At 43.9% G+C, this 288,358-nt stretch overlaps 4 protein-coding genes and 1 long non-coding RNA gene across 12 annotated transcripts in view; 3 read left to right on the forward strand and 2 right to left on the reverse strand.

The window, feature by feature from the left end:
• The first annotated feature begins 61,292 nt into the window (after positions 1-61,292).
• On the forward strand, positions 61,293-193,625 carry LOC123997764 (semaphorin-6D-like). 4 transcript variants are annotated; one of them, XM_046302297.1, is made up of 22 exons: positions 61,293-61,528; positions 83,084-83,188; positions 108,195-108,517; positions 125,643-125,844; positions 151,126-151,334; positions 155,116-155,230; positions 155,599-155,656; positions 157,270-157,326; positions 157,729-157,830; positions 159,909-159,999; positions 160,266-160,388; positions 160,675-160,763; positions 161,629-161,846; positions 162,792-162,923; positions 163,118-163,273; positions 164,091-164,264; positions 165,420-165,557; positions 167,841-167,918; positions 170,652-170,710; positions 171,095-171,145; positions 173,746-173,910; positions 189,880-193,625. In XM_046302297.1, exons 5-22 carry the CDS (start codon positions 151,187-151,189, stop codon positions 191,244-191,246), a joined length of 3,321 nt encoding a protein of 1,106 aa, XP_046158253.1. In that variant the 5' UTR covers positions 61,293-61,528; positions 83,084-83,188; positions 108,195-108,517; positions 125,643-125,844; positions 151,126-151,186; the 3' UTR covers positions 191,247-193,625. The 4 variants fall into 4 exon arrangements, with proteins under 4 accessions (XP_046158253.1, XP_046158252.1, XP_046158251.1 ...); XM_046302296.1 differs by lacking the exon at positions 108,195-108,517 and adding an exon at positions 134,198-134,220; XM_046302295.1 differs by lacking the exon at positions 108,195-108,517.
• Positions 193,626-216,649: 23,024 nt separating this feature from the next.
• Positions 216,650-222,763, forward strand: LOC123997604. Its single transcript, XR_006832136.1, has 2 exons — positions 216,650-216,856; positions 219,679-222,763. It is a non-coding gene; the product is annotated as an uncharacterized LOC123997604 (long non-coding RNA).
• An 11,710-nt stretch (positions 222,764-234,473) lies between these two features.
• Positions 234,474-241,399, reverse strand: LOC123997767 (GA-binding protein subunit beta-1-like). 3 transcript variants are annotated; one of them, XM_046302305.1, is made up of 9 exons: positions 240,748-241,399; positions 239,794-239,901; positions 239,442-239,609; positions 239,053-239,250; positions 238,709-238,814; positions 238,437-238,517; positions 238,082-238,246; positions 236,144-236,262; positions 234,474-236,057 (listed from the first exon to the last, which is right to left on the reverse strand). In XM_046302305.1, exons 2-9 carry the CDS (start codon positions 239,899-239,901, stop codon positions 235,581-235,583), a joined length of 1,422 nt encoding a protein of 473 aa, XP_046158261.1. In that variant the 5' UTR covers positions 240,748-241,399; the 3' UTR covers positions 234,474-235,580. The 3 variants fall into 3 exon arrangements, with proteins under 3 accessions (XP_046158261.1, XP_046158260.1, XP_046158262.1); XM_046302304.1 differs by having other exon boundaries at positions 239,794-239,904; XM_046302306.1 differs by having other exon boundaries at positions 239,053-239,247; positions 239,794-239,904; positions 240,748-241,394.
• On the forward strand, positions 240,486-263,039 carry LOC123997768 (tyrosine-protein phosphatase non-receptor type 23-like). Its single transcript, XM_046302307.1, is given in 24 exon segments — positions 240,486-241,406; positions 249,914-249,988; positions 250,108-250,235; positions 253,532-253,608; positions 253,723-253,772; positions 254,081-254,212; positions 254,302-254,382; positions 254,615-254,746; positions 254,848-254,895; positions 254,993-255,049; positions 255,211-255,269; positions 255,423-255,502; positions 255,602-255,782; positions 255,894-256,039; positions 256,332-256,652; positions 256,744-256,898; positions 257,044-257,195; positions 257,438-258,963; positions 258,965-259,935; positions 260,237-260,421; positions 260,531-260,635; positions 260,741-260,879; positions 261,060-261,176; positions 261,776-263,039. Coding segments are annotated over 24 exon segments (5,592 nt in total). The 5' UTR covers positions 240,486-241,322; the 3' UTR covers positions 262,367-263,039.
• A 133-nt stretch (positions 263,040-263,172) lies between these two features.
• Positions 263,173-288,358, reverse strand: part of LOC123997766 (sterol regulatory element-binding protein cleavage-activating protein-like) — a 40,100-nt gene continuing 14,914 nt past the window's right edge. For all 3 annotated transcript variants that reach the window (XM_046302303.1, XM_046302301.1, XM_046302302.1), the window contains exons 3-21: positions 287,947-288,067; positions 287,542-287,699; positions 287,211-287,431; positions 284,230-284,508; positions 280,257-280,383; positions 279,433-279,545; positions 278,539-278,633; positions 278,275-278,373; positions 277,623-277,835; positions 276,737-277,137; positions 276,457-276,603; positions 269,528-269,729; positions 269,291-269,406; positions 268,484-268,985; positions 268,054-268,222; positions 267,105-267,271; positions 266,897-266,977; positions 266,235-266,441; positions 263,173-266,132 (exon numbers count right to left, since the gene is read on the reverse strand). In XM_046302303.1, coding sequence (XP_046158259.1) covers positions 265,887-266,132; positions 266,235-266,441; positions 266,897-266,977; positions 267,105-267,271; positions 268,054-268,222; positions 268,484-268,985; positions 269,291-269,406; positions 269,528-269,729; positions 276,457-276,603; positions 276,737-277,137; positions 277,623-277,835; positions 278,275-278,373; positions 278,539-278,633; positions 279,433-279,545; positions 280,257-280,383; positions 284,230-284,508; positions 287,211-287,431; positions 287,542-287,699; positions 287,947-288,067 — 3,664 coding nt within the window. In that variant the 3' untranslated portion in view covers positions 263,173-265,886. The remainder of the gene's footprint in view (positions 266,133-266,234; positions 266,442-266,896; positions 266,978-267,104; positions 267,272-268,053; positions 268,223-268,483; positions 268,986-269,290; positions 269,407-269,527; positions 269,730-276,456; positions 276,604-276,736; positions 277,138-277,622; positions 277,836-278,274; positions 278,374-278,538; positions 278,634-279,432; positions 279,546-280,256; positions 280,384-284,229; positions 284,509-287,210; positions 287,432-287,541; positions 287,700-287,946; positions 288,068-288,358) is intronic.

A 288,358-nucleotide genomic window follows, 5' to 3' on the forward strand; every position in this document is an offset into this window, starting at 1 on the left:
TAATAATCACTACTTACTAGTTCTTCACAAACTTCTGAGGCCGGGGCCAAAAACTGAGGACAATATCAGTCATTTGTGAGTTGCTATTCCAAGACTGTGCAATAGCTCTCTTTCTTCACAGCATCGAGCCTGACATCCACTTATAATAAATAGCCCGATTTAGGATAGAAGTGGCCAAAACAGAACAAATGAAAGCAGGAGACCACCATTAAACCACCTGAATCCATCACCTCCTGAACGAGGGTCACGTGGGATTCAGCGGTATTCGAAGCTCCATTAGCAAGCCATACAGCGTTGGGGAATGAATGTGTTGCACTTAAATGCTTCCCTCATTTTTCCCTTGATTCAGCGACTGATGAAATAACCCCTGCCAGCATTGCCTGATTGACTTTGCCTGTGAAGAGCAATTGATTGGTGGGGATTATCCAGCCAGGCCAGCGACTGATGAAGGAACACGACTGAGGCAGAATGGAGTTGGCGTTGAAGCCCCCCCCCCCAATAAGATAACACTCCTATTAAGTTCCATCAGTTACATTTTGCTGCTCTGAAAACATGACCTTATAACAGCTCTAAAACCTACATTGAGGAAGTTTCCTTTATCTTACTTAAAACCTAAAACCTTTTCAAATGTTCTGGGAATGTTCTGAGGCCCTTAAATCAATATTGAGTTGGGCACCCTTTACACTAGCTCCCTGAGTGCAGTAGCTGGGCTGTAGCTTCTATTCCCACTGGTGGCACGTCCAGCTGGAGGCCTCAGGCTTGGCGAAAAAAACATGCTGCTTTCTGAGGAGAGAGAAAGTTCCGTCTGATTGAAGTGGAGGACAAAATGAAGTGGGATGGTGCTTAATTGCCTAATGGTGGCAGCAAAGGTGTTACAAATCCCGTCGGAAGGGTTATGTTGCTGTAGGTTGTCCAATGATGAAGCCAAGCAGGCAGGGAGGGATGCTGACTGTGTAGGTAGCTGCTGAGGCGAACTGGGATAAACATTTAGTGTATCCGAGCAACCAGATTGTTTTTTAACGTGGTAGACTGCAGAGACTCAGACAGCAGTGGGGTTAACTCGTCGATAGGGAGCCATGATCACATTTCCCTCCCAATTCAAGACCCAGTAAAAGTGTAAATATATTTCAACATCTCCAAATATTATATTACGCCCCCACACCACTAAAAATTGTCCCTCTGAGGAAGACATAATGATCGTTGTGCAGAAAAGGAAAGCATCCAGTATACAGTACAATTCAAGTTTGGACACACCTACTCATTCAAGGGTTTTTCTTTATTTTTTACTATTTTCTACACTGTAGAATAATAGTGAAGACATCGAAACTATGAAATAACACATATGGAATCATATAGTAGCCATGAAAAGTGTTTGAGATTTGAGATTCTTCAAAATAGCCACCATTTGCCTTGATGACAGCTTTGCTTCTCATTCTCTCAACCAGCTTCATGAGGTAGTCACCTGGAATGCATTTCAATTAACAAGTGAGCCTTGTTAAAAGTTAATTTGTGGAATTTCTTTCCTTTTTGATGTGATTGAGCTAATCAGTTGTGTTGTGACAAAGTAGGGGTGGCATGCAAAAGTTATCTCTATTTGGTTGAATACCAAGTCCATATTATGGCAAGAACAGTTATAAATAAGCAAAGAAAATGACAGTCCATCATTACTTTAAGACATGAAGGTCAGTCAATGCAAAACATTTCAAGAATTTTTGGTTCCAACCGCCATGACTTTGTGAGATGCAGAGTAGATTAACGGATGATCTCCGCATGTGTGGTTCCCACCATGAAGCATGGAGGAGGAGGTGTGATGGTGTGGGGGTGCTTTGCTGGTGACACTGTCAGTGATTTATTTAGAATTCAAGGCACACTTAACTACCATGGCTACCACAGCATTCTGCAGCGATTCGCCACCCCATCTGGTTTGTGCTTAGTGGGACTATCATTTATTTTTCAACAGGACAATGACCCAAACACACCTGCAGTGCTGCATCAGATGACCTTGCCTCCACAATCACCCAACTTCAACCCAATTGAGATGGCTTGGGATAAGTTGGACCACAGAGTGAAAGAAAGGCAGCCAACAAGTGCTCAGCATATGTGGGAACTCCTTCAAGACTGTTGGAAAAGCATTCCTCATAAAGCTGATTGAGAGATTGCCAAGAGTTTGCAAAGCTGTCGTCAAAGCAAAGGGCTGCTACTTTGAAAACTCTTAGATATAAAATATTTTGCTTACTACATGATTCCATGTGTTATTTTATAGTTTTGATGTCTTCACTATTATTCTACAATGTAGAAAATAGTACAAATATAGAAAAACCCTTGAATGAGTAGGTATGTCCAAACCCAGAGTCTCTGGTGGCGCAGCTGGCGCTGCAGTACAGCGCCCTTAACCACTGTGCCACCCGGGAGGCCCTGTACTGTATTTTAAACAGCAGAGATATGGTAGTTGTTCAAATCTGACCCCATTGTGAACTCTTGACTCCTTGTATGGTAACTTAAAGGCTGCCTTAAATGTAAACTATAAAGAGGTTGGCAATGCTATTGTGATAGCCTTACTGTCTGCTGCCTCCAGACATGTCCGTGCACTTCTCCTCTGAATCCCTTCCCAGTTATTGGATTATCAACCTCCTTGGAACACAGAATTAGATCAAGATCCCATGTAGATGATACATAGAAAATCCCCTTACATGTAATGGTTTGGACCCGCTGTTCTGCAACTTATTCAATCCAACAGGGCTATTCTGCCACAGAGGATTTGGTTTATCCTGTTCTGATGCACTGTCATCGCTAGCTACTGAGACCTCGTCTCATTCATGCTCTGTTTACTGCTGAAAGATTATGACAGATTTTGTGAAGGCGCTAACTCGGGCTTCTTGCTGTCATAAAAGTAGTGAATTCTGGGAAACCGAATGAGGGGCTGATATGGATAGAACTTCTTCCAGTAAGTTCCCTGTCGTGTTTTGTGGACATCGGGCGGGATGCCAGATTTTGTGAATCATTTTCAAACTGTTCCTTAATCAAAGGGATTCATTGGAGATATTATTAAGTGACATGAAACAGTTTCAGGCTGGTGCTGGACTGGAGTCTGATCAAAATAGATGATGAAAAGGTATCTTTTGTGTGTGAATTATTTGTGATTTGGCTTAGTGGCTATTACATATTTACCAGCTGGCATTTCTGTGACATTTCATTTGTCAGCGTTTCATAATTTGATTGATTGTGTAATGCCTCATTTCTTGTTTCATATCTAAATGTTAGATGTTGAGAACAATCTATTAATTAACACTCCATGAAGTTACCATCACCCACCACCAGATAAACAACTATTTTCTTATGAGGGTCATATATCAGAGAAGATCATATCCAAAAGCAATTTGCGGGGCCTAATATGATTAAAGTTGAGAAAAGAGAGCATTTAGAGAGATGTAATAACAGACTATTCCCTTACACAAGAAAGGCATGTAAAATATTTTGCTTTTGGTCTGCCCTTCCAAGAAAAAGAGAAAAATGTTGCAAATCCCAAAAACATGAATGTAGACATAATTACTATAGATGTACCCTGAAACAAAGTCAAAATATTTGAATAAGTGGCAACTATAATAGATAAAAAATATTGTGAAATCCTTCTAATCCTTCTAATTTGCTATACAGCATTGTTTGTTTGATGTTTACCAGAGAAGCACAATGTTCTAGTAAGAAAATAACAATCACTGTCCTTCATTTCATTGACTCTACTTTGATTGGAAAATGACAGACAGCAGATGTGCCTCATGGGTCATCAATGACATCATAGTTGTGTAAGGAGCTCTTGTAAAGGCACAGGCTAAGTGATCGGATTCACAAATCACGCAGACCAAAGCAAAGCAGGCCACAAATGAGCCTGACTATTCTCCTAAGTTCTCTGAAGGAACTGTAATGACGTTATCTTTACAGCAGACTTGTCTGATCGGTAACAATGAACCTGGCACTTGAAGTTTTTTGACTCATTCCTGACGTTGGCACCGTTAGCTTGAGCTCTACTGTCAACAAACAAAGCACATCTGTCAAACCACTCCCTGAAGGGACACATTTGTACATTTTCGAGTATGGTCACAGTTGCCTGGTACCCACCTCCATGGTGACTAATATGGTGGGGTGATTTATTGAGAAAACAGCCTCTGTGCTTAACGACAACACTGCTCAAAAACAAATACGCTTTTATCTGCAGATGCTACGTGAGTAGGCTCCACATCGCCCAGCTCCGTATACATTATTAACTCAAATTAAGATGTGCTCGCCAGACTTGCGGTAAGTGCTTGACCCTGTCTTGCTGGAGGCGGCCATCTCGTTGTGCTGCATTAGGGAGCCCAATTGATCCTGTCTCCTACTTAAATAAGGCCATCTCTGGACTAATGCACAGCCGCAATGTTAACATGGTGGAGTGCAGTCTCTTCGCTGTGACCCTCATTAACGCTCCCCTAACACCCCTAACACTGATGAGGTTCTCTCTCTTTCTTTCTCCCTCTCACTCTGTACCCCGTTGATACTTTTAAAGCTAACTTTCTGTCTCACCCTCTGTCTCTCTATTTATCTCTTGTTCTTCTTGCTCTTCTCGTTCTTCTTCTTGTTCCCCACTCTCTCTCACAGTCAGTGGGGCTGCTGTTGGTGAGACCACTAAAGTATTTCAGAGCTTAGTCAGTGCCATTAGAACCATTAATGAGCCTTTTCTACAATTAGTTTGAAACACCCCACAGGGCAGACATCCCAATTATTCGCAAAAGGAAGCGGCACAGAGGAAGAAGAGCCGGATGCCTCGTCCTGACCTGCAGAAGACATCTAGGAAAGCTGCCGTTACCGTCAATATTACTCGCCAACGTGCAATCATTGGACAATAAACCAAGATCACAAATATCCTACCAATGGGACATCAAAAACTGTAATAACCTATGCTTCACGGAATCGTGGCTGAATTACGACATGGACATTCAGCTTGCGGGATACACGCTGCACCGGCAGGATAGAACAGCACACTCTGGTAAGACGAGGTGGGGCGGTTTGTGCATATTTGTAAACAACAGCTGGTGCACAAAATCTAAGGAAATCTCTAGATTGTGCTCACCTGAAGTAGAGTATATTGTGATAAACTGCAGGCCACACTACTTGCCTAGAGAGTTCTCAGCTATACTTTTCGTGGCTGTTTATTTACTACACAGACAGATGCTGGCACTAAGACCGCACTCAGTCAGCTGTATAAGGAAATAAGCAAACAGGAAACCACTCACCCAGAGACGGTGGACTTCCGGCGCCGACTGAGATGGCCGCCTCGCTTCGCGTTCCTAGGAAACTATGCAGTTTTTTGTTTTTTTACGTGTTATTTCTTACATTAGTACCCCAGGTCATCTTAGGTTTCATTACATACAGTCGAGAAGAACTACTGAATATAAGATCAGCGTCAACTCACCATCAGTACGACCAAGAATATGTTTTCCGCGACGCGGATCCTGTGTTCTGCCTTACAAACAGGACAATGGAATGGATCGCATGCAGCGACCCAAGGAAACGACTCAGAAAAAGAGGGAAACGCGGCGGTGTTCTGGTCAGACTCCGAAAAAGGGCACATCGCGCACCACTTCCCAGCATTTTCTTGCCAATGTCCATTCTCTCGACAACAAGGTTGACGAAATCCGAGCAAGGGTGGCATTCCAGAGGGACATCAGAGACTGCAACGTTCTCTGCTTCACGGAAACATGGCTTACTGGGAAGACGCTATCCAGGGCGGTGCAGCCAACGGGTTTCTCCACGCATCGCGCCGACAGAAACATACATCTCTCTGGTAAGAAGAGTGGCGGGGCGTATGCCTCATGACTAACGGGACATGGTGTGATGAAGGAAACATACAGGAACTCAAATCCTTCTGTTCACCTGATTTAGAATTCCTCACAATCAAATGTAGACCGCATTATCTTCCAAGAGAATTCTCTTCGATTATAATCACAGCCGTATATATCCCCCAAGCAGACACATCGATGGCTCTGAACGAACTTTATTTAACTCTTTGCAAACTGGAAACCATTTATCCGGAGGCTGCATTCATTGTAGCTGGGGATTTTAACAAAGCTAATCTGAAAACAAGACTCCCTAAATTTTATCAGCATATCGATTGCGCAACCAGGGGTGGTAAAACCTTGGATCATTGTTACTCTAACTTCCGCGACGCATATAAGGCCCTGCCCCGCCCCCCTTTCGGGAAAGCTGACCACGACTCCATTTTGCTGATCCCTGCCTACAGGCAGAAACTAAAACAAGAGGCTCCCACGCTGAGGTCTGTCCAACGCTGGTCAGACCAAGCTGACTCTACACTCCAAGACTGCTTCCATCACGTGGACTGGGACATGTTTCGTATTGCGTCAGATGGAAATATTGACGAATACGCTGATTCGGTGTGCGAGTTCATTAGAACGTGCGTCGAAGATGTCGTTCCCATAGCAATGATAAAAACATTCCCAAACCAGAAACCGTGGATTGATGGCAGCATTCGCGTGAAACTGAAAGCGCGAACCACTGCTTTTAATCAGGGCAAGGTGTCTGGTAACATGTCCGAATATAAACAATGCAGCTATTCCCTCCGCAAGGCTATTAAACAAGCTAAGCGTCAGTACAGAGACAAAGTGGAATCGCAATTCAATGGCTCAGAAACAAGAGGCATGTGGCAGGGTCTACAGTCAATCACGGACTACAAGAAGAAACCCAGCCCAGTCACGGACCAGGATGTCTTGCTCCCAGGCAGACTAAATAACTTTTTTGCCCGCTTTGAGGACAATACAGTGCCACTGACACGGCCTGCAACGAAAACATGCGGTCTCTCCTTCACTGCAGCCGAGGTGAGTAAGACATTTAAACGTGTTAACCCTCGCAAGGCTGCAGGCCCAGACGGCATCCCCAGCCGCGCCCTCAGAGCATGCGCAGACCAGCTGGCCGGTGTGTTTACGGACTTATTCAATCAATCCCTATACCAGTCTGCTGTTCCCACATGCTTCAAGATGGCCACCATTGTTCCTGTTCCCAAGAAAGCTAAGGTAACTGAGCTAAACGACTACCGCCCCGAAGCACTCACTTCCGTCATCATGAAGTGCTTTGAGAGACTAGTCAAGGACCATATCACCTCCACCCTACCTGACACCCTAGACCCACTCCAATTTGCTTACCGCCCAAATAGGTCCACAGACGATGCAATCTCAACCACACTGCACACTGCCCTAACCCACCTGGACAAGAGGAATACCTATGTGAGAATGCTGTTCATCGACTACAGCTCGGCATTCAACACCATAGTACCCTCCAAGCTCGTCATCAAGCTCGAGACCCTGGGTCTCGTCCCGCCCTGTGCAACTGGGTACTGGACTTCCTGACGGGCCGCCCCAGGTGGTGAGGGTAGGCAACAACATCTCCTCCCCGCTGATCCTCAACACGGGGGCCCCACAAGGGTGAGTTCTGAGCCCTCTCCTGTACTCCCTGTTCACCCACGACTGCGTGGCCACGCACGCCTCCAACTCAATCATCAAGTTTGCGGACGACACAACAGTGGTAGGCTTGATTACCAACAACGACGAGACGGCCTACAGGGAGGAGGTGAGGGCCCTCGGAGTGTGGTGTCAGGAAAATAACCTCACACTCAACGTCAACAAAACTAAGGAGATGATTGTGGACTTCAGGAAACAGCAGAGGGAACACCACCCTATCCACATCGATGGAACAGTAGTGGAGAGGGTAGCTAGTTTTAAGTTCCTCGGCATACACATCACAGACAAACTGAATTGGTCCACTCACACTGACAGCGTCGTGTAGAAGGTGCAGCAGCGCCTCTTCAACCTCAGGAGGCTGAAGAAATTCGGCTTGTCACCAAAAGCACTCACAAACTTCTACAGATGCACAAATGAGAGCATCCTTGCAGGCTGTATCACCGCCTGGTACGGCAACTGCTCCGCCCTCAACCGTAAGGCTCTCCAGAGGGTAGTGAGGTCTGCACAACGCATCACCGGGGGCAAACTACCTGCCCTCCAGGTCACCTACACCACCCGATGTTACAGGAAGGCCATAAAGATCATCAAGGACATCAACCACCCGAACCACTGCCTGTTCACCCCGCTATCATCCAGAAGGCGAGGTCAGTACAGGTGCATCAAAGCTGGGACCGAGAGACTGAAAAACAGCTTCTATCTCAAGGCCATCAGACTGTTAAACATCCACCACTAACATTGAGTGGCTGCTGCCAACACACTGTCATTGACACTGACCCAACTCCAGCCATTTTAATAATGGGAATTGATGGGAAATGATGTAAATATATCACTAGCCACTTTAAACAATGCTACCTTATATAATGTTACTTACCCTACATTATTCATCTCATATGCATATGTATATACTGTACTCTACATCATCGACTGCATCCTTATGTAATACATGTATCACTAGCCACTTTAAATATGCCACTTTGTTTACTTTGTCTACACACTCATCTCATATGTATATACTGTACTCGATACCATCTACTGTATGCTGCTCTGTACCATCACTCATTCATATATCCTTATGTACATATTCCTTATCCCCTTACACTGTGTATAAGACAGTAGTTTTGGAATTGTTAGTTTGATTACTTGTTGGTTATCACTGCATTGTCGGAACTAGAAGCACAATCATTTCGCTACACTCGCATTAACATCTGCTAACCATGTGTATGTGACAAATACAATTTGATTGGATTTGATTTTGATTTTAGTGGCCGGAGACTTTAATGCAGGGAAACTTAAATCAGTTCTACCAAATCTCTATCAACATGTTAAATGTGCAACCAGAGGAAAGCAATTCTAGATCACCTGTACTCCACACACAGAGATGCGTACAAAGCTCTCCCTCACCCTCCATTTGGTAAATCCGACCACTACTCTATCCTCCTGATTCCTACTTACAAGCAAAAACTAAAGCAGGAAGCACCAGTGACTCGGTCTATAAAAAATGGTCAGATGAAGTAGATGCTAAACTACAGGACTGCTTTGCTATCACAGACTGGAACATGTTCTGGGATTCTTCTGATGACATTGAGGAATACTCCACATCAATAACTGGCTTTATCAATAAGTGCATCGAGGACGTCATTCCCACAATGACTGTACGTACATACCCCAACCAGAAGCCATGGATTACAGGCAACATTCGCACTGAGCTAAAGGGTAGAACTGCCGCTTTCGGGACTCCAACCCGGAAGCTTATAAGAAATCCCGCTATGCCCTGCGACGATCCATCAAACAGGCAAAGCGTCAATAAAGGGCTAAGATTGAATCATACTACACCGGCTATGACGTCGTCAGATAGTCCATGTGCCCAAGAACACGAAGGCAACCTGCCTAAATGACTACAGACCCGTAGCACTCACGTCTGTAGCCATGTAGTGCTTTGAAAGGCTGGTAATGGCTCACATCAACACCATTATCCCAGAAACCCTAGACCAACACTCCAATTTGCATACCGCCCAAAAAGATCCACAGATGATGCAGTCTCTATTGCACTCCACACTGCCCTTTCCCACCTGTACAAAAAGAACACCTATGTGATAATGATGTTCATTGACTATAGCTCAGCGTTCAATACCATAGTACCCTCAAAGCTCATCACCAAGCTAAGGATCCTGGGACTAAACACCTCCCTCTGCAACTGGATCCTGGACTTCCTGACAGGCCGCCCCCAGGTGGTGAGGGTAGGTTGCAACACATCTGCCACGCTGATCATCAACACTGGAGCTCCCCAGGGGTGCATGCTCAGTCCCCTCCTGTACTCCCTGTTCACCCATGACTGCATGGCCAAGCACGACTCCAACACAATCATTAAGTTTGCAAACGACACAACAGAGGGAGGCCTGATCACCGACAACGACGAGACAGCCTATAGAGAGGAGGTCAGAGGCCTGGCCGGGTGGTGCCAGAATAACAACCTATCCCTCAACGTAACCAAGACTAAGGAGATGATTGTGGACTACAGGAAAAGGAGCACCGAGCACGTCCTCATTCTCATCGATGGGGCTGTAGTGGAGCAGGTTGAGAGCTTCAAATTCCTTGGTGTCCACATCAACAACAAACTAGATTGGTCCAAACACACCAAGACAGTCGTGAAGAGGGCACTTACAAAGCCTATTCCCCCTCAGGAAACTAAAAAGATTTGGCATGGGTCCTGTGATCCTCAAATGTTCTACAGCTGCAACATCGAGAGCATCCTGACCGGTTGCATCACTGCCTAGTATGGCATTTGCTCGGCCTCCGACCGCAAGGCACTTCAGAGGGTAGGGCGTACGGCCAGTACATCACTGGGGCAAAGCTGCCTGCCATCCAGGACCTCTACACCAGGCGGTGTCAGAGGAAGGCCCGAAAAACTGTCAAAGACCCCAGCCACCCCAGTCATAGACTGTTATCTCTACTACCGCATGGCAAACGGTACCGAATTGCCAAGTCTTGGGCAGTTTTTACCCCCAAGCCATAAGACTCCTGAACAGGTAACCAAATGGTTACCCGGACTATTTGCATTGTGTGTTCCCCCCAACCCCTCTTTTATGCTGCTGCTACTCTCTCTTTATCTTATATGCATAGTCACTTTAACTATACATTCATGTATACACTCAATTGGCCCGACCAACCAGTGCTCCCGCACATTGGCTAACCGGGCTATCTGCATTGTGTCCCACCACCCGCAAACCCCTCTTTTTACGCTTCTGCTACTCTCTGTTCATCATATATGCATAGTCACCTTAACGATACCTACATGTACATACTACCTCAATAAGCCTGACTAACAGGTGTCTGTATATAGCCTTGCTACTCTTTTTTCAAATGTCTTTTTACTGTTGTTATATACACACACACACACACACACACACACACACACACACACACACACACACACACACACACACACACACACACACACACACACACACACACACACACACACACACACACACACACACACACACACACACACACACACACACACACACACACACACACACACACATATATACACCTTTTTTCAACACCATTGGTTAGAGCCTGTAAGTAAGCATTTCACTGTAAGGTCTACACCTGTTGTATTCGGTGCACGTGACAAATAAACTTTGATTTGAAGTAGACCTAACAAACCTCTGCTAGCTGTTGGGGATCAGGTGTTGGGGATAGTGTTCCTAACTAGCTCCAGTAGTTAGGCTATGATCATACTTCTGGAAGAGAATATTGTACACCAACACACTCATATAACTCCTAGTCAAGAAGATCGATCTTCTGTTCAGCATATCTACAATACATCTTGCATTGGGCATGTGTTTGTCAGCAGCCTTGTTTTCTTACATATTCAGGCTGTGGCATCTATCGCTAGCATCAGCAATTGCTGTCTTGAGCCAATGAATGGATTGATTGTTTGAGGCACAGCATAACCTTCCGTAAACAGTATGCAGTCAGTGTGGGAAAAGACAATTGTGTAATGATTCAACCTGGTATTGTAGGGTAACTTAAAAGTACATGATATATTTTAGCATGTATATCAAAACATGCTAATTATTTGCTCTATCCATTGGTCTTGCTGTACTGGACGCTTTTGGTAGCAAACTAATTGGAATAAGTGGGAATGGTGCCAGACATCTAAAGATTACCTAGCAAGCAATAAACCTTATCTATTCAATGCAAACTGGATTACAAAGCCCAGAAAATACCTCAGTGTAGCTTATCATGCAAACATTGTGCAGATCTCAGCAATTGATTTGAATAGCGTGTCGCCCATCCAGACTGAGGCAGACGTCAATAGCTGAGAGGGGGGAAGTAATTAAAATGGGTAATCCCTGATGAGACGGCATAATGATTCCTGCCCACCGCCTGTTTCAAGACTCCACTACAGAGTGCTGTATGATTACACTAGTCAAAGGCAAAACCTTATTATATACAAGGGGTGCGGAGAGCTAGATATTGCTTGAAATGTTCTTTGGTAATGTTTTCATGTGCTCCTCTATCATTTCAACACGCATTCATATACCTCTCCATCTTGTATTGGGACTTCTTTGTATTGATTCATTGTCTGGGAGAAGAGCCACTGTGGCAGGATTGTCAGGAGAGTTTCAGTTTTGATTTGGGGTTGATATCAATGTTCAGCACAGTAATAGGTCTGTAGTCTGGCGCTGTGGTTTCCATGGTGAGATGGTGGTTTCCATGGTGAGACTAGTTTATTAAATGGAGGCGATACAGCAGGTCTTGTAAGTGCTCTCACAGCTTAGCATGAGCCCCTTAACAGTAGTCTCGAGACTACTTTCCTTGTTGATATTCAAAAGCGGCAAAAGTTCAATGCTAGACCTATCTGGGTCATGTTAATGAGAAAAGAGATTGACCGAGAACTGGCTGCCACAAAGTTACCACAGATGGTAAGTACTATTGAATCACTGCAGAACAGGTGACAAACTGGCTGTCTGCAAGTACATCTGATAAAGACCTTGCAATATTGACAATAAAACATACTGTACCTTAAGCAGCAAGGCTATATCAACAATTTCATTATTCCTAATGTACATGCAACTTATTAGCATATTTGTGTAATAATTCAGTACTTCCCGATAACTGTGGCAATTCTAAAAGTAAGAATGCCATTAGCATGTCAACAAATGTAATTGTCCAGGTTATGATCAGTAACTGATCAACTTGAGTTGCTGTTACCAGACATGCTCTTCTGTCCTTCTGGAGGGAGAACATTTTCAACGCTAATTGTGTCATTGGAGGATTTCTACAATTTCGTATTCCCTACAGCCATTACCTAGCTGGTAATGTGTAGGAGGAAAAGCTGAGGTACATTAAACCAGCAATGAGGTATGCAATGCATTGTGTTTAATGAAATCAAACATTCAAGTGTGACTTCAAGTGTGATTGTTTTGGTGTGAAGCAATGACCTTCTTAAGAGCCATTAGGTTTTGGAAGGCTGCCTTATTTCCATGGCAACTCTGCCAGTCACAAGCCATTGACCGTTAGTACTGGAGATAAAACTCTGCTCCTGATCGGTTTGACCTCTGTTGAGGTCACAGGATTTACACTACCGTTCAAAAGTTTTGGGTCACTTAGAAATGTCTTTCTTTTTGAAAAAAAGCGTTTTTTTTTGTCCATTAAAATAACATCAAATTGAACAGAAATACAGTGTAGACATTGTTAATGTTGCACTGGAAACGGCAGATTTTTTATAGAATATCTACATAGGCGTACAGAGGCCCATTATCAGCAACCATCACTCCTGTGTTCCAATGGCACGTTGTGTTAGCAAATCCAAGTTTATAATAAATAAAAAAAGTCATTAGAAAACCATTTTGCAATTATGTTAGCACAGTTGAAAACTGTTGTTCTGATTAAAGAAGCAATAAAACTGGCCTTCTTTAGGCTAGTTGAGTATCTGGAGCATCAGCATTTGTGGGTTCGATTACAGACTCAAAATGGCCAGAATCAAAGAACTTTCTTCTGAAACTCGTCAGTCTATTCTTGTTCTGAGAAATGAAGGCTATTCCTTTCCAGAAATTGCCAATAAACAGAATATCTCATACAACGCTGGGTACTACTCCTTTCACAGAACAGCGCCTCTTCGCTGTTGACGTTGAGACTGGTGTTTTACAGGTACTATTTAATCAAGCTGCTATTTCCAAACTTTTGAACAGTAGTGTATGTCACAGTATTTATGTTGAAAGTCTGCTTTCAAATATCCACAGAATAGTATTCACAATATGGCTTCATTTGAGTTGAGCACGATGTAATGTTGAGGCAGCAGTCCGCACGAAACAGTGAGCACTGTCCCATAACGAGAGAGAAAGAGAGAGAGAGAGAGAGAGAGAGAGAGAGAGAGAGAGAGAGAGAGAGAGAGAGAGAGAGAGAGAGAGAGAGAGAGAGAGAGAGAGAGAGAGAGAGAGAGAGACAGCGTGAGAGAGAGAGACAGCGAGAGAGAGAGAGAGAGACAGCGAGAGAGAGAGAGACAGCGAGAGAGAGAGAGAGACCCAGACCCACCCATAGGGGATTCAAAGACCTTATTATAACTTATAATTTATTAGTTCCAATCCCTGGACTGGATATGCTGCAGAACTTTAAAATCCCTCTCCTTTTTATGATCCGTCAGCTTATTTTTTTTATATGGAGGGATACGGTTGCAGGATGTAAGCCAAACTTCACTTACACATTGCACCTCACTTGTGCGACAGTCATTTCTGTCCCCAATCCAAAAATAACTTTGATGTGGGATATTCTCATTAATATGAAACGCTTAATATCCAAGGAAAGCTCTAAGAATTTAAAAATATATATTTTAGATTTAATAAGCTCACAGAGCCAGAGCCTTATCAGCACATTTTGTAATGGTAACATAGGAAGAATAGTAAGAAAAGGACTTGAACACAAAACATGAAAGAAACCCAAGTCTAAATTACTCCAAATACTTCCGTCCGTGTAGGGTAGAATTCCAAATATTATTTCTTTTTAGCTCATATTCATTCAAATGTAGAACTTCATATTTGAGTAAAAAAAATATATAAACTGTTTATTCAGTTTAGATACTCCTCACATCACTTCAAAGATGTTGTCAGGAAAGTGGTTCGCAATTACAAATTTGAGTTTTAATGTCACTTTAGTATGAAGGAACAGAACAAGGTATTAGGGCTCTTGTGTGTGTGTGTATGTGCGTGCATCAGTGTACATGTGACTGAAGTTACTCTCTTAGTAAACCATTCATCAAAAGTCCTGTATCGGTTACAGGAATGTAATTAAATTGTGAGCATAAAAAATGATAATCCAAGCACCACGCCTATGGCGTGCTGGGCTAAACACCCATAATTCACCTGTGCACCTTGTCGTCATAACAAAGTAGTCATTTCTCAGCTGCGTAGCATTGCTAAATGGACCCATATTTGTCAATGTATTATAAACGCATACAGTGTTGATCCTCCCATCTCTACCAGGCTCTATCAGGTACCTCTGGCGCAGATGGCCAATGACTTCTCCTTCATTATCTCTCACAGGGGGAAAAAAAGTAACACAATTACAGAAAAAGCAATTAGTGCCACGCTGTCAATGTTACGGAACTGAGGGGTGTAATTACCAAGATGAGGTTTCTGACGGCTCTGACTGTGTTGCGCTCGGCAGCGACGCCACCCTCCATACCTGTTTTTTTAATTAGTGTCTCTCTGCTTGTGTGAGGTGGTAAGGGGTGGTGATGATGTTCACGGGGTGCACAGGGGAGAGAAGGGTTCCATTATGCAACAGGATAGATGCGAGACCGACAAATTGCCTACATAAACTTGAACTGAATAAGTAACTCTCCAATATTAGGTTATTACCCCATCTCAGAAACATACTGTGTCTAAACTATGAATTCCGTTTGTCCAACATTTCTTGAGTAAACATCACATAAAGCTAGGTTGTATCTGATAGCATCACCTTTCTCCCCTGTCATGTCTATGTGCTACATGAAGAGTCTACATCACACATGAGATCTGGAGAGATCCTGACCTTTCACAGGGAAACAGTTCCCTGCAGCCATCTGTCAAAAGCCCTGCGAGATGAAACCCTGGCTTACAGGGAACAAGATGGATGACTACACTCTGCACCTCAGTGGCAGCAGGGGAGCTTCTGTATCAAGTATTCTTCTGTCATGGCGCACCTTTGTAATGAGTCACCCTTTAGCAGTGTGGAGTACTGATATCATCTGTGCGTGATATTCGCAAGAATACACATCTGTTTATTCAACAACAGCAAAGCAAAAGCCTGACTGCATAGTATAGGGTAGATGTGTATATTGTGACATTGAGTGCACTGTAGTAACACAGTATCTTTAGGTGCTTTTTATTTGAAAAACACAGCCAGATTTATACTCTTACAAAGTATTGTAAGTACTACGACTCCATAACAGTGATAGACAAGTCTTCCTCAGATTAAGTAGTGTATAGCTTTAGTCCGGTACGTTAAGTCAATGATCCAGGTTTATGGCTCCATTCCTCTGTATCATGGCCCAAAACGTCTCTGCTGAATGCACCACAGCCCCATTATATCATTATGGCGCCTCAGCACCAGCTTGGAGTGATTTCCTGACTTTACACACTGATCCAGTCAACCACAACTGGGCTTCAAAACTCCAATGTGTCACCATAAGCCTGGTGATACTTGCTTTTTATGGGTGGTTTGATGGCCACCTTTAATGGCTTCAGACTGGAGTCTGATACTGGTTGTATACTGCCTCAGCTCAGTGGTGAAAGCAGGCCAGTGTTGATGGAATTGCGGATTCAGCTTAGATGGCTGTTTCTGTACAGCACTTTGAGATATCAGCTGATGTACGAAGGGCTATATAAATACATTTGATTTGATTTTGATTTGAACATTCCCAGTAATTTGTCTTGACTGTAGCCTATACCGTATGAGGGAATATCAGAGCTGAATGGAAACCAATACCCAACATGTATTTTACATTACTGGGTCGTTCCATGAAATGAGTGCCCCTTTAATATTTTGATGTCACTCCCTGACCATAGTTTGCTTTGTATGTTTCTATGTTTTGTTTGGTCAGGGAGTGGGCATTCTATGTTACATGTCTAGTTTGTCTATTTCTATGTTTGGCCTGATATGGTTCTCAATCAGAGGCAGGTGTTAGTCATTGTCTCTGATTGGGAACCATATTTAGGTAGCCTGTTTGGTGTTGGGTTTTGTGGGTGATTGTTCCTGTCTCTGTGTTTGCACCAGATAGGGCTGGTTTGGTTTTTCACATTTCTTGGTTTTGTTAGTCTATTCATGTATAGTTTCTTTATTAAAGAGCCATGAATGATAACCACGCTGCGTTTTGGTCGGCCTCTCCTTCGACACAAGAAAACCGTTACATTTAAGTGGAAATTGTGCACCAATACTGCATTTAAAAGCCTGTTATAGTCAATGAAGTAAAATAGACCACATGGATCATTCAATAAATGTATTTTTTTTTATGTGAATAAAGACTTGCTAAACTGCCAAAATTCAGTTGAACATGTGCTCTTTATGACAGACTGTAGTGAAATCAGATGGTTTTTCTCACCAAATTACACATCTCAGAAGGCACTGAATTGGTGGAATGACCCTAGTATGTTTAAAGTTGTGTTTGCAGGTCTTTAGGCAACGTTATTTTCCAAAACACGCACATTCAGAGAGAGGAGGAAATGACATTTTCCACATGTTCTTCTTAATGTGATACGTATCCAGATCACAGCAGTTAAATTATTTTACAAGAATATGTGTGCCAATCCTCTCTCCTTATTGCTCTTATTTTCGGCTTCTTTATTGCTCTCATTTACGCCTTCATTTTCCCTTACTCCTTCCCTCCGCCCCTCATTCCCTCCCCTCTTTCCATAGACACAATCAACTTTTCACCCTTAGACTTGGGTTAAGTGTCTACAGTGAGAAAATGGCTCATATTGTGACTGCTTCTCTGTCTGCAGCCGGAACCCTAAGAGAGCTCTCAAAGAATGTCTGTCCTTTGGCTGTCTCATACCGCTGGAACAGATTCAGAAAACAGGGCCAGTCATAAGGACAATTAATGGAGATTGACGAGACAGACATGGAAATGTCCAGATGGTTATCATTTCTACCCTGACTATCTGGGTGCTTATTAGAATATGCTTATATCTCTGAGGCCTTGAGGATGTCTTAGCCATTAGACATGGTCATTTATTTACCCTTTAAATAGCACTGATGGATTGTGAACGTGGCAGTGCTTGGCTGAATGTGTCAGAGACCGTTTATTAGTGTGGTGACAACAAATAGTGCATCTGTCTTAGAACTGGCCAACCCTACTGGGATTCATTTAGACAGGATCACAGAGCAATAGGCATTTTAACATTTCTCCCATGTTAAGCCGTGGTCCCATGTTTATTTGACGTAGTTCTCTTCTTCAGTATCATCATGGATTAGCAACCACTGAGACACAAATAGGGGATTCTGATCAGCAGACCCATTTTGATTTTTGCAGTCCGAAAAAGACACAATCTCCTTGTGAATAATAGCCCAAATCCTCTTATCTCAGGCGTAATCGCGTCTTGTGGGGTTTGTGGATTTTTTTGCATCACTTGTTCTTTTTGGGTGGAAAATATGAATCGATTTATTAAAAGTCATCGTCTCTCCCATCCTAATCCTCTGGTTGGTATTCCGGAGATGCTACAGTGATTTCAAGTGACATAGTGTGTCGCTTCGGGAGTCCAGAATTATCATACAGATAATACACGTTCCTGTTATAGTCTGTGGGTTTAGTTCAGCTTTAATGGAGCGATTTTAAAGTGCTTTTACAGTTGAGTAAAACAGAGAAACAGCTGAGCAAAGGAGCAATAACATCCCGTAATGTTACATTGGGAGAACGATGTGCACGGGCCAGGGCTAAAAACTTCTGTTGTTACTGGGGCAACATATAATCTAACTCTTTATACACAACTCTCTCTCTCTCACACACACACACACACACACACACACACACACACACACACACACACACACACACACACACACACACACACACACACACACACACACACACACACACACACACACACACACACACACACACACACACACACACACACACACACACACACACACACACACACACACACACACACACAGGAAACTCTTGTTTTCCAAACATGCTAATCCAATTTCAACCAGACAGGAGAAAATACACACCTAGCGTTGCCAGGCACAGGGATTCATATCCTGCCATCTAATCGATTGGTATTGTTCGATGAAGCCAACAGCTGTTCATTTGTCAACACCCATCCACTGGGGCACATTTAGCTTCCTGCTTTGTGTCACATTCTGCATGGTTTTTAATGAACAGCTTCCTGCCTGCAAGCCACAGCATCTCTCCCATTCTCACAAGGCAGCTACACTCCTTTATGTAGACACAGACTGCCCAAGCCTTTATCAGCTGTGGAGAGAATGAGAGTGCTGCAATTGTGTTATCTAGCCTCGGGCCAGCTATTTCCCTGATACGTCTGCTCTCTCAGTATCCACCCTTCTCATAACATCATAGCTACACCCATTTCAAGGCATCCAACGATTAATTGGGACCCCAAGTGTTTGAAAGCCAAAGGGCAGAAGAACCCGAAGAGTCTTTTAGATTACAGCATTTTGTTTAAATACCTCTAATCGCTACTTATGTCTCCTAACTCATTCGCTCATGGTAACAACAGCCCCGTTTACGAACATTACTTTGCAGTAAGCGGTAAGTTGCGGTTCAAGAGCATATTGATTTTATACAGCTAAATGTTCAGAGATATTAGAGTGGAACACCACTGAATTACCTGAAGCATATCCTGTGTCAACCTGGACTAGGGGTAGACGTAACATAGTAAACTCAAATTAGTATGATATGTACCATTTGGTATGGTATGTGTTAATCATCCATTTCATATGATATGTTACGAATTAAAATTTGTACAGTATGTTACAAATTCCAATTTCTAATGTTAGCTAGGTGGGATTAGGGGTTAAGGTTAGGATTCAAGTTAGGGTTAGAAGTTAGGCTAAAACATTAGGGTTAGCATTAGGGGAAGGGTTAGCTGAAATGCTAAGTAGCTGCAAAATAGCTCAAAGGTAGTAAGTAGTTGCAAATTTGCTAAATTGCTAAAGTTGTCCGTAATGAGATTCGAACAAACAACCTTTGGTTGCTAGACGTTTATGTTATACATCTACCCATCCACCCCAACCAACCAACCAACCAACCACCCACCCTTCCTTTCATTTTTACCTTGAGTAACCTTCTGTCTTATGTTACTTTGATGTGGGTATATGTCATACTAATTTGAGTGTACCAGATTTATATTCACTATGGTACATCTAGTCTATGATACCAGGCTGCTTGTGTTTACACTATGGCTGATATTTTATCAATGTAACATGCAAACGAATAAAGATGTGAAAGCGTGCAATAAAATCTATCGTGACATTAACTCAATTCTCCAGATCACAATAGTCTGATACAGTTTCTCTGTGCTTACTCTCCCATACTGTATGTAAGGCTGGTGCTGCATGTCATCAGGGAGGCTCTGAGACGAAGTTTAGTGAGGTGTTGTATGTCTGTATCATCAGACAGACTTTGAAGGGCGTTTTACTTACACACCCTCCCTCTAGCTCGTGCTCTGTCCCTTGGAAGTGCCACGCAGGCTGGTGACAGTCTGGGGCATGCCCCTGTCACTGGCATCACCCAGCCCAGCCACACTGTCTGACACGCCATGCCCTGCCAACCATACGACTCAGGGGAGAAATGAGCTCAGTAGTTAGTGGAGAGTTATTGTGCTACGTCAGTGAGTTAGCAATGGATTGACTGATTTACTGACGTGGTTTTTTCCTCTCGTTTTAATGTTTCGAATATGGAAAAGCACAGTTGACTGTAGTTGTATTTCAGACGCTTGAAGTCCATGCAATTGCAATTTAATAATGTGACTTATTCACAGTCAAATGCAGGACTGCTTGACTAACATGAACACAATAGAATCATTTGCTTCTAAGGTTTCCCGGACACAGATTAAGCCTTGTCCTGCACTAAAATGCATGTTTAATAGAGATTCCAAGGAAACCATTGGGAATTGTGGTAGCCTAGCACTATGATTTAGGTACATACTATTTTCACTGTATCGCAAAGTTACTCTGCTCTAATCCTTCCTTCTCAATGTAGGGATGGAGCTTTCATGGAAAAGTCTAAAGTTTATTCATAATCTTAAAAGGTTTCGAGGTTCCATGGCATATTTCACAGTTAAGTAATCATAATGGACTGCATAACCGACAATTTCATGAATAGGACAATTATTATACTGTAAGCTACGTTAGCCTTAAATTACAGTCCTTAGAAAGGCTGTACATTTTTCCTCACAGTAAGCAGAGGATTATGACTTGACATACCTTTTTAACAACTGTTCTAGGTTTCCCCATCGTCAAAGCAGATATTGTCTGCATTCCCATGCGCACAGCTACAGTGTACTCCTTACTCTTCAGGTCCTTTGTCAGTTTCAGGAATTCCTCATATCGTCTTTTCTTCGATAAGGGGCTAGCTCCGCTGGGTCATATGTCAGGCTTTTCAAATGGAAAAGTCACTGACTTCGTCTCCCAACCCTTTTCTAAGGCCTCCTGTCAGATAGTGGCAGAGTAATACAATGTGTTGTGGGTCTATACTGAAGAGGTTGATGTGATTGTGAAGGTGGTGAGAGGGCCATGTGCAGCCAACAAATCAATATCATCTCTGTATTCATTTTACAATTTGTTGTGTAGTTAGTCTCTTTTTTGATACAGCATTTCAGTGAAAGGGTCTTCACAGTCTTTAAATTATATTTATGTCACGACTCCTACCGAAGGTGGCTCCCCTTCCTGTTCGGGTGGCGCTCGGCGGTCGTCGTCACCGGCCTACTAGCTGCCACTGATCCTTTTTCCCCCTTGTCTGTTTATTAGTTACACCTGTGTTTAGTTAGGTTAATTAGTTGGGCTTTATTATCCATTTGTTTGGGTTGGTGTCATTTTCACCGGTGTGGTGAATTAAAAGTATCGCTACCCTGAACTCTCTGTTTCCTGCGCCTGACTTCTTCCTCCACTACACCCCGGGCATTACAATTTAAGTGATTTGTAATTCAATTATTTAATGTCTGTTGTTTCTGATACAGTTTCCTTCCAGAATTCCATATTGGAGATGTGGCGGAAAATGTTCTCAATTGTCATACTTGAATAAAAGTAAAGATACCTTAATAGAAAATGACTCAAGTAAAAGGGAAAGTCACCCAGTAAAAGTCTACTTGAGTAAAAGTCTAAAAGTATTTGGATTTAATATACTTAAGTATCAAAAGTAAATGTAGTTGCTAGAATATACTTATGTATCAAAAGTAAAAGTAGGAATAATTTAAAAGTCCTTATATTAAGCAAACCAGACGGCACAATTTTTAAATTTACGGATAGACAGGGTCACACTCAGACATCATTTATAAAACAAAGCATTTGTGTTTAGTGAGTCCGCCAGATCAGAGGCACTAGGGATGATCAGAGATGTTCTCTTGATAAGTGTGCGAATTGGACTATTTTCTGTCCTGCTAAGCATTCTGTATGTAACGAAAATGTATGGAGTAGAAAGTACAGAATTTTCTTTAGGAATGTAATGAAGTAAATGTAAAGTTGTCAAAAACATAAATAGTAAAGTGAAATACAGATACCACCAACAACTACTTAAGTGGTTCAGTACATAGGAGTACTGTTGAAATTCACTGTTTTATCCACACCACTGTTCTCTGTTTAGTCTGTAAGCCTTTAGGCATTTCCTTTCAATCTACCCAATGGCCTATATATAGCCCAAAAAGCACAGAGATAACTGTGTACAAAGTTTGGAACACCTGTTAAGGCTAGATTGACACAGCATTGGGATTTCTTCTGAAACATTAGTATTCTCACCCTCTCAGCAGGTACTTTAATTAATCCATCTTCCCTAATTACTAAATGATTAGCTACGTATCATAATTTTGTTGTTCTGAAGGTTTCTTTGTCTATTCATTTGGGGGCAAAACTGATATGAGTTTTGGATGCAATTAGTCATCATTAAAGATGTGGTTGTTGTTGTTGACAGTTCTAAAGGTTTGCTCAGGAGACAGATTAGCGGGGAATGTGTTTTGTAGAAAACCAAGACGATGCCTCTGATATTGGAATAGGGAGAGGGCGGAATGTTAATGACCTATACTGTATTTAGTAGCACCGTCCCTTGGGAATAGTACAACCTGGATTACCTGCTGTGGTTTTAAATGGAACTTTAGGTAGAGTGTGCATGCGAGTGTGCCTATATTAGGCATGTGTGTATAAATGCACGTATATCTAGATTATTGTTCCTGTTTCTGCTGATAATGAGTCAATTATCTCGATCATTTAGAGCTCAAAACAACTCAGCAGTTTGAAATGATGTGCAACTTTACAAATGCAGCCAGATCATTTGGTAATGCCCTATAGACATTGTGTTGTGTAGTAATTCTTCTCTCTGTTATGTCAGTAAGAAAATAGACAGGAGTGAAATTATGGAGCCACTATGGGGAACAGGAGCTAAAAAGATGTTATTTTGTTCTCTGTGGGATATCTAAATAGCTCGCCTGGCCTTGATTCTCTGCCAACATAAAAGCAGCTCAAAAATATCTGTACATTAGGAGGATGTTGAGCACAGATATTACTGCTTACACTAACCTGTGATCACATTATTTAGGACCAAATATATGGAGATATTTGAGGACTCAACCATGAGAAGGAGATATTGCCTGTGTTGATTGATATTGGCGATTCCCAATATCAATCAATCAATCAATCAAATGTATTTGTAAAGCCCTTTTTACATGAGCAGATGTCACAAAGTGCTTATACAGAAAACCAGCCTACAACCCCCAATGAGCAAGCAATGCAGATTTGTACAAATTTTCTCTCCAATGTCTCTTGAGAGTTTCGGCAAGAAATCCTTTGCTTTGTAGATGTGACCCCAGTGAAATCATGGCTTGAAATGCGTACTGGGAGAAAAACATGTCACGGATAACAAATATTGATTGAGCAGCCAAACAATCGATAAACCGAGATTAGGAAATTAAATAGTCAGGTGAAACACAGACAGGCTTGTCCCCTAATTTCCCATCGACTTGCCGCAAACATACATATTTATCAACGCACGTGGGCACACACACTCACACATGGACAAACACTCCCCCTTGTCCCATACAAACAGAACTTCACAAACAATGCTGTGTTCTATCCTTCACACTGGTAAGATTACCTTTCTGGTCAATTCCAAATAAATGTAAAAACAATTAAACAAATAAATTGTCCAGGCTGAGGATGAAGAAGGATTATGCTTTCATTGACATTAATAAAATGAAATAGCTGAACAATTGTATTAGCCAGGACAAATAATTGAATTAGGACAGTTGAAGGACATTTGCCACTGAAACGATTCACATTCAATGTTTTCTATCATTGTCCACAATAATACGTTGTCCAAGGCCTGAGCTGGCCAACTGTATTGGGTGTGAGAAAGTGACTGCTATTGTAAATGAGATGTTTTGTGGAGTGCAATTGTGGTGCTGAAAACTTGCCATATAGTATGTTCCCTAGCACAGATTGATTGGTATATTTTTGTTTTTAAAGTGGTGTTGAGAAGTGCTTGATGTATTGCATGCTCACCCCATCTTTGGAGCATGACTAATTTACTGGTACTGGACACTGGTCTCGACTACCTCCAGCAACAACCTGGTGCCATTCATTTCAATTCAAGTTGACCACAGCCAGAAGCACAAATACTGCATACAGTCGTGGCCAAAAGTTTTGAGAATGACACAAATATACATTTTCACAAAGTCTGCTGCCTCAGTTTGTATGATGGCAATTTGCATATACTGTCATGTTTTGTCTTATATTGTCTTGTCATTTTGCTTTTCCTTCTGTTCGTTTTCCCCCTGCTGGTCTTTTTAGGTTCGTTCCCCTTTTTCTCTCTCCCTCCCTCTCTCTCTTCTCTCTATCGTTCCGTTCCTGCTCCCAGCTGTTCCTATTCCCCTAATCAATCATTTAGTCTTCCCACACCTGTTCCCTATCTTTTCCCCTGATTAGAATCCCTATTTCTCCCCTTGTTTTCCGTTTCTGCCCTGTCGGATCCTTGTATATTGTTCACCGTGCTGTGTCTTTGTATCGCCCTGTCGTGTCGTGTTTCCCTCAGATGCTGCGTGGTGAGCAGGTGTCTGAGTCTGCTACGGTCAAGTGCCTTCCCGAGGCAACCTGCAGTTCATGATCGAGTCTCCAGTCTGTTCTCGTCATTACGAGTGGAATTGTTCTTTATGCTTTATTTACCGCTCCGAATTGTCTAGGAGTATTGAATATTTACTTTACTGGATTAAAGACTCTGTTTTCGCCAAGTCGCTTTTGGGTCCTCATTCACCTGCATAACAGAAGGATCCGACCTAAGAATGGACCCAGCGACTACAGACGCTCGTAACACTGCCGTCGAGATCCAAGGAGCCATGCTCGGCAGACACGAGCAGGAATTGTCTGCTGCTCGTCATGCCATGGAGAACCTGGCCGCTCAGGTTTCCGACCTCTCTGGACAGTTCCAGAGTCTTCGTCTCGTGCCACCTGTTACTTCCTGGTCTGCCGAGCCTCCGGAACCTAGGGTTAATAACCCACCTTGCTACTCCGGGCAGCCCAAGGAGTGCCGCTCCTTTCTCACCCAGTGTGATATTGTGTTCTCTCTCCAACCCAACACATACTCTAGAGAGAGAGCTCGGGTTGCTTACGTCATTTCACTCCTTACTGGCCGGGCTCGAGAGTGGGGCACAGCTATCTGGGAGGCAAGGGCTGATTGTTCAAACAATTACCAGAACTTTAAAGAGGAGATGATTCGGGTTTTTGACCGTTCAGTTTTTGGTAGGGAGGCTTCTAGGGCCCTGGCTTCCTTATGCCAAGGTGATCGATCCATAACGGATTACTCTATAGAGTTTCGCACTCTTGCTGCCTCTAGTGACTGGAACGAGCCGGCGCTGCTCGCTCGTTTTCTGGAGGGACTCCACGCAGTGGTTAAAGATGAGATTCTCTCCCGGGAGGTTCCTTCCAGTGTGGACTCTTTGATTGCTCTCGCCATCCGCATAGAACGACGGGTAGATCTTCGTCACCAAGCTCGTGGAAGAGAGCTCGCGTCAACGGTGTTTCCCTGCTCCGCATCGCAACCATCTCCCTCCTCTGGCTCAGAGACTGAGCCCATGCAGCTGGGAGGTATTCGCATCTCGACTAAGGAGAGGGAACGGAGGATCACCAACCGCCTGTGCCTCTATTGCGGATTTGATGGACATTTTGTCAATTCATGTCCAGTAAAGCCAGAGCTCATCAGTAAGCGGAGGGCTACTGGTGAGCGCTACTACTCAGGTCTCTCCATCTAGATCCTGTACTACTATGTCGGTCCATCTACGCTGGACCGGTTCGGGTGCTACATGCAGTGCCTTGATAGACTCTGGGGCTGAGGGTTGTTTCATGGACGAAGCATGGGCTCGGAAACATGACATTCCTTTCAGACAGTTAGACAAGCCTACGCCCATGTTCGCCTTAGATGGTAGTCATCTTCCCAGTATCAGATTTGAGACACTACCTTTAACCCTCACAGTATCTGGTAACCACAGTGAGACTATTTCTTTTTTGATTTTTCGTTCACCTTTTACACCTGTTGTTTTGGGTCATCCCTGGCTAGTATGTCATAATCCTTCTATTAATTGGTCTAGTAATTCTATCCTATCCTGGAACATTTCTTGTCATGTGAAGTGTTTAATGTCTGCCATCCCTCCCATTTCTTCTGTCCCCACTTCTCAGGAGGAACCGGCGATTTGACAGGAGTGCCGGAGGAATATTATGATCTGCGCACGGTCTTCAGTCGGTCCCGAGCCAACTCCCTTCCTCCTCACCGGTCGTATGATTGTAGTATTGATCTCCTTCCGGGGACCACTCCTCCTCGGGGTAGACTATACTCTCTGTCGGCTCCCGAACGTAAGGCTCTCGAGGATTATTTGTCTGTGTCTCTTGACGCCGGTACCATAGTGCCTTCTTCCTCTCCGGCCGGGGCGGGGTTTTTTTTTGTTAAGAAAAAGGACGGTACTCTGCGCCCCTGCGTGGATTATCGAGGGCTGAATGACATAACGGTTAAGAATCGTTATCCGCTTCCCCTTATGTCATCAGCCTTTGAGATTCTGCAGGGAGCCAGGTGCTTTACTAAGTTGGACCTTCGTAACGCTTACCATCTCGTGCGCATCAGAGAGGGGGACGAGTGGAAAACGGCGTTTAACACTCCGTTAGGGCATTTTGAGTACCGGGTTCTGCCGTTTGGTCTCGCCAATGCGCCAGCTGTTTTTCAGGCATTAGTTAATGATGTTCTGAGAGACATGCTGAACATCTTTGTTTTTGTCTACCTTGACGATATCCTGATTTTTTCACCGTCACTCGAGATTCATGTTCAGCACGTTCAACGTGTTCTCCAGCGCCTTTTAGAGAATTGTCTCTACGTGAAGGCTGAGAAGTGTTCTTTTCATGTCTCCTCCGTTACTTTTCTCGGTTCCGTCATTTCCGCTGAAGGCATTCAGATGGATTCCGCTAAGGTCCAAGCTGTCAGTGAGTGGCCCGTTCCAAGGTCACGTGTCGAGTTGCAGCGCTTTCTAGGTTTCGCTAATTTCTATCGGCGTTTCATTCGTAATTTCGGTCAAGTTGCTGCCCCTCTCACAGCTCTTACTGCTGTCAAGACGTGTTTTAAGTGGTCCGGTTCCGCCCAGGGAGCTTTTGATCTTCTAAAAGAACGTTTTACGTCCGCTCCTATCCTCGTTACTCCTGACGTCACTAGACAATTCATTGTCGAGGTTGACGCTTCAGAGGTAGGCGTGGGAGCCATTCTATCCCAGCGCTTCCAGTCTGACGATAAGGTTCATCCTTGCGCTTATTTTTCTCATCGCCTGTCGCCATCTGAACGCAACTATGATGTGGGTAACCGCGAACTGCTCGCCATCCGCTTAGCCCTAGGCGAATGGCGACAATGGTTGGAGGGGGCGACCGTTCCTTTTGTCGTTTGGACAGACCATAAGAACCTTGAGTACATCCGTTCTGCCAAACGACTTAATGCTCGTCAAGCTCGTTGGGCGTTATTTTTCGCTCGTTTCGAGTTTGTGATTTCTTACCGTCCGGGTAGCAAGAACACCAAGCCTGATGCCTTATCCCGTCTTTTTAGTTCTTCTGTGGCTTCTACTGATCCCGAGGGGATTCTTCCTTATGGGCGTGTTGTCGGGTTGACAGTCTGGGGAATTGAAAGACAGGTTAAGCAAGCACTCACGCACACTGCGTCGCGCGCGCTTGTCCTAGTAACCTTCTTTTCGTTCCTGTTTCCACTCGTCTGGCTGTTCTTCAGTGGGCTCACTCTGTCAAGTTAGCTGGTCATCCCGGTGTTCGAGGCACTCTTGCTTCTATTCGCCAGCGCTTTTGGTGGCCGACTCAGGAGCGTGACACGCGCCGTTTCGTGGCTGCTTGTTCGGACTGCGCGCAGACTAAGTCAGGTAACTCTCCTCCTGCCGGTCGTCTCAGACCGCTCCCCATTCCTTCTCGACCATGGTCTCACATCGCCCTAGACTTCATTACCGGTCTGCCTTTGTCTGCGGGGAAGACTGTGATTCTTACGGTTGTCGATAGGTTCTCTAAGGCGGCACATTTCATTCCTCTCGCTAAACTTCCTTCCGCTAAGGAGACGGCACAAATCATCATCGAGAATGTGTTCAGAATTCATGGCCTCCCATTAGACGCCGTTTCAGACAGAGGTCCGCAATTCACGTCACAGTTTTGGAGGGAGTTCTGTCGTTTGATTGGTGCGTCCGTCAGTCTCTCTTCCGGGTTTCATCCCCAGTCTAACGGTCAAGCAGAGAGGGCCAATCAGACGATTGGTCGCATACTACGCAGCCTTTCTTTCAGAAACCCTGCGTCTTGGGCAGAACAGCTCCCCTGGGCAGAATACGCTCACAACTCGCTTCCTTCGTCTGCTACCGGGTTATCTCCGTTTCAGAGTAGTCTGGGTTACCAGCCTCCTCTGTTCTCATCCCAGCTTGCCGAGTCCAGCGTTCCCTCCGCTCAAGCGTTTGTCCAACGTTGTGAGCGCACCTGGAGGAGGGTGAGGTCTGCACTTTGCCGTTACAGGGCACAGACTGTGAGAGCCGCCAATAAACGTAGGATTAAGAGTCCAAGGTATTGTTGCGGCCAGAGAGTGTGGCTTTCCACTCGCAACCTTCCTCTTACGACAGCTTCTCGTAAGTTGACTCCGCGGTTCATTGGTCCGTTCCGTGTCTCCCAGGTCGTCAATCCTGTCGCTGTGCGACTGCTTCTTCCGCGACATCTTCGTCGCGTCCATCCTGTCTTCCATGTCTCCTGTGTCAAGCCCTTTCTTCGCACCCCCGTTCGTCTTCCCTCCCCCCCCCTCCCGTCCTTGTCGAGAGCGCACCTATTTACAAGGTACGTAGGATCATGGACATGCGTTCTCGGGGACGGGGTCACCAATACTTAGTGGATTGGGAGGGTTTACGGTCCTGAGGAGAGGAGTTGGGTTCCGTCTCGGGTCGTGCTGGACCGTTCACTGATTGATGATTTCCTCCGTTGCCGCCAGGATTCCTCCTCGAGTGCGCCAGGAGGCGCTCGGTGAGTGGGGGGGTACTGTCATGTTTTGTCTTATATTGTCTTGTCATTTTGCTTTTCCTTCTGTTCGTTTTCCCCCTGCTGGTCTTTTTAGGTTCGTTCCCCTTTTTCTCTCTCCCTCCCTCTCTCTCTTCTCTCTATCGTTCCGTTCCTGCTCCCAGCTGTTCCTATTCCCCTAATCAATCATTTAGTCTTCCCACACCTGTTCCCTATCTTTTCCCCTGATTAGAGTCCCTATTTCTCCCCTTGTTTTCCGTTTCTGCCCTGTCGGATCCTTGTATATTGTTCACCGTGCTGTGTCTTTGTATCGCCCTGTCGTGTCGTGTTTCCCTCAGATGCTGCGTGGTGAGCAGGTGTCTGAGTCTGCTACGGTCAAGTGCCTTCCCGAGGCAACCTGCAGTTCATGATCGAGTCTCCAGTCTGTTCTCGTCATTACGAGTGGAATTGTTCTTTATGCTTTATTTACCGCTCCGAATTGTCTAGGAGTATTGAATATTTACTTTACTGGATTAAAGACTCTGTTTTCGCCAAGTCGCTTTTGGGTCCTCATTCACCTGCATAACATATACTCCAGAATGTTATGAAGAGGGATCAGATGAATTGCAATTAATTGTAAAGTCCCTCTTTGCCATGCAAATGAACTGAATCCCCCAAAAAACATTTCCACTGCATTTCAGCTCTGCCACAAAAGGACCAGCTGACATCCTGTCAATGATTCTCTTGTTAACACAGGTATGAGTGTTGACGAGGACAAGGCTGGAAATCACTCTGTTATGCTGATTGAGTTTGAATAACAGACTGGAAGCTTCAAAAGGAGGGTGGTGCTTGGAATCATTGTTCTTCCTCTGTCAAACATGGTTACCTGCAAGGAAACACGTGCCGTCATCATTGCTTTGCAAAAAAAGGGCTTCACAGACAAGGATATTGCTGCCAGTAAGATTTTACCTAAATCAACCATTTATCAGATCATTAAAAACTTCAAGGGGAGCGGTTCAATTGTTGTGAAGAAGGCTTCGGGGCGCTCAAGAAAGTCCAGCAAGCGCCAGGACATTCAGGTCTCCTAAAGTTGATTCAGCTACTGGATCGGGGCACCACCAGTACAGAGCTTGCTCAGGAATGGCAGCAGGCAGGTGTGAGTGCATCTGCACACACAGTGAGGCAAAGACTTTTGGAGGATGGCCTGGTGTTAAGAAGGGCAGCAAAAAACATCAGGGACAGACTGGTATTCTGCAAAAGATACAGGGATTGGACTCGGGGAACAAATCATTGATATTTTGGGTCCATGGCCAGGAAACTCCCCAGACCTTAATCCCATTGAGAACTTGTGGTCAATCCTCAAGAGTTGGGTGGACAACAAAACCCCACAAATTCTGGCAAACTCCAAACATTGATTATGCAAGAATGGGCTGCCATCAGTCAGGATGTGGCCCAGAATTTAATTGACAGCATGCCAGGGCGGATTGCAGAGGTCTTAAAAAAGAAGGGTCAACACGGCATATATTGACTCTTTACATCAGCTTCATGTAATTGTCAATAAAAGGTTTTGGAACTTATGAAATGCTTGTAATTATACTTGAGTATTCTATAGTAACATCTGACAAAAAAAATTTACGACACTGAGGCAGCAGACTTTGTAAGAATTTATATTTGTGTCATTGTAACGGCTTTCTTCCGTCGAAGGAGAGTCGGACCAAAATGCAGCATGGTTAGTTCGATACATCTTTAATAAAGAAAAACACAAACAATACAAAAACAACAAATGGAACGTGAAAACCTATACAGCCTATCTGGTGACAACTAACACAGAGACAGGAACAATCACCCATGACAACTCAAAGAATATGGCTGCCTAAATATGGTTCCCAATCAGAGACAACCAAAATCACCTGCCTCTGATTAAGAACCGCCTCAAGGCAACCACAGACTTTCCTAGACAACCCTACTCAGCCACAATCCCAATACCTACTAAAACCCCAATACAAAAACACACCACAAAATAAACCCATGTCACACCCTGGCCTGACCAAATAAATGAAAACAAACATACATACTTCGACCAGGGCGTGACAGTCATTCTCAAAACTTTTGGCCACGACTGTAGTAAAGGAAATAACCCTGCTACTTGTCAAGCCACCATAGGCTGTAATTAGTATAATTGTAGACCCTGTTTACTGTTCAAATGATATTCTTTGAGTTGCATCATAGTATCATTATTGTGTTGGTGAAATTGCCGTAATTAGTACCCTGGTCACTATGCATTTGACACAACCTACAGTATTTGCATATTATGGATATGGTTTCTAAAAACACACCGGCAACAACAACATTTCCCCCACTAGGTAGGTTTAAAAAAATAAGTCACCCACCCACACACAGCACTCTAGCCATTAGATGTTGACAGGCATTTGTGATTGCCAGTTGTTGGAATTGCAGCATTTGTAGCAGCTATTTAAGGTTGGGAAATGGGCGAGAAAGTATCGCATTTAGGTTCATCCATTTCCCCTTGTAATGAGCCGACCTAGCGGGAATCTATCTAATAGCCAATTACATACGTCCTCCCACTCCCTGTCCAAGTATGGGGAGCTTGGAGTGAGTGGGTTTTTACATGGTTGAGTAGCAATGTGAGGGACATGTTCCTAGACACCATTTTAGGTGGGGAGATGAGTGTCACTCTTTATTTGTTCAATGTAACAAAGATGTTATTTAAAATATATATATATATACTTTTTAATTGAATTTTAAAACAATCTCCCTGCAGTGAAGCTCAACATTTACGTTACATTGAGTCATCTAGCAGACAGTCCCATCCAAGCGACCCACAGGAGAAACCAGGGTCAAGCATCCTGCCCAAGGCCACATCGACAGATCTCACACCAAGTCAAACCAGTGAGTTGGTTACACCCAAGCTCCCAACCATCCAAGACCCCCCCCCCCCCCCCCACACACACACACACAATTCCCCCAAGACCTGCCCCTGAACCATCCGAGATGCCCCCACAGTTTCCCCCTCCACATTAAATGCACTATGCATTATGTTAGTTGAATGCTGTAACAACACAGAATAAAACAGTCCCATGATGGTAGTGACTGCCCATTACTCCTTATCACTTCTTATCCCTAATTTATTCACGACTTTACTTTAAGAAAATATTCCGTTGTTGTGTATATTGTTTGGTTACTATATTATTTAATTCCATGTCATCATCTCATCTCTATAGAGCTGCTGTCTGACAAAATGGAGAATGTTTTATAGTTCTTCAAAGTAAATAAGGCACACTATTACGCAGGTTGACGTTTATTACCATGAGCCTTGTCCTGGAGGCAAAAGTGAGCAATTTCCCCTGTCATTTTTTGTCAACAATCTAAAGAAAATACTCTAATGTCAGTGGAATAATTGTTTTGGGGTAAACATTTATTTTATGAAAAATAAAACATAATTATTCGATGATTATTCAACTCCCTGACTCAATAAATGTTAGAATCACCTTTGGCAGTGATTACAGCTGTGAGTCTTTCTGGGTAAGTCTCTAAGAGCTTTGCACACTGGGATTGTACAATATTTGCACCTGGTTCTTTTTCACATTTTTCAACCTTTTCATTTTCAAGTCTTGCCAAAGATTTTCAAGCCGATTTAAGTGAAAACTGTAACTAGTCCATTCAGGAACATTCAATGTTGTCTTGGTAAGCAACTCCAGTGTATATTTGGCCTTGTGTTTTAGGTTATTGTCCTGCTGAAAGGTGAATTTGTCTCCCAGTGTCTGTTGGAAAACTAACTAACCAGTTTTTCCTCTAGGATTTTGCCTGTATAGACCAGTTTTACTGCTTCTTTAACCAGGACAACAGCTTATTTATCCGATAAAATAAAAAATAATAAAACATAATTCCACTTACACGTTATGTGACAAAATCTCAACAAATTGTCGAAAGAGTCAAGGGGTGTGAGTACTCTCTGAAGGAAATGTATTTTCAGGTAGAGATATGAAGCATCTGTTCTCTATTTCTCCCCATCGCACGTTTTTCTCGCCCCACACAGACCGGATAAATAAGCTGTTGTCCTGATTAAAGAAGCAATAAAACTGGTCTATTTGGGTTCGATTACAGGCTCAAAATTGCCAGAAACAAAGAACTTTCTTCTGAAACTCGTCAGTCTATTCTGGTCCTGAGAAAGGAAGGCTATTCCATGCCAGAAATTGCCAAGAAACTGAAGATCTCGTACAACGCTGTGTACTACTCCCTTCACAGAACAGCGCAAACTGGCTCTAATCAGAACAGAAAGAGGAGTGGGAGGCCCCGGTGCACAACTGAGCAAGAGGACAAGTACATTAGAGTGTCTAGTTTGAGAAATAGACACCTCACAAGTCTTCAAATGGAAGATTCATTAAATAGTACCCACAAAACACCAGTCTCAACGTCAACATTGAAGAGGAGACTCTGGGATGCTGGCCTTCTAGGCAGAGTTGCAAAGAAAAAGACATATCTCAGACTGGCCAATAAATATAACAGATTAAGATGGGGGAAATAACACAGACACTAGACAGAGGAAGATAGGAAAAAAGTGTTATGGACAGATTAATCTAATTTTCAGGTGTTCGGATCACAAAAAAATAAAATTTGTGAGACTCTGGAGGAGTGCTTGACAACATCTGTCACGCATGGTGGAGGCAATGTGGTGGTCTGGGGATGCTTTGGTGTTGGTAAAGTGGAGATCTGTACAGGGTAAAAGGGATCTTGAAGAAGAAAGGTTTTCACTCCATTTTGCAACGCCATGCCATACCCTGTGGACGACACTTAATTGGAGCCAATTTCCTCCTACAACTTGACAACGATCCAAAGCACAGCTCCAAACTACGCAATAACTATTTAGGGAAGAAGCAGTCAGTTGGTATTCTGTCTATAATGGAGTGGCCAGCACAGTCACCGGATCTCAACCCTATTGAGCTGTTGTGGGAGCAGCTTGAGCGTATGGTACGTAAGAAGTGCTCATCAAGCCAATCCAATTTGTGGGAAGTGCTTCAGGAAGCATGCGGTGAAATCTCTTCAGATTACCTCAACAAATTGACAACTAGAATGACAAGGGTCTGCAAAGCTGTAATTGTTGCAAATGGAGGATTCTCTGACGAATGCAATACAATTATTATTTCAATGAAAAATCATTATTTATAACCTTGTCAACGTCTTGACTGTATTTCCTATTCCTTTTGCAACTCATTTCATGTATGCTTTCATGTAATACAATTACATTTCTAAGTGACCCCAAACCTTTGAACGGTAGTGTACATGTAATCTGTTTGGCTCTATGACGCTCACAAGCCACACGAGTAGTTAGAAGGTAAGGAGTTCTTGGAACATCATAGGAAATCCCAGGACATAATGTCTATAACACTGTAATAAGCTCACATAGTTGCGGTCACAAACTCCAAACTCACTGGAAAAACTGTGCGGATAAACAACTATTATATATAACAATAGATTACTATCCAGGCATTCAACAAAATGGAACAATTACATTTTAAAAAGTATAACGCCTAAGACAGTCAGTCATGACAAAGAGTTTAAATTGGAAGAGATGAACAGTAATGCTCGTTAACGTCGGTCCTTATTTTTTATAAATGTTTTATTTGTCAATAAAACTCATTAATGAAACTGTTTATGTCATATTGTCACATTGTTTTGTGTTTTACTTGTAGCTCTGGTTGTCCTGAAAAGACCATTGTAAAACACTTAATTGTGATGCTAAATATAAGTTCTGGACATACAAATAAATTAAAAATAGTGAAAAAAAGGCAGAATTTTACTGGGGTCCTCAGACCTGATGAGGTTAATGGTTGGGCGTAGACAAAAGGTCACCCCCATTTTGTTACTAATGCCCGTGTTTCTCTTCCTGGTTATTTCCTTCCTCTCTTTATTTCTAAGTCATCATCACTCCTGAAGTCTGCCTCCATTTTCTGTCCTTCCCCCTCTGTCATCCTCATCTTCAATCTTTCCTTTCTTCTCCTGTCAGCCTCTGTTCTTCCTCCCTTCCTTCTCTCTTTCTCCTGCTGTCTCTCTTGCTTCCTCATCCCCTTAATCTCTCTCTCTCTCTCTCTCTCTCTCTCTCTCTCTCTCTCTCTTTATCCTGCTCTTTGTTCCCGTCACCCTCTCTATGTTAGTAATGACCTCTGTCATTGAAGGGGATGTGGTAGGATAGGGAGGGGGGTGGTGTTTTGGCTTTCTACAATTATGTTAAAGTTGTCTCACACACACATTCGCGCGCACTAGCACACAATTATTCACACACTCGCACACACTCACACAAATATACTATCCGCTCACAACCACATACTTTGACATTGACACCGTAAATGTCCGCCATTGACATGTTCACTTCCTCAGATCTCCTTTAGATTATCAAGAGTGATGAGGATGGTTCCTACCTGCCCTGCAATCATATCATCTCTTGAGCATTATAGTGAGTGTAATCAAAGCCATTTCAAAGGCTGAAGGACACGATTGAAAGAGTCAAGGACCTTTTATTTAGGAAAGATTTCTGACAGATAGAAACTTGCCACTTCATCTTGTTGTGTGTGTTGTGAAGAGAGGGAGCATAGAAAGGAGAAAGAGAATGACGAGTAGAGAAAGGACAACCTTGGGGAAGGACAACCTAGACAGACTTTGCCCTTTCAGACCAATGTCCACATGAATTTCATTTCTCTTTTCAGAGCAATATGAAAAATATCCACCTTTTTCCAGGAATGAAATGAAATCTCTCAGTGCAGCAATTTCGGAAGCAGGATTGAATAATTACTGTAAATCACAACGTTTTAAAGGCAATAACACCTAGCTTTATAAAAGCTTGGAAATTACGAGTCTCCAGGAAATGATAAAGAACAGGTAGGAATATTGAAAGCTTCCAGCAGGTCATGAAAGGGAAACACTGTAGATAATTGGAACATTTAATGTATAGCTGTAAGGAGATGTGTGTCATATAGTCTCTTGATGGTTTCTACCATACAGAATGAATGACTGACCAGATTAACCTTTGTCACTGAAATGTTTGGCTGTTCAGTTACATGTAACAGGATTCTCAACTAAAGTCTAACTTAGTGTTAGAGTACAGAAGTTGAGAATTATGATGCCTGTCACGTGACCTTGGAGGTGTAGTAACGTGGACACCTGGAATACAGTCATGCTTTGTTGTAATGTGAGCTGACCCTATTCTTGAGTTTTAGTTTTATTTGCTTGATGTTTCATCGCCTGAACCCAGGCAACGGCCGTTGTTTCATTCATAATTCACAAGTTTGGATATTTTGCTCAAGCATTGATTCCTTTTGAATGAGAAAGTTAATCTTCAATTGCAGTGCATTCAGCTCATGGCTCGATGTGTTACCACATGAGACTCTCCCTCCCTATGCTGCTGCTGCTGCTGCTGCTGTCATGCAGGCTAAGTAGCCAACAGAGGGTTAGACTGTTTACGTTCTGCCACAGACTCCTGCGTTTTGCTAGGACACTAATCCTGTCATGTTCCCTCAGTGACGCAAATACAAAACCACACACAGCCTCTGCAAGGTCAGGACAACCTCATTGAGTTCCCTCCGAATCACGCCGCCAGCCACTCGCCATTAAATTGGACCGCCTCGGGTTCGGTGACAACCATGGTTTGAAAATGTGTCATGACAGGTAGGTGTCACTTCCTTCCTGGTGTGATTTTTTTTTAGCAGCAAAATCTGATTATATACCAGTGGACCAATTGACAGCCTGGCATGGTCGCCACCCACAACCATCTATTGTCTCCCTATCTATCCCAGGGTGCGCTCTGATTCATGCACTCTTTCTCTTTCTGAGGCAGCCTCTCCGTCAGCTCAGCTAATCACCCCTATACATTGCTCTCTCTCCCCAGAAGCTCTGAGAAGACTCTTTGTCGATCCCATATACTTATGAATACTTGTGGTTTCTTGTACATTTCCTTAGAACTTTAGACCAATAGCAGAGCTACTAAAATTGGGAACCTGTCGGCTTGGTTGCTTTTCAAAGAACTTGATGAACTTGCCTGGTATATAATGGTCCATTGATTCGTTTGCATTCAAGTCTATGTAAAGTCAGTTATTAGAGCTATCGTTGCCATAATGTGCAAGATAACTAAAAGTGTTTCCCCTAAAGCAGTATTGTATTGCTGAATAACATCAAATAAAATACTGAGCTGGATAGTCGGGGTTGATAAACTTGTAGGCAGAGCGTCTGGTGTCTGGCTCAGTCCCCTGTAACAGTCACATCCCCAGTCCCAAACTGAGTAGAGAAGTCATCACAGTTTACATTTCATGCAGAGATGGAGCCCTTCGTAGAGATACATCCCCTCTGGCATGAAGATATTAGCAGTGAGTTGTAGTATGACTGACAAAGCGAGCATTACTGTTCATCTATTCCAATTGAAACTCTTTGTCATTACTGACTGTTGTAATGAACATGATGGTATACAGAGAGCTGGTTTCCAGCGCAGGGCGCAGCAGGTGTTTATTGTGAAGGACCACAGGAGGAGGCAGGTAGCTGGGTCCAGGGGCAGGCAGAAGGTCATACACAGGGGGTCCAAAAGGGCAACAGTACAGGCAGGGAAAAGGCTAGTAACATCGTCTGGTAGATCAGGCAATAGGTTGAGAACAGGAAATCCGATAGGCTAAAGTACAGGCAGGGGATAGGCAAAAGGCATCGTTAGCGAGGCAGGCCAAAACAATCATACACAGGAGGATTAAATTACGGTGACGACAGCGCTCCGAATAGAAGTGTGTCACAAAACAAACAATAGCGCACAATGATGGGGTGCAAAGAACGGAACTAAATAGTTTGTGATAATGACAGTGTGAACAGGTGATCAGAATTCAGGTGCCTGGGATCTGGAGAGTGAGCTGCGTTCAGGGGATCTAGGTGTTTGAGAGTGTGAGCTGGAAAATGGGCTGGAAAGTGAGCTGCGTTCAGGGGATCTACGTGTTTGAGAGTGTGAGTTGGAAGCAGACGTTACAACTGTCTTAGGCGTTATACTTTTTAACATGTACTTGTTCCTTTTTGTGGAATGATTGGAAATGAATATATTATTATATATAATAGTTGTTTTTCTGCACAGTTTTTCTAATAAAAATGTCTTCACAGAAGTTCTTTATGTAATATCAAATTAGGATGAATTATGATGGCAATATACATACAGTATATTATTGTGTTGCGGTAAATGTTTCAAGATCCTTCCTTTTTCCTTTAATATAGCAGGCGACTTTCGATTCAATAAATGTGGGACCACATTGAATTTCTACACTTCATTGCAAACTGCATGCAGTGAAGTTTCCCATCTTACTGTAAATGTTTTCAGGGAACTACCTCCAGCTAAAGTTTTACAGGGGAAACATACATTTAGATAAAGTATCATGTGTTTTGAATAAATGTGTAGAATACATGAATGTAGTGTACAGTACACTATTGATAGACATTCATAGCAACACACACAGCTTCTCGTATAATTAGCACGTACGTATGTTGAACAAGAGACACATTTTTCTCTCCCCATGACCCGCCTCTCAGTGTGTCAACACTTAGGAGCTATAATTCCTCACCCCGCACTCCCACGATATTCCCAAATCTATAGAATCACCCCCTGGGTCTCCCCACCTCCCCTAACCCTCACACCCAGCTTATTTCCCCAAATGAACTACCAAGTCCCACTCTTTCCGTGCCGTCCCCCTCCTCCCCCCTAAACCAACATTTGGTCTTCATTTAGAAATAATTTACTGGTGGGCCTGGGGCTGTACAGACACGCTAGCCCCACTGCTAATGGGACTTGACTGTGGGAGAGTAAGGCAGGAAAAGTGTGTGGTAGGGTTATAGGAGGGGGTTGTGGAGAGAAATTCCCTGCTTCTATAAATCAAAACCAGTTTTGAGAAGAGGGGCACCAGAGAGGGGTTTAGAGGGAGTTAAAGCTTCCATAGTTTACAGCCAATGGCAGCAGCCGCCTGTTAAAACCAAGCACCACTGGCTTTTATTTATTTACTTGAGCAATATAACCTTTATTTCACCAGGAAGTCTCTGGTGGCGGGGGGGTCTGACCTAGGCTTGATCACCCTCAGCACATAGCCCAGAAGTTGCAAGACCAGCTCAAATTCTTGATTAAAGACATGTCATCTTCAAAGCGTTGACTCTCATCAATAATGATCAGCATTAGCAGCCGCAGTAGAAGTGACAGCATTAGGATTACTTATCCTAGCAATTTACTTGGAGGATTCAAGTTAGTTCTACAGGTTATGTGATGAAGAGACTGGTTCATTGCTTTGCTATGGTCTGCTGACCATTCAACACCACATTACTTTTCTTTCTGACCCTGTCCTGCAAAACTTTCAGGTCCTGTTCCCAGCCTTGACAAGACTTGTTGCACATACAATATGCTATAGTCCTAGCAAAAACGAGGAGGGTGCAGTTTCAGAAAGAAAAGTAATGTGGTGTTGAAAGGTCAGCAGACCATACCAAAGCAAAGAACCAGTCTCTAAGTAACTAAGTGTGCTGTCAACTTTTGGGCTTGATCACCCTCATGTTCATGCACATAGCCCAGAAGTTGCAAGACCCAGCTCAAATTCTTGATTAAATTCTTGATTCTTGATTAAAGAATTTAATTCTTGATTAAAGATTAATGTCATCTTCAAAGCGTTGACTCTCATCAATAATGATCAACATTAGCAGCCCCAGTAAAAGTGACAGCATTAGTATTATTTATCCTAGCAATTTACTTGGAGGATTCAAGTTAGTTCTATAGGTTACGTGATGAAGAGACTGGTTCTTTGCTTTGGTATGGTCTGCTGACCTTTCAACAAACACCACATTACTTTTCTTTCTGAAACTGCACCCTCCTCGTTTTTGCTAGGACTATAGCATAGTGTATGTGCAACAAGTCTTGTCAAGGCTGGGAACAGGACCTGAAAGTTCTTTGCAGGACAAGGTCCTCATCACTGCCCTGTGTGATTCAGGGTTTTCTTCAGACCAGATGGATGAGTAACCTCTACGGACCCTCCAACACCATTTTCAGCAGCGACCTCATTTTCCCAGATGGTCTGCCATCCAACTGTTGCCTTGGTCTAACCTTGCTTAGCTTCAGATGAAAGCCAGCGGGGGGATACAGGGTGGTGTGGCCAATAGCAGAACAAATTGATGTTAATATCTGCATGCAGACATTTTGACTTTTAATCTCAGTTTGTCCTCTGTCAGGCAGAGAAGACTGTTACAATTCTAATAATTTTCTTTACTCAGGAATGTTGTCTCATTCACACACAGCTGTTTCTACAGGTTTGTGTTATTGAGTGGATATTATCCAAGGGGGATACACATCAAAGCTGATGCCCAGGTATTGAAAGGTGGACAGAGTCTTGTGACAATCCGACATTACACCATAATGCCTGCAGGGGTTTCCTAGGCACAGTTTTGTTCATGTCAGGGAATAGACTAAGAGCATCATTCCAGCCTAGCTGTCTCCAGACAGGAACCCTCTAGGATAGCTTGTATGGTGGCAGTAATGAGCACAGGGTGTGGGTGCCATTGCCACGCGAGCCTGGCACCATGCCCGCAGGGGCTCCGTACCACTCCATGCAGCACCAGCCTGATTTATGTTCTCTCTAATAGGAACCAGCGGCGTCTCCGGGAAAGATTTAAGCTGATGCCACCTTCAGCTCATTCACATGCAACGGTGGTCAACCATGAGAGAGCAAGACAGAGAGGAGTGTGAGAGAGAGATGCAGACAGATAGAGAGATATGGAGGGAGAAAGAGATAATGGGAGTTGAACTGGGGCTTGTGGGGCTGGGGCTTGTGTATAAGAATCAGCGTGTATAATAGGTAGATTCTAGTGACCAGTTTAGAGTCCACTGTAACGTTCTTCTATTATAAAATACCCCTTGGCTTTTTGGGGGGGGCATTGAAACAGTCACTTCCTCCACTTCTATTTGACAAAGTAATAGCATTAATTCTATATCAACATTTGACCATAAAATGAAATGTGACCTCGCAAAATCAAATAAATGTATATGTATAATAAATGACGGCTTCACTCCTCAAACCTCAAACTCATTCAAAGGATACAAGATGGATCCAAGATGGCATAGCAGTGGGATGTTTTTATTGTCTTGTCCTGTCCCTTGTATATATCGTTTCTTTCTTTGTATATATTCTTATCTCATTTTTACATCTACGGACTGAACATACTCTCCTGCAAACCCCAATGCAGTATGGATCTGCTATTTTTATATTTCAGAACTGTAACTCCCTTCAAAAGCTATCCAGCTAACTAGCTACTTGCTAGTAGTCAGTTAGCCATCACCGTTAACATCTGCCATCTTCAGCCCTGTCAACTCCTGCCAGCCTGCACAGCACAATTTTAACCCAGAGCATATCGGACTGCTTTTCTCCACCATATCTCCAGATTCCTACCGCAAACTCTGAACCTTTACTCCGGATCATCGCAGTTAGCTAGCTGCTATCCGAGTGGCTACTCCTGCCTAACGTCTCTGTTCCCCGGAGAAAGCACCAGTTAGCCTAGAGCTAGCCTCGAATCTAGGCCCATCTCCCGGCTAGCCGAAGAAATCTATCAAGCAATTCAAGGGCTTCAATTACCTCTTTTGCCAATAGGCCAGGACCCTTTGCTGCCGACACGGAGCCCCGCCGATCCATCACGACTGGTCTACCGACGTAACCGCCCGAGGGGGTTTCAACAGGCTCCCCGTTGCAACGTCCCCCTGAGGCCCATCTGCTAGCCTGATGCTCTCCCCCGACCTGCTAGCTGTCTGAATATCCGTGCCTCCAGCTCGCCTAGCTACTCACTCGACCCTATGATTACTCAGCTACACCTGTTTCTCCCTAATGTCAATATGCCTTGCCTATTGCTGTTTTGGTTAGTCACATTTGTCTTATTTCACTGTAGAGCCTCCAGCCCTGCTCAATATACCTTAGCTAGCCCTGTTGTTCCACCCCCCCCCCCCCCCACACACACACATGAAGTGACCACACCTGGCTTAAATGGTGCTTCTAGAGACAAAACCTCTCTCATCGTCACTCAATGCCTAGGCTTACCTCTACTGTACTCACATCCTACCATACCCTTGTCTGTACATAATGCCTTGAATATATCCTTCCGTGACCAGAAACCTGCGCCCTTTACTCTCTGTTCCAAACGCACTAGACGACCAGTTCTTTTAGCCTTTAGCCGTACTCTTATCCTACTCTGTTCCTCTGGTGATGTAGAGGTTAACCCAGGCCCTGCAGCCCCCAGCATCACTCCCATTCCCCAGGCGCTCTCATTTGTTGACTTCTGTAACCGTAAAAGCATTAGCTTCCTCCCTAAATTTGTTTTATTCGCTGCTTTAGCACACTCCGCCAACCCGGATGTCCTAGCCGTGTCTGAATCCTGGCTTAGGAAGGCCACCAAAAATCCTGAAATGTAAACCTACCCCGGCCAACACCTCAGCACCCCCTGCAGCAACCCCCCCCCCCTGAGACACCTTACACCCAAACTGTTATAGACCTATATCCATCCTGTCCTGCCTTTATAAAAAAAATTGAAAGCCAAGTTAATAAACAGATCACCGACCATTTCCAATCTCACCGCACCTTCTCCACTATGCAATCTGCTTTCCGAGCTGGTCATGGGTGCGCCTCAGCCACGCTCAAGGTCCTAAAAGATATCATAAACGTCATCGATAAAAGACAGTACTATGCAGCCGTCTTCATCGACCTGGCCAAGGCTTTCGACTCTATCAATCATCGCATTCTTATCGGCAGACTCAATACCCTTGGCTTCTCAAATGACTGCCTTGCCTGGTTTACCAACTAGTTCTCAGATAGAGTTCAGTGTCAAATCGGAGGGCCTGTTGTCCAGACCTATGGCAGCCTCTATAGGGGTGCCACAGGGCTCAATTCTCGGGCCGACTATTTTCTCTGTATATATCAATGATGTCGCTCTTGCGGCTGGTGATTCTCTGATCCACCTCTACGCAGACGACACCATTCTGTATACATCTTGCCCTTCATTGGATACTGTGCTAACAAACCTCCAAACGAGCTTCAACACCATACAACACTCCTTCCGTGGCCTACAATTGCTTTTAAGTGCTAGTAAAACTAAGTGAATGCTCTTCAACTGATTGCTGCCTACACCCTCCCACCCAACTAGCATCACTACTCTGGACAGTTCTGACCTAGAATATGTGGACAACTACAAATACCTAGGTGTCTGGTTAGACTGTAAACTCTCCTTCCAGAGTGACATTAAGCATCTCCAATCCAAAATGAAATCTAGAATTGGCTTCCTATTTTGCAACACAGCCCCCTTCGCTCATGCCGCCAAACATACCCTCGTAAAACTGACTATCCTACCGATCTTTGACTTCGGCGATATCATTGACAAAATAGCCTCCAACACTCTACTCAGCATACTGGATGCAGTCTATCACAGTGCCAACCGTTTTATCACCAAAGCGCCATATTCTACCCACCACTGTGACCTCTATTCTCTCATTGGCTGGCCCTCACTACATATTCGTCGCCAAATCCACTGGCTCCAGGTCATCTATGTCTTTGCTAGGTAAAGCCCCGCCTTATCTCAGCTCACTGTTCACCATAGCAACAAACACCCGTAGCACACACTCCAGCAGGTATATTGCACTAGTTATCCCAAAAGCCAACGCTTCCTTTGGCTGCCTTTCCTTCCAGTTCTCTGCTGCCAATGACTGGAACGAATTGCAAAAATGTCTGAAGCTGGAGTCTTATATCTCCCTCTCTAACTTTAAGCATCAGCTGTCATAGCAGCTTACCGATCACTATACCTGTACACAGCCAATCTGTAAATAGCACACCCGACTACTTCATCCACATATTATTACTTACCCTCTTGCTCTTTTGCACCCCAGTATCTCTACTTGCACATCATCATCTGCACATATATCACTCCAGTATTAATGCTAAATTCTTATTATTTTCACCTCTTTGGACTATTTCTCTTTGGTCTACCTCCCTACTCTTCTACATTTACACTGTACATAGATCTTTCTATTTTTATTTTATTTTGTGTTATTTACTGTACGTTTGTTTATGTCTAACTGTGTTGTTGTTTTTGTCGCACTGCTATGCTTTATCTTGGCCAGGTCGCAGTTGTAAATGAGAACTTGTTCTCAACTGGCCTACCTGGTTAAATAAAGGTGAAATAAAATAAGAAAATAAAAAGTCAAAGGTTCAATAAAAAAGACTGTTTCCTCTTTCTCTCTCCATCTCTCTCTCTCTCTTTCCTTTTCACTCTCTCTCTCAGTGGATTTGACACACTCGTACATTCATGTCATTAGATCTGTGTCTATTTCTGAATATGAAAGGCTGTATCCTGCCATTTAAAAGAATGTCACTTATTCTTTAGAAATGGAGACCATTTAATATAGAGATGAGAACCTGCAGGTTAGAAACATAAACAGCGACACTCACTAAAACACATTAGCTGGGAGAAACAGCCTTTGCGTGGGCGGAAAAGGTTAGCGCATCCATACGGCATAAACAGAAACAGCATTACCATATTTCACCGCCTCACCAACAAATGAATATCCCTTGTTTTTGAAGTGTTGCTTTTATGCCTACAGTGCCATTGAAAGGGAAAGAATAAGGTTGAACCATTAGATTATCCATCACAAAAAGTCCTAATATGACCATAGTGGTGGTTTATGTAGGTAACTTTTTATTCGCTTTTTATTAGCTCAGTATAGCTCCCGAGTCGTGTAGCGGTCTAAGGCACTGCCTCTCAGTGCTAGAGGCGTCACTACAGACCCTGGTTCGATTCCATGCTGTATCACAACCGGCCGTGATTGGGAGTCCCATAGGGCGGTGCACAATTGACCCAGTGTTGTTAGGGTTTGGCCGGAGTAGACCATCATTGTAAATAAGAATTTGTTCTTAGCTTACTTGCCTAGTTAAATAAAGGTTACATTTTTCTGTTGCAACTTTGATGTTCTCCAAACAGTGATGTATTGATGAAACAGAGAAGACATTCACATAATGGTAAAGTTCTCTAAAGGTAAGATAGTTTTTTAACTTCAAAGTCGATCTCACGTCTCCAAATCATCAGTCCCGACACCTACAGTACTAGGATGTGGAATACAACAGGGAGTACCAAGCAAGCCCAATATTTGATTTTTAATGTCTTTCAAGTACTTTGAAAGTATCAAAGCTCACTGTACCTATGTATATGTAGTATTCCAACTCTCTAGATAGTTTTTTAATGATTCCACCCCTATAACCTCTGTTGGAGTGGGTGATATGAATTCATTATTCTGAGCAAAACACATGCAGGGCTCTTGTTAACCTCACACCCGGAGTGTGTTTCTGGGTTTGTGATTCTCTCCCTGTTGGAGGAGTCCTCTTCTCTTCTCATCTCTTCAGTTCACATCCTCTTTGAAGCCAGTCATATTTGAGAGGGTCTAGTTGGGGTTAGCAGATTCACATATGATGTTGTCTGATCACTTCCACATTTGGGGAGTTGAAAAGCTTCAGATTCTGATGGAAGGTTAAATTAGGGAATTTTTTCCATAATTGGTGCCCAAGGCCAGTGCACCCTTTAAAATGCTATTCGACCTTCCGGTGTATCCTTGAAGTTGGGGAGAGCTTTTTTGCCCACTCTCATTGATGTGTCTGTCAGACAATGGTCCTCAGGCTGAAGTTAAGTAACCGTAAAGTGTCACTAAGTTTACCATGACTCAGACTCAGTCTCAGCCTGATGCTTAAATACTTAAAGGGACGATCTGCACTTGCTACATCCATTTTTGGACATATAAGTTAACGATATGTACCCCTTAATTCTTGAAGAAACGTATAAATTCCTCATAAGCTTAGCTCAACTGTCATACCCCATCAGAACCCAAAATACAAATGGTTTTACTCAAGTGTTTGTAAACAATGTAAATGTAAACAAACACCATATAGACAAAAACAATTATACTGTACCATGTCAATTTTGATATCATGTAAATGGTGGCATTTCTCCAGCCTTATCTCTCAGCTTTTTAGCAAAACAGTAGCAGAGATAAGCTTTTGTTATTGTTTCAACAGCTGATTACCCCTTTAAAGCCAATCAAGAAGGGACGCTATCCTTTTCCACTGCCTTCCTCTTACAATATATTCTTCTTAATTAAGACCAAATACATGAGGCCCTGTTGGTAATTACTAATCAGACTTTTATCACAGTTAAGGTGAACTGGGTGTCTAGATGTTGAAAGATGGGAAAGGGGGGGGGGTGGTTTGTCACATGCTCAAAGTTAAGAGCCAAAGGCACTGTTGGTTGAAAATGAGAGGAGACAAATTTCAGGTCAATCAACCCATTCCCATTTACTACCTTTCAGAACCACTAATTACAGGAAGGTGAATAGTCAACAGCTTCACTGTGGCTTACTATCCTAGCCACAGAGGATCACTGGATTGCGTGTGAATATTGATCTAAACACACACCAATACAATACAGCCATTCAAATGAGCACTTCAATGAATGTTCTAGTGGAGACATTGTTTAGTGATCATTGACAGCCAGGTGAGTGGCCCAGACAGAGACTAACTTTGAGTTTTGCTCTCTACCCACTGTGCCGCCTCAGGGCAGTTCAGTGTCGTTTGAAGACTAAACGCATCCTCATACATCTGTCAGCTTCCCACATACAAATGTAGATCAATGGAAAACAGGTGACAGCTGAACGCCTTTATGAATATGGATACTGTTAATGTGTTGAACGTTGCCAGTCTGGCTACAGTCTCCTACTCTGCTCTGGAGAGAGATCCTCATTGCTCTACACAGGGGCAGTAGGACGAAAGGTTAGACAAAAGCCCATAATCCTTTGCACCAGCATTGTTTCCTTCTGTTAGATTTCCTACATGACTAGATAGTTAAATAGGAGCTGACTTCTGTAACCAAACATTTCAGGAATGTTAGCTGTTTGCGGTCATGGAACTGTCCAGAGCCCGTTTCCCAATAGCACTGAAACTTAGGCTTACGTGTGTTTTAATGATGCATCTTTCCTACAGCGGCCGAAGATGTAACACGCGTTTTACAAAACACCACGCAGAGAGAATGTTTGATAAGTGCATCGTTCAGGCATGTGTCCATACTGATAGGATCAAAAGAAAGGAAGCACTGCTCTTGGATCAGGGTTCTCCCTTTCCAATCTTACCTTAACATTAGAATTATTCCAGAATACTGACAACGCATCAGCTCCTAGAGAGATATCACCTATGGCTACAAATATTAGCGTGTCTTATTCTAATGCGTACCCCATAATAATGCACTAAATCAAAATTTGCCACATAAGTTCGCACTTGTTCCACATCATGAAATATATTGAGGCAAAAATGAGGGACAGTAACGTACAAATACTGTAGCGAAATAAAACAATTGATTGAACATGACATTGATTTTAATATGATTGAAATACATACAGTACCAGTCAAAAGTTTGGACACACCTACTCATTCAAGGGTTTTTCTTTACTTAGACTATTTTCTACACTGTAGAATAATAATGTAGTAACAAAAAAGTGTTAAATAAATCTAAATGTATTTTAAATTTGAGATTCTTCAAAATAGCCACCCTTTGCCTTGATGACAGCTTCGCACACTCTTGGAATTCTCTCAACCAGCTTCATGAGGTAGTCACCGGAATGCCTTTCAATTAACAGGTGTGCCTTGCTAAAAGTTCATTTGTGGAATGTCTCTCCTTCTTAATGCATTTGAGCCAATCAGTTGTGTTGTGACAAAGTAGGGGTGGTACACAGAAGATAGCCCTATTTGGTAAAAGAACTGTGAAAGTTTCTTCAAGTGCAGTTGCATAAACCATCAAGCGCTACGATGAAATTGGCTCTCATGAGGACCGCCACAGGAAAGGAAGACCCAGAGTTCCCTCTGCTGCACAGGAGTTCATTAGAGTTACCAGCCTCAGAAATTGCAGGCCAAATAAATGTTTCGCGGAGTTTAAATAACAGACACATCTCAACATCAACTGTTCAGAGGAGACTGTGTGAATCAGGCCTTCATGGTCGAATTACTGCAAAGAAACCACTACTAAAGGACAGCAATAAGAATAAGAGACTTGCTTGGTCCAAGAAACACAAGCAATGGACATTAGACCGGTGAAAATCTGTCCTTTGGTCTGATGAGTCCAAATTGTAGATTTTTTCTTCCAACCACGTGTTTTTATGATGTAGAGTAGGTGAATGGATGATCTCTGCATGTGTGCTTCCCACCATGAAGCATGGAGGAGGAGGTGTGATGGTGTGGGGGTGCTTTGCTGGTGACACTGTCAGAGATTTATTGAGAATTCAAGGCACACTTAACCAGAATTCTGCAGCGATACACCATCCTCTCTGGTTTGTGCTTAGTGGGACTATCATTTGTTTTTCAACGGGATAATGGCCCAACACACCTCCAAGGTGTGTAAGGACTATTTGACCAAGGAGAGTGACGGAGTGCTGCATCAGACCTGGCCTCCATAATCCCCCAACCTCAACCCAATTGAGTTGGTTTAGGATGAGTTAGACCGTGGAGTGAAGGAAAAGCAGCCAACAAGTGCTCAGCATATGTGGGAACTCCTTCAAGACTGTTGGAAAAGCATTCTCTGGTTTAGGGAATGCCATGATTGTGCAAAACTGTCATCAATTCAAAGGGTGGCTCATTTGAAGAATCTAAAATCTAAAATATATTTTGATTTGTTTAACACTTTCTTGGTCACTACACGATTCCATATGTGTTATTTCATAGTTTTGATGTCTTCACTATTATTCTACCATTTCAGAAAATAATACAAATGAAGAAAAAACCATGAATGAGTAGGTGTGTCAAAACTTTTGACTGGTACTGTAGGTCTATGTAGATAATACTGTAGATAATACTGTATTTACTCTTTGCAAACTGGAATCCATTTATCCGGAGGCTGCATTCATTGTAGCTGGGGATTTTAACAAGGCTAATCTGAAAACAAGACTCCCTAAATTTTATCAGCATATCGATTGTGCAACCAGGGGTGGAAAAACCTTGGATCTTTGTTACTCTAACTTCCGCGACGCATATAAGGCCCTGCCCCGCCCTCCTTTCGGAAAAGCTGACTACGTCTCCATTTTGTTGATCCCTGCCTACAGACAGAAACTAAAAAAATAAGCTCCCACGCTGAGGTCTGTCCAACGCTGGTCCGACCAAGCTGACTCCACACTCCAAGACTGCTTCCATCACGTGGACTGGGATATGTTTCGTATTGCGTCAGATAACAACATTGATGAATACGCTGATTCGGTGTGTGAGTTCATTAGAACGTGCGTTGAAGATGTCGTTCCCATAGCAACGATTAAAACATTCCCTAACCAGAAACCATGGATTGATGGCAGCATTCGTGTGAAACTGAAAGCGCGAACCACTGCTTTTAATCAGGGCAAGGTGACTGGTAACATGACCGAATACAAACAGTGCAGCTATTCCCTCCGTAAGGCTATCAAACAAGCTAAGCGTCAGTACAGCGACAAAGTAGAATCTCAATTCAACGGCTCAGACACAAGAGGCATGTGGCAGGGTCTACAGTCAATCACGGACTACAAGAAGAAAACCAGCCCAGTCACGGAACAGGATGTCTCGCTCCCAGGCAGACTAAATAACTTTTTTGCCCGCTTTGAGGACAATACAGTGCCACTGACACGGCCTGCAACGAAAACATGCAGACTCTCCTTCACTGCAGCCGAGGTGAGTAAGACATTTAAACGTGTTAACCCTCGCAAGGCTGCAGGCCCAGACAGCATCCCCAGCCACGCCCTCAGAGCATGCGCAGACCAGCTGGCCGGTGTGTTTACGGACATATTCAATCAATCCCTGTACCAGTCTGCTGTTCCCACATGCTTCAAGAGGGCCACCATTGTTCCTGTTCCCAAGAAAGCTAAGGTAACTGAGCTAAATGACTACCGCCCCGTAGCACTCACTTCCATCATCATGAAGTGCTTTGAGAGACTAGTTCAAGGACCATATCACCTCCACCCTACCTGACACCCTAGACCCACTCCAATTTGCTTACCGCCCAAATAGGTCCACAGGCGATGCAATCTCAACCACACTGCACACTGCCCTAACCCATCTGGACAAGAGGAATACCTATGTGAGAATGCTGTTCATCGACTACAGCTCGGCATTCAACACCATAGTACCCTCCAAGCTCGTCATCAAGCTCGAGACCCTGGGTCTCGACCCCGTCCTGTGCAACTGGGTACTGGACTTCCTGACGGGCCGCCCCCAGGTGGTGAGGGTAGGCAACAACATCTCCACCCCACTGATCCTCAACACTGGGGCCCCACAAGGGTGCGTTCTGAGCCCTCTCCTGTACTCCCTGTTCACCCACGACTGCGTGGCCACGCACGCCTCCAACTCAATCATCAAGTTTGTGGACGACACAACAGTGGTAGGCTTGATTACCAACAACGACGAGACGGCCTACAGGGAGGAGGTGAGGGCCCTCGGAGTGTGGTTTCAGGAAAATAACCTCACACTCAACGTCAACAAATCTAAGGAGATGATTGTGGACTTCAGGAAACAGCAGAGGGAACACCCCCCTATCCACATCGATGGAACAGTAGTGGAGAGGGTAGCAAGTTTTAAGTTCCTCGGCATACACATCACAGACAAACTGAGTTGGTCCACTCACACAGACAGCATCGTGAAGAAGGCGCAGCAGCGCCTCTTCAACCTCAGGAGGCTGAAGAAATTTGGCTTGTCACCAAAAGCACTCACAAACTTCTACAGATGCACAATCGAGAGCATCCTGGCGGGCTGTATCACCGCCTGGTACGGCAACTGCTCCGCCCGCAACCGTAAGGCTCTCCAGAGGGTAGTGAGGTCTGCACAACGTATCACCGGGGGCAAACTACCTGCCCTCCTGGACACCTACACCACCCGATGTTACAGGAAGGCCATAAAGATCATCAAGGACAACAACCACCCGAGCCAATGCCTGTTCACCCCGCTATCATCCAGAAGGCGAGGTCAGTACAGGTGCATCAAAGCTGGGACCGAGAGACTGAAAAACAGCTTCTATCTCAAGGCCATTAGACTGTTAAACAGCCACCACTAACATTGAGTGGCTGCTGCCAACACACTGACACTGACACTGACACTGACACTGACTCAACTCCAGCCACTTTAATAATGGGAATTGATGGGAAATGATGTAAAATATATCACTAGCCACTTTAAACAATGCTACCTTATATAATGTTACATACCCTACATTATTCATCTCATATGCATACGTGTATACTGTACTATATCATCTACTGCATCCTTATGTAATACATGTATCACTAGCCACTTTAACTATGCCACTTTGTTTACATACTCATCTCATATGTAAATACTGTACTCGATACCATCTACTGTATCTTGCCTATGCTGCTCTGTACCATCACTCATTCATATATCTTTATGTACATATTATTTATCCCCTTATACTGTGTACAAGACAGTAGTTTTGGAATTGTTAGTTAGATTACTTGTTGGTTATTATTGCGTTGTCGGAACTAGAAGCACAAGCATTTCGCTACACTCGCATTAACATCTGCTAACCATGTGGATGTGACAAATAAAATTGGATTTGATTTGGAATACAGTCATCTCGTCTTTTAAACATTTGAAGCGTCTTGATATCCTTCGCTTATTATGCAGAGAAATTGGCAGCTTTGTATTTATTGTCACAGTCACTATCAGGTTTCAGGTTTGACCCAGATGCAGACAGTATCGAAGATTTAAAAGTTTATTTCTAGTACTGGGGCAGTAAAACAACAGGTCAAAGGCAGGCAGAGGTCAGTAATCCAGAGAGGATGTAAAAGGTCCAGAACGGCAGGCAGTCTCAAGGTCAGGGCAGGCAGGGGTCAATAATCCAGTGAGGTGGGGCAAGGTATAGAATGGAAGGCAGGGTCAGGGCAGGCAGAATGGTCAAAACCGGGAAGGACTGGAAAACAGGAGCAAGAACAGACAGGAGCAGTGGAACAAACACTGGTAGGTTTCACAAAACAACATGAACTGGCAACAAACAAACAGAGGACACAGGTATAAAAACACAGGGGATAATGGGGAAGATGGGCGACACCTGAAGGGGGGTGGAAACAAGCACAAAGACAGGTGAAACAGACCAGGGTGTGACAGTCACATGTGTTATCTGCGGTCACAGAAAGACAGATAAACATGTTCATATTGCGTTTAGCGGATATCTTTTGTGTATAAAGTGATGGGGAAGGGCAAAAAAAGCATCTAATGATGTTCTTAGCTGTTCTACAAGTGGTCTGGGGCAGTCATTAATTAAGTAACGAGTGTGTACAAGATAAACTTAATAACAATGCTTTTGGAAAACCGGGCCCAGGAATGTTAGCCGTTTGTTATCACACAACCTTCCAGCCACGTTAGCTGTTTGTCTACACGAAACCTTTAATAGAAAGCTGAATATGACAATATAGGGCTTTATCTTAGGTTTTCCTATGCAGATGGGTCTAAGTCCTGTCTTTAAATCTCACTGCAGAATCTCCTCTTAATGTTTAGGATAAGACTCGCAGGTCATTATCTCTCCCCCTGTGTGCCTTTAGAGGCTCCTGGATAAAAAGGGCAATCCTGCTCTCTGCCTGTATCCATATTTCTGCATACACCTAGCAGGTCATTACCTGATCAGGGTCTTACTGGCCAAAACCGGGTACTAGAGGGAGGCGGAGGTGAGGGGATCATGGCTCAACTTGTCGTCTTCCTGGATCTAGGAAGTTGGTGGAGGTGGAAGGAGTGTTATGGCTAAACCTGCTTCACCTGACCTGATTTCTGCTCTGGTGGATGATGTATCTCCTACCTTCGCCACCTCATTCCCTCAGGAAAGTTGAACGGAAAGCTGTGAGCAGAGGGATGTCACCTACACTAGTTAAATGTCCCCATTTTGACACTCCTCTTCCCTTTCCTCCTCCTCATGTCTGAAATATTCAAATGCCAGCGGCGTGGGGATATTGCGAGAGTCTGATTTGATCAAACGCAGACATCTGGCTGGCTGAATTCTCCAGAGCGAAACTGGAAGTGACAGAGTGCAATCACCATCTCTCATCTCCCAATGAGGAGAATGGGCAGCAGGCGATTGAGTGGCCGACCGGCCGTAGCATGTTGCTGTGTCGATATTATTGAATTATGCCTCGACAAGAAGCTACATGCTTTCAGCCATGAAGTGCTGTAGATGGTGTGAATGCTGGGTGAGGTCTTGCTGTTGTTTTGCTTTGAAACCTTGCAGTAAGTACATCTTAGGTTAAAGGACGTGATAGGAATACATTGGTTATCACACAATGATGGAGCCTGCTGAGATGAACAGTAGGCCTGCCTTGTTTCTTTCTCCATCCCTCCTCTCTCCCTCTGCTCCTCTCTAACCTTTATTTTATCTACACGTGTTAGCTCATGCAACGGCCTCTCTTTCACCCAAGGTAATTGTTACAAGGACGACAATTATGGAAAAGCAGAGGACCCGCTAGATAAATCAGGTCAGGGATCTGACGGAAATTACACAGCAATATAACAGGCCCCATATTGTTATGCAGATAAATACAATACACGGGGCACCCGCTTTAATACAGTCACTGAGGTATTATACGAGACGATAGGTACAACAGGGTGGAAAGGGACGTGTGGCGCCTCTCAATGGAGCACTGAGGAGAGGAGATCAGTAGCAGAGGGCAACAGTCAAGATACTGTGGACACTTGTGTCTGTGAGAGACAGTTTCATCTGCCTACCTTTTTCAGATGATGAGATTGCATTTATATTTCAGTATGTTATAATTAGAATCCAATTATTTCAGTTTGTCTGAATATGCTGCCATTAGACTATTTGTCAGATTTTATGATAGCTGGTTTAACAGTGTGGATTTATGTTAGATTTACTGTATGGTCATTCATAATCATTTGGCAGGCTACACTAATTTCAGACCATTTGTCAGATTGCACAGATTTTCTGTCTGTGGGGTGTTTGAATTCCATTGGGGTGAACTCATTCAGTGTACCATATTTACAGCAGTGGAATATGTGGCACCTAGAACGCCTCATTCCTCGTCTCTCTTTCCTGTTTATTGTTGTTGTTGTTATTGTTGTTTTCCACTACGGGCGACAGAATAGAGTTTGGGTACTGTGAGGTGTCAGTGTGCCTGTCACCCCCAGGAGGCGGGCTGCCATCACAGCCACATTCAGCACGGAATTAATTGCTGTCACTTCACTGGGGGAGGGGGGTGGGTGGGGTACAGCCCCCCTCTTGTCCCTCTGACAGTCTAATTAGTCTTATTTAGTACAGGCTCTGAGCAGTAAAGTGTGTGTGTGTGTGTGTGTGTGTGTGTGTGTGTGTGTGTGTGTGTGTGTGTGTGTGTGTGTGTGTGTGTGTGTGTGTGTGTGTGTGTGTGTGTGTGTGTGTGTGTGTGTGTGTGTGTGTGTGTGTGTGTGTGTGTGTGTGTGTGTGTGTGTGTGTGTGTGTGTGCGTGTGCGTGTGCGTGTGCGTGTAAACACATATACAGTGTTAGAATGGGGTGGGGAGTGGAAAATGCCCTCCTGAGTTATGGGTCATCAACGCCCTGACTCTTACTAATCACCCCTCCCTCCCTACCTCTCCCCCCTCTTTCCCCTTGCTCCCATACTGCCACCTTGTCTTGATTAACACCATGCCACCAACTGCTCCCAACCCAAGCCACTGTTGTTCTAACCATGCCATCTACAGCCCTCTCTTTCCTTCCACACCAACTGCTGTTTGTTTCCTGCTGTCTACTCCATGTAAACAAGCCTACTGTTTAGCTCCTGGTAGAGAAAAGTGTCATGTTGCGGTGTAGTAGGGTATGAGGCATTTATCTTTGTAAAATCACATGGTCCTCTAAATTATTAAACAATGTTCTCTTGACATAAAAAAAGCAATTTTCCCTGCTCATCTGCAAGGACTTTTCTTAGTTCTATACAAATAGGAGCTTTAGCTAACCTTTCCGAGACAGACAATGAAGGTTGGTGGAATTAGGCTTTAATATCATGGCCAATAACTGACTCAGGACATCTCAGGAGGACATCTACAGAGCAAAAAGCCATCGACATTGTAAGCCATTAAACAATGCTGAGTAAAACCAGGATTTGATTTAATTTCTCTGGATTATACCAGTCCCCATCCGGAGTCGCAACAGACGGACCCAGTAAAACATTTTATCTCCGCTCTTTAAAAGGCCCAGATTTATTCACCGAACACCACGAGGGCCGCGATGGTGTGATCTGATCTGTTTAAAATACCGCCCTATGTCCACCCAGGGCCAAGGGGTTTCAGGCTTGTTTTGTAATATGAGTCAGCATTTAACTGCCCACCAGTGAAAGAGCAGAGGAGCCAGCAGGCAGAGGTCAGCCCAAAGTTAGCATCGGAGCCTGGCCAGTAGTACCCCAGGGCAGGGCATCCAGGCTGCTCACACAACCACGACCCTCACCCACGGGGCACAGCTCAGCAGCCCAACTGATCTAAACCTAACATCCATACCAACCTCCCAAAAAATCCTCCCTAATTGTTATTCACATGCCCGACGGAGACGGCTCCAACGTCCTCTGTGTCAGGCCAGCCTCTGTCTCTGAGCCAGCTACCATCATGGTGGTGAGCAGAGCGGATGGGTAGTTTAACGAATACGAATAGGTCATTTTCTCTAAAGGCTCCAACAACTTTTGCCCACTTTTGATTTTAACTTTCGAAATGGCCCCAAAATAAATGGCAGTTGAGTGAAATCACATTCATCTGAACTATTAGAGACAAAATTATAGACAGGTCCTTACTAAGCTGGTTCCTCATTCTCCCCTCCTCCCTCCTCTCCTGTCTCCTCAGTGACCTGACTCTTCCTTCATCGCCAGGTAATTGTGCTGTGTGGAGCGTGGTCTTGACTACTCTGCCACAAAAAGGCTTGATGCTGGGTTTATAATCCCTGTTCTACCTCAAGCCATAAATTGGCTCTTGGCTGCAAAGTGGATGCTTTTCTGAAGCATTGACGTTTCAGAGATCAACCCATATCCTCAGTTTGTATCCTTCTATTATATTCTGTCATTAATGCCATAATTGGCATTATACTTTTCACCAAGATTATTGGCAAATTCTCTCATTGTGCCTTTCTCCCCAAAATACAATTTTCGGTTGCTTTCCTCTTGTAAAAGGAAGCTTTTTCAGCAAATTAATTGGACATTAGGATGGGACCACAGTTTTCTAGAGATGTTTACTCTACGAAATAATGAACGAGAAAGCATGTGATTGTGGGTGTAACAAGACAATTGATGTGCTTCCAATCCAAATATTGTTTCTATTGTTGTCCCATGCTGGATCATTTTGATTGTTCACATTGTTTTTTGAGGAGGCAAAATGATATCTAAAGACTTCACTAGTTATGTCATTCTGTCAGTGGTGTAAAAAGTACCCACTGGTCATACTTGAGTTAAAGTAAAGATACTTTCATAGAAAATGACTCCAGTAAAAGTTAGTCACCAAGTAAAATATTACTTAAGTAAAAGTCTAAAGTATCTGGTTTTAAATATAGAGTACCAGTCAAAAGTTTTGACACACCTATTCATTCCAGGGGTTTTCTTTATTTGACCATTTTCTACATTGTAGAATGAAGATATCAAAATGATGAAAAAACACACATGGAATCATGTAGAAAGGTTTGGTGTGTCCAAACTTTTGACTGGTACTCTACTTAAGTATCAAAGGTGAAGTATATTTTAGCAGTTACATTAAGTATCAAAAGTAAAAGTATACATTATTTCAAATTCCTTATATTAAAGCTACAATATGTAACTTAGGCGCCTGACCAAATTCACATAGAAATGTGAATTATAGGTCTTTCATCCTCACAAAAGCAAGTCTAGGAAGCGGTAGATCTGTTCTATGTAAGCTATTTCTATGCTTACCATATCATTCATAAGTTTCCTTTTTGCATCTTTTACTTTCAGTTTTTTGTACACCAGCTTCAAACAGCTGAAAATACAATATTTTGGGTTATGGAAAATGCATTTCACAGTGGTTTAGATGGTACAATGATTCTCTACAGTCTATGGTGACTGCTTGTTTTGTCACATGAACTGAAATTATAAAAACGATTACAATTTTAGCAGGCCGTCAAATCAAAGGCCTTCCCTCGATATGAAGTTTGTTTTGACCTGTCAGTTTGTCACTTTCGCGAGGTTGAAGTAAAAGCATGTTCAACTACTTAAGACAATCTAGGTTGTGCCTTTAGATTTCGAAATAATTAATAGCCAACAAATAATTTTTCACTTCTCTCACTGACTTCTCCAAACCCCAGCCTGGTCTGCATGGTCTGCTTCACAAGCATTCCCAGGAGGCTCGTCATGTTGGGGCGGCAGGGTAGCCTAGTGGTTAGAGCGTTGGACTAGTAACCGAAAGGTTTCATGTTCAAATCCCTGAGCTGACAAGGTACAAATCTGTTGTTCTGCCCCTGAACAACCCACTGTTCTTAGGCTGTTATTGAAAATAAGAATTTGTTCTTAACTGACTTGCCTAGTTAAATAAAGGTAATTTGTTTTTAAAAAATGTTGCGTCTCTGGGTTTAGAAACTCTGTGGTCCATCTTTAAGCAAACCAGACGGCACAATTTTCTTGTTTTCTTATCTATTTCCAACACTCAGATGTCATTCACAATTGAAGCATTTGTGTTAAGTGAGTCCGCCGGATCAGAGGCAGTCGGGATGACCAGGGATGTTCTCTTGATAAGTGCTTGATTTGTATCATTTTACTGTCCTGTACTGTTAAGCACTATAGTATAAGTTTTGTCTCTTTTCTGGTGATTGGACACAAACGAGAAAAGATAAGCCTGACAGATAGTCTTTTCCCCTTGTTTTCACTCCCTACTCTGACAACAATGTCACTTGCTGTTCACTGCAACCAGGCTCCTGGAAGGGTGAGCACATGATGGATCCACAGAAGGATTGATTGGAGTGTGCGTGCATGTGTATGTTCCTGTCATGTGTTAACACAGGATATACCTTGTTTGCAACAGGACAAATGATATATACTCTGTATGTGTGTGGCGGCATGCATGAGCATATTCTCCTATGTATAAATTAAAAACATACATGTTCACGTGTAGTAGTTCATGTGTCTATATGTTTTAGTGTGTGTAAACAGCGTGGAGATGATGTCTTGTGACAGAACCAGACCAGCAGTAAGCTGTTTGAGGCCAGGCGCTAGAGGTGTTGACAGGAAGCGGCAGAGGGAGAGGGAGAGGGAGAGGGAGAGGGAGAGGGAGAGGGAGAGGGAGAGGGAGAGGGAGAGGGAGAGGGAGAGGGGGGGAGAGGGAGAGGGAGAGGGAGAGGGAGAGGGAGAGGGAGAGGGAGGGGAGAGGGAGAGGGAGAGGGAGAGGGAGAGAGAGGGAGAGGGAGAGGGAGAGGAAGGGAAGAGGGAGAGGGAGAGGGAGAGGGAGAGGGAGAGGAAGAGGGAGAGGGAGAGGGAGAGGGAGGGAGAGGGAGAGGGAGAGGGAGAGGGAGAGGGAGAGGGAGAGGGAGGGGGAGAGGGAGAGGGAGAGGGAGAGGGAGAGGGAGAGGGAGGGGGAGAAGAATCCCGGTCCATTCGGACTGCTCTCAAATGCTCTGGACAGTATAAACTAGCTGGCATTGCGCCCATTTGCTGTTAATGACAGAGTTGACACTCAAATGGCGTTGTTCCTTGGCAGATTTGAAGAACCTTAGGTGTTCAGTCCTGACAGGATGCAAACACAGTGTCCTTTTGGAGTATCACTATCAGCATTATTCCAGATGCTTTACCTTTTACTTTTACTTTCAATGCCATTCGCTTTCTCAACCCTCTGAAAGAGCCTCATGGTAACATGGATACATCGCATGGGGACAAGAGTCTTCTAGTCATTCCCATGGACTCACAAGTCTATATGAATTAAGCTATTGTGCTGATGGACTCACATGCTTTCTCCTCACTTAGCACCCATTGGCTCACTGCAATTAAATTGTGGGAAAAAAATAGTCAATATGTTGCTGGGTCAGTTTAAGAATGCTTTTTGTCTTTTTGATAACAGCCAGTGCTCCTTGGCATTTATTTTATTTTGCCTGCTGGCATAGGACAAATACAGTGTGTCTGTTTTCTGCAAGCCCGTGGTGTGGCAAGATAGCATGATATTATTGATTGGATATCTTTAACCTAGTTCTCTAATAACTTTACCCAGAATGTGTTGCCTACTTCCGCAAGAAAGTGAGTTGGTTTGGGTTGAGAACTGTGCCAGTGAGGAGGTAATAATTGTTTATTTGTCATGTATATTTTGTCCTGCTCTGAAGATATTTGGGATGTGTGTATTACACATTATTATGAAACTCAGCTGGTGCTCTATTGAACTTAAAAATGAGAAAACGAAGTGGAACAGCTATTTTATTTCAGACTGCCAAAACCAGTAAACCCCTACTGGCAAAGTTGATACTGAACACATGCCTACTGAGATTTAGGGTGTCCACTCAGATCGTGGACTTGGGAGCTTGTCCTCTCCTTACTCCTGAAGGCACCTTACCTCAATGGCCGGGCTCACAGACAATTTCAATGCCAAGAGAAATGACTGGAGTAAATCTATCAGCATTGACCCTAACCTCACCAAAAATGACCAGCCATTTGTCTGTGGTTCCAGCCGTCCTGAACCCAACGGAATGTTCATGACTAAGCATGTTAAGAGTGAATACAAAACATACAAATAAAACTAAAGTTAATGTTCTTTGCTTCTAACCAAGAAGCAATACAAAATACAATCTCATTAACACTTGACATCATTAACAGCTCATTAACAGCTGACATTAACAACTAACATCTGTGGTAGATAAAAATATAAATTTTTATTTAAAAGACAGGATGTGACCGGAATATTTCTGCCAGAAAAAAAAAGATTGAAAATGACAGATAACTAGCTATTTAATCATGTCTATCTACATGATTACTATCTCCACTAGACAGTGATTTGCAGTTGGATCCTTTATAATGATCAGAAAGGCTCTCCTATGCAGATATCTCATTAGAATCCCCCAGTATGGGACCAATAGCTTCATACAGTATAACTACTGTTCCTTCACCAATTAACCCTACTGGTTCCCTCATTATGCTCTTCGTCTTCATCCTGCCTAATTCTCTGCCTGTCAACATCGACATATCTACTTAGCACCTTGACATACTGTACGCTAGGCTGCATACACTTTGAACCTAAAAGGCCTACTGAAAACAGAAATGAAATGCATAGGCTATTGGCTCTGTGCAGCCTGTACTAAGTCGGCTGCTTTGTTTCTTTGATAATTTAAAGAACAGTTTTATTGTTGAACCATTATTACAATACAAAGGACACTATTTTATGTGAAAACTGAAAATGTTATTATAATGGCATGATGTATGTCATTACAGGGAGGTACAAGCAAGACAATGGAGTAAGTTAGGTCCTTCTGGTCCTTCTGTAGCTCAGTTGGTAGAGCATGGCGCTTGCAACGCCAGGGTAGTGGGTTCGATCCCCGGGACCACCCATACGTAGAATGTATGCACACATGACTGTAAGTCGCTTTGGATAAAAGCGTCTGCTAAATGGCATATATTATATTATTATATATTATTTATTATTAGGTCCATGCAATGTAATATTTGGACCACTATTAATAACTGAAGACAAACAGAGAAACTTGTTGACAGAATGAAAGTATTTTGTTCAAGTATTTTATATGTGGAGCAAGGTAACCAGCCTCAGAAAGAAGGTTAATGATATATCAATTTAAATGCCCTTGTCTGAAATCTCATTGGCGGAGAGACTGGTTGCAGGCTCGGGTTGCAAGGATCCAGATGTGTAGGCATCCAACAACTGGACAAAAGTGAGATGTTGAGGGAGGAGTCTAATGAAATGGTTTGAACAAAACACGTCTCAAACAAGCTTTTTAAAAAAAAGAATTTTAAAAACCCGTCTCAAACGAGGTCTGGTACTATCCCTCCCCCTGTCATTGGACCGACTGCCTGCCAATTCAACACACTAGGGCGTGTATTATCCTATGCTGCTCTTCGCTGGGTGAGGTATGTTGTGATTGCAGTCCAGCTCGAGCGTGCGTGGGTCTCTGTCATGACAAGGGCGCTCTTTCGCAGCTTTCGCGCTCTGGGAATACAAGCCTTTCTGGAAAAAAAATAACTAATCCCGTCTTGACGCTTCTGTAACACTGGTCTCTGTCCTGCTAGAATCAAAGTATTGTCAACGAATCAAGATAGCCAAAACGAAAGAAAAAGGTAAGAATTATACTACGGCACTTTCTCTTTATCAAGCATTGATTATTTGATTGCGCTAGTGCTAGGGCAAAAACCAAAACGGGTAGGTGGTATAAACTGGCCAAACATGTTATGAATGGTAGGACTTCCTATAAGTACCTACTTCGAACTAGAATACGACATCGTTTTGTTTTAAATAGCCCAATGTCCTCTATGTAGACACTGGGGCAAACTTGTGGCAACACAAAATACTACGAATTGCGCAAGTTAAATGTAGGTGCAGCCACGGAGACAGTCGGCTACTGAAGGAGTTAGTTATGTTTCGTGCTAGGGCAAAACCAAAACGTGCACCCAGGAAGGGCCCCAAGACCGAGACTGGGAAACCGTGTCCTAAAGAGCATTTGTCATCAAATAAATATGCCAAAAATAGTATACTAGGAATACTCTATCCGTTTTTGGATCGGCTATATGACTGTGTTTTTGTCGTTGTGCAGACAGACGTCTGTTTGTATTTATGTAGGCTATAGTTTACAGAAATTAAAACGAGACTTTAATGGTCTATATAATAGACCTGCAACCATACATGTCTTTCAAACACTGTTATATAATCTCACTGGGTCATTTGAACAAGGTGAATACAATATCGTTTTTGTAGAAAATTGTTGCCAGTCTTAAAGAGTAAGTTGAAATGCATAATAGCTGCGTGCGCCTAGATGTATCGAGTTGGGTGATTTCACAGATTTCGCAGTCCTTTGTGTAGCGTGACAAACTTGTTGTTGTAGGCCTAGATTGACCTTACTTGGTTCACCAGCTTTATATTATAGAGCAATGTCTTGTCATTTTGACAGCTGCTTAATTAAAATGCGCATTAGGTGATTTTAGTTGTGGATGACTTTGAATTTTCCACAACAACTGCAGTCTGTGACCTGCTGGTTATCTGTCATAATGCAATGAAACAAATGACGATGCCTTTGATTGTATGTTTAGGCTGATTCTTAAATTGTTTTATGTTTTTTGAGTTTGTGCACATATTTATAGCCTGAAAATACAGCTAGAGGCTATCAATAACAGTGATTCGAATTACATGTTGATATTAGTTTTTTCATGCAGTCTTTAATGCGTTTTGGTAAACACTAGCCAAAATATAATAGCCAATATTGTGTCGAATTAGCGAGAATAATGTCCAATAGTTCCAGATGGGAGGACATTGAAGGTGACAGTCTGTGTGTAGTCTACAGACCTGGATTGAGACAAAAATAGGCTATCTTTTTATGCTCTTTAGAACCACTCTCAGCTATGCCCAACAGAGAGAAGCTTTTAGTAGGTTTATATCTGCAAGTCAAATATCTTGACCAAAGTATGGCATGAAGTACGTGTGTGTGGGGGGTGGGTTTTGCTCAAATCTGGTTAAAGGATTGAAAGGAATGTGAGTCTTATTTAGTACATTTAGTAATTGCCTGCTTTTCTCAAGTCTAGTAACCTGGCCAGCAGGTAGGTTAGACAAGCTAATCCAACTTGATTGATAGCCTGAAATGGTGAGATTGGGAGTCTATCTAGCTGGCTAACTAAAGCCAACATCATACAGTTGCAAGGTTAGTACTATCAATCAAATGTATTTATAAAGCCCTTTTTACATCAGCAGATGTCACAAAGTGCAATACAGAAACCCAACCTAAAGCCCCAAACGGCAAGCAATGCAGATGTAGAAGCAGACAAACAACAAAACATTTTTGTTTTATTTATTCATGAAGAAGAAATCAATAGGCTACACAGCTTGATCACGTTCATTTATAAACATACCTCCTGTCCAACACCATCAGCTGAAAGCAAATAAAACGCTGTGTGTCACTCTACACTCTACACTCTACACTCCTCCACTGACGATACTCTACTATAGTGGCCTGCCTTTCTTTTCTCTGTGCACTTGGGAAGGGACCACTTACTAGGGAGAATTGTGGGGGGCGGTGGGTACTCTTTGCCTAGTCCAGTCAGTGTGTCCCATCTGCAAAATGCTGCTGACAGATCTTTTTATAAATGATTCGGATAAAACACAGGCTTAAAAATGAAGATGACTAATTAATTTAACATCTGAAACATCTCACAACACGACATCTGAGGGGGCACTTGCCTTTGTGCCCCCTATGGACAAGCCGCCACTGGCAGCATGCACAACTAACGTTTCCCATCCATAATAGTTTTGGTGATGTGGATGTGTGATAACTGCGTCTATATTCCAATGTTTTAGAAGAAATTTAAATATTCATGTTAATTTGGTGCAAAACTCACTGACTCTAGGGTATCATTATCTTACAGTACAAACAAGGTTGTTTTTCTCCTTTTTAAATGTTTCTTTCTGCAGATATTTTTATTAAAAACAATATTTACCCCCATCTTTTACATGTTAAAAAGGAAACCAAAGTTTCAGTTGGTATCATAGTTTTTTACTGGTGCTTGTGGTCAGGGCTCGGCTGCTCAGTCAGAGAAAATGACAATACTGTTATACATTAGGTGTTTTAGATGTCATAGCCTAATCAACAAGTGGTGCTATTGCTTCCCTTCAACAGAGTTGGAATATTCTACTGGTTTGTTGCGCTTTCTGGATTTATCATTTTTGAATAATATGTTTATATTATTTGTAACTCCTACCCAACCATTATGCCCTCTCGGAACTCTTTTTACCTTGCTCACTCTCTTTCGCTCTCTCTCTCTTTCTCATTTCCTACCTCCAGAAACACACATCTCCGCTTTCTTATTACCCAACCCCATTCAATAAGTAACTCAGGTCTTGCATGCTGGTGGGTGATGGCTGTAAATGACTGGAGCTGAGAGAGGCAGCCCGCTCCCTCTCCGTCGGCTCCCAAATTGCATGTTGTCCGGTTCTCATTTCAGCCCTGAAAGAGCCGGCGCTCGGTTAGCATGGCTAATGGTGCATTTAGACCACGGTGTAATTTTATTTCCTATTTCCGATGGTGCTGTAGTTTTTGTATTAAATGACAGGAGGTCTGCTGCAGGGCTGAGCTGGGCTGTGATGTGTGGATGGCTGTGTCTCCTTAATGGTCCGTGGGGTAATGAGGGCAGAAATAGGCTCTGTCCCAGGGGCTCAGGACTATGGTCCTGTGGGACGTACAGTACAGCCTATACCTCCCAGCCCACAGTCACCCCTGTGATGCAGATATTCCCTCATCCAACTCTGCTGCCTCTCCAACTGTTCTAACAGTTGGAGAACTGGCTTCAGAACTGGCCCAGACTCAAGTTACTGTACTGTTTAGAGAAGCAACTGTCTTTTGCGTCAACTGTCTTCCGCAGAAGACTGTGGTACCATTATACTATCCATAATATTATATTGAATGGTTTCGGTTAGGATCCAGATAGAGCCCAGACGCCCTGGCACATATCAATTGCAGTGGTTGAATTACTGCAATCTGCCCCTTCTGTGTTGATAACTTCCATTTTGAGATCAATATGACTTTTATAGTATCTTTCTTTAAAAGCATTGTAAGTGTGGAGTATTGACAGTAACCATCTGTCTGAGGTGACTCTGAATTACTACCTACGGCACTTGAGGGCTGCTGGAGTTTAAAAAATGGGCAGTGTGACTGTGTTTGGCTTGAAGGAGCAACAGTTAATCTTCGGCTCCCACCCTCACCATATGGGACTTTGTTTGGCCCTGCACCGGAGTGAAGCACTGGACTGTGGCACCTCATATTTCATATTGATGGTAGTTTGTTACCCATGGCAACTGGGCAGCCAATGGGGACCCCATATCTGGCTTAGTGGGGAAAGTAAGGAAAGGATGGTTTTGCAAGGCCGTGCCGTCTTCCACCCTCCCTGTCTGCCTGCCTCGGTTCAGCGACAGGTTCCTGAACCCTGGGGAGTGAATTATTACCTGTCAGCCCCAGAGCCTCCCCATCATCCATAACCCAAGGCTGACACGGAACAGGCCTGTCCCAGCTATCTGCTGAGACCACCAGGCCTTGGCCTTCAGGTTTGGCCCCTCCAATGGACATTGGGGGAAAATCACATGAACATATTGCATTAAAAAGGGTGGGTTGAGGAAAGCCTCGTGGCTTTGCCATGGCAGCTGAAGGGGGTCTTCAGTCATTGTCCGGGACCAGTAGGGGGAAATGTACTTTACTGTGTTTTAGCTGTTTGCTCTTCACAATGCAGAAACTTGTCCTCATTACAATGCTAAGAGTCCTCATTACAATGCTAAGAGTCCTCATTACAATGCTAAGAGTCCTCATTACAATGCTAAGAGTCCTCATTACAATGCTAAGCTTCATTGTATCATAGATTTTTCATGATTTATTGGATTTTCTAGTATTGCTTTGAATATCACCTCTTTTCATTTATTTTTCTGTATATCTGTGTTCATTTCAGCACACCAGGACCTTGGTGCCCAAAATAAATGTCTGGTTTAATTGACTGTGTTCAATATTGACACTGTTTTATCCTATTAGCCCCATCAGTAGCAGTCATTTAAATAGTCCTTGACAGGGCAGTAATTAGCTCTGATTCTAAAAACAGGCGAGTGATGGCTGCCCTCCTGTCACACCGCCGCGGTTAGCACTGTACGGGTAATCATACCAGAGCTGGTGAGTGCGTGAATTTGGGAGGAAAAAGGGCAGAGTTCAACCAAAGGGTAGGATGGAAAAAAATAAAAAAAGGTTGCAGACCACACTCTGGACAAGTGACAGGCCTCAGTCCTCCTTTCCAGACTGGCTGTCTTCCTGTGGTTTTATAAAGCCTTTTTCAGCAATGTTAACCCCTTGTCAAACATGGTCTTAGGCCGCTCAGCTAACCCGCAGCAGCCACGGGCCGAGAATGCTGGGTGACTGTCTGGTTAAGCTCCACGAACTGAAGTGGAAGGGTTCCAGCAATTACAGAGGGCAGTATAACCTGTGTCAGCAGATAGTATCATATTTATGTATTCAGGTCCGTAAAGGTTTCCCAACCCTTAGTCTTTGTATGTGAACATGTTTTCATCCTACTTTATTTGTGTTATATTAGTATGTAAATCCTGCTGTCTGAGTGGCTTGTCTATGTTTGTTTGAAGCACCTTCCCAAATCACCCAATTACAATCTGCATTTTGAGTAATCCTTTTAGATTCCATTATCTTTTTGTCTTCCTCAAAAGAGATTGGCCACACACACGGCTGTTTGATTAGTGTGATGGGAAGTTTTTGCCCAGTACACTCAGGGCTGGTAAGGGAGAAGAGTTTTGGGCAAGAAATACATCCTGTTGAGATTAAACTTATTTCCCTTTTCTTGCATATTTCATCTGAGGAGGTAGCTACTTCATTTGCACATTGAGTCTCATCACTGAGGATTACTGAGCGATGACTAAGACGGTTGCCTTTTTTATACTCTCATTTAACTGCGACACCCACAATCCCCCAGAGCCCCCAATGAACCATAACAATCACAAGGGCCTATATGCAATATTCAGGCATTGAGATACCTATTGGTACTGTATGTATATAATAGTATCAGTAAACTTGAATCAAAACATTTTCCCATTGGCTACTTAATGCAGGAAGCAATATACACTGCTCAAAAAGATAAAGGGAACACTAAAATAACACATCCTAGATCTGAATGAATGAAATATTCTTATGAAATACTTTTTTCTTTACATAGTTGAATGTGCTGACAACAAAATCACACAAAGATGATCAATGTAAATCAAATTTATCAACCCATGGAGGTCTGGATTTGGAGTCACACTCAAAATTAAAGTGGAAAACCACACTACATGCTGATCCAACTTTGATGTAATGTCCTTAAAACAAGTCAAAATGAGGCTCAGTAGTGTGTGTGTGGCCTCCACGTGCCCGTATGACCTCACTACAACGCCTGGGCATGCTCCTGATGAGGTGGCGGATGGTCTCCTGAGGGATCTCCTCCCAGACCTGGACTAAAGCATCCGCCAACTCCTGGACAGTCTGGTGCAACGCGGCATTGGTGGATGGAGCGAGACATGATGTCCCAGATGTGCTCAATTGGATTCAGGTCTGGGGAACGGGCGGGCCAGTCCATAGCATCAATGCTTTCCTCTTGCAGGAACTGCTGACACTCCAGCCACATGAAGTCTAGCATTGTCTTGCATTAGGAGGAACCCAGGGCCAACCGCACCAGCATATGGTCTCACAAGGGGTCTGAGGATCTCATCTCGGTACCTAATGGCAGTCAGGCTACCTCAGGCGAGCACATGGAGGGCTGTGCGGCCCCCCCCCAAAGAAATGCCACCCCACACTGACCCATCGCCAAACCGGTCATGCTGGAGGATGTTGCAGGCAGCAGAACGTTCTCCACGGCGTCTCCAGACTCTGTCACGTCTGTCACATGTGCTCAATGTGAACCTGCTTTCATCTGTGAAAAGCACAGGGCGCCAGTGGCGAATTTGCCAATCTTGGTGTTCTCTAGCAAATGCCAAACGTCCTGCTCGGTGTTGGCTGTAAGCACAACCCCACCTGTGGATGTCGGGCCCTCATACCACCCTCATGGAGTCTGTTTCTGACCGTTTGAGCAGACACATGCACATTTGTTTCCTGCTGGAGGTCATTTTGCAGGGCTCTGGCAGTGCTCCTCCTGCCCCTCCTTGCACAAAAGCGGAGGTAGCGGTCCTGCTGCTGGGTTGTTGCCCTCCTACGGCCTCCTCCACGTCTCCTGATGTACTGGCCTGTCTCCTAGTAGCTCCTCCATGCTCTGGACACTACGCTGACAGACACAGCAAACCTTCTTGCCACAGCTCGCATTGATGTGCCATCCTGGATGAGCTGCACTACCTGAGCCACTTGTGTGGGTTGTAGACTCCGTCTATTGCTACCACTAGAGTGAAACCACCGCCAGCATTCAAAAGTGACCAAAACATTAGCCAGGAAGCATAGGAACTGAGAAGTGGTCTGTGCTTATCACCTGCAGAACCACTCCTTTATTGGGGGTGTCTTGCTAATTGCCTATAATTTCCACCTGTTGTCTATTCCATTTGCACAACAGCATGTGAAATTTATTGTCAATCAGTGTTGCTTCCTAAGTGGACAGTTTGATTTCACAGAAGTGTGATTGACTTGGAGTTACATTGTGTTGTTTAAGTGTTCCCTTTATTTTCTTGAGCAGTGTATATGTTGCAGTGATCTTTTTACTCTACTGCTCATCTTCTCATAGAATGCAGGTTAACTAAACAAGCCCTCCTGTGAATTGCTGCTGGCTGCACACACATTATTGATTGGCGCAGTCCTAGAGGGGCTAAAGGTGCAGTGGTTTTTGTTCCAAATTATCTCTTAATCACTTCATAATGAGGTTAGCCTCCCGCCATCCTGCCTCATTGATTAGCTGCCCATGTTGAAACTGAAGCGATCCGTCCTTTCACTTCACTGAATGTTTAATTTGGATTCACTGGTGTTTCGGCTTAGCTGTATCCAAAATCCTTATAATGGGTTTTTTAAGTTGATTTTGTTTCTGGTGGCGCATTCGTACAGTTTTTGTATAGTCTATTTTTGTGATCATGCAATGGATTTCACTGTAGCTGAAAACCATCTAGTTCCTGCATGATTTCAAAATATATGTTTTTATTTTTAGGTTAGAATTAAAGTGCAGAACTGAATCTCCTAACCACATCCCAGGAATTGAAATGTGGGTGCATGCTGGAGCTTGTTGTTCTTGGAAATCGACCCACAATTTCTTAGCATGCAGGAAAGATCTGTTCTTCAGAGAGAAAATGTGTGAGAGGAGGACATTAGTAAAAAAGGGAGAGAGATTTGGAAATAGGCAGGGTAAGTAGGAGAATAACATCAACAAAAATGTATTTTGATCATCTTAAAATCCATCCTTCATGCCATATAATACATGTAATCCTTATGCATTTAGGGCCCGATTCAGACTTAGGGAATGTACGCCTTTCTTACGCACGCCTTTACTAGGCACTTCTCAGTAGTTGGTATTCAGACTTCTCTTATGCAGGTGCATAACGGGCTTATCAGGTGTGATTCCCTTGCGGACGCTGAAATACATTTATTCAATCTCTGGAAACCCTCCCACTTGCTGGCCAACAGATTTTCTTGTGGAGTTTTCATTCAATAGAGTTTTCAGTACATTTATCTGAAATCATCCCTTTAAATACTTTTCTTAATTATAATTTTCTTGACAGACTCACTAGAATATACACTGAGTGTACAAAACATTGTACATGTGTACATTCTCTTTCCGTGGCAGAGACTGACCAGTGAATCCACTAGAATATACACTGAGTGTACAAAATATTGTAGATGTGTACATTCTCTTTCCGTGGCAGAGACTGACCAGTGAATCCACTAAAATATACACTGAGTGTACAAAACATTGTACATCTGTACATTCTCTTTCCGTGGCAGAGACTGACCAGTGAATCCAGTTGAAAGGTATGATCCCTTATTGATGTCATCTGTTAAATCTACTTCAACAAAGGAGGCTGACCCAAAATGTGCAGAGCAACAGATGGGCTACAGCTAGTCAACTAACAGTCCAGTACAACATTGGTGCCCAAAGACCAATAAAAGAATGCACAACTCATTGTACCTTGACACGAATGGGGTATGGAGGTCGATGACCTTACGGAGTTCCATTTCTTTCAGCAAAAAACAAAGTGTGCTAAATGGAGAAAACACTGGAGAATCAGAAAAACATTGCCTGGTCTGATGAATCCTGGTTCCTGCTGTTTCACGCTGACAGGAGGACTAGGGTATGGAGAACCACATGAGTACATGCATCCATAATGCAGTGCGTCAACATTGCAGGTTGGTGGTGGGATGTGAGGTGTATTTTCATGGCACGTATTGGGCCTCTTGATAAAAGTGGAGCCACAGGATTTCTGAACGTCATTGCCAATCAGGTGCATCCCTTCATTTTTTCCCCAGCAGGTTAAATGCCTCATGCCACAATGCTTGTTCAGGAATGGTTCCAAGAACATGACGGTCAATTCAGTTTACTGCAATGGCCACCCTGTCACCAGATCTCAATCCAATAGAGCATCTGTGGGATGAGATGGAATGATCTATTCAGAGTAGAGATCCACTACCAGCCAACATGACACAACTGTGGAAAGCATTGTAGTCAACAGCGGTTTGATTCATCATGAATTTTTCCATGTTCAATTCATGAAATATTGGAAGGTGAGAAAAGGGTACAATAGGGGTTGAACAGCAGTCTTATCAATATACCTTAATTATCCTCACTAATTCCGGAACTGTGATGACAACGATCCCGTCGTCATGAACCATGCTCCAGGTTTAAACTGCTATTGTCGTGACTTTGCTTTCATTAATCGAATGACTGTTATTTATTTAATCAACTATATTTAATTGTTACTCGATTTTTTTTTTAATTAATCATGCAACAATTAACTCATTAGGATTTGGGGCACCACAGAAGAGGTTGTTTAAAGAGTTACCATCCCCCGAATTAAACTTTATAAGGCTCCCGAGTGGCGCAGCGGTCTAGAGCACTGCATCTGTGTTAGATGCATTACTACAGTCCCTGGTTCAAATCCAGACTGTATCACATCCGGCTGTGATTGGGAGTCCCATAGAGCTGCGCACAATTGACCCAGCGTCGTTCGGGGTAGGCCATCATTTTAAATAAGAATTTGTTCTTAACTGACTTGCCTAGTTAAATAAAGGTTAAATATATTTTTTTATATATTTAATGGATAAACAGTCATCTTATTAATCATTACCTCTTATCATATCATCATTCTGACCAAATTGAACATGTTTCATTATTTATTTGAGGTTAAATTGATTTTATTGATGTATTATGTTACGTTAAAATAAGTGTTCATTTAGTGTTGTTGTAATTGTCATTATTACAAATAAATAAAGAAATTTGTCCGATTTAATCTGTATCGGCATTTTTTTGTCCTCCAATAGTCGGTATCGGCGTTTAAAAATCATAATCAGTCGACCTCTATTGTCACCCATTGCCAAGCTGATCTGAACCATCTGATCCTCACAGGACACTCTGTATGGTCTGTGCTCCATGAATGAATTAAATAGGCTACATGTCCCAAATTATGGAACAACGTGTAATATGTTAGCCTAATATAAAACACTATTGACCCTCAGGAACAACCTCACGGACTTGACAGACAAAAGAAAGGTAAACTAACAATGTAAGGGAACGATGCAAAATGTGTCATATTTGTATAAAATGTATCAAAAATAAAACACAATCTTGATTGGAGAAGTATTCAACCCTCTGAGTCAATACATGTTAGAATCCCCTTTCGCAGCGATTACAGCTGTGAGTCTTTCTGGGTAAGTCTCTAAGAGTCTCTAAGAGCTTTGCACACCTGGATTTGTTCATGATTGTTGCTAGACAGCAATTTTCACGACTTGCAATAGATTTTTCAAGACATTTTTAAGTTAACGGTAACTAGGCCACAGAGGAGCATTCAATGTCGCCTTGGTAAGCAACTCCAGTGTATATTTGTCAATGTGGTTTATGTCTGTTGGAAAGCAGACTGAACCAGGTTTTCCTCTAGGAAATGGCCTGTTTGGCTCTATTCTGTTTCTTTTAAAAACTCCAATGCAGCCACCACCATGCTTAAATATATTCGCAGACGTGTTGTGTTGGATTTGTCCCAAACATAATGCAATGTATTCAGGACATTTTCTGCAGTTCTACTTTAGTGCTTTATTTCAAACAGGATACATGTTCTTTTCACTTTGTCATTTAGGTTAGTATTGTGGAGTAACTATGTTTTTGATCCATCCTTAGAGTTTAATGGCTGTGACAGGGGAAAACTAACTGTTTTAATGTCAGCATTGGCCTCATGGTGAAATCCCTGAGCGGTCTCCTTCCTCTCCGGAAACTGAGTTAGGAAGGACGCCTGTATCTTTTTAGTGACTGGGTGTATTGATACACTATCCAAAGTGTCATTAATTACTTAAACATGATCAAAGGGGATATTCAGTGTCTGAATTTTTATTTTTACCCATCTACCAATGGGTCCCTTTCTTTGCGAAGCATTGGAAAACCTCCCTGGTCTTTGTGGTTGAATCTGTTTTTGAAATTCACTGCTCGACTGAGGGACCTTACAATTATCTGTATGTGTGTGGGATACAGAGATGAGGTAGTCATTCAAAAAGCATGTTAAACACTATTATTATTGTCCATGCAACTTATGTGACTTGTTTAAGAAACTATTTTTCTCCTGAACTTATTTAGGCTTGCCATAAGAAAGGGGTTGAATACTCATTGACTCAAGACATTTACATTTGACATTTTTAATACATTTCTGAAAACACAATTCCACGTTGACGTTCTGGGGTGTTGTGTGACACAATCTCAATTGAATCCATTTAAAATCCAGGCTGTAACACAACAAAATTTAGAAAAATTCAAAGGGTGGTGTCAATACTTTCTGAAGGCACTGTATGCCTATTTCTCTGGGTATTACTGATGGTGGCTACTGATAGTGGCGTATATTTAATATGATTGAAATTGTAAAAAAAAAAAAATGTCCGGCCATATAATTAAATAATTCTAGAGTGCATACATCAACTCGGTAGGTTCGCCGCAACTGTCAGTGTGTGTACTGGTTTTCACAGGCTACAGCCTCGGCTTGGGTCTCCAAATTTCAGACCCACAAATTATAAAGTCTTTGGCCTACAATTAGAATTCTGAATAACGGCAGAGCTATTTTATACTTCACTGTGGAAAAGAGTACGAAATACCTGTCATGTTGACATGCCTTTTAGTTTGCAGAAATATGACTGATTTTACATTAGTCACCAGCGATCATAAGGTAAAATAGATTTGAAACAATTGCCGTGTATATGTACAATTCCTTTATCCAAACGGATTACTCAAATAGCTCTGTAAATTAGTGCATGGAGAATAGTGTTTATTTCTATTCGAAAAAAGAAAGTTGTTGTTGCACTTGGAACCGACAGGTTGCTTGACCTTATTCATCATTTCATTTTGCATGAAGGTGTTGAAGTCAATGAAATGAAGTCAACGCCAGAATACACCTCTGCCACTTCCTTCCTTTCTTTGATCTCTACCCCAAATGTATAGTGGCTGAATAGCATGCTATTCTCATACGTAACATCAGAATACGTATATAGAGCGAAGCGTATAAAAATACAATTACGTTCCCTTTTATGCACGCTTAACTTTGGTCGAAATTCCCCCCTATTAGTCTTTGTGTTCTTAAAATCTGTGGCACAGTTATTGTGTCTGTTCTCACAGATATAGTCTATACCGCAAAGCAATAACCTTATGGGGGGGGGGGTCTATTTAGAGTTTTGCTACTGGAGAACTTATTCTGAGTCATGATCATGTCTCAAAGTAGCTTATTGCAGTTTTTGGAAATTAGGATTTTTATGGGCCCGACACGTGAAATGAAGCAGGAAATTAAAAACCTAAGATTGTTTTTCCCGCTTAAAGCCGCTGCTTCATGCAGTAATGCCTCATCATACCCGATTCAGGTTCTGCACGCACTCAAAAGGTGACTGGTATTCATTTACACAAAGTGTTTTGATTAAACCTCTTATTTTTGCCTTTTTTTATGGTATCATGCAACTATAAAAAAATACATATATTAGTCTGTCACACATTGGTGTTAAATGACATGCATACTGCCGATTGGGTTTTTATTAGCTTGTTCAAAACCCTGCATGGAATTTCCCAACTATCCATAAATAGCTGTCTTGTTCGACCTTGTACGGGGTCTATCAAGACTTAGCATGTACTGTACTATATGCACTTAGGGAAGGGATGACAATGGATCACATTCAAGTGTCGGCTAGTCCTCGCTTTGTTTAACGTCTGTGTGTGTATTTATGCCTGTGTGAGGGTTGGTGTATGTGCTGGTTTTTACAGTATAAGTCTACATCTCTGGGTGGTGATAATGCTATCAGTCGTTTGGTTTGGACGAGGTGCAAGATTAGTTCAGTAACAGACTCCTATCGCTCTCATTTTCCTGGGTTTCTCTGAACTCCAGCCCCTTTCGCTTGAATCAGGGTTATTTTAAAACCGGTCTGTGGAGGTAGAGGTCCAGGGGGTAAGTGTCATATAATTCCACCAGTGTGCGTACAATTGCCCCCCCCCCCCTTCTCACTTCACTCGTCCCATTCCACGGGTGTGCCAGTTAACCATGTGGTGACTCATCCACGCAGCTGTGTGTGTGTGTGTGTGTGTGTGTGTGTGTGTGTGTGTGGGTATTTGTGTGTTATAACGGCTGTTACGATGTTTATCATGTGTTTCGTCTTACACAGATACAGTAAACATATTTGTGTTGACGCATACAAACGCACTCCTACAGGTTCTCTTTCTCCTGCCCAGTGCCTCCAAGGCGGCTTCATTTGATCCTCCTTTATTGCTTTCCCATATTATCTCTCTGCCTCGACAGTCTGTCCCTGAGGGGTGATCACTGGTGACTGACGGTATGAAAGACAACTCAAGGTAAACAAGTCTCCAACTGCAGAGCCTGATACTGCTCTAATGCCTCGTCTCAGAGAGAAGAGTGGGAGAGGAGTGAGCGATGGAGAGTGGTACAGTAAACCGGGTATATCTTTAGTCACCCAATTTGAAGGGACCCAAATAGCCAACACAGCGGAAATGACCCCTACCTCCCACTCACACTCTAAGGCATGGTTCCATTACCTACTATTATAATCACAGTCTGTGTCCGCGACCATTTAGATGGTCACAAAAAAAAGGTTCCAACAAACAGTATCTCAAGACGCTTGTCTGATTTGGAAAATGTGCTAAGAAATGTCTGGTTAGATGTCTAATGGAGTCGGTAATGGAGAGAGACTGACTGCGCTCTGAGGGACATATTTCGGACACTCAGGTCCGTGATTTCATTGAGACGACCATTCACACACAAGACCTTTTTAATGATGTTATTTTAATTAACCAGCTAGCATTATGTCTATGTCCATTTGTCTACCCGCTCGCCTTGGCAGACTAGGCTGAAATTCGCAGGCATTGTGTTCACTTGGCTTCCGAGGTCCCTGCCTCCTCCTATATTTTCCTTTCAAATATATTTTTTTCTCTTGTAGGTTAGCATGATAATACCCCACTGGTGGAGGGTGGTGAGGTGTCAGCGCAGGGTTGCTAATCACTTTAACCCTGTGCTCCGCCTGGTTATTATTATACTAAATGCACCATTGGTTAAACTAACAGTCTGAATTCCGGCATTATTCTCCAATATCAACGGGGTAAGAAAGGGGGAAGGAGCACAATGGCAAATTGTGGGCTATGTCTTGCTCCCTGGTGTCCCACACTATTGTTCCATGGATCTTTCCCCAGTGTAATTATGCTATGCTAATACCCTCCCCTTGGTCCCCAGTTATACCAGCAGCAGGGTTGTTCAGCCTTCATGTTTAAACTGTGCTGTGTCACGTTGTTGTAGATAGAGTGAAACTAGAGCGAAGTTAATTTAAAAAAAATTATAGTAATTGTCCTCCAGTGCCAGCCTGAAACATGAGCATATCCTGGACTGTTCCTCAAGACACTCTCGGTGGGGGTTTGATGGGAAAATCATTGGCTGAGCTTGTCGCCGTGGTTTCAGCATCAGGGTTAGGTGTGGGTCAGACCACCTTGAACTCCTCCGCTGGATTGATTGTGTTGGCCTTGACAGGGTTAGAACGCTGATCCCCCCCCCCCCTTTACACGAGGACTTTGTTAAGACCTGACACAGGCAAACCCCTGTCATGGTCTGAGGAGAGCCGGGTGAGGTCAGGAGTTAAGGTGGAGTTGTGGCTTGACCTGAATACTGATTGAATTTCTTTGGGGCTATCTGGGGAAGGAGGCCATGTTAGGGGGGGAGGAGGGAGGTCAAGTCATTTACCTTACCCACTGTTAAGACCGAGTATGGGAATTTGGTGAAGGAATGGTGAGAGACGAGTAGTCATAACATCCCTCTCCCTTATGCTGGACTGTGTGTGTGCTCCTTGTGATTTCACTCTCACTGACCCACAATACTACACTGACCCACAATAATAGACAGCTGAGAGGAGGAAGGACCTTTACAGCGTACTCTATGTGCCCGATGAACATATTCTTGGTATTCCGTAGGAATGCTCATCTCTGTGGTCAGTTCTTTTAACATTTGATGTAGAGCTGAAAAACTCCCTTGCTAGTCTTGCATTTTCTCCTAGTGTTTTGACAATGGGATGACATGCACAAGAGAGCTCTAGGGTTTAGCTTGAACTCAACTGATGATATTTGGATGATCTTTGGGTGGCAATTTGTTGCTCACAAATGGATGGTTCTTGATGCATTTCTAGAGGAAGGGCTCAATTATCTTCCCAAAGTCTAAATTTTAATTGACTGTTTTAAATGTCTCTCTTCTCAAGTAATCAGAGATATCATCAACTTGGTCAGAACAGAAATTCTGGCACTCTCGCTTTAAGTAGTTTGAGGTGGTCCGTGACATTGAACTGCAAACCGTTGTCACTACATATTTGCTAATATTGACTGTAACAGAAATGAGGGGCACTTGAAACATATGCTTGATCAATGACCATTCTGGAGCCCCTGTGTTAAATCTTCACGGGGAGGGCAATGGGCACCACCTGCGGTGACATGGTGGTTCACAGCTGTAGATGATCCCAATATCTTAATTCCGAGCCTTGGTCCTGATCCGGGATAATGAGCAGCTAAGTCTTCCCACTTTAGTCTCTGTGATTAATCAAACTGCTCCCAGGTCAGTGGGGGGAAGGGGGGGGGGGCACAGGGTTTGGGAGATATTTGTCCTCTCCTAACCGCCATCCCTATCCTTCATCTCTTCCTCCACTTGGCGAGATCTGTGGTTGTTGTCATTTGTGTTATTTTGCTGGTTAATGAAGCTTTTCTGTTTCCTTTGGAGATGTGGTTGTGGAATCTCCTCTTTCACTGTTGAAGGTCCATATTCAGAATCGATGCAGGATCGCACATGCTCATGTTAACACATGTTAACATGCAGGTGTGTGAACTGCTTGTTTGTCCTTCCAACCATATATGGAAGCACCTGAAAAGAGTAGAATAAAGTTGCAAATAAAACAAACATCCTGTAAAAGTTTCAGCTGCCAGAGTTGTACATGATTACGTACCAAGTTGTGATTACGAGCAGTGGATTGTGTAATGGTGTTTACATGTTAACCCAGAGTTGAGAGGAAGCCCAGGCTGGCCAGTTTTGTTACCTTAGCTCTGGTGATGGAATCGTTCCTCTACTCATGTTACCCAATCAGAAGAGATTATGCTAGCACCGTTGTCTCAAAGCCCTCTCAGATCTTTTTTTCCTTCCAATTTACATTTCCATTTTTCCCTTTTTTTTAGGTGTTTAGCTTATGCTACTCTTATGCTGGCTTGCGTATCGTACTTTTAAATTTAGACCATTTTTGGATTTTTTAAAAGGAAAATAAGATTGAGCTCCACATACAATATGTTAGGAGCCTTGAAAGTTTACTGAACCCGACACAGATGCTTGCTTTTTCCCTTACTCCAGGAAAATATATTTTGAAATTGCATTGACGAGTTGATCGCAGTGCACCAATCAGATAGTACGAGCATCCTAACAGGTGGCTTATTGATCTGTGGTGTTGATTAAACTGTGCAACCTTCCCCTCCTTTCCGAAGGAAAATAAAATGCATAGCCCTACCGTCTAAAATAAATCTACTGGGCATTTGGGAGCAATTTGAAGTCTGGGACCTTTTAGTGCTTTGGAGTTAATCATGTTTTGCTGTTGAACTTGAAATGGAATTTGGTTTCCACTGCACACAAGCGTTGAATATGTTATTATTTTGTGTTGTTCTTTCCCAGGCTGTGCTTTGAATTCTGAACTGATCCATTACAGCTCTTACAGATGGCAAGTACCAGCATTAATCAATCAACATTTTGCTACAGACTAAAAAAGAGTAAAACAAAAGAATATTGGCCAGAAGCCCACGCATATCACGCAACCCACAATAGGCTGTTATTGATACACTACAGTTTACATTTTCTCTCTTTATGCTCTTGGCCTTTTTCTCTCATACAGAGCTATTATAGAATTTGAGACAATAGAGGAACCAGCGTTAGCATGTGGCTGCCAGCTGGTCTGTTTTTTTTTTTTAGTCCAGTGGCTTCTTTTTTAATAAGTCTTTACAGGTTGAAATACCTGCTGTGTTTTTGGGAAACTAGGTCACATACCCAACCTTCACCATTTGTCACAATTAGCTTTGTCTGGAATAGATAAGGTCGTAGTGTTGGATTTAGGCCAATGGCCTCTAATCATGGCCCCAAGAATGTTCAATCGCAGATGATTTTGACCGACCAAGTTCAGTCTAACTATAAATAGCCACTGCAATGGGAGGGAAAATGAACTTTCTTGAGACTCTGCTGAATTGACTGGCAGGAGGAATGTTCCAGAACAATGACCAGGTTAATGTGATTCCAAAATGTTAATTGTGATTGATGGCCCTCATGTTAAGCAAGACCTTGTCCCGATTTGGGATTTCTTTAGTGTATATTTTTTTGTGGCCAAGGACTTGGATAACCCTCATAATATGCTATAATTCACTGTGCACTGCAAGAGCATGGACATGCTCTGGCATCATTTAAAAAATTGGACCTAAATCTAGGTGTCAGCCTATCCAGAGGAACAAAATCACTTACGTAACCAACAGATTGTTCTTTTTCACTGTTTGAAAGATCTCTTTGCCATATTGTCAGAGAGTGGAGAATTCAAAGAAAGAAATCCAAAGCTTTCTCAAACCACTCTGTACTGAAAGAGGAACTGGCAAAGTGAAGTCTAATTCTCTTGAAGCAGATTGCCAGAACAGATTGTGTTCTGAGATGCCCTGTGATTTGGCCATCTCCAACTCTCTCTAGGATTTGTCAACAGATTTTATTCATAATCTGCCCATTTATCAATGTAAACTAAGTGCACTTTTGTTAAATTCCCTTTCTCTGAATAGAGAAGAACCAGTCAAGAAACTTGTCTTCTTCTGCTTTGTTAGTCAATGTAATTTCTCTTCTGACATCTGAAGCATGTTTTTTGCTGCAGCTCTTGTTATTTCCAGAGTACTTTACAGTTGCATTGGTTGTTCGGGTCTTTCCTTTACTTCAATAATCAATGTTTGCCTTCCACTATAAACCTGGCTATAGTATGTGGAAAAACTGGGCTATAGTATGTGAAAAACTGAGTTTAAATGTATTTGGCTAAGGTGTACGTAAACTTCCGACTTTGTGTGTGTGTGTGTGTGTGTACACACACACACACACACACACACACACACACACACACACACACACACACACACACACACACACACACACACACACACACACACACACACACACAAAGTCGGAAGTTTACGTACACCTTAGCCAAATACATTTAAACTCAGTTTTTCACAATTCCTGACATTTAATCCTAGTAAAAATTATGTTTTAGGCAAATTAGGATCACCACTTTATTTTAAGAATGTGATATGTTGGATTAATAGTAGAGATAACTATTTATTTCAGCTTTGATTTCTTTCATCAGATTCCCAGTGGGTCAGAAGTTTACATGCACTCAATTAGTACTTGGTAGCATTGCCTTTTAAAGTGTTTAACTTGGGTCAAACGTTTCGGGTAGCCTTCTACAAGCTTCCCACAATAAGTTGGGTGAAATTTGGTCCATTCCTCCTGACATAGCTGGTGTAACCGAGTCAGGTTTGCAGGCCTCCTTGCTCGCCCACGTTTTTTCAGTTCTGCCCACATATTTTCTATAGGATTGAGGTCAGGGCTTTGTGATGGCCAATCCAATACCTTGACTTTGTTGTCCTTAACTCCTTGAGGCACCCATCCCGTTAGCGGGATCATTTTCGTCAACATCCGCTGAATTGCAGAGCGCCAAATTAAATTACTAAAAATATTTAATTTTCATGAAATCACAAGTGCAATATAGCAAAACACAGCTTAGCTTGTTGTTAATCCACCTGGCGTAAGCTTACCAAGCGTCTATGTAAGGACATCTCTCAGCAGACAACATTATAAACAGCTAGCAGCCAAGGAGATTGGTCACGAAAGTCAGAAAATCAATCAAATTAATCGCTTACCTTTGATGATCTTCGGATGTTTGCACTCACGAGACTCCTAGGTATACAATAGATGTTCCTTTCATTCCATAAAGATTATTTTTTATATCCAAAATATCTCCATTTGGTTGGCGTGTTATGTTCAGAAATCCACAGGCTCGAGCGGTCATGACCGGGCAGACAAATTGCAAATATTATCCGTAAAGTTCGTAGAAACATGTTAAACGTTTTTCATAATCAATCCTCAGGTTGTTTTTATAATATATTATCGATAATATTTCAACCGGACTGTACCTTCAATAGGAGAGAGAGAGAACATGTCTGCTCCAAGCTGTTGCGCAGTCAAAACGCTGCTGGCACCCAGCCATACAATGACGCGATGTGGTCTTTCTCGCTCATTTAAAAAAAAGCATGAAACTATGTCAAAAGACTGTTCACAACATGTGGAAGCCATAGGAAAAGCAATCTGGTGGATATCCCTTTAAATGGAGCGAAGGCAGACAATGGAACAGAGAGCTTTCAGGAAAAACAGCACTTCCGGGTTGGATTTTCCTCAGGTTTTCGCCTGCAATATCAGTTCTGTTATACTCACAGACAATATTTTGACAGTTTTAGAAACTTTAGTGTTTTCTATCCTAATCTGACAATTATATGCATATTCTAGATTCTGGGCCTGAGGAATAGGCAGTTTCATTTGGGTACGTTTTTCATCCAAACATCAAAACACTGCCCCCTACACTCAACAGGTTAAGCCATTTTGACACAACTTTGGAAGTATGCTTGGGGTCATTGTCCATTTGGAAGACCCATTTGCGACCAAGCTTTAACTTCCTGACTGATGTCTTGAGATGTTGCTTAAATATATCCACATAATATTCCTTTCTCATGATGCCTTCTATTTTGTGAAGTGCACCAGTCCCTCCTGCAGCAAAGCACCCCCACAACATGATGCTGCCACCCCCGTGCTTCATGGTTGGGATGATGTTCTTCAGCTTGCAAGTCTCCCCCTTTTTCCTCCAAACATAACGATGGTCATTATGGCCAAACCGTTCTATTTTTGTTTCATCAGACCAGATGACATTTCTCCAAAAAGTACAATCTTTGTCCCCATGTGCAGTTGTAAATCGTAGTCTGGCTTTTTTTATGGCGGTTTTGGAGCAGCGGCTTCTTCCTTGCTGATCAGCCTTTCAGGTTATGTTGATGTAGGACTTGTTTTACTGTGAATATAGATACTTTTGTACCAGTTTCCTCCAGCATCTTCACAAGGTCCTTTGCTGCTGTTCTGGGATTGATTTGCACTTTTCGCACCAAAGTATGTTCATCTCTAGAAGACAGAACGTGTCTCCTTCCTGAACTGTATGATGGCTGCGTGGTTCCATGGTGTTTATACTTGCGTACTATTGTTTGTACAGATGAACGTGGTACCTTCAGGTGTTTGGACATTTCTCCCAAGGCTTGTGAAGGTCTACAATTTGTTTTTCTGAGGCCTTGAATGATTTCTTTTGATTTTCCTATGATGCCAATTAAAAAGGTACTGAGTTTGAAGGTAGGCAATGAAATACATCCACAGGTACACCTCCAATAGGCTAATTGACATCATTTGAGTCAATCAGAAGCTCCTAAAGCCATGACATAATTATCTGGAATTTTCCAAGCTGTTTAAAGGCACAGTCAACTTAGTGTATGTAAATTTCTGACCCACTGGAATTGTGATACAGTGAAATAATCTGTCTGTAAACAATTGATGTAAAAATGATTTGTGTCATGCACAAAGTAGATGTCCTAACCGACTTGCCAAAACTATAGTTGTCTACACTGTATTTCTGATCAATTTGATATTATTTTAATGTACAGAAAATGTGCATTTATTCAAAAACTAGAACATTTCTAAGTGACCCCAAACTTTTGAGCGGTAGTGTATCTATCTATCTCTCTATCGTTCGCTCGCTCCAAGAGATCTCTATCTATATATACTATTCTAAATTACTTAAACCAACTGCTTCGAAATTATAATAGCCCTTCATTCATACAGTTTCTTGGCTGTCCAGTTCGCTAATAACCACTGAAAAAAATGTAGTCAGTCAGGGAGCACAAAAAAATTCAAAAACTATTTATAGAGGACAATTATTTGCACATTTTGACAGCGAGGAAATAGGTTGACCGATACATAATTATTATGCAGGGTTCTAATATCACCTTCTAATATTATTGATCTGCTGCATCTTGTTTTTAGGAAATGGTCCACTCGTTAATATAATTGTGTTGGTGTTCTAAAGGAACTTTATGTACCAGATAGGAACCCTGCTTCACAATATATTAATTGATGCATGATGGCGGCAGAGGGATTTGATTGATGTGACAAGCAGGACCTCCGAGGTGTGAAGATCTTCATTTGCTCGAAAAGCCGTATTTGAATTAAAATGACCAAACAGAGCAGATGTTCTATTTCTTGCCTAGACCATTACATATGGTGAATGTCTAACTGGAAGTCACTCTTGAATTTGCCCGTTTTAAATCATTCCTATTCTTGTTTTTGTTTAGATTGTGGATGTCTTCACTCGGGGTGACGGTCCTAACCAGCTAGTGCCAATCATCTATCCGCATCAGCTGGCTGAATCTCTGCAGTCAAATTTGTCGAAAGTTAAGGTAAGAATGCTGTGAATTTGATTTGCAGTGAGATGAATGTTGATTGGGAGTTGTAGCTCTGGCTAGGAACGTTCTTCTTACTGTTTGATCTTTAATAATTCTGGATAAGAGTGGTTTGATAGGATAGGGGCAAGGTCTGCTGGCTGGAGGCACCCAGTGACAGATTGATAAATGGAATCAGTGTGAAAGGTTATTAAGACACTGTAATGACCTAGATTATTCATTAGATTTGATAAAATGTTTAAATCAATCTACAGAGCTGAGTAATTTTCATGAGCAAATATAGGGGGTAACTCCTGTTCATAACTTGGAAATATCCTTGCTTTTTGTTTTTGTAGAAGTAGATTAGATGTATATTATCATGTTATGTGTTCATTAGCATGACAGTAGCAGATTGAGGTCTAGGCCGTGATGGAAAGTGGCTTAAATTGCACAATGGCCAACCCACCAGTCATGCAGGTATTGAAAAAACAACTGCATGGATTCCCCCATCCTGTCTGGTCTGACAGTCCCTGGTGACCATGACCACGGACAGTAGAGGACAGGGCCAAGGTGTGCTGGTGACAGGCCATCTCACGGGACGGGTCTGAACAGATGGTTGGCCAGATGCAATCTAGCTGTGACCTTGGACCAATCTGAGGGTAGAACCTGTGCAAATGTCAAAAAAATATGTCCATAATATTAGTCTAAGACCCATTTTACAGTACTTTGTTATTGTTTGGTGTCTGTTAGTGAGCGATTTTACATTTATTTTACATTTTGAGGACATACAGGCATAATTATAGCCATTTCTGTACCCTCTATCGCTTAAACAGCAGCTTCTCTCTTCTCAATAATTCCCATCTCACCTGCCACTTGACCATCCAGGGCGCTCAGAGGAGATGCCCTAACCCTGGCCCAATTCAAACAGCGAGAAACAGAGTGAGAGGAGCCTGGGGAATGACTGCCACCATCAGCCCGACACTTGCCAGCCCTGCTGAGTGATTTAAGAGCGGTGAAGGGAGGGGCAGGACAAGCGCTGGATGTGGGATTGGGGACCGGGGGCGAGGTTAGAGGTGTCAGGCATATAATTGGGGTGAGGAGATCTCGGGGTAGATGGAGAGAAGCTTTATTAAGTCAGTTGAACTCCGATGTGGCCCGTCCACCTCGCTTTCCCACACACCCACGCATACAGGCCAATCTTCCATTTCCACAAGAGACTATGTTCAACAAAGACATAGAGGGCAAACTCCTCAGGCTCCTTTCAATCAGAGATAAGACAAAGACCTCATTAATCTACAAACGCTAGTGGGAAAGCTATCTATGGTCCTGTGTCCCAAATGGTTGTCTTCTCCTCTGACACAGTTCCAGTTGAAAACATATGCTTCTGTCAGATCTATTTAACGACCTATTAGTTAATATGCAAGTGTGTTCAGTAGTTTCAGGGCTTTTTTATTTCTTTCAAAGACAGTTTGACATGACACTTTTTCAGTGATGTTTTATTGTGTTTTTATTTTCTTCACACAGTAAATGCTAAATTTTTAATGCTCGGTCATTGAAGTCCCCCCTTCGCTCAGGCTCTTATGCTGCCGTGCCCTGTAGAGGCTTGTTTTCAAAGCCACTGTCAAGGAGAGGGACATTGACAGCCTGGACACAGCTCTCTTTTCCTGAGAAAATAGTTTTTGACTCTGAGCAGCAAAACAAGAGAAAGTTGATGCAGAGAGGTCACGGGCAGAATTAGCTGGCTCTCTTATTTTCTCCCACTACAAATTGGTTTCCGAGGAACTCAAGAAAGAGGCTGGCTCCTTGTTCTCTGCTTCCTTAGTAGCTTGTTAATCCCCAGCTCTGTCCGGAGGGGAAATGCTTGCGCGCACACTACCCCCCCAAAAACGACCCCCTGTCCTCTTACCCAATCCTACAGGGACTTGCTAATCCTGTGCCTGGTCATGGTGGGGAGATTGCTGGCTTTACAAAGCCCGTCTCTGGCCACTCTTCAAAGTCACAGCGATACAAGGCTTGAGAAAGTGGGCTCGGTGAATGAGGTCTGCTGCGAGCAAACCTGCTCCGAGGGTCACCTCAAACGTTACCTATGCACTTTCCCCAAGGCAACACAGAGAAGTTCATTCCCGAGGTGATGGCTTTGTTAATTGGGGTACTGGGTGGGGGATAGCTGGCTTGTCAGATGTGTATGTGGAAGCCCTCTCTGGCCATAACATGTGGAACCTGACAGAAGGATGGCAGGCCAGTGACGCTATTTTTTGCAATTTGAAGAGCTGCTGCCATATTGAAAGTGAAATGCTGGGGGAAATTATTAATGGAAAACCCCGCTCTCCTTTGAAGTATTTTTCAATCTTGAACTGACAAACTCCTAATTCTGAATATTGGAATTTTGATTGATCCTCATCATTTATAGTTATGATGATACCTTTTCCTTGTGCCAATCTTGTCAGATTATGTTCATTGAACTGTCCGTAACAAGCCTATCTATGTATAGGATGTATCTTGAGTCAGGATTTAGGCTCTGGATGTATTAATTGTGAGACATCTCACTGTTTATAATTCTGCAGAATACTGCTGCTCCTTTGCCAAGAATCACTCCAATTACTACCATGTACATTCTTTTTGGGTCTTCTTATCCAGTTAGATTCTCAGATAACAATTTGCTTGATTGGAGCAGCAAGGATTCATGCCTGTTTTGTAGGACTTTCAGGGTCATTGCACTTACTATTTTATGTGATCAACAATAGTTTAGCTTACTGTCTTAACAAGCTTGTGATAATTTTTTTGCATGAATTTTTCATAGTTTTCTATTCATCATCTGTCGCCCTTTCTTAGAAATAATTTAACAATACCATACTGGTTATTTCAATTGGCATGACTAATCTTGTGGGCTTCAAATTCAAAGCATTTAAGTACAAATGTTTGTGCCCATGTGCTTGTTAGTCCGACTAAGTGGAAATCCAGTTTTCTAAAATATTTGCCCTCCTCTTGTCTTCCTCTTGAGTTATTTGTCTCGTTACTTGAATGTAATCAGAAGTCTTTGTTGCTTGGACAGTTGAGAGGGCTTTGCTCAATTTAAACCTTTTGATTAGAATAAAGGAATGATTACAGTGAAGGGACTCCTTACTCCTGATGTTAACTTGGCTGCTCGCTTGTTTAACGAATGCAGCGTGCCCGTGCAACCTGGTAATTAGCTTAAGTGGACTCCCCGGGTTCCGGATGAAGCTTTTTACCTTCCCGACCAGGAAAGTGCTGGGATGTGTGGCGAGAGGGATTCAGCCCTAATGCTCTGAGACAGCTTTGCCCTGGGCTAACCCTGTGTTAGAGGTCAGCAAGGTTCAGTAGAATAATGAGGTTCTGTTAACTACGGATTCATAAGTACCGTAGATGTGATTTTGCAATTCATTCCGCTTATTCAATTAGCAAACCCTAGCCTATTATTTAGTGCAGATCTTTCTCTACACATTGATTTACATACCTTTTACCTCTTTTTTTGTGATAAAAGTACTTGATTCCTAGGTCAGTTTTGAAATTTCAGAAACATGACTTGAAACATCTCAATCAAATCAAAATGTATTTGTCATATGTGCTGAATACAACCTTGCCCTTGACATGTTTACTTGAGAGCCCTTAAAACTAACAATGCAGAGGTAGTTTTTTTAAGTAAGAAAATAATTTGTTCAAAAAATATATATAACAATAACGAGGCTATATACAGGGGGGACGGGTACCGAGTCAATGTGCGGGGGTACAGGTTAGTCAAGATAATTTAGGTAATATGTAGGTAGGGGTAAAGTGACTTTCCATTGATGATAATATACAGTGGGGCAAAAAAGTATTTAGTCAGCCACCAATTGTGCAAGTTCTCCCACTTAAAAAGATGAGGGAGGCCTGTAATTTTCATCATAGGTACATGGGTAGAAAACAAAAATCCAGAATATCACACAACATAATGAATTTATTTGCAAATGATGGTGGAAAATAAGTATTTGGTCAATAACAAAAGTTTCTCAATACTTTGTTATATACCCTTTGTTGGCAATGACAACGTTTTCTGTAAGTTTTCCCACACTGTTGCTGGTATTTTGGCCCATTCCTCCATGCAGATCTCCTCTAGAGCAGTGATGTTTTGGGGTTGTTGCTGGGCAAAACGGACTTTCAACTCCCTCCAAAGATGTTCTATGGGGTTGAGATCTGGAGACTGTCTAGGCCACTCCAGGACCTTGAAATGCTTCTTACGAAGCCACTCCTTCGTTGCCCGGGCGGTATGTTTGGGATCATTGTCATGCTGAAAGACCCAGCCACGTTTCATCTTCAATGCCCTTGGTGATGGAAGGAGCTTTTCACTCAAAATCTCACGATACATGGCCCCATTCATTATTTCCTTTACACGAATCAGTCGTCCTGGTCTCTTTGCAGAAAAACAGCCCGAAAGCATGATGTTTCCACCCCCATGCTTCACAGTAGGTATGGTGTTCTTTGGATGCAACTCAGCATTCTTTGTCCTCCAAACACGACGAGTTGAGTTTTTACCAAAAAGTTATATTTTGGTTTCATCTGACCGTATGACATTCTCCCAATCTTCTTCTGGATCATCCAAATGCTCTCTAGCAAACTTCAGACGGGCCTGGACATGTACTGGCTTAAGCAGGGGGACACGTCTGGCACTGCAGGATTTGAGTCCCTGGCGGCGTAGTGTGCTACTAATGCTAGGCTTTGTTACTTTGGTCCCAGCTCTCTGCAGGTCATTCACTAGGTCCCCCCGTGTGGTTCTGGGATTTTTGCTCCCCGTTCTTATGATCATTTTGACCCCACAGGGTGAGATCTTGCGTGGAGCCCCAGATCGAGGGAGATTATCAGTGGTCTTGTATGTCTTCCATTTCATAATAATTGCTCCCACAGTTGATTTCTTCAAACCAAGCTGCTTACCTATTGCAGATTCAGTCTTCCCAGCATGGTGCAGGTCTGCAATTTTGTTTCTGGTGTCCTTTGACAGCTCTTTGGTCTTGGCCATAGTGGAGTTTGGAGTGTGACTGTTTGAGATTGTGGACAGGTGTCTTTTATACTGATAACAAGTTCAAACAGGTGCCATTAATACAAGTAATGAGTGGAGGACAGAGGAGCCTCTTAAAGAAGAAGTTACAGGTCTGTGAGAGCCAGAAATCTTGCTTGTTTGTAGGTGACCAAATACTTATTTTCCACCATAATTTGCAAATAACTTCATAAAAAATCCTACAATGTGATTTTCTGGATTTTTTGTTTTCTCATTTTGTCTGTCATAGTTGAAGTGTACCTATGGTGAAAATTACAGGCCTCTCATCTTTTTAAGTGGGAGAACTTACACAATTGGTGGCTGACTAAATACTTTTCTGCCCCACTGTACAGCGACTAGAGTTACTGTGCTGTATTGTGTTTCAGGGCTCTGCCCTTACCTTTTTAACAAGGAGCACGTGTCCTCCTAAATTGAAAAATGTAGGAGCACACAAATACATTTAGGAGCACAATGAAAAATATATTTGAAGTAATGGTGCGAGCAAGACGGTCATGAATCTGCATTGTGTATTCTCAGTGACACTCGGGCTGCGGTATAGTGAAGTAATCATTGCAACAAATATCATCTGGCTGATTTGAATTTTTATAAATTCTAGGTGTACTGGTGCTCCTAAATATAAATTCCAGGTCGCACAGCAAATTATTTAGGCACATATGCGAGTAAAATGGTCGCACTGTAGAGCCCTGTATTTCGGAGTGTATTCTGTCCAGCGTCAACAAAAACAGTGCCTACTCTTTGCAGGGTGCCGGAGAGACAGCTTGTATTGATCTGGTCCATGAGACGGATGGTTTATGTGAAAGACTGATACTGTAAGCAGCAATGGACTTGGAGATGTCTGCATCATGTGGAAGAACCAGTCTGATCAGCGATATTGACAGGGGACCAGGGCTTGGAGATTTACAGTGGCAGGTTGTTTTCCTCCTCCTTCATCCCTTCTTTATCTGTCAAGGGACTTCTGGGTTATTACAATGTGAAGACTGTTGGTATTTGTAGTAGATCACAAAACCCCCAATCAGAATTTCTCTTGGAGAAATACGTGGTGGAGTTGGATGGTTTTGTCCAGTGAAGCATTTGTTAGCGTTGAGCGGGATGTTTACTGGTAGTGGTGTCATGCTGTGACTGCTGCAGCAGGCTACAAGTTCTATCTCATTGACTCTCCTATTTAATATAATTGATGTTTATACATTCCCTAGGTACAGCATTACAGGGATTGCTGTATTAATTACCAACGTATGTCTTCTAAATAGGTAATTGCAAGCAGTTTGCTGGAATATAAATGCACTCTGCTTGTGTTTTAATGGAGTTCATTTATATGGAAGTATTTCCGGTCCATTTCATTAATAAATAGACAATAAAATAGTTGCTTTCCCTTACTTGACCTCTCTCCACATTTCTTTGACTCCTCCCATTCAGTTCCATTAGGACTGGGCTGTACATTTCAATGACATTTCCCAATTCCGTGTTTTATAATGCTTTTCATTATCTTGTTACCTTTTCTACCGAACCACGACCTTGCATATTAGCAGACAGTTTGTAGTGCAATCCAGAACTTCCCATTCTTATCGCAAACCTGCCCTCCCCAACTTCCGTTTGTCTGTCCCATGATGAATGACCTCTCTATGGATGCCGACACCGGTGGATTGGACATGGTCACTAAACCTCTTGGTCCGGAGTCCCCTCCCCATACTCAATATTATCGACTTGCTCATTCATAGCCCTTGCTCCCTGTGTGGGTGGGTGAAATGAGTTCATCTTCATTCATCTTCCACCAGGGCCCTCGTCCCTTCCTGCATTCAATATCCAATTTCTTCCAGATCATGTACAGTGCCTATAGAAAGTCCACACCCCCTTGAAGTTTTTTCACTTTTTGTTGCATTACAAAGTGGGATTCTTTTTTTTGTTGTTGTCATTGATCTACACAATACTCCATAATAATAATGTCTAATTAATAACAATACAATCACGATAAAATTGTCATTGCATAATAATTCATCCCTGAGCAAGGCAGTTAACCCACTGTTCCCCGGGTGCTGAAGACCTGGATGTCGATTTAAGGCAGCCCCCCGCACCTCTCTGATTCAGAGGGGTTGGGTTAAATGCAGAAGACACATTTCAGTTGAATGCATGCAGTTGGACAACTGACTAGGTATCCCCCTTTCCTTTCCCTTCTCTTTGTTTAGGCAAAGCCTAAAATGAGCTCAGAAGTCAAATTTGGCTTAACAAATCACATAAGTTATGTGTTGAATAATAGGGATTGGCATGATTTTTAAATTACTACCCCCTTCCTCTGTCCTCCATACATACAACATCTAAGGTCCCACAGTCAGGTATTGAGTTTCAAGCACAGATTCAAGTACAAAGACCACAGAGCTTTTTGAAATGCTCAAAGAGAAGTGCAGTGATTGTTACAGTAACTAATAAATCAGACATGAAGTATATATTTTAAGCTTGGTGAAGTTAATAATTATGCTGTGGGTGATGTATTAAACCACCCAGACACATCAAAAATGTAGTTGTCCTTCCGAACTGAGCTGCAGGACAGGAAGGAAACTGTTTGGGGATGTCACCATGAGGACGTTGGTGATTTTAAAACTGCAACAGAGTTCAATGGCTGTGATTGGAGAACTGAGACTGAGGCTGGATCAACAACATTGAAGTAACTCGCAAAGTAATGTACTTTTTGGCTTAAATGCTAAGCCTTACGTTTAGGGCAAATCCAACACAACACATCACTGAGCCTCCTTATTTTTGAGCATGGTGATGGCTGCATCATGGTCTGTGTATGCTTGACATCGACACAGACAGGTGTTTTTCAGGATGAAAAGAAACAGGATGGAGCTAAGCACAGGCAAAATCATAGAGGAAAACCTGGTTCAGTTTTTTCCCAGTGTCAGGCTTTCCACCAGACACTGGAAGAGGAATTCACCTTTTCAGTAGGACAATAACCTAAACACAAATACAAATCTGGAGTTGCTTACCTATCAAGAAGACAGTGAATGTTCCAGAGTTGCCAAGTTACAGTTTTGACTTAAATCTGCTTGAAAATCTATGGCATGACATAAATTGATGTCTAGCCATGATCCCAAACACCTTGACAGAGCTTGAAGAATTTAGAAAATAGTAATGGGCAAATATTGCACAATACAGGTGTGCAAAGCTCTTTGAGACTTACTCAAGAAGACTCACAGCTGCAAAAGGGGTTTCTAACATGTATTGACTTGGGGTGAATACTTATTTAATCAAGGTATATTAGTGTTTTTCATTCATCTAAAAAAAAAACTATCTCAGCAAAAAAAAGAAACGTCCCCTTTTCAGGACCCTGTCTTTCAAAGATAATTAGTAAAAATCCAAATAACTTCACATATCTTCATTGTAAAGGGTTTAAACACTGCTTCCCATGCTTGTTCAATGAACCATAAATACTGAACATGCACCTGTGGAACGGTCGTTAAGACACTAACAGCTTACAATTAAGGTCACAGTTAAGTAGGCAATTAAGGTCACAGTTATGAAAATGTAGGCCACTAAAGAGGCCTTTCTACTGACTCTGAAAAACACCAAAAGAAAGATGTCCAGGGTCCCTGCTCATCTGCGTGAACGTGCCTTAGGCATGCTGCAAGGAGGCATGAGGACTGCAGATGTGGCCTGGGCAATAAATTGCAATGTCCGTAAGACGCCTAAGACATCACTACAGGAAGACAGGACGGACAGCTGATCGTCCTCGCAGTGGCAGACCACGTGTAACAACACCTGCACAGGATCGATACATCCGAACATCACACCTACGGGACAGGTACAGGATGGCAACAACAACTGCCCGAGTTACACCAGGAACACACGATCCCTCCATCAGTGCTCAAACTGTCCACAATAGGCTGGGAGAGGCTGGACTGAGGGCTTGTAGGTCTGTTGTAAGGCAGGTCCTCACCAGACATCACTGGCAACAACGCCGCCAATGGACACTTCGCTGCACCAGACAGGACTGGCAAAAAGTCCTCTTCACTGACGAGTCACGGTTTTGTCTCACCAAGGGTGATGGTCGGATTCACGTTTATTGTTGAAGGAATGAGCGTTACACTGAGGCCTGTACTCTGGAGTAGGATCGATTTTGGAGGTGGAGGGTCCGTCGTGGTCTGGGGCGGTGTGTCACAGCATCATCGGACTGAGCTTGTTGTCATTGCAGGCAATCTCAACTCTGTGCATTACAGGAAAGACCACCTCCTTCCTCATGTGGTACCCTTCCTGCAGGCTCATCCTGACATGACCCTCCAGCATGACAATGCCACCAGCCATGCTGCTCGGTCTCTGCGCGTGAATTCCTGCAAGATGGGAATGTCAGTGTTCTGCCATGGCCAACGAAGAGCCCAGATCTCAATCCCATTGAGCACGTCTGGGACAAGTTGGATCGGAGGGTGATTTCCCCCCCCAGAAATGTCCGGGAACTTGCAGGTGCCTTGGTGGAAGAGTGGGGTAACATCTCACAGCAAGAACTGGCAAATCTGGTGCAGTCCATGAGGAGGAGATTCACTGCAGTACTTAATGCAGCTGGTGGCCACACCAGATACTGACTGTTACTTTTGATTTTGACCCCCCCTCCTTTGTTCAGGGACACATTATTCCATTTGTTAGTCACATGTTTGTTGAACTTGTTCAGTTTGTCTCAGTTGTTGAATCTTATGTTCATACAAATATTTCCACATGTTAAGTTTGCTGAAAATATATATATTAATCTCCACTTTGACGTTTTGAGTAGATCGTTGACAGAAAATTGACAATTACATTTACAATTACACACAATTACTATTTTAATCCCACTTTGTAACATAAAATGTGAAGAAATCCAAGGGGGGTGTAGACTCTAGGCACTGTACACTGTGTACCTACCGCTGCTACCATGCTCCACCAGCACCATCCTTCCATATCTGCCAGGTCAAGCCTGAGAGAGGGGTTAAGCGCCCTCCTTACAAGCACCTGTATGACACAGAGAGAGGAGAATGAGCGCAGACTGATGAGACGAGGGCAGATGAAGAGGTGGAGGGGAAAAGGAGATTACTTAGGGCAGACCAGGGGGGTGAGGGAGGTGATAGATTCCATGTACATTGTGATGGGTATTAGGATGGAGCAACCTGCAACCCCTTACACACACACACACACACACAACCTTGCTCTCTGTCAGCATATATCTGTCAATCTGTTCATCCTGTTGGTGGTTATTTTCAATCACCTGCTCCCGTGACTATGCTAGCCCTCTCATCCACTCCATTATTTATTCCCATCTTCTCTTCCTTTCTTTTTCTCCTTCCTTATCTCTACTCTCTCCAGATTTTTCAATATGCCTGTGATTGGTTCACTGATGCGGTGTGCTCTCCAATCTCATCCCTATTCATAGTCTTCTGAACACATCTCTTTCCCCTGCCTCCCACCCTCTGCATCCCTCCAACACTTATGTCTTTGTTTAAGACATTTTGTTTGGCTTTATAGTCACTTTTACTTATTCGATTGACTTCCCTCCAGTAGCTCGTTGACATTGCATCACAAGCAAAAGGCTTTGTAAGCTCTTTAGCACCAGCCACAGTATACCGTTCCCTCTCCATAATTACTGCTGAAACAAGCTGCTCGGAAGTTATGCTGCCTACTGACAATCTCCTAGCCTTTATCACCCACCGCTAAGGCTTTCTTTCACTGTGTGACTGCCATGAGTACCTTGCAGATCAGAGTATGTAAGTGAGGTGCAGAATGTAAGCAGGGTTTTTCACACTTCTGAAGGAAATGACTTCCAAAATGGCACCATACCTAATGTCCTCCAAACAAGCTCAAAACTGGAAAGCCACCATCTGGTTTTCCATGGAGATTCTCCACTGTCTGTGCTCTAAGTGGAGAACTTAAATTCCGTTACTCTCAGATTGCCCTGTTAAGCACACTTTTGCAGAGGTTTTGTTCGTTCTTTGACTCCTGGCCTCCTCCAGCGCATGAGGCTATAGAACATGGGGTCAAGAGTTGGCCATTGGGCAGAGCAGGTAGACGGGGGACACTTTCCCCAAGGTTAATTTACTGTATGTGAGAAACGTCACTTTTTTTCCATTGCAGCCGTACCTAGAACTGCATCCCAAGGGATTAAGGGGAAAAAAACAGGCAAAGTTGTTTACCTTAGACCAGTGAAACAATTAGCCACAGCCATTCCTCAGTCTTTATGGATAGTATTTGTGCTTCAGTGTGTCGTGAAATAGCTGATCTCGATCTGTCAGTGAGTGTGTATGTGTGGGTGCCTGCATTCAGCTGTTGAATGGGTGGAACTCATTGAACAACTAAAAAGAAAAGAGGGTGGAACTGCTGGTGGAGAACGCCCAATAATAGCAAGTGGAAACAGGTGTCACTACCTGCTTGCAGGCACCTGTCCTGGGGTGGAGAAGACCAACCAGTTTTCAGTAAAACTAACTAAATGATGGCACCAACACACAGATGTGTGTGACTCATTGAGAGGAGTTCCCTACACTCAATGTTTTGCCCTTCCCAGTGTCTCTTAGAGAGTGTGAAGAGGTTGAGAAATCGATAACACTGGTCTACTGCGGATGCAGGACTCTTCACACCATCTCAAAACACTTCCCACCAGTCCTGGCTACAATGCAGTGGTGAACGGTGTATAGATTGGATCGGAAGAACAGAACAGAGCTCCGCTAACAGTGCCATTTCAACCTGGCAAGGAAAGTTTGAGAGACCGTTTAAGTGGTTCTGCTACAGATCTCAGAATTTTTTTCCCTCCTTTTCCAGTCAAATGTTTGAATGCACCTTTCACGTGAGAGTTCCAAATATCTCTAACGGTTGCCCCAGTGTGAGTTTTTCTTTTTATGCGGGTGATGTCAGAATGCACAAACTGTTCCAAAATGTGATTGTTATGCTGCAGGACAGTTTACCTGCACTGCCATCAAACCAAGGCACACTGCCTGCTAATTATCTATGGGCTATGTTTCAACTTGTCGATTTCAAATTCTTTTCTAAAAGCTTTTTCTTTTCTAACAGTTTGAATTGAGGTGTGTTCCGCCTCATTATCGTACAGGTGGGTCTAATGCTGATTGGTTAAAAGTGCATTCCAGCTGGTGTCTATTTCACAAGTTACCACCTGCTAAATCTATGGCGTTAAAATGCCTATTTACTCTGTTCCATCTGATTGCGCGATCCACAGTTTGTCAGCACAAGCAGGGAAGTTATAAACTTGATCTTCACAAAAAAAGCATCTGGACATTCTCACATTTAGTTTTCAACAGTGTAGATTTGTATAAAACTTGCTGTCTGTCTCTCTGACATTTGCAACATTGTTTCAATATTCAAATTTGATCTCCAGCTGTCTCATAGTAATGAAAGTGTAGGGGTCGGTAGTCAGGATGAGAAAGGGACAGGCATCTTTCACAGCCAGTCGAAATCGTGAATCAGCTGGTGTCATTTTTATGTATATATACAAAGAAATGTCAATTGAAAAAAAGGTAAACAAAACGAAGTGCAGCTAGTTTGCAGTCTTTCCGGCGATTGAGTGATTGTGTTAGCTGTGTTGTTGGCTAGCTCCTCTGAACAGCAGTGTCCTAACGAGAGAGCACATGTTCTATGCCAGGCAAAATCGTGCATCATTAGCTCATTGTTATGGATGTATCCAAATAAATGTCACTAGAAAAAAATGCAGCTACTGTTATTCTGGCTGCACTGTTTGACGTGACTGTAAGTTAGCCGTGGTTGGCTAGCTAGCAAGCAAGGCATAAGAATGTTACCAGCCAGTATGGCAATGGACCATTTAGAATGAACGACTGGGTTGCTTCCATACATACAGAACAAAAAGACTAAACGACTGGGTCACGTCTTTGGCAACCAAACCTATAGAACGAACGACCAGCCGGCTTGGGTAGCAACCCAAGTTTTGTTTCGGGACTATATCTTGTGCAAGGATGAAATAGTATGAATACATTCAGCAAAATAACGTTTTTAATGAAAATATGTCAATCATTATTTTAATGTGTTCGTAACCCGTTGTATAAAAGTGATAATGCCCTCGAAACTGGTGTTTGGAGGATATATTTGTTCAGTTTGCCGGCCCTCAACATTGTTTCGGGCCTAACAACACCCGTGCAAATATATCCTCCAAACACCGGCTTCTTTGGCATTACCACTTAATTAATTCACATAGAAGTAGCCCATTTCACTGTTGTGTACAATTGAGGCATTACTGAGCCGGACAAACTTCTCTCTTCAAGAGCCCAAGCACATCCTAGTGTTTACCCAGATCAAGGATGCAGAGATTTGCGTATTTTTAATCAGAACAGAATGTTTTTCCCCCTGGTACCCGCATGGCCTTCATTGATGTTTTCCTTACTAATGATAGTTTTGGACATGTGTGCGTTCCTATCAAAGTATAAGTGCCTTATTACGTTATCATTATAGTTTATGTACATCATGTTGTTTCTACTGTAGCACACTGTATTTATGTATGGAGCATAATGCATTTACTGTTGTATTCACATGTTTTCAAGTACTGGTGGCAAATCATGCATTCTGGTTCTTGCATTCTTGTACACATTTTTGAAGGTTGTACTGATTTATGATGAGCTAATGCTAAGCTATTTGCCAGCTATGTGTGGCACCATGTTTGTTGACATCAAACAATGCATTCTGGTTGTCACGTAAACATCTGTCAGACTAAAGATGTTATAACAAAATGAGGTGAAGGGATAGTCCACTCGTCTTTCAAGTAAACTTCCCTAAGGGACTAAGTTATCACACCCACTTCAAAGAGCAATACTGCAAACAGATCCAACTCATATTGTCACCTCTTATCTTTGGTTGACGTGGGGGGACAAAAACATGGCGGCGCGCACAAACTACCCATTGTCAGATTACTTTTGACTTTTAGAAAGTGTTTTACTCAATTATTTTCATCACTAGTAAGCTCACCCGTGTTGTGATGAATTGTAAATGGTAATTGCTATTAACTAATTCATATTATGGTTTCTGTCAGGCGAGAGTTAGCTAAATATAACCGCTTGTGTTAGGTCATTCTTTCCTCAGCACTAGGACTAATGTGGCCTACATCTTCCGGTTTGGATGAGAATTGTGTTATGCCGTCACTACTTCTGTGAATGTCTGAACATTGCATCCCAAAATAAACTGCTCACATTGAGGACATAACATTGTAAACACTGTGTTTGTGCAAAAATGTTTCTGTGAAAAAAGTGTGGTCAGCTCAAAGTCTGACTGTTGCGTCAATCATAACTAGACGTTCTAAAGAGATGTTCTAATCACACTGGTTTGAGCGTACGCTGCAGGGATCACTATAGAATGATCACACCTGCGTGTTCGTACATATCAAATAGGTAAAACAGGAACTTTGAAACGCACACAAGATACAGTAAAACAATGTTGGATTGGACTGAGCCTGTATTCTATAGGTTCCCAGAAGTCAGTGGGATGACAAACACAGCCCTCACCCTCAGCCCCCCCCCCCCTTTTCTCCGTCTCTCTTTCTCTCGTGTCATTTTCTTTCTCTCCTGGTGTGTTCCTCTCCTCCCTTTTTTAAAAATGGTAATGCTGCGGGAACATGTTAGAGCACCCTGGCCGAGAGTCGACTCTACTCCTAAAAGCTTTCCTTTATGAGCGCTCACGCAGGGTTTCCAAGGCATTGACCGCCATTTGCCGGGAATCTGGTCTCTGCTAAATCATTTTAGAGATGGCTCCAGGTTTTCACCACAACACTCAGGGTCTATGATTATTGTTATTGCAGTAATGAGGTGAAGGCTGAATAAAAACATGTGCACTGTGTTGTCCTCTCTGTGCACTCACCCCCATTTAGGAGATTCCAGATAAGCCATGAACCTTATTCAGCTGATGCCTATGCAGCTTTCTGCTGGTATTGCCTTGACTAATGCCCAAACCATGACGAATGAAGCTGATGCAATTTTCTGTGGAGTAATATAAACAGCTTGAATCCTTGGATGACTCTTCCTTGTGGGTTCTGGATGGACTTTGCCAAAAGCCAACCATTTCGTGCTCTATCAAGTCTGATCCCCTGAGGTAATTGGGTGGTGGCTTAAAATTTGCACACACACAAAAACAGAGTGGAGGGAATAACTAATTTGCATGTAAATACACTCACATGTCTTATACACCCACACACCATCTAAAAAATACCAAGAGAAGCAAAGAATAATCCCAGCATTACAAGAAAACAATCGCACACTAATGTGGAGGGAGGACAGCTTTTGAGGCTTGCTCTATTTGTGGTTCATGCCCATTGAGTGTGTTTCATTCTCTATTAACCACACACACACACAGATGAGGCAATGGCCATTGGTGCTGCTGGCGAGAGTACAGTTGAAACTGCTGACTGTCTGGACCATGCGCTGTCAGTGACCCTAATTGATATCCTAGACTTTTTCTTCAGATAACACTGTTCTGAATTCACAGACCTTTCCAGGCCTCCGATCTTGAGAAAAATGCTCAGAGTAAACATTTCACCCTGTGGTTGTTTTCACTGGGTGACGTTTGAGTGAGTGTGTGTGCCGGAGTCCTGTTGGGGGTGTGTGCGTCAGTTGATTGCCGTGTGTGTGTGTGTGTGTGTGTGTGTGTATGACATCTTGGATTCTGCCAAATATCTTGAGTAACAAGCAAATGCAATGTGTCTAAAAACCAGGCCATTACTTTCTCTTGCTATTCTACCTGTGGTGCTTTTCTCAGCTTTCCTGAAATATTCCTCCACTCCATGAACTGTTTAAAAGGCAGCCAAACACTTCAAAAGATATCCACTTGAAGCATGTCAGACCCAGGTTGGCAGCTCTCTGAAATGATCTCCTCTTGTCCTAACCCTCTCATTACCCTCTTTAAAAAACCTCAGCACGAGAGCTTTGTGTGTATCACTAATTTCAGCCATATTTCAATAATTAATGTGAAGGGTTAAGCAGCACTACTGCAGCATATTCATTTCTATGTATTTATTTTCCAGTGGGGCAGTCCATGGGGACGCAGGCTGGTTTGTCATGAAAGGGGCTCTATGTGACGGCTGATTTGTGCCACATATGCTGTTAAACCTCAGTCTACTCTCCCATGGCGACGGGGCTCCTGCGCCGGTGTGTCACCACTACTGTATTTAAACACCGCTCCCCTGCGGGCTCCAGACTTGTGATCAAGAAGCCCAGCATGGCACCAAGCCTGAGCTTTCCCCCCTCCCTCTCTCCATCTTTTTTTATATTCAACAGTCATTACGGGTGCATAAATAAGTAATGCAGGATCAATCAGAAAGAACCTGGCCTGGAGGGAAGCAAAGGTACTGTATAATGGGGTTATTTGAATAAGGGGCCTTTGTTTTTTGGGGGCCTCATCAGAAAAGGCCCCCACTTGTCCCACAATGGATCGGGCTGTTAATTGAACGCCTCCTGATGCAAATTGGTCATAATTTATGGATGGTTTGTGAAGGGACTGACAGAAATCCTTTTCTACTGTAAATTGTGCTCGCAGTCTGACTCCAGAATTCAAGAGGCTGTGTTTATCGGACTCATTCACTGCTGCTCTCTGTCGCTCCCTCAGCGACTGCATCGGTCTCTTGGTTTTTATTCTCTCCGACTCACTCCTCCAGCTCACTCCTCCAGCCCTTTTCTCTATCTCTCTCATTTCTTTTCTCTTCTCCCTCTCCTCACATTGGCAACTGCCCGTTCCCAGCCTCTAAAGCACTAATTTACTTTTCATCGGTGTGTGCTTATAATTGAGTTTTAATCACCGTTTTACATCATGTTTTGATATTTAAATCAGCCATGTCAGCCAAGAGAAGGGGCTTTTCACCACGTTGCCATTCACTGAATTTGATGCTTAAAACACATTGAAGTTTGATTGCATGTTCAACATTAGCGCCTGGTTCTTGAGCGAGCCAAAACACCTGCAGACACTGTTTTTACAGGACCAGCTGAATGCCATCAAGAGCTGATTGATATTTATCTGAGATAGGGATAACTTTGTAACAGTCATTGGTTCTTGCTCATGGCCCTTTATACCAGTGTGGGCTAGGCAATGAAAAATGTATGTAAGCCAATTCGATTCAAAATTAGAACAAGTAAAATTGCGACTACCAAGGGAAGGGAACAACCCTCAAAACAGAAAATGTGTGGACTATCAGATACAGAAGAACATTGTCTTGCATATAGAGTGGTTTTCTGCTCCTATGGGATCCGTTTGGGTAGAGCGAAAGACGAGACCAACTTGTAGAGTCAAATGATTCTGCTTCTGAGCAGTTAGCTGGCATGTCGATGTGAGGTTGAAGCACCGGTTGATCATTCCGGATCGTTCTACCACCCCTACTGAATGAATGGAAACGTTCCCACGTTCCTCACTGCTGGTGGAAGTGAGATGGAGATAAGCAGGGCTTTAGACTGAATCAAACTAAAGAAACCAAACCAGGCCTCCGCAACACCACAAACCCCTCAACTACAACAGCAAAATGAACTTTTGGAGACTTCTATAAACACTTGTCTTCTGTTTTCTTGTTATTTTTGTGTGCCTGGCTGGAATGGAAAACAGATCCAATCCCTTGACATCTCCCAGCTTTGAAACCTGAACTCTACAGTCTTTTCTCAGATTATACCGCAAGCACCACATGAGGCACGGATTAGGATGCATGAGGCTCGCTCGTTCTCTGTCTCTGTCTCTCTGTCTCTTGTTCTCTCCCTTTCTCCCTCCCTGTTGGCTGAAAGATTGTGAGTGATGTTTAGCAAGTCTGCAGCCTTTGGGAAGGCTTTCGGAGTGGGCCCTCTCTTTTTAGCTTGTCCGTGACGGTCTCCAAACAAATTGTAACACTAAGACGAAACGCGAGCTGGCAGCCAGCGTGTAAACCATTGAAGCTCTGAGGAGTTGGACATTTTTTTTGTTCTTCCTTATAAGACTCATTCCCTATCTTTTCAGATGCTCCCCGTGAATTTTAGTTGAGAATGTTAAAGCATTTTGTCGGTGTGTGTGAATTGCTGAGCTCCCTCTGTTGGGAGGGTTGGGAACATACCCCTGAGTCACTGCTTTGACAGGCTTTATACTTTTTGCTCCACTCCTGTATTCACTTCATGAAAAGCCATTGCATACAATCTGGAATCTCACCTTTTGGGATGAATTTGCTCCTTCAAAGTTTGTAAAAAAATAAATGGTTTCCCCACCCAAGCATTAACCATCATGACAGCTAAATTGCCCCTAGATCATTGCTATGAGTCCGTCAGTCTTTTCACCTCTTGTAAGGAATGGTTCATTTTTCAATCTTTTTGGTGCCTGTTTGATTAATTTGGTGGGAATTTAGAGGGAGGCAATTATTATTTCAAGTAATTTTTTGCATTGCTTAATTATTCAATGAGTACCCCAAGCTACTCTTGGGATACTGTATCACTAGACATAACTCAGGAAAAGTAGCACTATTACAAAGCTATGTCAAGGACAAAACCAGGAAATGAACGCAAATAGCCTACGTATCCATGGACTGTGGTATTTTGTCATGTATCCTCCGTGACATTGCGAGTTTGTCTAGTTCATTCGCTGCATGTCAGCCCTTCGTGTTCCCCATCCATTAACGATGCTCCCTTTATCTTTGTCTCTGCCCTTCTGACGGTATGAAACCAGCTCGGTAACGAGGCCTGCCATTTAAAAGTCCGCTGCTGGCTGCATTCAAGTGTCACCTCTCATTACAAACCTCTCTATGTGTTTCGTCTCTCCTCCCACCTTCTTCCATGGTCTCAGTTTTAAGCACTGTCTGGTCTGCAGGACACCTTATCGGAACCTCCACTTTTAAGTTCAATGCAACAGGACATGTTTTGGTAAGGAGAGAACACGGTACATCAGAAAGGGAAGGATTTATAAAAGTGCTACTGCTGTCCATTCTTATATTCTTTCCCTTTTTTCCCCCTTTTTTGGCTAGATCTATCTTGTTTCCGCACAATTGCACAGATTGTAATCTCATTCTGGCAAAAAAGCCCAACTTGAAATGAAGCCATACATCACAGAGTAAACAGCGGAACGGAGAGTGAGAGAGGGAGCGAGAGAGTGAGCTGAAAGAGCAAGCTGAAAGAGCGATTCGGAGGGAAAGGCGGGGATGGGGAGCATGAATTGCCAAGGGAAAGGTAAATAAACACTGGCATCAATCAGTTCACAGAAGTCAATCTAACTCGCCGCCATCCCCATTCTCCTCACAAGGATGTGACATTTAAGAGAGCGATGTCCTGTTTCTTTAAGGCCTAATTAAACATTCCATGTTGTGCCAAGAGACAGAGGCACCCAGCCTGCAAGTCCTTCCCCTGTCGTTGTCCATTTCCCCTAAAAGAGCATTCGGGAAACTTCCTGAAAGTACTAACCTATCGCATTAGAAGGGCGATTCTGGTGCCCTCTAGCTTTTGTGTGTGAAGACCCTTAGCGTGTTTGGCAGTGCCCTCCCATGTGCCCCATTGTGGGCAGTCTATTTGCCAGCAGTGTCAAGCAGTAGTAACTATGGTGACTGTGCTCTGAACAGCGAGAGGTTTCAGAGCCCCCAGGGAGTACCACTGAGCTATCTGAATCTGGGCGCGTAGCAGCCCTTGTTTCCTTGCAATGACTTTTTTAAAGGGTCATCGAGATGTAAGAAAAAGCATCTACTGACATCAATAGAAAATACATTTTCATCTCATATTTGCTAGTCTGGACAAAGAATGAGGTAACGGAACACTGTCTGCACTGACAAAAGCACACAATACAGGGCAAATTAGCGGTGTGGTAGCACGTTTATCCTTCTGTGCTATGCTAATTGTGTCTGCATGTGTTTTCAACAGTGACAGAAGTGAGAGTGCCTGCATATCTAACCTGCTCACTGTCCAAGGGACACTAATTATACCTACAATGAGATTACCAATAGGTTAAACAAAATGAACATTTTCAGATGCTCTACTCTCTCCCAACTGTCCTTATATCCCCGTGGCATGATTTTTGCAATAACACTGGAAGCTTTAGCCTGAGAGGTCACTCAAGCAGGCTTGAAATTCTGGGCTGCTACAAAGAAAAGCCATATTCCCTGTCCTCAGGGCTTGAATCAAAATGCTCGGCTTGGGTTATATGGAACAAATAGGCGCCCTCCCTGTGACTGCATGTGCTGTATTCTGCCTCGACTAGCACCTGTCTGCTTATCAGTGCGGCAGGCAGGTATTGAGCTTTTGCAGATGACAGAATTGCTGGGTTCCATCTCTGAGCCTTGAACAAAAGAATGAGACTGGAGGGAAGGGAAGGGGGGGGGTGTAATTTCTGTGAAAGATGGATGTCACACAGAGGCTGAAAGTAGGACAGCTCTCAGAAGGACAGTGGAGTGACAGCGCCAGGGCAGGAATGATACCTAATGTCAGACAGTTCTTTCTTAATTCGTGGGGAATCCTGACCTGAGCACACCTGCACAGACATGTTTATTCATCAGTCTCCTGCACTCTGGGGTGTTGCGTCTGCAATGTTTTTCTGTTTTGATAAAGAATTAGTGGAAGTGTTTCTGATGCGGTGCACCTTGAGTAAAAATCTCATCCCTCAAGTTCAGCTGTGCATACACTTCAAATACAACCTTTACTGTTGATTAGCAGATCCCGAAACCATTGTTTTTGTTTCTATAACCGTGGATGCACACATATAGATAGATGGATATACACTGCTCAAAAAAATAAAGGGAACACTTAAACAACACAATGTAACTCCAAGTCAATTACACTTCTGTGAAATCAAATTGTCCACTTAGGAAGCAACGCTGATTGACAATAAATTTCACATGCTGTTGTGCAAACGGAATAGACAACATGTGGAAATTATAGGAAATTAGCAAGACACCCCCAATAAAGGAGTGGTTCTGCAGGTGGTGACCACAGACCATTTCTCAGTTCCTATGCTTCCTGGCTGATGTTTTGGTCACTTTTGAATGCTGGCGGTTGTTTCACTCTAGTGGTAGCATGAGACGGACTCTACAACCCACACAAGTGGCAGGGTAGCCTAGTGGTTAGAGCGTTGGACTAGTAACCGGAAGGCTGCAAGTTCAAACCCCTGAGCTGACCAGGTACAAATCTGTCGTTCTGCCCCTGAACAGGCAGTTAACCCACTGTTCCTAGGCCATCATTGAAAATAAGAATTTGTTCTTAACTGACTTGCCTGGTTAAATAAAGGTAAAATAAAAAATATAAAAAATAAAAAAGTAGTGCAGCTCATCCAGGATGGCACATCAATGCGAGCTGTGGCAAGAAGGTTTGCTGTGTCTGTCAGCGTAGTGTCCAGAGCATGGAGGCGCTACCAGGAGACAGGTCAGTACATCAGGAGATGTGGAGGAGGCCGTAGGAGGGCAACAACCCAGTAGCAGGACCGCTACTTCCGCCTTTGTGCAAGGAGGAGCAGGAGGAGCACTGCCAGAGCCCTGCAAAATGACCTCCAGCAGGCCACAAATGTGCATGTGTCTTCTCAAACGGTCAGAAACAGACTCCATGAGGGTGGTATGAGGGCCCGACGTCCACAGGTGGGGGTTGTGCTGCCAGCCCAACACCGTGCAGGACGTTTGGCATTTGCCAAAGAACACCAAGATTGGCAAATTCACCACTGGCGCCCTGTGCTCTTCGCAGGTTCACACTGAGGACATGTGACAGTCTGGAGACGCCATGGAGAACGTTCTGCTGCCTGCAACATCCTCCAGCAGGACCGGTTTGGCGGTGGGTCAGTCATGGTGTGGGGTGGCATTTCTTTGGGGGGCCGCACAGCCCTACATGTGCTCGCCAGAGGTAGCCTGACTGCCATTAGGTAACGAGATGAGATCCTCAAACCCCTTGTGAGACCATATGCTGGTGCGGTTGACCCTGGGTGGCTGGAGTTTGTCAGCAGTTCCTGCATTGATGCTATGGACTGGCCTGCCCGTTCCCCAGACCTGAATCCAATTGAGCACATCTGGGACATGTCTCGCTCCAGCCACCAACGCCACGCCGCACCACAGACTGTCCAGGAGTTGGCAGATGCTTTAGTCCAGGTCCGGGAGGAGATCCCTCAGCAGACCATCTGCCACCTCATCAAGAGCATGCCCAGGCGTTGTAGGGAGGTCATACAGGCACATGGAGGCCACACACACTACTGAGCCTCATTTTGACTTGTTTTAAGGACATTACATCAAAGCTGGATCAGCCTGTAGTGTAGTTTTCCACTTTATTGTCTTTAGATGCACTATTGTAAAGTGACTGTTCCACTGGATGTCATAAGGTGAATGCACCAATTTGTAAGTCGCTCTGGATAAGAGCGTCTGCTAAATGACTCAAATGTAATGATGTAAATGTTTAATTTTGAGTGTGACTCCAAATCCAGACCTCCATGGGTTGATAAATGTTGTTGTCAGCACATTCAACTATGTAAAGAAAATACTATTTAATAAGAATATTTCATTCATTCAGATCCTGAATGTGTTATTTTAGTGTTCCTTTTATTTTTTTGAGCTGTGTGTGTGTGTGTGTGTGTGTGTGTGTGTGTGTGTGTGTGTGTGTGTGTGTGTGTGTGTGTGTGTGTGTGTGTGTGTGTGTGTGTGTGTGTGTGTGTGTGTGTGTGTGTGTGTGTGTGTGTGTGTGTGTGTGTGTGTGTGTGTGTGTGTGTGTGTGTGTGTGTGTGTGTGTATCGTCTGTCAGATCAGGTCTCTACTGTCTCTACTGATCAATTCCTCAGCCCATCTGTCGGCCAAGCTTACTCACAGGGCAGTGCAGTCGGGAGACGGACCCTCACAGTAGGTGTCTTCATTAAACCAATCCCTCCCTCCACCTCATCCTCCCACACTCCCCGTCCTGGCCAAAGTTAATTAGAAGATGTGATCCCCTTGAAACCCTCCCCCTCATCCCCAGCACCTTATCGCCACCAATGTTTTTCTCGCACGGCTGCTTGAATCATGGCTGTAGGTGTAGTGGCTGGTTAGCCACCGCCCAGCCTTCTTTAGCTTTGTCTCATTCCTGCTGTTTACTCTGAAGGAGTGGTACGGAGTGGAAACTGGCTGCAGGGGGTTGTGTGGGGAGAGAACGGTGTGGATCGGTTGTTTTCCCAGCGAAATGGATTTGCAGTGATGGATTGCATCAGTTGAGCCCTACAGGACGCTGCCTGTAGCTGAATCATAGCTTTAAACAAATTACGTGGGCATAGCGGAGCCGTTGTGCTCCTTGCCCAAACTCAAGACCTGGCTCGTCGAGTGCACTGCCAGGGCATGCATGCCAATTACCCCTGCTGACTTGCCAAGAACAATGAAAGAGAGAAAAAAATAGAGCTATTTGCTCACTAGCTGAGGCAAACACATTTCTAAAGCACCATTTCTATTCACTAAATGAGTCAAAAGAAACAGTCACGCAATGTAATGACCATGTTTTTTCGTGGTAGGTTATGGACTGCATCCATAGGCCAAGCCACATGTGAAAGAAACAAATCCTAACTGCGTAAGGCTGGCAGTTTATGTTCTGTGCTCTCCGGGATCCTTGAAATGTCACTACCCCCCATTGAAGTGAAAATGGTTTAGGGTAGGGGTGATGGTTAGGATTTAGGGTAAGGACAACCCAAATATCCCAGACTGCACTGACCAGCAGTTTACCCTCAGAGTTAGAGAGCTGAGACTTCCTCTTTTTGGGCTGGTAGGGTTTTTCTTACCTCACCCTGGATAGCAGGATTCACTGTAGTGTGTAGTCACACCATATTACCCTCTATCTGCCGGTGAGTATTTGGATCAGGATTCACTTGCAATTGTGGCAGTCTATTTGGGGAGGTTGACAGTTCTGTGTATAGTGTGGCGGTGGTAAAAAGTAGCAGTTATTGGCAGAAGTTGGATGGGAAAGTTCCTTGCAGTCTGGGTGGTCCTGAGGGATGAATAGGTCTCTATTGCAATGACCCCTCATCACTACCCTCGGGCGGTGTAGGCCTGTCTTCACATAGATTGGAGGGACTGCCATAGGAATATGTAGAGGGCACGGGATCTGAGTATTAACTTTGTTGTTTGTATTGTCTCCATCTTTTTCTTGACCCAGAAAAATGCATACACACTTTGAGCTGTTTTAAGACCGCTCAGAGTGGCAGTACATAACAAGGTTAAACTCCTTTTAATAGCCCCGCCAACCCCTCCCCAACCCGAGCAGGGAGGTTGAGGCAGGGCTGCATGACCTGGGCCCTTGCTTTTGGGTCTGGCGTGAATTAAGACGAATGGAGCCATCCGACTGCCAGATGATGAATTGCAGTCTGTGGGAGAGCCTCTCCTTTATGTAAAAGAGGCACTCGCAGACATGGCACTTTCATCAATCAGACGGGGCCCACTGTAATTTCATTACAACGGCAGAAAGAGGAGCCAGTGTGCCGATGCAGCAGACAGACTCCTTGACAGACCGCTGTTTTCCTTTTGCTGTTTGGAGACTTAACCCTCTCTGGGTCTATGGCTGTGACTGGGGATGAGACACTTTCAGTTTATTTGGAGGCAAAAGCTATTCTCCCCACTATCTCAGTAAGGTTATACATTGTTGCAAAGTTAAAATGTCCACCCACAATTCAGTTGTATTGCTCCTACAGCAATGTCTCAGTCTCAATTAAAGTGACACCTGGGTCTCACATTCACACCTTCCACAAAGTCCAGGACAGCTCCCCGACAGCGGCCCCCCATGCTTAGTCAACACTTCACAGGCTCCGGAGATGAGTTTGGCACAGAGTGCTGCCCCAAATGGAATTCCTGTGCGTTCCGGATGTGTTACATTGGGACTATATTGAAATGGCAGCAGAGGAGGTGGAACGAGCCATGAGTGAACAGCGGAACGAGGCTAGTGTAATCTCCAGGTGAGGGAGCGCAAAAAAGTAGAGCAAAAGTGTGATTCCTCCCACCTAGTTTTTCTCTCCACGCTTTCCAAATTCCTCTTTTTTATACTGTTTCCCACTATTTCTCATTCTTTCTCCTCCTTTCTCCCCCCCTCTCTGTCTGTCTCTCTGCATGGGGTCGTTCAGTCGCGGCGGTTCTCACAGCTGGGGATACGGAGCACTCCAGCTGTTTTGACAGATAAGCCGCTGCCTACCCGCCTGGCTTCCTGCCGCTCGTCACTCGAACGGGACTCGCACTGTCACCGTTATTCACCTGGGACGGGCAGGTTTCTACTGGGATGGAGCCCCCATCGCCTAATCCCCTGTCCCAGAGAGTGAGATGGTGAGAGTCCAAATCAACAGAGCAGCTCCTTCTCCTACTACACAGATAGTGACGCTAATGGAAATAATGAACTGAAAATGGAAAACCCTTGTCCACATGGCTGAAGATCCTATGCATCACAGCGATGGTATGTTCGAAGTAGCTTGTGTTGCTAAGATAGTCTTTAAACAATAGGACAGAACTTTCTGAATGATAATAATTCAGTCATTTATTTGGACGTGCTCGTACAAGTGTTGCTGTCAACTGTCAAACCAAACACTTGTGGCCATAACTTTGCCTAAAGTTTGACGCTGAGAAGGGGTGATGCTGAAACGCTGTAGTTCTAAAATTTGGAAAGTTCTGTCCTATTGTTATTTTTTAAATTATTGTTATTTATTATAAAGATTCAGTATCCCATAGACCAGGAAGTAGATTGCAATTTCACGATGTCATAATATGCAATGTTGACATTCAACCCATAAATGAATGATGTGTGTTCCTATGGCAATCACAGGGACATGATATGAGTACTCAAACAGTGTGCGCTCCATTCAGACATTGTCTCTCAGACCCCCTTGTGTATGGAGCCTTTCAGCTCCATTATTACGCTTAATTGATTTGTTATTCCACTAATTATTGCGATATGATATCTCATTGTCACCCATGATGATTTCATCAACTCTGAAAGGTGTGACAGCTGGCAGTACTGAGACGTACAGTCCCGTAGGCGCTCGCAGCCCAACATCCCTGACATACCCTGATGTGAATGGAGAATCAGGGTTAGCAGCTCCATCCAACTGGAAGGTGGTGAGTTTACAGCCGAGGGCAGAGGGCTTAGATTATATTTCTGTACCTGGAGCAGGGAACTGATTGCCTGATGAAAGCCCATGCAAAAGGTCAATAAACAGCGGCCCAGTTATTGTGTGGCAGATTGAGAAGGAAATAGTTTTGCTGTGCTGGGAGGTGTGGTCTGTGTGTGCAGCCTTGTGCCTGGCTCTTTCCGCTGTGGGTTTCTCTTGGCAGCGAGTCTTCCAGCTGACCTGTCCGTGTTAGTCAGTCTGTGGGACTGTGAAATGGCCCACCACGGGGCACACTCGGGGCCCCACAACCTCTCTACCTGTCTCCTTAGCTTGCTCCCTCTCTTGCACTCATGTTTCTCCGTCCCCCTTTCTCTTCACGAGAGGTTTCGTGCTTCCTGTTGGGATCCAGTTTGCCTGGCTTGAATACAGATCACTCGAAAGAGAGAGACCAATTTTTCGCTGGGAACATGGCAAGAATCGGAACAGGCGATCTCAACAGACCATCTTGTTTCCAGTTTTTGGGGCCGAGTCTGCTGTTGAAGTATCAGATACAGTATCAGTTTGTCAAGTTGCTTTTCTCTTTGTATGTGGGTTAGTTTGTGTTAGTACAGATTCTGCTGCAAGTCTCTTCCTCCATGTGCAATACATCCACACAAACGTTTGTGGACAGTATTCTATGTCTATGCCCGTGTGTTTGTATGTTTGATCATTATGAGTGGGTGTGTGTTTGTGCAGTGCTGGCCAGCGGGACTGCAGTATTTTTCCTCTGGTGGAGCGATGGAAAGAGGCTGGTCCTTCTGGCACTCACATCAGTGGGGCCGACATTGGCAGCCCCAAACCCTGAGGACCATTAGCAGACCAGATTACTCCTGTAGCGGGCCTGCCTGGCGGCCCGTGTCCCACTGGTTTCCATGAGTCTCCTTCCAGAACACTGGCTCGTGCCAGGCCACGACATGTCAGTGTGTATGGGCACCCCTTGCCCCCTGGCTGTCACTGCATCCATTCATCCAAACAGCATGTTGACATAGAGTAGTGTGGTCATTATGTGCACCCTCCAATGGTTCAAGAACAGGAGGGCCAGTTTTTTTATTTTTTATTTTTTGAATTGTATTTTCTGAAACATTTCACGAGTAATGGTTTATAGTGGCTGTCAAAAAATAATTTATTATTTTGTTTAAAAAAAATGTAATCTAGATTTTTTTTGGGCTCCCGAGTGGCGCAACGGTCTAAATCACTACATCTCAGTGCTGGAGGCGTTACTACAGACCCTGGTTCGGTTCCAGGCTATATCACAACTGGCTGTGATTGGTCCCATAGGGTGGCGCACAAATGGCCCAGCATCGTCCGGGTTAGGGTTTGGCTGGGGTAGGCTGTCATTGTAAATAAGAATTTGTTCTTAACTGACTTGCCTCGTAAAATAAAATACAACAGCTATTGAAACACGAGGCATCTCCATATCCAAGGCTGGGGAAATGTAATTTCTGAGAAATCTCAGAGCATTTTAGTGTCATCATGTCCTACATTGGAAACATGCTCCTTTTCCAACTGGGATGTGTGACAAATTGTGTTGATTTGATTTTGAGTAAGAATTTCACTGCTCAGCAAGTCCTTTCTTTTTAACTCTTTCTCTACTGGGTGAGAGGTTAGCTTGCCTGCGTTAATTAACCAAGCTCGGTAAAGAAACATTTTGTTATTCTGTCAGCATGTGTTTTTCCTCTTTGTTTGAGCAGCTGCTTTTGTTGAACAGATCTCTATTTTTTTTCAAATATAACTAATGAGTCAGTTATGGGGAGAGAAACATGAGCTAATCCAACCCTGCTGCCAGAACTAGAAGTCTGTCTCTGCTACAGTAACTGTTAAATTAGCAGTGCATTAACCCCAAATGGATGTTTTGAAGGGGTGAAGTGTATGAAGTAGCCTAATGACTTTTTGGGACTGCAGATGAAGTTACACACACCCTTGGGTTTAGTAGAACCTCCCTTTCTAAAAGTTTTTAAACTCAACATAGGTTGAGTAAATATTGAGAAAGTCCATACTAGTTATTCCTGTTTGACCTTTAAAAAAACGTCATGTTTAATTCACAAGGTGAAGGCAGTTAGAAGTAATAATAACTTAAGCAATGAATATACGAAAAGCTAGTCTGAAAAATGCTCTGTCATGCATATGGAGGTTTAAGAGAAGCGGAGTTAGAAAGTAGAGCATTAACCTGAGGTATGAGGACGTGTTGTGTTACCTAGAGGTTGAGAATGCTGAAAGGCTCAACCTGTAAATGTTTATCTGAACCGTAATACCAACACATCACACGCATTTCATTCTACATACATTTAAAGACATTTGGTTAGTCACGGCACACTGCCTACATCACGAGGAAACACAACTTTTCAGTTTGTCTGAATTGAACGTTTTTTGTTTTGGAGTGTGGTTGACACCATGTTGTTACGTGGGCAAGGAGCAGATTGCTCCCCCACAGGAAATGTCATGCTATACTGTGTCTTCTCAAGTAGAGTGATGAACCTAAGAGGGCTTGAAGAAAAACCAGAAAGTCAACCACTTCTTCTAACCAGAAACCAACCTCCATAATTACAAGCCAATGGGCTCTTCCCTTTGATGTATGACTTTAGGGAAGTTGGTTGGATACCGCCCTATAGCGATAATTGTGCGGTGAGCTTACTGGTGAAAACTGGCTGTAGTGAGTCACCCAATTGAGGACGAGATCATTTTTGTTGCTCGGGTTCGATCCACCCAATATAAAGGGCTGTTAAATACTCCGATATAAAACACTCCATCATCCATTGTCATTGTTATTGCCAGGTTTGATGGCTTTGAGATCTGAGGCAAAAGTGCAATTGTTTTTTTCCTCCTCTCGAGGAGCATTTTTACATGATCCCCTTTATAATCATCATCTGCGTGGAAGTAATCAAATCAAATTGAATTTGTCACATGCGACCCGAATACAACAGGTTCACCTTACAGTGAAATGTTTACTAACAAGCCCTTAACCAACAATGCTTTTAAGAAGTTTTAAGAAAAATAAGTGTTAAAAATAGAAAATGAAAGTAACAAATATTTAAACAGCAGCAGGAAAATAACAGTAGCGAGGCTAAATACAGGGGGTACCTGTACAGAGTCCGTGTGCGGGGCCACAGGTTAGTCGAGGTAATTGAGGTAACGTACATGTGGGTAGAGTTAAAGTGACTGTGCATAGATAATAAACAGAGAGTAGCAGCAGCGTAGAAGAGGGGTCTGGGTAGCCCTTTGATTAGCTGTTCAATCTTATGGCTTGGGGGTAGAAGCTGTTAAAAAGGCAATCTACACACGCAGTTATGCAGCCAGGGTATGCATGCTCCATTCCTGGTTTCCAATCAGCGATTGAGGGATTTCAGACAATATGAAATCTCATCTGCCTCCTGGATCCCCATGATTACAAAAGAGCCTGGTGGGGAGGGAATGGCCAAATGGGAGCTTAGAGCACGGTGGTAGAAAGGACAGCGTTGACAAGGCAACTAGAGCTCATTATTCCTCCATCTATGCAGGGGCACGGCGCTCTGTTGATGGGCACCAGAGGAGAGGATGGAAGGATGGATGAGGTTACGCCCACGTCTAAAGGGCATCCAGGATATGACACGTCTGGACTGTAATCCAGGATTACCTGTCCGATTCTGTCATCTGTGTCAACGATCCACGTCAGCAGAGATAACGACACCGGCCAAGACTTTGACTCACTGTGTGAGTGTTTTTCTCTGTGATATGGCTCTGCAACATCTGCATAGCAGCGACAGTTGGTTGTGAGTTGCCCAGCAAGCCCAGACTGCACAGTGTCCAGGTTTCCACGGTGGGTCTGGGAGGATGTGTGGTATTGACACAGGTGAGGAGGCTGCTGTCTGGGTATCTGCTGACAGAGAGACTGAGGGTGTCTGGTTCTGAAGCATGGCAGGGTGTAATAAAGATCTACACTGTAGCTCTGTGTGTGAGAAAGGTCCTCTGAGACTTGTCTCTTGTGGTTTAGAACTACAGGTCATATTACAGTGGAATGGATTACAGAAAAACCCAAGAACACCTCTGACTCTTGTCTTTGTATAATCCACTTCCTCAACGGTGTATCGCTACAGAATAACAACTGCTACTTAAATATCATGTCTTCAGTGATGTCTTTCCACAGTAAGGATCGGTCTGGAGGTGATGTTCCTCCTGCAATGTTTACTGAGGAGCACTCAATGTGTACACACGGATTTGGGAGGGGTGGGGGGGTAGGAATTTGGGAGGTCTCTCCTATCGGGAATTTGCACTATTTTGGTTGAGTACTGAGACAGGCAGTGAAAGCTGAATTTCTCATTTTGTTGGTACATACATCGCTCAGTGAGTTTAAGCAGTTTTAGCTTTCTCCACCAAAGTTGGTTCAACTCAAAAATGTCACTGTGTCAACTTGAGCAACTTGTACTCTTTGAGGGTTGGTAAAGGTACGCTTGATTTTCCCCATTGAGCGATGGATCTAGTGTCTTGACAAAGATTCAGTGAGTCATTCTTGTGAACTTTGAAGAGAGAGCTTTCGTAGATAGAAAGAGCACAGAATACCTGTGGATTTGTTACCAAAATCATTGTCTCCTCCTCAAAATGTTGATGTTTTTAAAATAGGCCTGCTGGTCCTTCAGGTTCAATAATCTAGACCTGTGGGTTGGCTGGGTTTTTTTTCATTTAGTTTTATTACGTAAATGAGCCAATGTTCTATCTCCGTTTTGGATGTGCTATGTTGTAATTTCTCTGTGTGACAGTGCTATAATTATATTTAAGAAGGAAACGAGAGAGCCTAAGCTGGCTATCTTAGACCCTGCATTGCTACTGTTTGTCAGAATCCATGTTTACATTGGCATTTTCCAATGAAGTTGTCAAAATGACAAAGGAAACGAATGCATGCATGGACCCACACAGGCAGGCAGGCAGCCAGGCAAAAACCAACCCTACTGTGTGCATTTCTGCACATACCAACACGCACGCATGCACTGAAATGTGCTTCTTGACTACAGCCATCACTTTAGCATTCATCACCCTCCCCTCTCAGTTTGCAGGTCATGCATTTACACGGCATGTATGGCATCTCTGTGTGTTTGTGTGTTAACGTTTTCGTGTGTGTGTACAGGATGTATGCTTTTCCAATGGAGGATAGTTGGAGGAAAGGGGGGGGGGGTCTCCCCCGTATAATGTGGTCTTTAATAAAGACACAGGTTGCCAGATTGGAAGTGTCAGTGTGTTGCAGCATGCAGTCTCTCAGGGTGATTTATGACTGTGCTGCGAGGCTATTAGATTATGGGCTCCAGCTCTGCTCCATGTGGGTGATAAGAACAGCCTACCGCCATGGGAAAACTCCCTGTTCACGCGCCTCATTTCAGGGGGACATTGCAGTTTTTTTTCACAAGGTGCCATCTGAAGGAAATTGTATCCAAGCACATTTGCCTGTCTTGTGGGTATATCAGCGTTCCCATTTAATGTTTTATCCTTTGTCCTTTCGAGAGTCTTGCTAAGAAAGGGGAAGTAGTGAATTATTATCATCAGCACTCAAAGTATTTTAACATCACTGTCTCATTTTCACCTCTTGGGCTGCTGGCTCCAATAAATGGACCATAATCAAAATAACTGAATCCACTTACATGCGATTCTGTCTAATTTTGACAAACCGTTCTTACCTTAGAAGCAGAACAACAACCAAATCTGCAACTCTGCAGTTTCTCCATTTCACCATGGGCCTGAAAAGGGGCTGTGGGGAGAGAGGGGTTAGGTCGCGAGGACAGAGCGCTGTGGTCAGAGTTTGCGCTGCAGCACGCCGCGGCTAAAAGGCCAGTTGTCAACCGCCGGTGAAAGAAAACAATGGGGCATCGGCTGGAGCGCCTGGGGGGGAAAGGACGAGTCAGGGTCGCTTTCAATTAGCGCAGCGGGCCATCTCTGCAGCTAGCCACAGGGGCCAGGAGGAGGTGGCGGTGAGGGGTGAGGAGAGGAGTGGGTGAAGGGAATAGGGGAGCAGGTGCAGCACAGCGCGAAAGAGAGAGACAGAGCGAGAAAGAGTCGAGCTTGTCCCCGACTGCCCAAGGAATAACGCTTTTGCCTGGGAGGAAGCAAAGGGTATGTGTGTGTGTGTGTGTGTGTGTGTGTGTGTGTGTGTGTGTGTGTGTGTGTGTGTGTGTGTGTGTGTGTGTGTGTGCGCGCGCGCGCTTCGGGAGTGAAATGTAGAGATAGGCTTACTGTTTGAAACCATGACGGAATCCTGACAACACCTCGTTGGGAAGAAAGCGTAATGACATCTCATACTGTAAAAAATCCTGATGAGGGTCTTCTAATGAATTATAAGACTTGAGAGGAGAAGAGCAAGGATCAGAGAAAGGAACTCTTCTGTAAATCCCATTATAGTAGTCTATCACTCTGACATTCTATACTGATGATTTTTGTTTTTCGTTTTTTACTTAACTGACTTGCCTAGTTAAGTAAAGGTTAAGAACAAATTCTTATTTACAATGACGGCCTACCCCAGCCAAACCCAGACGACGCTGAGCCAATTGTGCGCTGCTCTATGGGACCCCCCAATCACGGCCGGATGTGATACAGCCTGGGAAAGGATGAGGCAGTCCGGCTGCACTGTATTCAGGAGTAATGAGTTGCCTTTTTGATTTCTGGATTGGCCAATAAATCGTATTTTCCCTTCAAAATAACCTGATGAGCTTGGAAGTAGGACACTACAGTATGTTGTTTCACACACTGTACACACACTTCTGAGGTTTCTGTGCTCCAGCTGGCAGGATATAACTTGCTTTCATGTGGATGCTCGCATACACGAACCCACAATGATATGTGTCGGATTCATGCATAAGTGGATTTGTTTCTATTGTGGGTATTGGCGTGTTGTAAAAACATACAGTATACACACACACAAACTCCCAGCGTGCACACACACACATGAGTTTTTCCAACCATGATCTATGCCTGACCACCAGTTACCAAGGGCAACACGTAAGGCCGACACATACAAACACATAAGCTCAGCATTGGACGCATTAATATGCACATACATGCAAACATTGCACCGTAGGGCTCTCCAGAGGGTGGTACGGTCAGCCCAACGCATCATCAGGGGAAACTCTGCCTCCCCTCCAGGTTATCTACAGCAACCGGTGTCACAGGAAGGCCAAGAAGATCATCAAGGTCCTTAGCCGCCTAAACCTCGCCCTGTTCACCCCGCTACCATCGAGAACCCAGAGACAGTTAAAGTGCATCAAAGCTGGGACCAAGAGACTGATAAGAAGCTGTTTATCTCCAGGCCATCAGACTGTTAAACAGTCATCACTAGCTGGCCTCCGCCCATTACCATGACCTTATTCTTAGATACTGTCACAAGCCGGCTACCACCCGGTACTCTACCCTGCAACTTAGAGACTGCTGCTGTACATAGTCATTGAACACTGGTCACTTTAATATTGTTTACATATTGTTTAACCCACTTTAAATGTACAGTATATACTGTATTTTAGTCATGGCTCATCCTATATAACTAATTTTCTATTCACATACTGTCCCAACTGTCTATACACACCATTTACATACGTACACTCTCTTGATAGTTTATTAGATACACCCACCTGATTCCAGATAGCAAGTCACATGACCATGGCTTGCTATATAAAGCAGGCAGACAGGCATTGAGGCATTCAGTTACTGTTCGATTAAACGTTAGAATGGTCAAAACTAGTGACCTAAGTGACTATGAGCGTGGTATGATCGTCCTTGCCAGGTGTGCCGGTTTCAGTATCTCAGAATCGGACGGCGCCCTGGGATCTTCACGCACGACAGTGTCTAGGGTTTACAGTAGGCACGCAATCACTGACACTGGACAATTGAGGAGTGGAAAAGCATTGCTTGGTCCGACGAATCCGAGGTCCTGTTGCGTCATGCTGAGTCAGGATTTGCCGTAAGCAGCATGAGTCCATGGGCCCCATCCTTTCTGGTGTCAATGGTACAGGCTGTGTAGTGGGGTGGAGAATGTATTCCTGGCACACATTAGGTCCCTTGATACCAATTGAGTAATGTTCCCATGCCCCGAAATTAAGGTTGTTCTGGAGGCTAAGAGGGGTCCAACCCGGTATTAGTGTGTGTGTGTTTATATTTACGGAATTTAATATATCCACTGCTGTACATATCATTCTTAGTATATACAGTTGAAGTCTGAAGTTTACATACACCTTAGCCAAGTACATTTAAACTCAGTTTTTCACAATTCCTGACATTTAATCCTAGTAATAAATCCCTGTTTTAAGTCAGTTAGGATCACCACTTTTATTTTAAGAATGTTAAATGTCAGAATAATAGTAGAGAATATTTGATTTATTTCAGCACATTCCCAGTGGGTCAGAAGTTTACATACACTAAATTAGTATCTGGTTGCATTGCCTTTATATTTTTTTACTTGGGTCAAACATTTCGGGTAGCCTTCCACAAGCTTCCCACAATAAGTTGGCTGAATTTTGTCCCATTCCTCCCGACAGAGCTGGTGTAACCGAGTCAGGTTTGTAGGCCTCCTTGCTCGCACACGCTTTTTCAGTTCTGTCCACATATATTCTATGGGATTGATGTCAGGGCTTTGTGATGGCCACTTTGTTTTCCTTAAGCTATTTTGCCACAGCATTTTGCCGCAACTTTATGAAGTATGCTTGGGGTCATTGTCCATTTGAAAGACCCATTTGAGACCAAGCTTTAACTTCCTGGCTGTTTCTTGAGATGTTGCTTCAATATAACCACATAATTTTCCCTCCTCATGAAGCCATCTATTTTGTGAAGTGCAGCAGTCCTTCCTGCAGCATGATTCTGCCATGCTTCACAGTTGGGATGGTGTTCTTCGGCTTGCATGCCTCCCCCTTTTTCATCCAAACATAAAGATGATCATTATGGCCAAACGGTTCTATTTTCGTTTCATCAGACCAGAGGACTTTTCTCCAAAAAGTATGATCTTTGTCTCCATGTGCAGTTGCAAACCGTAGTCTGGCTTTTTAATGGCGGTTTTGGAGCAGTGGCTTCTTCCTTGCTGAGTGGCCTTTCAGGTTATGTGGATATAGGACTCATTTTACTGTGGATATAGATACTTTTGTACTGGTTTCCTCCAGCATCTTCACAAGGTCCTTTGCTGCTGTTCTGGGATTGATTTGCACTTTTCGCACCAGAGTACGTTCATCTCTAGGAGACTGAATGCATCTCCTTCCTGAGCGGTATGACAGCTGCACGGTCCCATGGTGTTTATACTTGCACACTATTGTTTATACAGATGAACGTGGGATCTTCAGGCATTTGAAGATTGCTCCCAAGGATGAACTAGACTTTTTGAGGTCTACAATAGTTTTTTCTGAAGTCTTGGCTGATTTCTTTTGATTTTCCCATGATGTCAAGCAAAGAGGCACTGAGTTTCAAGGTAGGCCTTGAAATTCATTCACAGGTACACCTCCAATTGACTCAAATGATGTCAATTAGCCTATCAGAAGCTTCTAAAGCCAGGACATTTCTGAAATTGTCCAATCTGTTTACATAGACTAAGTTGACTGTTCCTTTAAACTTCTGACCCACTAGAATTGTGATACAATGAATTATCAGTAAAATAATCTGTCTGTAAATAATTGTTGGAAAAATTACTTTTATCATGCACAAACTAGATGTCCTAACTGACTTGCCAAAACTATAGTTTGTTAACAAGACATTAGTGGAGTGGTTGAAAAACTATATTTATTGACTCCAGCCTAAGTGTATGAAGTCTTTCGCCTTCAACTGTATTGTGTAAATTAATCAGGTATACACCGAGTATACCAAACATTAAGAACACCTTCCTAATATTGAGTTGCACCCCAACCCTTTTTCCCCCTGAACTGCCTCAATTCATCAGGTCATGAACTCTACAAGGTGTCGATAGCGTTCACCATGTTGACTTCCCACAGTTGTCAAGTTGGCTGGATGTCCTTTGGTAGGTGGACCATTCTTGATACACACAGGAAACTATTGCGTGTGAAAAACCCAGTAGAGTTGCAGTTCTTGACACAAACTGGTGCGCCTGGTACCTACTATCATACCCCATACAAATATTTTGTCTTGCCCATTCACCCTCTGAATGGCACACACAAAATCCAAGTCTCAATTTAACCTATCTCCTCCCCTCCATCTAGACTGATTGAAGTGGATTTAACAAGTTACATCAATGAGGGATCATAGCATTCACCTAGATTCACCTAGTCTGTGTCATTGAAAGAGCAGGTGCTCTTAATCTTTTGTACACTCAGTGTATCTATGTATGGATTACATTTGACGTACTGTTACAGGCTATTTGGGTTGTTAATTGGATTTGGACATTTCGGACATTTCTTATTTGTTTGATTATGTGTGTACTTTTTGACATTTCACTGCATTGTTAGGCACTGGTAAATTAAGCATTTTGTTTCACCTGCTATAACATCTGCTAAACTGTATGCGACCAATAAACTTTGATTTGCACATGTCTGCGGTCAGTGCGATGGATAGGTCAACAATTAGAATCCTATACAGAAAGGCATTGACATGACTGCATGTTTTAGGCTTTTCCAATGTGGTGAATGGTCCCTTCTGGAGAATACAGATCTCAGTGTGCCATGGCTGTAATGAGGTTTATTAACTTTATCTCAAAGGAAGGTTAGAAGATTACAGAAAGTGTTGTCCATCGGAAACAATCATTGCACATTTACCTAATCTACATCTCTGTCTTATCAAAGTGTGTAGCCAGATGTCGATGGCTAAGAAGATACCTCCAAAGGAAATGGGAGGAAAGACCTAGCAAATGAAAGTAACGATATCATCAGGATGGGTGATTTAGTGTACAAGGCGTTGAGTTAATTTCGTTCAGCAGACACATACTGTGCAATAATGGAAAACGCCTCTATTGAGAAGCTGCTTGATCAATTCCTCGTTTCAACCAAGTGCATGTTGCACAAATGTTCCTGTATCTCAAATGACATACCCTCTCAACCCTGGCGTCAACCAAAGAAACTGAACAGGCAAGCCCAGTCTACCCAACCCCCTCACAGTTTACGCTACCCGTTTCAGCATTCGGTATCCCTATCTCTGAATGCCAGCATGTCAAATGCACTTCCCTATCAGTTGCCAGCTAGGTCTCCAGGCTACTACATTCTCCTCCCCTAAAAGACTGCAATTAATCCAATTAGTAATCAATCAGCCATCCGGGCCCCATGTCTCCCCCAAGCTAATGGAGGATATGACAGCCGGGCCCTGCATTATTAATACCTGCATTTCAGGAGCCCAGGGGCCCCGAGGCGCCAGGGGCCATTGATCACCTCTGCAGCAGAGCGAACCAGCGCAATGCCTAGAGGGAGATATCTGGAGGGAAGAATGATCTGAGATATGGAGGGAGGATGTGGAGGAGGGGGGGGGGGGGTTTGCAAAGACTTTTTAAGGAGGACACTGAAGAGGTTTTTTGGAAGACGGGAGGAATTGCACATAAATGGTAGGAGGTGAAGGTTGGAAGTGGTAGAGATAAAGAAAGGAGGCAAGAGGTGAGGAGCCTGCAAGGGAAGGAGGAGGGATTTGAGGGCAGAGATGAACTGGGCATGGGGGGGGGTAGTGCCTTTTTTTTAACCTGGTTTGCATTCGCCCTTTTGCAGGTTTTAATATTATAATTTCTTCCATCCTAGCCACATGTCCTCATCCAGTCAAGGTGTTTTGGTACTTCCCACGTTAACTATACCATACAGGTCAATAGTCTACCAGTCTGTCTATCCTGTCCTTTATCCACCATTCATAGTGACAATAGTGGTAGGTGGATTGTTTGTTAGTTTGCATATTGCAGATCTGGACAATCATACTACATGTAAAATCAATCAAAGCTGCACCAATTTTCAATGTAAGTGGAAAGAACAGTGAAGACATGAGACACGCAGCTCCCTTATTGCTCGTTAGGAACAGTACAAGTATCCTACCTAGATTAACCTACAACACAACATTACAATGAATCATTTCAGTATTGTTTTCAAGTGAGTACAACATTCTACTCTAGGCTGTAAACTGCAGTGAAAATATCATTTGAATAACAGTGCCCTGTGATTTGAATATTTCCTTCCATTTGGATCAGGGGGTCTACTGAACAGTTTATAAGGCATAGAGAGGCACAGTAGCAAGCCAGTCTGGCTGTATTTTAAGTTGTGATACAGAGATGCGCTGTCTGTTGTGGATCATCATTCTCTCAAGTCGTCCTATAAAAATGTGGCCACATATGCTCCCAGCAGGCCCAGTTATTCAGGAAAGCTGAACGTGTGGTCTGCCTCCTCTCCGATGTTCCTTACGCACGTAGAACCAATAAAGCTTTAATATACCCTAAATATTTGTCATTTAACTTTTAAAATGTATTTACCTTGCATGTGTGGCATAAACACAACCATTCACAATTAGGGGACTGGACTATACCAGTATCGCGATACTCGTTAGTATCGTGGCAAGGAGACAAAACACAAAGTGGATTTAACTTCTTTATGAAATCTGCCCTAATGTTGGAAACAAATATCCCACTAGGGGAAAAAAACGGGTGGAATCAACATTGTTTCCACTAGGGATGGGCATGAGTACTCGAATGGACGTCAAAGCTCAATCTTGAACCAGAGATTATTTGGTGGAATGTGCTTTGTGGATGCCCAAAATGGCAAGTGAAATTCTTCACAAAGTTCATGTGCATTTGCGGGGCACAACCAAGAAGAAACCAAGCCAAGCATCACACAGTCCTTCTCCCTAAATTCCCTTTCCCCTCCCTGTCTCATTCGCTCAGTTGTTTTCTGACCGCTCCCTAAACACATGCATGCTGATTGCACACACATGCTCCTGTTAGGATTACAAAAATAAATGCCTATAATAACGGATCTAACTAATGGAATACACAAGCTACATTCCTTGTCAAATGACAAACGTTTTATCACACATTCAAAATGGACTGGTTGATTGAAGTAGGAAAATACACTGAGTGTACCAAACATTTCCATGACGTAGACTGACCAGGTGAAAGCCATGATCCATTTTAGAATTGGTTAGCCTAAACATAGATGGGTTTCACACTGAAAATACACAAACCTGCTCACCAAACAGATGCCAGGGCCATACGTTATCAGCGTGCAGTATTCAATGTGGAATTGTTAATCCATTGAGGAAAATTCCAAAGAACAGTTTGGATATTCTAAATGGAACGTCTGTATATTGAAAGATAGATCTCGGTTTGTAACCCTGAAAAACAATATTTCAACTCGCCGTATCGAGCCCCGTTTCAAATGATCACTCTTTGAGAATAGCTGTTCCAGACCCGAGATGCACATCACTTCGCACTGGCATTATGTTCTATTTTACGCTGTTATTTTACATGTTATTTTTTAACTTATCACTATGAGATGGGTGTCTTGACTGTGATAAGGGCTCAGGAGATAAGGCCTGCTATATTAACAAAGCAAAACTATGCCATTGCCGCCATAGGCTTCTACAAGCAAGCCCCACTGCTGAGGTTACTGCTTTTATGAAGATTGTGTTCCACAATATAACATCATATGAACAGTAATAAAATGTTACATGCCCATCCCTAGTGTCCATACCATTTCAACCAAGAAAATCAATGTGATCAAATAAAATCAATTACGTCACATGATTAGTAAACAACCGTTGTAGACTAACAGTGAAATGCAGGTCATTTTACAACAATGCAGAGTTAAAAGGGATGACGTTGAATCAATGTGGAAAACTGATTGGATTTGCAAAAAGTAATCAATGTAAGGGCATTTTGTCTTATTTTTTTACCTGACTTTTAACCTAAAACCATATTTGTTGTTGAATTCATGTTAACTCAACCAAATGTAAATCAAAACTACATTTTGAACTGACATCTGTGCCCAGTGGGATCATTATGATGTCATCCAGAGTCACGTTTATTTATTTTTCAAGATATAGCACACAATAGTTTACATACAGTAGGTTTTTTTAAGGACCAAAGAGTTTGGGCTGCTTTATGTTTTCATTTTTGCCATGGAAGAAATATTGCGATACTGGTATTGTCACAGACCTAGTCACAATGTTTTAATCTGATTAGACTACTTCAGAAATCTCCTGTAGGTTACCTGTGCACATTCATCCAAAATATAATTCCAGTCTCCAAACTGTGCAGATTGTGGTGTTGAAATCTCAAACCGTGACATTAACGCGGCAAAAGTCGCTATGCTTTGCTTATTGGTTGTGATGTGTTGGCACAGAAACCTGTTGGTTGAAAATTTGTTGCATATATTTTATATGATTATAAATATAGCATCAAAATGTTGAAAATCTGATTTCCACTTAGCTGATCATTATCTGCAGCCAGCTATGATCGTAGTGTAGGTGTAATGAGAATGGCAGGGGGAGTGGCTCGTCCATTGTGGTCGGCGAACCCTTAACCTTCTGGCCCGTAGCCCTGCTTGGCATCGACTGAGTCACAAAAGCATGCTGATGTGACAAAGTCAATATCCACATTAATAAATATTTTTTTACAGTTCAAAGGGAGGTTCATGTGAAAATATTTGTAATTTTTTTTTGGGGGGGGTGACACCAAATTGGACTAGCTGTCCTTAATTAAGGCAGGGGGAAATGGAGGCTCAGTGAGGACAATCCAAGCCAATAAGATTAGTAATTATTGGACAAAATCTGAAGAGTAAAAACGTGATGAATGATTTATATTCTCCATATTTATGTGTGCACCAAAAACAATTCTCTCAACTTCGGTTCCAGGGCATGGTATGGTTTGTTTTAAGAAGAAAAAAAAGTAGAAGTTTTAACTTCGTGAAATCTATACTGCAAGTCAATCCATGTTGGGCTGGGGAAAACAAACAAACAAGCAAGCACAAACAACAAAACGCCCTGCTCATACCTTCTCTTGGTCTCTACTCTGAAAAAGACACATTGTGTGCCAACGAAATCAGCTCACCATAATTTGAGCTATTCTATGTGCCAGAGGCTGCTAAATTAGCTATTCAACAGATGTTGACAGGGCCCCTGATGGTTTAGTGTCACTCCAAAATGGCTGCTCTGTGCCAAATGTGACCACTGTGGTCTTAACTATGTGAAAAGGGAAATCAGTTGTAGAGGGTATTTCTAGTTGAGCACTGACATCAATCCTGTACAGCAAACTTCTGTTTCCCATGATTGCGAACCTATGTCATTTGGCATGTAGACCAACACGCATCCACTTACTGACCCACACCGTGTGAACGAAGGTTCGCATCCCCCTCTTCACCACATAGGTTTAGTCACTGTGGGTCGTTATGCCAAGGAACCCACGCTAGCCTAGTTAATGTGGAGAATGCTGGAGTGGTTCTGGGTTTATAGCCTTATTCATGGGGGCATTAGACCACTGTTGGTAAGGCTGCTGAGTCACTCTGCAGTCTATAGCAGCTGCAGTCAGCTGGGTTAATATCCAGGGGGGTCAGAGACACTGATGTCCTCCATCCGCTGGGCTGTGTGAGTCAGTTCAGTGAGTGGACATACTTTAGTAATCACAGGATGTAAGGGAGAGATCCAGGGTCACGACCTGCAATCCGCAGCCATTTGTGTGCGATCCTGTGCGCATGAATGGATGTGCGGCGGGGGCGTATTTGTGGGCGCAAGACGCATCGACCACATGACATTAGTCAGCGCTGGTTGTTAGCGATGGGCGCAAGAGTCATCGACCACATGCCATTAGTCTGGAAGGGATTGAAGGGAAATTCATCTGTCACGGGTTCCCATCACTGCAAGGGGGTTTCTTTTGGAGAGATGGTAAAACCATGATGATACAGTTAGCTGACATGGCCGGTTATAATTCAATCTCCCAGATGGTTCTGAAGCTCATAAACAAGCTTCAGTGGAATAGCCATTTGTAACACAGAGTTGTTAACAGCAACTTTATATGAAGTACCAGTAGACTGTTAGCGTTACTATGTAACAAACAACCTTAGATGATTGACAGCTCTTTTTTACATTAGTGTCTATATTCAACATCCATTGTAGGCTGTTTGAATAATCTAAACAATTTGAGACTATGGGGAAATGGATAAGTATAGAGATAAGTTCTCACACTATACTGTAGCTCCTCAGCTTCTCTGTCGCCTCACCGCCTCAACCCCTGTGGAGCCCCACGCATCTGGTTCTATTTAGAGCTCATCTGCTTGTGTTATGCTGCTATGTTATGACAGTAAAGCGACTGAGGAGATTCTGCTAAGAGGATGTTTGCCCCCCTCCGTACGTCTTCCTCAGTCATGGGTCAGCGGCCCGTTGCAGTATCCTGCCGAGGCTGTGCGTTGAAAAGGCAGAGGTTATTAGCCTGTGTGTTTGCAGCTCAGCTGTACTCTCCCTCCCGTTGTTTACGTACTGGGCCGTCACTGCTGCAGCGCACCGCTCATGTTGTTCGTCTCTTGTTTTTCTTTTCTCTCACAGGAAGTTTGCTGAGGATTGCAAAACTAATTGTGAAAATATCTGAGGGGGGTTTCAACCCCCTGACCCTCCCCCAACTGCACAACCCCTCCGTACTTATCGGATCGGACCCTCTGAATTCCTCACCTCTGTTGGGAGGAACCAAAGATCGACTGGGCCATTTGACGGTGAAACCAATAACCATCCATCTGTACTGATACAGAAAGTGAGTACTGTCACCATTATTCTTCCCTCTTCATGTCTACATTTCAGACATAGAATCTTGGCTTGGAAACAGGATCCAAAGTAGTCTAACCCATGGGTTTAGATGGAGTATGACGTCAAACATGCTGGCTGTAATAAATGCTGACTCGTATCTAATTGGTGTTCTATAGCTCAAAGGTCACCGAGTGGTGTGCTATGATGCCTGCAGTTGATGTTTCAATGTCCTTCCGGATAACACCAGTAGCGGACTACGTGAGCCCTCACATCATGAAGTGATTGTTGTCCGCAGTGGAAATGAGCCCTTCAGGACTTTCATTTGAAACCTGATCTGTATAGGCCCGGCTTTGATGGACAACCGCCCTCAACACAGCTGCAATTCTGTCTCTGTCACCCTTTTCACTCCCTGTTGCCCATATTTTCAGCCTTTTGACGGGACGAGGGTTCACATTGGACACACCTGCGTTCATACCCCTTGATGTGCATTGGCTTTCTACTGATAGCCCTCTTTTGGCCGGCTATGTATACAAACACCACGGGCCATTGTGTAGCATTGTGCATCAATCAAAGTGAGTACATGCCAGCCACTTCCATTGTTGTCAAATATGTTAGCAGGCAAACAATGCATTAGGGTTTGGTGTGCTGGCCATGTAGACAGGGGATATAGGTGTTGTGCTCCATTGGTCACTGGCAGAGTAGTTGGGTGTCTACAGCTGGCTCTGATATGGTTGGCCATTTTCTGCTTTTCATTATGGCTGCCACAAACGGTCAAATGGGAAGGAACACCAGTCAGTGGGAGCATAGGCATGTAATGTGATCAGACTGGCGGGACTTGTGTGTATATGAGAGGACTGTGTCTCACATTGCTTTCATACCTTGTCACCCACTCATTTCGCAATAAAGCACTGTCCCCGTCCCACTGGCCTCACACACTGGCACAAATGTGTGATATTCTATTCATACCATCCAGGCGTCGCTGCAAAGGTTGTTTCACTGCCTTTTCTAGTGAAAGGTGGTAAGAAATAAGCTCTGATTTGTAGTGTACACTCCTTTAATGCCTTGGTTGGCACCAGTTTATTGCCCTGTCCCAAACCTCACTACTCTATAACAGCTCCTATAAGACATTCGTCCAACCTTTTCCATTGCCACTGGAGGGTCTTCACTGATCTGTCTGATAACTAGAAAACACTCATTTCATCCTCAAAACTGAACCCCCTTTCATCCTTAAGGCTCAGTTCATCTTACCAATCCTACCAAACACTATAAACCCGTAGCTGATATTGATGTTTTTTTCATGAGAAAGTCTTTACCTAATTCGACATAAAGCTAAAGGTGTTTTGTGGTTGTAGAATCAGTATGAAAATCGAAATGTGCACAAAAATTTGCTAGCTAACTAGCGACCTGCTTTCTGGCTGAAATCAAATTGTATTGGTCACATACACATTTAGCAGATGTTATTGCAGGTGTAGGGAAATGCTTGTGTTACTAGCTGCAACAGTGCAGAAATATGTGTAACAATTCACAACAACACACACAAATCTAAAATTAAAGTAATGGAATTAAGAAATATTTAAATATTAGGACGAGCAATGTCAGTAGCATTAAATAGAATACAGCAAATACATATGAGATGAGTCAGGCCGACTCTTTTCTCTGTATACATCAATGATGTCACTCTTGCGGCTGGTGATTCTCTGATCCACCTCTACGCAGAAGACACCATTCTGTATACTTCTGGCCCTTCTTTGGACACTGTGTTAACTAACCTCCAGATGAGCATCAATGCCATACAACTGCTCTTAAATGCAAGTAAAACTAAATGCATGCTCTTCAACCGATTGCTGCCCGCACCTGCCCACCCGCCTAGCATCACTACTCTGGACGGGTCTGACTTAGAATATGTGGACAACTACAAATACCTAGGTGTCTGGTTAGACTGTAAACTCTCCTTCCAGACTCATATTAAGAATCCAAAATGAAATCTAGAATCAGCTTCCCATTTCTCAACAAAGCATCCTTCAGTCATGCTGACAAACAAACTCTTGTAAAACTGACTATCCTACCGATCCTTGACTTCGGCGATGTCATTTACAAAATAGCCTCCTCCACTCTACTCAGCAAATTGGGTGTAGTCTATCTCAGTGCCATCCGTTTTGTCACCAAAGCCCCATATACTACCAACCACTGCGACCTGTATGCTCTCGTTGGCTGGCCTTCACTACACATTCGTTGCCAAACCCACTGGCTCCAGGTAATCTTCAAGTCTCTGCTAGGTAAAGCCCCGCCTTATCTCAGCTCACTGGTCACCATAGCAGCACCCACCCGTAGCAAGCGCTCCAGCAGTTATATTTCACTGGTCACCCCCAAAGCCAATTCCTCCTTTTCCTCCTCATTTCCTTACAGTTCTCTGCTGCCAATGACTGGAACGAATTACAAAAATCACTGAAGTTGGAGACTCATATCTCCCTCACTAACTAAGCATCAGCTATCAAAGCAGTTTACAGATCTTTGCACCTGTACATAGCCCATCTGTATTTAGCCCATCCGTAAATAGCCCATCCAACTACCACATCCCCATATTGTTATTTATTTTATTTGTATATTTTTGCTCCTTTGCACCCCAATATCTCTACTTGCACATTCATCTTCTGCACATCTATCACTCCTGTGTTTATTTGCTAAAATGTTATTATTTCGCCACTAAGGCCTATTTATTGCCTTACCTCCCTACGTCATTTGCACACACTATATGGATGTTTCTATTGTATTATTGACTGTACGTTTGTTTATTCCATGCGTAACTCTGTGTTGGTTTTTGTCGCACTGCTTTGCTTTATCTTGGCCAGGTCGCAGTTGTAAATGAGAACTTGTTCTCAACTGGACTACCTGGTTAAATAAAGGCGAAATAAAAATAAATTTATAAAAGCAGTATGTAAACATTGTTAAAGTGACCAGTGATTCCATGTCTAGGGTTGAGTAACTGGGGGTAGCAGGCTAGTGATGGCTATCTAACAGTCTGATGGCCTTGAGATTGAAATTGTTTTTCAGTCTCTTGGTCCCAGCTTTGGTGCACCTGTACTGACCATGCCTTCTGAATGATAGCGGGGTGAACAGGCCGTGACTCGGTGGTTGATGATCTTTTTGGCCTTCCTGTGACATCGCTGTAGGTGTCTTGGAGGGCAGGCAGTGTGCCCCTGGTGATGCGTTGGGCAGACTGCACCACCCTCTGGAGAGCTCTGTTGTTGCAGGCGATGCAGTTGCCGTAACAGGCGGTGTTACAGCCCGACAGAATGCTCTCAATTGCGCATCTGTTAAAGTTTGTGAAGTTCATAGGGGCCAAGCCAAATTCCTTCAACCTCCTGAGGTAGAAGTGGTGCTGTTGCGCCTTCTTCACCACGCTGTCTGTGTTGGGTGCACAATTTCAGATCCTCAATGACGTGTACGACGAGGAACTTGAAGCTTTCCACCTTCTCCACTGCGGTCCCTTTGATGTGGATAGGGCCATGCTCCCTTTGCTTTTTCCTGAAGTCCACGATCAGGTCCTTCGTTTTGTTGAAGTTCTGGGGGAGGTTATTTCCCTGGTACCACTCCGCCAGGACCCTCACCTCCTCCCTGTAGGCTGTCTCATCATTGTTGGTACTCAGGCCTACTATGGTTGTGTTGTCTGCAAACTTAATGATTGAGTTGGAGGCGTGTGTGGCCACGCAGTCATGGGTGAACAGGGAGTACAGGAGGGGGCTGAGCATGCACCCTTGTGGGGCCCCAGTGTTGAGGATCAGTGAAGTGGAGATGTTATTTCCTACCTTCACCACCTGGGGGCCGGCCCATCAGGAAGTTCAAGACCCAGTTGCACAGGGTGGGGTTCAGACCCTGGGCCCTGAGCTTAATGATGAGCTTGGAGGGTACTATGGTGTTGAATGCCGAGCTGTAGTCGATGAACAGCATTCTCACATAGGTATTCCTCTTGTCCAGATGGGTTAGGGCAGTGTGCAGTGTGGTTGAGATTGCATCATCTGTGGACCTATTTGGGCGGTAAGCAAATTGGAGTGGGTCTAGGGTGTCAGGTAGGGTGGAGGTGATATGGTCCTTGACTAGTCTCTCAAAGCACTTCATGATGACGGAAGTGAGTGCTACGGGGCAGTAGTCGTTTAGCTCAGTTACCTTAGCTTTCTTGGGAACAGGAGCAATGGTGGCCCTCTTGAAGCATGTGGGAACAGCAGACTGGTATAGGGATTGATTGAATAAGTCCGTAAACACACCGGCCAGCTGGTCTGCGCATGCTCTGAGGGCGCGGCTGGGGATGCCGTCTGTGCCTGCAGCCTTGCGAGGGTTAACACGTTACTCACCTCGGCTGCAGTGAAGGAGAGTCCGCATGTTTTTGTTGCAGGCCGTGTCAGTGGCACTGTATTGTCCTCAAAACGGGCAAAAACGTTATTTAGTCTGCCTGGGAGCAAGACATCCTGGTCCGTGACTGGCCTGGTTTTCTTCTTGTAGTCCGTGATTGACTGTAGACCCTGCCACAGACCTTTTGTGTCTGAGCCGTTGAATTGAGATTCTACTTTGTCTCTATACTGACACTTAGCTTGTTTGATAGCCTTGTGGAGGGAATAGCTGCACTGTTTGTATTCGGTCATGTTACCAGTCACCTTGCCCTGATTAAAAGCAGTGGTTCGCGCTTTCAGTTTCACGCGAATGCTGCCATCAATCCACGGTTTCTGGTTAGGGAATGTTTTAATCGTTGCTATGGGAACGACATCTTCAACGCACGTTCTAATGAACTCGCACACCGAATCAGCGTATTCGTCAATGTTGTTATCTGACGCAATACGAAACATATCCCAGTCCACGTGATGGAAGCAGTCTTGGAGTGTGGAGTCAGCTTGGTCGGACCAGCGTTGGACAGACCTCAGCGTGGGAGCTTCTTGTTTTAGTTTCTGTCTGTAGGCAGTGATCAACAAAATGGAGTCGTGGTCAGCTTTTCCGAATGAAATACTGCAAAGTTCCTTAGGAGATAGAAGCAGAGTTGCCGTGTCTGTCGGCGCCATCTTTCCAGTCTCAAATCAATCTATATGAAGTTAAAGAGCTTCCAACAAGTTCACACACTCAGTGCTGAATACTACCGTTAGCTAGTGTGGTGAAATTCTAGCTAATAGCACTAGTGAGTTTTCATGATAGGGCAGTTTCTGTTCTCTTCTGCTGTGACTAGTGGGCTGAGTTCTGCAGCACAGCTGACCACTCTTTTGCAGCGTTATGGCATTGGCCAAATGTTACAAAGTAGCAAGGCACAGTGCCTGCTATCAGTCAGACACATAACTTTGGTGCCGTACAACTTCATCAGCAAGCTGGCAAACTACCTACTCTAATGGCCATTCACTGGTTGGCTCAGCTGATCGAGCATTGCCGTAGTAGCCAGTGGAGAGTGGAGAATTAGGAACTAGTGTTAGGCCATCATGATTCTTAGAGATGATTCTTCCACGTTTGTTTAGACAGATGGCTCCTGGCAACTGTATGTCACGTTAGAATGACGCCATCTTACGTGAGAAAATGCTGGAGAGTGTTCACCTCAATTAGGTCATTCTAATTCAGTTGCGTGCAAACTAAGTTCTGACACCAGTCCAAACCAGTAGTACCTCAATAAGTGTGCTGCCAGTGCTATTTTCCCCTTCCTCCTTTCTTTACTTCCTTCCTTCCTTCCTTCCTTTCTTCTTTTCCCCACAGCCATCTTCCTCAATGTTAAAGGAGGGCATCACCACACATGAATGTGCTGTGACAAATTGGCTTGGGGACAAGGCAGATGGTGACTGGGAGGGGACTGGTTGTCATGCCATTTGGTGACATAAATTGATCTCGCGGAGCGGAGCTCATGCTCCGCTTGTGTAATCCTGACTTGATAACCCCCCTGCATACACACTTTCTCACACACACCCCTCCCTGCCCCCATTACTATCAATGATGTGTGCAGTGGATGCGCGCGTAACCTGTCACAGGCTCTCCGCTCCGCTACCCTGGAAAAGAAGGGACAAGGAGGGATTTGACATAGACGAGTCAGACTAATGGTAGGTCTAGGAGACTCAGGGGTTTACAGCAATATGGGCACTGTACATGTCAGGATGTCAACAACGAGATGTTCTGTTTACACAGTTGCCGTTGTCGACATTTGAGCAACGAATTTGTGTCTTAATGTCCGAAGTCCCTGTGGACACTTCAAATAAATCCAGTTCCTTTGTTTCAACGCACATTGATGCATGTTGCTTACTTTTGATTCATGTGTCAATATTTTGCTTACAGATGCAGCTTTCGTATTTTGTAATTCGACAGACTCCTGCCTCAAAGTAGTTTTTCCTCTGTTCATTGGTACGATTTGCATTTATCATCTCAAACCGTAGCGTGGTGGGTGGGTGGGTGGCTGGCTGGCTTAGGATAAATGTGGGCTTTGGCTCTTTTCACCTGGAGCGTGATGGGATAACTTTCCCACGATGACTTAATATTCTGTGAACACAATGCGTTAAGCTCCGGATATTGATCCACAGATCATTGCATCCTGTGGGACTTTCCCCTGAGCATCTGTGGGATCTTCTGTGTGGGAATGCTAATGCCCCAACCTCGGCTGGTCCTTAGAGACCACGGGAGGCAACACAGTGGAGATGAGTGAGAAAGAAACGAGCTAGGCTGGAGAAGCGTTCACAATATCTCCTCTGTGTGTTCTTCCTCTCAAGGAATTAAATAGCGACGAAGCGAAAACTTTCAACTGTGTTGTTTTCATTTTGATTGCATTTTAATGTAGGCCTATAGGGAAGATAGGCCATGTGGAGATGTTCATATTGCAACATATCCTCTTTTTTATGTTCCTAACTTGTTTGATAAGATTAGTACAGATTTTCTCATTTGACCCCACATGGGACCCTGACCCCAAGTTTGGGAACAAATCCAATACAACTTATTACTGAGTACCACTCTCCATATTTTCAAACATAGTGATGGCTGCATCATGTTATTGTTATGCTTGTAATCGTTAAGGACTGGGGAGTTTTTCATGATAAAATAGAAATGGAATGCAGCTAAGCACAGGCAGAATCCTAGAGGAAAACCTGGTTCAGTCTGCTTTCCACCAGACAGGTGGAGTTGAATTCACCTTTCAGCAGGACAATAAACTAAAAGGCCAAATTTTCACTGGAGTTGCTTACCAAAAAGACAATGGGTGTCCCTGACTGGCAGAGTTACAGTTCTGACTAAATCTGCTTGAAAATCTATGGCAAGACCTTAGTGGTTGTCTAGCTCTTAGAGACCTACCCAGAAAGACTTATACAGCCTTAATCGCTGCCAACGGTGCTTCTACAAAGTATTTACTTAGGGGTGTGAATACTTGTGTAAATTAGGTAATTCTCTTTCATTTTCATTAAATTTGTTAAAATTGGAAAAAATGTCACTTTTTCATTATGGGTGTGTAAGTTTTGAATTTGGGCTGTAACACAACAAAATGTGGAATAAGTAAAATAACTGCCCTCGGCCTGTGCCGCAAGAGGGCCGAGTTAGCTGTTTGTGAGAGTGGTGAATGTGCTGTTAAAAAGGCAAATCTGGGAGGCAAATCAGGGGGATGCAGGTTATCATAATGAACAAACCACTGTTCACAATTCCACTTGTTCGCAAAGACAGGCGCGATTAGAATGTTCAAATAAATTATTCTTCTGAGCTTTGACGAATGCCAGGAACAATATTTAGATGTTGACCTGTAATTGACCCATATTCTATTTTCTTTATTGTGTACAAAATCATATATTTTTATTTTAATACAAAAAATTGAGGTCCAACCCTTGGTGTCCTCATATATAGTTACGGACATGCTCTGCTTTTGTACTTTGCTGAGTTCGAAGTAACTTGGCGGCCATTTTCCTTCCACATGGAATGTTAAAGGGGCCAAAACTTCACACAGCATGGAATTTTTTATGAGGTGTCCTCTCAGACACTCCATGCTGTAGGGTTCGATCCAAACCTCTCTCACACACACACACACACACGCACACGCACACGCACACACACACCCTTAAGTACTTAAGCTGTGAGGAGACAAGCAGCACTCCCTCTGTGATAACAGCTCTACTGTCAACAAGAATATCTGCAGACCTTACTCCCCCAAACCCTAGGACTTGCTCACTCTGTAAAATCTTGCCAAATGAAAGCTGCAGGCAGAGACATGTAAATAAATCCTCTCACCAAAGTGGAAGAGAAATGCCTCTACAACCACAGAATGAGTTCTACAATGTCAACAGCAGGGCTAGTTATGTATGGCCTATCTGACCTCCACTACCCTCTGTCCTACTCTCACTCCTCTTCTACTTTCCTCCTCTCCCCACGGTCAGGTCTGGATGAAGACATCAGTCAGGTAGGAGATTCAGGTTTCCTGATTGTGTTTTGCTATACCCCACTAAACCACCTCCCAGGGTGATTCTTTGCCAGGTCTAAATAAATACTGAAAGTGCTCTCATTTCAGAAGGTGCTTGTTGGCTCTAAAAGTAGGAGTCCTGGTTTTGTTGCAGATTTAGAAAGTCCTAAAGCCTTTGCAATGTTTTACGTTAAACTAATGAAAGACAATTCAGTAGATTAATGAATGCAGGTTTGCCTTTAACTATCTACTGTAAGGTAATGGGACTTCCTTGTTTTTGCCATTCGACTTAAGACATGTACTGAGCTTTCTTGGAATGTAACTTCATGTATGCAAATGTGTTCAGCTATTGAATAATGTACACTTTGAGGGAAAACATCTAAATTCATTTAATCATCCTAAAGTTCATATTTGCTTATTAAAATTACATCACTTTCACCCTTCAGATAACTCCTGAATAAATTCAAATTGATTTACTTGGACAGTTGGCTGTCATCCAAAATAGCTACTTTAGTTTTAATAGGAAGTCCTTTTTTTAAGCTTTTGGCTGTTTGCACTTGTCATCTTGACATTGTCCCTTGTCTGTGCTTTTTCAGTGCAGGGCATCGAGGTGAACCTAGAATGCTTTTCAAATCTACATAATTGGTGGGCGCACATGCATGCACACACGCACACGTGCGCGCACTGTCCTTAAAGTACAGTACATTCTGAGAGAGTAGGAATTCTGATTTGATGTTGAACATTAGAACATGAGTGTGGGTGAAGTCTTTCATCTGCCATCTGCATTATCATGTCATTATTGTCAACATTAATCCGCATCAGCCTGTTTCACATCTGACCTTGATTGACTTGACTACATACACCCTTGGCTTGGCTGCCTATGAGGCTAGAGCAAGTTAAAACAAATAAAAATGAAAAATAATATTTTGTTGGACATAACAACCAGGAAATCAGCTACAAGTGACTTTATTTTTAGAAATCTGTTCCCAAGCATTCCTACGCATAATAGAGAAACACGTGATCATATATAAATGTACGCAAGGTTTGAAAATATTGTTTTAGTCAAACATTGAGATTCTCAATGAAATTAGTGGATTCGGCTATTTCAGCCACAGCCGTTGCTGACAGGAGTATAAAATTGAGCAAACAGCCATCTTCATAGACCAACATTTGGCAGTAGAATGGCCTCACTGAAGAGACTTTCAACGTGGCACCGTCATAGGATGCCACCTTTCCGATAAGTCAGTTCATCAAATGTCTGCCCTGCTAGAGTTGTCCCGGTCAACTGTAAGTGCTGTTATTGTGAAGTGGAAATATCTAGGAGCAACAACGGCTCAGCAGCAAAATGGTAGGCCACACAAACTCACAGAATGGGACCGCTGAAGCGCATAGCCTGTAAAAATTGTCTGACCTTACCGAGTTACTGCCTCTGGAAGTAACGTCAGCACAATAACTATTTGTCAGGAGCTTCATTACATGGGTTTCCATGGCCACGCAGCCGTACACAAGTCTTAAGATCACCATGCACAATGCCAAGCGTTAGCTGGAGTGGTGTAAAACTCGCCGCCATTGGATTCTGGAGCAGTGGAAACTCGTTTTCCGGAGTGATGATTCACACTTCACCATCTGGCAGTCCGATGGAAGAATCTGGGTTTGGCAAATGCCGAGAGAACGCTACCTGCCCGAATGTATAGTGCCATCTGTAAAGTTTGGTGAAGGAGGAATAATGGCCTGGGCTGTTTTTCATGTTTCGGGCTAGGTCCCTTAGCTCCACTGAAGGGAAATCTTAATGCTACAGCATACAATGACATTCCAGATGATTCTGTGCTTCCAACTTTGTGGCAACAGTTTGGGGAAGGCCCTCACCTGTTTCAGCATGACAATGCACCCGTGCGCAAAGCGAGGTCCATAAAGAAATTATTTGTCGACATCGTTGTGGAAGAACTTGACTGGCCTGCACATAGCCCTGACCTCAACCCCATTGAACATCTTTGGGATGAATTGGAAAGTCGACTGCGAGCCAGGCTTAATTGCCCAAAATCCGTGCCCGACCTCACAAATGCTCTTGTGGCTGAATGGAAGCGAGTCCCCACAACAATGTTCCAACATCTGTTATATGTTCCAACGCTGTTATAGCAGCGAAGGGGAGACCAACTACATATTAATGCACCTAATTTTGGAATGAGATGTTCGACGAGCTGGTGTCCACATACTTTTGGTCATGTAGTGTATCTGTTTGGGCTTCTTGCGGTCAATTTGCTGTCTACAAATGATTTGTATTTATGTTCCGGCCCCCTGACCATCTGCTAGTTGATGTTCCCTGGGCTATAGGGATAGAGGACTTTCCCTCTATCGTCTGTATATTTTCAGTTTGTTAAATGCCACTAAAAGATGTAAATATAATGAGACTCCTATGGGTCAGAGTAACTCAGTTATGAACTTTTTGCTACCCAGGAATGTGTGTGATGAAGCTCAGTACTGGATGCAGGCAGCCAACCGGCTCAGAGCACGGCTGTATCAGTCCAGGACTCAAAGCTTTGGGTCTAAAGGACACAATGTGGTCCATCACTGAGCTCTGATTAAAAGTGTGCGTGTCATGGACAGGGCAGTGGTGACATATGGCTGTTGAGCTTTAGCACACAGAAAATACATCTGCACTGCCAATCCCAGGAATGAAGAAAAAAATAACAGAGATGAAAGTGTATCTCTACCCGGGAGAGAGACTAAATCCATGAGCAAGGCAAATTTATATGGCACAGGGATGTAACGTAATGGAAGGTAGTCGTCACTATTGCTACTTCCAGACTTTAATTGACATGGCATTTCAACACAAAGGAAGCTACTTTACAGTATGATTAGTAGTTTTTAATAGGATAAACTCAAATGTAATTGTTACCTCTCCCAAAATAAATAATATTGCTATAGTTTCTACTCTGGAAGACAATTTGAACATTGGATCATTTTTATTTGTGCTGTAACCATCCCTGGGCCTTGTTAGAGATGTCAGTCTGTTTCGATAGTTCAGTTTCAATCGTAGGGTTATGGTGTAAGAGACCCGACTTGCAAAGTCAACCTTCGCTTTACAAGGCATCACTTGCTATTTGGGGATTTTATGAACCCTAACGTCCAGGCGTAGCACTGCATGGAATGTTTTGACGGGTTCTTTTAAAAGTGTGTGTGTGTGTGTGTGTGCGTGTGTGTGTGCACAGTTTCAAATGGATTTGAATTGGATGAATGCCAGACAACAAATTTCAAAGATTTAAAAGGGAAAAAATGGGTGCAGTCATGATATGTACATTTTATTGCGTGTTTACACATTTTGACTTTGCGCTAATGTAGTCTGTTGGGCAGATTTGTGTAAATAAACATTAAAACTATCAGGAGCTGTTTTATAGCATGTAGAGTTGAGTTATTTTCAAAGTAATATTGACCATCCATATAATTCAATGTAAGACCTGGGTCAGATTGAGAAGTAAACCATGAATATTATATTTAGAAAGTTATTTCAAGTACACAATCCATTAAAATCTATTTTGATGTCACCTTAATGACAACTTGAAAATCTAATATCCTGGCACACTTTATTTGGAACACCTATTTAGGAAAAGTTCATTTGCACCCCAGTACCATATTGGTTAATTTGACTCCTTAGACATCCACAATCACCAAGCAGGGACCTGTTTATAGTGTCGTCTTATAGCTTTAAAAATATCTCACTCCATTTAGATTTAGCTCGTTAATTTTCTAACGTGATGATTTGTAGAGCAGATACTGCAAAGGGCATCTATTTTAAAAACTCTTCTCATATCCTTCTTAGTTGTGCGGAATGCGTCGCACCACTTTCTATTGCAGTACAATGCCGTCTCCATTCCGGAGGACTTTTCCTATTCGAAAATAAATTCAATTCAAAACATGATGCAATTCAACATCAAGGTCAAGATAGCAGTATAGCGTCGCCACATTTCACATGAGGGGGGAAAGTCAACCTCTAAGTGAGCAAATGGGGTCGGTGATGAGGCAGCCCAGGAATAGTTTGACAAACCCTATCACCCGAGACAAATTAAAAGTGTCACTGACCTGTACGTGGCTGTTCTCACATTTCCTGTGATGTTCCATGATAAGCCAGAGCTGATATGAACAACTGCCAACAAAGGGCTGCCTGCCTGCCCGTTGAGCAGTGGCGAGAGGAGGCTTAGGGAAGACGGGGTAACAGGACACCTCCAAGTATTGATTGGAGCAGAGCAGACGTCCAGACGACCCACAGGTCGTTCTGCGGCTGGCTGCTGCTATAGCTGTGGCTGTCTGTACCTTGAAGGGAGCATTTGAGAAACCTGACACAACACACAAAGCAAAAACACACGTTCACTTCCTATATACACTGAGTATACCAAACATTGAGAACACCTTCCTAATAATGAGTTGCCCCCGCTTTTGCTCTCAGAACAGTCTCAATTCGTCGGGCATGGACTCTACATGGTGTCGAAAGTGTTCCACGGGGATGCTGGCCTATGTTGACTCCAATACTTTCCATAGTTCTCAAGTTGGCTGGATATCCTTTGGGTGGTGGACCATTCTTGAAACACATGGGGAAACTTCTGAGTGTGAAAAATCCAGCAGCGTTGCAGTTCTTGACACAAACAGGTGTGCCTGGCACCTACTACCAGACCCCATTGAAAGGCACTTACATTTTTTGTCTTGCCCATTCGCCCTCTGAATGGCGCACACACACAATCCATGTCTCAAGGTTTAAAAATCCTTCTTTAACCTGTCTTCTCCCCTTATACACTGATTTGAATTGGATTTAACAAGTGACATCAATAAGGGATCATAGCAGTTAGTCTGGCATGGAAAGAGCAGATGTTCTTGTATACTCACTGTATGTACACACCTACAGAGCATTTCACCATGACACACAGAAGGAGATTATTATCAACCTCTTTTACACACCCTCACAGTTGTACATTTGCCACACACGTTCCCTTTGTACACAACAAAACACAGACAATAGATACAGACACACACTCTGCGCGGTGTCACCACAGCCACAAGAGTAATAGCCTCCGGTTCCCTCCTGCACGCAGACTAATGAGAATCTCAAATACGACAAGCAGAGTGCATTTATCACGCACTCACACTTAATGACACCATCGCCCAGGCTTAACGGCACCCATACACCACTATCTAGCCTGTTGTAGATGGGCCTGTTGGTCTCTTATCTTTTCCATTACGGCTGCCTGCTCATACCTTCCCAGCAGTGGAGGCTGCTGAGGGGAGGACGGCTCATAATAATGACTTGAAAGGAGCAAATGGATTGGCATGTATTTGATACCATTCCACTAATTCTGCTCCAGCCATTACCACGAGCCTGTCCTCCCCAATTAAGGTGCCACCAACCTCCTGTGCTTCCCAGGGCTGCTGAGGGAGAGAAGAAGTTCGTAGTGGGGGGTGGTAAGTCGGGGGGACGCTGGAAGCAACAGACAGCTTTTGTTTTCCTCCAACTCTCTCACTCTCTCTGTTTTTCTGTCCATCTTTCATTCTCACTCTCGCCCTGTGGATTTGTCTGGTCTCTCTTTGTGCCTGCCGCGTTTCGCTTTTTGACTTCAGGACAACAAATGCAGATGCGTGTTTGTGCCTGGACGTAGGAGCAGCGGGAGGCTCGACAGCAAAACTACATACGGCGCTTTGATCCACACTGTGACTGTTGTTTGTTTTGTTTGAGAGTGGGCAGCGTTCTACACAATGGCTCTCACCTCATCTCGACCCTAACGGAATGTCTGTCAAGAATGACCAGGCTGGTTTATTGTTTTCTATACATCTGAAACAAAGGGCTGCTGCATTGTACAGTATTTAGCTTGATAACTCATTGATCGTGCTTTGTGAACTGTAGACATACTGGGTTATTTTATGGCTGGTTGTGACATCTACATAAGTGTCAAAACCCACATTTATTCCCAAAAAAATTCCCTCCCTTTTTTCTAAGTGTTGTTGTTGTCGTGAATTATTTTGTCCATTTTTTTTTCCGCCATCATATTTTAGATAACTTGTAGAAAAGACACTTTATGCCACTGTCAAGAAGCATTATGACCATCATAATCATATGAGCCAGATAGACCTATCACGTACATGCCCTTATGTCAGTCATCAGTTAAAAAGAGGGTGTCTTGTCCTGCTCCTGAAATCTGTTTATGCATTCATCCCAGTCATCAGCAACAGAGCATTGGGCTAGGTGCACGTCTGATTTGTGTGCCATCGCAATAATAATTCAATATGGTCAATATCTGAAAATTGTATGTAACATACTGTGGACAAGTAGGCTATGGTGTAATGGAATGTTTTTGCCTTATGTAGGTGTCATAACCAGCCACAAAATAATGCTATATATGTCACAACTGGTCTGAATATGTGTAATGACAGTGTTATGCCCATATTATGACAAGTTATGTCAGCTGTTATGACATGGTTATGGCCGTGTCATTACATGTTATTACGCTAGGTGTCATGTAAAGTGTTACCGAAAATGATTTGAACTCTAATTAGTTGGACTTCTAAGCAACTCCGGAACCCCTTTAACGACTTTTGGGATTTAGCCCGAAAGATAAGAGCTTATCCTCCCTAAGGGCTGCAGGATCTACAGTATCTGCACTGTGATCAGAGACTCTCTTTAACAGCTCAGAGACACACTTACACACACACACTCCAACCCTCAGTCTCCATGCCCATACTTAACCTTAGTCAACAATCTGTAGACTAGAGAAAGCATTGTTGGTACCAACTAGTAGGGCCGGGACGATACCAGCATCGTAATATTTTTTCCATGGCAAAAATGAAAACACCAAGCAGACAAAAACACTTTGATCCTTTAAAATCCTGCTGTATTTAAAATATTGTGTGCTGTAGCTTGGGAAATGAATAAATGTGACTACTCTGGATGACAACATAATGTTTGTTTCCAACATTAGGACTGTTTTCCTGAAGAAGTTACATCCTGTTCATGTTTTGTTTCCTTGCCACGATACAAACGAGTATCGCCATACTGGTATGCCGGTCCTGCTCCTCAATGACTCCTTTCTCTTCTAGTGCACCTCTAGCTCTGGTCTGGTGCCCTTCTAGCTCTGGTCTGGGCTAGAGTCATGAGATCCATTGTTTACTGTAATACACTATCCAGACATAAAATATGTCCTAAAATAAAAATCATGAATAGTGTTATTCTAGTGTGCCTGTTTTGTTAGCTGTTGTTGTTTTTGCACCTTAACCCCTCAATGTTGTGTGGAGCTGTCAGTACATCTGCTGAACTGAGATTGAGTGGGAGGATTGATTGCCTGGCTGATTTCAGATCAGTGCACTGCGAGGTCACAGATATCATCCTCATTTACAGCGACTGGTTCTTTCTCAGCACAACAGGGCGAGACTACATGTCCCCAGGACATAGTCTTGTCAGACAGGTCTGCGCTACCAACCCAAGCATTTTGATAGTACTTCAGACTGACACAATGTAGCCTTCAGCACACCGAGAAGAGCCTCACTTCACATTCTGTGTATGAGCAGCCAATGGTCATGGACTTTCTTGAGCTGAGAAAGAAGTGCCACAGCAATAACATGAGATATATGGAGCAAAAAGCCCCTGGGGTCTCGGGGATGCCTCTCGATGATGTCATCAGTTGTGAGAAGGCGTTAATGATGTCCGGTTCATCCACTGAGACCATAACCCCGAACGTAGGGAGGCCCTGATAACCCTATGCTCGCTCGCTCGCTCTCGCACTCTCTTTCTCTCCTGACTCTCCCTCAGGCAGTGTGTGATGGTGTTGTTAAGAGTGGCAGCCTGGTGGATCTGAATGGGGAGGGGTTTGATTATGGGATGCATGTTGGGAATGGGGACTGTTTGTAGCCAAGACAATGATAAAGTGTTTAATCTCCACAGGAACAGTGAAGCACGCAGGCATGATAATACCATTACAGCGAGGAGCATAGTCTCCAGAACCCCTCCGCCGCTCCTCACCTGATTTATATGTCCCTTCATCAGCTTCGACTTCTCAGATTGGAAAATCTTTCATTTATTAAAGAGGTTGCGCCAGCTGCTAAAGAACATACTGTTGTCACCAACCCGTCTTGCGTACCCACTTCTTTTTTTAATTGATGATATTTTCGGGTAATGTGACAAGGATGGATCTGGTGGGTGACGGCAGTGTGATTGCGGACGCTATTTATCTTCCTTTCACAACTACTCTGTCTCTAATGTTACGCCTGAGTCCTTGACTAGGTGCTTTCTACATGTTTTCATACGTGTCATTGTGTGCTTGTCCTGCATCCTAAGGGCTCTATCTATGGCTCTGACAAACATGGTACAGGTCCTTCAAACAGAATGAAAGATATATATATATATATATCTTTAATATATATATATATTAAATTGGCACAATGCGCCTGAGATGAGTAAATTCACTACCTCTAAAGTTCACTCGCAAATGAAACCTCCGGAACACCGTGACACTCAAAATTCACTTCGATAATTCATGTCTTCCAACTTTCAGAATTGGAATGCAGAGATTGAAGTGCAAACAGTGCACCCATCTAATTGGTGCCTGGGGAGGATCCATTTGCTGGAGAGCATAGAGAAAGATGGAGATCAAAGAGCTTTCTGTTAATAGAGATGTCGCATTCTCTCATTGTTCCCCACCTTAAATATGGAGACGGATACAAAGGCATCATGAGAGCATCATCACAGCAGTCCTCAGCTCAAGCACCATTCAGTGCCTTAAAGAAAGGTTGCTCTCATACATGTTTTAAAACATTTTATTTACTTAATTGACCCCGTTTCTAAGGGGCTCAGTCTCAATACCTCTCCTTGTAATGCCATGGTATAGAAGGGTAGAAAGAAAATAGCAAAGAACACTCTGTCTCCTTCTTGAATTGTTACTTTCGCTATGTTAGAACATTAGTTATTAAACCTACTGTACAGTTCAAGGTTTCCAATAACTGTAAACTTTGTTTCTTCTATTTCTCATCACTCTCCAGTGAGCATAATTATTGTTGTCCTTCAGAATCATTCTGGCACCGATGCGCTGATAGACAGGCTTTATTTCTGCACTGGCAGCAGAACGAGGGCTCGCCAAGCCATAGAACCACCGCAGTGCCTAATCAGAGCCGTGTGATGAGGGGGATCAGCACCACACATACACACACACACACTCTCTCACTCTCAACGAGCCCAAATCTAATCACAGGGAGGCAGACCAGCCGCTTAGCTCGGCCACCCCGCCCATTAGCTTGCACCGCCACCCAAGGGGCCCTGGCACCAGCAGGAAGACACATCTCCACCCCGCTGCTGCTCTGTACTGTACCACCAAGGCTGAACTCAGGGGTCCTAAGTGATAGGAGGGTCCAGGGCTAGCCCCCCCCCCCCCCTGGTGGTAATAAAGAGCCACTGGAGAACGCTGAGCGATCGGCAACCTGATGAGCACTGACAGCGCTGCTTATTCACCTCATCCTCTCCTCCCGTTCTACTCTCTCTCGCTTATATTGGTGTGGCGCGTTTCATCTTTCCCAGCAGGAGTGTTTTGAATAGCATCTTCATCTGGCTGCTCTCTCTCCTCCACCCTCCTCTCATCTCCTCTCCCCTCCGGGCGGTCGGCAGTTCTGGTGAAATAATAATAGGCTCCGCTGGTACTATAGTCTACAAAGCGTAGTGGGAGGGAGCACTATCTCTTCCTATTGTTGACCTGTCAGAGGAGAGGACACTGCACGACAGCAGCGTTGTTTGCCATATTTGTATATTGTGCATAAAAGCGATGCCTTGAATACTGCTGACGTTGATGTTGAAGATAAGTTTAGTGTCAATACTGACAGTTTTGCTATTGTTTAAACTTAATTTAGCTCTATGACTGTGTCTTTTTTTGTTCTACCACCCGCATCAACACTGAAATATTAAAGCTGTTGACATACTGCATGTTATGATATAATTGTATGTCATACTGGTGAGCCTGTTATTTTTAAGCATGTACTGTGGGAGTTAAACTGTTGCTTTGTGAATTCAAGCTCTCAGAATTGTAAGCTTCTCAAAAGCTGTCACTCCTGCTTGCAATGCAACTCTCTTCACCTTTTGACTTGTCCCAAACAACTGCCCTCTCCAGGTTTGAGAAAGTGCACTACTGCAATTGATAAAGAGCTTCACTGCCCTTCCCAATCTGACTCATCCACAATCCCTCCACAATCCTTTCTCCACGGTGCTAGATAACCAAACACTTTCCCACCCACCTTTAAAACACCCCTGAGGGGAATGTTTCTGAAGACTGGCCAGGTCACTCTCTGCACGGGATGGCTCCTGCTGTGTGCTGTTGGTTCTGGAGGCGGCTGGTTTGGAGTACTGAAATAAATATGTAAAAATAGAAACACACACACACACACAATGACACCTCAACAAAAAAACGTAAACACAGACTCCTGTTCCCCCGCCTGGGTCTGTAGCAGCAGCCTTTGAGGATCCAATTATGATGCCCTTGAGGGAATGACAGTGCTGGAGTTTCTGTCAATAGAGGTTCAGGTAGTGTTTCTCAATAACACTTTGAATTATTGATGATGGGGAGATTGAGAGGAGGTAGATAACATTCTGTTTTAGTTATGAGGTGGAGACGACGGGAGGAGGGTCGAGGAGGGAGCTTGAACGACATCTGCATTTTCCTGACAGTAGGTCTGATGAGGTGACCCGGGGTTACACTCATCCGAAGATGTCACACTAGAAACAGTAGAGGAAAATTGAGATGGCTAGATAGATGGATACTGTGGCTGGATGGATACTGTGGATGAATGGATACTGTAGATGGATAGACAGAGAGAGGGGTTTTCCAGTGAATTACAGGGCTTGTCTGAAGATAAAAACTAAATAATGAATATGAGGCAGACAAATGAAGAGGATAACCTTAGTGTGTGTCTGATCCGTCTCTCGCTGATAGCCTTTGGGGCTTTTTTCATCTCAAGTAGACAGAAAGACGATGGATGACGCTCTCAGCGGTTCTCCCGATCGATCGGACGACCGTCTCAGTGTCTGTGTCTCGCATAGATCCCTGTCTGAAGGCTGGCCAGCTCAACCCGCTGTGGCGGGATGCCTTACAGGTTTAGGCCCAGACTGGTGGCAGAGGCACTTTTCTCAGAGATTAATACCAGTAAACAGAAAGTAATGGGTGCCAGTTATATTTCTATGTATCACTGCTGTAGTGTGTTTGAGTTGTCAACATCTCTCGGGTCCTTGAACATTGGTGAGATATTTCAAACCAATGTTTAGATGCTCCCTTTCAGTCTCATTTTTATAGAGCTCTCAGCCCACGGTTACTGAACCTTTGCATGGACTTTGTACAGTATCACTTCTTCCTGTCGTACAACTTTAGTTGATTCTCACTGTCAACATGATTCAGCCCAACATCATTCCTAGAGAGAGGAGCTGGTGGGGATGAGTTGGAGGCTTGATGCGCTGCCCGTGGTTGACAAACGGGCTTTAATCTGTGGGGACTCTTCCATGTGGACGGCGTAGAGCACTCCTCCGTAGGGTGACAATAGATGGCCCATCTCACAGGACGACCCGTCACTTTGTCTGAACCCTATGGGTGAGGAGGGCATCACAGCATCCCTTTTGGGCAAGTTGAGTGGCAGTGATGGCAGGGAGGGTCCTGACCTCCACTGACAGACACATCTCACCCTGGATGCCATGGTGCCCCGCATCTCCGCTCCCCTCTCCCAAACTCTTTCCTCCTGCCCATGCAACTGTCAGATAAAGACTATAAGGAGAGATTCCACGACACTGCCACCATCCGTTTGAAATGCAGATTCCAGAACTAAGGGACTATAGGGACCAAAAGGAAAGCAGCCAGCCGTCATTCTCTCTTGACCCAGCATGCTAATAGGGCTTTCAGAATGTTGTCACTGAGGCCTCCCTTGAGCCGCTCTCATGTTGCTACTGCAGGGCCTCTGAAATTCCCCATCAACTTCAACTGACATGTTGTTATTCAACAGCAAGTTTAAGTTTCTGACCCTCATCTAGATCAAGTGTTGACTTCATTCACAGGACTTGGCCTGTCAAAGCCTGCCGATATTGCAACTCTGACACTGACATCCAACATTGTTGCACTCCTGCCCCAACTGAAAGTGGAATTCAGAAGTAACTGATAAAGAAGTGTTTAAAACTACTGTGAAAGTAGTTAAACCAGCAGAGGCTATAAATGTCCTGAAGCCTGCTGGCCTTGCTGGATGTGGTTGAACTTGTAGAGGTGCTTTCAAAGACTCTAGTAAGTTAATTTATGAGCAACAGTAGGATGAACTCCAAGCACCACCGGCATGTAGCAGTCATCTGAAAATCACCCGTATCCTGCGGGGTCTGTTCCCCAATTATTGTCCAATGCTCCTTGATCCCAATTCCAATTTGCCTCGGCGGCGTCCATGTGGTTAGCCATTGGATATCTAATTAGCGAAGTTCCTCTTTCTGAGGGGCTCATGTAGAGAGTTGAAAGGGCCCTCGGGCAGAAGAGGGGCTTGTTGAGAAGTAGCATCTAACACAAAGTCTACAGAGAGGCGGAGAGTTGAGAATTCAGAGTTATAGGAGGAGCATCATACTTCCTGAAACCCGTAGGTGACTCATCAGCTGCATACAGTGCTGCCACACTGAGCACTCTGTAGGGGAGTGGATGTCTCGGGGGTAAGAGGAGAGTTGTCTGTGACTAGAAAACGGTCTCTATTCAGCAGCTAATTGTCAGCCTTGTGATGGTGCCTCATGGGACAGTGTTCGGGTATCAACAGTCAGATGAACTCTCAGAGAGTAGGGTAAGGATGATGTTGCCCAGGCTTAATGACGGAATCTTCTGTCGTAAGGTCACTCACAAGATGCATGCCTCGGATGAGTTTTCTTCCAATTAAGTTTTTGCACAGCAGAAAATGTATAAGGTGTTGGTCAAACTTTGTCAGAATGAAAAGAGAACTGAGTGCCATTTCCTGAGGTAACCACAGTCTTGAATAAACAAAGTGCTTCCCCGGCTAGGAGTTGTGAAGTTCCCTGTTGTCATTTCATTAATCACTCTATTGAGTAACTTGTAATGTGAGAAATTATAACAGCATCCTGCTTCTATCAACTTGTAGATTTTCACACAGAACTGCTATTGATCAATGAATGTGCTGTACTGTGTACTCCATGCACTTGGATGACTTTCTGGTTCTTTATCAAGCAGAACAATGGCCATTACACAGTCTTAATCATTGGATCACTGAAAGTAAACCGACCAGAGAAAAGTCACGATAGCTAGGGGATACATGGTTAGAGAGCTAAACAGGATTTGCAGTGTTCCCTTTCCCAAATGAGGTAGACACACATCGACAAAGGCCTACACACTCCGACCACACACACATTCTGCGGCAGATCATCTGGCCCCCTGTCCCTGCTCATCGCCATGGTGATGTGATAGTCCCCAGCAGAGCCCTGGGTGGGTAATGGTCCATGAAGAGCAGGGGGTAATGTGCCTAATCGTGTCTGAAATGACAGAGGCTAGGGACATGCACCCTCATTATGAAGGCCCATGTATACTGGGGGTGGACTCATTCAATTCCTACTTCTCTTGGGCCATGTGGCATCCCAAGGCACAGAGGCGGGGGGGTGGGTGTTGGCTAGCTATCCCCCTGTTATCCAAAACCGTGAAGGGATTCGCCTCCCCCCCAGTGAAACTGCAGCGGTGTTCAGTTTGTGAGGTCACAGCATATCAGAGGGGGTGGGTCTGCATTAGGATAATGCGCCTCTATTTAGCTTGTACGACAGGTGTTGGCAGAAAATAAACATCCCTGGAGCAGACAGGTGCATAAAGCGGTTGATTGAGGATAGAATTGGCATTTATTCTAATTGCGTCTTTTTATGGAACTGTGGTCCCTGGCCAAACTGAAGCTGGGTCATAAAGATTGACTTGTTAAGGTTTATGTATGAATTAAAAATGGATCCTTTTAAAAGATGACACCGTGGCCTCATCCACCCCTCATAAAGGCTCCCATTTTCTCATCATTAAGTTTCATTTTCGCACAGTGCTGTGAAAAAGCCCTCAAACCACCAGACTGAAGACATCTCTTCAAACCACAGAACCATCACTGTGGTCTAATCCAAATGAATGTCAGATAATCAATGTGCGGCCCCAGCGGCCCTCAATTCCTTGCCCTACAAAGAGGACCAACTGCCAGTATCTCCCAGATGGCTTGACAAGTCCAGTTCATTAAAAACAAAACGATCCCATACATCCCATCCAAAACAGAACACAGAGAGCGAGTGTGGGTCGGGATAAGCAGTGGCTTATATCCCATCGACAGCTGTCAGATCATCAGCCTGCCTCTCCATTCACTCTGTAAAAAGCAATTGATTAGATAAAGAAAACGGACAGCAACAAATTCCTAAAGGGTGCTGCATGGTTTACATGTTTATGGGGAGGGTGTGGTGTGTTTGTGTTTGTGACATGGCAAGTTTTGGTGGGCGGCATTCGGTGTGGCGGTAGCAGCTTGGACCCTGGTATCGGGTTTTAGATCATGCCCCTGTCACTATGGAAATATCCCATTGAGAAGAAGCTGAAGAATTTACTGGTTGAGGCGATAAACAACATGAACACAATAGATTCTCCACAAGCAGGGCAATTTGAAGGCAGGCCCCAAATATATTTGTGAAATCACATCTTAAAAGACTGTTAAATGAAGCCAGTGGCTTTATGGGGCTTGGGCATAGTGAGTCTCTGAGTTTAAGAAGAAGTTGACTTTGTCACTGTGGAATGTCTATGCATGTCTTTTAAAGAGGCGGAAGTCGGCCCCTGCTCTCTCAGTGATGCTTACCATCACATCAGTCACTCACTCAGCATGAAAGACTGGACGTGCCTCACATGCAGTACGTTTCAAGTCTACATGATAGGGTTTTTTCTACCGTGTCACTGTCATCAAGCCCTAGATAAAGGCCTCTTGCCAAATCCCCACCACCAGCACCCGTCTGGAAGTGAACTCCAGGACAACAGTGTATGCATCAGATCAAAGGGACTTATGCTGGTTTATATTACATTACTGTAGCTAGGATTTAATTGGATTACGTTGGGCATTTCGTCATAGCATTTTCCACTTCCACAAGCTCCACATCTATCCCCAGCTGTGAGGCTCGTCAACGTGTGGAGAACTTCACAAACAGGAACCGCAACTATTCAGGGTGCTGCTGATAAACACGCCAAGAAGCTCATCCACTCAGTGCCTTTGTGTGGAAATCTGTGGAAGGTCCAGAAGCCTCAGAGGTTCTGTAGGGTCAGTGTATCTGTTGGTCTGTCTTGCATAAGCTCCTGCAGGCACTGTGCTTGTCTTTCTGTGAGTCATCTTTGCATTTTCCTGGCTTTATAGCCATTGGATAAATACTCTGCACTTGTCGATATTTGATCTCTGCCCCATCTCCATAACCTTTGATTTTCACACTCTACATGTTTATGATCGTCGGTCTAGTCTATGCATATTAATGAGAGCAGAGAGACAGTTATGCAAATAATTTCATAGTTTTATTGAGTTTATTTAGCATGTTTTAAACTGCGACTTTACCAAGTGTTTTTTAAACTTCAAGATCCCTCAAGCATTTGCATAATCAGTATAAATGTGAGCATACTCTTAACTTTAGGCCATTGCTCAACCTTCAGAGCATTTACAAAGATATTGGATCATCAATGATATATTCTGATTAGATGGGGTGACAGTGGTGTTTTGGGGACATGCTGTTTGGCCTGCTCAGGCAGGAAGCCACCGCATCATATCCTGTTTGCTCAAGCTGTCTACCTCCTCTGAGAAGCCGAAAAGCCTGTGAGTTAATCCATTGGGAGTAATGTCCTCATATATCGCCCAGGCAGGACACGCGGGAGGCAGTAATTCATGAAGTAAACAGGAGCAGACACCGCCTCCCCTCGATTTATGACACTGTGATCATCGCTTGACCTCATCGCTAAATGCAACCGTCTCCTCTGAATCAGAATGAGGCAGCCCGTTATCAATATTGATGGGGTTCATATCTCTGTTGACTTTATTTTCAGCTCCCCATTTAAGAGTTGTGTGGCAGGATCACATTGGTGAACTACATCAATCTGGGCTGTGCTGAGTTGAAACCCTTAGAGGACACGCTGCCCTTATTAAGTTGGTGCCAAAACACAGGTCACAGCATTCTGTAGATTTAGTTTAACAAATCCCTGCGCAATCCGCATCCATCTGTCCCAGTCTCTCATCCCAGAAATCAAGCAGATGTGGAAATTAGCATTTCGAGACAATTCAGATCTGACACATAGCTTACCTGAGTGATTAATAATGCAGAGAGTAAACTTTGCTCAAACTTGAATCGTCTGAATTTCTTACAGGAGCCACTCGTTTTTCCCATCTAGTCAAACAATTTATAGTTTCTTTTGTTGTATATTAGGTGAAAGTGGGTACCTGTCACCTCCCCCTTGGGCCTGGTGTCTTGGTGCAGACAGTGGGGGTCGCGTTCCCCTGTGGGGGCGGTGGTTAATTGTGTGAAGTCACCTGTGAAAGACTGAATGCTCAGTGTAAATGAGCCAGGTGTCGCAGTAAGGGGCCCTTGTGGCCTCACCTCTCTCTCCGTTCCTGTCCCTCTCCTTCTCTCTCTGTGTTCAGGCTGCCATCACAGTTCAGCTAACACTCAATCACAATGCCGCACTGGCAGTGAGCATCGCATGCTAATGAGAGCTTAGCATCCAAACTTAGAAAGTTCCAACAGCTAATGTAGAACTTGATAGCAGGATTATAGTGAGCATTATGAAGCCGACACTGCTGTTGTAGTGATTCACATTAGCCTGTGACTGTTTTAACAGATAATGGTACAGCTAACTTTGGTTGTAGCTATGTTAACCTGTGTCTCACTCTCTCCCCTTCTAGGTGGTGGTGTGCCCGCTGTTGGCCATGCTGTTCTGGTGAGGTGTGGTAAACCCCTGCCAACATGAGGCTGGTGCACGGGTCGCCTCGGCCCCTCCCCCTTCTGGCGGTGGTCCTGGCTCTAGCCCTCACAGCACTCTTACCTCACCTGACCATGGGAGTCACACCCTTCCCCCAGGACCTGGAGCCAATCAGCATTGGGGGGAGAGAACGTGAGTGCAAGCCCATCATGATGCAATGTTGCTCCTTAGTTCAGGGGTGCATGAAGTTCTGATGTACCGTTAAAGGGCAGCATCATGTCTAGTTGTATGTACACATATTTTGTCAGTTGTCTTACAGATCTATGTCAGTAATAGGATGACGACTTCAAATACATAATTGCCACTATCGAAATAAAATGGCTATACATTTTAGCTATATGACATAATACAGTGTCTGATTGGGCCACATGTACAGCCCGTCAGTGGCACGTGTGGTCAGGAGGTCCTGGCCAGCCCCATTTATTTAAGAGGTGACAGAGACTGAGGCCTGGCGCTTTAATTTATCTATCTGGAGGAGTGGAACATTAGCATAAATAGCCACGCTAATAGATCTATATTTGGAGCCCATCTCAGGTGTAATGAGGGCCATTTATCAGCAGGTCTGTAGGTAACTGGGCGTCAGAACCCCTCACAACTCCCCAGGATGTCCATTATGTATGGTAATACATCCAGCACCCAGATCCACCTCCGGAATCATCTCCCTCACAGAGGCTAATTGGAGGAACTGGGTTAGTGGTTTCCATGGCGACGCGGCAGCCAAAACTTTAAAGGAACTGAATGTGCTGAGGAGTAATTAAAGGAACGAGCGAGCGTTCGCCGGGGTGGACTTATCCCGCTCCCTTTCTGCCCCACAGTGAATTACTGCTCTGCTTGACCCAATCGTCCCAGAGTTAAAATCTTTAACCTCTTGAAGCTAGAGGGAACTATTTTTATGTTTGGAAAAATAACGTTCCCAAAGTAAACTGCCTATTTCTCAGGACCAGATGCTAGAATATGCATATAATTGACAGATTAGGATAGAAAACACTCTAAAGTTTCCAAAACTGTCCAAAATATTGTCTGTGAGTATAACAGAATTTTTATTTTGAAAAATGAGCCAGAAAGATAACATCACGTCAGGTGAGTTTTGCTCACGCAACAGAGTTCGGACAGCCATTGCCTTTCCCTCTCCTACTGATAAAGACATTTGCGGTTGATATATTATTGATTATATATTTTAAAAACAACCTGAGGATTGATTATAAAAAACGTTTGACATGTTTCTGTGGACATTACGGATATTATTTGGAATTTTTGTCTGCATTGTCGTGACCGCTCTTTCCTGTGGATTTCTGAACATAACGCATCAAACAAACGGGAGGTATTTTGGATATAAAAATAATCTTTATGAAACAAAAGGAACATTTATTGTGTAACTGGGAGTCTCGTGAGTGAAAACATCCGAAGATCATCAAAGGTAAGCGATTAATTTGATTGCTTTGCTGATTTCCGTGACCAAGCTACTTAATGCTAAGTGTACATAATGTTTTGTCGGACGTTCGATAAACTTACACAAACGCTTGGATTTCTTTCACTGTAAAACATAATTTAAAAATCTTAGACGACAGGTGGATTAACAAAAGGGTAAGCTGTGTTTTGCAATATTGCACTTGTGATTTCATGAATATGAATATTTTTTTATAATATTATGTGAATGTGGGGCTATGCTATTCAGCGGTTGTTGATGACAATTATCCCGCTTAAGGGATGGGTAGCATCAAGAAGTTAATTAAACAGCCGGACTTGCTTAGTTGGGGGATAGATGCTTCCCCTGAGGAGATTAAAATGGGACACTATCTGAAATTACAGAGGTTAAATTGGACGGTTAAATTGGATTTCCTTTCCGTCAAAATGTGCTAGAAATTGCTCCCTGACTGTCTCGTGATTTTTAGCGAGCTGGACAATCAAGAAACTGTATGAATATAGGTCCACCATTTGTACACCGTTTAGAATTTTTGTTTTGTAATTTCAAAGTATATTGAGTTCATTTCTCAAAGTATATTGAGCGTGGGGCCTAGGATTGAGCCTTGGTGACAGGCAGTGGCTGAGACAGCAGATGTTCTGACTTTCTACACTGCAATCTTTGAGAGAGGTAGTTGGCAAACCAGTCCAAAGACCCCTCAGACACCAATACTCCTTTGCCGGACTACAAGAATGGAATGGTCTACCGTATCAAAATCTTCAGCCAAGTCAATAAAAATAGCAGCACACCATTGCTTAGAATCAAGGGCAATGGTGACAACATTGAGGACCTTTGAGGTTGCAGTGACACGTCCATAACCTGAGCGGGAACCAGATTGCGTACTAGAGATAATACTATAGATATCAAGAAAGCCAGTCAGTTGATTATTGACAAAAAATGTTCCAACACTTTTGATAAATAAGGCAAAATAGAAATAGGCCTATAACAGTTAGGATCAGCTTGATCTCCCCTTTTAAATAAAGGATGAACCGTGGCTGCCTTCCAAGCAATGGGAACCTCCCCAGAAAGGAGAGGCAGGCTTGGCGATGATAGGGGAAGCAACCTTAAAGACCCAGATGGTTTTTTGGGGTCAAGTTTAAGGAGCTCCTTTAGCACCTTGTGACCGCCTGCAGGGAGAAACTTTGTAGCGGGGCAGGGGGAAAAAAGGGAGGCGTTTCAGGGCTAGTCGCGTGAGAAGGGGTGGGAGATGAGGAAATTTCGGACAGGCGAGGAGGAATGGCTGAGTCAAATAGGAATCCTGACTTAATGAAGTAGTGATTTAAAGAGCTCAGCCATGTGCTTCTTGTCAGTAACAACCACATTATCAACATGAAGGGACATGTGCAGCTGTGAGGAGGAGGGTTTATTCTCCAGGTCTTTAACCCTTTTCCAGAACTTTTTGTGGTTAGACCCACAGAGAGAGAACTGCTCCTTAAAGTAACTAACTTTGGCCACCCGGATAGCCTGAGCGCACTTATTTCGCATTTGCCTGAACGAGAGCCAGTCAGCCTGAGAATGCGTGTGCCGAGCCTTTCGCCAAATGCAATTCTTGAGGTGGAGTAACGCTGCAAGGTCATGGTCGAACCAGGGGTTGAACCAGGGGCTGGTTTGTTAATAATACCACTGAAAATATCAAAAAATAAGTTCCAAGTGTCTTCGACAGAGGGGGCGGGATCAAGCTGATTCTATACCATTTTACAGAGGCCAGTTCATGAAGGAAGGCTTACTCATTAACGTTTTTTAGCAAGCGTCTATGACAAATCAGGACAGGTCCGTTTCACTGAGCAGCCATTACGAACACAGGCTGTAAAACAGTGATCACTACGGTCAACACACAAAACACCAGACTCATACCGATCAGGATTATTTGTGAGGATAACATAGAGGAGAGTTGCATTTTCTGGGTGTTTGGAGTCATCCCTTGTGGGATTGGTAATAATCTGAGAAAGATTTAGGGAGTCACATTTGCTTTAGTACTTGGTCAGGTGGTTTAAGCATGTCCCAGTTGTTGCAGTGTTTTTGTTTTGTCCAGCTCTTGTGATAAACTTAGGGTCTGGCGATGCTTCCCACTCCCCCCTCTTATTTTACACAGTTAAGTGTATTATCTCTAGCAGCACAGAATAGAGTCATGGGACAGCCCACAATAACAACCACCTGACAGTTAAAACTAATTGCAATCTGGGCATCTGCAGCAAATGTGGGGCAAAGGAAAAGCATACAAAATAGAAACTGAGAAACGCATACTGAAATCGGAGGGTTTTATCAAGTCAACAACCTATTTTCTCTCTCTCGTACTCAAACAATCTCTATTTTTGTGCTTGAATTCACCCTATTTTCAGATTCACACACTTGATTTCTTTAGTGCCTGGTTTGTCGTTATGGAGATGTGTTTTCGCCAGATGAACACTGTCACTGAACTGAGCTTGCTACTCTTTCCCCCTCCCCATGCAGACTCCTACCTGTACCCAAGTTTCCAGGGCCTCATGTCGGACAACGATACAGTACGACTGGGCCTGGACTTCCAGAGGATGCTCCGGATCAACCACATGCTCTACATCGCAGCCAGGTCAGTCAACACACCTCTCAGTATTGTTCACCTAACTGTAATGCACTGTACTGCCTTACATTATCCCTGTATTGAAAGCTCTTCATTGAATCCCTTTGTATTATTTCTGTCATTGTATCAGTCAACCGTATTGGATAGCTCCCGTTACGTTCATATTGTCATACAGTAGGTTCATTATCTAAAAGGTTCCTCAGGCTCAGCAAGAAGCCATTCTACATCAATAAGCCTGCATTAAAGAGCTTTGTGACTGACCCTAATCAATCTAATTTAGGCTAAGAACAGGTAGCCTGGGTGTGGTGTGGTGGGATTGGGTTTCAGGGCATAGAGGAGACGGCTTGAAATGTTTTCTGACCTTTGACCTCTTACAGGGATCATGTGTTTGCTGTCAGTCTCAGTGCCTCCTCTGAGCAGATTGTCCCACAACAGGTAAGCCTTATGTTGTCTTACAAACACATCGTTTACATGAGTTATGACCTCATGGGTCATAGACTAGTGTATCATTGCAGCTGGCTGGACATAAGAGCATTACTGGTGGTTCAATGGCTCCTACTTTTCTGCTCATCTTTTAAATATAGTTTATTTGTGTTGTTTTCTTCTTACTCAGCCAATCTCTTCATTCATGCAGATATGAAGCCATTTCACTTCAGACAGATATCCAATAGAAGTCATGTCGTGCACTCCTGGTTTTGAAGTGCTGTGCTCTCTCTCTCCCATCTGAATCGCATTTGTCAAACATGATTGCACTTAAATAAAAATCACTTTAAGGCTTGTGTTTGCTTGTGCCTATCATATTTAGATTCATTTACAGCATGAGTCATCCCTATAAGGGACCCACTCAACATCAATGAGATCTAACGTTATTGATGTACATGATTGCAGTGGAAATACATGAGAGGAATGATGTGTAGTGCAGAGAATTGTCGGAAGAGAAAGTATGTATTTTAAAGGAAGTTAGGAGAACTAAGAATATGTGCATTGCATAGTACATAGTTCATTGGTCATCAGCCATATTACCAACCTGACTTTCTCACTTTCCCATGCTTCTTATCGGTCTCAGTGAGCTCATTAGTGTGCGGCTGAGTCATAATCAAAAACCTAGGGTCTGCTTCATCATGGATCTATTCCTTTTCTATGGCCCAGTTTCAGTTCTAATCCCCAGTCTCCTCACCAGACCCTTCATGATCCCCCACTCAGAGATACTGTATTTCAAAGGCCTGGATGGGTATAAGCAATAAATAGCTAACTCCACCTCACTCTGCCAGAGGTCTAGGGGGAACTATTAGCATATTGCTGACGTCTATCCTATTTATCCTATCATATTGGATCTTCAATAGGGAAGTGAGAAGAGCCTTGGGGGAAATATTTCACTCCACTTTAAGGCCCAGAAGGGTAGCGGTTGAGTCTTGAGCCAAAAGGGGGATTTCACTTTAGTCTCTGGAGAAATCTTATTTCCCAGCATGCCCCATGGTGAGGAGTTTGGCGCTCCTGCAGGGAGGACAGCGGGGTCAGTAAATCACCCTTCCAGTCAGTTGGCAGTGGAACAGTGGACCTGAACTGGTGGGCAGTGCATTAAACCACCTTCAACCAGGCGACCTTGTTAACAAGTTGATGGATTTCTTCCTATTCACTCCACTAGCGGGGGGTCAATGCTAGGAGATAAGGACATCCAGGAGGACCATAGATAGCTAGTATCAGGGCAATCTACTTCCCACAGGAATGCATTGCAGATTCCTTTCTGATTCCTTGATCGAATTATCCATAGAGATGAATTATCCATAGAGATGTCTTGTTGTTAAGAAGTACAGGTGGATTGTGATGGATTGTATGGGAGATGGGTTGTAAGAGAGGAACAATAGTCTTTAGTTGCACGCTGACAAAGTTAGACACATCTCCTCAGGTGTTTCAGATGTTTGTCTGTCTGATTGTTTGTTTGTCAGAAGCTTCTTTTTCATCACAGCTGTCTCCTAATAGCATTTGAATGGCTGGGTGAAAAAAGGGTCTCTTTCTTGCTCTGACAGTTGGTTGTCTGTGTGTTGCAGAAATTGACTTGGAAGACAAAGGACGTGGATAAATGCACAGTGAGGGGGAAGAACAGCGTGAGTATCTCTCTCTCTCCCTTTCTTTCTTTCTTTCTTTTTCTCTCTCTGTTTCTCGCTCTCCGACTGTCTGTTATTTGATGTTGGAGGGTAGCACTAACAATAGCATAGATTGCTTATCAAAATCGGCACCGCAGGTATCTGTAGTTCCAGAACTAGTCTGTGGCACATGCAGCGTCAGCCTCCCAGAGCTCTAGTGAAACCATAGAGATCAGCACAGGGATTATGGGAATGACAAGAATAGGAACAGAAGTATGACTGAGAGGGTGTGCGTGTGCACACTTAGCAAAATGCAATTCAGTGCATAATAAGCTGTGCAATGACACTGCATGTGGGGTGATAACACCAGCAGCCAGTAGTCACATTGCCGTCCTCTGAAACCCAGCCATTTCCCTTTGACAGGATGAGTGCTACAACTACATCAAAGTTCTGGTCCCACGCAATGACGAGACGCTATTTGCCTGCGGTACCAACGCCTTTAACCCCACCTGCCGCAACTACAAGGTAGGACACTACACCTCAGTCACCTTTCTATCTAAAGCCCCCAGCTCCATACCCTGCACTGTTCTGAAACCTAACAGATGGGGTAAATAAGCTCAGTTAAAAAAATTGTTGAACCAATGTCTAAGTGCTCCTTTCCGTAGCATGGGGTGGTTTAGCGGTTAAGGGCGCTGCATTCAGAGCATATGCCTACAGGTGTTGACATACTGACTTTCTCCTAACTTTTTCATACTATCTACAGTATAAAATCATCAAATCAACGTTGTCGTGCACAGATAGGGCTCCAGATTGCATAAACACTTCAAAGGAGTGCTGCTATCCTGGATGTTGATGGAGAAACATGTTGACTCAACCAAGGTTGGCAGCGGTCTGTTGACTGAACACAGATCCAGGATGATAATAACTGTCTTTATTTACACATCTGAGGAATAAACTGCAACCGCAGATTTGAGATCATGTCATCCTCCGAGGGACAGAGTGGGGGAAAGAGAGAGAGGGAGGGAGAGAGCGAGAGAAGGGAGGGGAGAGAGAAAACAAAACTTGCCTGAAAACTGGAGTCAGAATCCCAGGAGAGCCACTACTTTAGTTCCAAAAGAACTCACGCCACCTAGTCTCTATGGCTATCTGACTGCTCAAATGATTAACAACCCAAAGTGTGCAAGAGCGAGATCTCGGCTAAGTGGAAACATACAAAGGAAAAAAGCGATACGTTAATCGTGACCATGGTGCGTAGATGGACTCATACTCCCCAGGATGTCTACCAATACAAAAGAAGTCTGGTTGAGCTGAGATGACATCACGGTTCTGGGCAGTGATTCATGGTGTGTTTTTTGGAAGAGGGGACGTAACGTCTACAGTCTGAGAAGTCCAATGGGGAGCTGGCTAAATCCATACAGACCACTGCAGAGGATTTACCTTTTCCGCCATAGACTCCCAATGGAAGACGTTGATTTACACTTTATCCAGAACAAATTCCTCTCCCTGTCCCCCTCCCTCCCGGCTCGGAAAAACCAGGAGCGATGACTACCCGGAGAACTGGGAATAGTGTGCTGAAGTGGAAATCATATCATGCAATCTGTCTGCAGCATTCCTTGGAAAGACTGAGAAGGGCAGTGGGGTCAGGAGCGGGTCTGTTAGGGTAAAGGGGATTGGATTATCGGTGTGGACGGGTGGAAGATGTTTTATTTTGCACATGTAAATTGATCGCCACAAAACACTCTGCCCAATGAGCCAGCTGGATCAAAGACAGAGGTTGTGTGACCAGGTGGTAGTTAGACCAGGAAGTGAAAACCTGTAGCCTCTAGTCTAAATCACACTGTATTGAAGCCCCAGAACCATGGTTAAGCAGACATATCAGAGATATCACTAATAGCCACAGTAGCATTGGTGGATGTCTCACTTGGAGAGTGTACCCATAGGGGACACTGAGCAATGACACAGCATTAAATATAAACACACATGTTGACGGCTGTCACTGTGTGTGTTTGTGAAGGCTGGTGTGCTGGAGCTGCCGAGAATGACCTCTCCTCCGGGTCGCATTCTGCCCCTCTCTCTCCCCCCCCACCCCAGCCGGATTCACACGTATTGTCTGAGCCGAGGTTTACGACCTTGTTAACGGCGGGGCAGGAATAGCTGCTAAAGATCTGTGGTTAGGAGATACTGTCTCCTCACAGGGCTGCCAGAGTAGCAGCCATAGAGCAGGCTGACAGGAGTGTTACTCCTGACCTTTTGACTTTACTGTTGTTACAATGCAGTGTAAAACGTACTAAATAAAAGGTATCTTTATGACACGTGTTCCTATTTATTCATCAGGATTGACTAGAGGCTCATTCTGTCCATGACTTTAAGGGGTCGGCAGTTAGCCGTAAATCTAACCTGGTATAAAACAGAACAATACTCAAGTTTGGACTGAATCGATTTTTCAGTAAGGGGGAAATATTAAACTTAACAACTGCAAACAATGAATATTTTAGTTGAGGTTTTTCAATATAAGCTCCGTGGAGTATTTCTTTTTAGTTACACTCCTATAAATAGCTTTATGAAGTACCCCCTTCCCTCTCTTTCGTCCCTCTCTCTCCCAGATGTCCACACTGGAACAGGACGGTGAGGAGGTGGTGGGTCAGGCCCGCTGTCCCTTTGAGTCTCGCCAATCCAACGTCGGCCTCTTCGCTGGTGAGTTGCTCTGGACAGAGACAGAGAGACATGTCAGCTGGGGGCAGCAACTTGATCAGTAAACCTGCCCTCAATCTTGCCAATTTGCCAGTGACATTTAGACATAGTTCACACAGTGTTATTGAGAGCAGCACAGCCCCTACATGAAATGTAGCCAAGAGATGAAAATACACATTGGGAGGCATGGGTTTCTAGTCTTCACTGCAATTGTGTTCATTTGAAAAAAAAGAGCGCCTTTCTTAAATGAGTTATTTTGTTCCTTTCAGGTGGCGATTTCTACTCGGCCACCATGACAGACTTCCTGGCGAGTGATGCGGTAATTTACCGTAGTCTGGGAGAGAGCAGCCCGGTGCTTCGTACCGTGAAGTACGACTCAAAATGGTTACGAGGTGAGCACCTGGCTTTGGCCTCAGGTCTTAATTTGAAACAACTTGTGAATTTACCTTCCTGAATCTTCCTTCTGAATTCTTCTCAGTTTTGCATTGCCACGTATCATGAAATATTTGTATGCAGTACATTACATATTAGAGTGGTATTTCATTCTAAATCAATGTGTGGTATCCACTTGAGTGATGTTTCCTACCAAAACACTGACTGCCTAATGCATTATTATTGTGAATACCAAGTAGTACAGTCAGTTCTACTGTTTCATATTTCTCCCTTTTGTCTCCTCAGAGCCTCATTTCCTCCATGCCATTGAGTACGGGAACTATGTGTACTTCTTCTTCAGTGAGATTGCTGTGGAGTATACCACACTTGGCAAGGTAATTTATTTAACTTTGTCTCCTCTGTAAGAAAAGCACCACTTATTTTTAAAATTAGGAATCCAATGTGCCATTTGTTTATTTCTGTGTTTACGTGACTAATGCTACTACTTTTTGGAAAATGTGTTGTAATTCAAGGGTCTGAATATTTATGTAAATAATATCTTATTTTTAAAAAATTTAAATTGATAAAAATTCAGAAACTGTTTTTGGCTTTTTCATTATGGGGTATTGTGTGTAGATTGATGAGGATTTTTTTATTTAACCCATTTTAGAATAAGGCCGTAACGTAACAAAATGTGGAAAAAAAGTGAAGGGGTCGAATACATTTTTTTTTAAACGTAATAGTTTCCTGATGTTTTTTATCCCCCTCAGATATACGACAGACACTTCAAAATAAACTTCCTTTTTGATATTTTGGGGGGGACTATCTGTTGTTCCATGTAGAGAATCTGCTATTCAATGCATTTGTATGGGCTAATAGCAGTAAGCCAAATTTAAATTTTTCACCAAATAATTTTTGTGTATATTTCTTTGATACTTCAAGGTGTCTTAAAATTCAAAATCAAATAGATAAATGATGCTTCCTATGACCTTAAAACAATTCCATATCGCTTAGTAGAATCCCCCCTTGTTTCAACTGTATGTGTGATATGTGCTCTCTGGAGGGGTAGAGAACACAACTTCTTCTGTTGTAACATATGGACAATAACGTTGGATTGTATTGGATAGGCTGCAATGTAATGTCAAATGTGAAACAATGTCATGTCATGACACTGTGTTATGTTACTGAATGAACACAAAAGGAATTAAAATCTGTGGAAAAATCCTATAAAGATATTCCTCTAAACCCCCCCCCAATCAGGTTGTGTTCTCCAGAGTGGCTCGTGTATGTAAGAACGACAACGGAGGTTCTCCCAGGGTTCTAGAGCGTTACTGGACATCGTTCCTCAAAGCGCGGCTCAACTGCTCGGTGCCGGGCGATTCCTTCTTCTACTTTGACGTTCTGCAGTCGCTGACCAACGTGCTGCAGATCAATCACAGACCAGCCGTGCTGGGGGTCTTCACTACACAGGCCAACAGGTCAGTCACAGTACCAGGCAGCAACATTACAGACAGCCATACAGATATACAGTACATATTCATACAACGAGTATAATAGGGTTTTACTGTACCTCTTTTTATAGAAAATATAAATAAAAAAACAGCCAAATGCTTTCACAGAAGATAATGCTCACATTTGCAAAATCCTACCCCTTGATATTGTATATTTTTAAAAGACTCATTTATAAGATTGTTGTTTAATGTCCTTTACAACCTTGGGCAGCAGTCTTGAATGTTTTTATAGTTATACAATCCATTATAACCTGGGTTAATATGGGCCTTTCCCATTTTTAAAAATGTTTTTTATTTCACCTTAATTTAACCAGGTAAGCAAGTTGAGAACAAGTTCTAATTTATAATTGCGACCTGGCCAAGATAAAGCAAAGCAGTTCGACATATACAACAACATAGAGTTACACACAGAGTAAAACAAACATACAGTCAATAATACAGTAGGAAAATAAGTCTATATACGATGTGAGCAAATGAGATAAGGGAGGGAAAGGCAAAAAAAGGCCATGGTGGCGAAGTAAATACAATATAGCAAGTGAAACACTGGAATGGTAGATTTGCAGTTGAAGAATGTGCAAAGTAGAAATAAAAATAATGGGGTGCAAAGGAGCAAAATAAATAAATACAGTAGGGGAAGAGGTAGTTGTTTGGGCTAAATTATAGATGGGCTATGTACAGGTGCAGTAATCAGTGAGCTGCTCGAACAGCTGGTGCTTAAAGCTAGTGAGTGAGATAAGTGTTTCCAGTTTCAGAGATTTTTGTAGTTCGTTCCAGTCATTGGCAGCAGAGAACTGGGAGAGGTGGCCAAAGGAAGAATTGGTTTTGGGGGTGACCAGAGAGATATACCCGCTGGAGCGCGTGCTACAGGTGGGTGCTGTCCATGACAGATGTCTCTGTTGTTTTCCTCATCAGTATCACAGGCTCAGCAGTATGTGCATTCTACATGGACGACATTGAGAAGGCTTTCAACGGGAAGTTCAAGGAGCAGAGGAACAGTGAGTCAGCCTGGACACCCGTGCCTGAGGAGCAGGTACCCAAACCCAGGTAAGACCAACACATGTGAGTGGGAACTTTGACAGCCTCCATCCAGACATATTTACTTTATTCCAGTGTAAACACTGTCAACAAAAGTTTGCATCTACAGTATTCTATTCCCTCACCGTGAGTTCTTAGTAAATCTACCCCACTGACTTTGAAACTCCACTGACTAACTTCTGCCCCTCCTCTCGGTCTCACAGACCAGGCTGCTGTGCCGGCGACGGCTCTGCCGCTGCCTACAAGTCGTCCACGACCTTCCCCGACGACACCCTGACCTTCATCAAGAACCACCCCCTGATGGACGAGGCTGTTCCCTCCGTCAACCACCGGCCCTACTTCACACGCACAACCAGCAGGTAGCTACAGCAACAGGGTGGATGGAGGGATGAAAGATGGATAGATAAAAGGGAAAATTGATGGGTAGAAAACTTGGTCCCTTGTCTCAACATGAAAAGCCCATTAAATATAAAAGTTTGACACAGTCAGGATGAGGCCTTCCATAACACCACATCAAAGATGGACACAAAAAGGATAGGGCCTCCCCAAAATTATAGATCCAACCGGAAGGGGTCTGTGAAAAGCTGAAAAGCACATCAATGAAAGACACCGTCCGAGTGTGGTCTACCAGACTAACACAGGAAATAGCACCAGTGCCTCATTAGAAGCCCAGCCATGTAGTGGTGCTGAATGTAGAATGGGTGTCAGAGGGCTGTCAGACAGCCACCTAGCTCGGTCCCCTGCTGTGACTTACATGGTAAAGCCGAGCCAGTCTGACAGACAACCAGGCGTCTTCACACAGCGGAGGGAAGGCACGCTGTCTGTCTCACATCTGCCTCCAAATGTCACATCTGCTTCAGAACTCTCCCGAGACGAGCTGAACAACAGAACTTTAACGATGAATACCTCACGTTGTTGAGTCATTTAGCTAGCGTAGTGCCAGTCAGTGTGATGTTCTGAGTAAACAACATGTCATCAACTTGTGTGGGACTGAAGGAAAGTTGAGAGCAGCTGTACAGTGGTTTTACTTACAATAGTGTCCTGCGTATTCTTACACAGTGTTGTCACTTTGCATGCACACACTCCGACAATAATCTTTAAATGCAGATGCTTTGTCTCTTCTGCGGTATCATTATGTTAACCCCGAACCACAACCCTGTTGTTGTGTCCACCCAGGTTCAAGTTGACCCAGCTAGCAGTGGATACGTCAGCTGGGCCCTATAAGAACCACACGGTGCTGTTCCTGGGGAGCGAGGACGGCAGGGTACTGAAGATCCTGGCCAGCACCCAGCTCAACGCCTCCTTCAGCACACAGCTACTGGAGGACATCGATGTCTACAACCCCACCAAGTCAGCCTCCCTTTCTCCGTTCTTCTTCATCTACATGATGCAAACGATCTGTTTTATAATATAGTGCACTCCTCTCATAATGTTCACTTTTATTGGTTCAGCAACAAACAGAAGTCATTTTTTTGCCCGCTGTAAGAGGATAGTTATTGTATGTGATGCTTCCAAGCAGAGTCCACTGTAATAAGACAGTGATATGCATTGTGGTGCTTCCAAGCAGAGTCCACTGTAATAAGACAGTGATATGCATTGTGGTGCTTCCAAGCAGAGTCCACTGTAATAAGACAGTGATATGCATTGTGATGCTTCCAAGCAGAGTCCACTGTAATAAGACAGTGATATGCATTGTGGTGCTTCCAAGCAGAGTCCACTGTAATAAGACAGTGATATGCATTGTGGTGCTTCCAAGCAGAGTCCACTGTAATAAGACAGTGATATGCATTGTGTTGCTTCCAAGCAGAGTCCACTGTAATAAGACAGTGATATGCATTGTGGTGCTTCCAAGCAGAGTCCACTGTAATAAGACAGTGATATGCATTGTGGTGCTTCCAAGTCCACTGTAATAAGACAGTGATATGCATTGTGATGCTTCCAAGCAGAGTCCACTGTAATAAGACAGTGATATGCATTGTGATGCTTCCAAGCAGAGTCCACTGTAATAAGACAGTGATATGCATTGTGGTGCTTCCAAGCAGAGTCCACTGTAATAAGACAGTGATATGCATTGTGGTGCTTCCAAGCAGAGTCCACTGTAATAAGACAGTGATATGCATTGTGGTGCTTCCAAGCAGAGTCCACTGTAATAAGACAGTGATATGCATTGTGGTGCTTCCAAGCAGAGTCCACTGTAATAAGACAGTGATATGCATTGTGGTGCTTCCAAGCAGAGTCCACTGTAATAAGACAGTGATATGCATTGTGGTGCTTCCAAGCAGAGTCCACTGTAATAAGACAGTGATATGCATTGTGGTGCTTCCAAGCAGAGTCCACTGTAATAAGACAGTGATATGCATTGTGGTGCTGTTAGTACGTGTCCTGAACAGCATTTCAACTCCACTCTCATTTGCATACAGTCTCCCAGGGTGCTGTAGATGTCGCCATCCATCAGCATAAATTTCGGGAAATAATGAGACGTGTTTGTCGTTTCCCCTTTCCTAGATGTAATGTCCGCGGAGAGGACAGACGGGTTCTGGGATTGGAGCTGGACAGGGAACATCACGCCCTGTTTGTGGCCTTCTCCAGCTGTGTGGTCCGAGTACCTCTGAGCCGCTGCAATGACTTCGGCTCCTGCAAGAAGTGAGTGATACCCTGTCCATTATATACAGCTAGTACTGCACTGTTAACAGTTGCCAAGTGTGTAATATTATTAATTAATTATTAAGTGTGTAATATTATTAATATTAATATTGCTGTGGAATTCCAGTTTTCATGCATTTGCCTCTATAAAGGCTTCCTTCCCCCAGTGCTGCTATGGTGATGTGAAGTTACACATGTGTGACATACAATCAATCATGTCTCTATTGTGTTATTGACTGTACGTTTCTTAATACCATGTGTAAATCTGTGTTGTTTTTGTCACACTGCTTTGCTTTATCTTGGCCAGGTCGCAGTTGTAAATGAGAACTTGTTTTCAACTGACCTACCTGGTTAAATAAAGGTGAAATAAATCTAAATAAAAAAATGTTGCTGCTATCGTTTATGTCAAATTGTGAATATGCTGTATGCAACAGACTATATTCACAATATGAATCACTAAGGGTTTAGAAGCCGACGTTGCTATGAGGGCAGTGAAAAGGACTTCCTTGCAATCAGAACAACTGCTGGAGGGGATTTGTTTTGTGTTTTGTCCGAGCTAGTATACTCAACAATCTTGTGTCCTATTTTGGGGTTGTGGAGGAATGTCCCCCCCCCCCCCCGCCTCTACCCAACCCCCCGAGAAAAACATTTGTATTAAATTTTATACAGGGACGTAGCATGCTAAACCCTCATTGTGAGCCTTAGAGAAGTGCTCAACAGCATTTACGCACAAATTGGAACCAGCTGATTGGCTGCAGGCCAACCCACGTCCAGGGTTTCAACGCGACGACGAAGAGAAGGATAGGGCCTGTCTCACATTAGAGGGCTTAAAGCCCCTCCATCGCTGGATCACTACGAAACAGCCCAGCGCACCTCAACCAGGGATAAGGGGCCCCTTAAGCCCCATGATGCTTTGCAGGGGTCAGGTGTCAGGCCCATATCCTCCTCTCCACACTCTCCCCATCTGTCTGCCTCCAAATTAGGTTTGGTTGGTTTGGTCTGTCTCTCCACCTTACTGTAGCCTCTATCTTGGCACAAAGTAAAACGGTTTTTCTATCTCTCACTTCTCGCTGCAGCTGCTGTTTCTATTAGGTTTCAGCAAAATGGATATGATTCAGACAGCAGAAACACGTCGAATGAAATGTATAGAGAAAAGAGATTTAGTGAAAAAGATGGCAAAGGGATATCAAAAGTTGTGTGAAAGTCTCAACCCTCTGACCCACACAATGTTCATAACATTTTCATTTCCCCCCTTTTTAGTTATTAAAGCACAGTTACAAAATGTTGTCACATTTGCAACTGTTTTGCCTCAGTGCTAGGTTAATGAGAACCCCCAGAAAAGGTCAGCTGTAACCCACAGACCCGGGGTGATATTCTCAGTAAAGAACAGTAAGAGAGCAAAACTGACAAGGCACAGGTAGGAAGGAGACATCGTGAATTTACACCATTGAGAGAAGAGAGATTAGACATGGTGGACCTTCCTTCCAGATAGACATTTTCTAATGAGTGGTTCCATACAGAGCTATAGAGATATACACAGCTCTAGTGATCCATAGGTGAGAGGAACACCTGTGTCTTCATCATGTCCTGACAGGCACAGAGAAAAGGAGCCAGCAGGAATGCTTCAAGTCTCCCCTACAGATAGGGGTCATTACCTTTTAACTCTGACATGTTGTCAATGCCGGTCTGGTGGAGACTCCTCCACTCTCCCGCTCTACACGACCCTCTGTGTTGTAAACCATGTTGAGCATGACTGACCTAACTCTCAGTCCTCATCTCTGGCTCCCGACATTTCTTCTACGTACTGGCCTGTTAGTTGGGCTGTGTCACTGAGTCCATGTCCAAGATTGCCTCTGGCTACCAGACACCCAGGGGGCTCCAGACACCCAGGGGACTCTCACCAAACACTGCTGTCTGCAGCCTCACAGACCAACAGCCAGTCACACTACGTTGACCATCTCTCATATTCATCTCTGCCTCTTTCTGAGCTCCTAGATAGGAGAGTTACAAGCTAGGCTCACTCTGCAGTTGAAAAATTGAAATGGCAGGTTTTTTCTGTGTGGTAAAATGACACCCTTGCCTGATCTGTTTTACTTTGACTCTGACTGTGGCCTGTGATGTTAATGAGACACTCCAGAATATGGGGGTGTTGTTAGGTGAATAGATATCACATGTCACTTCAGGTCATGCCTCACAAGAGAGTCTTCATTAAAATATGTATTTGGTCTCTTACTTTTTGATAGTGTTCACACACCGAACTCTGACTGTCTGTCTGTCTCACAGGAGCTGTCTGTCCTCGAGGGACCCTTACTGCGTGTGGCAGAGGACTGGGAGCTGTGTCACAGTGGTGCCCAGATTCAGGTGAGTCACAGATGTTGCGTAAGGACCACCCCACCACGCAGCCAATTATATGACAGCAGGTTAAGAGGCCAAGTACCAAACCCATCCCTAGCCCCTACTCCTTGTTTTTTGAGTACTATGTGTCAAATATTAGTGTTGAGTCTTCGATCAGAAAAATTTAACATTACTGACAATTTATCATCATCAAATGGCCATAGACATGACCTTGCATGAAACATACAGTAAATGAAGGAAGTAGCAGTAACTTCATAGTACTCTGCAATCTACTTCCTTGTATGCTTTCAATAATCGATATCTAATCTGGAGTTTGACTTGCCCAGATTGTCAACGTGATGAATACGGCCTCTAAATTCCAGTAAAAACATTGGTCTGTCGGCTCCATTTCACATATAGGACGAGCATCCATCTTGTTTATTTCTATGTGGCGGACATGCATCACGTCTGCAATCACTCGGAAATGAAACCCCAGATACCTGCTTGGAGGGGTCGTGCGTCACTCTGGGCTGGGACTGAAAGGCATCGATCAAAATGACCTCAATGTAATTTACTGATCCATTCTGATGAACTGGAAGGAAGCCATTTGACACTTAGAGCTATCGACTGGCTCAGCGTCAGCACCAAGCAGGGTGTGTGTGTGCAAACAAAAAGCCAATCAATTCCTCTGTCTGAGACTCCCTCCTGACCCACTGTCTTTTTCTTTCTGCACTGTAGCATGGAATCGAAAGTAATGCTCAGCTGGGTGGATTTCAATCATGTCGTGTGTACCTCACTGTCTTCCGAACGGAGGGAGGGAAGGAGAGAGGTAGAGGAGGAGAGGCAGTAGAATGCACTATTTCACCTCCTATGTTGCCTCCTGACACTCGGGGACTGGGCTGTCGCTGTTCCTCTGATTCTCAGTGTGGCCTTAAATCACTTGCTGTAGGTATTCGCCTCTGCAAACATGGGCTGTAAACTTAGTGTGGATGGGTGGACAGGCATCACAGTAGAGGCAGCTGCCACTATCCTAATGGTCATATGGACTGCTTCAAAGGGATTATTCTGCTGGGGGTCGACTTATTGCATATCCTGTGATTGGCCACCCATGGGTTTTATTTGCCATAGCTTCACAGCCAGACGTTAATGTAATATTCCAAAGGTGTGTGTGTGTGTACGCGTGCGTGCGGCGGCGGTGGGTAGGTGCTGGGCAGGTAATCAGAATTGGACTGAGGCTTGATTTATCACATTTTTAACCAGCGGGACAGTGCCATGCAGCAAGCCAATGGAGTGGAACCGAAGAGATTGGCAAATATTATACATGCAGTCAGTAGAGCTATTACGCTGTGCCTGCTCTGTCCACGTCAGAGAGAGAGAGAGTGATATGGTGTGAAAAAGTCAGAACCTGAGCATGGCCATGCCTCCAGAACAGATGCAACAGCTCATAAAGGCTGTAATGGGGCTGGACCGGAGAGCAACAGGGGACACATCCCCCTTTACTCTCTCCTCCCTTACTCTCTCGCTCCAGAGGTGGCATAAATTCCGCCGGCTGCTTTTGGGGGGGGGGGGGGGTTGAGCCAGAGGTGAATTGTTTCCATGGTTTCCTGTCTCTCTCCCCTCACTGTCAGCGCTTGGGGACGGCGTGCCAAAGAGGCCAGTCTAGGACTCTCTCCGTGGCTCTTTCTCTCAAACTCTCAGAAGAAAGAAATACATGAATAAAACAGACAGAAAGGGAATGGAGGCATACAGTAATACTGGTTACTAGTTGTGGTCCACACACACGGACACACAATCACGCAAAATCCCCCCCCAGGCCGACCTATTCACTCACAAGCAAACCCACTCTGCTGTGGTAATACAACTAATGCTATCGGCTGTCAGTGGGCCCACTGCTGAGCATGGAAAGATAAGTGAAGTTATTATTTCTTAGAGTTGATTATTTCTCCCCTCTGAATTCCCTGTTGTATTTTTTTCACTCTTGATTTGCTCACTGGGTCTGTATTCACTCATCTAGGCCTGCTTCTCATTTAGATGTAATTTGTTTTTTTTGCCGCGCCTGGAACGTCTGTTTTTCAGTAGATGTGTGTTTGATTGCCCGCGCGAGCAAGTGTGTGAGCGCGTGTTTGCGTATGTGTGAATGTTCATGAGTATTTACATCTGTTCTTTTCTTTGATTGCCTGCTCAGTCGATACACTGCGTCGTAGAAGATTCAGTGTCAATTGATGTTATGTTCTGCTTGACTAAGGGGCCACTCACTCCACTGTGCATCAACGCAATCACATTACTCACCAGGGGAAATGTATGATTTCTGTATGTGTACAAGCCTTTGATTCATAGAAGAAAGATGTCCAAGAAAGTGTCCAATGCACTGGAGCTCAACCAAATGTAAATACATACTAGAGGTACTAAATATGTTGCAAGAATGCAATGTTTCTTTTGCTGTGTAAGTGGAACCAGAGAACAGAGTATCATCATGGATGCAACTGGTGGGGAAACATTGTTCTTGCCAGGTGATAGCACCTCGACACATCCATTTGAATTTGGACATTAACAAAACAGTCAGCCTGACCTTGCAGAGACAAAACCAATGAAATGGTTTTCTTTTGCAGCACCATTTATTTAAGTCTTTGTCTTCATTTTTGGAAAGCTTGACAATGTACCCAATTAATGAAAGCGGAAGGTTGTGTTTAAATGGTGAAAGAGGAATGACACACACGCTGACAGGCCGTTTTGTCCTCTTCTGTTTTTGTTTTTCCTCAGGGGCGGATTTGAGCAGGATGTGGAGAACGGCTACCCTCACTACCCCGACAGCTGCCACGGTAAGGTGGACCAATCATCTGTTCTTAATGGCTCTCCACTAGATGCACAGAGCCAGCCATCATAAAAGCTCTTTCATAACAAGCGAAGCTTATCAAGTGCATTTAATTGTCCAAAATTCTACAGAAAAAGGGATTGCCATACTTGGAGAGTGATAGTACAATGAAATGAATCAGCAACTCGGTACAAGTTGAAGTAGCCTGTCATTTCCTAGCTGAAGAGTACCCCGGTGGGAATTTTGCTCTCAATAGTCCCTTGCAGATGGGCACGTTAAACAAGCAGTCAATTATACATTTACTAAGCACAGTTTGAGTGTTTAACCACTACTCAGACTTACACAATGTACTGTTCTGTCTATGTCTGTTGCTTTCCCTTTTCTTCTCTAGACGTCCTGGCGACCACACGCAAGCAAAACACTCTTGCTGATTCAGCATATGGTCAGTTGACATTTCTTTATCCTCTACTTTTAAAACTTGTCCGAACTGTCTGAGGTTGTTAGCGAACAGGCTAACGCTAGCAAAGCCTTGTAAGCAACATCTCTATTCCCCTTTTTTGGACTTGTTATGCAACACGAGCAGTTCAGGAGAGTGTGTTGCGTAGAACAGCAACACCACCTCTCTCACCTCAACAGCTATCTTTAACCATTGAGCTATTGACCAACTCTAGTCGCAGCAGCAGCACCAGCATGGATGTTTGACAGGCTAGCAGCACCAGTTACCAAGCTGCCCACTTCCCTTTATCAAGGAGAATCATCATCCCTGTAACGCTCCGTTACTCCCCACTGCCTTCCCATAGAGCAGGGTGGCTACAGAGCTCAGCGGCTGGCAGCAAGCACATTGCTAGCTCTCAGCTGAGATGTAGTCTAACGTAGCATAAATAAACAATTACTGTAGAATTATCTTTGAATTATGATAGTGACATCCCTGGGCCATGACTTAATGATTGTTTGTTTTTTTGTCAGAGAGCAGAATTGTTTACTGCTCTTATTTACGTAGCTCTGGTTTTCGGTTAGCTGAGTTAGTGGGTTAGTTAGTTAACTAGTCAGGTAGTTAGTGATACAATTGGTGAACTCATTCAGGCTCACTTTTCTCAAACTTACTTGTCAGTCTAATTCAATTGGGAATCCACCATTTTCCCCAAAAGGAATTGCTGGTAAAAAATAAAAAAAATTAATTAGCCCTTTGTCACCTTACAAATTATCCATGGGTACTGATGGTGGCTGTTTTTCCCTAGAAGTGATAAACACAGCATTGAGACCATCTTAATGAGAGTTGCTGGCCATTATATCTCAACAATACCATCCATCCAGGGTCCAGTCCAGCCTCTATCTACTTCAGAACACAAGCAATACTTAGCCTCAGACCTCCACATTCCCACAATGCCTTTGTTCTCTGTATCCTCTCTGCTGGAGGAAGTGCCGCTCAGTGGGCAGTGGGACTAGATGAGCGACCCCACTGGCTAATTCCGCCAGGCGATTACTCCATCCATGCCTCTGTACTCTGTTTGAAGTACTTCACACACTGCCAGACTTCAGACTCAGACTTGCAGAATGACAAAAGCCTTTGATGAGTCCAAACTGAAGAACAACGTTTCCCCACAATAGAACACCCCATAATGTTGAACAATGCCATTCTCGCTGGTGTGCATTGGTTGCGAAGTCCTCTTTCATACCATTCCCCGGAATGGAACAATCCCATCCCATAGAGAAAGCAGCGAGAGACAAACACCCAGCAGTGTGGACAGTCAAATCATTCCCCATTGCATATTGTGCTTTTCTCCTTTCTTTTCTCTCTGGAAAGGAGAAAGCAATGTACACACACACAATGTTGATAAATTGAACTAATAATGCAGCCCTGGAGCTGTTGTCTGGCATCCCAAGGCTGAACTCCCCCGGTGTGCCGTTTTAATTTGCCTGGCGCAGTTGGTGCTCTGACAGGGCATCTTATTCAGAGTGAAAACTATCAACTGGCATCGAGAGCGGGCCTTTCACTTTCAATCTGGGCTGGCACCCTCCAGTATGCTAACATTATGGCCGGCTTATTAGCGAAACATCCACATCAATAGTGGCGTGCTGCACACAAGGCCTCAAGGACATCCACTGTCAGAGAATTAGGAAGACACTCATGATGGGTGTTGTGACGATGACAGTGCTTTCTTCTGCCAGGTCTCTCACAGTACAGACCCGTATTGGATCCACAGACTCAGACACCACAGTACCAGTACAAATCCTAATTGGATATGTTGACATTGTCACATTTTCCATAGACCATTCCCTATGTAGGTTAGACGGTAACTACCTGTAAAACAGTTTAGTGAAGCAGAGAACCGAAAGTTGCTGTAAGTCATTATCTACCATTACCTCAGCTACTAGTATCTATTTCAACTCATCTGTCAAACTACTTAGTGAAGAAAATCGGACGTGAAAGGTAACTGTATATCAAAGTTTGTATGTGCTGGAAGAGTCCATGCACCAGCTGGTAGCATCCACAACAACAGGGTTTTGCTGTGTAGAATGTGCTGCAGTGCCAGGTGCAAGAGATTCCTCACTGGTTCAGTAACAAAGGTAGCCGGTTTGGAAATCTTAAGGCCGGCACTGCAGCCAACTCATGGCCATATTGGCCCTGAGTGTTTTTCTCCAATGTCTCGTAATTTCTGCAACGCCTGAATGTTTTATCTATTAAGGGCATTAAACAGTGGGAAAAATGTTGGTTCTAAAGCGCTGAGTCATGTTGCACCTATGGAGGAGTGCTTTACGTGTGATGTATAGGCTACCTACTTTATTTATTGCAGTCATGGATTCAGTTGAATTCTCTTCAAAGCACTCTTTATGTTAATGTCCTCATTGTCATCATCAGCTTAACAGGAATTATGACAGTAATATTTTTTTTCATGCTGGATTTACATATCTTTTTCTCCAAGGTACAAAGAATCCTTCCTTTGTCATAAAACAACATTATATTTAGGTGTTTTTGTGTGCTGCATTTCCATTTCACTAACGGGTCACTTTGTTACCCCTCCCCCACCTGCACAACAACAGGGAAGACCACACCCACAACAACCGCCAGCACAACCAATCAGGTGGCCCCATTCCCTAAGGTGGCAGGTGACTCTGAAAGAGGTACAGGTCCTGATGGCAGTCCTCCAGTCCCAGTTGGGGACCAGGGGTCACCTGACTCGGAAGCAATCAGTGTGGAGATGGAGGGTAAGGAGGTGGGGTGCCTGTCTGCTGAACTTTGATCTGCACTGGATTGCATTGATGGGCCCTGAAGTTTCACTGCACACTACTAACCAAGATGAGCACTAACACTCTAATCTCTGTGTGTAGGACACTAGACATTTAACCATATATCCACTCACTTAATGAAGCAACCGTGAGTTAGAGAGGCTTAATCACTTAAATAGATACTGCATTGGATCCAATTAACTCTTCCAAACAATGTCCTAACAAAATGACTCCTGCATGTCTCCTCTCATCTCTTATTTAGTCCATCTACTAGGGTAGCTTACTCTGCGCTCTCCAGCGGGACACACTTTAACAGTCACACACGACCAAGCACGTCTTCTCTTCTCACGCTGTCTAGAGCGCTGCTTCCTGAATGTCATTCCCAGATTACTCCCAATAGGAAACCAACCGGAGCTCCTAATATTCAGCAGGATGGGAAGACTGTTCGTTGATGCTATTTCCTTTAGCCCAGGCTCTCCTTGCTGCGCTCCTCTGGTGCCTTGTCAGGAGTCCATAAATCCTTGCTAGTGATGGGTTCCATTCAGGCCGACAGAGTCTCCGGCTGCAATGATGAGCCACTCAGGCTCAAATGAGAAAAGCCTGTAACAAATAAATAACCAGCAGCTGGCAAGCGTACAAGGGGAAACCGTAATAGAAACTTGGGCAACGCAATCTATTTCAGCATGGGCTAGTGTCGCCTGGCTGCCGGTTCAATCAAAAGCACGGGGACCTGGCTGATAAGGCGAGAGGGGAACTGTTCTGGAAGTAACAGCTTGGCAGTTCCAAGGAAGGCCTCTCTCTCTCTCTGATGCACCCACACACTGTACTAGCTATAGGACACACATATGTGTATATACAGTGGGGCAAAAAAACGTATTTAGTCAGCCACCAATTGTGCAAGTTCTCCCACTTAAAAAGATGAGGCCTATAATTTTCATCATAGGTACACTTCAACTATGACAGACAAAATGAGAGAAAAAAATCTAGAAAATCACATTGTAGGATTTTTAATGAATTTATTTCCAAATTATGGTGGAAAATAAGTATTTGGTCAATAACAAAAGTTTATCGCAATACTTTGTTATGTACCCTTTGTTGGCAATGACAGAGGTCAAATGTTTTCTGTAAGTCTTCACAAGGTTTTCACACACTGTTGCTGGTATTTTGGCCCATTCCTCAATGCAGATCTCCTCTAGAGCAGTGATGTTTTGGGGCTGTTGCTGGGCAACGCGGCCTTTTAACTCCCTCCAAAGATTTTCTATGGGGTTGAGATCTGGAGACTGGCTAGGCCACTCCAGGACCTTGAAATGCTTCTTACGAAGCCACTCCTTCATTGCCCGGGCGGTGTGTTTGGGATCATTGTCATGCTGAAAGACCCAGCCACGTTTCATCTTCAATTCCCTTGCTGATGGAAGGAGGTTTTCACTCAAAATCTCACGATACATGGCCCCATTCATTCTTTCCTTTACATGGCCCCATTCATTTCTTTCCTTTACATCAGTCGTCCTGGTCCCTTTGCAGAAAAACAGCACCAAAGCATGATGTTTCCACCCCCATGTAGGGTACCCCCACAGTAGGTATGGTGTTCTTTGGATGCAACTCAGCATTCTTTGTCCTCCAAACACGACGAGTTGAGTTTTTACCAAAAAGTTCTATTTTGGTTTCCTCTGACCATATGACATTCTCCCAATCTTCTTCTGGATCATCCAAATGCTCTCTAGCAAACTTCACTGCAGGATTTCAGTTCCTGGCGGCGTAGTGTGTTACTGATGGTAGACTTTGTTACTTTGGTCCTAGCTCTCTGCAGGTCATTCACTAGGTCCTCCCGTGTGGTTCTGGGATTTTTGCTCACCATTCTTGTGATCATTTTGACCCCATGGGGTGAGATCTTGCGTGGAATCCCAGATCGAGGGAGATTATCAGTGGTCTTCTATGTCTTCCATTTCCTAATAATTGCTCCCACAGTTGATTTCTTCAAACCAAGCTGCTTACCTATTGCAGATTCAGTCTTCCCAGCCTGGTGCAGGTCTAAAATTTTGTTTCTGGTGTCCTTTGACAGCTCTTTGGTCTTGGCCATAGTAGAGTTTGGAGTGTGACTGTTTGATGTTGTGGACAGGTGTCTTTTATACTGATAACAAGTTCAAACAGGTTCCATTAATACAGGTAATGAGTGGAGGACAGAGGAGCCTCTTAAAGAAGAAGTTACAGGTATGTGAGAGCCAGAAATCTTGTAGGTGACCAAATACTTATTTTCCACCATAATTTTCAAATAAATTCATTAAAAATCCTACAATGTGATTTTCTGGATTTTCTTTCCTCATTTTGTCTGTCATAGTTGAAGTGTACCTATGATGAAAATTACAGGCCTCTCATCTTTTTAAGTGGGAGACCTTGCACAATTGGTGGCTGACTAAATAATTTTTTGCTCCACTGTATGCGTGTGTGTATATATGATGCTATTGGTTTCAGTTAAGGAATATCGTGGAAACTTCAGAAGAGATTCAGTATAGGTAGAATTTGGATCAAGAAACTCTGGTCCTGGAGGGCAGCTGTGGGTGCAGGCTTTTGTTCTAGCTCAGCACCAGCGTAAACTGAGGTTAATTTGAGAAGAGTCTAGTTAGCTCTGATGTAAGTTTAAGGCTAGCCTTGAAGCAGGTTTGAAACATCTTTGGCACAATAAACAAACTATTTACCACAAGCTACAGTAATAGCAATTCAGAAGCACTCTAGAATTGCATCCCAACTGCTTTTGTTTATATTTTATGTAAGGCCTACACAGAAGCAAATACAAGGTGACATGATTCATCCAGCTACGGATAGAAGCAATGTATTATATAAAGACTATGACTGGCCAAAATTCAAGTACAAGCACCCCTTTTGAGACCTCTCTGTTATGAACATATCCAGCGATCATTTAGCTGCGGTTCGACCCTATGTTTCCATCAAGGGAGAACGCCTACCTCCCTGTAGTGTCAGAATGCTTCAACCTACGCAAACACACATTATTTAGACCCAGCTTTTAGACCTCCATATTGATTGTTTTCCCAGTGTTACTTCCTGCTTAGCTTATTTTAAACAGACCTTCTCCGGGGTCGTCCGCATATTCAAATTCACCTGTGTGGGTATGGCGAAAAAACCCTTGCTAGCAGCTAATTCAGCCAACAAGTACAGGGAGAAAACTCGATAATAGAGGCAAGCAGGCAGGGCTCTGAAACTCATTAAAGCACGAGGAGAAGAGCAGAGAATGAACTCGGGCTGAACTTCTCTTTGCTGCTGAAGAAGGGTTGGTGTCAGTTCCTTACTCTTATTTATATCTCAGTGGATCGAGGAATATAGACTTCCCGTCAAGCCATAAATACAACTCAACTCTCATCACCTCACCTCTCTTCAATTGATTACGACAACATCAGTCATCCTATGTCGCTAAATTCATTTTAAGTTGTGCATTATAAACTCAAAAAACATGGATAGTTTAGGCATATCAACAATCCAATGCAGCATCCTCCTCACGCTGGGTGTGTACATTAAGCTATTCATCATAACCAGGAAAATGTTGCCCACCTCACTAAAGTGCCTCAGTCACAGCTGTTGCAGCCAATTTAGCATCACTCGTTAGTCATGTGGTAATGACACTAAATAAAGGTCACTTTACCTAGATCAGTGTTTCCTTTAAGTCCTCTGCCTGAATTACTCGCTCTTTCTGAAGGCTATGATTGACATCAGGTTTGACTATGAAAACACACACTGTAGAGCTCTGTACTGTACACCTCCCCACGGGTCATATACAGTACATGCACAATACTACATCTTTCCATACGCAGCAAAATGAACACCTCAAAACATGCACTATACTGAAGTTATTCACATCATGTTCTGGCCTGTCTGTCAACATTAGGGGCTAGTTTCCCATTCACAGATTAACCCTAGTCCTTGGACAAAAAAAAGCTGATGGTGATTCTCCTTTGAGCATGCTTTTAAATCCAGCACTAGGCTTAATCTGTGTCTGGGGAAACTTCCTATATGTTTACTGTCACCCTCAGGTTCAGAGTGCTAAGTGTCACCATGACATTTTTATTATCATGATAACACAATGGAGACCAGAGTGTTAGTCAACATCAGAATGTTGAGTGTCCCAGTGACGTTTGGGCCCACAGTGTACAGATCCACACACGCAGTTGTCCTGACTCCTAACCCCGACCCCTTACCCCTTTCTGTCTCCTCGACCCCTGGGGAATAGTTCTCTATTAATCTGCCTGTTTTTCAGTTGGACTAACCCTTATCTGCCTCCTTTGTTGAATCCTCCTCGCCTTCTCTTCCCCTTTTCCCCATATGACCTCTCTACCCAGTTTCAAAGCCTATGACTGAAACTTTGCTTTGTGTGTTTTTGTTGCCTACAAGCAGTTGTTTCTCTGTGGCTTTAGGCGTGGGTTTCAGGCCACTGTTTGGTAAAGCTATGGTTCTTCCAGAGCTGCTTTTCTATTCAGACAGTTAATTTGTTTGTTTAGGGAGTTATGTTAAGGATTGGCTCTGGAATACAGTAGCTTTACCAGGTGCTGAATGGTGAATGCCCTCGATCTCTTTATTTGATTCCAGATGCAATTGCATGTAAAAATGTGTCCCACAATGCATGTAGTGCCATGCTTGATTTGATTGTGGATGATGAGGCTATCAGTACTTGAACTATGTCTGTTCCAAAGCTGTTTGAAATAGAAAATGTGTCTTTGAACTGTATTATTGCTCATGTTTTGACAGATATCTTGGTTTTCAAAGTCAGTGTTGAGTGATGTACTGAGATATTATGGCAAATTGGTCTCTACTTGCCAGGTTCTAAGGTCTTGTATGTTATTTGTAATGTGGGATACCTGGAGAAAATGGATGGCCTTCCCTTCAGTAAAATATATATTTATCTGACCCTCCCTGAATGCTTGGAGAGGAAAAAAACAAGTGACCCTCCGCAATACCCCAAATAATAATTAAAATATGAAGTGGATATCAAGAAACATGCCTAGCGTTTACCCTCACTCCAAAGACAGACGAGAGCCTTAGATACTGTATGCAGTTATAGAAACTGTTCTTCATTTCGTAAGCATCACAATGCAAAGTAGCCAGAAGGTTGTGGATTTGCAAACCACCACGGATAAGGGGGGGTTTGACACTACATGAATCTATCCTCTTATTTGCTGTCTGCGAAGAAAATTGCCTTTTATAATGTATTTCTATGCTATTCTACGAAAATGACCAGAGACCAGCAGAATATTTTTTTTATACCACCATCGAGCATGACAACGAATGAGCACATGCTGCAGCACCGGATTTCTATTCAGGCTATTGTTAAAAAATAGGATATATTGGCCTCCCAAGTGGCGCAGTGTCTAAGGCACTGCACCGCAATGCTTGAAGCATCACTACAGCCCCGGGTTCGATCCCAGGCTGTGTCACAGCCGGCTGTGACCAGGAGATCCATGAGGCGGCGCACAATTGGCCCAGCATCGTCCGGGTTAGAGGAGGGTTTGGCCAGCTGGGATTTCCTTGGCCCATCGCGCTCTAGCGACTCCTTGTGGTGGGCCAGGTGCCTGCAAGCTGACTATGGTCTCCAGTTGGACGGTGTTTCCTCCGACTCATTGGTGCGGCTGGCTTCCGGGTTAAGCGAGCAGTGTGTCAAGAAGCATTGTGGCTTGTTTTGTAGGATGCATGGCTCTAGACCTTCGCCTCTTCCGAGTCCGTAGGGGAGTTGCAGAGATGGGACAAGACTGTAACTATCTATTTGGATATCATGAAAAACAGGTAAAAGTACCACAAAAAAAGAGGACAGTCTAAGTTTGGGACAATGCTAAAGTATATCAACTCTTCAAATGTATTGCAACAGAACCAGATACAACTGAAGTATCTGATCATCAATGAATAAGAGAAAAAGCCATTCATTGTTTCATTGTTTATACCTGCCACATAACAGGTAAGCCTATATGCACTTGTAAAAATAATCATCATCATCATTTGGGAAACTATAATTTACTAATTTATTGTATTTTATTCCATGATATTGTTGTTACACTAAACCCTCCTGACTGAAATTGAAAAAGCATGACGCTCCCCCATTTTCCTCCAGGTAACGATTGTGTACATTTCGATCTCTCCATTCATGCCATTTAATTTTTATTTTTTTACCAGTATTCAACACAAGTCTCCTCAGTGAAACCTATTGATGCTCTACATGCATCAGCACACTTCTAATACAATGCCATGTTCATTAGCACTATTTTTCAATTGGAGTGAACCAGTTACATTACAGCGTATCATATTACCTTGTGTGTGCATAAATCAAGCTGCATCCAATTGGTTGGGCACTGATGTGTAATATTATGAATATTCTTAATAATGAGAATACATGATTGAACTCATTCACACGATCACCCAGACCCCCTCTCGCACACACTCACACACCACACACACACGAACACAGGGCGTTAACTCTGTTCATCATTACCCAAGCATCAGCTATTTGAACAGTCAAAGTACTCCGAATTTTAGTTAGCAGACTCCTGTTCGTGTCTAATTTTGAAAACGCTCTCAGTGCTTGGAGTGTTGCAGCCGATGATTTGTTGTTGTGTTTTCCATGGCAGAAAATACATCTCTGGCATTAGTCGGGGTTAATGGTTGCCTGCGAAGCCCAGGGCCATTTTGACTCACTGCGGCACTATGGAATGAAGTACCCTTTAATGGAACTATTACATTCTCCCCTCAGCTGTAGAGAAACAGAAACTAATTAGGCTATTTTGGAACATCTTTACTTGACGCAGATATAGAACTCCGGAGTCGTTTCCCATGCTTAGCTACAGTGCCTTCAGAAAGTATTCACACCCCTTGACTTTTTCAACATTTTGTTGTGTTACAGCCTGATTTTTCAAATGGATTAAATTGAGATTTTTGGTTCTGTGTCAGTGGAATTGTGTTTTTCGAAATGTTTACAAATTCCTAGATTTTAAAGCTTTTCATCTTTAAGGACTGGGGAGTTTTTCAGGATAAAAATGAAACGGAATGGAGCTAAGCACTGCAAAATTCTAGAAAACCTGGTTCAGTCTGCTTTCCACCAGACACTGGGAGATTAATTAACCTTTCAGCAGGACAATAACCTGAAACATAAGGCCAAACCTACACTGGAGGTGCTTACTAAGAAGACAGTGAATATTCCTGAGTTGTCACGCTACTGTTTTGACTTAAATCTACTTGAAAATCTATGGCAAGACCTGAAAATTGTTGTCTAGCAACAATCAACTACCAATTTGACAGAGCTTGAAGAATTATGAAAACAATTATGGGCAAATGTTGCACAATCCAGGTGTGGAAAGCTCTTAGAGACTTACCCAGAAAGACTCACATCTGTAATCGCTGCCAAAGGTGCTTCTACAAAGTATTGACTCAGGGGTGTGAATACTAAATAAATTAGATATTTCTGTTTTTCATTTTCAATACATTTTGCACACTTCCAAAAACATGTTTCCACTCTGTCATTTTTGGGTATTGTGTTTCGATGGATAAGAAAAATAATAAGTTTGATCCATTTTGAATTCCGGCTACAACACAACATTCAAAAGGCACTCACACATCTGAGCAATCTTTTTTTGCAGGTGCATGGTAACAGTTGAACAAGATGAAGGAAAAGGGAAATAGCAGAGCTCTGACGAAGGCTGTGAGGCCAATACGTAAGATTATTAAAGATCAGTGATACTATCAAGAGCAGTGTGCGGTTTCCTTTTTTCCTTCAGGCTATAACACAACAACATGTGGAATAAGTCCATCGGTAGCAGTACTTTCTGAAGGCGCTGTAAGTGTGATCTTGAGCAGTGTCAGTAATCTTTAAAGGGATAGTTCACTCTGAAAACAACATTGGAATTGTCCCAAAGTAGAGCTGTCTATATTCCACACAATAGTTAAGCATCAGTAATCAGGATTACCGTAAACACTGTAGTATCCCAGTTCAATAATCGGTTGATGTCCAGTTTATCCAAAATCCCTGATGCTCAAGACCATCCATTTGATGGCTAGCTGATTCTATGGTGCACATGCTGTAGAATAAAAACACAGCTAGACTCTGAAACACTGCTTAGGTATGTACAGTAGTAGTTCAGTTGGAGCTAAATGAATCTGTATGATTTTATATAACTATTGGTTTTAAGCATCTCAGAGAAGGGTTAGACTTGAGTCAAAGGTGAAAACTTCTGCTTTCCTTGTTTGTGTTTCACTTCTTTTGTTTTTGTTTGTTTTGGAGGCATTTAATCACCTGCTGAAATAGCACTTCACACTCCAGAATCGACACGTTCTCAACTTTGTCTCCTCGCACAACCCATACCTAATTAGTGAAACGCAGAACAGACTCCAGGTTGCGTATAGCTTTAGCTTGGTTACATAATGCACATCCTTGTCTATTTTTATCATTATGGATATAATCGCTCAGTGTTTCTCTCACGCAGGGCTATGAGAGTGTCACGCGGGGGCCTTCTACGTACCAAAACACAGCTGCTTCTGAGAGCGAGGCTTCAAAACCCACCAGGCTGACAATCTGTCACTCACTTTGACACATCTCTCTCTCTCCATCATCATCTCCCAGCCTCCCCTTACAATCTGCTCCCTGCACATTCTTTCTCACACTCTATTTCTGTCACTTTTTGTCCCCAGCTTTCTGCCACATTCTATATCATTTTATTTTCTCTAGTTCATATTTTTTCTGTCCTGTTCCGCTCTCTCTCTTTTCTGTTGCCTGGCAGTTTCTTACTGAAGTTATATTTTCTGTCTCTCTCTCTGTCTCTCTTTCTGTCTCTCTGTCTCTCTGTCTGTCTCTCGTCCTGTTGAGCATGAATACATCCAGCTGCCCCATCCCTTTCTGTCACATTTCTCTCCTCCTTCCCTCCTGTCCGCTCTCAACCATATGTGTGTTAACCTTTTAGAAGACCTGAGAGTTCTTAATGTGTGTGTGTGTGTGTTTCTGTTCTTCACGCATTACACGTACAGTAGGCCTCTGTTCAACAGAGATCATGCTGAACCCACACTTTGGCTAAAGGTAGTGTGACAACTGAGAAAAACAAACATGGAAAAACACTCAGTTATTAACATTATATAAACCATTGAGAGGAGGTTGTTATTGTTGCTTTGAGTAGCTTCAATAATCCTGCGGCACCACATATCTTTATATAACACACCTATATTTTACTAACATTTTTATGCAACCTCTACCACTACACAGGTGCAGGCAACTCCAATTAATGGTCACATGTTACATTAAAGCAAAGCTCTCAAACCTTTTTGACTCACCTCTTTATCAGAGGTGTCATACAATAATGGGTCATAAAATTATTCATTTGACCCTTTTTGAAGGTATTTTCTTTCAACACTGTATTGAGGCAATGCATTATACTGTTGGCCTGCATGATATGCCTCCTGTGTGCCATCTAGCAGCACACCAGTCTCCCACATGCCATGATTCAGTGGGTATTAATTTCACTGTGACCATGCCACCATATGTCACGCATACGGCCCGATTGAGTCATCCACCCCTGCCCCAAACGTGTTGTGACAGGTTGTGCGTGGGGTTGGAGATCTGTGTACCTCCGCTGTGCATTTCCCCACTGTGGCTCTTGACTCATAGCTCCTCGGCCATGTGGAACCCTTCAATAGTCATAGGGTCCTGGTCAGGGGGCCCAGATGAGTCACAGAACTGGGAGCTGGGAGCCACAGGGAGGCTGGGGGAATCCGCACAGAGACATGGGCATCCTGACCTGTATTATTCATAAAACACCCATACTGCCTCGGCTCACTGACACACTGGCCTAGGACAAAATAAATTAATGAAGCACCGCCATGCCAAATTAGATGCAGCCTATCACAGTGCCATCCGTTTTGTCACCAAAGCCCCATATACTACCCACCATTGCGACCTGTGAACTCTCGTTGACTGACCCACGCTTCATACTCGTCACCAAACCCACTGGCTCCCGGTCATCTATAAGTCCTTGCTAGGTAAAGCCCCGCCTTATCTCAGCTCACTGGTCACCATAGCAGCACCCACCTGTAGCACGCGCTCCAGCAGGTATATCTCACTAGTCACCCCCAAAGCCAATTCCTCCTTTGGCCGCCTTTCCTTCCAGTTCCTTGCAGCCAATGACTGGAACAAACTGCAAAAATCACTGAAGCTGGGGACTCATATCTCCCTCACTGGCTTTGAGCACCAGCTGTCAGAGCAGCTCACAGATCACTGTACCTGTACATAGCCCATCTGTAAATAGCCCATCCAACTACCTCATCCCCGTACTGTATGTATTTATTTATCTTGCTCCTTTGCAACCCAGTATCTCAACTTGCACATGCATCTTCTGCACATCAATCACTCCAGTGTTTAATTGGTATATTGTAATCACTTTGCCACCATGGCCTATTTATTGCCTTTACCTCCCTTACCTCATTTGCACACACTGGCATATAGCCTTTTTCTACTGTATTATTGAATGTATGTTTGTTTATTCCATGTGTAACTCTGTGTTGTTGTTTGTGTCGAACTGCTTTGCTTTATTCTTGGCCAGGTCGCAGTTGTAAATGAGAACTTGTTCTCAACTAGCCTACCTGGTTAAATAAAGGTGAACATTTAAATAAATAAAAAATAACGCCATAGAAATACAATGGATATAGCACTTGAATGGATAGAACTTACGATTTCAAAGCAGCACGTCAAACATATTCTGTGAATTTAACATTATCGCCAGGAGAATGTGATAGTACAGTATATTGCATCTCTTTATAGGGGAATGGCACCCAGTATTCTACTTACTGATGTAGAGCAAATGGCCCAATTGATAGTGATAGAGAGCTTTGCAGTGCTCTAAAAGTCTTTACTTCCTCATAGCGCTGGCAGAGCGACAGGGAGCAGACACTTTTCCTGTAACTTTGTGACCTACATATAACTTTCCATCAACGCCAGGTAACGAGACACTTGTGTCGGCAGCTACTTCAAGACCGAGGAACGAAGTCTTGTTTGATGCTAATTCTGCCACATATTCTCTCTGTTTGTATTAAGAGGCTGTCAGAGAAAAACGGTAATGGTGACAAGTACCCTTTAGAGTTACGAGCAGAGTGCCAGGAGCTTCAAGGCTGATGTCTGTGCTCCTCTATTGACACATCAAGGTTTTCCCTGTTGTGCTTTTGTTACTTTTATAGATTCATGATGAGTTTGTGCTTGAAGCTGCAGTGGAGCTTTGTTACTCATTTCCTCAGCCTACAATGTGTGCACTGCTTACCTGTTCTCCACATACAGTATATACCTAAAGACATACTGTGTGTGTACCTGTTCTCTACATACAGTATATACCTAAAGACATACTGTGTGTGTGTACCTGTTCTCCACATACAGTATATACCTAAAGACATACTGTGTGTGTACCTGTTCTCTACATACAGTATATACCTAAAGACATACTGTGTGTGTACCTGTTCTCCACATACAGTATATACCTAAAGACATACTGTGTGTGTACCTGTTCTCTACATACAGTATATACCTAAAGACATACTGTGTGTGTACCTGTTCTCCACATACAGTATATACCTAAAGACATACTGTGTGTGCACCTGTCTCCACATACAGTATATACCTAAAGACATACTGTGTGTGCACCTGTCTCCACATACAGTATATACCTAAAGACATACTGTGTGTGTACCTGTTCTCCACATACAGTATATACCTAAAGACATACTGTGTGTGTACCTGTTCTCCACATACAGTATATACCTAAAGACATACTGTGTGTGTACCTGTTCTCCACATACAGTATATACCTAAAGACATACTGTGTGTGCACCTGTTCTCCACATACAGTATATACCTAAAGACATACTGTGTGTGCACCTGTCTCCACATACAGTATATACCTAAAGACATACTGTGTGTGCACCTGTTCTCCACATACAGTATATACCTAAAGACATACTGTGTGTGTACCTGTTCTCCACATACAGTATATACCTAAAGACATACTGTGTGTGTACCTGTTCTCCACATACAGTATATACCTAAAGACATACTGTGTGTGCACCTGTCTCCACATACAGTATATACCTAAAGACATACTGTGTGTGTACCTGTTCTCTACATACAGTATATACCTAAAGACATACTGTGTGTGTACCTGTTCTCCACATACAGTATATACCTAAAGACATACTGTGTGTGTACCTGTTCTCCACATACAGTTTATACCTAAAGACATACTGTGTGTGTACCTGTTCTCCACATACAGTTTATACCTAAAGACATACTGTGTGTGTACCTGTTCTCCACATACAGTTTATATATATATAAAGACAAACGCACACACATGACCTAAGAGCATTTTTTATTTTTAAATGTGTCCAAGGACATTCCATTTTGTGTTCTGCGTGTGCTGTAGATTAATGCAAGTTATTATTCACATCTCCCTTTCCCTTATAAATTAATGAATATCTTTCTTTCAAATGGTATTGGTATGCTGCCTGCATTTACCCTCACAGAATCCAGTTTTCGGCCCAGCAATGTTTTCCTTATTCAGACAGAATCATGTATTGGCAACCTATTTGAACAAAACCCATTTAAAGAAATTATGAAGTGACACTGCTGTCATTGAAATTGTTGTACGAGATGTTTGATTCCACTAAACGCCTAATTGTAAATTCCCTCAGTGAAATTCCCTTCTAATCAAGTGCCCTCACTCTTGTTAAAGCTGAAGCATGTGGCAGCTCTTTGTAATTTCATCGAAAGAGAAAAACCCTCGACAAGTCTCTCTTAGGCCCAATCACTTAAATCCTCCTCCTCATCATCATCTTCAACATCCCATCACCACCATTACATCTAAAGCTGGTACTATCATTGCCCATTAATGCCTAACCTGAGCTCTCATTACGGGATGAAATTAGCCTGTTTGGAACTCCTGGGTGGCCCAAACCGACTCTCCCGACTCCCCAGACTTATCAATTTCACAGAGACTATCATTAAGGTTGGAGAAGAGCCTGACACCACAGATGGCAGCAGCCTTTGTAAATGAGCTCTGATTGCGAGAAAGGTGGCTAGTACCACTCCTGTTGAATCTCCGATGACATTAGGCAAATATAGTGGCAGGGTCACACCATCCAAGGGCGTTTTCATAGTGTTGAGGTAACCTTGAGATTTTGAGGCGCTTAGTTGGGGCGGTTCAGATGTTTTCCCAGACAACCATTTGAATCAGTCAGACTCTCGTTCAATTAAAGAGCGACTTATTCCATGATTGGTCGAGTGGTTATTCTTATTCTTATTCTATGGTTGGTCGAGTGGTTATTCTTATTCTTATTCTATGGTTGGTCGAGTTGGTTATTCTTATTCTTATTCCATGATTGGTCGAGTGGTTATTCTTATTCTTATTCCATGATTGGTCGAGTGGTTATTCTTATTCTTATTCTATGGTTGGTCGAGTGGTTATTCTTATTCTTATTCCATGATTGGTCGAGTGGTTATTCTTATTCTTATTCCATGATTGGTTGGTTATTCTTATTCTTATTCTATGGTTGGTCGAGTGGTTATTCTTATTCTTATTCCATGATTGGTCGAGTGGTTATTCTTATTCTTATTCTATGGTTGGTCGAGTGGTTATTCTTATTCTTATTCTATGGTTGGTCGAGTGGTTATTCTTATTCTTATTCCATGATTGGTCGAGTGGTTATTCTTATTCTTATTCCATGATTGGTCGAGTGGTTATTCTTATTCTTATTCTATGGTTGGTCGAGTGGTTATTCTTATTCTTATTCCATGATTGGTCGAGTGGTTATTCTTATTCTTATTCCATGATTGGTCGAGTGGTTATTCTTATTCTTATTCTATGGTTGGTCGAGTGGTTATTCTTATTCTTATTCCATGATTGGTCGAGTGGTTATTCTTATTCTTATTCTATGGTTGGTCGAGTGGTTATTCTTATTCTTATTCCATGATTGGTCGAGTGGTTATTCTTATTCTTATTCCATGATTGGTCGAGTGGTTATTCTTATTCTTATTCTATGGTTGGTCATGGTTATTCTTATTCTTATTCCATGATTGGTCGAGTTTATTCTTATTCTTATTCTATGGTTGGTCCTTATTCTTATTCCATGATTGGTCGAGTGGTTATTCTTATTCTTATTCCATGATTGGTCGATTCTTATTCTTATTCTATGGTTGGTTGGTTATTCTTATTCTTATTCCATGATTGGTCGAGTGGTTATTCTTATTCTTATTCTATGGTTGGTCGAGTGGTTATTCTTATTCTTATTCTATGGTTGGTCGAGTGGTTATTCTTATTCTTATTCCATGATTGGTCGAGTGGTTATTCTTATTCTTATTCCATGATTGGTCGAGTGGTTATTCTTATTCTTATTCTATGGTTGGTCGAGTGGTTATTCTTATTCTTATTCCATGATTGGTCGAGTGGTTATTCTTATTCTTATTCCATGATTGGTCGAGTGGTTATTCTTATTCTTATTCTATGGTTGGTCGAGTGGTTATTCTTATTCTTATTCCATGATTGGTCGTGGTTATTCTTATTCTTATTCTATGGTTGGTCGAGTGGTTATTCTTATTCTTATTCCATGATTGGTCGAGTGGTTATTCTTATTCTTATTCTATGGTTGGTCGAGTTTATTCTTATTCTTATTCCATGATTGTCGAGTGGTTATTCTTATTCTTATTCTATGGTTGGTCGAGTGGTTATTCTTATTCTTATTCCATGATTGGTCGAGTGGTTATTCTTATTCTTATTCTATGATTGGTCGAGTGGTTATTCTTATTCTTATTCTATGGTTGGTCGAGTGGTTATTCTTATTCTTATTCTATGATTGGTCGAGTGGTTATTCTTATTCTTATTCTATGGTTGGTCGAGTGGTTATTCTTATTCTTATTCTATGGTTGGTCGAGTGGTTATTCTTATTCTTATTCTGATTGGTTGGTTATTCTTATTCTTATTCCATGATTGGTGGTGGTTATTCTTATTCTTATTCTATGGTTGGTCGAGTGGTTATTCTTATTCTTATTCTATGGTTGGTCTTATTCTTATTCTATGGTTGGTCGAGTGGTTATTCTTATTCTTATTCCATGATTGGTCGAGTGGTTATTCTTATTCTTATTCCATGATTGGTCGAGTGGTTATTCTTATTCTTATTCTATGGTTGGTCGAGTGGTTATTCTTATTCTTATTCTATGGTTGGTCGAGTGGTTATTCTTATTCTTATTCTATGGTTGGTCGAGTGGTTATTCTTATTCTTATTCTATGGTTGGTCGAGTGGTTATTCTTATTCTTATTCTATGATTGGTCGAGTGGTTATTCTTATTCTTATTCCATGATTGGTCGAGTGGTTATTCTTATTCTTATTCTATGGTTGGTCGAGTGGTTATTCTTATTCTTATTCTATGGTTGGTCGAGTGGGTTATTCTTATTCTTATTCTATGGTTGGTCGAGTGGTTATTCTTATTCTTATTCTATGGTTGGTCGAGTTGGTTATTTTTGTCAAGTTCATTGCAGATGCACTCACCCTGATCAATGCATTTGAAAGCACAGCCAGTGTGAATGACATCAGACTCCTGCCAGTGCGGTGCACCCATCAATATTTAAAATCCAAACTCATTTTGGAGTTGATTTCTCACTGACTGGGGAGCTCTTGCGCTCTGCCACTCTTTGCAGTTGGCGAGAAAAGCGGAGGTTTTGGCAAAAAATACTTTATTGATTCATTAACAGAGAGGGAGGCAAGCCAAGAGGCTAGTTCCAACACCTCTGCAATGCTGCTTTCCACATAGTAGAGCTTCTTGTATACACAACCAGTCTTTTCCAGCTGCTGCCTGCTTCGCCTCATAGAAATTATAGTCTCTTCTAGGTCTCTGGTTTTATTACACTAAAGACCATTTTGTTCTCGCTCTCTTTTTCTGTGAAGGTGTCCGACGGCCTCCCGAGATGGAGAAGACCAACCACAGTGTCCACTACACCCTGCTGATTGCCTGTGTGCTGGTGGCCTTTGTCCTTGGAGCCTTCCTCTCAGGCTTTCTGGTCTCCTGCTACTGCAACCACACTGGCCACAAGACCAAGAGGCTGGCCAAGGACCCAGAGGCCCCCATTCCTCACGCCCTGTCCCTACGCAGCCTGGCCAAGCTCAATGGCCTGCTGGAATGCCAGAACAAGGAGGATAAGATGGAGGTGTCCTCGCCCAAGCTCTACAACTCCTTCTTCCAGAACGGGAAGGAGCATCATCAAGGAGCACCCAGACGGAACGGTGGTCACCACCCAGGGATGTCCATGGGAGACCAGGTCCACCCCCATCACCTACACCACTCTTCGGAGCTCTCGGGTCTGCCCACCCCAGACTCCACCCCTGAACTGCCCATCAAGAACATGAAGGCTTTCAAGAACCAGTGGGAGAAGAACCAGAACTGCAACAATGCCAAGGAGCCCAAGTCCCACAACATGGGACAAGGCTCCAGGCCCAGCTCAGGCCAGCTCCACCAGCAGATCTACCCCTACTCTCACAGTTTCTCCAATGGGCAAGCTCTGGCCAATGGGCATGCCTTAGTCGGTGGACCCCAGCACCTGGAGGAACGCAAGATCCACAATACCGAGCGCATGTTGGTCCAGCAGCCTTACCCCTGCTACTCACAGAAGGTGATGGAGGTCACGTCGCTGGATGAGCTGCTCAAACACATCCACGAGGCCAACGCCAGCAAGAACGCCCAGGTCATGACCTCATCCGGCCTGTCAGCCAGCGGCGGGTGCCATGGGGGTCAACTAGCCTTTGCCAACCGTGTCCAGCCGCACATCCCCGAGACGGAGTCTGCGCCCTACTACAGCTCATCCACCCTGCCCCGAGACAGCCTGTCCCGCCGTATGGACGTACCTCCAGACATGCCCCATCACCACCAGTCCACCCTGGAGCGGAGACACTCTTCCCAGAGACACTCACTGATTACCGCTGCCACTAAGATTGCCAACGGAGGGGGTGGTGGAGGGATGGTCCACCGACAGCAAAGCTTCAGCCAGCGTAACGGCCACCAACACCAACCGCCCCCTATGCTGGCTCGAATGAACTCCACCGGCAGCACCTGCGAGATCCACTACCCGCTCATCCCCAACGGGTACCTGACACGCCAGCAGAGCTACAACGGAGAGCAACAGGAGGATACCGGTGGATACCTCCACCAGGGGGCCATAGTCCGCCGGACCACCTCCCTCAAACCCGATGTCCCTCCCAAACCCCTCTTCATCCCTGCCTCCTCTCCCGTCAACCAACAGGGAAACTTCAACTACTGAGGAGAAAGAGGAGAGGAGAACAGGACAAGAGTGACTGCCTCGTCCTCTCCTCTCAATGGGTGAAAAGTGAAAGAACTTTATGAGAAGACGTGCCCTGGATAATGTGGCAGCCATTCTTGCTGTCGACAAACCTCAAACAAACTTGTTATTTCCCCCTTTTTGTCCAATGAATATCTTTGTACCATATTGGTATTGCTCAGCTACTTGCTTATAGAAGGTAAGGGACTGGGGTTGGTGAAACGTGACCCCCTTATATTATGCTGCCAATGTCCTCAGTGTGGATTTACCATGCAACTTAGTTATGGAAGGGTTTGCCATCAAACATCGGACAGCTTAAGATTCAATCTAGAGCTTCTTGCGATACCTATGAAACTTGCTTTTGCTTACCTTTTCTTATGTAGTGTTGACAAACAGTCCTGATCCCCCTAACGTGTTTCTATATATGCATGTGTGTGTATATATATGTGTGTTTATATCTACACCGTATATGTATACATATACATATGCAGTATATGTATCCTGTGGAGCGACATCAACAAAACTCCTTTTAAAGGTAGCTCTGTCTTTTTGCCTTACTTTGAAACTGAACCCATTATGTTGAAATTCATTACTGGTTGGTGTTTGGCATCTCAAATATAAGTTCTCGAAATGAGGCAAGGCCCTGCCTGCCCCTGTTTCAGCATGGTTAGTATGTGGACATGGGGAATAAGTCATCATTTACCATATTAACACGTTCAAGGTGAATTTGCTACTCACATTCAAAGAGAGAGTCAAGCTGGTGGATACTGACAAGCAAAGGAAACTACTCAAAGCAGCTATGCTAGGCGTTTCTCTTTTTTGAAAATGGATACCAAGGCCTGCCAAGGCCTGTGAAGCCGATGAAAGGCATTAATACAGCGGGTCTATGAAGTAGGGCCTACTACAATTCCTAAAGAATGTCTTTATCACATTGGTGCTTAGTTGATCCTCATGAATTCTAATATAATTATCATGTATCACACCCAAAGAGGACCAGACACTCAACCCCCAATGAATCAGGATCAAGATCAGACCATCCGCCCCCCAAAAAACACTCTTAACATGGTACGGACTGCAGTTATTATAATTATTCACTTTGTGGCTATTGGTTGTAAATAAAGGAATAATACTAGCCAAATGTTAATTGTATGTGTAAATGTGTGCCTTATTTAATATAGTATGTGGTATGGGGTAGGGGTAAATGCAAGGCGCCAAGATGCTATATAATAGGTGTTAGATTATTATTTTTTTTATGGTCGTCGGAATGTGTCATATATCTATTGTAGATTTGTATTTCTAACTAGGGGTTTTGATATCCCTGAACTGTGAGCCTGCCAGCCCTGGCATAGCAACTACCACAGCTTGAGGCTTTTTTGTTTGCCTCCTTTTCATGTGTTTTCACTGGGTTAGCTTTTTCTCTGATTGCTAACTTTACCTTTTGATTGTTTGTAGCATATCAGGCTACAAAAGGGGGGGGGGGGTATCAGTCCCTCAGATGTTAAGATTTTTCAGGCTCTCTGATACTCCCTACATATCACTTGGTCTCAACCTCAACACCACAGGAAAAGATCCGAAGGGTGGGATTTGGTGTTTTTTTCCTCTGATCAGAAGATGTTGAAATGGTTTTAGGTAGAAATGGAATGGACTCCCTGATTGATGAGCGTAGACCGGAAGGGACCGGAAGCGTCTGCCTGGCGTTCTCCTCAGGGAGAGAGGGAAAGCAGTCAGATCGGCCTCAGAAATACCACTCCCACTGGAACTCTGTTGTTGCACTTTCTGGGCTACTTCATGGGTTGCTGGATTCATGGTCAATTATTTGAGAGAGAAAAACACTTGTATCTGAAAAGAGTATTTATGCCCTAGATTCCTGAAGCTGGTCTGACCCCAAGTTCACCCTCCACACTTGAATTCACCTTGGGACTGACCGATATATACATGAGCTAAAACCACAGCATTTGTTATAGATGGCTACATTCTTGCGTTTTAGGCAAACTAGTTGTTTGGATGCAACACATGCATAAGTAGAATCCTCACAGACATTATGGATCACTCCCATTACACATGAAACCAGTATTTTATTTGAATGTGACCATATCTCATAACAGGAAAAGGGCAGCTACAGTACTTATTGGTGAGTTGAAGTGAAGTTTATTTGAGTTTGCATTAAGATTGTATGGGAAAGGGAATGGTCTATTTGACTTTTAATAGCTATCAGTATTGCACAGAGTGTAAATACATTCTCTTGGGGGGAGGGCTCTCGTTGATTCATAATATTTTCATTCTTTGGGCGCTTATGAATTTGGTTTCACAGAATACCATTGTATGTCTCTTATAATAGAAATAAATGAAAATACATTGCAAGTGTGTCACTGGCTTTGATATGTGTCACATTATTCTCACATAGAAGTTACCTGTTTTATTACAAAAATATTAAACTTTATAAACCATTGTCAAGAGTAGGGTTGAATTGCGGGAACAGATTTACCGAGACTTCCCGCCCAAACCCACTCCCCTTTCCCCGGGATAAATCACTGTGAGAACCCAGTAAATTGTAATAAATCATTTCTATCAACAGCATGACGTGAAATTGAACTGTTACATTATATCTGGCTAAATCTGGCTTATCACCGGCCTTCTCTCTGCTATCTGCATGATCAATCATCAACGCTCAGGGTTGGGACCCAGCGCATCTCAGTAGGCTATGGAGCGCAGTCCACAATGCATTATCTTATCATGGGAACTTATTTTTCTTGTGACAGGTAGGTCTACATTTGCTGCAGCATAGCCTATGCCACAGTAGGATAATATAAGGACTGAATGCACATCTAATTTACACATCTCCATATTTCGGGTTTCACTTTTTAATTGTAACAATACTTTTTTATATATTTGAAGCTGCAGAGTTTTTTTAGCAGCCTATCACTCTAATAGAATTACTTTAAATCAGTGTATACTTGAGCACTCGGTTTCCCCCCTCTCCTTCAATATCATTCAAATTGCATCCCAAATAGATCATCCTGTTCAAGACTTATATGTACTTAACAAAAATATACGCAACATGCAACAATTTCAAAGATTTTAATGCGTTCCAAGACATTCAAGTAAATCAGCCTATTGAATGAAATGAATTACCCCCTAATCTATGGATTTCACATGCCTGGGAATACAGATATGCATCTGTTGGTCGAAGATGCATGTACCTCACAATTGGCCCAGCGTCGTCCGGGTAAGGGAGGGTTTGGCCGGCAGGGATATCCTTGTCTCATCGCGCACTAGCGACTCCTGTGTCGGGCTGGGCGCAGTGCACGCTGATCAGGTCACCAGGTGTACGGTGTTTCCTCCGACACATTGGTGCAGCTGGCTTCCGGGTTGGATGTGCGTTGTGTCAAGAAGCAGTGCGGCTAGGCTGGGTTGTGTTTCAGAGGATGCGTGGCTCTCGACCTTCGCCTCTCCCGAGTCCATACGGGAGTTGCAGCAATGAGACAAGACTGTAACTACTACCAGTTGGATACCACAAAATTGGGGAGCAAAAAGGGGTAGGAAAAAAAGAAGATACATGTACCTTTTAAAACAAAATGTTTAAAGGATGGGCGTGGATCAGAAAATCTCCTTCATATAGAGTTGATCAGGCTGTTGATTGTGGCCGGTGGAATGTTGTCCCGCTCCTCTTCAATGGCTATTGCGAAGTTGCTAGATGTTGTCTGGAAATGGAACATGCTGTCATACCCGTCGCTCCAAAGCATCCCAAACATGCTCAACGGGTGACATGTCTGGAGAGTATGCAGGTCATGGAAGAACTGGGACATTTTCAGCTTCGAGAAATTGTGTACAGATCCCTGAGACATGAGGCCGTGCATTATCATTCTGAAACATGAGGTGATTGCGGCGGATGAATGGCACGACAATGGGCCTCAGGATCTCTTCACGGTATCTCTGTGCATTCAAATTGCCATTGATAAAATGCAATTGTGTCCGTTGTCCATAGCTTATGCCTGCCCATACAATAACCCCACCACCATCATGGGGCACTCTGTTCACAACGTTGACATCAGCAAACCCCTTGACAACACGCCACCATACACATGGTTTGACGTACTGACAAATTCTCTAAAACAACGTTGGTGGTGGCTTATGGTAGAGAAATGAACTTTCAATTATCTGGCAACAGCTCTGATGGACATTCCGACAGTCAGCATGCCATTTTCACGCTCCCTCAACTTGAGGCATCTGGGGCATTGTGTTGTGTGACACAACTGCACATTTTACAGTGGCATTTTATTGCCCCCAGCACAAGGTGCACCTGTGTAATAATCATGTTTAATCAGCTTCTTGATATGCCACACCTGTCAGGTGGATGGATTATCTTGGCAAAGGAGAAATGCTCACTAACAGGGATGTAAACAAATGTGTAAAAAGTCCATACTTTCCAAAGGCACTGTATATAGTTGGATGAATAGATGTCCTAGCCTACCTTTTTCAGGTAATACATTCAGTGTAGTGTAGCCTTTTAGCTAATGAATGAATGATGGATTAGGCATAAGTTTCTCATTTATAGCCTCTTGCTCAATACGCACCTGCTCTCTGCTGGCCTCTATCCTTAAACACTCCTTAGTTCTTGGAGTCCCAGGAAAAGCTAGACTAGAATTGCTTGATGGGTTTATTTTTATACTTTTTTTGCATTTCTTATACTACTAGACTATTCGAAGAAGAATGCAAGCTCTTGTTTGCTGAATGTTAAATACAGCAGCCTATAGAAAGAAAATAAGAGGTTGTGATGGTGGTCGGCTATAGCAGTTATTTATTCACCATTCATTCTTGAAATGAATGAAAGCCATCTGCATTTTATTCTAGTCCTATATTATTCAAGCATGTCATAGCAAAGATAAGGACAGCTAAAAGTATGTAACTGTCAAAAGCTAGGAAGCAATGAAGCAATAGAGAAAAAAGAGGACATAGGCTAATTCACTCCTTGCGTCAGCCTACTAATTTTCTTTTAGTAAAATAGACCCCATTATATTTCAAAATCAAACTTGCTAGCCTATAATTGTAACTTGTAGACTGCATGCACCCCACCAGCATCGCATGTTCTCTCCCATCTTCATGCTTTGAACAAGTGTGTAATTCCAGTCCGTATAATACAATTTAGTACAGTAATACAGGAGCTGGTTTAATTTATTTACCCAAGACAGAATAGCTACATCTATGGGCTTTTATGTTTTCTGTCGTGCGTAATGTGAGGTAACCTATATATTTCATTTGACCTTTATATAAGCAGGAAGTCACCATAGGTCATGTATTGGATGACTGCACAGTCATTTAGGCTTCTTTGGGCTTAGGCTCATAAAATGTATTTCATGTAGGGCTAATAAAATGTCTGTAGTGTATGGCACACCCGGATTTAATTTTCATGCCAATCGAAGCTCGAATCAAATCCAGACATACCGAATGTGTATGCTTTAGAATGACACTTCTGTTTTTGGCAGGAAATGCTGGGTCACCCAGAAGAAAAGTGATTTATTTTAGGGATAGAACATTTGCAAAATACCGGGAAAATATTCAACCCTATTCAAGAGGACTGTTTACATGTGTTGATGTGAGCTGGGATTGATGTCTTGGTTGTTACCTTCTCCATTTTGTTGATGAAGTACAATACTGCTGTGCTGAAAATGTTTGACTTTGGCTCCTAACAAGCCTGTATTGATTAACGTACATAATTATCCTCAGTGCCTGTTGGGTAATCATGACAGCATTAGCATGGGGGTAGTGGTGGGAGGGAGTAGGGAGTCAAAAGGCCCCACTCGCACAGAGGTGAAGCGTTAATTTATTTAATAGGAGTCTACTGCTGTGGTCAAATAACTTTTGGCCACGACTGTACTTTTGAGAATAACACAAATATACATTTTCACAAAGTCTGCTGCCTCAGTTTGTATGATGGCAATTTGCATATACTCCAGAATGTTATGAAGAGTGATCAGATGAATTGGAATTCATTGCAAAGTCCCTTTTTGCCATGCAAATGAACGTGAATCCCCCAAAAACATTTCCACTGCATTTCAGCCCTGCCACAAAAGGACCAGCGGACATCATGTCAGTAATTCTCTCATTAACACAGGTGTGAGTGTTGACGAGGACAAGGCTGGAGATCACTCTGTCATGCTGATTGAGTTTGAATAACAGACTGGAAGCTTAAAAAGGATGGTGGTGCTTGGAATCATTGTTCTTCCTCTGTCAAACATGGTTACCTGCAAGGAAACATGTGCAGTCATCATCGCTTTGCACAAAAAGGGCTTCACAGGCAAGGATATTGCTGCCAGTAAGATTGCACCTAAATCAACCATTTATCGGATCATCTTTAACTTCAAGGAGAGCGGTTCAATTGTTGTGAAGAAGGCTTCAGGGCACCCAAGAAAGTCCAGCAAGCGACAGGACCGTCTCCTAAAGTTGATTCAGCTGCGGAATCGGGCACCACCAGTACAGAGCTTGCTCAGGAATGGCAGCAGGCAGCTGTGAGTGCATCTGCATGCACAGTGAGGTGAAGACTTTTGGAGGATGGCCTGGTGTCAAGAAGGGCAGCAAAGAAGCCACTTCTCTCCAGGAAAAACATCATGGACAGACTGATTCTGCACAAGGTAGAGGGATTGGACTGATGAGGACTGGGGTAAAGTCATTTTCTCTAATGAATCCCCTTTCCTATTTACATTTACATTTAAGTCATTTAGCAGACGCTCTTATCCAGAGCGACTTACAAATTGGTGCATTCACCTTATGACATCCAGTGGGACAGTCACTTAACAATAGTGCATCTAAAACTTAGGGGGGTGAGAGGGATTACTTATCCTATCCTAGGTATTCCTTAAAGAGGTGGGGTTTCAGGTGTCTCCGGAAGGTGGTGATTGACTCCGCTGTCCTGGCGTCGTGAGGGAGTTTGTTCCACCATTGGGGGGCCAGGGCAGCGAACAGTTTTGACTGGGCTGAGCGGGAGCTGTACTTCCCCAGTGGTAGGGAGGCGAGCAGGCCAGAGGTGGATGAACGCAGTGCCCTTGTTTGGGTGTAGGGCCTGATCAGAGCCTGGAGGTACTGAGGTGCCGTTCCCCTCACAGCTCCGTAGGCAAGCACCATGGTCTTGTAGCGGATGCGAGCTTCAACTGGAAGCCAGTGGAGAGAACGGAGGAGCGGGGTGACGTGAGAGAACTTGGGAAGGTTGAACACCAGACGGGCTGCGGCGTTCTGGATGAGTTGAAGGGGTTTAATGGCACAGGCAGGGAGCCCAGCCAACAGCGAGTTGCAGTAATCCAGACGGGAGATGACAAGTGCCTGGATTAGGACCTGCGCCGCTTCCTGTGTGAGGCAGGGTCATACTCTGCGGATGTTGTAGAGCATGAACCTACAGGAACGGGCCACCGCCTTGATGTTGGTTTAGAACGACAGGGTGTTGTCCAGGATCACGCCAAGGTTCTTGGCGCTCTGGGAGGAGGACACAATGGAGTTGTCAACCGTGATGGCGAGATCATGGAACGGGCAGTCCTTCCCCGGGAGGAAGAGCAGCTCCGTCTTGCCGAGGTTCAGCTTGAGGTGGTGATCCGTCATCCACACTGATATGTCTGCCAGACATGCAGAGATGCGATTCGCCACCTGGTCATCAGAAGGGGGAAAGGAGAAGATTAATTGTGTGTCGTCTGCATAGCAATGATAAGAGAGACCATGTGAGGTTATGACAGAGCCAAGTGACTTGGTGTATAGCGAGAATAGGAGAGGGCCAAGAACAGAGCCCTGGGGGACACCAGTGGTGAGAGCGCGTGGTGAGGAGACAGATTCTCGCCACGCCACCTGGTAGGAGCGACCTGTCAGGTAGGACGCAATCCAAGCGTGGGCCGCGCCGGAGATGCCCAACTCGGAGAGGGTGGAGAGGAGGATCTGATGGTTCACAGTATCGAAGGCAGCCGATAGATCTAGAAGGATGAGAGCAGAGGAGAGAGAGTTAGCTTTAGCAGTGCGGAGCGCCTCCGTGATACAGAGGAGAGCAGTCTCAGTTGAATGACTAGTCTTGAAACCTGACTGATTTGGATCAAGAAGGTCATTCAGAGAGAAATAGCGGGAGAGCTGGCCAAGGACGGCACGTTCAAGAGTTTTGGAGAGAAAAGAAAGAAGGGATACTGGTCTGTAATTGTTGACATCGGAGGGATCGAGTGTAGGTTTTTTCAGAAGGGGTGCAACTCTCGCTCTCTTGAAGACGGAAGGGACGTAGCCAGCGGTCAGGGATGAGTTGATGAGCGAGGTGAGGTAAGGGAGAAGGTCTCCGGAAATGGTCTGGAGAAGAGAGGAGGGGATAGGGTCAAGCGGGCAGGTTGTTGGGCGGCCGGCCGTCACAAGACGCGAGATTTCATCTGGAGAGAGAGGGGAGAAAGAGGTCAGAGCACAGGGTAGGGCAGTGTGAGCAGAACCAGCGGTGTCGTTTGACTTAGCAAACGAGGATCGGATGTCGTCGACCTTCTTTTCAAAATGGTTGACGAAGTCATCTGCAGAGAGGGAGGAGGGGGAGGGGGCGGAGGATTCAGGAGGGAGGAGAAGGTGGCAAAGAGCTTCCTAGGGTTAGAGGCAGATGCTTGGAATTTAGCGTGGTAGAAAGTGGCTTTAGCAGCAGAGACAGAGGAGGAAAATGTAGAGAGGAGGGAGTGAAAGGATGCCAGGTCCGCAGGGAGGCGAGTTTTCCTCCATTTCCGCTCGGCTGCCCGGAGCCCTGTTCTGTGAGCTCGCAATGAGTCATCGAGCCACGGAGCGGGAGGGGAGGACCGAGCCGGCCTGGAGGATAGGGGACATAGAGAGTCAAGGGATGCAGAGAGGGAGGAGAGGAGGGTTGAGGAGGCAGAATCAGGAGATAGGTGGGAGAAGGTTTGAGCGGAGGGAAGAGATGATAGGATGGAAGAGGAGAGAGTAGCGGGGGAGAGAGAGCGAAGGTTGGGACGGCGCGATACCATCCGAGTAGGGGCAGTGTGGGGGGTGTTGGATGAGAGCGAGAGGGAAAAGGATACAAGGCAGTGGTCGGAGACTTGGAGGGGAGTTGCAATGAGGTTAGTGGAAGAACAGCATCTAGTAAAGATGAGGTCGAGCGTATTGCCTGCCTTGTGAGTAGGGGGGGAAGGTGAGAGGGTGAGGTCAAAAGAGGAGAGGAGTGGAAAGAAGGAGGCAGAGAGGAAAGAGTCAAAGGTAGACGTGGGGAGGTTAAAGTCGCCCAGAACTGTGAGAGGTGAGCCGTCCTCAGGAAAGGAGCTTATCAAGGCATCAAGCTCATTGATGAACTCTCCGAGGGAACCTGGAGGGCGATAAATGATAAGGATGTTAAGCTTGAAAGGGCTAGTAACTGTGACAGCATGGAATTCAAAGGAGGCGATAGACAGATGGGTAAGGGGAGAAAGAGAGAATGACCACTTGGGAGAGATGAGGATCCCGGTGCCACCACCCCGCTGACCAGACGCTCTCGGGGTGTGCGAGAACACGTGGGCGGACGAAGAGAGAGCAGTAGGAGTAGCAGTGTTGTCTGTGGTGATCCATGTTTCGGGGCATCCGGAAAAATGCTTGTCCGGAGAAGACAAGGTGAGCGCTACCATCAGTCCTGTGCCATGCCAACAGTAAAGCATCCTGAGACCATTCTGTGGGGTTGCTTCTCAGCCAAGGGCTTACTTGGAGCACAGCCATGAATAAAGAATGGTACCAACACTTCCTCCGAGAGCAACTTCTACCAACCATCCAGGAACAGTTTGGTGACAAACAATGCCTTTTCCAGCATGATAGAGCACCTTGCCATAAGGCAAAAGTGATAACTAAGTGGCTCGGGGAACAAAACATCGATATTTTGGGTCCATGGCCAGGAAACTCCCCAAACCTTAATCCCATTGAGAAATTGTGGTCAATCCTCAAGAGACGGGTGGACAAACAAAAACCCACAAATTCTGACAAACTCCAAGCATTGATTATGCAAGAATGGGCTGCAATGTGGCACAGAAGTTAATTGACAGCATGCCAGGGCAGATTGCAGAGGTCTTGAAAAAGAAGGGTCAAATATTCATATATTGACTATCAACTTCATGTAATTGTCAATAAAAGCCTTTGACACTTATGAAATGCTTGTAATTATACTTCAGTATTCCATAGTAACATCTGACAAAAATATCTCAAGACACTGAAGCAGCAAACTTTGTGAAAATTAATATTTGTGTCATTCTCAAAACTTTTGGCCACGACTGTAGACGGCCCTTGAAATAACTTATGATGGCTTATCAGAGACATATCACTTAACCACTTTGCACCTTAATGAAAGAGCTGTCCTTTTAAATGTATAAACCTTATTTTGGTGCTTTTAACTGCAAAGCTAGTTTGTCTGATGCAAAGCAGGCCTACACCTGTGTGACTTGAATTCATATGGGAAGACTGTTTTTTTGTGTGTGTCTAGTCTTTGAATTGAGGTGTATGAGAAAGCCTTCTGGCCTCAAATAACGGAATTTCACCCCTGGAAGTTCATGTGAAACAAATTCGATCAGAACACCACCTACACTTGTTCTCCTGATGAGAAAATCAAACATCCCAAAATAAGTCACTGTCTGGCAAATTCCAGAACTAGATTGGTCCTTCAACTTTCTACATCGAAGAAAAACTAATAGAATACCGATGTAAGAAAACACCACGTATGATTGACAGAAAAATACATTTTCCAATTACCTTGCATGGTCCCACACCTCCCTTAATCCGCCTGACTGTTGACTTCACAAGCCATGTATTTTTCTCCTTCTAAATAGGTTTATAGGCTGTCAGCTATTCCATTGTGACCTACCTGCACCCCCTTCCCCCCAACCATTCCACTCCCCTCAACCCACCCCTTCCCCCTCCCCTAAGAAATAGAGCTCCAGTGGAATCATGGAATCGCCTTAAAATTACTTCCTATTCCCGACGTGTCCACCCTAGCGACAGCACACTGACAGCTGGCATCAGAATTCATTACATATCTCCCAACGGAACGTCTGAAAGGCTGGGCAGACGCAGTCACCATTTTTTTTAACCAGCGAGACCTGTCAGTGGAATAATCACTGTCGCTGAAAAGTTGACAGGGTTTTGCCCGGGGAAAAAAGACGATGCTGAGAACATTGATCCAGGTTTCAGGACACGTGTAATGCTGCTTGTCCCTTCCTTGTATTCATACTTTTCCCTCCATCAACCTTTTCTTGTGTTTTTCTGTGGCGCTTTCATATAGTCCCATTCATCACTGTCACTGGCCTTAAACAAAGAAGGTGGCCTCACTGCACCTGGCTGTCACTATGCAGACCACAGCATTGCTGTTTGACAATCCAGACAACCAATAGGACCACTGAATAAAGAAATATGGCTGAGTCTTCTCCCACTGCGAACATTTGATTGAGTTGTGAATCCAGGCTTTACAAAATTAACCCACTTTATTTGACTGCACATTATTTGATGAATGATGAATCCTGTGAAAGCTCTGGCCTCAAAGTTCCTCATTTTATTTTCACAGTCGGCGCATGTGTGCTTCAACTAAGAGATGTAGGGACGCCAGCCTTCTGAGGGCAAATTCAACACTGTGCTTTTTTCTAGAGTAGAATGCAAGGACTCCGTTTATGAATGCCCCCATGGAAACGATCGGAGGAAGCTCCTCATTAAACTGGATAGTAATTGGAGCTTGTTTTATACTCCACCACCAAGGCTTCCATCTCATTTGGTGACAGAAACATCTTGCTGAAGTTGACCGTAAAGTTTTCACTTAAAAGTCAGCGTCATACTATCTTCGGTATCACAAGGGGATGAGGAAACCAAGGTTAGGTTTTTTTCCCCAAGTCAGTTTTGAATGACCTTTGGCATGCTTTGAAGGGCATTAGTACACATCTGATAAGATAGGGGGTTATTGAAATGACTACTTTGGTCCAGTACCCTATGATGTTTATTATACTATGGTCTTGGATGCAAACGTTCCTTACAGACTCTCAGTGCATTTGGTCACGATAGCTTCAAATCATAGTTAATCATGTTTCTCTTTGATAAGAACAGGGACACATCCTCAAATATCTTGTTTTGGTCTTGTGCTTGAGCATGTGCAATAGATCCCCCTCAATGATTTCCTTCTGAAAAATGGAAACATTTATTGACCAGATCATTGCTAAGCTCTGTAGAAGCTACACTTAGTGAAATAGAAATGGATGCCAGAACGATGGAAGCGCTTACAGACATATAAGCCAAAAACTCTCTATCCACAAGAGTAGTGTCCATAACTCAGACTCCTCACAATTTCTGCAGTATTTGTTTTTACAGTAGGCCCAGTGAGGCCTCGCTCCCAGCGAGGAGTTGGGAAGGACTAGTAAGCCACAAACCGCAGTGCATTTGGAGCCTTTTAAATGGCCCATAAACACTGGTGGAGAAACACAAGGCTTCACCCAGTGCACAGAGACAAGCAGCCTCTAGTCTCCTTTCTACTAGGGTGAATATTCCTGAAAATTGCAGTATGAAAAATATTAAATTTCTCTTTCATGCTCTCCTTCCTTTATTGCCTTTCATGAAAGACCCTTTCATTCTGAAAAGAATGTGGGAGAAAATGTCTGTAATATTATTTCGTCTACACCACATGGATATTATAGGATCCATTATATGTTCAAAATTAATTTCCGCCAACACAAATGTGTCATGCGATGGTAATTGACAGGCATACCTATTATGGATTAAGGGTGAAATCCTCTCAGGCTATAGGTCTCACGGGGTGAGGCTTTTTACACTAATACTAACCATATAGTGGCCTCTTATGGCCCCTGTTCAACATTGATCTGACTCTGGACCCATGCAGATATTACAGTAGCTTGGCCCACACGATCAAACTGAACTTGACCTCCCTTACCCTCTGTCCTCCTACCACTGCAAAGCAGTCAACCACGTACCATCAAGTCTCCCTCTGAGATGTATTGGTTTACCAGACCGTTTCTCTGTTTCTCTTCTGCATGTTTTGTGATTTGATTGGATAATTCTCTTCAGGTTCTTTCTAAATTGCTTTCCTTTTTTTTCTGTCCACAATTCTGACCTCAAGGACTATTTCAACATTTTCAACTATTGTCTAAAACAAAATTCTATTTCCTCGACCTAGAACATACAGTATATACAGTACATTTAAAATGGGCTTAGCTAAACATAGTAACTTTCCTGTAAGCTCATTTTATTCAAGTTCACTGGCTTTTTCATTAATCCTTTGTGAGCTGGCCATTGAGAAAGCCACAGACTGTGTATGTTGTTCCATGGGGAATGTGAAGCATATGCCCACATCAACAGTACTACACTCTCTGTTACAGCAACGTAGCCTTTACACTGTGGGGTGAGGCTTGTCGCGCTGGGCTCAGCCACAATCAGGGTTTATGTCAGTAGAGAGCCATGCTGTATGGTTGGCGTGCCTGGCACGTCTAGCGCCCGTGGACCGTAGCACACCCCCAATGCTACAGTTGGTGGAGGGGGCGGGGGCCGGTTCAATCCGGACCATTCTGGCACAGTAGAGGTCTCGACTCAGCACTTCTGACACTTTCACCCGGAGACAAGAAGCCACCTGTGCTTGTCTGTTTCTGACAAGTCTCCTCTGCCCCTCCCCTCCTTCACCACCCACTCCTCGCCCTTTGTGCCCCTCCCATTTCTTCCCATTTCCCTGCCTGTCTCAACCTGTTCACCCTGCACCTGTCCAGACCAGGACATCCCGCCCCAGTTACAACCCCCAACACACACCACTTGCTGGCCTCAGACCTGCCAGAGTGTTGTCAGCCAACTGGAAGTCCCACAGCACAACCAGTCTAAACAGCCTTCATCCAGTCCAGTCCACACTGATACCTATCAAACAAAAACACACTCATAACATACAACCCCAACCACAGCTGCCCCAGAACCTACTCCTAAATTTAGACTGTGTCCTCAGACAAACCCAAGGCTTTCTGTTGTAGGCAAGAGCGGACCAAAATCGATGATCCCAACACCAATACATCAACTATCGATGTCTTCAGGGAGGGTATGTTGACAGTCTTTCCTCATCATGTGGTGAACACCTCCTGGTTTGACACCTTACAGGGTGATTATTGTTTGTTTGGTTGGTTCTGTGGTGCCCCATTAAAGCCTCTGTGCTGTGAATGGCCAGGGAGCATAAACAGAGAGCCAGAGGAAACAGGAAGTGACAGGTTGAGTGTTCTCATCATGGGCCGTTAGTGGTGGTCACAGCGAGCCCCGTTATCCTAGTGCTAAACAGAGGCCGTTCTCAACTTGTCTCTGAAGATGATCGGTGCAATAAAACAGGCTCACCCTCTGCACTGAAATCCCGAATGCAGAGATATACAGTTGAAGTCGAAAGTTTACATAAACCTTAGCCAAATACATTTAAACTCAGTTTTTCACAATTCCTGATTTAGTCCTAGTAAAAATTCCCAGTTAGGATCACCACTTTATTTTAAGAATGTGAAATTTCAGAATAATAGTAGAGAGTGATTTATTTCATCACATTCCCAGTGGGTCAGAAGTTTACATACACTCAATTAGTATTTGGTAGCATTGCCTTTAAATTGTTTGACTTGGGTCAAATGTTTTGGGTAGCCTTCCACAAGCTTCCCACAGTAAGTTGGCTGAATTTTGGCCCATTCCTCCTGACAGAGCTGGTATAATTTAGTCAGGTTTGCAGGCCTCCTTGCTCACGCATGCTTTTTCAGTTCTGCCCACAAATGTTCTATGGGTTTGAGGTCAGGAATTTGTGATGGCCACTCCAATACCTTGAGTTTGTTGTCCTTAAGCCATTTTGCCACAACTTTGGAAGTATACTTGGGGTTATTGTCCATTTGGAAGACCCATTTGCGACAAAGCTTTAACTTCCTGACTGATGTCTTGAGATGTTGCTTCAATATATACACATAATGCCTCATGATGCCATCTATTTTGTGAAGTGCACCAGTCCCTCCTGCAGCAAAGCACCCCCACAACATGATGTTGCCACTACCGTGCTTCACGGTTGGGATGGTGTTCTTCAGCTTGCAAGCATCCCCCTATATCCTCCAAACATAACGATGGTCATTATGGCCAAACAGTTCTATTTTTGTTCATCAGACCAGAGGCCATTTCTCCAAAAAGTATGATCTTTGTCCCCATGTGCAGTTGCAAACTGTAGTCTGTCTTTTTTATGGCAGTTTTGGAGCAGTGGCTTCTTCCTTACTGAGCTGCCTTTCAAGTTATGACGATATAGGACTCGTTTTACTGTGGATATAGATTATTTTGTACCTGTTTCCTTCAGCATCTTCACAAGGTCCTTTGCTGTTGTTCTGGGATTGATTTGCACCAAAGTACGTTCATCTCTAGGAGAGAGAACGTGTCTCCTTCCTAAGTGGTATGACTGCTGCATGGTCCCATGGTGTTTATACTTGCTTACTATTGTTTGTACAGATGAATGTGGTACCTTCAGGCATTTGGAAATTGCTCCCAAGGAAGAACCAATTTTTTTTCTGAGGTCTTGGCTGATTTCTTTTGATTTTCCTATGAAGTCAAGAAAAGAGGCACTGAGTTTGAAGGTAGGCCTTGAAATACATCCACAGGTACACCTCCAATTGACTCAAATGATGTCAATTAGCCTATCAGAAGCTTCTAAAGCCATGACATTTTCTGGAATTTTCCAAGCTGTTTAAAAGCACAGTCAACTTAGTGTATATACATTTCTGACCCACTGGAATTGTGATATAATTCACTGTAAGTTAAATAATCTGTCTGTAAACAATTGTTGGAAAAATGACTTGTCATGCACAAAGTAGATGTCCTAACCGACTTGCCAAAACTATAGTTTGTTAACAAGAAATTTGTGGAGTGGTTGAAAAACTAGTTTTAATAACTCCAACCTAAGTGTATGTAAACTTCCGACTTCAACTGTAGGCCCTGTCCAGCTGTGGATGATGAAGTGAAATGGATGATGAAATTAGTTTCCACTTCCTGCTCAGTGGGTAACTTGTCTTGCAGCTATGTGATTATAGCACTTGAGGAATACCACAATTTCTAAATTGACATAAGAAAAGGGTGGGTATATCAACTTCACGTGAAGTTCACTGAGTTATGTAAATGGCTTATGTGACTTGCAGGATGTGAAGCAAGGGAATGATATCGTTATTATCCTAAAAGTTAAGATCTACAACTAACAAAGGTGGAAGCTCCTCCACCCATGTGTGGTGATTCTGCGAGACTTTGCAAGGAGGGAAGAGCCTGATAAAGCATTCAACCACTGTTCACTTTGTTCCAGTGTCTGAGAAAGGCGGTGTGACCTGGATTCTAAAGTCATTGTTGAAATGAACAAGATCAAACAGAACGGGGAGTGTAGTGTGACAATAGACCATTTTTCCACTTCCTTACACATCTTCAGGTGTTTGTACATTGTAATTAAATTGCTTAACTCAGCAGTACGTGTACCTAACCTCACTTAACACGCCATACACTCCCTCGCTCTGCCTTTCATGACCTTTTATGCCGCTCATCGGCTGAACCGGCTCAAAGTCGCCCCTATTAAACTGCACTGATTACTCCTGCCTGGAAGTGGGGCTTCGTTCTCCTAGCTTTACAGCCGCCCACCTGGTTATGCTGACGCCAGCGCTTTGATTCCGACCAAACGATGGCTCACCCGGACACTCAATTAGTCCCGTAACAGCGGCACTTCCACAGAGCTAATGATTCGGAACCTCTTCCCGTCCTTCCCCGAGACATCATTCCTTCTTTCTTTTTCACCCCCCCCCCCCCAAACAAATTGTTTCCTTAAATTGCACAGCCTAAGGATCATTACTGTCTTTGGGAGATTGAGGAGATGACAGTTTGGAGAAATGCTGATTTTCTTTCCAGGCAGTAACATTTTAGTCTTTGTCATTTTAAATGAGTTGGGCTATTTTCTGGATGCTCTACAGTTCCATCAGGTAGAAAAACAGAAAATGAGAGGGGGAAAATTGAAGACTACAAGCACTGCCTAAGAATGGATCAAGAAACCTTAGCTCATTGATTTTTAAACTTGTTTTTGTGAAGAAGGAATGTACATTGTCCATCGTGCGTAGTGCGAGGCTGCCGATAACGCGGAGGTGTGTATCGTGTAATTACGAATTTCTCACTTTCACAAAGAAATCCGTCATTCATATGGCAATGGATATTACATACAGTAGATTTCCCCCAAAGTACAAGAACACAAAATAGAGATGGGCCACAGAACAGAGGAATCTTAGTGTGATGAAGAATCCTCACCAATAGGGATTCTATTCTGTCTGAGAGGCCGGTAGTTCCTGTTGTATTTCATTTCTGTTTTCACACCAAATGTATCTGCGCTCTGCCTCATTAATTCAAATGATGTGATACATCATAGAATTATGTTGTGCCAATCGAAAGGTTGATTACTCAGGGTAATTAACAGCAGATATATATGTTTTAAAAGCGCTTGTGATCCCCTTAATTTGCATTGTAAACAGAGCAGGATCAAGTCAAGAGCATCCAGACATTATCAGCTCCACATCACCACTAAAGATGAGTGTGTAGTGATGTCTACGTGGATTTATATGGAAGAGCAGCAAACATGCTGTAATAACTCAGAGAGAGAGAGCGTGCGAGCGAGCGATTGGGACTTTGATATTTTTAGTGGTTTACTCTACAGTTGTATACAGTGGGCCTGCTCTGCTGCAGAGCTGCGATGAGCATAGAGGCCACAACTCTCCCAGACAGTCACTTCAGGAAATTAAACACTTGTCAACCTTCCTGTACAGTACATGCACGATATTTTCCAGGCACAAAAGCCACTTTCAGGGCTGCTGTTGTGAATTAATCAAATTTAAAGAGCAGCAAATTCCATGTTCGACAGGATCTAGGCAATGATCAATAAACATTTCAGATGACTGCTGTTTGCATGAATGGCGTCTGACTAAAGATCCTTTTTGGATTATGTACATGAGATGTATAATAGTATAGTGCCCTCTTGTGGATAGAAACATATACAACCATTAATCCATTTGTGACATCCTTCCATGCCCTTATATGAACTCTTTGATGGACAAATGTAATCTTAACTGTTGCAGGAACTGTCAATAATGAATTCTCTTTATTTTGACATTCGTGTTCAAGACTCAAGGGTTTACTTCACTTTTCTTCACTACACATTCAATAGACCACATGTTTACTAACAGATCAACACCATCCAACAACATAGCATATTACTACAATACACACATGAAATCAGTCAGACTACTGAGACGTGGAGTTACCCATGTTTCCGAATAGAATATATGTTCGTCACACCTAGTCCATTCAGGCCACTAAACGGTATATGCACGCATACGTACACATTCACTATATATACAAACGTATCGGAAATTTTAGCAACACCCTTTGACGACAGGCATATAAAATCGACCACACAGCCGAACGAGACAGAACGGGACCGCCAAGTGCTGAAGCGCATAGAGCGTTAAAATCGACTGTCCTCGGTTGCAACACTCACTACCAAGTTCCAAACTGCCTCTGGAAGTGACGTCAGTACAAGAACTGAACTGTTCATCGGGAAATCCAATGCCAAGTGTAGACATGAGTGGTGTAAAGCTCTCTGCCATTGGACTCTGGAGCAGTGGAAAAGTGTTATCTGGAGTGATGAATCAAGCTTTGCCATCTGGCAGTCTGAAGGAAGAATCTGTGGATGCAAGGAGAATGCTACCGCCCGAATGCATAGTGCAAACTATAAAGTTTGGTGGAGGAGGAATAATGGTCTGGGGCTGTTTTTTATGATTCCAGCGAAGGGAAATCTTAACGCTACAGCACGCAATGATATTCTAGACAATTCTGTGCTTCCAACTTTGTGGCAACAGTTTGGGGAAGGCCCTTTGCTGTTTCAGCATTACAATGTCCCCGTGCATGAAGCGAGATCCATACAGAAATGGTTTGTCGAGATCGGTGTGGAAAAACTTGACTGGCCTGCACAGAGCCCTGACCTGAACCCCATCAAGCACCTTTGATGAATTGGAATGCTAACAGCGAGCCAGGCCTAATTGCCCAACATCAGTGCCCGAACTCACTAATGCTCTTGTGGCTGAATGGAAGTAAGTCCCCACAGCAATATTCCAACATCTAGTGGAAAGCATTCCCAGAAGAGTGGGGACTGTTATAGCCGAGAAGAGGGGATCAACTCCATATTAATGCCCATGATTCATGATTTTGGAATGAAATGTTCGACGAGCGGGTGACCATATACTTTTGGGCAGGTAGTATACATACATTCATAGAAAAATAATGAAAGGAAATCAATTTCAGCCCACCAATGTATTTTTTTTTTTTTTATGGTCATTCTTCTGAGGCTGTGCCTGATGAATAGTTAGGAAAATCGTGCTTTCACATGAGAGGATATGTCTGTTTTTGTCGAGAGAGAGAGTGTGTGTGTGTTTTAACTATACAAGAATAGTAAACAAACAAATATTGTCCGACTGGGGACATTTTGTTAGTCCCCACAAGGTCAAATGCTACTTCTAGGGTTAGGAGCGAGAGTTAGGTTTAGGGTTAAGGTTGCACTTAGGGTACAGGTTAGGGTATGGGTTAGGAGTTAGGGAAAATAGGATTTTGAATGGAACTGAATTGTGTGTCCCCACAAGTTTAGTTGTACAAGAGTGTGTGTGTGTGTGTGTGTGTGTGTGTGTGTGTGTGTGTGTGTGTGTGTGTGTGTGTGTGTGTCTCAGGAAGTTGTTAGCACCTTTTTTTGCACTTTGGTACTATTTTCACAAGTATGTGGTGAATTTTCGGAACTCTACACTGATAACACTTGTCACGCAGGCCAGTCTTTCATTCTAAACATTTCATTGTGCATTAATTTAGTTTCTATACATCTTTGACCACACAACCATTGATTCAAAATGTAAGTTTACTGTGAAATATAATGAGTACATTGGTTTAATCACCAAAACAAAACATATTGATATCTTCTCAATTTTGTTGTTGTTGTTAATTACAGTACATGACACATTTTCACATTTGGCAAAACACTTGCACTACCCATTAAAATTGACTGAACATTTACATAATTTCTGTCCCATGTGTGATCAAAGGTGTCATCATTCAAGACAACTTTCACAATGTAATCAAATTAAGTAAATTAAAGAAGCAATGTTTAGCAGACACCATTGCATCAAGCATGTTTTGAGCATTTTTTCCATAGGTTCATAGATTCTCATCAACATCACAGTAAATGTACTTGGGGAAAAACCTTTTGGCATGGCTAATCCAAGCCTGACTGGTCTGGATTGAAATCATTGCATCCTCATCATCCATGGCCTGAAGGAGAGTGGTACGTTCATGGGGATGGAAGTCCTTCTTCCACCTGAATTGTAATCGTATGTTGTATTTTACAGTATTGTACGTATGTATTGTAGTGGTCCTGTACGTGTCTCAGGTCATTAGCAACACCAGAACAGTGGGTTCGATTCCCACTGGGGTCAAATACCAAAATGTGTGGACTGTTGTCACTTTGGATAAAAGTGTCTCATACGTAAATGGTTTATATTCCGGTATACAGTACTGAATTGCATATTGATATTGTATTAATGCACTGTAGGAGCTAGAAACACAAACATTTTGCTGCACCTGCTGTAACATCTGCTAATCTGTGTACATGACCAATAAAGTTTAATTTGATTGGATTTGTTGCATACAGTACATCTATGATCTTGTCAATATCATTTTTTGAAAACTTACTCGGAAGTAAAATCACAAGTCACCATTTAGCCTATAATAGTTCATTTGAGTACATATCATACTTTTTATGTTTCTACTTTATCGACATACATTTCCATGATGTCGTTCTCAAAATCTGCGGTAGACAAACCAGTTTATATGTCAAATCTATAGGTTAACTAAACATTTACGTGATCATCAATAAAGAGCAGTCGGATGAAGTAAAATAACTGGCTTCCAGTTGAAGCTCGCATCCGCTACAAGACCATGGTGCTTGCCTACGGAGCTGTGAGGGGAACGGCACCTCAGTACCTCCAGGCTCTGATCAGGCCCTACACCCAAATAAGGGCACTGCGTTCATCCACCTCTGGCCTGCTCGCCTCCCTACCACTGAGGAAGTACAGTTCCCGCTCAGCCCAGTCAAAACTGTTCGCTGCTCTGGCTCCCCAATGGTGGAACAAACTCCCTCACGACGCCAGGACAGCGGAGTCAATCACCACCTTCCGGAGACACCTGAAACCCCACCTCTTTAAGGAATACCTAGGATAGGATAAAGTAATCCTTCTCACCCCCCCTTAAAAGATTTAGATGCACTATTGTAAAGTGGCTGTTCCACTGGATGTCATAAGGTGAATGCACCAATTTGTAAGTCGCTCTGGATAAGAGCGTCTGCTAAATGACTTAAATGTAATGTAAATGTAAAATCATATCAAAAGTAATGTGAGATTTGCATTGAAAAAGGCAATTACTGTATATGAACATGTGTTGCTCATATAAATGTGAAACATGTACAGTGGGGCAAAAAAGTATTTAGTCAGCCACCAATTGTGCAAGTTCTCCGACCTAAAAAGATGAGAGAGGCCTGTAATTGTCATCATAGGTACACTTCAACTATGACAGACAAAGAAAAATCCAGAAAATCACATTGTAGGATTTTTAATGAATTTATTTGCAAATTATGGTGGAAGATAAAGTTTTTGGTCACCTACAAATAAGCAAGATTTCTCACAGACCTGTAACTTCTTCTTGAAGAGGCTCCTCTGTCCTCCAGTGTAAAAGACACCTGTCCACAACCTCAAACAGTCACACTCCAAACTCCACTATGGCCAAGACCAAAGAGCTGTCAAAGGACACCAGAAACAAAATTGTAGACCTGCACCAGGCTGGGAAGACTGAATCTGCAATAGGTAAGCAGCTTGGTTTGAAGAAATCAACTGTGGGAGCAATTATTAGGAAATGGAAGACATACAAGACCACTGATAATCTCCCTCGATCTGGGGCTCCACGCAAGATCTCACCCCGTGGGGTCAAAATGATCACAAGAACGGTGAGCAAAAATCCCAGAACCACACAGGGGGACCTAGTGAATGACCTGCAGAGAGCTGGGACCAAAGTAACAAGCCTACCATCAGTAACACACTACGCCGCTAGGGACTCAAATCCTGCAGTGCCAGACGTGTCCCCCTGCTTAAGCCAGTACATGTCCAGGCCCGTCTGAAGTTTGCTAGAGAGCATTTGGATGATCCAGAAGAAGATTGGGAGAATGTCATATGGTCAGATGAAACCAAAATATAACTTTTTGTTAACTCAACTTGTCGTGTTTGGAGGACAAAGAATGCTGAGTTGCATCCAAAGAACACCATACCTACTGTGAAGCATGGGGATGGAAACATCATGCTTTGGGGCTGTTTTTCTGCAAAGGGACCAGGACGACTGATCTGTGTAAAGGAAAAAATGAATGGGGCCATGTATCGTGAGATTTTGAGTGAAAAGCTACTTCCATCAGCAAGGGCATTGAAGATTAAACGTGGCTGGGTCTTTCAGCATGACAATGATCCCAAACACACCGCCCGGGCAACGAAGGAGTGGCTTTGTAAGAAGCATTTCAAGGTCCTGGAGTGGCCTAGCCAGTCTCCAGATCTCAACCCCATAGAAAATCTTTGGAGGGAGTTGAAAGTCTGTGTTGCCCAGCAACAGCCCCAAAACATCACTGCTCTAGAGGAGATCTGCATGGAGGAATGGGCCAAAATACCAGCAACAGTGTGTGAAAACCTTGTGAAGACTTACAGAAAACGTTTGACTTCTGTCATTACCAACAAAGGGTACATAACAAAGTATTGAGATAAACTTTTGTTATTGACCAAATACTTATTTTCCACCATAATTTGCAAATTCATAAAAAATTCTACAATGTGATTTTCTGGATTTTTTCCCCTCATTTTGTCTGTCATAGTTGAAATTACAGGCCTCTCATCTTTTTAAGTGGGAGAACTTGCACAATTGATGGCTGACTAAATACTTTTTTGCCCCACTGTATTTCTGAAACACTGATAAAGTTTGGTGAAAAAGTGACTATGATTTTGTGTGTTGTTGTTCAATCAGATGTCAGCCGGGAGGGTTAGGCCTACGACTTTGACTGATTTGTACTAAGAGTTGTAAAAATGTACCACATACTTGTGAAAATTGCACCAAAGGGATGAAAACAACTAATTGGGGAGGATGGGTTCATAGTAACGGCTGGCACGGAATAAATGTAATGGTATTGAACTCATCGAAAACATGTATGATACCATTCCATTCACTTGAATCTAGCAGTTATGAGCCATCCTCCCCTCAGCAGCCTCCTGTGGTTTGTGTGTTTCACATGAAAGGGTATGTGTGTGCACTTGTGTCCACTCATTTATCAGTAGAAATGTGACTTAAAAGCTCTGTAAACTATGTAGCCAACATGAAAAGCATCCATCAAGGGATGGTGTGAGTGCATGTTTGAATATTGTTTCATCTGTTCTGTAACCACATACCCCCTGGGTAAAATATATTTATTATGCTCCTCTTTCAAATGTAAATTCATATGGGTTTGATTTTGGTGTGTGAACTAAAGTGTTATGGTCAAATGTAGCCAGCTTCTTGAGTATATAGCTTCTTGAATGAACTATGCAAATGGTGTTTGATATGAACGGTGTTCATTTCAATTCATTTCCATAAAAGAACATGAAGTGACAATGTCTCCTAATTAGGAGGGTAGCTGATCAAAGACTGTGTTTTCAGTTCTCTATTGGAAAGAAAGCAAAAAACAGTCAGCGGCTACAGAAGTGTTAACAGTGGAACTTCCATAGGAATCAACAAATGAGTAAATCTTTGATTCTTACTTGCACATAAACTATTGTTTGTCTATACGTGTATTGTTTTTGCATAATAATAGCCTGCATGCGGTGAGGGTGTAGATTTATTGAGATTCAGCTTCCCTTTGAGCCAATGGCAGCACTGGTATAGGCCCATCGCTGTCCGGTAACTAAACGCCTGAGGTTCAATACCAGGTTATACAGTATATTCTTATACACTGAGTGTACAAAACATTAGGACCACCTTCCTAATATTGAGTTGCACCCCCTTTTGCAGTCAGAACAGCCTCAATTCATCTGGCATGGACTCTACAAAGTGTTGAAAGCGTTCCACAGGGATGTTGTCCCATGTTGACTCCAATGCTTCCCACAGTTTTGTCAAGTTGGCTGGATGTCCTTTGTGTGGTGGACCATTCTTGATACACAAGGGAATACTGTTGAGCGTGAAAAACCCAGCAGTGTTGCAGTTCTTGACACACTCAAACCGGTGCACCTGGCACCTACTACCATATCCCGTTCAAAGGCGCTTAAATATTTTGTATTGCCCCATTCACCCTCTGAATGGCACACGTACACAATCCATGTCTCAAGGTTTAAAAATCCTTCTTTGACCTGTCTCCTTCCCTTCCTCCTACACTGATTGAAGTGGATTTAATAGTTGAGATCAATAGGGGATCATAGCTTTCACCTGGATTCACCTGGTGTCATGTAAAGAGCAAGGGTTCCTGTTTTATACATTCATCGTGCGTCACCGTTGTGTGCTTTAAACCGCAATGCACAAAATAACCACCAGAGAGCTCTGTGGGGCTTTGTATGCCAGGCCCATCAGTGAGTTTTAGATTAGTGAACAACTTCAACATGGATTTGTTTTTTTTCAAGCAGTCTGACCCATCATTCTTAAGCGTGGAAGACTAACTGCTTGATGTCTGGCTCAGAGCAAATCATGCTCATCGAACACTGAGGTCAAATAACCCTGTGACCCAAAACAGTATTGGTCTGCTTATATTATGAATCAAGTAATTCAATCACATCTTACCAGTGAGGTATGTCTAATATAGCCTATTACTCACAGACCATTGAGAAACTGACTTGCATGGTCATCATTGTTTATTTATGAAAAATAATTTGGGTATTAGGCAATAGTTTGGTAGCCTGGACTATCGGGGGACTCGGGGAATGGGATATGAGTCAAAACCAAGATACTAGTCTATGCAAAGGTTCTCTACATGTTTCTTGCAGCGAAGTAAAAAAATATATATATATATCAAAGGCCAGAATTAAGTGTTTTTGATGTGTTATCTCTCTATTTATAGAGATAATCTGCACATTTTACAATTATCTAACAATAAGGTTGTGGAAGAACCAGTTATTCATATGTCTCAAACAGAAGCTTATCAATTTGCTATGTCATGAAACACACAGACAGAACCACACCTTGCTTTCTCTCGTGCACTTACACCTGTAAGGATGGATTACTATGGCAACAGGTTGCCACTGGCAACGAGATAGCCTACTACATCACTTTGGTGGGAGTCAGTGAGGGGGACGACAAAAGCTCTGGGTGGATGAGCAGGCAGAAATATTAACAGCTTGAAAGAAAGAGATTGAAAATGGAGAGCAGGGTATGTTTAGATAAAATGCTTGTTATTGTTTTTCTCGCAAAATACTGAAAAATATGAGGCTATTCATAAATGTATTGCCTTTGGTGCGCGCGCTGACGGAATTTCCCGCGCTCTTCTGATACAACAGGTAAGCGTCACGCCATCTTCTCGCTAGTCTAAAGTAGGCCTAATACATGAATTATTTTGAATAATGTTTTGGTAATTTATCTTAGCGTTTCAATGCCATGCTGCTCATTGAATGACAGAGAAAAACTTGCCTATTTTTGTGTATTGTCATTTTGGCACCTGCGCACAGGCGAGAGAATGCCTTGAATTTTCCTTTTAATTTCCCAATGTTGTCCTGATACAATAACACTCTATCAGAAAATAATTCTAATAGTCTATAAACTCTTATAAAACATATTAAAATAAACATTTATTTAAGGGTGTGTCCTGTTTTCTAAAAATAGCTTGTTTTCTATTTTCAAAATGGTGTGGCTTGTCAATGCGCAACACGTGCCATTCTGTCACATTATTTCAGAAGTCAGTCGATCCCAGGCAATTATGTGTTTGTTATGAGATATAGCCCAGAATATGCATTCTCGACACTGTAGAATCAATAACAAACGTATGGAACCCATCATACAATAGTATTATTCTCTCCAGTTTGACTAATAAAAATATATATTTAATTAATGCTGTTCACAGCCCACCCTACAAAATGACACTAGAAGTCAGCTGTAGAATTGAATAGTAAGTCATAAATCAAACCAAAACTCATTCTCTTGCCACTTTGATAGTCAACTCTATTCATGTCTACACAGGCATGAACAATCATATTTTTTAATGTGTCAACTGCCTCCCTGATTTCTTTCTTGTAACTGAGGCTTCCGTAATGCAACGACAATGCAAAATGGTCAAGTAAATGTGAGGAGACTTGATTTTATATTGCCTAAAAATACGGTTGCTAGACTTAATTGCTCAACAATAGTACCTTGAAGGGACAGAATTAAAGAACTGAAGAAGGTAGCCTATATCAAAAGCACTGCTTAAACATGTTCTCTCTTTTTGTAGTCTAAATTATTCATTTCATCATAGTAAGACATGGATATTAGCTTAAATTCATCAACAATTATATTGTATTAACTAATATCGATTTACATCAGACTGAATTTTTGTTTACCGTAAACCAGACATTCGTTTTGGTTCCTTTTTCCTTCAGCTGTGCTTACTGCCACATCACATGTCACTTTCCTCTAGCAACACAATAAGTCAGCAGGGTGAAATATCATTCTTGAGTCCTAAGTGTGATGGATTACAGGATGTTCATCCTCTGCCCGTCACAGAGAAGCAGGGTTGAAGGCTTCTCTCCCGAGAGTCACTGGCAGAGATATGTCTAGAACAACGGGCTCTTTCGTCTTCATCCTCACCATAAGCCATCACATAACACTACCGGCTTTGCCTGTCATCCCCTCCCAGGTGACGTTCTCAATCTCTGTGACAACACTTAATGCTTACAGAACCATGAGGCCTAAATCCAGCCCAAAAGAGCCTCTTAATGCTCACAATCGAGAGAGCAAAACATTCTAACACAATGTTGCTGCTTGGAGCCTGAACTATTCACAGCATTTAAATCTTGTTCGGGTGAAATTAAGAGGTGAAAAATAGACCAAAGTATTGGCATATGGGCTACTAACAGCTTACTACACAACATACACATACGTATACTGTAGCAAGGAAAGTAATACTGTTGCAAGGAAAGTAATACTGTCTCCCTGGCATATTAAATAATTTATGCAGCATCATACAAGACATTTTTGGACTCACCTTGTGATGTGCTCACTTGAACAATTTTGTCATCAAAGTCTGGCATCCTCTGGATTTATTGTGCTTTCAAGACAACTGGAAACTCTGGGGGGAAAAATGGTTGAATCTTGTTGATGTCTGTGATCTTAAGGTTGTAGCTCTAGATAGAAGCTCAAATTCCGGATTTACAATTCCGAGTTGGATGAAAGTTAAAAACGTATTTTACCCGAGTTCCCAATTGTCTTGAACTCACTAAAGTCAGATTTTGCAGTTCTGAGTTAACAGTTGTTTTGAGTGCGGCACAAATCTTGTTTCATTAAAAGCATGGCCAATGTTAAATGTCTATAATTTTAAACTAGGAAAAGAGACCCTTAATCTTAGACTTGGGACCACACAGCCACAGCCACTCCAATGAATTGCAGGCTAATGATTGCTTTGCAGTACTTCCAGTTAGCCGCTGATTCCTTCCAAACCACTCATCGTTGAATTTGCGATTTTCAACATGTTCTGTAATGTTTATGGGCGATGAGCACCAATGCATTATATCTATAATTTCTCTTCATTATTTATCTTCATATGACAAGGGTTTAAAGGGATTTGCCTGTAGATTGTCGACTTGATTCATGTTGATGACTGCCAGCTAATATTTTGAAAGTATGATGTTGCCCTGATCAGTTCATTCAAAGCTACTGTATAATGGGATTTGATGTAATTTTATCTGTGGCCTTGAGCCTTCTTGGATGGGCACTTCTAATGTAACTCTATGGCAGCACCCAAGGGGATATCATTTTTTATGTCTACCCTTAGACTTGGTGGTGTCGTAGTGTCCCCATGAGTGACAGAACACTGAGCCAATCATGGCACAATGCTCCGTATTTTCTGCTGGCTTGCCCCACCACCACAGAAAGCACTAAGCTAAGCTGAAACACCTGCATTTTGGAGCTGCCTTACTCAAGAAAACAAAAAAGAGACCATGTTTGTATGCGGCTTAATTAACTCAATGATATTTTTTGTTGTTGCATTGTTTGCAAACTGATATGTGACACGTATTAATGCCAAAATAACATGCAAAACAGGCAAGCCCCACCTGCCCTGAATGACAGGTAGCCACTGATTATATACATTGCATTTACTCATATTTGATTGGTTTGGATTTCACTACAGGAGCAACCAGTGCTCCAGTATCTTACCACATCTGAAAGTGATTATCTGAGGAAGGCAGGAGGAGCAGTGACGAAATGGATGCGGGGTCCAGGATGGCTGAGGGGAAGGCTGCCTTTGTCTTCGTCCTCCTCCTCTTCATAGCCCTGGCCTTGCTCATCGTGCGCTGCTTCCGCATCCTGCTGGACCCATACCGCAGCATGCCCTCCTCCAACTGGACAGACCACACGGAGAAGGACACGTTTGACTACCGCATTGTCTAAGGAGGACCTAAGGAGCTCCCTCGACACTGTATTGAAGTGTCCTTCTCCGTGTGGAGAAGGAGCTCCCTTGACACTGAAGCACTGTCAAATATCGCAATGCTCGAGGAGCAACTTTGTTTATCCATTTTGCCCAAGGACCACATGCTGTATGACTGCTGGTGCCAAACCACCAGTGACACCTTTGGATTAGAAGCAGCCTTCGAGCATGCATCACCTAAAACCTTTCTTTGTCTGCTCTATTGTAACATGTTGTATCAATTGCTTCACCAATTACTGCAGTCATAAGCCGTAATTGCCAGCCCTTATTACCCTAATGACAACACATACGAGTGATTCCATACGAAACCAGGACAAAAAAAGGACATCATTTTGCAGTTTAAAAAATATATTTTATCCATAGAATAGTCCTTTGTAAGAAAGATTGTTGACATATATTTGACATTTGTATCTAAAAGCATAATTGAGAAATAATTGATCTAAGTTGTCATATTTATGACATTTTGGCCTTTCCCAGGAGTCCTTAAATTTGCATGATGTGCAATGACGCAAGTAAAAGGAGGGCTGTGATTGGTTACATTGCCTGCTGTGCCAATTTCTCAATATGAAACAGTCAATAAAATTAAAACTAGCAGAGATCCCACCATGGAACTTTGATATGCCCCTAGAGTATATTATGTTCAACAATATATTGAAACATTTGTTAATTTTTTTCAATATTCATGTTTGTATTTTTAAATATTCATAAATGAATGTACAAAAATGTTATTGAAATCATAATACTACTCATATTCCAGAGCAAGCGTTAAAGTTTAATATGACACCAATTTTAGCTTTTTAGCATTTACAGATGAAAGATTATGGAGTCTTACAGGAGGCCTGGGTAAGGCAAAAATGCCATACTATGGCAACTTTGATTCAGTAATTCTCAGGTATGCTTTCCTCCAAAGGACCATTCTATGGATTAAATGTTGCGAAAATCCCTAAATCATGGTATTTTATTTGTTCTGGTTTCGTATGGAATCACTTATAAGGAACATCTTCTACCAAATGGCCAACACTTCTACCAAATGCCTAACACTATAGGCATCATCTAAGGTACCTGCTATCAAATCTAACTCCTGAAGACACACTCCAGGCACTCAACTCGTTGCCACTACTATTGCATTATTTCACTACCCCATCCCCTTAACCTTTTACTGCGGTGGGCTAAACTAGGGTAAACACAGAGTGTTTCTTAGTAGTCTTAAACAACTCTACTCAGAAAAAATGTATACACCTTACGCACATGGTTATGAGTTTAAACAAATAAGACAATTTTACCAAATCAGATATAGAGTTGAAATGTATTCAATTTTGAGTTTGCATCCCAATATTACATTTTATATTTTTATATTTATCACAGAATACTGAAATATAACACAACTGTTTGACATAGCAACATTGGATGTTTATTAATTATGAAACTATGATCAATATTAATAACATTCCACCCACGAGACCACTTTTGGTCATTTGACTGCAGGAAAGGGCTACAGGTGCTCTATGCAACAGTTCCTCCTGCAAATAGACCTACATTTCAATTGTGTACTTGTAGTAGTAAAGGAATAAAACTCCATGTAAGAACAAGGAAAACATTTGAATGCCGCTTGAAGCTATAAAGTTGCTTGTTTGCGGCAAGGTCCTCAGTGTATAAACAGTGTATCCTGTGGAATTTTTGACTTCAATTGTCTACTTTGGCCAAGGTACAAAATGCACAAACAATCAATCAAGCATCGCTCAATCAAAAATACACTTACATAGAAAAAACAAATGTAGTTACATGTATGCCAACCAGCACCTTGTGCACTCACAAAGACCCTGACCCTCATTGAGCTGGTTGATACTTTTGAAATTGGAAGACAGATATTTCATCAGCCAGCCTAACATTGATATCCATATCTTTGTCACCCAAGTTCTTTGTTTTCTTGCCATCGTGGAAAGAGAGGTAGACAATGTTTCAAAGTATCCTTTAAAGAGACTTCATTATTTTTTGAGAGGCTTCAATGGGCCTTAGATGTTTGATGTCAGCAGTGGGATAAGTGTTAACTATTCAATGTCTGTAATCAAAAAAATGACAAATCACTTTTAATGTAAAGGATCCAGAGTCATAAATCTGAATGACCAAATGAGGTTTATTGAAATGTTTACTGTGCCGTAACTTGTGCCTAATTATGAACATCTGGATGAGCATTTTAGGGAAATGAGTCGAAAGATTCATTCCAGTAGTTCTGTCATAAATAGCATCTTGCTATAGTTCTATGTAATATCCTTTTCATATCTGAAATAAAATAAAGCATATCACTGCCTACAGATGGCATGTTAGCAGTGTGCTACATCTGAACAGATTATCACACCTTGGACGATCCCTTTATGGACAATGTCTGTGGCTCTTTATTTGGGCAACTCCTTAACTGTACGCCTTATAGAGTAGCATGTTTACAGATAGTCAATAGATGACAGAAATATATGTTATGCACTTCAAGCAGATGTCATACACCTACCAAATGAGTGTGCTTTCACACTTTGACATGTGATGTTCTTGTGATAAACTGTGGCCTTTTCCTATCACAATGTATCAGTTTAGTGGTACCTTTCTGTGCACAAGTGTCTTTGCATGTTTTTGCAAAGTTTCCTCTCCAAGCATGTTGAGTGCTTTAATCATGTTGATGCTGCTGTTATTTAGTTGGTACAGTATAGTATTCACTGTCAACGTTAGAGCCTTCTTTTGAACATGTATTATGCTTGCCTTGAGCCTCTTTCCTTTCATAATAAAAGTAATTACGATGCATTGCCTTTTTCGTTTCTTGTTTTAAGAAGTCAAACATCAAGACGAAAAGTTAAGGGAAAAAAACAATTATTTTTTATCACGCCCTCTCCAAACTCATAATACGCGTAAAAACGTTAACACTTTCTCTTTAACACATTCTCAGTTTGTGGCAGTGGTAGCTCGCAGCCGTCTGTATCATTTGTGTGAACCCAAGCGCTTTGTCTGGCTCTCATCAGGCCAATAGACACACCTGCTATTGCTCCAGCCGCAGGCAATGGCTGCTCTTTCGAGTGAGACGGATCCAATACCATGCAGAATAACAATTCACTGTGACACACAAATGGGATGCCTTGATATAATTATCGTATAGACAGACAGTGATGGGGATCCTATTTAATATTACATCTAAAAACATTTATGTACAATCATTTCGTGAAATATTAAACGCTTCTGTAAAGCAATAAGCAATTGTTATTGTGCCATTTAGTACAATGCTGTTACGTATCTTTCAAAAAAGCTGTGGAGGTCTTCGGGAATTCATATGATCTATTTTTGACAACACTTCTCTTTGTCTGTTTTTTAAAGATACACATACACTAACATTGGAACATGGATACAAAGCCTTTGTGTGTCTTCCTGCTAGAAGCAGGCATTCCATTCCCATATTCATACAGTCTACTACAGTAATTTGACGTTCTCTGCACATGTTAAGTACATAAACCTGTGGTGATCAATAACTATCAATTATCAATAACTGATAAATGTACCCATTAATTACATGGGCATTTTAAATGCACAGTGCAGTCAAAAATCATGGACGCACTTGATAAAGTTTAGCAAAAATGTGTGTATAAAATAAATAATTCAAATATTGAGTTATATTGTATTCTACATTTTTTGGGGGAATGATATTATGGCTACTACTACAATTACTCACCTCAAATGTTCTACTGCTTGAGCTCCTGTTCAAAGTATTGTGGCGCTCCTGCACCTAAATATAAACTGTACCGGCACCCAAAATGACTACCGGAACCAATTTCAGTCCAAGTCAAGCACTGTTAAGAAGTCATATATTTTCTTCTCAAAAAGGCAGGGGCCAAAATTATTCACACCCCTATTTTCAATACCTTTCAATACCTCACCATGCGAGGATAACGGCACTGAGCCTTTTTCTAAAATGTTTTATGAGTTGGAGAACACATTGGGAGGGATCTTAGACCATTCCTTCATGCAGAATCCTTTGAGGGGGCTGCAGTGGAGCAGGTCGAGAGCTACAAGATCCTCGGTGTCCAAATCAGTAAAGACTTAAAATGGTCCAAACGCAGTCATGTGATTTGAGGGCATGGGCTCTCAAATCCTCCAAAAGTTCTACAGCTGTACCATTGAGAGCATTTTGACTGGCTGCTTCACAGCCTGGTATGGCAATAGCACCGCCCTCGATCGCATGGCACTACAGAGGGTGGTTCAGACAGCCCAGTACATCACTGGGGCCAAGCTGCCTGCCATGTAGAACATCTATAGTATATCAGGCGGTGTGTTAGGAAGGCCTGGAAAATTGTTAAAGACTCCAATCCAAGCCATAGACTATTCTCTCTGCTTCCACACTGCAAGCGGTATAGCCCCATAAATAGCCCCATAACATCAAAGATCCACCACCATATTTTACAGTAGTATGGGGTTATTTTCTGCTCGTGCATTCTCATTTCAGCACCAAACCCACCACTGGTGTACGTGGCCAAATGTTGCAATGGCCAGCCCTCTCCGGACTTGAAACCCATTGAAAACCTGTGAATTGAATTGAAGAGGGCAGTCCATAAGCGTAGACGAAGGATATCAATCCTGGCCTTTCTAGGGAGTTTTTCCTAGCCACCGTGTTTCTACACCTGCATTGCTTGCTGTTTGGGGTTTTAGGCTGGGTTTCTGTACAGCACTTTGAGATATCAGCTGATGTACAAGGGCTATATAAATGCATTTGATTTGATTTGATATCAATGATCTGGAATTATTCTGTATGGAGGAATGGTCTAAGATCCCACCCAATGTGTTCTCCAATTTTTTTAAAGGCTCAGTGCCATTATCTTCGCAAGGTGAGGTATTGAAAGGTATTGAAAATGGGTGTCAATAATCTTGAACGCTACCTTTTTGAGAAAATAAATATTACTTGTTAAACACAATCTCTTTCTCTGAGCAATTGTATTAGTATAAAATAATATAATTTCCCCCCTTTTTGTTTGCATTCAATATACCTCAGTTTTTAAATTATTTATTTTATACTTTCATTTTTGCTCATCTTTATCAAGGTTGTCAATAATTTCAGACCCCACTGTATATTTACACACTATAATATTGGAATAATATTATGAAATTGTGAAAATTATGTTAAGGGAACTTTCATTGTACGAGCTGTTTGAAAGATGCAGGAAATATCAGCCTGTCAGTGTGTCACGTAGAGTAGGCCAGAAGGCTAAACTGGATAACCTAACCTCTATCAAAATAAAAAGATGGCGGAACCGCAAAAGTTCTTCTGTGCAAAGGTGTTTATTTACAAGTGATTCCGGAACAACAAAAAAACAACAGTACTGCCATCAACGTCTACCTTATGGGACAGCTTAAAAACAATGCTGCCCCATCCACAGCTCAATCCAAAACAAAAAACCTCCCATGACTGAAAGAGAGGCTCCTTTTGTAGGGCTAGCCCCTCCCCTCAGAACAATTAACTCTAATTAATTAATCAATTAACAAAACAAACCTACATTTTCCATGAACTACACATACTAAAGGATATACATTGCAACACGGTTTTAAACAATATCACAACATAACATTTACAACATTACATCACTACTGACAATATCTTTCAATAAGCCCATATGCATTACTGAGCCATTTGGGACAGGCACTATAAAGCCAACCCAATTCCCTTAGCTCGGGTCCTTTTCCAGCATACCCGGAAGCTACAGAGATGGAGAGAGAGGAACAGAACAAACAAACAATGCGCTCATCCACAACATTGATAAGTACAATAATTATTGTATCTCTCAAATATGAACACTGACAGGTGTGAAATGCATGCACCAAGACAGAAGTTAATTTGTGTGTCGACCCACATTGTTAACTTATCTTATAATGGCGCAGGGAGGAGTGAAGAATATGTGTGTGCGTTAAAGAACCAAATGCTGCCCGCGGCCAGTGACGGACTTCTACGTCACATTACCTTCCTCCTCTCCTGAAGCGACCATGTACGGGAGCCTTGATAGGTAGTCCGCAGTAACGTTCTCTTTTCCTGCCTTGTGACGGACACAGAACCTGAAGGGCTGGAGCTCCAGATACCACCTGGTCACACGAGAATTCCGGTCCTCATGGTCTGGATCCAGGTCAGTGCTCTGTGGTCCGTGTGCAGGTCAAATTCCCTCCCAAGAAGGTAGTAACGGAGGCTATCTAGGGCCCACTTTATAGCCAGGCACTCCTTTTCGATTGTAGAATACCTGGTTTCCCTGGGCAACAGCTTCCGACTCAGGTACAGCACAGGAAGCTCTTCTCTTGGCTCCCCTTGGGCCAGTACAGCTCCAATTCCTACAGCCGAAGCGTCCACCTGCACGAGAAATCTCTTCTGAAAATCAGGGGTCTGGAGAACAGGGAATGAGCACAGTCGGTTTTTCAGTGTCATGAAGGGTTCCTCACACTCCTCAGTCCACTTCACAGGGTTGCTGGCCCCCTTCGAAGTGAGGTTGGTCAGAGGGACAGCGATGGTCGAAAACTATGGAATGAATCTCCGGTACCACCCTGCCAGACCTAGGAAGGACTTCACCTGTTTCTTGGTTCTGGGTTGAGGGCTATTCCTGATGGACTCCACTTTCTCCACCTGAGGCCGAACTTCACCCTTACCCAGCTGGTAACCCAGGTACTTTGTCTCCTGTTTCGCCCACTCACACTTCAGGAGGTTAAGCGTGAGGCCTGCTTCATGAATCTTCCCCAGGACTCTGCTAAGATGCTGTATGTGCTCCTCCCAGGAGTGGCTGTAGATCACCACGTCGTCCAAGTAAGCAGCACAGTAATCGTCACAGTCCTGGAGGACCTTGTCCATCAGCCTCTGGAAAGTCGCAGGGGCCCCATGAAGGCCAAACGGCATGACCTTGAACTGGAACAGGCCCATTGGCGTCCGGAATGCAGTGTAGGCCTTGGATTGTTCATCCAGGGGCACCTGCCAGTACCCTTTGCAGAGATCCAATGTGGTGATGTAATGAGCTCTACCTATTCTCTCCAGTAAGTCGTCAATGCGGGGCATGGGATAGGCATCAAACTGGGAGATGGCATTCACCTTACGGAATTCCATGCAGACGCGCAAAGAGCCATCCTTCTTTGGGACAATGACAATAGGGCTGCTCCATTCACTTGAAGATGGCTCGACAACATTCATCTCTATCATGGTGTGGACCTCTTCCTTGAGGGCTACCACCAGCCTCTCAGGCACACGGTAAGGATGCTGGCGGACAGGGTTCTGGCCAGGTTTCAAACGAATGACGTGTTCTAGGACTTTGGTTCTTCCTGGTCTCTGACTGAAGAGGGACGGATACTTGCCAAACAGCTGCTTCAGCTCATCTTGCTTGTCTTCTTCCAGGTGAGCCAGTATGACTTCTGCTCGTTCTTTCCATGCCTCTGTGACCCCATCCGACTCATCCTCTTCTACTCTGCGGACCAGAAAGGACTTTCCTTTGGAGAGTTCCTCTCTCCTCCCAGGCCTTGAGAAGGTTCACATGGTAGATTTGCTTTTTCTTACCCTTGTCCTGGTGCAGCACCTCGTAGGTCACTGGGCCCATCTTCCTCCCGATTAGGTACGGTCCTTGCCATTGCGCAAGGAGTTTGCTGGTAGACGAGGGAAGGAGGAGCAGGACTTTCTGTCCTGGCTCATACTTTCTGTGGCGAGCGTGCTGGTCATAGCCGCTCTTCTGGGCCTTCTGGGCTTGCTGAAGGTTTGCTCTAGCTTCCTCTCGGTACCGTTCCAACCTGTCTCGCATCTGGAGGACATACTGGACAATCCCCTGTCCTGAGGTAGCTACTGGGGAACCTTCCCAGCACTTCTTCAGCAGGTCCAGTGGTCCTTGCACTGGCCATCCATAGAGGAGTTCGAATGGCGAGAAACCTGTCGATGCCTGAGGCACCTCCCTGTAAGCAAAAAGCAGAAAGGGTAACCACTTATCCCAGTCTCTACCAGTGTCAGCCACAAACTTCCTCAGCATGTTCTTGAGCGTTTGATTGAATCTCTCTACAAGCCCATCCGTTTGGGGATGGTAGGGAGTAGTCCTCAAGCCTTTAATGCCCAGCTGTCGGTGGAGTTGAACCATCAGTCGCGAGGTGAAGTTTGTCCCTTGGTCCGTCAGGATTTCATCTGGGATTCCTACACGAGAGAAGAGCTGAACAAGAGCACTGATTATTTTTGGAGTGGTTATGGAACGGAGTGGGAAGGCTTCTGGGAACCGGGTGGCATAGTCACAGATCACCAATATATACTTGTAACCTGCACTACTCTTCTCCAAGGGTCCAACAATGTCCATTGCAATTCTCTTGAATGGGGTAGAGATAACAGGCAGTGAACATAGAGGAGCCCTTTCAGACCTACGGACAGCACTGGTTTTCTGGCACGTGGGGCATGATTTGCAGTATTTATGTACATCAGTATACATGGAGGGCCAAAAGAAACGGGAGCCTAGCCTAAGATTGGTCTTATGTTGCCCTAGATGGCCTGCCCATGGAACTGTATGTGCAAGGTTGAGAACAAGTGGTCTACAGGTAGATGGCACCACCAACTTCCTGCTATCTGCCTCTGACCCAAGGTAGAGTATGTGGTTGTCTACTGTGTAAATCCCCCCACATGAAGATTGACTGTCCCCAGCTAAGGCCTTGTCAAACAAACATTTCAAGGTTGCGTCAGACTTCTGCAGTGTAGCAAAATTTTGTGGAACATCCCATTGCACCTCTAACCCAGACACATCAGCAACAGGTACAGGGGTTCCCACATACTTCTCAAGACGCCGCTGGCGGCGTGACTTTCTGGGCCCTTTGGTTCCCCCCTCGCACAGACTATCACACAAGTCAGGCAGAGGTTGTAAACCAGCTTTGGCCTGGGCACGAGTGACAACTGAACATGCCATCTGAACATCAGACTGGCAAACTGACTGCTCATATAGCTGACCCCCACACTTCCCAACAGATCAGAGAGTACTGGCACATCCCTCCCCAAAATCATCTCAAAAGGTAGCTTCTCCATTACCCCAACTTTGAGGAGGTATTTCTGACCCTGAATCTCAACTGTGAGCTCAGCTGTGGGCTGCTGTGACTGGTCACCATGGACACATTGGATCAGTGTCTGATGACCATAATCAATGTCATTAACAGGTACATTACCTTTTCTGATCAATGACCGGGAACTGCCGGTGTCAATCATTGCAGTAAGACTTTTACCATTCACTTTTACAGGTACCAAGCATGACCCTTCCCGAGTCTGTCTATTCTGAACACCATCCCCCTCTCTGGGTACATAACAGTAACCCGAGAGCTTGGATTTACGTAGCGGACACATTGAAGCTTTGTGCCCCTGCTGCCGGCAGTAAAAACAGGTCAGACCCCTCCCATCAGAGGGAACTGCATGATCCCTTACCTCCCTCCCAGACACATAACCCCCAGAGTTACCTCCACCATCTCTGGCGTTTCTGATGTCCCTTGTGTCTCTGAGACTCCTTGGAGCGGGTGCTGCAGGTTGTGGTGGGCCCCCTTTACGTGCATTAAGATACTGCAGTGCAAGCTTGGCCGCCATAAGCCCGTCCTTGGGCTCGTGCTCTCGGACCCAGGTTCGAATGTTGTGTGGTAGAACTTGTAGAAGTTGCTCGAGGATGATGACCTCCCCGATTTCATCCTGTGTCTTCTCCCCCGGTCGAACCCATCGTCGGTAGAGACCCTTGAGGCGGTGGTACGTCTCTGTCGGCGACTCACCCGATGGCGTTGATGCAGCTCTGAAGCGTTGACGGTAGGTTTCCGGTGAGATGTCAAACTTCACCAGCAGCGCTTCCTTCAAGCCCTTGTAGACATTGGACAGCCCCTCATCCATTGCTGTGTAAGCCTCTAAGGTCTTGCCCGTGAGCAATGGGACAAGCCTGCAGGCCCACTCTACCTCAGGCCACTGCCACGTCTTAGCCATGCGCTCAAACCTCAGCAGGTAGTTTTCAATGTCCTCCCCCTGCTGGTATGAGGGCATCTCTGGCTCCTTCCTCAGGAATGCTGGAAGATGGACGTTAACACTGCTGGACTGGTCTCCTGGTGCTGGCCTCATTACTGCTTGGGGTGCCTGCTGTGGAGTTGAAGTCCCTGCTGCATCGAGCCTTTGTCGTCCTGGTGTTGGAAGACCCAATCTTGGGCTCTCACTGACGAGTTCCGCCTGGTGGGGAGCGGTGAGGATAGATTGGCGTAGGCCACGTAACTCCTGCTTGAGGTCTTCGTCCCTCCTCTCAAGGCAGGTGAAAAGTTGCTGAAAAAGGGTTACCATGGTTGGGTGTGGTTCTGGTCCCCCAACTGCTCCTTCAGTCAGCAGCTCACCCAGTTCTGGTTGTCTTTGGCCCCGCGGTCGGGCTCCTAGTTTCTCATACTTGACCTCTTCTTCACCAGACGATTCCATGGTATTCCACCCCGGTTCAACTTCAGGTACCTTTTCTGACAGTTGATGCTGTTGCTGAGAACGCAATCCTGTACGCATTCCTTTACCTCTCTTGTTGGAATTCACTGATTTGCGGTACGCCATCCCACCACTGCCACCATATGTCACGTAGAGTAGGCCAGAAGGCTAAACTGGATAACCTAACCTCTATCAAAATAAAAAGATGGCGGAACCGCAAAAGTTCTCCTGTGCAAAGGTGTTTATTTACAAGTGATTCCGGAACAAAAAAAAACAACAGTACTGCCATCAACGTCTACCTTATGGGACAGCTTAAAAACAATGCTGCCCCATCCACAGCTCAATCCAAAACAAAAAAAAACCTCCCATGACTGAAAGAGGCTCCTTTTGTAGGGCTAGCCCCTCCCCTCAGAACAATTAACTCTAATTAATTAATCAATTAACAAAACAAACCTACATTTTCCATGAACTACACATACTAAAGGATATACATTGCAACACGGTTTTAAACAATATCACAACATAACATTTACAACATTACATCACTACTGACAATATCTTTCAATAAGCCCATATGCATTACTGAGCCATTTGGGACAGGCACTATAAAGCCAACCCAATTCCCTTAGCTCGGGTCCTTTTCCAGCATACCCGGAAGCTACAGAGATGGAGAGAGAGGAACAGAACAAACAAACAATGCGCTCATCCACAACATTGATAAGTACAATAATTATTGTATCTCTCAAATATGAACACTGACAGGTGTGAAATGCATGCACCAAGACAGAAGTTAATTTGTGTGTCGACCCACATTGTTAACTTATCTTATAATGGCGCAGGGAGGAGTGAAGAATATGTGTGTGCGTTAAAGAACCAAATGCTGCCCGCGGCCAGTGACGGACTTCTACGTCACACAGTGGGATGGAGTTTTGGCCTTCCATGGTGACATCACCATGCGGTTAATTAGTTAATAGATCAATAAGAAAGAGAGTTCCAAACCTCTGCCAATGACAACTAATTTTCAGTTTCCCCCTCCCATACACCAATCAGTGTGTTCATTGGCTCTTTAAGGTCTACGACACACACTCAGCCACTTTACATACAGTTGAAGTCGGAAGTTTTCATACCCTTAGGTTGGAGTCATTAAAACTTGTTTTTCAACCACTCTACAAATTTCTTGTTAACAAACTATAGTTTTGGCAAGTCGGTTTGTGCATGACACAAGTCATTTTTTCCAACAATTGTTTACAGGCAGATTATTTCACTTATAATTATCTGTATCGCAATTCCAGTGGATCAGAAGTTTACATACACTTATGTTGACTGTGCCTTTAAACAGCTTGGAAAATTCCATAAAATGGTTTCATGGCTTTAGAAGCTTCTGATAGGCTAATTAACATAATTTGAGTCAATTGGAGGTGTACCTGTGGATGTATTTCAAGGCCTACCTTCAAACTCAGTGCCTCTTTGCTTGACATCATGGGAAAATCAAAATAAATCAGCCAAGACCTTAGAAAAAAATGTGTAGACCACCACAAGTCTGGTTCATCCATGGGAGAAATTTCCAAACGCCTGAAGGTATCACCTTCATCTGTACAAACAATAGTAAGCAAGTATAAACACCATGGGACCACACAGCCCTCATACCGCTCAGGAAGGAGACACGTTCTGTCTCCTAGAGATGAATGTACTTTGGTGCAAAAAGTGAAAATCAATCTCAGAACAACAGCAAAGGACCTTGTGAAGATGCTGGAGGAAACAGTTACAAAAGTATCTATATCCAAAGTAAAACGAGTCCTATATCGACAACCTGAAAGGCCGCTCAGCAAGGAAGAAGCCACTGCTCCAAAACCGCCATAAAAAAGCCAGACTACGGTTTGCAACTGCACATGGGGACAAAGATCGTACTTTGTGGAGAAATGTCCTCTGGTCTGATGAAACAAAAATAGAACTGTTTGGACATAATAACCATCATTATGTTTGGAGGAAAAAGGGGGATGCTTGCAAGCCGAAGAACACCATCCCAACCGTGAAGCACGGGAGTGGCAACATCATGTTGTGGGGTGCTTTGCTGCAGGAGGGACTGGTGCACTTCACAAAATAGATGGCATCATGAGGGGGAAAAATTATGTGGATATATTGAATCAACATCTCAATACATTAGTCGTTAAAGTTAAAGCTTGGTCGCAAATGGGTCTTCCAAATGGACAATGACCCCAAGCATACTTACAAAGTTGTGACAAAATGGCTTAAGGACAACAAAGTCAAGGTATTGGAGTGGCAATCACAAAGCCCTGACCCCAGAAAATTGAAAAAGTGTGTGCGAGCAAGGAGGCCTGCTAACCTGACTAAATTATACCAGCTCTGTCAGGAGGAATGTTTGACCCAAGTTAAACAATTTAAATGCAATGCTAGCAAATACTAATTGAGTGTATGTAAACTTCTTACCCACTGGGAATGTGATGAAAGAAATAAAAGTTGAAAGAAATAATTCTCTCTACTATTATTCATTTCAGACATTTCACATTTTAAAAATAAAGTGGTGATCCTAACTGACCGAAGACAGGGAATTCTTACTTGGATTAAATGTCAGTAATTGTGAAAAACTGAGTTTAAATGTATTTGGCTAAGGTGTATGTAAACGTCTGACTTCAACTTTATATGCACTGACTTCATTTCATTCCCAAAAGGGGCTGTTTTAGTTTTTCTGCTGTAATCTATTCAAGTTTATTTAATGGTCTGTATAAACAGTTTTCTTGGGAATGTTCCCCTGTGAGTGGGAATGGCCATGAATAGGACTTAAAGAGGATATTGGAATTGCACAATCGATTTTGCAGTGCAGGGGAATGATTCCTCTGTTGGGGTGCAACATTTATCATGCCTCTATTTACTGACAATAGGAAGAAATGGGTGTGGAGAAAACTAGCTACAGCATATATGTCCATTAGGTAAAAAGGGAAAATTAATCTAACCAATATGCTTTGAAGACTCCTGGGCCTTTAAGGTACATGCACTTTATATTACTTCTTTCTTCTATGCTTCTTGGGTTGAAACATGGTGCACAGCTCATACCATTACCACATAGAGACACCGATGAAACCATCACAGCTGTTTTAACAGAATAGATACTGTTCATGTACAGCTAAGCACTTAAAAAAATTGCTTGTAATTTTCCTGATTGGTCACCAGGGACATCATTGTGAAATGCATGGTATAAATAGAAGTAAAGTTAGATTAACTTATTCAGCATTCCTCAAGAGAAAATATGAAATAAATAAAAACTCAGGCTCAACGAGGCAAGAAAGAAATGCTCTGTTCTAATAATTGCTTACAGAAGCTATATGGTGAACCTTATACAACCAAATAATAATAATAATAATATATGCTATTTAGCAGACGCTTTTATCCAAAGCGACTTACAGTCATGTGTGCATACATTCTACGTATGGGTGGTCCCGGGAATCGAACCCACTACCCTGGCGTTACAAGCGCCATGCTCTACCAACTGAGCTACAAATAATTCATTAAAGCTACTCCGTCAGGACTAATTCAAATGGAGTGTACAAAACATTAGGAACACCTTAATATTGAGTTGCATACCCCTTTCGGGGCATGGACTGTACAAGGTGTCGAAAGCGTTCCACAGGGATGCTGGCCCATGTTGACTCCAATATTTCCTACAGTTTTGTGAAGTTGGTTGGATGTCCTTTGGGTGGTAGACCATTCTTGATACACATGGGAACCTACTACCATGCCCCGTTCAAAGGGCACTTAAATCTTTTGTCTTGACCATTCATCCTCTGAATGGGACACATTCACAATCCATGTCTCAAGGCATAAAAATCATTATTGAACCTGTTTCCTCCCATTCATCTACACGGACTGAAGTGGATTTAAGAAGTGGCATCAATAAGGGATCATAGCTTTCACCTGGATTCACCTGGTCAGTCTGTCATGGAACGAGCAAGTGTTCCTAATGTTTTGCACACTCAGTGTATGTAGATGCATTGTTTGTCGATGAACAATAGTCATATAATAATCAAAAAGGACGAGTAACATGCATGGATAGAATAACAATAAGTGCTTATTTATTGAATTCTAAAAATACATTTGTTAAGAAATGGGTATTCCACATAAAAAACAATCCAACATTTTCTCACTAACATTATTTTGTACCAAAATGTTTATTTTTCTCCTAACCAACTGGAAGATAACCCCTGATAGTGTTTCGTTATGAACATTATAAAAACACAATAGGAGAACATAGTGCCAAACTAACTAGCCATCAAAGAGAGCATATGTAAACAATATTTTTCAGAGAGTATTAGTTTAAACTGGACTGCGATGACAGATCAATGTCTATTGACAGACGCTGGTCTATACAGAGTGTAATGCTTTAAAATTACAAAAGGAACAAAAATAAGAGCTTAAGAATAATATTAACTTCACATTAACTCTAAAATCTAACATTACTTGGAACAAAAAATGAAAACCTACAGTATCTTAGTGTCTGAGTGGTCTGCAACTAAAATAGTACTAGAAGAGGATATTTAAGACTGAGATTTAAGAAAGCTGGCCAACTACCAAAGAAACACCGATATCTCACACATCAACCTCATCCACACATGCCCAAACACTCACACATTGAGGTACGCAAATAACTACAACTTAGCCAGCCTTGGACAACCTTTTCGGAAGAATCAGATACATTTGCTCAGTTTGCACTATACACTTGAGCTAACTTGATTCTACCATTTTAAACATGACGCTGATGACAGGAACCAGAAATGCTGTGGATTGAATATCCTATTTATAATGTGTTGCAAACCTTATTCTTAGAATGAATGCAGTGCAATCAAACTCAAATTGCAGTATTTACACTCCTATGCAAACATACCTTTTCTTACTTTCTATAAATTTACAGAATGGTTTGTACACTGTGGAGCCATCTGCATCCTTAACTCCTCCCACATGGCTCAGCGTTAGTTTACAAGTGCTCGCCAATGGCTTCAAAAGTATTGCAAGTAAATAAAATAATCTCAAAACCTAGTTACAAATACAAGTACAACGTTATTGTTCTAAAATAACAAACAAGTAATAAATGTTTATATTAATATAAAAGCATAAAACAAGACATCATGAGAGAACACCAAGAGAACATAGGGACACTCGACTACCGCCTCCTCCCACGTCCTCGTCCCCTCCCTCTCCCCCGTTTGGGGGTTGTTGTGACCTTAGTTGAAGCCTTCTCCGTTTCCTCGGTCTCATCCACTGTTATCTGTTCTCCCTCCCCTGAATCCAGCTCCTCCTCCACTTTAACCAGAATGGTGTCTTCCAGAAATGGGACGTCCTCCTCCCCTTCCACTTTGTCTTCCTCTACAACTCTCTCCTCTGTCTCATGTTGTTTTTCTATTTGGACCACCTCCTCCTCTACCTCCTCTACCTCCTGGACACCTGTGCAGGTAGAACCAGTAGCATTGCTGGTATTGTTGCTCTGCTGTTGCTCTATGGCCTCCTCTAGTCGGAGGCGGTACTGCTCAGCCTCCTGCTCCTTCTGTAGGAGCTGTGTGCGGTACTCCTGGGCCTTCCGGTTGGCCTCCTGCAACTGCTTCTGGAGCTGCTCCCGGCTGCTGTCCCCGGACTTCGCTTTCTGAGAACGATGGACACACACAGTAAGAGGAGAGAAACTATTTCAGAATATTATGCCAAGCAACAAACATGGGGACCATTGCTGACCTTTTCTTTGGGTCTGGTTAGGATGACTGCAGGCTCTATTCTCCTCTTGCGTGCCAGAGAGGGATAAGGCTCCTGTTCCACCACCTCCTCTGTGATCTGACCAGCCGGGACTGCCACCACTACAGAAACAAAACATAAGCTCATGAATGCCTTCATTGTAATGGCTTGAAAAAGACTGACATGAGCACAATGTTAACTAAATAAATATACATTCAGTGGCCAGTTTATTGGGTACACCCATCTAGTACCGGGTCGGACACCCCTTTGCCTCCAGAACAGTCTGAATTCTTCAGGGCACGGATTCTATAAGTTGTGGCATTCAAATGTTGCTTAATTGGTATCAAGGGACCTATCAAGAGGCATTTTCTTGTTTTTATCTGATAGGAGTGGAACCCGGTGTGGTTGTCTGCTGCAATAGCCCGTCCGTAACAAGGATCGACGAGTTGTGCGTTCAGAGATGCCATTTTGCACACCATTTTTGTACTGTGCCGTTATTTTCCTGTTTGAGGCCTGCCTGTTAGCTTGCATGATTCTTGTCATTCTCCTTCGACCTCTCTCATCAACACGTTGTTTTGCCCACAGGACTGCCACTGACTAGATGGTTTTTTTTGTCGCACTATTCTCTGTAAATCCTAGATACTGTCGTGCTTAAAAGCACGGGAAAAGCCATTTCTGAAATACTGGAACCGGTGAGCCTGGCACCGACAATCATATCATGCTCAAAGTAAAATAGGTCATCTCAGCGTTCAACACCATAGTACCCTCAAAGCTCATCACTAAGCTAAGGAACCTGGGACTAAACACATCCCTCTGCAACTGGATCCTGGACTTCCTGATGGGTCTCCCTCAGGTGGTGAGGGTAGGTAGCAACACATCCGCCACGCTGATCCTCAACACTGGAGCTCCCCAGGGGTGCGTGCTCAGTCCCCTCCTGTACTCCATGTTCACCCACGACTGATTGGCCAGGCAAGACTCCAACACAATCATTAAGTTTGCAGACGACACAACAGTGTTAGGCCTGATCACCGACAACGACGAGACAGCCTATAGGGAGGAGGTCAGAGACCTGGCCGGGTGGTGCCAGAATAACAACCTATCCCGCAACGTAACCAAGACTAAGGAGATGATTGTGGACTACAGGAAAAGGAGCACCGAGCACTCCCCCATTCTCATCGACGGGGCTGTAGTGGAGCAGGTTGAGAGCTTCAAGTTCCTTGGTGTCCACATCAACAACAAACTAGAATGGTCCAAACACAACAAGACAGTCGTGAAGAGGACACAACAAAGCCTATTCCCCCTCAGGAAACTAAAAAGATTTGGCATGGGTCCTGAGATCCTCAAAAGGTTCTACAGCTGCAACATCGAGAGCATCCTGACCGGTTGCATCACTGCCTGGTACGGAAATTGCTCGGCCTCCGACCGCAAGTCACTTCAGAGGGTAGTGCGTACGGCCCAATACATCACTGGGGCAAAGCTGCCTGCCATCCAGGACCACTACACCAGGCGGTGCCAGAGGAAGGCCCGAAAAATTGTCAAAGACCCCAGCCACACCCGGACGGTTCTCTCTACTACTGCATGGCAAGCGGTATCGGAGTGCCAAGTCTAGGACAAAAAGGCATCTCAACAGTTTTCACTTTTTTTGCACTATTGGTTAGAGCCTGTAAGTAAGCATTTCACTGTAAGGTTGTACAACACCTGTTGTATTCGGCGCACGTGACAAATAAACTTGAATTTGATAGGTCACTCATTTTGCCCATTCTAACAGTCTACAGCTGCAACATTAACTGAATGCCCCGATGCCTGTCTATCTGCATTTTATAGCAAGCCACGGCCACGTGACTCAATGTCTGTAGGAACCATTTGTGAACGGGTGGTGTGCCTAATAAACTGGCTACCGAGTGTATAAATGGCTATATATGGCTGTGGTTTCCTACTTACTTTGCTGCCCCTGCATAGTGACAAAGAACTGCTGTCCAAGTCCCGCTGGCTGCAGGTTGCCGTGTTGGTCCGTCACTATGGTGATGACCCTCTGACCTCCATCACCCACTACATGCTGAATGGCCGAGTCCACAGAATCTGCAGCGATCGCATCCTCAGATTTGCCTGTGGGAAAGATAGAGTTACTTACCATTGCAGTCTAAGAACTATAATACAGATCGTGTTAGCCCGAATGCACAGAGAGTTATCATAATTTTATAGAATATGATTTGATCAAAGTACTATTAATTGTAACATGAGTAGCTCAGAGTAATTTGTAGTGTTATCCTCATGATTATGCATAGACATCACTTACCTGCATTGTTACCCATGGGACCGGAGGCTTCTGCCAGGGCTGCCAGTGTTGCCAGGACTGAGGTGGTAGAGACAGAGTCTCCTGAGATAATAAGACAATGCAAAACCTCAATCAAGTCATCCCATTTAGAAGTGTCTTGGTTGAGGTCAGGTGGTAACTAAGATTCCCCCATTTATATCAATTATAAATGCCAGTGAGTTATATTATATTTGATGTACCTCTACTTAAATTTGTACCTAACTTACTGTAACCAGTGCTCCAGTTGCCCATACCTGACTTGGCGGTGGTGTTGACGAGGTCAGAGAGGTTCACGACCCCAGCAGAGGAAATTATGAACTGGGGCTCTGGGTTCATGTTCACTTGGTTCTGCATGCCATCCTGTGTACATACACAAAACACACCTTGAAGATGTTATTTAACAATAACAACAGTTCAACCTTCAGGGTCTCAACACACGCTACATAAACCAGCGATAAGAACACATACTTGCATGTGTTTAGATTCCCCCCCCCCGTGTTAGCTTCCCTTCTTATACAGACAAGGGCATTTTCGTGAAAACAAATGAACATCAGAGCCATATAAATACAAAAAACACACACACACACAGTCCCTTCACCTGTAACAGTATCATGAGCTCAGTATTGCTGGTGTCCATGGCAATGTCAAAGGGCGTCTTGTCAAACTTGCTGAGGGAGTGGACGTCTGCTCCATATTTGAGCAGCAGCTCTGCCACCTCTCTGTGACCGTGCTGGGCCGCCCAGTGCAGGGCTGTCATCTTCAGCATGTCCTTAGCGTTGATGTCCGCTCCGCTCTGCTAGGGAGTACAGCACGCCCCACAGTGGTGGAAAAGAGATAGGAAAGTGAGATGGGTAGCCTAGATTCCAAAATGAGGGTGGTGAACATTCAACATGAATAAAATAATCAGTCACTTTACTAAAAATAGAACTGTTATGTTTTTCATATAAACTGCTGAATACTGTCAGCTTTACATTTGGTTGCCCTTACACTGACTAGCAGCTCCACTATATTGGAGTGGCCCTCTGTGGCCGCCATGTGGAGTGGGGTCCTGTCCACTTTGGTCCGGGCATCCCTGCTAACGCCTGCTCGAAGGAGCACTTCAGCAGTGGAGTGGTGTCCGTACTGAGCCGCTAGATGGAGCGGGGATGTCCCCAGCTAGAACACACAGTTTGGTTTATGAGGACCCAGTCCCTACAACACTGTCTGGATTGTGTGAAAGAAGCCAGCACTGCAACATAGGTAGATTTGTGATGTACCGCAAGAGATCTGAGGAACAATATCTCTGTTTTAGGCTACATGAGGTGAGTAGATGTGAGTATCCCTACAGTGAGACCCTTACCCAATCAGTGGTGAAGGGAGCTCCATTGACCATGAGGGTCCTGACATCATCATCCAGCCCTGCCCGTGCAGCCTCCAGCAGCCGCTTCCCCAGGTCAACCAGTGACATCTACTGGGAGACAGAAAGAGTGCTTTTGCGTAAGTGTCAAAACAGTAAGACACCCTCTTGAGTGAATATAAGCCAGGCATTGCTAAAAAGTCTAGAGAATGTTTTTTTGCTGCCAAAATACTATTGTTTATGCTCTGCGAAACATGTTGCATCAATGTGTTTTATTGGTGTAATGTTGATGGTTGTATTGAAGGAAAAATTGCAGTACTAGGAAATATTCCGTTTTTGTAAATGTGAAGCAATCGTAGTCAGAACACATGTGAAATTGTGGCAGCAATAAGAATCAACTTGGCAAAAGTGACATTATTTATTTTGCTAAAATACAAGTGTCAAGTCACATGCTAGCTGAAGAAACACTGACTGAATGATCGCACAGTTCATTTAGCTGGGCTTGAACTTTTCTCGTCAGCTAGTAATACATCTAATAAAGTAACAATCAACACTATATGCTTTGATACTTGGTTGGTGTTATGTTCCGGTGGAAGTCGAATATGAAACTACGGATGTCAAAGAAGTGGGCACCAAATCTGGCTACTTCCACATCCGCACTTTTATTGCTAGCTAGCTAACGTTAGTTACTAGCATTCAGAACTGAAGGTGGCTTTGATTTCCACAAGACACATAATCAATAACATCTTAATAGTATTTCGCGTTGGCGTTTGTGGTATTTAGCTACATTGCAAGATAGCTAGCTAGATAGACATCTAACAATGTCAATTACTTAGTTTTACAAGTAGCTAGCTCGTTAGCTTAACGTTAGATAGCTAGCTAAGTTGCAGAGCATTTCTACACGGTTTGTTATTTAGCTACAGCTAACTATGGATTCGACCTTCAAGTGTTGCTTACCTTAGAAAGTCGTTCGCTAAAAGTGCAACTCTTCTAATTTGTGCCGCTGAATGTGTGTTTATTACACTTTCGTAACTTTGCTAGACAGCTAAACAAATATCATAATATTTATATTTTTTGCAGAATCAAATATGGCGGCCAGGCACACCGGAAGTGGTAATAGTATGTAGTGTGCAGCAAAAATGTTCCACAAATGTTCCCACGCTCGAACATGATGACAAAATACATTAGTATAACTTAAAAAAATATATATACTATTATGTCATGTAGTTATTGCCTAACCAAAGATACTGAATATAGCTAGATGTTTCAAATTCAAACCATCTAGTGAAACAAGTAGTCTGATCTAATATAGTGAACTACATTTCCCATAAACATTTGCGCACTGGAACATTCCTTCTGGCGTCACGTCCCTTAGCGTCCATCGTTTCCTGTTGAAGTGTAAATGGAGACATGACACAGTTGTTTTGGGATTATAAGAAACAATATATAGAAATCCACTGAATTAAAAACTGCTGTAGTGATATTTAAATTGAAGTCACTTTAACTCAGGCTCGGTGCAGTCGCTGGCCGCGATGGAGGCGGTCCCCCGTATGCCAATGATCTGGCTGGATCTGAAAGAGGCAGGGGAGTTCGAGTTCAGCCCGTCGGTGAGGCAGGTGAGATGGGTGGGGGAGTGGAGCAACAGGGCACTGCCGGGCGATTGAGATCGGAAGTCAAGCAGACAAGGATTACGGAAGATAATCATACGTATCGAGCACATCTAGACAGTTATTAGCCTGACGCATCAAGTAAAGGTAGTTAACTAGCTCGTATCTGTTTAGCTGTGTCAGCCATGACAATCGCCTTTGTTTACAGTTGGCTAGCTAAATTGATAATTAGTTAACTATTTACGTCAACATGTAGTTAATGTGTCAGATACCCCAGTCACAACAAATAAGCAATAGTAGTCTTGGTTTCTGTGCAGGCATGATAGTCTAGCTAGTTAGTCTATAAAATGATGTCATTGTCACATGCACCCTGGAATATTTTGCTTTGATGTAGAGGCAAGTCTGGTAGATTGGAATCCTATGTTCACACCTTTGTCAGTGGTCATTAAAGGGGGGGGGGGGGGGGGCATGGTAAAAAAATAACCAAGACATTCAGAAATTGCTTGGAATGAGTTAAAATTAGAGAACAGCACTGTAACGTTAGGTGAAGGGTCATAGTGGAGCCAGGATGTGATCCGGCTAGGGAAAACTCTGCCATAGTCAACATACTTCTGAGGAAATTCTCCCACACACCCACTACAATTGCATCTTATGCCTTACGATCCAATCTCCTTTCTTCCTCCTCCACCTCATGCTCCAGATATTACTAGAGGACCTTTGCCCTCTCTGGTCCTTCTTTTTTGCTGCCTTAGTCCCAGATCACTTTTCTAGCAACGTTTGTCAATGAAGGTTACGATTTTTATCATTGCAGTGACAGATTGTTTATCTGGAAAGAAAATTAAGGATAACAGTCCATGGAAAAGTAATGGAAAGGAGGAGAAAGAGAGCTGGGAGATGAATGGAGAGAGAGAATAATAGAGTTTCTTTGTTTAGGCTAGCAGTGCAGCTGGAGTTTTGCAACAGGACAATCTCTGTCCTGTTGAAGCACAATACTGATAGACAACAGTGTGTTATTTATTTGGCTATGGCAGACAAATATATTTTGTTTAAGGCGGATATTATGTTGGAGATGTGTGTGGCTTGTAATAAGGACAAATAATGGTCTCCTTTACCTCCAGACTGTGGCTCCAGTGAGTCTGACTATAAGTAGCTGCTTATTAGAGAGGCTCATCACTGACTGGAGAATACTTACCACAGCAGGGCATGATGGGATTGCTCCAGAGCCATTTGGAGGCCAAATCCTCCCAGTCCAGCCAAAAGGGTCATAGACAATCATGACAAGGGAATGTTGATAAGATTCAGGATTCAATGTTAAGACAGATTGATCATGTATTCGTCATTCAGGTTCAAATTTAGCAGATTACATGTGATGCAGGTACAGTGCATTTGGAAAGTATTCAGACCCCTTGACTTTTCCCACATTTTGTTAAGTTAGCCTTACTCTAAAATGGATCAAATATTTTTTCACTCAATACCCCAAAATTACAAAGCAAAAACAGGTTGACATTTTTGCAAATTTATGAAAAAAACTGTATTCAGACCCTTTACTCGGTACTTTGTTGAAGAACCTTTGGCAGCGATTACAGCCTTAAGTGTTTTTGGGTATGACGCTACAAGCTTGGCACACCTGTATCTGGGGAGTTTCTCCCATTCTTCTCTGCAGAGCCTCTCAAGATCTGTCAGGTTGGATGGGGAGCGTCGCTGCACTGCTATTTTCAGGTCTCTCCAGAGATGTTTGATCGGGTTGAAGTCCGGGTTCTGGCTGGGCCACTAAAGGACATTCAGAAACTTGTCTCAAAGCCACTCCTGCATTGTCTTGGCTGTGTGCTTAGGGTTGTTGTCCTGTTGGATGGTGAACCTTCGCCCCAGCCGGAGATCCTGAGCGCTCTGGAGCAGGTTTTCATCAAGGATCTCTCTGTACTTTGCTCAGTTCATCTTTCCCTTGGTCCTGACTAGTCTCCCAGTCCCTGCTGCTGAAAAACATCCCCACAGCATGATTCTGCCACCACCATGCTAAACGGTAGGGACGATGCCAGGTTTCCTCCAGACGTGACGCTTGGCATTCAGGGCAAAAAGTTCAGTCTAGGTTTCATCAGACTAGATAATCTTGTTTGTCATGGTATGAGAGTTCTTTAGGTGCTTTTTTGCAAACTCCAAGTGGGCTGTCGTGCCTTTTACTGAGGAGTGGCTTCCGTCTGGCCACTCTACCATAAAGGCCAGATTGTTGGAGTGCTGCAGAGATGGTTGTCCTTCTGGAAGGTTCTCCCATCTCCACAGAGGAACTCTGGAGCTGTGTCAGAGTGGCCATCGGGTTCTTGGTCAGCTCCCTGTCCAAGGCTCTTCTCCCCTGATTTCTCAGTTTGGCTGGGAGGACAGCGTTAGGAAGAGTCTCGGTGGTTTCAAACTTCTTCCATTTAAGAATGATGGAAACAACTGTCCTTGGGGACCTTCAAGGCTGCAGAAAGGTTTTGGTACCCTTCCCCAGATCTGTGCTTTGACACAATCTTGGCTCAGCTCTCCTTACCATTCCTTCAACCTCATGGCTTGGTTTTTGCTCTAAAGTGCATTGTCAACTGTGGGACCTTATATAGACAGGTGTGTGCCTTTCCAAATCATGTCCAATCAATTGAATTTACCACAGGTGGACTCCAAGTTGTAGAAACATCTCAAGGATGATCAATGGAAACAGGATCAACCTGGGCTCAATTTCAAGTCTCATAGCAAAGGGTTTGAATACTTATGTAAATAAGGTATCTGTTTTTATTTTTATAAATTTGCAAAACATTCTAAAAACCTGTTTTGCTTTGTCATTGTGAGGTATTGTGTGTAGATTGGTGAGGAAAGTTTTTTAAAATTTAATTTTGTTATAATTTAGGTTAAGGTTGTAACTTAAAATGTGTGAAAGGTTAAGGGGTCTGACACTTTCCGAATGCACAATATACATACAAAAGTATGTGGAAGCCCCTTCAAATAAGTGGATTTGACTATTTATAAAATCAAGCACACTGCCATGCAATCTCCATAGACAAACATTGACAATAGAATGTTTTGCTTCCAAAACATCCGGTGATTTTGCAGAGAGCCACATCATTTTACAGAATTACTCATCATACATGTTGATGAAAATAGAAGTGTTATGTATGGAACTTTAAATAAACTTCTCCTTAATGCAACCGCTGTGTCAGATTTCAAAAAAGCTCTACCGAAAAAGCACACCATGCAATAATCTGAGTACAGCGCTCAGACAACAAAACAAGCCATACAGATATCCGCCATGTTGTGGAGTCAACAGAAGTCAGAAATAGCATTATAAATATTCAGTTACCTTTGATGATCTTCATCAGAATGCACTCCCAGGAATCCCAGATCCACAATACATTTTGATTTGTTCGATAAAGTCCATAATTTATGTCCAAATACCTCCTTTTTGTTTGAGTGTTTAGTACACAATCCAAACTCATGAGGCGCGGGAAAGTCCAGGCAAAAGTTCACACGCAATATTACATATTGCAGTTCTGTAGAAACATGTCAAACGAAGTATAGAATCAATCTTTAGGATGTTTTTATCATAAATCTTCAATAATGTTTCAACCAGATAATTTTTTTACACGTTTAATTAGCCTACAAGTTGCTAGCTCCTTATTTTCATGTAAAATACTGTACTTAAAATATAAGGGTTGGATTTGGAAAACAATTTCAGGTCAGAAGAATTGTTAAAAATCTGGCTCGTGGTTAGCCTCATATACATTATCTACTGGTATCGTTTTCAATTGGAGAGCTCACAAGTGGACAAAAAGGTCATGTTCATTTAAGAAAGCAACACAGACAAATTAGAGACGGATCCCGTTCACACCTTTTATTGCCGAATTGTGATCTGTGATGAATGAACATTGGCACTACTGTAGGTCATCTTGAATGATGTTTTTCAGTTAACATTTAAAACAAGTTTAAACACTTCAATGAATCAACATTGAATTAATCAAAATATAATTTCAAAAGTACAAATAATCTAACTTGTTTGTAAATGTTACACATCTTAGTAATTAGGCTATTATTACTAAAGCATCATTGCAGGTGTACAAAAATGTCCATACCAGAGGTGGCCAACCTTGCTCCACTCTCTGATCTACTGGGTGAGCATGCTTCTATTCCAGCCCAGAAATAATACACATTATTATCAACTGATTAGGTTTGGTAAGTTAAATCAGGTGTGTTAGTGCTGGGCTGAAACAGAAACCTGCACACCCAGTGTACCTGCAGGAGAAAGATTGGCCTGCTACAGTTGTAATAAGTTTGTAGCCTACATTGTGTGTAATTTTTAAATGTATTGTTGTATACAACATTAGCTAACATACCATGCATTTGGAAAGTATTCAGACCCCTTGACTTTTTCCACATTTTGTTACATTACCTTATTCTAAAATGGATTCAATTTTTAAACATTCTCAATCTACACACAATAGCACGTAACGACAAAGCGAAAACAGTTTTTTAAAACATTTTTGCAAAATACAGAAATACCTTATTTACATAAGTATTCAGACCCTTTGCTATGAGACTTGAAATTGAGCTTAGGGTGCATCCTTTTTCCATTGACCATCCTTGAGATGTTTCTACAACTTGATTGGAGTCCACCTGTGGTAAATTCAATTGATTGGACATGATTTGGAAAGGCACACACCTGTCTATATAAGGTCCCACAGTTGACAGTGCATGTCAGAGCAAAAACCAAGCCATGAGGTCGAAGGAATTCTCCGTAGAGCTCCGAGACAGGATTGTGTTGAGGCACAGATCTGGGAAAGGGTACCAAAACCTGTTTGCAGCATTGAAGGTCCCCAAGAACACATTGGCCTCCACCATTCTTAAGTTGAAGAAGTTTGGAACCACCAAGACTCTTCCTAGAGCTGGCCAAACTGAGCAATCTGGGGAGAAAGGCCTTGGTCGGGGAGGTGACCAAGAACCCGATGGTCACTCTGACAGAGCCCCAGAGATCTTCTGTGGAGTTGGGAGAACCTTCCAGAAGACAACCATCTCTGCAGCACTCAACCAATCAGGCCTTTACGGAAGCCACTCCTCAGTAAAAAACACATGACACGACATCGGCTGGAGCGACCTGGGGGGCCTGTCCAGAGCAGCAAAACACACAGTACAGAGACGTGGTTCGGTCTTTGTTGACCATGGCAATGATGCGCATGGCTCCCCTTCCCCTGTGGTCCTTGTATGCAGACGCCATTAGATGCGTTGAAACCTTGACTGGTGTTCTAGTGTATTTGGCAGTGTGAACCAGGCAGCTAGAGTGGAAAGGGGGAGGAATGGAGCAAGCTTGAATAGAGTTGGTCCTGAAAGTCACCAATGGCCCTAGTGTGACACTCAGACACAGGATGATCAAACAGACTTTCCCTAACTGACTCCTGGTTTGGTGCAGGTCAGCCACCGGATCTGTATGAGCATGTGTCCCAATCAACAATCATGACGATAACACAACATGGATAACAACAACCGTCATCATGATTGTTACAAAGATCCTCATCATCCCTGTCATAATCAAAACATTGACAGGAATTTTATCAGTGATGCAATGAACAATCAGACAGGGAAAATCAAGACATATGGGCTTTCAATCGTCTTAATCCATCTGGTCCACCCGTCCCCAAACAACCATCTCCAGATTAGGGGGTCGACCGATTAGTCGGAATGGGCGATTAATTAGGGCCGATTTCAAGTTTTCATAACAATCGGAAATCGGTATTTTTGGGTGCCGATTTGCCAATTTTTTAAATATATTTTTTTACATCTTTATTTAACTAGGCAAGTCAGTTAAGAAAACATTCTTATTTTCAATGACGGCCTAGGAGCGGTGGGTTAACTGCCTCATTCAGGGGCAGAACAACATATTTTCACCTTGTCAGCTCGGGGGATCCAATCTTGCAACCTTACAGTTAACTTGTCCAACGCAATAACGACCTGCCTCTCTCTCGTTGCACTCCACAAGGAGACTGCCTGTTACGCGAATGCAGTAAGCCAAGGTAAGTTGCTAGCTGGCATTAAACTTATCTTATAAAAAACAATCAATCATAATCACTAGTTAACTAGTGGTTGATGATATTACTAGATATTATCTAGCGTCTCCTGCGTTGCATATAATCTGACTGAGCATACAAGCATATAAAGTATCTAAGTATCCGACTGAGCGGTGTTAGGCAGAAGCAGGCACGTAAACATTCATTCAAACAGCACGTTCGTACGTTTTGCCAGCAGCTTTTCGTTATGACTTCAAGCCTATCAACTCCCGAGTTGAGGCTGGTGTAACCGAAGTGAAATGGCTAGCTAGTTAGCGCGCGCTAATAGAGTTTCAAACGTCACTCGCTCTGAGCCTTGCAGTGGTTGTTTCCCTTGCCCTGCATGGGTAACGCTGCTTTCGAGGGTGGCTGTTGTCGTTGTGTTCCTGGTTCGAGCCCAGGGAGGAGCGAGGCGAGGGACGGAAGCTATACTGTTACACTGGCAATACTAAAGTGCCTAGAAGAACATCCAATAGTCAAAGGTTAATGAAATACAAATGGTATAGAGGGAAATAGTCCTATAATTCCTATAATAACTACAACCTAAAACTTCTTACCTGGGAATATTGAAGACTCATGTTAAAAGGAACCACCAGCTTTCATATGATCTCATGTTCTGAACAAGGAACTGAAACATTAGCTTTCTTACATAGCACATATTGCACTTTTACTTTCTTCTCCAACACTTTGTTTTTGCATTATTTAAACGAAATTGAACATGTTTCATTATTTACTTGAGGCTAAATTGATGTTATTGATGTATTATATTACGTTAAAATAAGTGTTAATTCAGTATTGTTGTAATTGTCATTATTACAAATAAAAAAACAAACATTTTTAATCGTCTGATTAATCGGTATCGGCTTTTTTTGGCCCTCCAATAATCGGTATTGTTATCGGCGTTGAAAAATCATAATCGGTCGACCTCTACTCCAGATATCTCCATGATTACCTGTCGGCTGTGGGAACCTCCACATGCTGGTCAGTTTGTGGGGTCTCTCATCTCTCCGCTGTCAGAAGATTCAGGCTCGGATCCAGACGGCACTGCTGCTCTTCTTCTCAACATCTACAGGAGAATAAAGTGGGGTCTTTTGACGACCAAATAAAACAAGAGACTAGATTTAGGCCGGGATTCTATTCACAGAGCAGCGCGCTGGGAAGCTGACGATGCGGCTTTTATTGGCATTTTCCCACACGTTCTCCATCTATCATTCACAGTAAAAGCTGTGCATGTTGGCTCAATCGGGAATAACCTTTGTATGTCAACCGCGCTATAACCAGAGGAGGCTGGTGGGAGGAGCTGTAGGAGGCCAGGCTCATTGTAATGGATTAAATGGAACGGTATCAAACACATAAAATATATGGAAACCACATATTAGACTCCGTTCCACAATTCCATTTCAGCCATTACAATGAGCCCGTCCTCCTATATCTCCTCCCACCAGCCTTCTGTGGCTATAATGTAGATTTAACATGGACCTAACGTGGATTGTAACAAATCCCAGCTTTCGGCTAAAAAAGACCAACAAAATAAATAAAACACTGTCTGCGAGATTCAGATCAATTTCCTTTGTCCACACAATAGGTGCAGATCTAGTCGTTTTTTTATTACATGGATTAATTGGATTGGATTATGGATTAATTATGACTGTCAGTGCTAAATTTGTGCTGGATCCTGCTGGAACAATGAGATGGTGGGGATGCAGGGCAGCATGTTGAAGTTACTTAGGATGGCATATAGTTCCAAAATGCTGTGGTAGCCATGCTGGTTAAGTGTGCCTTGAATTCTAAATAAATCACAGACCGTGTCGCCAGCAAAGCAACATCACACCACGGTGGGAGCCACAAATGCGGAGATCATCCGTTCACCTACTCTGTGTCTCACAAAGACACAGCGGTTGGAACCAAAAATCTCAAGTTTGGACTCATCAGACCAAAGGGCAGATTTCCACCGGTCAAATAGGGCTATCTTCTGTAAACCACCCCTACCTTGTCACAACAAAACAGATTGGCTCAAACGTATTAAGAAGGACAGAAATTCCACAAATGAACTTTTAACAAGGCACACCTGTTAACTGAAATTCATTCCAGGTGACTACCTCATGAAGCTGGTTGAGAAAATTCCAAGAGTGTGCAAAGCTGTCATCAAGTCAAAGGGTGTCTATTTGAAGAATCTCAAATATAAAATATATTTTGATTTGTTTAACACTTTTTTTGTGTGGTTACTACATGATTCCATATGTGTTATTTCATAGTGTTGATGTCTTCACTATTATTCTACAATGTAGAAAATAGTAAAAAATAAAGAAAAACCCTTGAATAAGTAGTTGTGCCCAAACTTTTGACTGGTACTGTAAATCTATTTCTGATTGAATGAATAGACCTTATTGGTTAAGTAAAGGTTATTTGCTGAGCTCCCAATGGCCCCTCTTATCTGCTTTCCCTCTGTCCTTTCAGTTCATCCTGAAGAACTATGGGGAGAATCCAGACAGCTATAATGAACAACTGAAGAAGCTAGAGACACTGAGACAGGTATGAACTGGGACTGAGCGCGCTATGCAAATGTCATATGATGTGATTTATTTGTTATGTCGGCCATATACTATACTGTACTGTCTTTCTATCCTATAATAAGTAAGTGTTTGTGGCAGGGTGCGGTGAATGTGACGCGGGACTTTGAGGGCTGCAGCATTTTGAGGAAGTACTTTGGGCAGCTGCACTACCTCCAGAGCCGTGTGCCTCTGGGGCCTGGGCAGGAAGCAGCAGTACCCATCTCATGGTATGAGGCAATGAAGCACACATAGGAGCCCTATATTTACACACTTACCCATGATATCCTTATCATACACACACTGGCTTTCATAAACTCTTCCACAGACGGCTACGGAACGACCGGAAGAACACAAGCTAACACATTATTTGGATAGTCCATCTGTAGATGCTCGACAGACTATCAGCAACATTTCAACTATCTACTAACCCTACCATTAACCCTCATCCTAACCCTAAACTTAACCCTAGCCCCAACCTTAACTCTACCCTAACCCATATTCTAAACCCTCCCTAATTAGAACCTTAGCAAGCAGTTGCTTATCTGCAGATATCTCTAGAGCATCTACAGATGGACAATCTTAACTATCCAAATAAAGTGTGAGCAAACACACACACACGCACACACTTTCATAAGCTCTCCCTACCATACGTGTAGACACAGACCACACCCTCAGGTATGCAATACAGTGTGTCGCCAATTTCATTCTCTCTTACCAGGACAGAAATATTCTCTGGAGAAACAGTTACTGTGAAACAAAGATGAACAATAGTAAAAAGGTTTGGATCACCTTAAATACAGTTTTGTGCAAACTCAGTTCCATCCTTCATTGAATCAGATGGCTCACTCATCACAAAACCCACTGATATTGCCAACTTCTTTAATAATGTTTTCAATGACAAGATCAGCAAACTTTGACATGCAAACAACAAATTCTGAACCTACACATCCATGCATAACTGACCAAATTATGAACGACAAGCATTGTAATTCTGTAAAATGAGTGTGGCAGTGGTGAAACAAATATTGTTGTCTATCAACAATGACAAACCACCTGGTTCTGGCAACTTAGATGGAAGATTACTGAGGATGATAGTGGATGATATTGCCACTCATATTTGCCATCTTTTCAATCTAAGCCTACAGGAAAGTGTGTACTCAGACCTGGAGGGAAGCAAAAGTCATTCTGCTCCCCAAGAATATCAAAGCACCCTGCTCAAACAGCCGACCAATCAGTCTGTTACCAACCCTTAGTAAACTTTTGGACAAAATAGTGTTTGACCAGATACAATGCTATTTCACAGTAAACAAATGAACAGCAGATTTTCAAAACGCTTATAGGGACGGGCATTCAACATGTATGCCACTTACACAAATGATTGATGGTTGGCTAACAAAATAATAATGAATAAATAAAAAGATTGTGGGACCTGTTTTGTTGGTCTTCAGTGCAACTTTTGACATTATCTATAATAATCTGTTGCTGGAAAGGCATATGTGTAATGTAATGTTCCCTCAATTTTCTTCAGCCACTGAGCAAATTTCAGGTCTGCTTAACGTGACCTTTGAACGTTGTGAAGATTCTGTGCCACTTCCAGCGTGCGTTTACTGTGAACCCGGAGGCTTTACCCGCTTTAAGTTACAGTTTTAGAGGTGGCCATGTAGGCTACTGTGGCTATTTGATCATAACGTAGGCCTACCAGAGTGGCCTAACATCAAAACAATTGAGAAAATTAATCCCATAACATTTTAACGTGGAAACGGCTGTTCTATCATTCAGCCTAACGTAGCAACCAATGTGCGGTGTTCAATGTAGGCCTACATGCCATGAGACTTTTGGGAGAAAAAAAAACATGCAGGGCTTGACATTAACCTATTTATCCACTTGTCCTTCAGACAAGGAGGTGACTGAAAATGTTGTTGTGTTGTTTGATGCAAGAAACCACTTTACAAAATAAAATGCATTATTATTCCCATACCATTGTTACAGAGAATCAGACAAATTATTCTTCCCTTTGCCTAATGGCTATTTAGCTTATTCAAGCCTGTCTCAAAATACAACACTGCCCCTTTAAGACATAAAACAAAACGCTCTTTGACTGACTCGCTTTTCAAAGACGTCGAGAGATGTATATGTTTTGTGCTCTTGTAGGAAGCAATCACTCCCCTATTGCTGACTGTAACTGGGCTAATAACTCATTAAATAGCAAAGGAAATGAACAAAATGTGCACAGCAGCTCTTACCTTGACTTGAAATGAAGCGCTGCAAACACAGTTCAGTTCAATGTAAATGGCAGATATCCATATATGGCAATGAGCTATTTGCATATAGGCCTACTGCACCTCTGCTTGTTTATACCGCTTGTTTATACCGCACCAGGCTGAGTAGTACGTGTCAATGTAATAGAATCCTACTCTGATGCGTTCTGCCTACATCAAAATCTCTTGCATAGTTTGTTTTGTTTCGGTAATATTGCATTGATTTGATCACAATTGCCACGGTAAATGCAAACGTTGATAGAACACTGGTCACTAGAACACTAGAACACTGGAACACTAGAACACTGGTCATCAACCTTATCTGAGTCAAGATCACGGAGTCAAAATGCAAGCCGAGATCTACCGCTCAGATTTGTTTTAACATGACTTTAAAAAACGTAAGCCTATGCAACAATCAATTAATAATAGTTCTGTAGCAATGAGGTTTGTGCAGTAAGTCATAGGTCCAATACATTATCACTGCATATTGGCTTTGCTTTAATTGCCTTGCATTGGATGGTGCCTGCATCTGATGGTCAGTCTCAGTGGAGGGAGAGAGCAGCAGACTGAGGATCTGCCTCTCAACATCCCTCCGCTCTCCCTTTCCTCCACTAACACTGACCTGAAAGGGACACCATCTTCCAGCTGGCGAAACTCGACACGCACCGGATTATTTCTGCCTCATGCACAAAGTCATGTTGAACAGAAAAAGTGAATATTCCTTGATATTAAAAAAGACCCAAGCCGCTAATAATAATAACAGCAACACAAGCCTATAGATACACTTTCCTACTTATTCATTACTGCTGCAGTGCTTGTTGTAGCGCTGAGTGGATATAGGAATAACGCGCATTTTATGCCTTTTAAAAGTGTTGAGTAAGAACTTAAACATGAACTCAGTCATCAGCATCTCTTTGCTGTATTCGTTGACAGTCTCTCTCTCTCATGGTTTTAAACGTTTAGAAATCTCACAGTATCAACTTTCTGCAGCTTTCTTTTTTGCCACGCTACGTTACGACAGACAGTCATCTGAGCCATCTGATTGGCCAGGGGTAGGCCTATAGTGCACTTAATTTGCTCTTTGGGCCCAGTTGTATACAACTGCCTTAATTTTGCCTGACCCCAGGAAGATAAGCTGCTGCCTTGGCAGGATCTAATGGGGATCCATAATACATACAAATACAGACCGGCCCATACATGTAGACACACACCACACCCTCATGTATGCAAAACAGTGTGTCAACAAGTTCATTCTCTCTTATCAGGACAGAAATATTTTCTGGAAAAACGGTCACTCATGATGACATCAGCTATGAGCAAGCATGCATCCTCTACAACCTGGGTGAGTTGAACCATTGAGTGGTGAAGTGTAAAACTGTCCTTCGATCTTCACTGAGGGCCTAACCAGCTGTCAAACAGCTATTTCCTGATTGCCATGATGTTGTCTTCTCTGTAGGTGCTCTCCACTCCATGTTGGGAGCCATGGATAACAGGGTGTCCGAAGAGGTGAGCAGAAGCAACACGTTAACCTCTCTCTCCATGACATCTCACACGGACATTGTGTTGTCCTCTTTCTATCACTTACCTCCTCACTCTCTTCTGTCCTCCCCTCTCTCTCGCTCCATGACATCTCACACGGACATTGTGTTGTCCTCCTCTTTCTATCACTTACCTCCTCACTCCCTTCTGTCCTCCCCTCTCTCTCTCTCTCTCCATGACATCTCACACGGACATTGTGTTGTCCTCCTCTTTCTATCACTTACCTCCTCACTCCCTTCTGTCTCCCTTCCTCCCCTCTCTCTCTCTCCCTCTAGGGGATGAAGGTGTCATGTACACACTTCCAGTGCTCCGCGGGGGCCTTCTCCTACCTGAGGGACCACTTCAGCCACAACTTCAGCGTGGACATGAGTCACCAGATCCTTAACCTCAACATCAACCTCATGCTGGTAACTATCGCACACACACGTGCGCACATGCATGTGTTCTCACAAGCATGAACACACACACTTCATCGTTATTATTTGTCTCCATTCAGGGTCAGGCTCAGGAGTGTCTCCTGGAGAAGTCCATGCTGGACAACAGGAAGAGTTTCCTTGTAGCCCGCATCAGTGCTCAGGTAAATGTCCCTTCTCTCAACACAAGACGTAGTAGCAGGGCACGATTACACCCTCTAGACCTCAGTTGCCATAGAGCACTGTTGTTCTCAATAGGAATCAAAGGGGGGGGGACTAACTGAACTTATCCAGTAAGAAAATGCTAATTATGTTCTGTTGCAAAAGGTTTCGGTACGGTGTGCCCTAATGAGTATGACCCAGGTGTGTGACTGTTCTGTTGTTTGCCTGGTCTAGGTGGTGGACTACTATAAGGAGGCGTGCAGGGCTCTGGAGAACTCTGACACAGCCTCCATGCTGGGTAAGATCCAGAAGGACTGGAAGAAACTGGTGCAAATGAAGATCTACTACTTTGCTTCCATCGCTCACGTGAGTTTGAGACAGGACAGTGAGTTGTGAGGGAGTGTATTGTGAATGTGTTCTCAATTTGGTTAACGGATACTCTGTTATTGAATAACATATTTTTTCAGCTGCATATGGGGAAGCAGGCTGAGGAACAACAGAAATATGGAGAGCGGGTATGTCACCTTCTTGACTATCCCTACTCCCCCCGTGTATGTTCCTCTGCATACCTCCATTCCTCTACATACTAATGTCTCTCTGTGTTTTTAACAGCTGGCTTACCTGCAGAGCTCATTAGACAAACTCAGTGAAGCCATCAAGTTGGCCAAGGTACAGTCACCTTCCAATTGACTCTTGTGTGTAACCTTTTTCATTTGCCATTCTGAAATGGACCCTTTTGCATCTGTTATCAAGCTTACAATAACAAAGGAACTGTCTTTATGCTCCTTCCCCTCAATCCCCTCTCCTCTCATTCTCTCTTGTTTGAACAGGGTCAGCCGGACAGTGTGCAGGAGGCCTTGAAGTTCACCATGGACGTGATAGGGGGAAAGTAAGCAGCTATATTCCCTACTGTATATTCACTTATGATTGTGGGTAGGTTGGTACAATCTTTACCCTTTGAGATTGGTAGACAGTCAGACACATTCTTTCTGCTCCATCTTCTCCTTTTATTTTGATATTCCTTATCCCCTGTCCCTCGTAGGTTCAACTCTGCCAAGAAAGACAATGACTTCATCTACCATGAGACTGTGCCCTCGTTGGAGACTCTTGCTTCCGTCAAAGGTCACATTGAACCCTGACCTCTGACCTATCCTCACACACAACCTCTCCTGCATTTCATATACTATATTTGGATTTTCATTGTCATCATGTCCTCTCTAGGTGCCCCCCTGGTGAAGGCCTTGCCCGTGAACCCAACTGATCCCAGTGTCACAGGACCAGACCTGTTTGCCAAGCTGGTGCCCATGGCTGCCCACGAGGCCTCCTCTCTCTACAGTGAAGAGAAGGCCAAGTTGCTACGGGACATCATGGCCAAGATAGACAGCAGGAATGAGACTCTAGAGTGAGTAGGAGAGTCGGAGGGGCTGTGTGTGTATTTGTGTCGTCTAGGTACGCCTTTTACGATTTAATATAGTGACTTTGTGTGGTTACTGACGTAGCTCTGGGTTTACAGGCAGTTTATGGACTCTCTGGGTCTGGAGCCAGACTCAGTAGATAACCTGGACATGTACAGTCACATCCCCCCCGTACTGATGGAGAAGTGTGCTGCGCTCAGTGTCAGACCAGACACCGTCAAGAGCCTCATTCAGTCCATGCAGGGTGAGTGGTTGGGCCTGGGACACACACATACACATGTCACACACACACATACAGTGGGGCAAAAAAACGTATTTAGTCAGCCACCAATTGTGCAAGTTCTCCCACTTAAAAAGATGAGAGGCTTGTCATTTTCATCATAGGTACACTTCAACTATGACAGACAAAATGAGGGAAGAAAATCCAGAAAATCACATTGTAGGATTTTAAATTAATTTATTTGCAAATTATGGTGGAAAATAAGTATTATTATTATTATGCCTTTCGATACTATCCCTTTGTCTCTCTCCCTCAGTCTTGTCTGGTGTATTCACGGACGTGGAGGCGTCTCTGAGGGAGATCCGGGATGTGCTGGAGGAGGACGAGGCCGGGGTGCGGGCGCTGCAAGAGGCGGTGGGAGGAGGCACCGCGGCAGAGCTGCACCCCCAGGCACATGCACAGACCCTGGCTGAGATCCGCAGAGACCTGGAGAAGTACATGGAGGCCCATGAGAAGGCCAGCTTCACCAACACCGAGCTGCACAGAGCCATGAACCTTCACATCAGTAACCTGAGGCTGCTGGGGGGACCACTGGATGCCCTGAGAGACGCCCTGCCGAGGCCCCAACTCAACCAGGGTGGGTATAGGAAAGTGGAAAAGAGTTGTGGTGTTTATGGTGTCATTTGGAGTGTGTTTCTAAATGTGTGTGTGTGTGTGTGTTCCTACAGAGGAGGTGGCGGGGCTGCAGTGCATGAAGAGGATCCTGGGTAAGGTGCAGGAGATGAGGGACCAGAGGAGCACCCTGGAAAAACAGCTGCGTGACCTCATCCAGCAGGACGACATCACTTCCTCCCTTGTCACTACCGAGCGCACTGACATGAAGGTACAAGACATTTTGTGTGGGTTTGATCTTCAGGAAAATCTAGACAATCGCATGCCTCTAAACACACTATATGTAATATTTGCCTCTCGCGCTCGCTCTCCTCCCCTCTCTCTCTCTCTCCCTCCCTCCCTCCCTCCCTCCCTAGAGGTTGTTTGAGGAGCAATTGAAGAAGTATGAGCAGGTGAAGGTGTACATCGACCAGAACCTGTCTGCCCAGGAGAACATCCTCAAGGCGCTGACGGAAGCCAACGTGCAATACGCCTCGGTCCGCAAGGGCCTCACCGAGACGGAACACAAGTGAGCAAGGTCTTGGGAAGAGTTTTAGTGGGACACCAGTACTATTTGTCAAAGGACGCTGTTCCAGTCCAAGGCCATAGGGACGGGGCCAATAAAGAGAATCAGAACACACAAACAAATCGGAGCAGACAAATGGAAACACTAGAAACATAAACATTAGACTCATGTCATTGTTACTGAAGAAGTTATCTCACCTCTCTCTTCCTCTTCTCCTCCTTCCTTTCTCTCGCTCCAACTCTCAGGTGGAACGGCACAGTGCAGACCCTGGTGGCGTCCTATGAGGCTTACGAGGACCTGATGAAGAAGTCCCAGGAGGGGAAGGAGTTCTACGAGGACCTGGAGACCAAGTCCTCCCGCCTGCTGGAGAGAGCTAAGACTCTGTGTCAGGGCAGGGAGGAGGAGAGGAAGGCCGTGCTGGACAGGGAGACCCAGAAGAACCCCCCTTCTCGGCCCACTGCAGCCAAACCGTCCCTGGGGTCCAAGGGGGGCTCAGACGTAGACTCTGCCTGTTCTAGTCTTGAGGATGCTGAGCTAGCCCAGATCAACGCTGCTATACTGAGCCTGGGAGGAGACCTGCCTGACGAGCTCCGTAGTCTACCCCCCGACCACCCCTCCCTGCACTCTGCCCTTCGTCCGGGACCTGAGGCTTTCCTTCCTGGTGCCAATCTGGGTGGCAATGCTTCGTTACCCTGGCCAGGGGCACCTGGGGCACCGCTCTATACCCCTCAGTTCCCCCCAAACCTTCGCCCGCACCATTTCCCTGGCCCGCTCCCCGCCCAGGGTTTCCCTCGCGGACCCTTCACTCAGCTACCCCCCCAGCAGACCCCTGTTTCTGGCTATGGCCCTCCCCAGCCGCAAGCCCCCCAAACTGGGGGAGTCCGTGCCCCTTTCCGTCCCTCCACTACTACAGTAGATAGTATCCAGACCCCCATCCTCAGTTATAACTCAGCCCCACGCCACCCTGTACCACATACTGTCTCTGCAGGCTACGCTGTTCCCCCACAGATGGGTGTGTACCCACAGTACATGACCCAGCCTGGGGTGCCCATGCAAGCACCCAGCCAGGTACCACACCAACATTCACAGCAGCAGTACCAACACCCCCCTGGGCAGCTGCCCCCTGGCTACCAGTCTGCCCCCAGGGCTCTGCCCGGGCCCCGACCCCAGGCCCAGCAGGGTTACCCACAGTACATGCCCCCCCAGCACCAGCCCCGGCCACCCATGCCCCCCCAGTATCAACAACCATATCCTGCTCAGCCCCAGCCACAACCCCAGCTTGGCTACCAGCCCCAGTTACCACAGGGCTATCAGCCTCAACACCCTCAGCAGGGCTACCCACCCCAACAGCCCCAACACATGATCCCAAGGGGCCCTCACCCACAGATGCCCCCCACTGCCCAGCCCATGCCCCCTGTCTCCCAACCATACATGCAACCTGCCAACCAACAGATGCCCCCGCACCCTCATCAGCAGATGCTACCTTCCCAACAACAACAAATGCATCCCAACGCCCAGCAAATGCACCCTCATCCACATATGCACCCTGGCCCTCATCAGCAGATGCCCGCTAACAGCCAGCTAATGCCCCCAGTTTCCCAGGCTTACCTGCCCCCCACCAGCCAGCCCATGCCCCCTGGCCTGCACCAGCAGATGCCCCCTGCTTCCCAGCCCCATCATGTCCACCTCCCTCAGGCTTACCTGCCCAGGGGCCCCTCCCACCTCAGGGGCCTCAGATGCCCCACCCTGGTCAACCCCCCAACATGTCTACCAGCCCCAGTTACCACAGGGCTACCAGCCTCCTATAATGCCTCATTCAGCCCCCCAACAGTCCCAGGCTCCCCAAACTGTAGCCCCCATGACCCCCACCATGTACGCTACTCCTTCAGGTGTGAACGGCCCTCCCGGAGCCCCACCACAGCCCACCTCTATGGGCCAACCTCGGCCTCCTCCCCAGCACATGATTCCACCAACTGCTGGAGCTCCTCCAGTGGCCCTCCCACCTAATGTCATCCTTCCCTCACCCTCACCTTCTCCTTCTCCCTCCCCAGGCCCCTCTTCCCTAGGCCTGGTCCCCCAGAGGCCCTCCCCAGCCCCCACCCCTGGCGGTCCACCCTCTCTCCCTTCCTCCTCATCCCCCTCCCTCTTCCCGCGCCAGAACTCCATCACAGACGACCTGCTCTCCTCCAGCCCAGAGAGCCAGCCCGGCGGCCCCAAGGCCCCCGCCAACGTCCTCCAACCCACCAAGGCTGACCCTCAGGACGGGGAGCGCCGCAAGAAGAGCTCCGAGGGCATCCGGCTGATCCAGGGCGACCCGTACCAAGCCCCCGAACGCGTAGCCCGCCTCTGCGGCGAACTCGAACGCTTCCGGTTGGCCGTGGAGTCTCTGGAGCGCCCGTCGGTGGACGAAGGTGGCCTGTCGCCTCTGGATGCCCGCTGGAAGGAGCTCCAGGAGGGGCAGGAGAGGGACGCCAGGCAGCTGTCCATCGCCATCGCCCGCTGCTACACCATGAAGAACCGTCACCAGGACGTGATGCCCTACGACTGTAACCGCGTGCTGCTGCGCTCGGGCAAGGACGACTACATCAACGGCAGCTTTGTGGAGGAGCTGTCGCCCTACTGCCCGCGCCTCATCGCCACGCAGGCGCCGCTGTCGGGCACGGCCGCCGACTTCTGGCTCATGGTGTGGGAGCAGAAGGTTTCGCTGGTGGTCATGCTGGTCTCAGAGCAGGAGTTAGATAAGGTATGAACACACACCAGAGGAGAAGGAATGGGTCATTCTAGGGGTCGCTCATAAAGGCTTACTACTGTGGGTGGTAGATGTACCACCTGTTTGTTTGTTTTACCCAAGAAGGAATGAAAGGTAGGTAAGGAATTGGATAATGCAGAACTTTGATGAGATGGTTTATTTACTTCCAGACTAAACGTTTGTGAAAACACATTTGTTATTTCATTGGAAGTTATCGGTCCATATTTTGATTGACACATTGTCATTTATTGAGAGAACCCCAACTCCTAGTTGTTTCTTTACTGTGTTTCTGTAGGGAAAGGTTTTGCGATATTTCCCGACAGAACGCGGCCAGCAGCTTGCTCAGGGACCAATCACAGTCACCCTGACTACGCAGAAGACCACGCCCACCCACGTGGAGCGAATGATTGGCCTGCAATATCGCGACCAGAGCCTCAAACGCACCGTCATACACCTACAGTTCACCTCCTGGCCTGAGCTGTGAGTCCACACAGTAACAACTGAATAACCACTGTATGCATGAAAATTAATATCTGGCTATCGAATACCATTTCACTTCTTCTCTCTCTCCCCCCCTTCCCCCTCCCAGGGGTCTTCCTGAGAGCAAGAGCAATCTAATCTGCTTTATCCAGGAGGTTCATGGATACTACCTGCACCAGAGGCCCTTATACACACCTATTGTTGTGCACTGCAGGTAACACACACATGCTATTTTATTAAGATCACCAAACATCATGATTAATCAAAACCGCGTGTATGTGAGTATTTCCACGAACCCGGTCTCTCTCCGTGACCTCAGCTCTGGCGTGGGGCGTACCGGCGCCCTCTGTCTGCTGTATGCAGCGGTACAGGAGCTGGAGGCAGGGAACAGCATCCCTGACCTACCTCTACTGGTCAAGAAGATGAGGCAGCAGAGGAAGAACATGTTGCAGGAGAAGGTTAGAGACACACACCTAACGACCTCATACTTTTACAAGGGGTTGAATGTGCAGTCTCGTAAGAGTGACGTCACATAGGCAAGTTCTCTAGTAAAGCTCAAGCCCAGTGCATTGAGTCAGTGTTGTTTGTTGGTGTGATGGCTCTTCAAGTTGTCTCCTGTCTCTGGTGTCTGTCCACAGCTGCACCTGAAGTTCTGTTACGAGGCGGTTCTGAAACACGCTGAGCAGGTCCTCCAGAGACACGGCTACCTCCCTACCGCCCCCTGCAGCAAAACACCCAGCACTGCTGCCACCAAGGTGAGCACAGTCTCTCACTGAGACAGTTTTTGATCCTTTTGGCATTCAGGCTTTAGAGTCTCAGGCACCTGAATGGATAGTGAGTAGTGGTGATTGAAGTCGTAAATATGCTCCTATTGAAAATGTAATTGGATTTTTTTATTTATTTGCACTCGATGTAAGCTAAAATTGAGAGGCCCTATAGATGGGTTAGCTGACAACGTCACGAAAACTATGTGCACGCTTCAATGGGGCAGAAGTATATGAGTTGTTGTGATTCTGGATGGCCAGATAGCTAGCAACAATGACAAGAAACTGCCATGTGGGGAGTTGTTTCAGCTAGTTTTATCTTGTTTTCACTATGGCAAAATAATTGCTAGCTTACCAACATCTGTAATGATGTATTTGAGAGACATTGTGCACATTTATGAGTGTTCATTGTGCACATTTATGTTTTCAATAAACATTGGAGACAATATAGTTTACATGTTGTCAACAATCTAAGCCAACGCTGTCTGTTTTGCCCCATAGTTGAGCATGTTTCGCTGCTGTTGCTTGACAACCAACCCGTCTATGCGACACTCCTGTCTAAATATTGTCTGGTTGTCTTTTCCCTGTAGCCTTACTCTCGCCAGGAGTCGCAACAGGACATAGTTCTGGGAGGTGACATGACCATCAGCTCCATTCAGGCCACCATCGCCAAACTCAGCATCCGGCCTCCCGGTGCCACTGACCCAGCCATGGACCCTGTCCTCGACAGTGACGCTTCCTCTGGTCTGGAGGACCAACCCTTCAACCCCTCCACCGACCTGCCCTTGGATGGAGAGCCAGCCACCGCCCCGGCCCGGGACCCCTCTCCCAGCAGTCCCCTACTCTCCTCCCCAGAGAAGGTTCAGTCCCCATCACCCAATGGTGTGGATGCCACCGCCCCTTCCTCTCCCCCCACAGCCAATAACCATGCAGTCCCAGAGGTGACCCCTGATCCAGCCCCTCCCTCTGGCCCGGCCCCAAACTCCCTGGAGCTGCTGGCCTCTCTGACTCCCGAGGCCTTCTCCATGGAGGGTGGTGGGTGCAAGGGGAAGCACCGTGTCACTAAGCAGAGCTTCCTGCAGCCTGCCGAGGGCCAGGGCCTCCACCAGGGGCCCAGCGAGGAGGGGGGAGACGACCCCCTGAGCAGCCTAGACCCGCTCTGGAGCCTCAACAAGAACTGAAACACAGGAGCCACGACGCCCTCTTTCTTTCTCACTTCATAGCAGTGTGTTAAACTGACCTGTAGCCTTTAGTACTAGTTCTTCTTGATTCTCTGATTCTTAGTTAATGAACCAAAATTACTAGAATGGTGGAAACTCCAAGAATCACAACTAGAAGTGCTTAGTGGTAGGGGCAAGGGGTTGGTTTGAACCTGGTCCTTTCTGTTGCTTCAGGGGTCATACATTCTGCCTCCTATCACTGGTGGCCTGGCTGTGCTTCTGGGACCAAATCACGGAGCACTCGTCTTTTCTTTCCTTCTCTTTGTCTGTGTTTCTACCTGTACCAGATGGGACTGTTCTTCACTCCATGCTTCAGAGCTGGCCACTCGGCATCACTACAATCCCAGCACGCCCTCCTAGCAGCAGTTTCTATGGTCCCCTCGTACAGCTGGTCGCTCCAGGCACGGGGTTGGCTTGGGCTCTTCATGTGGACTAAGATGATGACGGTAGTGACTGATATGGTTGCACTAAGGTGACGCAGACAGAGGCCAAAGGGTGGGGGAGGAGCCTGCAGACGAAGGCGTCGTTGTGGTAACCGCATGCATACATGAATCGGCACGTCTTAAGATGTTTTTCTTGTCTTTCATTAACACTGTAAATATATCTTGAATAAATGTAGACTACCCTCATGTTATTACGTTGTCATGGTTTTGACTACTGTATTTAAAATACACACCCACAGCTTATGGAATGTTTGAATTGATGTATGGTTTATTTCTCAAGTGAGTATCCACTTTTCTACAAAAATCAGACTACAGACCACATGACAAGGTATCAAAGCCTCTTTATTTGGAAATTAGTACAAAGTTTTGCTCCCGTGTTAAAAATAGTCCAGAACATTTGCTACTGCCACTACAGTCTGTGTACCCAAGCCAACCGAAGGGTGGAGGGGGGCAGAGCAGGCCTATGATTCCACAAAAACAATATTTACACCAGTTTCTCTCTGCCCCTCCCCCTATCAACTATTTTGTAGGACCAAAAGGAACAGATCAAGGGGACATGGGCTGTGTTCCAATTACCTTAAATGCTTCCCTTCTCATCTCCTTTCATCACTACTGATAGTACAGTGGCAGAACGCTGGGAAACATATGTAAGACAGGTCCTGTTCCATAAATGTTCTAATGTTTGGAGCATAGTGCTCGCAACACCAGAGTTGTGCGGTTTAATTCCTGCATAGGCCACATATTGTGACTGAATGTGTGTGAACTGCTGCAATGGATGGATGTCAAATAACTATAACATCATTATTTGCAAGCAAGGAGATAAGGAAAGGCAGCTTAAAAGGACTTGGAACACAACCATATTTTACATCCTTCAACATTCATTCCTTAGAGACCCAAGTCATCATCATCAACCCCCACCCCCCACCACACTGCCAGAAGGAGACCATTTGGTCAGGAAGTAAAAAATGATCTTCAAATTATAAGTGAATCTACACACTCTAAAGCATTTACCTATTATTTACACAAAATAAATTAGAAATGTTACAATAGAACATGGGAGCACAACTCCAGTCCGTCTGGGTTTTCGTTTGTCTTCAATTCATGTTATTGATAAACCAGGAGACGTCGCAACACTTGAGGACTAAAGCTGTCCACCCTGCATTCACAAGTCTGATGTGTTTCTGAATGTCTTTCTATACATTGTGTTTCAATGTGTGTGTGTGTGTGTGTGTGTGTGTGTGTGTGTGTGTGTGTGTGTGTGTGTGTGTGTGTGTGTGTGTGTGTGTGTGTGTGTGTGTGTGTGTGTGTGTGTGTGTGTGTGTGCATTTCAGAGGGTTAAGAGTTAGTGCACAAGTTAGTGTGTTATATTTATGTATGTAGAAGTTGAGGGGATTTGCTTTTCAATATCAAGCGTCACGGACCTACATTCAGCTATGGGTGTAAGTAACCAAGTAGGCTAATGTCAAGCCCATTACACACTCTGCATTGCGTGTGTCTGCAGGCTAGCGCTACGGTCACTCAGATCTAAGGGGCTGGAAGAAAGGTTGAGTTAGTAGAGGGGGTCCAAGCTAGAGGGTACCATCAAACTCCTCATATTCCTAGTCTGAGGCCCTCGCTGACTCCTTTGCTCACTTAAATACTAGCTGGGCCAAGGTGGAGTTATCACCACATTACTGGTACACTACCCATCCTCACCTGTTATGCCTGATAGGGTTCTCAAACTCACAAGCAGAGAATTACAGAGATAAGAAATAAGGGAAAGTAAAGAGACCATTTCATTGTATTGGGAAAAAACAGACAGAGAAACTCAGTTGTAAGATGTTTTTCAAGAGGAAGCCATTTTAGGCATTTAAAAAGTAACGTGATTTCCTCAATGGAACCTTTAGTCAGAGAACAAGACATATACAAAGGTAGCATGACCATGTTACTAACGTAAAACAGTGCAATTAAATATATTCACAATCTCAAATGATCTGACATTTCTCCTGGGCCCAGTCAACATGGGAAGAGAGCAGCAAATGTAGAGCTACCACAACTTCAGATGCACATCACAAATTCAAGCAGAAAGTGTAGAGGTATAGAGCCTCCTACAGCTAAAAGGGCTCTTAGGGGCCCAGATGGGTCCTCTTGCAGCAACAGTAGCCCTAAAACCAGAGCCTGAGGCTTGGTAAGGCAAGGAACCTCTCCCCCTCAATCTCCAACTACAAGAAAACACTTCAGTTCCAAAATATTCATATTACAAATATTCATCATAACCAATGTTTAAAAAAAATAAAAAAATCTACCCCTACATTTATGACATCTGCACATTATATTATGCACATCTCAAATTGTTACTTTAAAATGTATCACTAATAAATAGATTTAAACATAAAAACAACCCCCTCTCAAGGTGCATTTCATTACAGTAATCGTATCCAGTTATCTCACACACACACACACACACACACACACTATAATGAAGGATTTTTGTCAGCAGTGTTTTCACCATAAAAGGGACTGTTTCTTTCCCAGGACACAAAACACACACATGCTAGTAACTGCTTAGCTTAGCCCAACAGCCCTCAGACCTCATGACATGAGCCTGCCACACTGATTGGCTGGCGTGGTATCAAACACTCAAATGACAGCATCATAGAGTGCAGTGACAGACTGATTGTTGGATGGTAACCCCTTGGATACAAACCCCCTGAGCTACTAACAAGGTCAAGGGTCATCTTTCTGGTCAGACAGACCTCACCCTGTGGAAGGTTGACCACTTGTAAGTCTGTCTGTCTGTACATCTGTCTCTCCAACAAGACATTAGCTTTATAAAAAACGTTATGTATTGCTATAGAAATCCCCTCCCACCTAATCGGGTGAAGTGCTAACGATCTAAATTAGCCAATCACGTCAACTCTTTCCAAGAAGATTGTCCAACTGCAGCGTAGTGTAGGGCCAAAATGAGTTGCGTTTGCAGGTATCCCCATTGTCATTACTGACCATTTCATCTACTCCTCCAGGCCACAGTGTGGCGCCTGTCCTAGTTCTGCTACTGCTCAGTCCAGCTTCTCCAGCACAGAGGGTACATAGACCAGGCTGAGCTCGGAGCCAAAGTCACAGACGATGGCGGCATTGTTCAGCACCACGAGCTGGCGGACCCCCTGGCCGTCGCTGCTCTGGCCCAGGTAGACCGTCTGGAGGAGGTCCCCGGAGTTCAGGTCCCAGAAGGACACACAGCCCTGGCCCCCTGTCACCAGGAGAGACTCAGAGATCACCCCCAGACTAGCACCACAGCCCACCTCCTAGGGGAGAGGAAAAGAAAGGAAAATTGGGATTGAAGCAGACGAAGGGGCATAAACTATCGTTGAAAAACAGGAGACAAGTTTACACACATACCCACCCACCTGCTGTATGGAGTAGAGCTTGATGCCCGTGCTGCGGTCCCAGATGCAGATGAGGTCGTCAAGGCCGCTGCTGATCACGCACGATGTGGTGCACACCAGCGAGGTCACGTCGCCGCGGTGACCGTACACGTGGCTCACCCGGCTGCCCGTCAGCACATCCCACAGACAGATTGCTCCGTCCTGCCCCCCACTGGCCAGAACCATGGTCTGCAACACAACAATGACAATGACTGATACTTCACATATTCATTAAGTACAAACAGAAAAAAGTGGACTGCTCTGGGGAGGGACTACCTGGAGTTGTTCATAAGAAATCCACATTTTCCGTTGCAAAATGTTTTGCTACGATGTGCCCTCCTAGTAAGGGGGGCTTACACTCAAACGGATTAGTGTAAAAAATATCAGAATTGAGCTGCCTGTGCCTTAGTGACTCATGCACACCCAGCAAGACTGGTACACAAGGTTTGGAAAAGGTGGTATTTTAGGAGAAAGGTGAGCCCATTGCTACATTGCATAACTATCCCTCTGGGGGAAATTATTCAAGGGAACAGGTTTTGGGTTGGAATGCAGTTAGACAAGAGTTTAGCCATTGGAACACAGCTTTGGGTTACAAGGCTGTACCATCGGATGGGGGGGGGATACAGACTGTACCATTGACTAACCTGGTCTATGTAGATGGCAGTGATTCCCCCAGAGTGGCCCTGGAGCGTGAAGAGACAGCATGAGTCCTCCAGTCGATATACCTGACACACACAGAAGGGTTTCAGTGTGTGTGAGTGAGTGCACATTTTATTCTGTTTTAGGTTGGTGAATAATATACACAAGAGTCCACATGTGTGTGTTTCTGTGTGCGTTTGTGTTCTCACTCACCCTGACCGTGTGATCCTGGCTGCCAGTGACCACTCTGCCTGCAGCGGCTCGCAGCACCGTGATGGGTTTCTGGTGGGCACACTGCACCGAGCGCGTCAGCTGGCATGAGATCACATCCTCACTGCTGTAGCAGGGCGAGGGCGGTATGTTACTACGCCCGGGAGGACCTGGCACACGCACACACACACGTCTACAGTTAAAACGCTCCAAAAGTCGAGACGTCACAAAATGTCAAAAGTAACCATAGCCGGAGACACCTTACTTGATAATTAGTTAACTACCCAGTTGATAGCTACCGTAGTACTGCCCGGTCAATAACGTCTCCAAGAATGACCAGGTGACTCCAGTTGTTGACATTTTACCGATCGACTTTCCAAGCATATTAGACATACACTGAGTGTACAAAACATTATGAACACCTTCCTAATATTGAGTTGCACCCCCTGCTGCCCTCAGAACAGCCTCAACTCGTCGGGGCATGGACTCTACAAGGTGTCGAAAGTGTTCCACAGGGATGCTGGCCCATGTTGCCTAATGCTTCACACAGTTGTGTCATGTTGGCTGGATGTCCTTTGGGTGGTGGACCATTCTTGATACACACAGGAAACTGTTAAGCGTTGCAGTTCTTGACACACTCAAACCGGTGCACCTGGTACCTACTACCATACCCCGTTCAAATGCACTTAAATATTTTGTCTTGCCCATTCACCCTCGGAATGGCACTCACACAATCCATGTCTCAATTGTCTCAAGGCTTAAAAATCCATCTTTAACCTGTCTCCTCCCCTTCACCTGCACTGATTGAAGTGGATTTAACAAGTGACATCAATAAGGGATCATAGCTTTCACCTGGTCAGTCTATGTCAAGAGAAAAGCAGGTTCCTAATGTTTTGTACACTCGGTGTACATTGACATCATTGGGTCGATTGACAGTGTGTGTGAAGCTCACCTCTGTACTGCAGTAAGCCCAGAGGCTTGTTGATGTCGACAGTGAAGAAGTCTAGAGAGCCGTCGAGTCTGGCCGCCACGATCCTGTTGTTGAGGAAGGCCAGGGCCGTGATCCCCGAGACGCCGTCTTCATTACTGCAGCGTAACGAGCCCTCCACTGCATCCCACAGCTAACCACATAACACATTAGTACACTTGCCCTGGCTTTTTCTCACTCTCCCTTTGCCAATTTCTCCTACTCTGACTCTCTCTCCTCTTGCAAATACTGTTTCCTGCTTTCTCACTATGACGAACTCCTCTCTTTCCCCTTCTCATCTCATCCACTCCCTCTGCACCCATCCCGTTCTTTCTTTCTGTTCTACAAGGGAGCATCATAGTGTCTAGTGACGGGGTAGGGGCTAGGGGGGGGTCGATTTAGGATTGGGTCTCACCTCCAGTTTGCCGCTGCTCCTCCCAGCAGCAATGAGGTTCCCCCGAAGCTCCATGGCCCACACGGCGCTTTCCCAGTCCGGGGTTCCCTGGCCCTGTGGAACAGGGGGCTGGATGTACCCCAGGCTGCGTCTCCTCTGGGGAGGGGGTCCCGATGGGGGGGAGGGGTAGGAGGCAGTGAGGCCCGGCGAGGGAGGCTCGTGCTCTAGGTAGGCTCTCTCCACCAGCCCACCGAAGTCAAAGCCATCCCTGGGCGGGGTGAGGAGGAGGTGGGAGGGGGGCTGGGAGTCGAAGTTGGTGTCGATGAGGGGGGTGAGGTCGGGTTGGTCCTCAAAGAGGGCCGGGCGTGGGGTGGTCCGCCGCCTGAGGGGATAGCCCTCATCCTCATCGAAAAACTCGCCCCCTGGTTCTGTCCCGCCTCCCAGATTCTCAGGTTCGGCCACACCCACGGCGTCCCAGCCATCCCGTTGTTCCCAGCAGCCACTGCTACTACTCCGCCGCAGCCTGACAGAGAGACAGTTTAGTGTTCAGGGAAGGAGGCTGGATATGCATATAGGAGAACAGGAGGGAAGACTATGTTGGAAGAAATAAAGGACATGGGAATGGGAAGAAGCGTGAACACAGACAAGAAGTTGATATTGTACATTTATTATTAAAATAATACAAGTTGTACTCCGAAGAGGTGGATGGTGCCAGGCTAAAAAATATAAACATGCATGAATACAAGCATGAACTGTCCATAGGTGTGTGTATGTAATCCTGTACTGGCCAAGGTGACCTTGTGTACATGGCACGTGTGCGTGTCTTACCCATGTTTAGGAATGACAGTGAGGCAGTCTCCAGTCTGAGCGTCCCACACACGGATCTGTCCTGCCAGACAACAACTGGCCAACAGCATGCCATCACTCGCCAGACACTCTATATCCTGGGAGGGGAGAAAGAAAGAATGAGAAACAGAGAGATAGAGAGAGGAAGGAAGAGAGAGAGGAGAGATACTTGTAAATAATCATGCAAATGAACAATGGTGTGTGTGCCCAGTCTCTCACCATGCTGTGTCCACGCAGCAGCAGGGGGGAGATCTCGCTGATGGGTGGCGAGTAGCCGTAGTCGTCGCAGGGCAGGTCACCGCGGCGACGGCGTCCATGGGCCACTCCGTTCTGTCCATAGTTGCGGGGACAGAGGACCCGGTAGAGACAGAAGAGCAGCAGCACCAGCAGAACCCCTGCCGCCAGGCCCAGAGCTGCTACCCTAGAGAGAGAGAGGGGGTTAATAACCTGTTTGCTGCCTTCTCCATACATGCCAATAAAGCTGGTTTGGATTGCATTGAGAGAGAGCGAGTTAGAGACAGAGAGAGAGTACCAATGACGGGGAGACCAAGTCTTCTCATGACCCGCACGGAGCATCTTACAACGGAAAGACTTGAACCTTGAGAGAGGTGTGAACTACTCAATGGCGTACCGACATAAATCCTCAGCTCGTCAGAATGACATTCCATAACATGACCGACTGTTTATTGTCCCCCCATGAGGAAAGCCTGGAAAGCATAGCCGTATGTAATGGGTCCAGTGTGTCCCTCTAGTGGAGACGGTTGCAAAGGCAGAAGCCTAAAAAGCACCTGTCGTGTAGAATGAGTCACTGCCATGCCACACGGGTGTGACCAGCTCAACGTGCAATACCAGTCCTGAAACCACGGCAGAGTCTGATTGGTCCAGCACACGTCCTCTCTCAAACATGCTCAAGCATGGAGTCAGCGTGTACATACTGACTTTATTGTCCCCTTAGGGAAAGATTATACCCATGTGGTGTGCACAAACTGGCTGCACATAGCACATGTTCAAGACAACCACACCACTTCAGCGGAAGTATGCTAATGTGCACCGTTAAGAGCCAGGAACAAAATGGTTGTTTTTCCTCACCTTATGGTTGCACTTCCATTCACACTACAACAGAAAGCAGCCTTTCCATTTGAGGCTTGAAATTATGTTCGAAAATTATCATACTAATGTAATTCCATCACCGCCACAGGCCTAGAATAATAAAATAGTGTCTAACATTGATTGGCAACCAGTTTATTTGTTTATGATTACCGGTATTATAAAACAGGCTGAGGGAGATTCTCTGACGGTTGCCTCAACGAAGTCTGTCCCCAAACAATATGATTTGCTGGTTTTAAGCATTAAATGTTCAAATAGCTCTTTGTTGACTGTTGCTGGGTGCTATCGTTCTCCATCAGCACCGGCCTGTACCCTACCTGCACTAAGCTCTCTCCTGGCCCCTTACATCCAGACCGGACACGTCGCGTGCGCGAGCATTGAAAAAGAAATGTAGAAATCCATGTTACTCAATTATTGCACGCCAACGAGCGTCTGCGTTGCCAAGGGCTAAAATAGTACTCCTTTCTATTTCTGACGCAGATCGCACTGCAAGTCCTGCCTCTCCCATCTCCTCATTGGTTTATAGAAGCGGGTACCCACGTGCCATCGACTTATTGGTTATATGCACGTGGGTGAGTGAAAGACGAACTGTTTTGCAGGTTATCTTGGTAACGCTATGAAAGTTTACCATATAAGAAGGAGGAGAGATGACTAGAAACGATATGGTTGACCGTTTTATGTGTGGATTAATTGTCGGAGTAAAGGACCTTGTGCATTTCAGGTAAAATAACAACTCAATGTTTATATCCCAGGACAAATTAGCTAGCAACAGCAAGCTAGCTAAATAGGACAAATTAGCTAGCATGTGAAAGCTAGCTAAATAGGACAAATTAGCGAGCATGTGAAAGCTAGCTAGCTAAATTGCCATACATGATTAATGCTTTTTGACCTGTCCCCAAATTAATGTAATTGGTTCAGAGTTTGCTTTGATATTTTAACCTGCATGTTGTGATCGCGTTTGGTGTGGGGGGACAAAATAAATGTATGCACGGTTTGGGTTCCGTGTTACACTAAGTCTGAATTTATCCTGCAAGGTGACCTAAACTGGGACATGCTTAAACCACCTGACCAAGTCCAAAAGCAATGGGACTCCGTAAATCTTTCTCAGATTATCACCAATCCCACAAGGCATGACTCCAAACACCCAGAAAAGGCTACTCTCCTCAATGTTATCCTCACAAATAATCCTGATAGGTAACAGTCTGGTGTTTTCTGTAATGACCTTAGTGATCACTGTTTTACAGCCTGTGTTCGTAATGGCTGCTCAATGAAACGACCTGTCCTGATTTGTCATAGATGCTAAAAAACTTTAATGAGCAAGCCTTCCTTCATGAATTGGTCTTTGTAAAATGGTATAGAATCAGATTGATCCCCCTCTGTTGGAACTTATTATTTTTTATTTAATTTTCAGTGGTATTGTTAACCTTTTTGGGATAGGGGGCAGCATTTTCACTTTTGGATGAATAGCGTGCCCAGAGTGAACTGCCTCCTACTCTGTCCCAGATGCTAATATATGCATAATATTGTTAGTATTGGATAGGAAACACTCTGAAGTTTCTAAAACTGTTTGAATGATGTCTGTGAGTATAACAAAACTCATATGGCAGGCGAAAATCTGAGAAAAATCCAACCAGGAAGTGGGAAATCTGAGGTTTGTAGTTTTTCAACTCAGCCCTCATTGAAGATACAGGGTGATATTAGTTATGTTTCACTTCCCAAGGCTTCCACTAAATGTCAACAGTATTTAAAACCTTTTTGACGATTCTACTCTAAAGGAGGGGCTCATAAGGGCTCATTGATTGAGTGGTCTGGCAGAGTGCCACAGCATCGGTCTGGCAGAGTGCCACAGCCTCGGTCTGGCACGCTCACGTGAAAGGCAGCTACGTTTCACTTAATTTGTACAAAGGAATTGTCCGGTTGGAACATTAATTAAGTTTTATGTTAAAAACATCCTAAAGACTGGTTCCATACTTAGTTTGGCATGTTTCTACGGGCTGTAATGGAACTTTTTTAACTTTGTGTCCGACGTTCGGCGTGACCTGAACACGCTTTTGGATTTGTTTACCAAACGCCCTAACAATAGAAGATATTTGGACATAACTGATGGACATTATCGAACCAATCAAAACATTTATGGTGCAACTGGGATTCCTGGGAGTGCATTCTGATGAAGATCAAAGGTAAGTGAATATTTAAAATGCTAATTCTGAGTAATGTTGACAACCCAATATGGCGGCTATCTTTTTGGCTGCTTTGTAGTCTAAAGGCTGTACTCAGATTATTGCACGGTTTGCTTTCTCCGTAAAGATTTTTTGAAATCTGACACAGCGGTTGCATTAAGGAGAAGTTTATCTAAAATTCCATGTATAATAGTTGTATCGGCGGCAGGGTAGCCTAGTGGTTAGAGCATTGGACTAGTAACCGAAAGGTTGCAAGTTCAAATCCCCGAGCTGACAAGGTACAAAATCTGTCGTTCTGCCCCTGAACAGGCAGTTAACTCACTGTTCCTAGGCAGTCATTGAAAATAAGAATTTGTTCTTAACTGACTTGGACTAGTAAAATAAATGTAAAAAAATCTTTAATGTTTATTAGGAGTATTTCTGTAAATTGATGTGGCTCTCTGCAATATCACCGCATGTTTTAGAACTACTGAACGTAACACGCCAATGTAAACTCAGATTTTTAAAATAAATATGAACTTTATCAAACAAAACACACATGTATTGTGTAACATGAAGTCCTATGAATGTCATCTGATGAAGATAATCAAAGGTTAGTGATTAATTTTATCTCTATTTCTGCTTTTTGTGACTCCTCTCTTTGGCTGGAAAAAATGGCTGTGTTTTTCTGTGGCTTGGTGGTGACCTAACATAATCGTTTGTGGTGCTTTCGCTGTAAATCCTTTTTGAAATCAGACACTGTGGCTGGATTAACGAGAATTATATCTTTAAAATGGTGTAACATACTTGTATGCTTGAGGAATTATAATTATGAGATTTTTATTGTTTTGAATTTGGCACCCTGCACTTTCACTGACTGTTGCGGGGCGGAACCCCAGTCCTAGACAGGTTAAGGATGCTGCCCCTATCATCGCAAAGCCTATCTCCAACATTCTTAACCAGTCTCTCCTTTCTGGAGAGGTTCCCACTGCTTGGAAGGCAGCCACAGTTCATCCTTTATTTAAAGGGGAGATCAAGCTGATCCTAACTGTTATAGGCCTATTTCTATTTTGCCCTTGTCAATAATCAACTGACTGGCTTTCTTGATAGCTATATTATTATCTCTAGTATGCAATCTGGTTCCCGCTCAGGTTATGGATGTGTCACTGCAACCTTAAAGGTCCTCAATGTTGTCACCATTGCCCTTGATTCTAAGAAATAGTGTGCTGCTATTTTTATTTACTTGGCCAAAGCTTTTGATACGGTAGACCATTCCATTCTTGTGGGCCGGCTAAGGAGTATTGGTGTCTCTGAGAGGTCTTTGGCCTGGTTTGCTAACTACCTCTCTCAAAGAGTGCAGTGTATAAAGTCAGAACATCTGCTGTCTCAGCCACTGCCTGTCACCAAGGGAGTGCCCCAAGGCTCAATCCTAGGCCCACGCTCTTCTCAATTTACATCAGCAACATAGCTCAGGCAGTAGGAAGCTCTCTCATCCATTTCCATGCAGATGATACAGTCTTATACTCAGCTGGACCCTCCCTCAATTTTGTGTTAAATGCTCTACAACAAAGCTTTCTTAGTGTCTAACAAGCTTTCTCTACCCACAGGGGTTGTCTGTGGGGAGAATGTCCTTCTCCCCACAGGTATGATTACTACCTCTGAGGGTTTAGAGCTTGAGGTAGTCACCTCATACAAGTACTTAGGAGTATGGCTAGATGGTGCACTGTCCTTCTCTCAGCACATAAAGGCTAAGGTTAAATCTAGACTTGGTTTCCTCTATCGTAATCGCTCCTCTTTCACCCTAGCTGCCAAACTAACTTTGATTCAGATGACCATCCTACCCATGCTAGATTACGGAGACATAATTTATAGATCAGCAGGTAAGGGTGCTCTCGAGCGGCTAGATGTTCTTTACCATTCAGCGATCAGATTTGCCACCAATGCTCCTTATAGGACACATCACTGCACTCTATACTCTTCTGTAAACTGGTCATCTCTGTCTACCCATCGCAAGACCCACTGGTTGATACTACTGCAGCCCTCATTCTCCACATACAACACCCGTTCTGCCAGTCACATTCTGTTAAAGGTCCCGAAAGCACACACATCCTGGGTCGCTCCTGCTAGCGATGGGAACAAGCTGCAACAAACACTCAAGCTGGACAGTTTTATCTCAATCTCTTCATTCAAAGACTCAATCATGACAGCTGTGGCTGCTTTGTATGATGTATTCTTGACCTTTGTGCTGTTGACTTTGCCCAATAATGTTTGTACCATGTTTTTGTGCTGCTACCATGTTGTTGTCATGCTGTGTTGCTACCATGCTGTGTTGTCATGTTTTGCTGTTATGATGTTGTCTTAGGTCTCTCTTTACGTAGTGTTGTGTGTCTCTTGTTGTGATATGTGTTTTGTCCTATATTTATATTTCTAATCCCGGGCCCCCGTCCCGCAGGAGGCCTTTTTGCCTTTTGGTAGGCCGTCATTGTAAATAAGAATTTGTTCTTAACTGACTTGCCTAGTTAAATAAAATAGAAGCAAGAGTTTCAAAGGATTCTGTCCTTGATTGGACAACCATAGAGATACGATAGATTCTACTTTATTCTGGGAGAACCATCCAGGCCCCTCCTCCTTGACTTGACCTAAAGATTCTAATAGATAAATCTCCATCTGTGCCTGGCCTGTGTTCCAGAGATGAACTTCACCACTGTGGCCTTTATCTCAGATATGAACCGTGAACACGGATCTGGGTTTCACAGATGACCGTGACCTGATGAATATGATTCAAACCTTCCACTTCAAATGAAAAACCTCCCTGGCGTTACACATCACAGTGGACACAGTTCCAATGTTGGATCCATTTTAATATGCTATTGGTCAAGGACGTAGTATACTGCAGGAAAAACACTGGTGGTCTTAAGCAACACAGCACCCCCTCTGCCCAATTCTGTTTGTTCTAATAGAAACATTAACGTTGGCAGTACTGCCTGTTGCTTTGAGGAACCTTTGCCCCCTACTACCAACAACATAGAATTAGGGAAAACAACAGTTGAGAGACTGTTTCAGTCCCAAAACCACACCAAACATCATCCACTCCACCATGACATCGTCAACCCACGGACATCTTACGAGTAACCTGACAGCCAATCAGATGAGACGGTAGACAGGAACAAAGTCTGTGATTCAGTGAGGGGGTTCATTTTGCATGGCCCTGTGCCCCAGATGGGCGGGGGCACCGATGCAAAACGAACCTCGCCCAATATCCAGTCAACTCAACTATAGAGATAAGAGAAAAAACGATTTTCTCTTTCTTCCTACCGTTTTTGAGATAACCATTGACACAGTGACAGACTGTTTGGCTGTGTTTCGTTTACAAGGTTAGAAAGAGGAAGAAAAGAGAGGTGTGGGACTAGCGTTGCAAATCCTGGTTGGACAGTTCCGGATTTCCTGCTTACTCCTTCCTGATTCTGAGATTCTTCCAACCACGATTTGGGGAAAACCATTGAATTTATTGAAAGTTTCCGGAATTTTGCAACCCTACAAAGCAAACATATTCTGTATGAGATGTGGGTTTGGACTGTGTGGATTATCACTGAATCTCGTGGCCTTGACACCATAATCGTTCACTATAACATTGATCTTTCGCCTGCACAGGAGCATTAGCATGGACTTTGAAGTGGTGTGCACTGTGCATGTGTGTGTGTGTGTGTGTGTGTGTGTGTGTGTGTGTGTGTGTGTGTGTGTGTGTGTGTGTGCGTGCGTGCGTGCGTGTGTGTGTAAAAAACATGAAGTGCATGGATTGTAGTAGGGGGAATGTTACTCAATCTGTAGTTTGAAGGCGTTGGAAATAGAGGTTGGTGTGTGTGAGAGTGTGTCGGTACTGACTTGTAGAGCGTGAGGTCTGCGGGTAGGTCGTTAGTTTTGAGGCTGGGCGGCGGGGGGTGACGTGTGTCCTGGGGGTGGCGCGTCTCGATGGCCTCCCGGGGGCTCAGGTGAAGCGTGACGGGAATGACAGGCAGGATGCTGATGTATCTGTGGGACAGAAAGGTAACAAAATGACATTTCCTACATTAATCAATGAATTCGACCTTTCTTCGACCTTCATACACGTGCACTCACACCCAATAAACACACACAGTAACTCATTCCAACTCCCCTGACCTACCTCTTGGCCAGAGTAATATTATAGTAGCTGAAGAGCGAGGGCCAGTGTCTGAAAGACAGCCTCCTCCAGCCCTCCTCATCCTCCGCCCCCCAGCTGATCTGGGGCACCAGGGGTGGGGCCTGGGCCTGGTGGGGTACTCCTTCCCTGGGGGCCCCGTGGTGACCCTGGGACTGGTTCTCTGGAAGTGGGGTGGGTTCAGCGGGGGCAGGGAGGACACTGAGGGTGCTGGCAGGGTCCCCTCCTGGTCCAGGGAAGACCGAGGCTACTCCCAGGTGGGGGGGCAGACCCCCGGCCCCGCCCTCCCCCAGGGGGCTCTGTTCAGACACCTGGGCTGCCAGGTAGGTACGGAGGCCAGCGGGATCCGTGTAGGCCAGGATGCCAATCCAGATCACTGTACCCACCTACAATAATACAGGGATAGAGGGACATGTCAATGCATACAGAGAACTAATTCAAGGAAGTACTGAAAACGTTCACACTGTCATACAGAGACAGACAAATACTGACAGGCGAGACAGAAGGTAACACACACAGACACGACGACGCAACAGGCAGACTCTCTGTGAAAAGGTCTTGAGACAGTCACCCTCAAGGCTTTTTCACACTGCATGTTCTTAGCCTAGTGCTAACTCACCCTCCTTTCACACAAGCATTTGTTAACACTGGACTATGTGAAACTTGGGTCGGAAGATTCCGGTAACTTTCCCCAAATTCCCAGAAAATCCAGTTGGGAAGATTCCCGGAATCAGATGGGAATAAGCAGGGGAAAAAATCAGGGAATCTTCCAATCCTAATTTCTGAAAAGCCTGTGCATTTAATCGTGCAAAATAATCGTGCAACCCTAACTTAAACTGTCTTTTCAGGAAGTGCCTCTAGCCAGTCTCACCATGATGAAGCGCTGGGCCAGACGTGTGCGGGCCAGGAAGTAGACCACACGGAGCCTCTTGGGCAGACGCAGGTTCCTGAAGGCGGGCGTCTGAAGGGTGATGGTGTAGGGCGAGGGCCGTGGGGGAGGAGGCGCCTCCCGAGGGCGCAGGGGGCCCGGTTTGGGAGGGGGCATCCCCGCCTCGGCCGGTAGACGGCGGTTCAGATCGGCCAACTATGTGTGTGAGAGGACAGTTTTAGGGTGCGCGGGTATGTGGGAGAGTGTAACATGTATGAGAGTACATGTGTATGGATTAGTGTTAGAGTATGCATGTATCTATGACTGTAACAGAGGAACAAGGTGGATAAGAAGAACAAAGGTGGATAAAGAAAGACTGTCAATATTTTACTGACTGATAGACTGAGGAAATGACTCATGGATCAAGAGACCTCGCCATCACATGGCAAATGTGTGTGTGTGTGTCTATGACCTCACCTCCATGCTGTAAATTACTAAGGAAAGCACTGTTGACAGTGTGTGTGTGTGTGTGTGTGTGTGTGTGTGTGTGTGTGTGTGTGTGTGTGTGTGTGTGTGTGTGTGTGTGTGTGTGTGTGTGTGTGTGTGTGTGTGTGTGTGTGTGTGTGTGTGTGTGTGTGTGTGTGTGTGTGTGTACCTCCATGCGTCGGATGTCAATAGAAAGAACTGTGGTGAAGAAAAACATCTGAAGGAAGAAGTCAGACACCAGCCCCACCACAGCAAACAGACAGAACTCCTGGAAACACAGACATAAACAGCAGGCCGCTCATAACATACACAGTAGAAGTGTGTGTGTGCATGTTCTGTGGCAGTACGATCTACTCTGTCTATGTGAATGAAAGTGTGCATCGACCTGTGTTCATACGCCAGTGTGTGATAGATGTGTGTGTGTGTGTGTTACCTGGATAGCAGGCACCAGGGTGAAATATCCTATGAGGATGATGCACAGCTCTGTGGCCATGTTCTTCATGATAGACCAGCTCTCATTACTAAGGCCTGGAGAGGGACAACACAATACCACATTAACAAATGCTTGGATTTCACGCACACACACATTTTGTTCTTATATCCTCGTGGGGATCTAAAATCAAATCCTATTTTCCCTATCCCTAAAACTTACCATAACCCTAAACCATAACTCCTTACACAAATTATTTTTTCATGGTACTTTTTTACCCCTTTCTCTCCCCAATTTTGTGATATCCAATTGGTAGTTAAAGTTTTGTCTCATCGCTTCAACTCCCGTACGGACTCGGGAGAGGCGAAGGTCGAGAGCCATGCGTCCCCCGAAACACGACCCTGCCAATCCGCACTGCTTCTTGACACACTGCTCGTTTAACCCGGAAGCTAGCCGCACCAATGTGTCGGAGGACACGGCGAACAGCTGGCGACCGAAGTCAGCGTGCATGCACCCCGGCCCGTCACAAGGTGTTGCTTGTGACAAGCCGGGTGCATGTGTCGAAAAATGACCCGCAAATTTTAGTTTTTCTAGTTAAGCTTTATTTTGACATATTGCATGTGCATTTTCAAGAATGTTAAATATTTACAATTCTGTAGTTTGAATTTGGCGCCCTGCAATTTCACTGGATTTCCGTCCCATCTAGCCTAGAGAGGTTAAACCGCTGCGCCTTTCAGGAGGCCCCCTTGCACTAATTCTAACCTTAAAATAGCCTTTGTCCTCATGGGAAATGTCCCTACAAGGGAGAATTTGCCTTGCTTTTACCATCCTCGTGGGGACTTTTGGGGATTGTAGGTCCCCACAAGGATAGAAGAGCCAGCCCACACACACTCTTACCCTGAGCGATGCGTAGTTTGACCTCCAGGTCAACAGGGGTGGACACCACAGACTTGGTGAGAACCAGGACGTTCTCCAGCCCTATCACCACCACCAGATAGGGGAAGATCTCACTGACAGAGAGAGAGACACAAGCAGAGACAACATGATTACAAAGCTGTTTATTTGTGGATCAGGTGATAGATGCAAGTTTGGATGTTAGGGTGGGAGAGAGGTCAGGTTTTTCAATTTGATAGTCGCACAAATAAAAAACAGGTTAAAAATAGAAAAGGGGATATTTAGTGGACAAGAGTACAGATGATGAAAGAGAGAAGGTACGATTGAAGACAGACAAGGTTTGACAGACAGTAAACCAGAGATATGCTATCATTACACGTGAAGATAAGGGTTGGAGGTCAGTAAGTAACAAAACTACGCCACAGAAGATAAAGACCAAACACACGTGTTATTACTTCAACAGGCTTTATTGTGTGGCCATTGTGTCAATATGCACGACAGTGGGTATGTAGGTCTGTGTGCGTGTGGACCCTGGAATCTTGATTGATGGTTGGTGAGATTTGGATGGTGTGAGATGGTTACGCCATCCTCTACATTCCAATAAGCTGGGTGTGATTGGCCAGGTACGCCACATCAATATCTATCCCCGCCCTCTTAAGAATCCCTCCTCCCCTTTGAGTCCACATCTGTTGCCCTTGGTAACACAGTCCCCTGTCACTCACTGTACATTAATGTCTGCAGTCCCACAGTAGTCCATACAGATCAATGAGCAGGAGAGGGTCAGGGGCTTTTAGGATATATGTAGAGTGTGTGTGTGTGTTTCTTACCCTCCATTGAGTGTGGGCGTCAGGCCGAACAGGGTGCAGAGCCCCACAGACATAAGCAGAGAGCTGAGCACTGTTACCACGGCAGCCAGCGCCAAGCCCCATTTTGACTTCACCATGTCAATCTTACCTGGAGAGAGGAAGAAGTAGAGTTAGCATAGACAGATTTTACACACACTGGGAGGAAAGAGTTAACATAGACAGAGTCTACATAGACTGGGAGGAAAGAGTTAACATAGACAGAGTCTACATAGACTGGGAGGAAAGAGTTAACATAGAGTCTACACACACTGGGAGGAAAGAGTTAACATAGAGTCTACATAGACTGGGAGGAAAGAGTTAACATAGAGTCTCCTGTACTCCCTGTTCACCCACGACTGCGTGGCCACGCACGCCTCCAACTCAATCATGCATTCATTGTAGCTGGGGATTTTAACAAAGCCAATCTGAAAACAAGACTCCCTAAATTTTATCAGCATATCGATTGCGCAACCAGGGGTGGTAAAACCTTGGATCATTGTTACTCTAACTTCCGCGACGCATATAAGGCCCTGCCCCGCCCCCCTTTCGGAAAAGCTGACCACGACTCCATTTTGCTGATCCCTGCCTACAGGCAGAAATTAAAACAAGAGGCTCCCACGCTGAGGTCTGTCCAACGCTGGTCAGGCCAAGCTGACTCTACACTCCAAGACTGCTTCCATCACGTGGACTGGGACATGTTTCGTATTGCGTCAGATGGGAATATTGACGAATACGCTGATTCGGTGTGCGAGTTCATTAGAACGTGCGTCGAAGATGTCGTTCCCATAGCAACGATAAAAACATTCCCTAACCAGAAACCGTGGATTGATGGCATCATTCGCGTGAAACTGAAAGCGCGAACCACTGCTTTTAATCAGGGCAAGGTGTCTGGCAACATGTCTGAATACAAACAGTGCAGCTATTCCCTCCGCAAGGCTATTAAACAAGCTAAGCGTCAGTACAGAGACAAAATGGAATCTCAATTCAATGGCTCAGACACAAGAGGCATGTGGCAGGGTCTACAGTCAATCACGGACTACAAGATGAAATCCAGCCCAGTCACGGACCAGGATGTCTTGCTCCCAGGCAGACTAAATAACTTTTTTGCCCGCTTTGAGGACAATACAGTGCCACTGACACGGCCTGCAACGGAAACATGCGGTCTCTCCTTCACTGCAGCCGAGGTCAGTAAGACATTTAAACGTGTTAACCCTCGCAAGGCTGCAGGCCCAGACGGCATCCCCAGCCGCGCCCTCAGAGCATGCGCAGACCAGCTGGCCGGTGTGTTTACGGACATATTCAATCAATCCCTATACCAGTCTGCTGTTCCCACATGCTTCAAGAGGGCCACCATTGTTCTTGTTCCCAAGAAAGCTAAGGTAACTGAGCTAAACGACTACCGCCCCGTAGCACTCACTTCCGTCATCATGAAGTGCTTTGAGAGACTAGTCAAGGACCATATCACCTCCACCCTACCTGACACCCTAGACCCACTCCAATTTGCTTACCGCCCAAATAGGTCCACAGACGATGCAATCTCAACCACACTGCACACTGCCCTAACCCACCTGGACAAGAGGAATACCTATGTGAGAATGCTGTTCATCGACTACAGCTCGGCATTCAACACCATAGTACCCTCCAAGCTCGTCATCAAGCTCGAGACCCTGGGTCTCGACCCCGCCCTGTGCAACTGGGTACTGGACTTCCTGACGGGCCGCCCCCAGGTGGTGAGGGTAGGCAACAACATCTCCTCCCCGCTGATCCTCAACACGGGGGCCCCACAAGGGTGCGTTCTGAGCCCTCTCCTGTACTCCCTGTTCACCCATGACTGCATGGCCACGCACGCCTCCAACTCAATCATCAAGTTTGCGGACGACACAACAGTGGTAGGCTTGATTACCAACAACGACGAGACGGCCTACAGGGAGGAGGTGAGGGCCCTCGGAGTGTGGTGTCAGGAAAATAACCTCACACTCAACGTCAACAAAACTAAGGAGATGATTGTGGACTTCAGGAAACAGCAGAGGGAACACCCCCCTATCCACATCGATGGAACAGTAGTGGAGAGGGTAGCTAGTTTTAAGTTCCTCGGCATACACATCACAGACAAACTGAATTGGTCCACTCACACTGACAGCGTCGTGAAGAAGGCGCAGTAGCGCCTATTCAACCTCAGGAGGCTGAAGAAATTCGGCTTGTCACCAAAAGCACTCACAAACTTCTACAGATGCACAATCGAGAGCATCCTGGCGGGCTGTATCACCGCCTGGTACGGCAACTGCTCCGCCCTCAACCGTAAGGCTCTCCAGAGGGTAGTGAGGACTGCACAACGCATCACCGGGGGCAAACTACCTGCCCTCCAGGACACCTACACCACCCGTTGTTACAGGAAGGCCATAAAGATCATCAAGGACATCAACCACCCGAACCACTGCCTGTTCACTCCGCTATCATCCAGAAGGCGAGGTCAGTACAGGTGCATCAAAGCTGGGACCGAGAGACTGAAAAACAGCTTCTATCTCAAGGCCATCAGACTGTTAAACAGCCACCACTAACATTGAGTGGCTGCTGCCAACACACTGTCATTGACACTGACCCAACTCCAGCCATTTTAATAATGGGAATTGATGAGAAATGATGTAAATATATCACTAGCCACTTTAAACAATGCTACCTTATATAATGTTACTTACCCTACATTATTCATCTCATATGCATATGTATATACTGTACTCTACATCATCGACTGCATCCTTATGTAACACATGTATCACTAGCCACTTTAACTATGCCACTTTAACTATGCCACTTTGTTTACTTTGCCTACACACTCATCTCATATGTATATACTGTACTCGATACCATCTACTGTATGCTGCTCTGTACCATCACTCATTCATATATCCTTATGTACATGTTCCTTATCCCCTTACACTGTGTATAAGACAGAAGTTTTGGAATTGTTAGTTAGATTACTTGTTGGTTATCACTGCATTGTCGGAACTAGAAGCACAAGCATTTCGCTACACTCGCATTTAACATCTGCTAACCATGTGTATGTGACAAATAAAATTTGATTTGATTTGATTTTGATTTGATTTGAGGAAAGAGTTAACATAGAGTCTACATAGACTGGGACGAAAGAGTTAACATAGAGTCTACATACACTGGGAGGAAAGAGTTAACATAGAGTCTACATAGACTGGGAGGAAAGAGTTAACATAGAGTCTACATACACTGGGAGGAAAGAGTTAACATAGGACTCTGTCTAACACCCACACTACAAAGAAGAATGTCTCTCAGCATGAGAGTTTATGCAGCTTTTAGTTGAAATGAGGTTTGTGCACTCTACATATTGCATGTGTGCGTTTGTGTGTGCATGCCAGCATATTGTTGGTGTTGGCACACATTGGTGAGTCTTATCATGGTAGATTATTATGGTGGACTACAGTGTTTCTGTGTAGGAGATTATCCCTGGACGAGACAGGACCAGCCTTGGCTAGGACTCAGTCACACACACACACACACACACACACACACACACACACACACACACACACACACACACACACACACACACACACACACACACACACACACACACACACACACACACACACACACACACACACACACACACACACACACACACACACACACACACACACAAATCTGGACCTTGGCTCTGTGGCCTTGACTGGGCACCTGGGAACAATATCCCAGTGAAAACGAGACGCCCACAAAGCAAGACATCTGACTTCAGCATTTCTTTTGAAACCAATTCCCCCCCGGCTTTAGTAATGGGACACATTACTTCAAAGAAGAATGGATGGAAAGAAGGATGCATCTTTAACTAAATGAAACTAAGCCAACTCTTTCAGATCAGTGCAGATGAAGGGAAGCTCTTTAGACTATTGAGATGCCCCCGTGGCACCCAGACTCAGAGACTTACGTGTGGAGAAGTAGATGTAGGCGAAAAGTATGATGTAGGTGGTGACCAGGGGGATGAGCTCGGCCATGCCTATCTCCTCCTTGAAGTGCACGTGCACCATGTGGTCCTCGCGCAGGCTGCAGTTCACCGAGGGGTGCAGCTGGCGGAGACGCGCCCGCAGGCTAGACAGGAACCTGGCGTCGTAGCTGCCCAGGACCATGGTGATGGTGTAGGTGACCACCCTCTTCCTGCTGTACAGACTAACCCCTGTGTGTTTCACCGGGACGCCAAACAGCAGGTCTAACACACACACACACACACACACACACACACACACACACACACACACACACACACACACACACACACACACACACACACACACACACACACACACACACACACACACACACACACACACACACACACACACACACACACTTAGCATTGAACAATATCAGCATTACCAGTCTGCCTGACATTAGTTGGGGCCAGAGTTTGTGAGCAGTGAGGAGCGTGCCTAATTTGACTGGAGCACGGAGCGAGATTCCCAAAAGGCTGGAGCGTCAGCCATCTTGCCCGCTCTAATTTCGCTCCAAAAAAGTAGCGCTCACTTCAGGAGCTCAGGGCATGTCCCTCCCAGCATGCATTTGCAGTCTACTTGTGTGCTGCTATAGCCCCATGCTTTAGCTACAGCCACGGAGTTCACTAAATATTTTTTTATAAAGAAACTGATAAAACACACAGGTGCAAAATCAAGTTGACTTACAAAGATGAAGACCAAGAGAAGGAGTTTGTTGATGTAGTGTCTACAACTAGAGAATCATTGTGGAATCTGAAAAGATAGGTATCCCGAAAGCATGACCGTATACTACATCCACATGCTAAAAGAAAGGAACAAGGTTTGTAACTAACTAACTGTGTCATTGTAGCATTGATAAACAAAAAAAATCAGATCCCATTATAGAGATAAATTAGGCCATAAATATTTTGGCCCAATAGGCCTGGTACATTCCCACTTTCAAGGAGCTTTCTGTTTTGATTGGGTTAATTTGCCTAAAAACCTTTAGGCCTACCTATAGAACATTTTTAAAACAACTCTACATCTCAGCTCAGCCTGGCAAGAGTGGCCAAAAGGGTGTTTAGCTTCCCCAGTTGCTCTGCAAGTGTGGAGAGGATATTCTCCGCTGCTGGCTCGCTCTCTAGGCACCATCACATGAGCCTGAAGCCACAGACTGGCGTGTATTCAAAACATTTATTAAAAGGCACTGTAGACAGACTAATAAGCCATTTTTCACTTCGTTTGCATCTAAGTAAGTCACAGCCTAAATGCCAAATTTATAGACTACAATGATTTAATACAACTAAATGTTGTTTAAATGTGGAGCACTATGCTCCTACCAAGCCTGGGGTTGCATTCACAAATGCTTCACAATGTATTTCTTTGTAGGCTGCAGCCTTGAACTAATTGAAATAATAGCCTAAATAATTAGTTCCTTCATAGGCTCCATGTCTGGCTCCTGACCTGTTTAGAGTGTTTATATGCGGTTTAATATGACATGTAGCCTATTTGGAATGATGTTCACTTCTTACATTCATCTTCACATGTTTATTCAAACAGCTTTCAGTCAAATCCATATGGTTTGGTTTCAACACTTAAAAAACAATTGGTACACCATAGTGCCCCCAAAGCTCATCACTAAGCTGAGGAGCCTGGGACTAAACACCTCCCTCTGCAACTGGATCCTGGACTTCCTGACGGGCCGCCTCCAGGTGGTGAGGGTAGGTAACAACACATCTGATCCACGCTGATCATCAACACGAGGGCCCCTCAGGGATGTGTGCTCAGTCCCCTCCTGTACTCCCTGTTCACCCATGACTGCATGGCCAGGCACGACTCCAACACCATCAATACGTTTGCAGACGACAGATGTAGGCCTGATCACCGACAACGATGAGACAGCCTATAGGGAGGAAGTCAGAGACCTGACCCTGTGGTGCCAGGATAACAACCTATCCCTCAACGTGATCAAGACAAAGGAGATGATCGTGAACTACAAGAAAAGGAGGGCAGAGCGCGTCCCCATTTTCATCGACTGGGCTCTAGTGGAGCAGGTTGAGCGATTCAAGTTCCTTGGTGTCCACATCACCAACAATTATCATGATCCAAACACACCAAGACAGTCGTGAAGAGGGCACGACAACTCCTATTCCACCTCGGAGACTGAAAAGATCTGTCATGGGTCCTCAGATCCTCAAAACGTTATACAGCTGCACCATCGAGAGCATTCTGACTGGTTGCATCACCGCCTGGTATGGCAACTGCTCGGCCTCCGACCACAAGGCACTACAGAGGGTAGTGCATATGGTCCAGTACATGACTGGGGCCAAGCTTCCTGCCATCCAGGACCTCTATACCAGGCGGTGTCAGAGGAAGGCCCTAAAAATTGCCAAAGACTCCAGCCATCCTAGTTATAGACTGTTCTCTCTGCTACCTCACGGCAAGCAGTACCGGAGTGCCAAGTCTTGGTCCAAAAGGCTTCTTAACAGCTGCTACCCCCAAGTCAAATGGCTACCCAGACTATTTGCTTTGAACCCCTCACCACTACCACCTTTACGCTGCTCCTACTCTCTGTTTATTATCTATGCATAGTCACTTTACCTCTACCTACGTGTACATATTACCCCAATTACCTCGACTAACCTGTGCCCCCGGACATTGACTCTGTACCGGTACCCTCTGTATATAGGCCGTCACTGTAAATAAGAATTTGTTCTTAACTGACTTGCCTAGTTAAATAAAAAGGTTCAATAAAATACAAATAAGTAAAATATAGCCTCGCTACTATTATTTTATTGTTGCTCTTTAATTATTTGTTATTTTTCACTCACTAGCAAATACTTCAACACTTGTTTTTCTTAAAACTGCATTGTTGGTTAAGGGCTTGTAAGTAAGCATTTCACTGTAATCTGTTGTATTCAGCGCATGTGACAAAAACTACCTCTCAGTGTGGCGGAGGTGTGCAGTCCTTTCGGTTCGTGCTGGTGGACGGTCTTCAGCAGGTCGGGGTCAGAGTCAAACAGCTCCCGCTGGTTCTGCCAGTAATTGCCGGGGGAGACCAGCAGACAACCGTGCTCCGGCAGCACTGTCTGCATACGCCGTAACCCCGGCAACAGGTCAGTCACCTGCAGGCAGAGCGCCTCCAGGCTCCTGACCCCAGAACTGCAAAGAGACGAAAGGTAAGTCCGGTCAAGTCAAGGTGCATTTCAAAACGGTAGAGAAAGCTCGAGGTGGGGGAGAGACATCTGATGTGTGTGTGTAGTTTCCCATACCCGTCGTTGTGTACATGGTTGCGGATCTCCTCCAGCAGGCTGAATACGCGGCCCAGTGGGGAGCGGAACACGTCCACAGGGACCAGCGTACTGTCCCAGGGAGACACAGCTGCCTTCACCAGGACCTGCTGGATGTAGGCCACCGGAGGACCCCGATACTGGAGGAACAGAGCCATAGAGGGTTTTGAAAAACATGGTAGAGAAGCGGATGAGTTTGTTATTTTACAGTCCCTTTTTCAGCTGATATTTCAAACACTCAATTCAATTGGTAACTACCTGGTACCAAATGGTACTTAGTGGTGTTAGGTTTATTTTTTAAAGATCATGATATTACAAATGTACCATGTAAACAGTCAAGCCATGTGGGTACTGTAAGTGGGGTGATCTTTTGACCATGAGTCTTACCCAGTCAGGCCGCTCGCCGAGGTCTCCCTGGGGCTCATGGGAAGGGACGGTATAATCTCGGACCCGTGTGGTGAACTCCACCGGCCCGGTCCCCGGCAGAGGCAGCCGCAGCAGGGGGTAACTGAGAGAGGGGGGAGAGAGCGATGACTTGGGAGAACATGGGAGTGGAGAATAAGTGACAGTGTAGTCTGAATATTAGTTACAGGCTTGAGTATTGTGAATTATTATCCCAGCACTAAAATACACACCCTCTACCAAAATGATAATTTCCTTACAGTTAACCAAAATAAACGCAACATGCAACAATTTCAAAGATTTTACTGAGTTACAGTTCAAATAAGGAAATCAGTCAATTGAAGAAAAAAAATATTAGGCCCTAATCTATGGATTTCACATGACTGGGAACACAGAT

The sequence above is a fragment of the Oncorhynchus gorbuscha genome, linkage group LG15, assembly GCF_021184085.1.
Source record: "Oncorhynchus gorbuscha isolate QuinsamMale2020 ecotype Even-year linkage group LG15, OgorEven_v1.0, whole genome shotgun sequence".
In the NCBI taxonomy this organism is placed as follows: Eukaryota; Metazoa; Chordata; class Actinopteri; order Salmoniformes; family Salmonidae; genus Oncorhynchus; species Oncorhynchus gorbuscha.

Bases quoted from the DNA above. Each gene is read 5' to 3' on its own strand.
- LOC123997764 (XM_046302297.1), top strand. From the start codon at position 151,187: ATGAGGCTGGTGCACGGGTCGCCTCGGCCCCTCCCCCTTCTGGCGGTG. The intron at 155,657-157,269 runs GTAAGCCTTATG...TGTGTGTTGCAG, and splicing joins AGCAGATTGTCCCACAACAG to AAATTGACTTGGAAGACAAA. The intron at 157,831-159,908 runs GTAGGACACTAC...TCTCTCTCCCAG, and splicing joins CCACCTGCCGCAACTACAAG to ATGTCCACACTGGAACAGGA.
- LOC123997767 (XM_046302305.1), bottom strand. From the start codon at position 239,901: ATGTCACTGGTTGACCTGGGGAAGCGGCTGCTGGAGGCTGCACGGGCA. The intron at 238,518-238,708 runs GTATGGGCAACT...TTATTATCTCAG, and splicing joins CAACACCACCGCCAAGTCAG to GAGACTCTGTCTCTACCACC. The intron at 236,263-238,081 runs GTAAGTAGGAAA...TTGTTTCTGTAG, and splicing joins CACTATGCAGGGGCAGCAAA to TGGTGGCAGTCCCGGCTGGT.